Here is a 243,793-nt window from a genome sequence, read left to right on the forward strand (position 1 = left end):
CGTCCCTTCAAGGTGGTGACCGATCACCATTCGCTGTGTTGGCTGGCCAATCTCCGTGACCCGTCTGGTCGTCTCGCTCGGTGGAGTTTGCGCTTGCAAGAGTTTGACATCATGATTGTGTATAGGTCTGGGCGCAAGCACGAAGATGCCGACGCACTTTCTCGAGCACCCGTGGGACATCCTGATATGGACTCGGAATATGCTGATGGTTTTCTCGGAGCCCTCAGTGATTCTGACTTTATGTCTAGACAGAGAGCCGATCAGGAATTGCGCCCTATTATTGATTCCTTAGAAGGCCGAAATTCTCACACTCCTCGGCGCATCGCTCGCGAATTGTCATCCTTTTGTCTAAGGAGGGGCATTCTTTACAAGAAAAATGCTCGAGGTAGCAACAAAGCCTTCCTCCTCGTTGTACCAGCCGACATGCGGGATGACATCCTCCTCGCGTGCCATGACGAGCCCACGTCGGGACACTTGGGCTACTCGCGGACTCTCGCCAGAGTGCGCCAGCAGTACTATTGGCCACGACTTTCGACCAGTGTACACCGCTACGTGCAAGGCTGCCGCGAGTGCCAGCGTCGCAAGACGCCACCCGTGAAACCTGCGGGCCTTCTCCACCCTATTACACCACCACGGACACCTTTCGACCTCGTGGGAATGGACCTTCTAGGACCCTTCCCTTTGTCGGCCACTGGTAACAAATGGATTATAGTGGCAACCGATTACTTGACCCGGTATGCTGAGACAAAGGCATTACCCCGCGGCACGGCGTCTGAAGTGGCGAAGTTCTTCGTGCAGCACATCGTCCTCCGGCACGGCGCGCCGTCATGTGTGATTACGGATAGAGGAACATCATTTACGGCACAAATGCTAGAGGACATTTTCAGACTGAGCTGCACGAGTCACCGAAAAACAACGGCTTACCACCCACAAAGTAATGGACTGACGGAAAGGCTCAACAAGACCATAGCGGACATGCTGTCAATGTACGTGGACGTGCAGCACAAAACCTGGGACGATATCCTCCCATACGTCACGTTCGCATACAATACGGCAATGCAGGAAACAACCCGATTTTCACCTTTCCACCTTGTTTATGGACGCAACGTACAAACGATGCTTGACGCTATGCTGCCGTACGATAATAGCGATGCTCTTTCTCCAGAAGCCGAGCAATACACGCAGTACGCCGAAGAGGCTCGTCAACTGGCTCGCGTGAACATCGGTCACCAACAAGACGCAGATGCACGACGTTACAACCTTCGCCGTCGAAACGTCGCATACCACCCGGGTGAACGAGTGTGGGTGTGGACTCCTGTCCGACGACCAGGCTTGTCTGAAAAGCTTCTGAGCCGTTATTTCGGACCATACAAGGTTATCCGACGTGTGAGTGACCTTACATACGAAGTACTTCCGGACGGCACAGTGTCGTCACGTCGACAACATCGGCCCGAAACTGTGCATGTCGTACGACTCAAGCCGTACTACACACAATAGTCTCTGTGCTTGCGAGTTACTTCGCAAACGTGACAGTGATCTCATGTGGTGTTTTTTTTTTTTTCTTGACTCTTCCACTGGTGCTGTTGTGTTCGCGCATGGTCCAAGTGCTTGTGCGCCCTCTTTGTTTTCCCTGGCACTCACTTTGTCATTCTCTGCGTCAACGCGTGTTCTAATTATGGGTTTTTTTTTCTTCTTCTTTTTATTTAGAAGCATCGAGTCGATGCTTTTTAAAAGGGGGGACTAATGCCGCATGAATTCGCGTGGTTTTCGTGTGGAAGAGGACGAAGAGGTTGGGATTGAGCCGCTTTTTAATGCCGCATGAATTCGCGTGGTTTTCGTGTGGAAGAGGACGAAGAGGTTGGGGTTGGAGCAGTTTTTCTTTTTGTCCTAGCTTGACGAGCAGTTCTGCGGAAGGTTTCCTTGAGTGAGACAAGATTGGTGACAATATACTGGAGGCGGCTGGTGGTATTCAGGAACGACGTCCGCGATTTCCTGCTGAATGGCTCAGCGGAGGGGAGGCAGAAGTGCGCTTGACGGCTGTTGAGCACGTTGCAGGGAAGCAAAAGCCAGTAAAAAGACTTGGCGGGCAACTTCCTCACGCACGAATGACTTGATTTCAGCGAGCAAGGTGGTGTGGTCAGGAAGTGTTGACAAGGCCGAGAGATCAGCGTCACGTGAAGTTGGTCGACGGGTCATCGAGCGCTGCCGCCGCAGCTCCTCGTAACTCTGGCATAGTGTAATGATCTCTGCCACAGTGTGAGGGTTCTTGGCCAGGAGTATGGTGAAGGCATCGTCAGCGATGCCTTTTAGAACATGGGTAATTTTGTCAGCCTCTGACATGCTCGCGTCCACTTTCTTGCAGAAGTCAAGCATGTCCTCAATGTAACTTGTGAAGGACTCACTGGTCTGCTGGGCTCGTTCTCGTAACCGCTGCTCAGCTTGCAGCTTCCGAACGGCAGGACGGCCGAACACGTCGACGACGGCGGTTTTAAAAGCGGACCAAGTGGGTAAATCGAATGCATGGTTGTTGTACCATATGTCGGCCACACCCGCGAGGTAGAAAACCAGGCTGCCGAGTTTACCTGCTTCGTCCCAATGATTGGGGACGCTGACGCGTTCCTACATAGCAAGCCAGTCCTCGACGTCGGTGCCATCCGCGCCGGTGAAGACAGGAGGGTCGCGGATGCGGGGGACACCGGAACATGGCGTCGGCGCAGGAGGAAGCGTTTGCTGTGCGGCGTCTTGGTGCATGGTAGAAGGCACGGTGCGGGATCGAAGCTCCAGGGGCATCGAATGCTAACCGAAGGTGTTAGAAGGGCACAGCACTCTCCACCAAATTGTTGAGACGTTTATTGGCGGACACTTGTCGACGATGCTTGACAGTGACAGTCAATGCGGGTACCGACTCTCTGCACGAGCTGCTCTTCTTTTTGCTAAAAGGGCGACCCACTAGAAGGCGCTGGAGAGGACGACCCACTGTTCGAAGGCTTCGCCACAATAAATATATATATATACTCTGACGAAGGCCGTGCCACAGCCGAAACGTTAGTAAATACGATTTCCTTTTCAAATGTGCTATCTGCAAGTTCATTCAATATATATATATATATATATATATATATATATATATATATATATATATATATATATATATATATATATATATATATATATATATATATATATATATATATATATATAGGTTGCTTGGCAATTGCAATTTTTTCACATGTGTTTTTTCATGGTGCTTCTACGACGTTTATTGTATGAGCCGGACCACGTCGAATATCGCCCATCTTTAGTCCGAGTGAGTCCAAAGCAAAATATCTTTATATATGGTTTTTCAGTTAGTCTGAGCGAGTTCCATTTATTTTGCCAACCTATGCCGTACGTGGGATCTTTCCGTATTCCGCAGGGTGTAGTCTGAGTGTTGTTGGCGAAATTTACTATAACTTTGCTCGTTTGAATAGTGAATTCGGTTTTCATGTTAAGCAAAATCACTTGTTCCTGGTGTTTAAAGCTGAACAATATTGCTGCTATTTTTCTGTCATACAAGCATCCAGAAATCTTGCCGAAACGCTCTGTTTGCGTTCAGTTTGCAAAATCGCTTGATGCTGCTCTGGGCAACCCGGACAATGACGACGTTTCAATTTTTCGACAACGAATTGCACACAAGCTCTTTGCGATAAGCGAGAAATCACTCTGATGTGCGATTGGAGGTGGAAAATATATAGTTTGCTATTTTTATGAAGGCTTGAGATAAATGTAAAGGGACAACTGGAAATGAGGGTGAAAGAGTGTGCTTGCATAACCTCTAATTTAGGCAGGTACCTCATCTTCCAGTATAGCTAGGTGGCGCAAACATTTTGATATTTTGGCGTTTCTGTAGTTAGGTGTTTTGATTTTTTGACTTGGTGCAGAAGACTGAGGCGCAAAAAACATATCGTGAACCAGGAAGAGCAGAAAAGAAGAAAGAACAGCGCCATTGACATTTTACACTGTCGGTATCTTGTTTAATCGGCGTTTTGATTTTTCGGTGTACTAACTTTCGGCATTCCAATAGTTCGTCATTTCGATTTTCGGCGTTTCGAGTGCCACATTATTATAGCTTTAGTCAACAAAAAATGTGAACTCCACCCAGGTGCATTTAAACCACGTGCAGCGCTCCACTTACCGGGAAGTGATACCAAGCTGTGCGACAAAAGCAAATAATCCATGAAAAAATAATTGCATACCAAAGTCACAGTTATGAACTAACTGAATTGTATTTGAGGCACCATATTCAATTAATTAGTAATCATGGGTTGGTTTATAATTGCAACTCATCCGCCAAGAGACATACCTTTTTTTATTTTTGCGGATTCTTTGCTCGTTGTTCTCTATCAATTTATTATTCTTCGGATGTAATTAACCAGGTGCTTTACACGTCAGTATTCCTTCACAGTTTCCCAATAGATACACGTGGTGCACTCTAAAGGTATTCAAATTCCTCGATGACCAAAGCTAATACTTGCGCGGAAATCATTTGAATAAGTACTTAGAGAGCTCTATGTACTGTCTAGATGTTTCTCGCGTCCACTCAGCTTGTACTTAATGCTAGGATTGCACTTAATGCTAGGAACTACTGCAACCAACCCCCTTAATATAAACACATGCGAAGACTGAGATCAGTAGAACGCCAATTTGAAATTATCTAGCTGACTAAAAACAAAAAAAAGCTTTTTTGAAAAAAAAAACGTACAGTCGGTACACAGGGCAGGCTGCTAGCAAATGCGCTCCGGACACATCAATGTTAAATTTAGAACCTAATGCGGCGCGTCATTGGCTCAACATCTTTCTGCAGAACACCACAGTCTAGATGCTGATGATCTACAAGTCCGTCGGTTAGCAGAAGTGGTCTCTTACAACATGCTTTAGTTTTCCAACTGCGTCATGCGTATAGTCATCTATGCAGCCCCCTAGAATAGGTTTAATTAAAGGACTCATTGAAGAAGAGATACAAGCTAGCTAGTTTTCTTTTTGTACCAGCACCAAAAAGCATATCGGCACTACTGTCGCGTGCTCCACATAGCACCACTAAGTGAATAGACAAACGCCATGATGAAAAATAACAATCAGCAAAGTGCATGGTTCAACCCACCAACCTCCAGACTAGAGGGTTTCGTTACACCGGCCGTAAAGACAATAGCATAAAGGCTTTTACTTGCCATCTTCGTGTTCGCGATGGTCAAGAGTTGTAGTGTGCAACATCTGTGCACCGGGCCCCAGTGCATAAACCGTTTTTCAGCAAGAATAAGTCGCTTCTTTTAATCAAAATATGCCGGAGGGAAAATGTCTGGTGATCGAATGCTTGGCAGTCTGTAGGAAATCCTGTCACAGCGTTGATACGGCTTATTGTACACCATTCTATAGAAGCGGCAGCGGGGCTTAACATTCATGACCCATGGAAAAGCACAGACAGAGAACAAATATTCCCACGTGCGTGCTTAGCTTGAAAACAAATGTTGGAACGATTTCCTTTTTCTTGGCACATCATTCAGGAGTATCATTTTCAGAAATCATGCGCGGCGAATAAATATTTGTAGTACTTTAACCCAAATATATGCGACTAACAACCACCTCATACTTCAGCTATATAATGAAAATATACTATAATTCCGATACCTTCTAAGAAAAGAAGCTATGGCATACACTGCACGCCTTTTTATAGAAGATGCACGTTACGTACGTCATCGTAACCACTACCGATTCCCTGTCGGGGTGAAACTGTGCGTGCTTGTGTGCGTATGTCTGTAGAAGATGTTAAAATCGGCCTCTTTGGCTCGGCGCCGCTTGGACGCGAGGGGCGATTGCAGCTAAGCCTACCCTAATTTGTTCCGGGTCAACGCTCTCGAGGTGCGCCAAAAGAGGCGACAACACGAAAGTCATACTTCGAATTCTTTAGGGCTGTTGGCTCCCCTTGTCGGAAACTCTTTGAACACGCCTGACTGACTGACGGCCTTGGAAGAGCTGTTGGAAATCGAGGCTGCTTGATTTGTTCGACGTGTCACGAGACGTGCTGAACAATTAGCCGAGAGCTTGGGATCCGTCGTCAGGTACGTTTCCCATACTCTGTGGTGCTTTCAAGTCTTCCACTCCCCCAGGCCCTTGCCTGCCTAGCACTGCAGACCCTATTCTGCACGTGCGATGCAACAATATTGCACTGTGCTGTGTTGTGCGTATGATTTTATTATGACCTACGCCGTGTTTCTCTCTCGCGGTGTGACGAACTGAACGTGCATCCTGTCTATTTCTTGGGTAGAAAAGAAGGCAGTCTTTGACTTTCTCTCTCTTTCTCCCTCTCGTTTTTTTATTCTTATTCGCTGCGCCGTGCTCCCTGTTGGGCTGACGAAATTAGGCGCCCTTTTCTAACAACTACCCCCACCATGTGGGGGACGGAGATGAAGACGGCAATTTCTTTGGACTGCCTTGGACTGAATGGACATACAGTCTGTCCGTTTACAGTGATATGCAAGGGGGCTTTCCTGTAAGGTTTATTTTCCAACCAAAAATTCGTTCACAGACTGCTTTTCTCCCTCATTGTGCCTTTACCTTTTCGAATTCCAGCGAATGCACGCGAGCACGCGAGTACAACAAAATGTCACATCTCCAAATTCCAGCGAAGGCACGCGAGCACAACAAGATCTCAAAAAGGTGAATGGCAAAAATAAAATGAGCGATAAAAGCAGTCTGTGAACGAGAGCTTTTGTTGGAAAACTAACCTTACAGAAAAGCTGCATTGCAGATTATTGCAAACTTTCCATTTTTTTCTCCTGCAGAGAATTTTAGGAAGACCACGGCTTAACACGCGAGCACCGAGACGCTGTGAACCAGCTCTCACAAGCTCTCATCAAGCTTCCATGATGCTACCCTCAACATATAGTATTACGCTACCTTTAGTGTGTGAATAGTGTATGTAAACGTTGCTCTCATCAAGCTTCCATATGCTACCATCAACATATAGTATTACGCTACCTTTAGTGTGTAAATAGTGTATATAAACGTTGCTCTTATCAGCACCCGGCTACTCTGCTTGACTTCTACCTGACACTTGGCTAGCTCCTTCGAATACATCACGAGCAAGCAAAAGGGCACGGAGTTGTTAAGATGAAAATGCGCAACATCACATCGCGTTTCTTCAGCCATTTCTGGGATGGCAGGTAGTTTCCTGTTGCGGAGTTCCAGGTTGAAGTACCCAGCACCTCCACCACTCTGTAACGGGGTTTATTGGCACAAGTAGCACTTGCACAGTAGGTCTATTGATGCGGAAAGCGGGCGGCAGCAACGGACTCAGGAATCACAGCAATCAGGGCAAACGCTCGCGCTTGGCTCCTCTTGCTAAAGGCGTGACCCACTGCGGCACATATTCTTCTTCCTCTCTACATGTGACATAATCGTTCTCCACCGCATTCGCCCGATCGTGTCCACATATAACTATCCAGTTTTTATAGCGACGACACACCGTTGATTGCGGTCACGTCATTGAATGTCAATGAAACAGCGGTTGCATTATTTATTTGCAAATTACTTCTTCATAAAGTATGGTGAAGTAATTTATTATTTAGCCACTCAAGGAGCTTTCTAACTTGACTTACTTCTTTATCAAGACCTGAATATAATGTTAAGTTCTATTTGGTTGATTTTGAGCATTACCTTCGCAACAGAAGTACATCTGTCAGCGACAATCATTCTTAACCTCTCCCAGTGCCAGTAGGTCCGTTCAAGTTACGTGATGAAAACCAGTTTGCTGGAATATGTCATATATGACATGTCGCTCAAATTTCGGTCTCTGCATTTTTGATGAATCCAGCCGTCTTTTGTAAAGTCTCTACTGGCAGGTTTTTTTTAATTTCGTTTTGTTATTTTTAAAACTGGTGGCCTCATACAAGCTTATTACACCACTTCTCACCACTGGATAGCCGTTGCTACGCGCGGCGCCTGGGCCGACGGGGGAGGGCTGCGTTCTTTGTTCATCAAACAAGTCACCGAAGGGCTGCCAGCCTGCTGTCCGCCGTGTATCGTCCATCTTAGCCGGGAAGTGAAGTGGCATTCCGACAACATAATATGTTCGACGAGACGATCACAATGGTTTCTTGGTGTCACAGGTGCAGTGTGGTGGCCAGGCCCCAATCAAAGATCTTGACTTGAAGGAGTGTGAGCGGCACCGTCAGAAATGGTGTGTGTGTCTCGTGATTCAACAGCGAATTCTGGATCCATTCCCTGATATAGTCAAAACGCGCACTTTATAGTGAGCCACCCAGCTCATTCGCGAGAGATCTCTCGCCCTGTCTCTACAGAATGTAATAAATCCTCTGTTAAGTTTGCCATCTTACTCCTGAGTGCACATGCGTTTTCCTTACTGTCTCTCTACACGCCCTTTCTTGCCCATATTTCACCACCCCCAGTGCTGGGCAGCAAACCGGATGCCAAGACATGGTTAATTCCCCAGCCTTCCTTTCTCTCTCTTGCCATCTTACTGCCTTGGCATCTTCATCCCGGATATCCAATGTCCTAAAAGGCCGGTACAAATAGATAAGTTAAAGAATAAAACAGATGGTGAATATTTTCTGAAGCATGTTCAGACGCTGCATATAAGTGGTGATCCTCGAAAATAATCAACTTTAACACCGCGGACAGGTGCTGATGTACCCTGAGTAGGTTCGAGCATGTATTATGCCTCGACGCTTTTAATCTTCATTAAACTTCTCCCTTTCGATTTCATCCTTCGGGGCTTTATGTAGTACTTCATCTAACGCACTGCATTCGTGCTGCACTGCTACCACTTCATTTCTTCTGTATATACGAACTGTTTCGGGCACAATTATAGACTGCCATCTTGGACTGATTATGATGCCGTTTTGCATCCGTATGAATATTCGCATAGTGCTATGGTGAACTCGCACGCATCAAAACACTGGGCCAGTACATTCAACGTCGTACGACCATAATCATTGCTAAGTACAAAACAGAAAACCAGCGAAAATTGCTTTTAAGCCTAAGATGGCAGTGTCGATGCTTTACTGTAACTGTTATTTTTTTTTGTTAATTTGTCCAATAGGTCATTTCGTGCAGCGGCCGCCGAACTTGTGCCGCTGTTCATAGTGGTACTCTCGGTCTCTGAAGCTGGATGAAGATAACTAAGAAGCCTGATTTTTACTGGCTACATAAAATGTGAAACGAAGCTATGAATCAAGATGAAAAAGAACACAAATCTGTGAAAAGTGAGCACTGGCGCATAAATGGCGCGCCGATTGCGCCGATGAAAAACGTCTTCGGCGGCGGCGGTGGCGGCGGCGCGCCGATCAGTTTGCGTCGGCGGCGGCGGCGTGGCAAAAACTCTCGGCGGCGGCGCGCCGACAAGTCGGGGCAATCCTTTATGTAGAGGTGTGCGCCGAGGCTATTTCGACCGGCGCGGCAGCGGGAGGGTCCACAAAACACCTACCAGTTTAGAGAACGAAAAGTGTACCTTTGGGCCGTTGTATCAAAATAACATGTAAATTAGCAGCGGTGGCGTCCTGAACTGCACTATCGCGAGGACAAACAGGAAGCGGAAACCACTTTTTACAAAATGGCGTCGTGCATGTATTTTGCGCAGCACGTTAGGCTAGGGTTGCGTTGACGCCTACGGTTCTACAGGTTCCTTTCTACGCTTGCATGCCATCACAAAATTATTACGTACAAGAAACTGTAAGCGACGACACATTGTGATCATCGTTATCGCGTTGCTGTTAGGGAATTGTGCCAGGAGACCCGACAGGACCTCAACTGGCGTAGGCACAAGCAACGTGGTAGGTGAAATCATTTTATTGTCCGCGTAAACAAATAGACACAATTAAGCAGTTTGTTTCAAATTAAACAACAATCAAAATACACAACTGGAAAGCTGCACAAGTGCATACACGCGTTGAAAGAGCTCCAAGCAAGAAATGACGCTGAAATATGCGCGCTAACCGCTTACTGAATGACAATTTTTCTTCGGCTGACTGTTGGGTTGCTCGCTAAAAAAAGTATAAAAATAAGCACATCATTCGCCTACAACAGAATTGAAGGCGAAACAAGGCCCGTGTTCCTAATTCTAGGTGCACGCCAAAGAAATTTTTGGGGCCCTCCACTACGGCGTCTCATGCATGTCCTGGTTTTGGGACGTGAAATGCAAACCTTTTAATATAATGAAAATTCGGCCCGGCTTCTGCACGGTAAACCTTATCGAGACGTACTAGCATGAGCGGGATTGTATTGATCGTGATTGGCTCCTTGCGCATGCTGCGAAAGAAGCTAATCGCGATATAAAAAATGCTATCAAAAGTGACCGGTGTAAGACCAGAGTTCTGCTGGGCAAGGAGTCGAAATTTGAGCAAGGAATCGAAACTTGCTGCAATATATCCTCCTCAGCAAGGTCAATGAAAACAAGCCTTGAGGAAATAAAACTGTGCACGCTAGCTGGCGATGGCATTGACTGCAATTAAGTGGGCTGAGAGGAATCTCATCATGCATGCTTAACGCGCCGCTTGGCAGTACGGCAAGTGCCTGGTCATGAATGAATTCCAGTTAGCATTGGTCCTGCAGTTGTACATTTTTTCTACAATGATAACACATTTGTCCAAAAGCACAAGTTCAAAATATACACTGCGAGAACAGCTTGCAAAATACACCACACATTTGATTGCCATTTAAACAGTACAGTAACAATACCCATGCAGACTCCTGTACAATAAAAAAAGGAACACGAGACAAAGCACTGTGCAAGCAGCTTGCAACAGCACTGAAAATATTACTTGGTTCACTCATTGCTGGTATTCCAGGGTTCCTGAATTTCTCGCTAAGTTGTCTTTTGCTTTCAGAACTTATAATGCAGTATTGAAGTTGCGCTCGTGTTAAAACCCTCAGGTGATGAAACTGGAATATGTTCCAATTGGGGAAAGAGAGCAGCGTCTCAGTCGTGGAAAGCTCCCAGAGAAGCAGGAGAGTGGCACATAGTTCTGACCTACACGTGCAGGAGACTTATAAATAATAATGTTGTCAATGAAAGAACACCACATGTAGTGGAAAAACTGAATAGCAGATACAAATTGAACTACCAACACTAAACCAAGACACCAAGGAGGTGAAAGAGCTGTACAAATAGACATGGTGCTTGTAGTGTCTAAGAGCTACTTACTCAGAAAATTAATGCAGTGACACCATCATATAACTAAGAACAGTTACTACAGCTCAATACTTATGGAAGACTTAAATGCAAAAATAGGAAGAAAGGAAGTAAATGAAGCATTATAAAACTATGCATTTTAGCTATGGGTTAGGGAACGTGAAATGTTAAGAAAAAGTAATAATTATGGTATGTAATGAACACCTCCAGAAATTGTGGTCAGAAGAAAGAGGACATGGAACAGCCTTAGTGAACAAATAAAAAGTGAAATGGACTTCTGCTATGGTAACCCCAGCATGATTCACACCATGGAGGTAGTGGGCACAGGCTAAAGAGGTAGATTGATTGATTTGTGGGGTTTAACATCCCAAAACCACCATATGATTATGAGAGACGCCGTAGTGGAGGGCTCCGGAAATTTTGACCACCTGGGGTTCTTTAACAGGCACCCAAATCTGAGCACACGGGCCTACGACATTTCCGTCTCCATCGGAAATGCAGCCGCCGCAGCCGGGACTCGATCCCGCGACCTGCGGGTCAGCAGCCGAGCACCTTAGCCACTAGACCACCGCGGCGGGGCAGGCTAAAGAAGTCAAAATTGCTTTTAACTTGAAGAGAACATGAACAAAAGAAAACTAGGCACCCTCTAGACAGCCTGCATAAAAGTAGGGATGCAGGAGGGCCATTAAGAACAAAATATGATACATCAAAAGAATAAATAACTATAAAAAATTAACGAAACAGTCATGCAATGAAAACTTGTTGCTAGCTAGTGACATTGCATGACATTGAAGGAGTAGACAACATGCTAAGCTATATAAAGACGAAAGCACACAACACTGACATGTGTAAAATTTCTGAACTTATTCAAGCAGTTTCGGAACGTGAAAAGTAAGCTTTCCCAAAACACTGAAGACAACAATAACAGATGAAAGCACTTTACCTCAAGAAATAAAGGAAGGAAGCACCAAAGTGGCATGAACCAAATGCATGCAGCAAAGGGTAAGCAAGGCAGCTAATTGGAGTTTTGCTAAAACTAAAGCTAATGCACCTATTAAAGTCCTGGTCACCTAAATCAGGGCAAAGTCTGCCCCACACATTGAAGGGGGTTATTGTATTGAACGCCCCCATTCCCCGCCTGGAGGGGAAAACAGTACATGCCTGTGCAAACAAGGATCAGCTGGAGGTATGGAATGGATACCAAGACATCAAATGTCATTATATAGCACATTTTGACCTCTAATTGCTATGCTGATCATGGTTGGTGCTAAGTGTAGTGTCAGTGAAATAAGCTTAAAACTTGCAGCAACTGTGCAGGGACAAAGATAGCACCTGGTTGAGTGCAAATAAGCAGTTTTTTACTCTAAATAAGTGCAGTTTGTCAGTTCATGCACTAACATCAGTATTGTTCTAGCCCAAAGCAAGCAGTGTAAAAAAAGCAGCACCCATACCAAGTAGGCTGCACCTTGCAAAGTGAACACTTAAAGCTTATTCCACAAAATATAGAAAAGCATGGTATACCTGTTATATTAGATTTTGCTATTTTTCTTATATTATGCCCGGATGACCGAATAGCTAAAACTCACATTTAGTTTTCCCATAAAAATTTCTTTAAACCAAGGAAACGAAGAGAATCATTGCCAGGAGACAACCATTTCACAAAAAGTGCTTTTTCGTGAATTCATGACCATGCTAACAGTGATGGAAGCTATATATCACAAATATTTTATTATTTCTCGAAAAACATCATATTTATGAAACTCTCATTTTCGGGGCACGATGTTTGCTTTTGTGAACTTCATAACTAGAACATGTTTACAGCACTGTTAGTACCTAATTTGGGTAATTATGATCTGCATTTTCATTTTTCTAGTGACTTTCAATGAAGTGAGAAAAATAACCGTTCCCAATTTATGGAAGCTATATATCACAAATATTTTATTAATTCTCGAAAAACATCATATTTATGAAACTCTCATTTTTGGGGCACGATGTCTGCTTTTGTGAACTTCATAACCAGAACATGTTTACAGCACTGATAGTACCTAATCGTGGTAATTATGATATGCATTTTCATTTGTCTAGTGACTTTCGATGGAGTGAGAAAAATAACCGTTCGCAATTTCGCTGAAACGTTTTGAAACTGCGCTATCACATTCTAGAAAAACAGGTTGCATTATTTTGACCAGCACAAACTTGCAAAGTTTCCAAAATCGAGTTTTCATAGTTTCATAGCGTCACATCTTTTTTAAGAATAAAAGTACAAGAGCGCCCTTTTTTTGCTCAGATTTTACATCATACGTACAGTTATTTACGACAAGTAAAGTGTGCTCCTTAAAAAACGACTTCTTGAATTAAATACAATTTGAGTAGTTCGCGGCTTGGCTTGCATTCGCTACCAATGAGTCTAAAGGGAGCCCCTCCCGGCATGCCCTCCTTTTGTTCCTACACAAACTACAGCTTGGCAAAAGCAAGGCTGAGGTCATTATCCTCGAAATAATCCCCAACAGCTGGCTCAAGAACAGCGTATTCCTCCTGAATGTGTACAGCTCGCCGTCGGACAAGCGGCAGGGGTTCGCTTCGATCATGGCAAAAGCGGTAGCTCTGGCCAGGGGGGCCCCATCGTGGTAGCGGGAGACTTTAATGCTCCGCACGACGCTTGGGGATACGCCAGGCAGTCCCTCAAAGGCAACAACCTCCTAAAGGCCGTATCTAGCTGTTCTCTTGAATTGATTACGGACCCGCAATACCCGACAAGAATTGGCACATCGGTGGTCCGAGACACAACTCCAGACTTGGCGTTCGTCAAGAACGTCGCCGGAACAGGGTGGCAAAATTTGCAAGAGAATCGAGGTAGCGACCACTTCATAGTGGCTATTACCCTAGCAGTCAATGCAGCTCCCCCCAGAGAATTTAAAGTAATGGACTGGGATGCCTTTCGTAAATTGCGGAAGGAGGACCAGGATGAATACGACAGCTTAGACAGCCTCTTTGCAAGGCTCAAGGAGGATGCTAATGCTGCGACCAAGGTTGTCAAAACGAACCTGAGGGTTGATCGGATGGATGTACGCCTCGCGCATCTCTTAGAGGCTAAGAATTCCATCCTGTCCCGGTGGAGGACGCAAACGCTCAATCGCTGACTTCGAAAGAAAATTGTGCAACTCAATCGCGAGATCGAAGCCTACTCTATTGAACTCTCCAAACAGCAGTGGAATGAAGTATGTTCTTAGGTTGACGGACAGATGAGAGTGGGGGCCAAATGGAACCTCATCAAACAATTATTTGTTGAGTCACAGTCGAAGGGAAATCAGCGATTGGCTATTGACAGAATCGTTCACAACCAAAAAGCGAAGGGAGTGTCCGAAAAGGGCCTCCTGAAGAGGTTAGTGGACAGCTATCTTCCGCTGGGTCCTTCCAGCGATGCGGACTATCCGCATTACAGGGGTGGAATGGTGGCGGAGCTGGATGCACCTTTCACTGAACCAGAAATCTGTAAGGTCCTCCATGAGCTCAATGGACGCTCTGCACCGGGCCCGGATGGAATCTCAAATAAGCTCTTACGTAACTTGGATGACAAATCCATGGAGAAGCTTACCGAGGAAGTCAACAAGATCTGGGAGACGGGGCACGTCCCCGAATCCTGCAAGACAGCTTCGGTAGCGCTTATCCCAAAGCCAGGCAAACCTCTGGCTTTGGAGAACATGTGACCCATCTCTCTTTACGTCCTGCGTAGGCAAGGTGGCCGAACATGCGATTCACCATCGGGTATCCGAGTACATAGAAAGCAGAGAGCTATTTCCACACAATATGGTAGGATTCAGATCTGCACTATCCACACAGGACGCGATGCTTCTTATCAAAAGACAAATCATTGACAACAACACCAGGGATACTAGAGGCATACTAGCTCTAGACCTAGCCAAAGCTTTTGATAATATCTCGCACAAGTTTGTGCTTGAGGCAATTTCGGTTATGGGTCTAGGGCAACGGTTCCACACATACGTTAGGTCTTTTCTCAGGGATCGCAGGGCTACCATTAGGATCGGTCAAATCCAATCCACGGAATTTACCTTGGGCGCGAGAAGCACCCCACAGGGGGCAGTTATCTCTTCTCTACTCTTCTATATTGCCATGAAGGGCCTCTCGGAGCGACTCGCTACGGTGCGCGGGGTTAACCATGCTCTCTACGCGGACGATATCACCGTGTGGTGCATGGGAGGGTCCGACGCCGGGGCAGAGCAGGTGCTCCAAGCGGCATTAGACATCACGGAGAACTTTCTAGTCGGTTCGGGCCTGAGCCTGTCATCGGCAAAGTCTGAGTTACTACTATACAGACCCACCCGACAAGGACTGAGGAACCTCACTCCTTTAGAACAGATTCCCATAGCTTTATACACACGGGATGCGCAAAAAATACTCAGGGTGGACTCCATCAGGGTCCTCGGACTCCTGCGAGAGTCCAAGGGGGGCAACTCACGAACTATAGCCCGCATCACCTCCAAGACGGAGAACATGCTTAGGCTCATACTCAGGTTCTCGAACCGCAGGGGTGGGCTGAGCGAGAGCAATCTCCTTCGGCTCTATCATGCATTTCTCATGAGCCACAATAATTATGTCGCTTCGGCGTTGCGCTGGTCCAAAAGAGAAGAGGCAAGAATTGATACACTAATGCGCAAAAGCATAAAGCGAGTTCTAGGCTTGCCTATCCACACTAGCACCGAGAAACTCCTACAATTGGGCATGCATAACTCCCTCTCGGAGGTGATCGAGGTCCAGCAGATGGCTCAGGTCGTGCGACTATCGTCCTCGAGGGCTGGTAGGCGCATCCTGGAATCCATAGGCTGTGGTCCTACGGCGACTAACCAGCGTAATGTAACACTACCACCCTCGATCAGAGGCACGTTTTCGGTAGCTCCACTTCCAAAAAATGTCCACCCACAATACAGTGTAGGGCGCCGTATAGCTCGGGCCCGTTCCTTATTAAAATCAGTTGCAAACAGGCCGCATCTCGCGACCTTTGTCGATGCAGCCCAGTACTGGCGTTCGGATCGCTTCGCAGTGGTCTCGGTCGATCATAGTGGCACACTCCTATGCTCTGCCTCGGTTAGAAAGGTTTCGGCAATGGTGGCTGAGCAAATCGCCATCGCCATAGCAATGAAGGACCCATCGCGTCCTAATGTCTTTACAGATTCGCGTTCCGCAGCTAGGGCTTTCGCCTCGGGCTCGATCTCGCGTGAGGCAGCGGCCATCCTCAGCTGTGAGGGGGCTGCCGGGTTTCACACCATAACATGGTTCCCGGCCCACATGGGGGCCAACGTACATCCTGGTGTCCCCAACGCCAATGAGTTTGCCCATGACCGTGCGCGAAATATTGCTCACCGCGGCGGTCCCGGCGGATTCGCAGGCGGGGACGCCGGAAGATACAGGGACTCGCTACTCACTTTCCACGAGATCATGACTCATTATCATCTATCTCGGAGGACTTTTCCACTTCCTCATCCTAAACTTACGCGACCCCAATCATCGGCCTACAGGATGCTCCAAACGGGGTCTTTCCCTTCGCGTGGCAGGTTCAGCCATTTCTCGCCCAACATCGAGCCGCATTGTCCGGACTGCGCTGAGGCGTATTGCTCATTACCTCATATGCTCTGGCAATGTCCTGCGTTACGTGACGCAGAGTTCAACAAAGAAGAGGACTGGGAGGAAGCCCTTAACAGTGGCGACCTCTTGGTTCAACTTCGGGCTGTCCAGAGGGCCTGCGAGAGGGCGGAGGGCCACGGTCTTCCAATTCCTACGTGGGATCGGCCCGCGACTGCTACGGATTCCCCCTAAACGGGGCCGTTACAATGCAGTTCCTCAGGACCTGAATAAAGTTCTTTGTCTGTCTGTCTGTCCTTTCGTTCCTGTTGTTCGGCTGGACCAAAATTTATATCTTGGATACTAATCAGTCGGCTTTGCTAATGTGCTCGACAAGCCTTTGTAATTCTGGAAGAAAGAAGATATTGCCGTGAGGCGTATTGCGCCAGACGCTACGGCGACTCTATCTCGGATGGTGAACGCGCCTTGCGTTCCAGTGGGGCATTCTGTTCCCCGACGGCCGTCGAACGCGCTGTTCGCCACCCGCTAAGCCGTTGTGTCTGTTTTCCTTTAGTGGGCGCAAGTCCGCCAAATAAACGGATCTCCTTCTATTTCTACTAACCTCCCGGTCTCATGTCTTCGGGCTACCCTCACTCTTACGTGACATCTGGTGGAGGTGCCTAGTATTCACTGCAGCGGCGTAAGTCATTGCTTCGGCCTCTGTTCGAGTCGTCGCTGATAAATAGCCAAGCGCCTGCTGGACTTTATCACGCACTATGTCCAAGAGAGATGCTCCTTGGGGGGGCTGGGGGGTAGGAGGTAGCTGCACATCAGAGCCCGGCCCCCCAGGCTAAGCTACCGCTGCACGCTTTGGACCCATCAGCCGGGATTCACCGTCTGCATTGTGCCGTGGATACCCTGCCGCCCGCACCGCACGAATGCCCTTCAATGTTCCCGCCTGTGCATCCGTCACTGCTGCCGCCCTTCCCCTCATGGTCACGAGGCACGGAAACACAACTGACGTCACACCGCTACGATAAAAGCTTCACCAAAGGCCGCGCGCTCTTCAGTGGGCTCGGCAGCACCCCAGCGATGGCCCGCACTCACAAGCAACGCCTGCTTTTTGTGCAGATTTTCTGCGTGGCCCGTCTTCAATCCTTCCCCGGTGGCCTGCAGCACGCTGCACATCAGAGCCCGGCCCCCCAGGCTAAGCTACCGCTGCACTTTGGACCCATCAGCCGGGATTCACCGTCTGCATTGTGCCGTGGATACCCTGCCGCCCGCACCGCACGAATGCCCTTCAATGTTCCCGCCTGTGCCTCCGTCACTGCTGCCGCCCTTCCCCTCATGGTCACGAGGCACGGAAACAAAACTGACGTCACACCGCTACGATAAAAGCTTCACCAAAGGCCGCGCGCTCTTCAGTGGGCTCGGCAGCACCCCAGCGATGGCCCGCACTCACATGCAACGCCTGCTTTTTGTGCAGGTAAAAAATTCCTGTTCCCTATTCTCCAAGCGTACCAAATATGCTGCATTGCTAGTGCTGCCGAGCCCAAACTGTTGCTTAGAGGTTGTTTCTAGCTGTATTCGTGCCCTGCGAGTACTGTTGCTATTATGTGGCGACATCGAGACAAACCCTGGCCCTGCAACTCGGTCCTTTAATACTGAAACCCCTTACGACGTTATGTCTGTCCTCAACAATATTCAGTCCGGGAAGGCAGCCATCCTTGATGAAATGAAATCCATACGTTCTACGCTCTTGCAACACGAGCAAAAATTTGAAGAAATTACTAAAAGACTTTCTAAAATTGAAGACAACTGCTGTGTATTAGCCACGGTAAAAGAAAAGGTCAACGGCTTACAAACACTAACTGAGCAAAACTGTGGTGATATCGCTAGCCTTGTCGCCAGGATGGACGACTCTGAGGACAGACAGCGACGATGCAACCTTGTCTTTTACGGTTTTGAAGATGCCAGTGACGAGACTTGGGCACAGTCTGAGAAGCGCGTCATGGATCTATGTCTTGCCAATCTGGAAGTTTCAGTCCAACCTAGAGACATTGAACGCGCTCACCGCATAGGGCGTTTTCAACCAAGTAAAAATACACCCATAATTGTCCGGTTCTGCCATTTCAAGGGTCGAGAACTAGTGCTGTCCAACGCCAAAAAACTAAAAGACACCAATTACAGCATTAGCGAAGATCTTTCTCCCAACACACGCAAGACCCATAAGCACCTCATTGAATTTGGTAAAGCATCTCGCAAGGCCTATAAACTTCGGTACAACAAACCAACCATTGATGGCACCACTTACGTTTTCGATCGCTCTTCTGAAAAAGTAATCCCCCTCCGCACATAGCTACCACCTCCCACCTCAGCGAATCCTAAATTAAACCCTGAACTTTTGTCAATTGTACACACTAACATTAGAAGCCTCTTGCAAAAACGCGACTCGCTCTTTGATGTTATCTGCATGACAGAATGCAACTTTGTTCTCTTAACTGAAACGTGGCTAAACTCTTCAATAAGCGATTCCGAATTATGACCTTGCTTTCCTGGCTTTACCATATTTCGGCGAGATCGTGATGGTAAGCGTGGTGGTGGCGTCCTGATAGCTGCTCACAGTCGATTAAATTGCTCCCCAGTGGTCATCCCTTCCAGCCTTGAATTACTGGTTGTCTGCTGCAGAAATTCATATCCTCCGGTTATTATTGGAGTCTGTTACCGCCCCCCTGACGCAGATGCTTCATTTATCGCTAATTTCCACAGTGCTCTTAACTTCCTGAATGCCTCTTATCCTAACATACTGGTTATTTTAATGAGTGACTTTAACTTCCCAGGAATAATCTGGTCTAACCTCGCGCTCACGATATCTAAACACACTATGGAAAGCGACTTTGTTAACACGTGCCTAACATTTCGTTTATCTCAACTTGTTTCATTCCCAACGCGAGCTACTGAGCACTCTTCAAATATTCTCGACCTCATTTTCACGTCACCCCCGACAATCTTGCATCCCTAGTTCCTCTCCCAGAGATTAGTGATCACGCTGTGCTTCACGCTTCGTTTTCTAATCAACTATTAGGCAAAAGCCATTCCAAGAAAACCCTTACACTCTACGATAAGGGTAACTAATCCGCCATTAACAACGAACTGTCCATATTTTGTGAATGGTATTTTAACGACTTCTTCCAACGCCCCCTTGAAACTAACTGGTCTTTGTTCAAGTGCAAAATCCATGATTTGAGCAATAGATTTATACCCACAATCACAATTACGGAACGGGCGTCTTCACCTTGGTTCAACATATCTATTAAGCGTCTTAACAATAAGAAAAAGTGATTATATCGCTCGGCTAGACTGTCTAACAGTGCCAGCGCTTGGAACAAGTACCGCGGAACGGCAAAGGAATTTGAATCACTTGCTGCGAAGGCTAAGCGTTCTTTTTTCTCTTCTACATTACCTAATATGCTACGAAATAACCCTAAACAATTTTGGAGAGCCATTAACCCCAACCCCACAAAAACGTTATCCTTACTTGATGAACACGGCGATCCTATTCCAAAACATGTTACTCCTCAAGTACTAAATACTGCCTTCTCTTCCGTATTTACCCCTGAATCTTGCAGCCCGCTTCCAGACTCCCCATTTCTTGATCATCCTGTCATGCCAGGCATTACATTCGATTCATATGGTATTGCAAAACTAATTGACAAATTGAAACTAACGTCATCCGCGGGAATGGATGGCATCAATTCCAAAATTCTGAAAAACACTAAGCCTATAACAAGCATTGTTCTTTCGCACATATTTCAGCAGTCCGTTTCATGCGGAGTGGTGCCGGAAGACTGGAAGCTTGGTAAGATCGTTCCTGTCCCGAAAAAAGGTCTTTCATCTTCACCGAGTAATTATCGCCCCATATCCATCACAAGTGTATGCTCTAAATTAATGGAACACATAATTTATTCCAACATAGTAATTTTTCTACGTTCAGTACATTTCTTTCACCCTAACCAACACGGTTTTCAAAAAGGACTTTCATGTGACACTCAACTCGCCCTGTTCGTTAACGACCTGAGTTCTAGCCTGGATAATAACATACCTGTAGATGCCATTTTCATTGATTTCGAAAAAGCCTTTGACAAAGTTTCTCATAACAGATTTTTTTGAAGCTTTCACGTCTTAACCTTAATTGTCTTGTTTTTAATTGGATATGTGACTTCTTGACTAACCGTAAGCAGTTCGTTTGTGCTAATAACCATCGCTCCTCCCAATCCGCTGTAACCTCCGGCGTACCTCAAGGCACGGTCCTTGGTCCTCTACTATTCCTAATCTATATTAACGACCTCCCCAATAACTTAGCGTCTAACATTCGTCTGTTCGCAGACGACTGTGTCATTTATCGTCCTATTCACAATTCTAACGACCCTGTCATCCTACAGTCTGATCTTTGTTTGATTCAATCATGGTGCGAAAAATGGCTGATGTCCCTTAACATAAAGAAAACTTGTGTCATTTCCTTCCATCGCCGTCAATCCTATTCCTCCAATAAATACTTCCTATTTGATTCTGAAATAACAGCAGCTAATTCATGTAAATACCTCGGTATCACTCTAACTTCAGATCTGACCTGGTCATGCCACATTATGAACATCACTAATGACGCCAACCGCATGCTTGGCTATCTCCGAAGAAACTTACGTCTAGCCCCACCTTCTGTTAAACTTTTAACCTATCTAACACTAGTCCGCCCGAAGCTAGAAAACGCATGTGCCATCTGGGATCCCCATCAAATAACTCTTATTAAAACGCTTGAAACTATCCAAAATCGTGCAGCCAGATTCATTTATTCTGACTATTCCTATTTTAGCAGCATCACCAAACTAAAATCTCAAGCTAACATAATTAAATTAGCTTCACGCCGCAAAATTTCAAGACTGTGTTTGTTTCACACATTTTATCATGCATTAAACCTAAACCATGTTATCGTTCCAGCCCATCGTCTTTCATGCCATATCAGCCATTCGAAAGCGGTTTATCCACCCCGTGCGCATACCACTGCCCATCACTCTTCATTTTTTGTGCAAACATCAACAGAATGGAACGATCTTCCTGCTGACATCGTGCACCACTCCAGCATCGCCCATTTCAAAGAAGCCATCGAACAAATCATCTGTTTGTGAATGTCTACCTCCTCATGTAACACCCCTTGACTGGGGCTCTTTAGTTATTATAAATAAATAAATAAATTGGCGTAGTTCTTCCTTAACCACTTCTCGAATAGCTTCCCGCAGATCGTTGGTGGTTAGCCCACCTCGAATCAGTTCCGAGTAGAGCGAGCTGAGCTGAAACGGGCGGTTGTATTGCCAGCAGCATCGGCTTAGGTGCCGTTCTCGTTCAGAAGCACAAGGGCTGCGAGCGCGTCATCGCGTATGCAAGCCGCTCACTGTCGAAAGCGGAAGTGAACTATTCCACGTCTGAGAAGGAGTGTCTTGCGATAGTATGGGCCACCTCGAAATTCCGCCCATACTTATATGGCAGACCCTTCAAGTTCGTAACGGACCATCATGAGTTGTGCTGGTTGGCCAGTTTGAAAGACCCTTCTGGCCGCCTCGCTCGATGGAGCCTGCGGCTTCAGGAGTTTCACCTGAAGGTAGTCTACACATCTGGTCGTAAGCACTCCGACGCAGACTGCCTCTCAAGAGCCCCTGTCGGCGCACTACCAAGCCATGAAGACGACGATGCCTTTCTTGGGCCTATCAGCAGCAGCACCTTTGCATTACAGCAGCGCTCAGACCCGATCCTACAACAGTTGATCAACTACATCGAAGGAAAGGCCTCCATACCGCCTGCATTGTTCAAGCGTGGGATATCCTCCTTCTGTGTGCAAAACGGGGTGGTAGTTAAAAAGAACTTCGCACCAAATAAGGCAGCTTACTTTCTTGTCCTCCCAAGCAGCCTCAGAGAAGAAATTTTACAAGCGTTACATGACGAACCCACTGCAGGCCACCTCGGTTTTACACGCACACTCCACAGAATTCAAGAACGATACTACTGGCCCCGCCTCTCCTCAGATGTTGCGCGATACGTCAAGAGTTGCCGCGAATGTCAGCACCGGAAGAGACCTCCAACAAAACCAGCTGGATTTCTCAAGCCAATTGAACCCCCGTCGAGACCATTCCAACAGATTGGTATGGACCTGCTTGGACCTTTCCCCACGTCAATATCCGGTAACAAGTGGATCATAGTGGCCACTGATTACCTTACCCGATGTGCTGAAGCTAAAGCCCTCCCGAACGGCACAGTCGTAGAAGTTGCCAAATTTTTTGTCGAATCAATTCTCCTCCGTCATGGCGCACCTGAGGTACTAATAACAGACAGGGGAACGGCGTTTACGGCTGATCTTACTCAGGCAATCTTACATTACAGTCATACAGATCACCGAAGAACAACTGCGTACCATCCGCAGACAAATGGTCTCACGGAACGCTTGAACAAGACCATTGCCGATATGCTCGCTATGTACGTTGACACAGAACACAAGACCTGGGACTTAATTCTGCCTTACGTGGTCTTCGCCTACAACACCGCGGTGCAGGAGACCACTAAAATGACACCATTTAATTTCGTTCATGGGAGGGATGCCGTTACTACCCTGGACGCCATGCTGCCTAATGTCACCGATGAAAACAACCTAGACGTGGCCGCCTACCTTCAGCGCGCAGAAGAAGCCCGGCAGCTTGCTCGTCTGCGCATAAAAGACCAACAGCAAAACGACGCAAGACGCTACAACCTGCGGAGACGCGATTTAACATACAAGCCAGGTGACAAAGTCTGGGTTTGGACGCCCGTTCGCCACCGAGGATTAAGCGAAAAACTCATGCGCCGTTATTTCGGCCCATACAAAGTCATCCGTCAAGTGGGTGAAGTGGACTATGAGGTGGTCCCTGATGGGGCTAGCTCATCCCAACGACGCCGCGCACGACAAGAAGTGGAACACGTCGCTCGTTTGAAGCCCTATCATGCGCGCTAAAGGAGGCTCCCTGTTTGCATCTCTTATTTTGTTTATGTGTGCGTGATTCGTGCTTATTTGCCATTTACTTTCGCACAGGCTGTCCTTTTGTTTTGTTTTTATTTTAAACAAAGCATCGGATCGATGCTTCCGTTGGGGAGGGGAGCAACGCCACGAGGCGTATTGCGCCAGACGCTACGGCGACTGTATCTCGGATGGTGAACGCGCCTTGCGTTCCAGTGGGGCATTGTTCCTCGACGGTCGTCGAACGCGCTGTTCGCCACCCGCTAAGCCGGTGTGTCTGTTTTCATTTAGTGGGCGCAAGTCCGCCAAATAAACGGATCTGCTTCTATTTCTACTAACCTCCCGGTCTCCTGTCTTCGGGCTACCCTCACTCTTACGTGACAATATTTGCGATATATAGTGTCCATCGCTGTTAGCTTACCCACTTTTCGTAGAATGGCAACTAGCCGACAATAATTCTCGATTTTTCTTTTGTTTGCTAAATTTTTTGTTTGAAAATAAACTGCGATTTTGAGCTGTTTGATTAAGGACATAATATAAAAAATTCCTCGAGAAAAACCTGAAGTAACCATATCTAGATTTCTATCTTTCTTGGAATCGACCTTAATTAACTGTGACTGCATTTATATATTTCCTGATTCTGCCAAGTGATGTATCGCTTATTGTCACCTTACCAAGTGGCATACCCCTCTTGAGGAGCTTATTTCACCAAAACGTGCTAGTAGCTCCACCACAGTCAGCACAGCAAGTATGAGTCATAAAGCACAATTCAAATGACTAGGGACTTTGGAAAGTATAACTTTACTTGAAACAAAATACAACCTGCTTTCCCTTTTTCATGGTCACACGACACATGCAGCCCTTGCCTTAGAAATAAAAAATGGCATACATTTGGTATGGCCACCAGAAGCCTTCAGATTTTATAGGCTTTTCATTTTGGCGATCTTGGTTGTCTTAGATCACCACACCACACTCCAGCTTCCTACCATAACCTAATAAAGTTACAAAGATTGAGTACTATAAAAGGCCGACTCTGCATCTAGCCCATATTGTAGTGAATAAATATTGCATTACATGCGCACAAAAGCACAGAATAGCTCGCTGTGAAGGTAGTGCACCTTCAGACACCAGCAATGAGTGAAACAATATTGATTGTGTGATACTGTAAGTGCAATACATATTGGTACTACTGAGGCACATAAAGGCGCCAAAGAAAATGCAAGAATGACTGAAGATCTGCAAATGCTAAGAAAACATGGGCATCCTGAAACATGATGAAGCCGCATACTTCAAACACACTATAATTGGACAGTACAGGACATAAGTTTCCCACTTGTGGCTGTTACTTGGGTAATACTGTAAGTGTGTTATATATTGTGACTACTAAAACACATAAAAACCCAAACAAAATGCAAGCTTGACAGAGGATCAGGAAATGCTTAAAAAACATGCACAATCTAAAACGTGATAACACCGCATCCCTCAAATACACTAGAATTGGACAGGACATTTCACTTTCCCACCTAGGGCTGTCACACTAGTTTTTGAAGTTTCCTTTTCGCAGTTGATTTCAATGTCTTAGCCTTGCTTAACTCAATGTTCTTGAATTTCAGGAGCCACAGTATCCTGATTCGTACATATATTTGCAGGAACAATTTATGGCAGTCTCCACTGCAAAATGGCCCTTCGGGGATCTCCAGAGCCTGGTCGAGGAGTGTGCGAGATACTCCTACAAGGTGTGCAACAGCAACAATTTGTGCATTGAATAAGGCTTACAGTTTATGAACAAAAGACAGTGCTGCCTGAGTTGGCACAGTGAGATGTCCTAGTGGCTTGCTCTCTATCTCCACTGCACGAAACATCATGTATACTGACTATTCGAGGACAGTTCTTGGCTAATATCCTTCAGTAGTACTGTGTACTTCTCGCACGCCTTTTTCTTTAGGAAAGTGTGAACCAAATAGCCTGACACATAACAAACTATATTTGCCTCAAGCACATTAACTGATTCATCTGTTGAAAAAGAGGCTGTAATGTCTTCAAGGCTCTGTTTCGCTCTGCACGAGATCTTGTTGCACAAATCTGGATAGTGCACAATCTGGTCGAGATAGCGACAGATTCCTCAGCTCACTCAGAAGAGCTGCTTTGTCCTCCTCACAATTACTGTGGTCTGAAAGTTTAAAAAGTTTGCCCACAATAATACGCCTCAAGCCAGCAGCGAACTGGTATGTGTTAGGAGTTTCATTGCACCCATGCTGTTGGCGAACAATGCCGAACGTATTCTCTAAGACATCTTGGTTCAAACGCCGTGTTAACAAGAATTCAAAATTGAAAGATTCGTGGAGGTCTGACCAGAGCATGATTACAGCCTTTATCGTTATTTGCCAGCCCTGTATGGTTCGTGGTTGGTGAGGTGCATCAGATTTCCATGATTTTATCCAGGAAAGGCAGGATTCGAGGAAACTTATATGCTCAATTTTTTTACTGATAGCATGCCTCATCTTCCTTTCTTCAATTTTGACACACGAGCTATTTAAGGAGTCGAATATCTGGTCCATTCTTTCAACAAATTCTGCAGATTTTGTGGCCTATGGTAGAAGAACTGTGAAGGCTACAAAAGCTTCCATGGCTAAATAAACACTGTTGCTGAAAACCTGCGCAGCGAACTTCACTTTCATATTCCCAAATGGGCTCTCATATATATGTTTATCGGTCAACTTTGGGACATACTTCAACTTCAAGTGGTGGCTACACTCGTACAATGTTCTTATGTACTTTCAAGACACAACATCTTCACCTATTTCAAGGTCATGTTTGCCCAAGTTGTTCCTTGTGCATTTTAGCAAATGAGGTACATCAAAAATAAAGTACACTTTTGTGCCATCCACAATAAAAAATTGGACTATCGGGACTCACTCCAAGTTTTTTGGCTATCACATAATTGCTCCCCCTTGGTCACATATTACTGCTTTTACAGAGAGGTTGCATGATTTTAGGTTGCCAATTACCTGCTTGAGCAACAGAAGAAGGGGTCCCGAACGAACAGTGCCGTCCCCAGTTAAAAAGGCCAGTGGTTGGACCCATTTTTTGCATATTCCTCGAACTAGCACAAGCACAGCAGTATTTGCTACGCTGCCTGCCCTCTCTCTTCCATTATCGACGAACCCATGAATGACATCTTCCTTAGGGTCATACTGCAAGTTCCTTTTCAATGAAATTTCATCAAATACCAAGCAACAAGCTCGTTCGATTAATGGCCAGTTTTTAGTTTGTTCTTTGACTAGATCGAGGATAGCAGGCAACAAACCAGGTTTAATGGTAATGGCAGATAGCCATGTCCTCAGCGTTCTCACAGTTGGAAGGCTCAAAAATTTGGAAAGATATTTATATGCCTTCGGACTTGAAAAGAATAGATTTAGGGAAAACTTCCTAAATGGCATGGGCCAACGCCTTCCATGTTTTCTGAGGGGTTGCAAGTGCACTTGTACCTTTAGCAGTTCTAAGAAGTCCTTGCTAAGGTATTTTCCAGCTTCAGCAATGAGCTGTGTATGCGAGACAGTACGCTTCACAGGCCTTTTCGTTCTGGAGATGACTCGACGAAGCCTAGTGATTATGTTGCGGTAGTGTTGTAGCTTTTGCTTTGTGGGGTCCGCATTTTGCGGACTCTGCTCCTGGCTGTTCTTGGTATGCCTGGAAAATATATGGTGAAAGCAATGTCATGGAAATGCTTAAAGCTAGCATACTTATTATCACTGTTGTCTCAGCAGAGAAAGCGGAAACTTACTCTGTATGGGGGAGGTGCCCACAAACTGCTGTCCTGTAGGTTCTGGGGAGGCTGTTCGAAAGGATGTAGATGCCTCGGATAGTGCTACAAGGAGAAAGCCAATAGACCATTATTTGCATTGACTCAAGCAACAGCAAGATTCTCATATGAAACACTGTATGAAGACAAGCAAGTATGACATGAAACTCACAGTCATTGGAAACAGGAGCCTTTGAGCCTGGTGGGTGTGGCTCGGGAGAGTCTGGTAGTTCTGTAGGAACTACATGAAGAGAGGAGGAAGGTCACGTTGCACTCCTGCTCGAGCAGCTACACAGTAATAATAGAATCATTTCTACAGTTAAGCAAGCAAGGGATAGAAATTACCAGGCGGAGAAATCCTCGACGTGGATGGCTGGGACTGGTAGTCTGGCACTTGTGAGAGCCCTAAAAAAGAGAACAGGCAGGCCGCATTGTGCAACTACTTGATGCAGCAAGAATAAGATGAGAGATGAGATAAAGCCTTAGTAATTAACTGGCACAAAGGGCTGGGAGCCTGGGTAGTCTGGCATATGTGGTCGCTCTAGTGAATTAAAGTGGACATGTTAACATTGCATGAATCGTTTCACTAACAGATGTCAGTGCATAAAAGGGGAGTCTTATTGGAATAGACTAATTATTGGGTGTAAGGATATGTGAGCACTTAGATGTATTTCTGAAACTACATTGTTATGCAAGCTTTCGTAATGACCAAAAACACTAGGCCTGTGTATTGTTCAGAATTCGGGGTGTCAAAATTGTCAGCCAAGCCATCTGGTCTAAATTTGTGCATTAAGATATTTACCTAGAAGATATATTTATTTAGAGGGTGTGCACCCCGGAATAAAAATGTATAGGCACTGAATATGCTCACCTGAAGCACTTGGTGGTTTGCTATAACTGTGATCAACACACAGTATGTTGCTGTTTAAAGTTTCCTATGCAGAGTCCTTCAAAATGAAATAGAATGTCGGTAAGTGCTGTTGGTGGTGTTTTTTTTTCTTTTCTTTGTCATGAATGCAAAATGGAGTATACTAAACGTATATAATGGACCGACAACCTTTCCCGTTATTTCTAACATGTGACTATTGTAAACTATGCCACCCATAAATATTTAGCTCTGGTATCACATTTATATGTGCAACAGATTGATTGGGTACCAGCCCACTATTGTTGGAGTGATCTGGTTCCTAAGGAGGTCATGTTTTATCACGCACGAAGTTTCCTCGTATACACGAGCAGTCGACAGCAACTAGAGTTCCAAGCAAAGCTAGGTCGTTGAACAAAACGCAGGTTTTATTGGTGGCATTATTGGTGATTCCGGAGGTTTCACAGGCAACATACAAATAACGTTAATGGTAGCAAACAGACGTAACAGACTCACCGGGGTGTGTATTCCCGGGCTTAAGAAGGGTGTTTATCGGGGGAAAGCTTCAACGATCCCTTCGTTGCCTTGAAGTCAGCCGAATGCGCTTCGCAAAAGCATTTAAACGTGTCAAAATAAGCAGAACAAAACGAGTGTGTTTGACGCAGTGGCTCGAAATATCTACAGCGAAACGAAACAGCGCGAGACCAATCCGATTGCATCGAAAACCGTTGCCTTTCGTTGGCCGCCACATATTTTGAAATGGGAGGTCCGATGTCGATAGGCTGCTGAAACTACAAGTCAATCGGAGCAAAGCTATTACAAAAAAAATAGTGACGCGGCACTTAGCAAGGCAAATAAAACTGGTATAAACTGCACTATTTTGTTTACGTGTAGCAGTATACAAAGTAATAGTATTCGGTTATCTAAAGAATATTTAAAATTGAGACTTGGCCCCGACGAGGGCGCCTCTACAAGAAAGTGCAATAGCGCGAATGGCAAGTGAAGTTAGTAAGTCCACTCTGGGTATTTGAAGCAGAAACGCGCCGTAGATAGAGGTGTGCGCTGGCTGGTCGGCGCGCCGCCGCCGAGAGTTTTCGCCACGCCGTCGCCGCCGACGTTTTTCATCGGCGCAATCGGCGCGCCATTTATGCGCCAGCACTGACTTTTCACGGATTTGTTTCCTTTTTCATCTTGATTCATAGCTTCGTTTCACATTTTATGTAGCCAGTAAAAATCAGGCTTAGTTATCTTCATCCAGCTTCAGAAACCGAGAGTACCACTATGAACAGCGGCACAAGTTCGGCGGCCGCTGCATGAAATGACATATTGGACAAATTGACAAAAAATAAATATAACAGTTACAGTAAAGCATAGACACTGCCATCTTAAGCCTAAAAGCAATTTTTGCTGTTTTTTGTGTCGTAATTAGCTATGAATATGGTCATACGACGTTGAATGTAATGGCCCAGTGTTTTGATGCGTGCGAGTTCACCATAGCAATATTCGAATATTCATAGGGATGCAAAACGGCATCATTATCAGTCCAAGAAGGCAGCCTATAATTGTACCCGAAACAGTTCGTATATACAGAAGAAATGAAGTGGTAGCAGGGCAGCACGAATGCAGCGCGTTAGATGAAGAACTACATAAAGCCCCGAAGGATGAAATCGAAAGGGAGAAGTTTAATGAAGATTAAAAGCGTCGAGTCCATGCTCGAAGCTACTCAGGGTACATCAGCACCTGTCCGCGGTGTTAAAGTTGATAATTTTTGAGGATGACCACTTATATGCAGTGTCTGAACATGCAGAAAATATTCACCATCTGTTTTATTCTTTAACTTATCTATTTGTACCGGTCTTTTAAGACATTGGATATCCGGGATGAAGATGCCAAGGCAGTAAGATGGCAAGAGAGAGAAAGGAACGCTGGGGGATTTACCATATCTTGGCATCCGGTTTGCTGCCCAGCACTGGGGGTGGAGAAATAGGGGCAAGAAAGGGCGTGTAGAGAGACTGAAAGGAAAACGCATGTGCACTGAGGAGTAAGGCGGCAACTTAACAGAGGATTTATTACATTCTGTACAGACAGGGCGAGAGATCTCTTACGAATGAGCTGGGTGGCTAACTATAAAGTGCGCGTTTTGACTATATCAGGGAATGGGTCCAGAATGCGCTGTTGAATCACGAGACATACACACCGTTTCTGACGGTGCCGCTTACGCTCGCTCAAGTCAAGATCTTTGATTGGGGCGTGGCCACCACACTGCACCTGTGACACTAAGAAACCATTGTGATCGTTTCGTCGAACGTATTATGTTGTCGGAATGCCACCTCACTTCCGGCTAAGTTGGACGATACGCGGCGGACAGCAGGCTGGCAGCCCTTCGGTGACTTGTTTGATGAACAAAGAACGCGGCCCTCCTCCGTCGGCCCAGGCGCCGCGCGCAACAGCGGCTGTCCAGTGGTGAGAAGCGGCGTAATAAGCTTGCCTGAGGCCACCAGTTTTAAAAATAACAAAACAAAATTTTTAAAGAAACTTGCCAGTAGAGACTTTACTAAAGACGGCTGGATTCATCAGAAATGCAGAGACCGAAATTTGAGCGGCATGTCATATATGACATAGTCCAGCAAACTGGTTCTCATCACGTCACTTGAACGGACCTACTGGCACTGGGAGAGGTTAAGAATGATTGTCGCTGACAGATGTATTTCATTTGCGAACGTAATGCTCAAAATCAACCAAATAAAACTTTACATTATATTCAAGTCTTGATAAAAAAGTAAGACAAGTTAGAAAGCTCCTTAGGTGGCCAAATAATAAATTACTTCACCATAAAATATGAAGTAATTTGCAAATAAATAATGCAACCGCTGTTTAATTGACATTCAATGACATGACCGCAATCAACGGTGTGTCGTCGCTATAAAAACTGGAAAGTTTATGTGGACACGATTGGGCGAATGCGGCGGAGAACTAATAGGTCACGCAATAAAAGCGATGTGATGTTGCAGATTTTCATCTTAACAACTCCGTGTCCTTTTGCTTGCTCGTGATGTATTCGAAGGAGCTAGCCAAGTGTCAGGTAGAAGTCAAGCAGAGTAGCCGGTGCTGATAAGAGCAACGTTTATATACACTATTTACACACTAAAGGTAGCGTAATACTATATGTTGATGGTAGCATCATGGAAGCTTGATGAGAGCTTCCGAGAGCTGGTTCAGAGCGTCTCGGTGCTCGCGTTTTAAGCCGTGGTCTTCCTAAAGTTCTCTGCAGGAGAAAACAATGGACAGTTTGCAATAATCTGCAAGGCAGCTTTTCTGTAAGGTTAGTTTTCCTACCAAAAACTCTCGTTCACAGACTGCTTTTCTCGCTCATTTAGTTTTTGCCATACACCTTTTTGAGATATTGTTGTGCTCGCGTGCCTTCGCTGGAATTTGGAGAGGTGACATTTTGTTGTACTCGCGTCCTCGCGTGCATTCGCTGGAATTCGAAAAGGTAAAGGCACAATGAGGGAGAAAAGCAGTCTTTGAACGAGAGTTTTTGGTTGGAAAATAAACCTTATAGGAAAGCCCCCTTGCATATCAGTGTAAACGGACAGACTGCATGTCCATTCAGTCCAGGGCAGTCCAAAGAAATTGCCGTCTTCATCTCCGTCCCCCACATGGCGGGAGTAGTGGTTAGAAGAAGGCGCCTAATTTCTGCAGCCCAGCAGGGAGCATGGCGCAGCGAATAAAAAAATAAAAATTTAAAGAAAACGAGAGGGAGAAAGAGAGCGAAAGTCAAAGACTGCCTTCTTTTCAACCCAGGAAAGGGAGAGTGTGCACGTTCAGTTCGTCACATGGCGAGGGAGAAGCACAACGTAGGTCACAGCAGAGTGCAATAACGTTGCATCGCACGTGCAGAATAGGGTCTGCAGCGCTAGGCAGGCTACGGGCTCTGGGAATGGAAGACTTGAAAGCACCACAGAGTGTGGGAAACATACCTGATGACGGATCTCAAGCTCTCGGCTAGTTGTTCAGCGCGTCTCTTGGCACGTCAAACAAATCAAGCAGCCTCGATTTCAAACAGCTCTCCCTAGGCCATCAGTCAGTCAGACGTGTCCAAAGAGTTTTTGACGGGGGGGGAGCCAACAGCCCTAAAGAATTCGAAGTATGACTGTCGCTTTGTGTTGAAGAATTTGAAGTATGACTGTCTTGGCGCACCTCGAGGGCGTTGACCTGGAACAAATTAGGGTAGGCTTAGCTGCAATCGTCCCCCGTGTCCAAGCGGCGCCAAGCCGGAGGCCGATCTGAACATCTTCTACAGACACACGCACACAAGCACGCACAGTTTCACTCCGAGAGGGAATCGGTAGTGGTCACAATGACGTACGTAACGTGCATCTGCTATAAAAAGGCGTGCAGTGTATGCCAAAGCTTCTTTTCTTAGTCTTGGAATTTTAGTATATTTTCATTATATAGTGAAGTATGAGGCGGTTGTTAGTCGCATATATTTTGGTTAAAGTACTACAAATATTTATTCGCCGCGCATGATTTCTGGAATGATACTCCTGAATGATGCGCCAAGAAAAAGGAAATCGCTCCAACATTTTTTTTTAAACTAAGCTCGCACGTGGGAGTACTTGTTCTCTGTCAGTGCTTTTCCATGGTTCATGAATGTTAAGCCCCACTGCTGCTTCTATAGAATGGTGTACAATAAGCGGTATCAACGCTGTGACAGGACTTCCTACAGACTACCAAGCATTCGATCACCAGACATTTTCCCTCCGGCATATTTTGATTAAAAGAAGCGACATATTTTTGCTGAAAACCCGGTTTATGCACTGGGGCCCGGTGCACAGATGTTGCACACTACAACTCTTGACCATCGCCAACACGAAGATGACAAGTAAAAGCCTTTATGCTATTGTCTGTACGGCCGGTGTAACGAAACCCTCTAGTCTTGAGGTTGGTGGGTTAAACCATGCACTTTGCTGATTGTTATTTTTCATCATGGCGTTTGTCTATTCACTGAGTGGTGCTATGTGGAGCACGCGGCAGTAGTGCCGATATGCTTTTTGGTGCTGGTACAAAATGAAAACTAGCTAGCTTGTATCTCTTGTTCAATGAGTCCTTCAACAAAACCTATTCTAGGGGGCTGCATAGAAGACTATACGCATGACGCAGTTGGAAAAATAAAGCACCTTGTAAGAGACCACTTCTGCTAATTGAAGGACTTGTAGACCATCAGCATCTAGACTGTGGTGTTGTGCAGAAAGATGTTGAGCCAATGACGCGCCGCACTAGGTTCTAAATTTAACATTGATGTGTCCAGAGCGCATTTGCTAGCAGCCTGCCCTGTGTACCGACTGTATGTTTTTCTTTTCAAAAAGCTTTTTTTTTGTTTTTAGTCAGCTAGACAATTTTAAATTGGCGTTCTACTGATATCAGTCCTCGCATGTGTTTATATTTAGGTGGCTGGTTGTGGTGGTTCCTAGCACTAAGTGCAATCCTAGCATTAGGTACAAGCTGAGTGGACGCGAGAAACATCTAGACAGTATATGGAGCTCTCTAAGTACTTATTCAAATTATTTCCGTGCAAGTATTAGCTTTGGTCATCGAGGAATTCGAATACTTTTAGAGTGCACCACGTGGATCTCTTGTGACACTGTGAAGGAATACTGACGTGTAAAGCACCTGGTTAATTACATCTGAAAAATAATAAATTGATAAAGAACAACGAGCAAAGAATCCGCAAAAATAAAAAAAGGTATGTTTCGCGGCGGATGAGTTGCAAATATAAACCAACGCATGATTACTGGTTAATTGAACATAGTCCCTCAAATTCTATTCAGTTAGTTCATAACTGTGACTTTGCTATGCAATATTTTTTTTCATGGATTATTTGCTTTTGTCGCACAGGTTGGCATCACTTATCGGTAAGCGGAGCGCTGCACGTGGTTTAAATGTACCTAGTTATAGTTCGCATTTTTTGTTGACTAAAGCTATAATAATGTGGCACTCTAAACGCCGAAAATCGAAATGACGAACTATTGGAATGCCAAAAGTTAGTACACCGAAAAATCAAAAAGCCGGTTAAACAAGATACCGAAAGTGTAAAATGCCAATGGCGCTGTTCTTTCTTCTTTTCTGCTCTTCCTGGTTCACGATATGTTTTTTGCACCTCAGTCTTCTGCACCAAGTCAAAAAATGAAAACACCTAACTACAGAAACGCCAAAATATCAAAATGTTTGCGCCACCTAGCTATACTGGAAGATGAGGTACCTACCTAAATTAGAGGTTACTCCAACACACTCTTTCACCCTCATTTCCAGTTGTCCCTTTACATTTATCTCAAGCCTTCATGCAAATAGCAAACTATATACTTTCCACCTCCAATCGCACATCAGAGTGATTTCTCGCTTATCGCAAAGAGCTTGTGTGCAATTCGTTGTCGAAAAATTGAAACGTCGTCATTGTCCGGGTTGCCCAAAGCAGCATCAAGCGATTTTGCAAAAAGAACGCAAACAGAGCATTTCAGAAAGATTTCTGGATGCTTGTATGACAGAAAAATAGCAGCAATATTGTTCAGCTTTTAACACCTGGAACAAACGATTTTGCTTAACTTCAAAACCAAATTCGCTATTCAAACGAGCAAGGTTACAGTACATTTCGCAAACAACACTCAGACTACACCCTGCGGAATACGGAAAGATCCCATGTACGGCATAGGTTGGCAAAATAAATGGAACTCACTCAGACTAACTCAATAACCATATATAAAAATATTTTGCTTTGGACTAACTCGGACAAAAAATGAGCGATATTCGACGTGGTCCGGCTCAGACAATCATACAATAAACGTCGAAGGAGCACCATTAAAAATACATGTGAAAGAATTGCAATTGCCAAGACACCTATATATATATATATATATATATATATATATATATATATATATATATATATATATATATATATATATATATATATATATATATATATATATATATATATATATATATATATATATAATTAAGAATAAAGGAGCACACTTACGAAAATTTGATAATTCTTCCATTGTCCAAGCATTGTCATCTGCCAGGTCATTCGTTTGACAAGATCATGGTAACACTATTAGAATCTGGCTTTAAATCGCACCATGATCGCGAAATTCGAGAATCGTTCTTGATTCACAAGTTAAACAGTCTGTTATCCGGCATTAACGAATGCGTAGGAAAAGTGTCATGCCTTTCTACGATGCCCTGACGTCCGAAATTTTGAGAAATATTTAAAGAAGCATCCCTGACGTACTTCCTAAAGGTTATCACATATTTATTTTTTTCATGCGTGATCCTCGTCCTCAATGGTGAATGTTAAAAATGCCTTTTACATGCCCACAATCTTGTCTATTGTATTAGATTTTAATGGTTTGTAGTGTAGTCACGGCTGTTTAAAAGAATTTTTGTGACACTCGCATGCTGATCACACGTGTTTTGTACTGACGTGTTCATGCCTGCCCATAAAAGCGGCCACATACTCGTATTTCTGTTAATCCTGACGAAGGACGTGCCACGGCCGAAACGTAGAGTAAACACTTATCAAATTTTCGTAAGTGTGCTCCTTTATTCTTAATTATATTTGCACCGGACCCACAGAATTTCTTTTTTGAATCATATATATATATATATATATATATATATATATATATATATATATATATATATATATATATATATATAGAGAGAGAGAGAGAGATATATATATATATATATATATATATATATATATATATATATATATATATATATATATATATATATATATATATATATATATATATATATATATATGGGAGAGAAGTGTATACCTAAGGGCTCGTATTTCCGTGTTTTAACACAATATTAATGAGATATAACAGACAATAATGCCAAGGAATGTACAGGGGAAGTTATTAGAACCAATGGAATGTAAATAAGAAGAAAGAAGAAAGAAACGTGGATGAAAAAATTACCAGCTGTGAGCAGGAATCGAACCTACGACCTTCGAATAACGCGTTCGATGCTCTATATACAATCTTTCAACATACAAAAACAAGTTATTTCCCGTGCCTCTACATATTATTATTAAAGAGAAACCTAATATAACATGCAATTTCCGCGACAGGCACATGCGCGCTGATAGCACTATATACAATGAGTACCACATGAATTGGCTGCTGTAAATACCTGTGCTATTTTGAAATTTGGTGATACTATGCTGGTAAATACATTCGCCTACGCTTGTAATTTGGTCATTGTGCGGAATGGTGTAATATAAAATTTTTGCAGCATAAAATCTGAGAACCATGACTTGACAGTCAGGGTTGCGTTCTTTAAAAAGTCTGTTACCTGTCCCGAGTTTCAAATCAGGTAAGGTGCATTCATGGTTCATCATTCATCAAGTCTTCCTGCAAAACACTGCAAGAAAAACTTGTCTTCATTGTATGCTCTGGTGTTAGTGCACATGTACGTGTTATCCTACATAAGCTGATTCTTTCGACAATACCTCATCAGTTGCAATATAGCGCCTGTGTTTGCGTCTTTTTAGGTAAGCATGATTGTGTTGTATTGTATGCTGCTTCCTCAAAAACAAAATAATGACTAGGTCGTTAGCTACCTGGTGCAGAAAAAAAAACAAACCAAGATGCAACATTTTTTTCGTCAGTACTCGTCTCTCTACTACCCCCCCCCCCCCGCACACACACGCACACGAGAGCTATAAGCGCCCAAGAAGGAAGAGGGGCTGCTTACGGTTGCGCACCTGTCACTCCTTCTCTAAATGTCTCGGTGTGAGGGGGTTTCTCGGAGCAGCGAGGATATAATGTACGACTGGAATCAAAGGTGAACATTTGATATAAGTCTGCCTGTTTTGGATGGAAACTGGAGGAATGAGAACTCAAACCAATATATATATTTAAGGGAAAAAAACCCGATGTTTCGAAGCTGGTCCAGCTTCTTCCTCAGGGGTGAGAGATTGGCTTAAATACGTCGCTTCCTTTAAATATGTTTTGGTTGGAGTTTTCTCGTTACTTCATTCTACGACTAGAAGTGGGGATGGTTTTAAAGAAAAGGGTTTCCCCACTGGCTTTCGCAATAATCCATTAGGCAAAGTATCTTCTCTTTTCATCTTGCTGTGTAATCTCCTTGCCTTCTCATGACTCTCGGCTTGTTTTGTTTTGTGCTCGGCAGCTCAGGGTGAGGTGACTTTCCGCGAACCTTACCTGCCTTACAAACCAGTTAAGGCAAGCAAGCTTCCCCTGAACGGATGAATCTGTGGTTGAAGAAAAGGAAAGAGAAACTATCTTTCCTTGCGAAAGCACTGCTCAGCGCCTTGAAGAGAGGGGGAGGGGAGAAAAAAGTTTAGAAGTAGGTAGGAGGAGAATTTTTGGAAGAACGTGACGGCCATGGCTGCTAGAGAAGAAAGAGAAGAAGGGCCGTTGGCAGGGCAGTCGGAATCGCACGACTTGGAAATGTGGAGCTGCAACCACATACGCACATACCTATGGTCATTCCCACGAGAAAAAAATGTTCTGAATCACCTTTCTTGGGCAAGAATACAGAAAACTATCTCATCGAGAAAACTAAAATAAATAAAGAAATAACCGATAATCTAACCACCAATTGTCACCACAGCTGCGGAAGGAAACAAGGAAAAACGTAATCCGTGACCTTGGCACCAGCGGCTAAACGGAAGCATTTATTCGCAGAACACTGTGTATAAAAAAAGACACGGGAAACACGACACCAATGGCGCCGCAACGACGCCGCGTGTCGACCCAACTTGAGCTCTGGGAACAGCGAACGGAGTGCAATGGCAGAACACTGCGAGACCACTCGCAACATGTTTGCGCCATGCATACCAGTCCCGACGGCACGGTGGAGAGCTCGTTGCGTTGTTTTGTAGTCTTTCTGCATTCCTTGAAGTGCACACAGAGCGCGAAAGGATGGGTACGAGGAACTTGAACATGGAAAACGACTTTGCCATCAAGCCTTTTGCAGTGTGTACTGGACGAACGCAACGACAGGTGACGAACGACAGGAAGTTCTTACGCGCTTCAAAAATGACTATGAATGGAATCGTTTTTGAATGGCAATGAAAAAAAAATCTTCAAAAACTTGGGCGTTGCTATGTCGGTACAACAAAACTGCAGGCCTGTTGAAAAAAGATGGCAGCAATATCTCATAAACAGACTCGAGAATTAAAAGCCTCTCTGATTGCCGAGAAGTAACAGAATTCTTCAACCATGTTACAGCTTGAATAAATTTATTTCCGCGCGTGATGAAGGATCACGTATGGCATGAACGGTGCGTTTCTGCCTCCTTTCTTCTTGAAATATGACCGCGACAATTCTCATGGTACCCTAAATTACGCCACCGCTGTTTAAATGGTAGTAAATGACATGACAAAAGCCTATGGTCTGTGCCATCGCCACATTTTAAAAAAACTTGAAATCCAGCCAGATGGCGCATTGCTATCGGGAAATTTTGAGTGCAAACTAATGGTTCCACACGACGTTCACAAGCATCCGTCCTGTCTCTCTCGTTCTTGTTAACGTCTTGTTTGGCGCTCACAACTTTCCCAATCGCCACAATTATTAAAAAAAAAAACTGAAGTGGCATCTGAGGGCACAAGCAGTTCAACGCAATAGAAAAACAGAACGGGTGCTCGATTGCTTGCGAATCGTGCTGCTTTCTCGTCTTTGAAGCCACATTAATAATGAAACCGGAGCTTAGCACTCATTCTCCGTTGATTAGGTACATAATCATAGATCAAGCTCGGTGTGGATTCTAATGTCACGTAATAAAGGAGACCTGAAGTGGTACTATGCGTCACAACATGCTGCAGAACCCAATTCCATCCCTTCGTACCGTCATGCTCGTTTAATACGAACGTTTGTAGATTGGACTACCGTAACAACATTAAAGACCGAGAATTATTTAATTCTTCCGTTCGTTAGTAACGCCCTTCGTTATGCATTCTTCTGTTCTTTGGGAGCAGGTCACATGAGTTTTGTAGCATGAATTAACATAAATTGCTGTTTCTATTTTACCACAGTCACCGAACGGTGTACTCTATAAACACATCACCTGCATTAAACTTCGTGCCAGCACAATGTATACAATCCTAATTACGTCGAAAAAAAAAATACGGGTTTCACGCAAACAATTTTCTAATGCTTCGTTAGATATTCAACCGTTAAATTTTAAAAATAGCACCACCGTGAACGGGACTAACTCCATGACCGAATTTCACTGCAAAATGCGCTCGAATAACTGCGCCTTGCAGGTATGGAATATACATTGCATTAGGTTTTAGATGTGTGGTGACATCATTAGTTCAGATTATATTGTTTTTGTAGAATTAGATTTTTAGTCACGTTTACTATGCTTTTTAATGTTAATATTCCACCTCATCAGTCATTCAGTGATGGCCATTTCATTTCTACATCTTTAATGAGAGTTATGAATAGTTGATATCCATGCATTTTTTAAAGATATAAGACTGGTTTTTATCAAAGTACCAACCCTAGAACGAATTCCGGGGAGGGGGGAGATATGAACTGTCTTATAACTTGAAAAATAAAATTTTCGGCTTCACAAGCCGGAACGTCAATACGACAACAAGGCACGCCATCGTGGGAGGTTTTAAATATTCGGAACCATACGTCAGCAAAATAAATGGAGCCCACATAGACTCACTCAGTAAATGTTCTTTTATCTTAGGACTCGTTATAGGGCCCAGCCTATTGCCGGAATTTCGGTCACATATAGGTGACCAAAAACATTTTTCTCTGCAAAACATTTTCGCAATAGACTGCTTTCAATAGAGTAAATCAGCCCGACATTTTTCGAATACACCTGAGATAGTCGCCAAAACATCTTGGACGTTTGGCGTGGAATGACCGATCAAACTTTACGTCAGTACCTATCACTTTTCGTCTCCACTGTCTCTTTCCTTTCTTGACTATCAACTTCACAGTAATTTAACAAATCCGCATCATATAGAAGAAAATAGCTTGTGGTATACGCATCTCAAATCAAACTTAGGCGTGCACTTACGCCCCATCTCACTGTTTTGTATCGAACATTTCAGCGTTCTCTTTCACTTACGGTATTGCCACGTGGTTGCGACGTCAAAGAAGATGGTACGTGGGTTGCTCAAGACGACACTTTTTATTGAGTGAACATGTGCATAGGAAAGTGCAAAGTACTAGAAATTCGTGCTTTACACAGATAGCGGTAATGAGAGCATTGGTCGTTGGTAATATGATCTGCGCGAAGGTACGTCGCCATTTATACACGTAGCATCCATATCGTAGGTGTCTCAAGCTTATCATAAGATTCTAAAATAATCTAGAGTTTTCGCAGACAGCCAAGCGTCCTTTGCGCAAGGCAATTGATTATTATGTGGTGTTTATTGTTTCAAACCCCCCACATGATTATGAGGGACGCCGTATAGTGAAGGACTCCCGAAATTTTGGCAAACTGGGGTTCTTTAACATGCACCCAAATCGCAGCACATGGACCTACAGCATTTTCGCCTCTATCGAAAATAAAGCAGCCGCAGGTGGGACCTGGTCCCGCGACCTGCGGGTCAGCAGCCGAGTACCTTAGCTACGGAACCACTACGGCAGTGCCTTTGCGCAAAACAGTGACATAAAAATACAAGCGAGCGTGGCAGTATAATAAAGTTGCGATAAAATTTCAGCACTTGCAACATGTTTTACTGTGGATGCCATTTTCATACAGAACCGTCAGCGGGTGGCCACGCGTTGCAAGATGGATCGACGTCTTTGGGTATTTTGAGTAGGCTAAATTTCTACCTAAAACATACGGCGTGACGACAGCACTCACGTTGACTGTAAACTTTAACGAAACGAAGTGCACACTTCGGTGGGATGATATGCATATCATTAGGAAGCTGTTGTGTATTTCTCAAAGGTCCACATCCTCAATGGTCAAACAACCCTTCCCTATCACGTGCTGGGTGAAAGGAATATATTCATGTAATGTTTACAGCCAGCCTAAAGACCGCAACAACAACTAATGGTGTGGGCCGACATCACTCCTGTAAGTCTCTTTAGTGATGTATCCGTTACAGTAAAAAGTAACTAAATACCTCACTCGTTACTCTAATAAAAAAAAGGGGAACGTTTCACGGCTACACGTTATAAAAATACATAAAAAAGGTAACGCATTACTGTTACCGTAACCGAAAAAAAACATAAGGAATGTTACCTCTGCCGTAGCTCCGAAGTCATCAGTTTTAATCAATGTGTCTTTGCTGCAGAAACCCACAAGGAGAATTTTTCAAACTCAACTTTATGTTTCACACATACTAACCCAAGCAAGGATTATACTCAAAATGTTCAATTAACGATAATTATTTGTACAAATGTACTGAATCTTTGCAATGTTATATACAAGCTTAATGATGCCTGCACATGTGATGGCTTTTGACTCTGCAGTGACACAGGATGAAACGATTTTTTTTTCATTGGAGGATTACACTCAAAATGAGGTTCAATAATCCACGGTATTCAAAAAGAAACCATCACTGAACTCTCAAGAAATTTACAAATATCGGCCTTTTCTTGATCCTTCAGCCCCTGCAATAAAGCAAGTCGAAATCGGCACTGTTGGTCCTAGCCACCGGAATGGCCCACCACGCACCAGTAGGCAATCACGGAGGCCTACATTGGTGCCTTTTTATTAGAGAGGTGGGGGAGGGGGGGATCGGGAAATGTCGTGGGCAAAAGGGGGGACATTTGCAAGTTTGTGACACCAGATGTGCCTTGCAGAGATGTAAGTCTAGAAAAATCACGTCTTGCAACACACATCTTGCAATAGCAGCCTTTTTTTAATATGTCTCAGGTTTTATTTTTATTTATATAAGAATTTAAATCATGCCTAGAAATCAAATATACAAACGAACATAGGTTCCCAGCACTCGTAATTGCATTCTTCTATTGAGTCTTTTCCGGAACAAGTCGAGAGTGGCAGTTGCTATTTCGATTGTCTCACACATCTGATGGGTATTGAGCACGTGTACACGCTATAAAAAAACATTGCAAAGTTGAATGTTTTATACATACTTATCAAGCATTCTTATTTGTGACGTTTTTAAGAGCAATTTTAATGGGGCCCACTTGCAGGGGGTGTCCCCCTCCCCTGACCAAACACCAAGGGGTCGGGGAGTCAACGTTCTCTGCAGGCGTGGTCAACGGACGCCCAGCTCGTGACCAGTATGGGCTGTGTATCTGAGCAAATATTGCGTTTGCTCTCATCTGCACATATGACCATCAACAGGTTTTTGTCTTGGGGGGATGCAAACCCTTCTTTCAACTTGCATCACGACTGAGGGAGCGGGTTGCTACCCACTCTAGTGGGTAGCAAGTGCTGGTGGGGCTTGAAGGGTTCAAGTGTCCGTGTTGCACCACCCGCCTCGCCCACGCCCATGTCTACACTTCATTCATTGAACACTGTGCTGAGAACTAGTTGAATAAATGCGCAGATTTGTTTCCTTCCGCATCCTATACCACTGCATAAAAGATTCTCACATTGTGAAAAGAAGGTATTTTGATTCGTTTGAAGGAAAGTTACATTCAAAGCATGACAGATACTTAGAAAAGCGGTTTCATGCAATCGCAACAAGAAAACTCGAAGCAGAGGTGCTTCTTTTTTGTGCAGCGTATAGTGTAAAAGTAAGATCGGATTCGGAAAAAGCGAAATGAGTGACGTGCGTCACTGCTTGCTCATTGTTCAATGAAAGAAGGTTTCATAAAGTATGACGTAGCCAACAACAGCAACAAACTGCTGCATCTTAATTTTAAAAAAATGCAAAGTGCGGCGAATTTACGGTAGAACATGGACATAGATTGAAATACGCACTATTTTTTATGAAGGCAAAATAAAAACTACTTTGCAAAACGCTTTGCATTCATCGGGATGTCGACACATCTGTGTAGTGTCATTTATGCTATTTGGATGAAAATCCCTGAATTTCAACAAATTAATAAACCTGTGGCAGAAGAGCCTTTTGAATTTTCAGTTTCGGTTTCTGTGCCGCCGACGCCGCCGCCGGCGACTAAAATTGGCCGCACGCCGCCGCCGATGAAAAAACCGGCGTGCGCCGACAACGCCGCCGCCGCCGACTCTGGACGACCCCCACGCCGCCGCCGGTCGAAATCGCCTCGGCGCACACCTCTAGCCGTAGACCCGTAGGTGATTTTTTTGCCCCCTACAGGTAAGCACTTAAACTTGAGAGTTTCCGGGGCCTGGGGGCCCGTCCAGAGTCGGCGGCGGCGGCGTTGTCGGCGCACGCCGGTTTTTTCATCGGCGGTGGCATGCGGCCAATCAACAACACCTAGAACTAGGAGAAGGCCCGCGCATGTCCCCCTCTCCACACCAACTACGTCACCACAGTGAGATCTGCAAGCCCGACGACGCGAGCAGAGAGAGCGCACGGCGCGCACTGGAACTGGCGCGGCTCGGCTTGGCTTTCGGCTGTGGCTAGTACGGAATCCATCTGCCAGCATGCGCGTTGTGGGTAGAAAACTGTTTATTGAATGTGGCAGCCGCAAGGTGTTTTTTGATGCAGAAAATAAGGAAAATTTATATGTGTTTTCATTTACATCATGGTCTATTCATGCGGCGCAGTACTGGTTATAAAAATTGCGATATACTGCAGGCTTGAATACATAAAAGCACCAATGCTAGAGGTATCAGCCTAAGCATCTGGCAACGCTGACACTATTTCCTGTGCTGCAGCTTCTTGGCGTGCATTTTCTTTGTACTCAGTTGCGCAGGCGTGCTGCATGAACTTTTGCTGGTGTGCTGGCGAAAATGCCTGGGTGCTGCTGTGCACCGAACTGTCGATCGAACTACGCTAATGGACCGCGAGCACGCGTGTACAGGTTTCCGTTGGACCCCGCCCAAAATGCAGCGTGGACGAAGGCTGTGCGGCGGGAAAACTTCACACCTACGTAGTACACTGTCGTAAGCACATGTTCCCGTTTGTTTTCCGGCAGTCGTGCTTCTCGTGGGAACAGAGTCTAGTTAATTGCGTGACGCATGCAACCGTTACGACGCGCTATGCACCTTAAGGATTGACAACTGAGCAAATGGTGTGTTTCAGTGTAATATTGTTCCATGTTCGTGCCGTAAAGTGTATAGTGCCATGTTTACGCCTCAGGTTGCTCATGTGCGGTTCTGCCTAATCAGAAATTGATTTAGCGCAATGTATTCGCGAGTAAAACTGCCTGCGTCGAACATACGATGTAGACGGCGTAGTTAATTTACATGTGGGGCGTCCGCCACTACTTGAGCGCCAAACAAACTATGGCTCGTGGTTTACCGTCTCAAAGCAAGGTTCGCTAAGTGAGACGTCATTCTTGTTGACTGCGTGGTCGTGGTTGCCGTACAGAAGCAGATAAATAAAGCGAAAGAATTTGTCTTAATCTTTACAAACGGCGCACTGGGATCATATAATTCTGTAAAACTGTTATGTATAATTCTGTCGCTTTCATCTTATACTTCATTGTTTGTGCTTATATTCCAGGTCTGTGAGCACAACTTTCTTGAAAGTGACTTCGTAGACTCCACCAGCTACACTGACAGCATGACTGGGAAAGTAATTGAAGTACCCCTCAAGCTGAGGCGCTTGAAGCCTTCTGCAATCCCAAGCGTTTTCCCTAATTGCCCTGCTTACTTGTCCCGCCAAGAAACTTCTGCACGCGAGAGCCCAGAAGAAAAGCGCGCTCGTGTGGACGCAGAAGCGTTGCAGGAAGCAATACGGTTGTCAGAGCAGTCTCACGAAGCGGAAGAAAAGAAGAATGTCATCGCCACTTTCGAAGACCTATTGACAGCAGTAGGTGACCTCTCTCTTACTGACTTCTGGACCAAGGTGGTCACCCAGAAACAAGTACTTTTCCTCAACTTCAGCGACCAAAGTGCCCCAGTTGTGCATCGTGCAGTGACAGTGGCATCCGACCTTTCTTTGGCAGTGTATGATGGTGAAATGAGGTTACAAAACATAGGTTCCTCTGTGCGTCCTATGACAATTTCTGACTTGAGAGTGCTTCACAAAGTTCTGTGCGATGTGGAAGACGTCACGAAAGATTCCACAAATAATGAACTCCAACTAGAGATTCTGCTGAAGCGTGTCGTGGCCCTCCTGGAGCAACTGTCATCTTAAGCTCTCCCGCATGTGTGGCAAGTGCAAGTCGTCAAATTTGTGACACAGCGACTTCAAGTTCTCCTCACTAAGGCGTCGACTTACCCAGCTGACTTTCTGGTGTTCTGCAGCCTTGTGTACACAATATCGCCGCACGCATACAGATTCATCAGGAGTACAGCAAAACTAAAGCTCCCACATCCACAGACAATAAGACGCATTTGTGCCTCTTACCGTGCTAGCCCATCCAGAGAGCAACAAGAGGATTCATTCCTTTCTTATGCAAGGAGACTGGCATCAACACTAAAAGACCATGAGCGCATACCTGCCAAGTTTTACGATTTTATCGTAAAGTGCCCGATTTTCAGCACATTTTTACGAGTATCGTAATGACAACTATATTTTTACGATTTTTCATGTTTCCGGTCGAAAAGTTCGCAAACTGAACGCGCTGCTTCAGACAGTCAACTGCATCAGCTGAATCTGGCCTTTTTTTTTGCGGGGCTATGCAGGCAACACTGTATTGGCTTATATCCAGAGTCAAAGCCAAAGCCAAAAGGCATTGACTTCGCGGATAGCGGAAATGTGCTCGACTTTCTTTGTTACCATGCGCTGCGGGAGGTGCCTTGCACATGTTTTTGCGGAGCGGTAGCGTATGGTTCAGCCCTAGCAGCTCACGAGATGTCTGAGAAGAAATACTTTCAAGTTTTTATTCCCAGCTATTCGACTGACTTTCCATTTATTAAGAGGTCGCGTAAAGGTGAGCGGTACGCATTTTGTAGTTTGTGCTGCTGTGATGTGAACATTTCGCACGCTGGTCGCCGGGACATTCTGCTACATGTGAATACGAAGAAACACAAAGACTCGGCGAAACTTGTGGACTCTAACGGGAAACTTGGAGGGTACTTCAGCAAAGCGGATCTCGATACTACAACTCGAGCGGAGTGCCTTTTTACTGCGTTCCTGATTGAACACAACGTGCCGTTCACGGCTGCTGATCACGCTGGAGACCTCTTTCGAAAAATGTTTCCGGACTCGAAGGAAGCTAAGAACTACGCCTGCGCCCGTACGAAGACTACGGCGATTGTGAAGGAAATGGCCAATAAAGCTATCGACGAAGTGATAAGTCACTTGCAGCACGCTCCGTTCTCAGTCGCCACAGACGGGAGCAATGACGCCGGCAACGATGCAAAACTGTATCCAATCGTGGTGACGTTCTGTGATAGTACTGTTCGCACTGCCTTGCTCGCGATGCCTGCCCTCGAAGGTAACTCCACGGGACGAAACATCGGTGCGCTTGTTGTGGACACGCTAACGAGCAAAAAGATACCGCTCCAGAACTGCATCGGCATGGCGTGTGATAACGCGCCAGTCATGATTGGATTAAAAAACGGAGTGGCTGCTGTGCTGAAAGAAAGCCATGAGAACATTGCCATCATGGGCTGCTGTTGCCATTTGATCAATCTGGCGGCACAGAAAGGCTCAGCATGCCTTCCACTGAATGTGGATGAGCTGCTAGTTGACATTTTCTACTACCTCGAGAAAAGCTCAAAAAGGAAGGACAAGCTGAAAGCTTTTCAGTCTCTCCACGATGTAGAGACCAAGAAAATTTTAAAGCATGTCAGCACCAGGTGGCTCTCTCTTGGAAGGAGCCTGAAACGGCTTGTGGACCAGTGGCAGCCACTGCTTAGTTTCTTCCATAGTGAAGTAAGGCCCTCCGGGCAGGTTTCCAAGTTTCCCAGCAAGCCATGTAACCTTCGCACTGACCTTCAGAAGCATGCAAAGGAAGCGGAGAGCCGTCATCCGAGCAAAAGACCAAGACTGGACACAAATGTCCCCGTGTCGGATACAGCTCCCAAGCGAACCCAAAACCGTCCAGGAAAGGTCTTAAACAGAGAAGAAAGGCTATTTATGTTTCTTTCATCAGATGCAAATAGAGCATACTGTGACTTCTTGCTGTCTGTAATCCCAGAGTTTGAAAAGGTGAACGTGTTCCTGCAGTCTGGAGCCCCTCAAGTGCACTTGCTGCGTGAAGTGCTTAGTAACTTGCTAAGAGAGATCATGTTGCGTTTTGTAAAACCTTCAGTGATCAAAAAAGCTGATGTGTTGGCTGACGTTGACTACAAATCTTCCGTCAGCCAAAGAGATAATGAAGATATTGTAATTGGTAGTCGGACCACACAGACCTTGGAAGGCCTAAAAAAAGAAGCAAGGGAAGAGTTTTTTACACATATAAGAAGGTTCTTCGTTGCAGCAACGGAGTACATGATCCTGAAATTTCCACTGAAGTGTGAGCTGTTGAAAAGTGCAGAAGTAGCAAGGCTTGCGTCCATTGAACACGCCAGGTTTTCTGATGTGAAGTACTTAATCAACCGCTTCCCAGTGCTGCTACCACTTCAAGAGGGGCAAGATGTGAATTCTGCTCTGGACGACATTCAGGCAGAGTTCACGCGTCTTCAGTTGGAAGAATTGCCCGCTGAAGTACCTAAGGAGCAGCAGATTGATGAGCAATGGCGGGCGGTGTCCGGTTTACGAGAAGTGGATGGCAGCTTTAAGTATGCCAGACTTTCAAAATTTATGTTGGGGGTCCTAACACTCCCGCATAGTAATGCGGAGTGTGAAAGAGTCTTCAGCAAAGTGAAAAAGGCGCACACCCAGTTCCGTGCCTCCATGTCGAAAAAGACTGTGGAGCAGTTGCTTGTCGCAAGATGTGCCCAGTCACACTCGGGAAAGTGCCACGAACAGGTCTTTGACAAGGACTTTCTGAGGAAGGCCAAGGCTGCCACGGCCTCTATGCTAGCCCACCCCTCCACTTCCGAGACTTGAGAACTTTTTGTGCCTCTTTTGTGAAATGTTTCTTTTGTATTCCATTCATCTAAGCCAGTTCTTAGAAAATAAAGCGCTATTTTAGTATTTTTGTACTTGGTTTTAGTATTTTTTGTCATCTCCTGTAGTACTTTAAGAACTGTGGGGTTGGCATGTCTGTGAGCGCTTTGTGACGCTTATGATGGACGAGATCCACCTGCAGGCATCCTTTCAGTACAAGGGTGGTTATGTCACTGGTGCAGCGACAAACAATGAAAATGCGGCAAAGACAGCATACATCTTTATGATACAAAGCTTGTTATCATCAAACAAGGATGTTGTGCATATACTTCCAGTAGCACAAATAGAAGCGAAACAGCTACATGAATTTCTTGATCTGCTGATCAGGCACCTAGAAGACATTGGAATACGAGTAGTTGCAGTGGTGTCTGACAACAACTCGATCAACCGAAAGGCTATGTCATTTTTTGCTGATCCTCCCAAAGTGAGCATTGTATACAGGCACCCGTCAGACTCATCAAGACCCTTGTTTTTTATTCTGGATGCAGTGCATATATTAAAGTGTATCCGAAATAACTGGCTGAATAAGCGTAATTGTGGAAGGTGCATCTTCTTTCCCAATTTCAGTGCCCTCTCGGAAAACCCATCTGTCCTGACAGCCTCGTTTAACACACTATGCAAGTTGCATGAAGGATAAAAAAATGAGCTTTTGCGACTAGCTCCAACTTTGTCCTTCAAGTCGCTGAATCCATCCAATCCAGAGCGACAAAATGTAAAGCTCGCACTGAGGGTCTTCAACAGTTCAACTGCTGCAGCACTAAGAAGCACCAAAGTCACACTTGAGCATAAAGCTGGTACATTGGAACTTAATAACATTGTTTTGACATGGTGGAATGTGGTGAATGTCAAGACCCCATTCAAAGGTCAGCGTCTCCGAGACCCATTTCAAGAACCGATAAGTGCACTGCAATGCCACCAAATTGAGTTTCTAAACAAGATTGTGGATTGGTTGGACCACTGGCAGAGCTTGAAGCATGATGCTGGCCAGTTAACTCGCGAAACGCACATGACACTGCGACATACCTCACATGCCCTTGTTGAGGTGTGAACGTATTGCATTGAAGAACTTCGGTTCAAATACGTTTTGCTAGGGAAATTTCAAACCGACAGTTTGGAAGACAGGTTTGGCAGGTACAGGCAGCTGTCTGGTGCCCAATACCACGTTTCGATACCTCAGATTTATGAATCCGAGCAGAAGCTGAGACTTCAGAAGCTACTTGATCTTCCCAACTTGGATACAATTGCACCTTGCATTCGTACCACTGATTTGAAATTCCTTGTTAAGCAGTTTGATGTTGCATTGATGGACGATGATGTGAAGGAGAAGGAGAAAATGCTACCAGCTATTACATATGTAGCAGGATATTGTGCATATGCTGCAGTTAGGAAACTTGCCTGCTTTTCCTGCCAGGAAAACTTGACTGTTGAGAATCGGACCATTGAACTGGATGATGATGTGCTGATAGCTAATGCAACGCGTGGTGGACTGAAATTTCCACAAGCGGTAGTTGTGAATGCCGTGCTCACAATGGAAATTGTGCTTGACAAGCTGAGAAGTCCGAAGTACGCATCACAATTTTTTGCTTGCGCAAAACAAAAAGAAGTTCTTGTAAGCCTCGCGACTTCCCTTGTTGAGTGCAATGAAGACTTGGATTTCTGCGATGGTGGCCACTCACCTGAACTTGTCTTAAACTATGTTCTCAGTGCTGTTGCCAATACGCTGCTGAATAATTTGTGCAAAGTTCAAAATAACAAGCTGAATGAAAGCAAGGCTGCAAAGCGGAACAAAGTTGAAAATAAAGGAACTGAAAGCAAGGCTGCGAAGCGGAAGCTCAGTACTCTTCAAGCATAATCTTCTTTCTTATGAATTGTTCTGCCTGTTTGGATTATGATGTATCACGAATAAATATGTCTCACAACGAAAATTTAAGCCTCTTTTAAACTGCACGAAATGGCTGTGCATGCTGTTAAAATTTTCACGAGTGCCTGATGAATTATTTCAAGCCAGCGTTTAGTTAAAAACATACTGAAAATATTCCTTAATGCAAATATTCTGTGCACTCCAAAACCGCGAAAACCGTAATAATAGTGCAGGGAAAATGCCATTTCGGAAAGAAAAAGCGTAGCATTGGGTGAAGCCGACTTTTAGGCCGATCTCACTGCGGTGACGTCACGCAGCCCTGCACAGGCCTTCTCTAGTTCTAGGTGGTGTTGGCCAATTTTCGTCGGCGGCGGTGGTGGCGACGGCGACGCAGAAACCGAAACTGAAAACTTCAAAAGGCTCTTCTGCCACAGGAATTCGTTGAAATTCAGCGATTTTCATCCAAATAGCATAAATGACACTACACAGATGTGTCGACATCCCAATGAATGCAGAGCGTTTTGTAAAATAGTTTTTATTTTGCATTCATAAAAAATAACGCGTATTTCAATTTAACACCATGTTCTACCGTAAATGTGCGGCACTTAGCTTTTTTTTAATTTAAGATGCAGCAGTTTGTTGCTGTTGTTAGCTACGTCATACTTTATGAAACCTTCTTTCATTGAACCATGAGCAAGCAGTGACGCACGTCATTCATTTCGCTTTTTCCAAATTCGATCTTACTTTTACACTGTACACTGCACAAAAAAGAAACACCTCTGCTTCGAGTTTTCTTATTGCGATTGCATGAAACTGCATTCCTGAGTATCTGTCATGCTTTGAATGTAACTTTCCTTCAAACGAATCAAAATACCTACTTTTCACAATGTGAGAATTTTTTATGCAGCGGTATAAAATGCGCAAGGAAACAAATCTGCGCATTTATTCAACTAGTTCTCAGCATGGTGTTCAATGAATGAAGTGTAGACATGGGCGTGGGTGAGGTGGGTGGTGCAACACGGACACTTGAATACCCTTCAAGCTCCACCAGTACCTGCTACCCACACTAGCGACACCAACACGACCCGCTCCCTCAGTCGTGATGCAAGTTGAAAGAAGGGTTTGCATCCCCCCAAGACGAAAACCCGTCGATGGTCATATGTGCAGATGAGAGCAAATGCAATATTTGCTCAGATACACAGCCCATACTGGTCACGAGCTGGGCGTCCGTTGACCACGCCTGCAGAGAACGTTGACTCCCCGACCCCTTGGTGTTTGGTCAGGGAAGGGGGACACCCCTTGCAAGTGGGCCCCATTAAAAGTTCTTATAAAAACGTCACAAATAAGAATGCTTGATAAGTATGTATAAAACATTCAACTTTTCAATGCTTTTTTTTGTAGCGTGTACACGTGCTCGATACCCATCAGATGTGTGAGACAATCGAAACAGCAACTGCCACTCTCGACTTTTTCCTGGAAAGACTCAATAGAAGAATGCAATTACGAGTGCTGGGAACCTATGTTCGTTTGTATATTTGATTTCTAGGCATGATTTAAATTCTTATATAAACAAAAATAAAACCTGCAACATATTAAAAAAAGGCGGCTATTGCAAGATGTGTGTTGCAAGACGTGATTTCTCTAGACTTACTTCTCTGCAAGGCACATCTGGTGTCACAAACTTGCAAGTGTCCCCCCTTTTCCCCACGACATTTCCCGATCCCCCCCCCCCCCCTCTATAATAAAAAGGCACCAATGTAGGCCTCCGTAGGCCTCCGTGATTGCCTACTGGTGCGTGGCGTGCCATTCCGGTGGCTAGGACCAACAGTGCCGATTTTGACTTGCTTTATTGGGGGTGCTGAAGGATCAAGAAAAGGCCGATATTTGTAAATTTCTTGAGAGTTCAGTGATAGTTTCTGTGTGAATACCGTGGATTATTGAACCTCACTTTGAGTGTAATTCTCCAATGAAAAAAAAAATGGTTTCATCCTGTGTCACTGCAGAGTCAGAAGCCATCACATGTGCAGGCATCATTAAGCTTCTTTATAACATTGCTAAGATTCAGTACATGTGTACAAATACTTCTCGTTAATTGAACATTTTGAGTATAATCCTTGCCTGGGTTAGTATGTGTGAAACATAAATTTGAGTTTTAAACATTCTGTTTGTGGGTTGTTGCAGCAAAACCACATTGATTAAAACTGATCACTTCGGAGCTACGGCAAAGGTAACATTCGTTATGTTTTTTTCGGTTGCGGTAACGATAATGCGTTGTTACCTTTTTTATGTATTTATATAACGTGGAGCCGTGAAACGTTCCCTTTTTTCTTATTAGAGTAACGAGTGAGGTATTTAGTTACTTTTTACTGTAACGGACACATCACTAAATAGACTTACAGGAGTGATGTCGGCCCACACCGTCAGTAGTTGTTGCGGTCTATAGACTGGCTGTAAACATTACATGGATATATTCCTTTCACCCTGCACGTGATAGGGAAGCGTTGCTTGACCATTGAGGATCTCGACCTTTGAGAAATACACAACAGCTTCTTAATGATATGCATATCATCTCACCGAAGCGTGCACTTCGTTTCGTTAAAGTTTACAGTCAACGTGAGTGCTGTCGTCACGCCGTATGTTTTAGGTAGAAATTTAGCCTACTCAAAATACCCAAAGACGTCGATCCACCATGCAACGCGTGGCCACCCGCTGACGGTTCTGTATGAAAATGGCATCCACAGTGAAACATGTTGCATCTGCTGAAATTTTATCGCAAAGTTATTATACTGCCACGCTCGCTTGTATTTTTATGTCACTGTCTTGCGCAAAGGCACTGCCGTAGTGGTTCAGTAGCTAAGGTACTCGGCTGCTGACCCGCAGGTGGCGGGATCAAGTCCCACCTGCGGCTGCTTTATTTTCGATAGAGGCGAAAATGCTGTAGCTCCATGTGCTGCGATTTGGGTGCATGTTAAAGAACCCCAGGTTGTCAAAATTTCTGGAGTCATTCACTATACGGCATCTCTCATAATCATGTGGTGGTTTTGAAACGTTAAACACCACATATTAATCAATTGCCTTGCGCAAAGGACGCTTGACTGTCTGCGAAAACTCTAGATTGTTTTAGATTCTTCTGATAAGCTTGAGACACCTACGATATGGATGCTACGTGCATAAATGGCGACGTACCTTCGCGCAGATCATATTACCAATGACCAATGTTCTGATTACCGCTATCTGTGTAAAGCACGAATTTCTAGTACTTTGCACTTTCCTATGCACATTTTCACTCAATAAAAAGTGTCGTCTTGTGCAACCCACGTATTATCTTCTTTGACGTCGCAACCACGTGGCTATACCGTAAGTGAAATGAGAACGCTGAAATGATCGATACAAAACAGTGAGATGGGGCGTAAGTGCACGCCCAAGTTTGATTTGAGATGCGTATACCACAAGCTATTTTCTTCTATAGAACCAATATGATGCGGATTTGTTAAATCACTGTGAAGTTGAATGTCAAGAAAGGAAGAACACGAACTTGGAAAAAGACAGGGGAGACGAAAAGTGATAGGTATTGACGTAAAGTTTGATCGGTCATTCCACGCCGAACGTCCAAGGCATTTTAGCGACTATCTTAGGTGTGTTCGAAAAATGTCGGGCTGATTTACTCTATTGAAAGCAGTCTATTGCGAAAATGTTTAGCAGAGAAAGATGTTTTTGTCACCTATATGTGACCAAAATTCCGGCAATAGGCTGGGCCTTATATCGAGTCCTAAGATAAAAGAACATATACTGAGTGAGTCTATGTGGGCTCTATTTATTTTACCGCCCTATGATTCCGTATATTTGAAACCTCCCACGATGGCGTGCCTTGTTGTCGTATTGACGTTCAGGCTAGTAAAGCCGAAAATTTTATTTTTCAAATTATAAGACTGTTCATTTTTCCCCCCTCCCAGAACTCGTTCCAGGGTTGGTCCTTTGATAAAAACCAGTCTTATATCTTTAAAAAAATGCTTGGATATCAACTATTCATAACTCTCATTATAGATGTGGAAATGAAATGGCCATCACTAAATGACTGATGAGGTGAAATATTAACATCAAAGGCATAGTAAACGTGACTAAATAGCTAATTCCACAAAAACAATGTAACCTGAAATAATGATGTCACCACACATCTAAAACCTCATGAAATGTATATTGCACAGCTGCAAGGTGCAGTTATTCGAGCGCTTTTTGGAGTGAAATTTGGTCACGGAGTTAATCCCGTTCACGGTGGTGCTATTTTTAAATTTAACGGTTTAATATCAAACGAAGCATTAGGAAATTTTTTGCGTGAAACCCGTATTTTTTTTTGCGATGTAATTGAGGATTGTATACATTGTGCTGGCACGAAGTTTAATGCAGGTGATGTGTTTATAGAGTACACCGTTCGGTGACTGTGGTAAAATAGAAACAGCAATTTATGTCAATTCATGCTATAAAACTCACGTGACCTGCTCCCAGAGAACAGAAGAATGCATAACGAAGGGCGCTACTAATGAACGGAAGAATTAAATAATTCTCGGTCTTTAATGTTGTTTCTGTAGTCCAATCTACAAACGTTCGTATTAAACGTGCATAACGGTACGAAGGCATGGAATTGGGTTCTGCAGCATGTTGTGACGCATGTGCAACTTCAGGTCACCTTTATTACGTGACATTGGAATCCAAACTGAGCTTGATCTATGATTATGTACCTAATCAACGGAGAATGAGTGCTAAGCTCCGGTTTTATTAATAATGTGGCTTCAAACATGAGAAAGCAGCACGATTCACGAGCAATCGAGCACCCGTTCTGTTTTTCTATTGCGTTGAACTGCTTGTGCCCTCAGATGCCACTTCAGTTTTTTCTTGAATAATTGAGGCGATTAGGAAAGTTGTGAGCGCCAAACAAGACGTTAACGTGAACGAGAGAGACAGGACGAATGCTTGGGAACGTCGTGTGAAACCATTAGTTTGCGCTCAAAATTTCCCGATAGCAATGCGCCATCTGGCTGGATTTCAAGTTTTGTTAAAATGTGGCGATGGCACAGACCATGGGTTTTTGTCATGTCATTTACTACCATATAAACAGCGGTGGCGTAATTAAGGGTACCATGAAAATTGTCGCGGTCATATTTCAAGAAGGAAGGAGGCAGAAACGCACCGTTCATGCCATACGTGATCCTTCATCACACGCGTAAATAAATTTATTCAAGCTGTAACATGGTTGAAGAATTCTGTTACTTCTCGGCAGTCAGAGAGGCTCTTAATTCTCGAGTCTCTTTATTGCTGCCATCTTTTTCCAACAGGCCTGCAGTTTTTTTGTACCGACATAGCAACGCCCAAGTTTTTGAAGATTTTTTTTTCATTTCCATCCAAAAACGATTCCATTCATAGTCATTTTTGAAGCGCGTAAAACCTTCCTGTCATTCGTCACCCGTCGTTGCGTTCGTCCAGTACACACTGCAAAAGGCTTGATGGCAAAGTCGTTTTGCATGTTCAAGTTCCTCGTACCCATCCTTTCGCGCTCTTTGTGCACTTCAAGGAATGCAGGAAGACTACAAAACAACGCAACGAGCTGTACACTGTGCCGTCGGAACTGGTATGCATGGCGCGAACATGTTGCGAGTGGTCTCGCAGTGTTCTGCCAATGCAATCCGTTCGCTGGTGCCAGAGCTCAAGTTGGGTCGACACGCGGCGTCGTTGCGGCGCCATTGGTGTCGTGTTTCCCGTGTCTTTTCTTATACACAGTGTTCTGCGAATAAATGCCTCTGTTTAGCCGCTGGTGCCAAGGTCACGGATTACATTTTTTCTTCTTTCCTTCCGCAGCTGTGGTGACAATTGGTGGTTAGATTATCGGTTATTTCTTTATTTATTTTAGTTTTCTCGTTTATCTAGTTTTCTGTATTCTTGCCCAAGAAAGGTGATTCAGAACATTGTTTTTCTCGTGTGAATGACCGTAGGTATGTACGTGTGTGGTTGCAGCTCCACATTTCCAAGTCGTACGCCACGGACTGCCCTGCCGACGGCCCATATTCTCTTTCTGCTCTAGCAGCTATGGCCGTCACGTTCTTCCAAACCTTCTTTTCCTACCTACTTCTAAACTCTTTTCTTCACTCTCCCATTTCCCTTCAAGTGACTGATACGTGATCTCGCAAGGAAAGATAGTGTTTTTTTTTTTCCTTTTCTTCAACCACACATTCATCCATTCAGGGGAAGCTTGCATGCAGTAACTGGTTTGGAAAGTAGGTAAGATTCGTGGCAAGTCACCTCACCCTGGGCTGCCGAGCACAAAACAAAGCTTAGCCGAGAGTCATGAGAAAGCATGGAGATTACACAGCAAGATGAAAAGAGAAGATACTTTTTCTAATGGGTTATTGCGAAAGCCAGTGGGGCAACCCTTTTAATTTAAGACCATCCCCGCTTCTAGTCGTACATTGAAGTAACGAGAAAACTCCAACCAAAACATATTTAAAAAAAGCGACGTTTTTAAGCCAATATGTCACCCCTGAGGAAGAAGCCGGACCAGCTTTCAAAACATCGGGTTTTTTTCCCTTAAATATATATTGGTTGGAGTTCTCATTCATTATGTTTCTATACAAAACTGAAAGACTTATGTCGAATGTTCACCTTTGATTCCAGTCGTACATTATACCCTCGCTGCCACGACAAACCCCCTCACACCGAGACATTTAGAGAAGGAGTGACAGGTGCGCAACCGTAAGCAGCCCCTCTTCCTTCTTGGACGTTTATAGCCCTGTGTGCGTGTGTGTGTGGGGAGGGGGGGGGGGTAGAGAGAGGAGTACTGACGAAAAAAATGTTGCATGTTGGTTTTTTTTTGCACCGGGTAGCTAACGACATAGTAATTATTTTATTTTTGAGCAAGCAGCATACAATACAACATAATCATGCCCACCTAAAAATACGCAAACACAGGCGCTGTATTGCAACTGATGAGGTATTGTAGAAAGATTCAGCTTATGTAGGATAACACGTACATGTGCACTAACACCAGTGCATTCAATGAAGACAAGTTTTTCTTGCATTGTTTTGCAGGAAGACTTGACGAATGAAGAACCATGAATGCACCTTACCTGATTCGAAACTCGGGACAGGTAACATACTTTTTAAAGAACGCGACCCTGTCAAGTCATGGTTCTCAGATTTTGTGCTGCAAAAATTTTATATTACATCATTCCGCACAATGACCAAATTACAAGCGTAGGCGAATGTATTCACCAGCATAGTATCACCGAATTTCAAAATAGCACAGGTATTTACAGCAGCCAATTCATGTGGTACTCAATGTATATAGTGCTATCAGCGCTCATGTGCCTCTCGCGGAAATTGCATGTTATGTTAGGTTTCTCTTTGATATTAATATGTAAAGGCACGGGAAATAACTTGTTTTTGTATGTTGAAAGATCTTTTGTATGTTGAAGGCAGGCCCACCTGCCGAAACGTTAGTAAAACTAGTGTTTTTTTTTTTTTCGCACGTTTGTCGACCTCTTTTTTTTACCGTATATATATATTATATATAGGTTGCTTGTAAATTGCAATTCTTTCACATGTTTTTAATGGTGCTCCTTCGACATTTATTGTATAAACCGGACCACGTCGAATATCGCTCATTTTTAGTGCGAGTGAGTCCAAAGCAAAATATTTTTATATGTGGTTATTGAGTTAGTCTGAGTGAGTCCCATTTATTTTGCCAACCTATGCCGTACGTGGGATCTTTCCGTATTCCGCAGGGTGTAGTAGTCTGAGTGTTGTTTGCGAAATTTACTATAACCTTGCTCGTTTAAATGGTAAATTTGGCTTTCATGTTAAGCAAAATCGTTTGTCCCAGGTGTTAAAAGCTGAACAATATTGCTGCTATTTTTCTGTCATACATCCAGAAATCTTGCTGAAATGCTCTGTTTGCATTCTGTTTGCAAAATCGCTTGATGCTGCTCTGGGAAACCCGGACAATGACGACGTTTCAATTTTTCGACAACGAATTGCACACGAGCGGCTTGCGATAAGCAAGAAATCACTCTTATGTGCGATTGGAGGTGGAAAGTATATAGTTTGCTATTTGCATGAAGGCTTGAGATAAATGTAAAGGGACAACTGGAAATGAGGGTGAAAGAGTGCGTTGGAGTAACCTCTAATTTAGGTAGGTACCTCATCTTCCAGTATAGCTAGGTGGCGCAAACATTTTGATATTTTGGCGTTTCTGTAGTTAGGTGTTTTCATTTTTTGACTTGGTGCAGAAGACTGAGGCGCAAAAAACATATCGTGAACCAGGAAGAGCAGAAGAAAAGAAAGAACAGCGCCATTGACATTTTACACTGTCGGTATCTTGTTTAATCGGCTTTTTGATTTTTCGGTGTACTACCTTTCGGCATTCCAATAGTTCGTCATTTCGATTTTCGGCGTTTCGAGTGCCACATTATTATAGCTTTAGTCAACAAAAAATGCGAACTCCACCCAGGTGCATTTAAACCACGTGCAGCGCTCCGCTTACCGGGAAGTGATACCAACCTGTGCGACAAAAGCAAATAATCCATGAAAAAAATATTGCATAGCAAAGTCACAGTTATGAACTAACTGAATTGTATTTGAGGGACCATATTTAGTTAACCAGTAATCATGGGTTGGTTTATAATTGCAACTCATCCGCCGCGAAACATACTTTTTTTATTTTTCGCGGATTCTTTGCTCGCTGTTCTCTATCAATTTATTATTCTTCGGATGTAATTAACCAGGTGCTTTACACGTCAGTATTCTTTCACAGTGTCACAAGAGGTCCACGCGGTGCACTCTAAAAGTATTCGAATTCCTCGATGACCAAAGCTAATACTTGCGCGGAAATCATTTGAATAAGTACTTAGAGAGCTGTATACTGTCTAGATGTTTCTGGCGTCCACTCAGCTTGTTCTTAATGTTAGGATTGCACTTAATGCTAGGAACCACCACAACCAACCACCTTAATACAAACACATGCGAGGACTGAGATCAGTAGAACGCCAATTTGAAATTATCTAGCTGACTAAAAACAAAATAAGCTTTTTTGAAAAAAAAAACTTACAGTCGGTACACAGGGCAGGCTGCTAGCAAATGCGCTCTGGACACATCAATGTTAAATTTAGAACCTAATGCGGCGCGTCATTGGCTCAACATCTTTATGCAGAACACCACAGTCTAGATGCTGATGGTCAACAAGTCCTTCGGTTAGCAGAAGTGGTCTATTACAACATGCTTTACTTTTCCAACTGCGTCATGCGTATAGTCATCTATGCAGCCCCCTAGAATAGGTTTAATTAAAGGACTCATTGAAGAAGAGATACAAGCTAGCTAGTTTTCTTTTTGTACCAGCACCAAAAAGCATATCGGCACTACTGCCGCGTGCTCCACATAGCACCACTCAGTGAATAGACAAACGCCATGATGAAAAATAACAATCAGCAAAGTGCATGGTTTAACCCACCAACCTCAAGACTAGAGGGTTTCGTTACACCGGCCGTACAGACAATAGCATAAAGGCTTTTACTTGCCATCTTCGCGCTCACGATGATCAAGAGTTGCAATTTGGAACATCTGTGCACCGGGCCCCAGTGCATAAACCGGGTTTTCAGCAAAAATATGTCGCTTCTTTCAATCAAAATACGCCGCAGGGAAAATTCCTGGTGATCGAATGCTTGATAGTCTGTAGGAAATCCGGTCACTGCGTTGATATGGCTTATCGTACACCATTCTATAGAAGCAGCAGCGGGGCTTAACACTCATGAACCATGGAAAAGCGCCGACAGAGAACAAGTACTCCCACGTGCGAACTTAGTTTAAAAAATATTGGAGCGATTTTCTTTTTTTTTTTTTGAGTAAATTTCCAGAAGTCATGCGCAGTGAATAAATATTTGTAATACTTTAACCCAAATATATGCGACTAACAACCGCCTTATACTTCAGCTATATTATGAAAATATACTAGAATTCCAAGACTTTCTAAGAAAAGAAGCTATGGCATACACTGCACGCCTTTTTATAGCAGATGCACGTTACGTACGTCATTGTGGCCACTACCAATGCCCTCTCGGAGTGAAAATGTGCGTGGTTGTGCGTGTGTCTGTAGAAGATGTTAAGATCGGCCTCTTTGGCTTAGCGCCGCTTGGACGCGAGGGACGATTGCTGCTAAGCCTACCCTGATTTGTTCTGGGTCAACGCTCTCGAGGTGCGCCAAAAGAGGCGACAACACGAAAGTCATACTTCGAATTCTTTAGGGCTGTTGGCTCCCATTGTCAAAAACTCTTTGAACACGCCTGACTGACTGACGGCCTAGGAAGAGCTGTTGGAAATCGAGGCTGCTTGATTTGTTCGACGTGCCACGAGACGCGCTGAACAATTAGCCGAGAGCTTGGGATCCGTCGTCAGGTATGTTTCCCACACTCTGTGGTGCTTTCAAGTCTTCCACTCCCCCAGGCCCTAGCCTGCCTAGCGCTGCAGACCCTATTCTGCACGTGCCATGCAACGTTATTGCACTGTGCTGTGCTGTGCGTATTATTGCATTATGACCTACGTTGTGTTTCTCCCTCGCCATGGGTTGAACTGAACGTGCATCCTTTCTATTTCCTGGGTAGAAAAGAAGGCAGTCTTTGACTTTCTCTCTCTTTCTTCCTCTCGTTTTTTTTATCCTTATTCGCTGCGCCGTGCTCCCTGCTTGGCGGCAGAAATTAGGCCCCTTCTTCTAACCACTACCCCCCCCCCCCCCCCATGTGGGAGATGAAGACGGCAATTTCTTTGGACTGCCCTGGACTGAATGGACATGCTGTCTGTCCGTTCACAGGGATATGCAAGGCGGCTTTCCTGTAAGATTTATTTTCCGACCAAAAACTCTCGTTCACAGACTGCTTTTCTCCCTCATTGTGCCTTTACCTTTTCGAATTCCAGCGAATGCACGCGAGCACGCGAGTACAACAGAATGTCACCTCTCCAAATTCCAGCGAACGCACGCGAGCACAACAAGATCTCAAAAAGGTGAATGGCAAAAACAAAATGAGCGAGAAAAGCAGTCTGTGAACGAAAGTTTTTGTTAGAAAACTAACCTTACAGAAAAGCTGCCTTGCAGATTATTGCAAACTGTCCATTGTTTTCTCCTGCAGAGAGTTTTAGGAAGACCACGGCTTTAAACGCGAGCACCGAGACGCTGTGAACCAGCTCTCAGAAGCTCTCATCAAGCTTCCATGATGCTACCATCAACATATACTATTACGCTACCTTTAGTTTGTAAATAGTGTATATAAACGTTGCTCTTATCATCACCGGCTACTTTGCTTGGCTTCTACCTGACACTTGGCTAGCTCCTTCAAATACATCACGAGCAAGCAAAAGGGCACGGAGTTGTTAAGATGAAAATGTGCAACATCACATCGCTTTTATTACGTGACATATTCATTCTCCGCCGCATTCGCCCGATCGTGTCCACATATAACTATCCAGTTTTTATAGCGACGACACACCATTGATTGCGTTCACGTCATTGAATGTCAATTAAACAGCGGTTGCATTATTTATTTGCAAATTACTTCTTCATAAAGTATGGTGAAGTAATTTATTATTTGGCCACATAAGGAGCTTTCTAACTTGACTTACTTTTTTATCAAGACCTGAATATCATGTTAAGTTTTATTTCGTTGATTTTGAGCATTACCTTCGCAACAGAAGTACATCTGTCAGCTACAATCATTCCTAACCTCTCCCAGTGCCAGTAGGTCCGTTCAAGTTACATGACGAAAACCATTTTGCTGGACTATGTCATATATGACATGCCACTCAAATTTCGGTCTCTGCATTTCTGATGAATCCAGCCGTCTTTTGTAAAGTCTCTACTGGCAAGTTTTTTTTTTAAATCCTGTTTTGTTATTTTTAAAACTGGTGGCCTCAGACAAGCTCATTACGCCGCTTCTCACCACTGGATAGCCGTTGTTACGCGCGGCGCCTGGGCCGACGGGGGAGAGCCGCGTTCTTTGTTCATCAAACAAGTCACCGAATGGCTGCCAGCCTGCTGTCCGCCGTGTATTGTCCATCTTAGCCGGGAAGTTAGGAGGCATTCCGACAACATAATACGTTCGCCGAGACGATCACAATGGTTTCTTGGTGTCACAGGTGCAGTGTGGTGGCCTAGGGTGCCTTGATGCCCGCGCGCTCCGCTGAGGGTGAGGACAGCCGCGTCGTCTGCTACGACGGCCGCCATTACGGCTCCTGCCGTAGTGGGGCAGCATGCGAAGCGCATTACCGCTTGCGGTGCTCGCGTATGGTAGGAAAGAAGTACTCGTTGGCGAGCTTTTTTTTTGGTGCAACTTGGACACCTCTTAGTGCTGTTGTTGCCTAATTGTTAAATGGAACAACGCACGTCATACAAACTGGTGGCCTGTGCTTGTACAATGCGCCAGGGGCTGACATAGACTGAATGAAATGAGCCACGAACTCCCACACCAGAAAGATTCGCGTTAAACCGTTGTCGTCGTTAAGACGGAGGGGCGCATGAACTTTTATTACTACGCTTCCTTTTCTACATCCTCCATGGTCTCGGCTTTGCATTTCATAACGTCTATCACTTCGTGAAGAACGCCTGGGAGAAACTTCAAATTTTGAATCCTCCGTGCGAGCGTTCTTTTGGATGGGAGAGGATATCCCATTTTTCTCAAAGTTTCATATCCGGTTGTTCCACAAGCAAACTTAATTTGAAGGCCTTGCTTGACAGTGTGCGGAGACCAAGAGTTCCCCAAGCTGCTGCTCCTTGAGAGAGCGCGTACTTGATCGTCGTTGAGAAATTTCATATTTTGCGAAATATTTGTTGCCTCAGTCTCGAGTTTTTGCACTTTTTTCTTGAGACCACTAATGGTGTTCTTGGCTGTGTCATGATGTTGCTGAAGTTCAGAGTACTTTCTTGTAAGGTCAGCAAGCTTCTTCTTCAGTTCTGCTGATTCTGCAGTAGAATTTGATGTCTCACCAGCCGCTGCATTAACTTCTCTTGAATCTGCATCACTAGTGTTCGCTGACAGTTCAACAACGGCGTCGTCAACTTCCATGGTGTCGTGCCCATAACACGATGTTCCTTGCCGTGTAGATTCAGGAACGGCGTGGTTTTGTGGGGTCTCTAGGGTAGTTTTAACTGCAGCTGGATATTGACGCAGACCAGGAGGAGATTTGTTGGTCTCGTTGCTGGAGGGTGCAGGCACAGTTCTTTCTTTTGGTGGCTTTCGTTCCTTAGGCAGTGCTGCAAGCAGAAATGTATGTATTCATGAACATATTCAAGCAATGCCAGTTCATGTCTAGCTTGTTAATTTTACAAATGTAACACATGCAGCAGATACCGGCTTAGTTATTGACGTGAGGAAGACACTTGTCCTTCCCCCGCCCTTTCCACAAGGGATAGGGGAAGGTCTTAAAATACCATAATTAAATTGTGCTCAAAATTTCTCCCCACAATATATGGCTCTAATTCAAATTGGAGCTTCATATGCCAGAGCTACACGTGTGCGCCGTTGTGGAGGGCTCAACTGACATTCGCTCCCTATGCAGTTTATTGATTATTTGATTGTAGGGCTTAACACGCAATACTTTTTTGCAGACTAGTTGGTTCATACTTGAAAAAGTGAATTGCTGCACAAACTTGAAGAAAAAAAACAAGAGAGACAGGAAAGAGTGCAGTTTTTTTTTTTCAAGCTTAACACGCCAACGCAACACAGGTAATGAGGCGCACTGTAGTGGGGGCTCGTGCATCGTGGATCTCGTATACATAATGGTTTCCGTTTTCCCCCTTTGTAAATAACATAGCCACTGCACCTGACATCCTAGCAGTACACGACCGTGTGCTAAGTAGCGGAAAACTGTTGTGCAGTGGGTCATGCCTGTAAACACTGAAATCCAGACGTATATACAGTCATGACCAAAAAATGCAAACAAGAAATATAAACCACAACACTCAAGTATCGCAATTTTTTTTTACATGCAAGTCAAAGTGATGCAACGTAATCACAAAAACAAAGTTGGGAAATGTAGCTTTCCAAACGCACTAATAGCGTGCCATTATTTGACCGTCTAATATTAGCAGTATTTTTCGATTTTGCGTGGTCTGGTTCACATTTTTGTGTTCGCATTTCCTAGCTTTGTCCGTGACTGCATTTCCAGAATTTATGCACTAATGTGGACGCAGCATATGAGGACCTATTTGGTGTTAGCTTCGTAGAAATCCCAGGTACATAGAGTACTTGCAACTAGTGCTGCTTTATGTAATGCAAGAAAAAAGTTCAATCTTACGTTTGAATGTGAACAAAGTTGGGACGGCATTTGGTTTCAACTTCTTCCAGCCATCCGCACGATGTTGCTCATAGTTGTTCTCTTCAAAGTGAGCCTGCAAATAAAACCAGAATTAAAAATTAACACACTGGCAGAAGAAAAACGAATGTCTGTCACTGTCAATAAACAAGATTTCATGTATGCATTCAGTATGATTCGCAGCAGGAACTAGCAGCAACTTTGAAGCACAAAAAGAAGGAAACTAATTGAGCTCACGCGCGCTTTCACGTAAGCCACTTCAGTGAGCGCGATCATAGACCCAGCCTGCTGTTATAATAACCCTTTCAATTTTCGCACTGAAGATCTGTAAGGATTCCTGAATTCATGTGAATAAAATATTAGTCTATTGTGCTGACAAAGGACCAGGTCTGATTTTATAGCGAGCGTTACAGATTTCGTTCTATCGAAAGCTTTGTACCCAAGCCTCCAAGTTCCCAATGCAATCGAATTTATTTGTCAGGTAAAAATGACAACACTCCGTAACAGCGCTTGTTTTGTTCGTCACTGAAGTGTTCCTGATTCCCAAGTATACATACGACGATACACACAAGACAGCCAGAAGTCCGGCCTCGTAATATTACGAGTTTTTCGCAGGAACAGCATGTTTATGTTCAAACGGCTTGATTTCACAAGAGGCGTTCAAATTTCGACCGATCAGTGCCAACGCGTGCACGAATAAACATGGGCAGGCCTCGTAAGCGTTGTGAAATCCCCCTACCACGCACCCGAGCCTATGTTAATTCCCTGCGAGGCCATATGCGCGCATTTCACGTCCGATTTCCTCTTATGTGAATTACGTGAACTCTACGTGCCGTACTCTTGAAGTTCGGCAGCAGTCAGGCGCCGTCAGATTTCCGTACTCGCTCGCCGGCACGCGGCCTGAACTCACTCCCCGTTTTCTGCCCTTGCATATAATTTTCTCCCTCCTCCACTTTCTAAATTCTCATCTGTTTAACTACACCTCCTGCGTCCCCATCTCTTGCCTACTTTTCGTTCAGCTCAACTCCGCCAGCACCCGGTCGACGCGTACGCTGTCGGGGCGAGTTGGCGAGCGAGTACGGCAATTTCACGAAGTCTGTCTTCGGGCTGCGAGGCGGACGGTCACGACAGCGGCAGCCGGTCTCGCGAGCAAAATAGCTGCGAAGCGCAGTGCACGAAATTAACAGCCTCGGGTAGGGGGTGGGAAGGATTTCACAACGCTGCTGCCAAGGCAACACTTTCCCGTGCAAGGGCACTGAAACTAGTCGCAATTCCTATGAATGTAGTAGCACACTCGAGGCCCTTGAACCAGCATGAAATGTTATCTACACGGGGGCTTCCGAAGCCCCCGTACTTGACGCATTTTCTTAAAGCGTGATCTTTTAACACGAGCACGCCGCACAGTACCCTGCACGACGTTTGGCTGTCCTGCGTTTACATTGCGCACCTAAATAAAAAACAACGGCGCCCTAAATAATGCTGACCAGTCAGAATACGACGCACTAAAAAAAATGTTTACTTACGCTGCATACGTGCGACGTATCAGTCGGTTGCCACTTGTCTCGTTTGATTTTAACGGTCCAAAGAAGCCTTCTTTTTGGTTCTCTTGGAAACCGGTACAACTTCCATCCGTTTCTCGAGTGATTCGAGCACTGCGGCACGCAGCAGCCGGGCATGGTGATGCGGAGATGGGTGCATAAAACTGTAAGGGAATGAACACTGCCCAACAACACCTCACACGCCAAGCACGAACTACCGGCCGGAGGCGCCAAAATGGCGGTCGCGCTGGCGCCGAAGCCGAGGCGGCGGCATCTGCCCTTGCAAAAGCTGACACCACTCTAAGCGGGGGCGCGCGCATCGAGGCACTCTATCCATCGAGGCACTCTATCCATCGAGGCAGGTGGAGTGTCGTGGAGTGGTAGAGGTCGGACGTGTTTTTGGAGAGCTCCGGAATGACAGCTACAGATAAGTGTTTTTGCATGTTTACAGCTTGCCTCTATATGTAGCGTTATGAGAACGTAAGGCGCTAGCGTAAGGCTTGATTAGGTCTAGTACGGTGTACGGTTTTTTTTATTAGTATTTTGTACTGTGTCTTTTTTTCTCCAGCCACCACGTGGCTGAAGCCTGCGCGTAGACCGACCACGTGCATGCGCAGGTGCTGTGAAGTGTAGCGTATTTATTTATTATTGTGGTTCTTTTTGGCTTAGACCAGTGTATTTTAGTACAGTTTTCTAACACGTGGGCATCGGTAAACTGAGCTAGCCATGGTCAAAAAGACCGTAAAGTGTTCCGAGTGCGGAGTAGGGCGGAAGGTGGAAATTAGTGCGGAGGAGAAAGCAGAAGATGACGCCAAGTGTAGACAGTGCGAGTTCGAGGAGAAAATGAAAAATATGATGGCGGTCCAGAGTGGGCTCATGGAGAAAATCGCAGAGCTGGAGAATGCATTGGCGAAGGAGCGAGAGAAAACGTCAGCCATGGAAGAAAGGCTCCGGGCAGCCGAGAAGGGCCTATCGAAGGTCGTGAAAGGGAACGAAGACGCAGGTGACGGCGGAAGCATTATGGCGACGACCCCCCGTGCGGGAGAGATGAAGGAAACAGGCATGACAAAGGCAGATACATTGGCCACAGGGCCCAGCTACCGGGAAGTAGATTTGAGGGAGGGAGGGAGCAAACCAGCAGCCGTGACTCACGCTAGTCACCTAGTCAGCAGCCAGGTGCAGGTTTCAGAAGGAATGTCTGAACAGGTCATCATCGCCGGTGACTCAAATTTAGTCCGATGCGCAGCGGCAATCAAAGAAAGGGTGAAAGGCGACAAGAGAGTTGCGATAGGGACGTTCCCAGGACAAACGCTGGGGACAGTAATGAGTCAAGCGGGTGAACAACTCGCAGCTAAAGCTAACAATCGTAACCTCGTTGTAATTGCGGGAGGGTTAAATGACGTCCTGAAAAAAGAATCCTCAGGACTAGCGACGACCTTGGCGAAAGGGGTGGATGACATGCGCACCGTGTCCCCCCAGGTGCAAATTGTAGTATGCACAGTACCGGAAGTACCAGTACGCAACATCAACCTGCAAAGAGCGGTTGTCGACGCAAACAAAGAGATATGGCGAATTAGTCGAGAGAAGGGTTTCGAGGTAGTGGATTTAAACAGGGAAGTGCACAGGTGGGGTGGATTCCAAAGAGACAAGATTCATTTCGATAAGAGGCTTGGACACGAGGTGGGCTGGCGACTGGCAGGACGCGCAATAGCTTTTTTGGGGGGCTCACGGGCCCTTCGGTGTCCGGGGTAGCTCGTAACAGGGAAAACAACCAGGAGGACGCTTTGACAGGTAGAATTGCGAAAAACCAGAAAAAAGGTAAAAGAAAAAGGAAAAAGGCGCGTGTTGCAATTAGTTACATAAACATGCAGGGTGGCAGAAAGAAGGCAAAATGGTTAGAGATTGAGGAGCAGTTAAACAAAGAACAGATAGGCGTGTATGCGGTTACAGAAACACACCTTAGAGACTTGGAAGAGCCACCACATATTAAAAATTATGTTTGGGAAGGGTGTAACAGGACCATATCGGAAAGGAAAGGTGGGGGTGTAGGAATGCTAATTCACCGCGGAGCCAAATGGGTTAGGTGAAACAGACGTGTTCAGAGCACCTCTGGGTTCGGGGCACAGTAGGTGGAAAGGAAACGTGGCTAGGGGTAGCCTACTTGTGGACGGGGAATAACTGCAGAGAAAAGAATCAGGAGATAGTGGATTGCATGAGTGCGGATATTAACGAATTTGGTAATGGGGCCGAAATCATCCTTCTAGGGGACATGAATGCCCACATACATGACCTTGACGGATATTCAGACACCAATGGGAAGTTATTACTAGATCTTTGCGAGCAACATAGTCTGGAGATAGTTAACACGGGGCCTAAATGTGACGGCCAGATCACATGGGAAGTCGGAAACAAGCAATCAAGTATTGATTATTGTCTCATGACTGAAGGAATTTACCACAAACTGACAGAAATGAGGATAGACGAAGAAGGCATTAACAGCTTGGGTAGTGATCATAAACGAATAACATTACAAATGGGATACGAAACTGAAAATATGAGCATGGAATCAAAGTCTGGCAGCTCGTATTTAAATGACAAACAAATAATAAATATAGCCGCAAGAGTCGAGGAAGAAGTAGGCGAAATACCAGGCAAGGACTGGGAGTATAGTGAGCTGTTACATCTAATGACGAAGGAGATAGGGAAAGAGAAGAAAACTGTTTGCTGGAAAGGAAAAAGGAAGCCAAAAAGTTGGTGGAACAAGGAAATCCGGGAGGCGATCGAGAAGCGACGCGAAGCATCACGGGAGCATAGAAAGGCAAAAAAGGAGAAGCGGCCGCAGGACGAAGTCAAAAAAATATGGGAAATATATTTAGAGAAAAAATCCCTTGTACAGAAATTGGTAGAGGCAAAAATTAAAGGTGAAAGTGAACGCTGGATGACAGAGATACACGAAAAAAAGGAGGCCGCGCCTAGGATTTTTTGGAGCCACATAAAGGCGCTAGGTAGGAAGTCTGTCACAACGCAACAACATATTCTAGATGAAAGAGGAAATCAATTGGAAGGGTACGAAGCGCTAGGTTACATCCAAAAGGTAACAGCCGATTCGTTTCAAAAGAGCGTCCAGGGGATCTCCCCGGTGAGTAAAAGTGTGGCGGAGAAAGCAACAGAGGAAGAGCTAGTACTTGATAATTTCAACTGGAAAAAGGCCGAAGGAAAAATTCCAAAGCGCACTGCCGCGGGTTTAGATGGGATTCCCGTTAGCCTCATTAACGAACTAGGACATAACACTAAAGAAGCATTGTTAAAAGCAGTAGAAAAAAGCTTAAAGGACGGACAAATACCGGACAGTTGGCGACAAAGTAGAATGAACTTAATCTATAAAGGCAAGGGAGAAAAGGACAATATTCGCTCGTATAGACCACTAACCATTACATCGGTACTATACAGGATGGCGATGCAAGCAGTAAAAATGAAAATAGAAACATGGGCCGAACATAACGATATTTTGGGAGAACTTCAGAACGGATTTCGAGTCGACAGGCGGTTAGACGATAACCTGTTTGTTCTCACTCAGTGTATAGAAATATCTAAAATAGAGAATAGGCCCTTGTACGTGGCTTTTCTAGACATCACTGGGGCATACGACAACGTTAATCAGGAAATTTTGTGGAATATATTGAAAGGAATGGGCATGGGCGACGACTGTATACAGCTTTTGAGGGAGATATACCGAGAAAATACAGTTTGCATAGAGTGGGAAGGAATGCGTAGCAAAGAGAACGTTGAGGTTAGCAGGGGTCTGAGACAGGGATGTCCTTTGTCCCCGCTGTTATTCATGCTGTACATGGTGAGTATGGAAAAAGCGCTAGAAGGTAGCAACATTGGTTTTAATCTGTCACACAAACAGGGCGGCATGATGATTGAGCAGAAGCTTCCAGGTTTATTTTATGCGGACGATATCGTCTTATTTGCGGACAGTCGAGATGATATACAGCAGCTGGCGAATATATGCGGAAGGGAAGGTGAAGCTCTTGGACTAGGATTCAGTGTAACGAAGTGTGGATTGATGGTATTCAATGATCCCTGTGATCAGACGGTGTCCATACAAGGCCAAGAAATACCGAGGGTAAGTGAATACAAGTACCTTGGAGTATGGGTAAATGAGAGTGATAGATACATGGAGGTACAGGAAAAAGCCTCGGCAGCAAAAGGAAAGAGGAATGCGGCAATAATGAAGCACAGAGCGTTGTGGGGATACAATAGGTATGAGGTGCTTCGAGGTCTGTGGAAGGGTGTAATGGTTCCAGGGCTTACTTTTGGGAACTCAGTGGTGTGCATGAGGGCAGAGGTGCAAGCGGGAATGGATGTAAATCAAAGGACTGTGGGACGCCTCGCGTTGGGTGCTCACGGGAAGACGACAAACGAGGCTGTAAAGGGCGATATGGGGTGGGCAGGTTTTGAGGCGAGGGAAGCGCAGAGCAAAATAAGGTTCGAAGAAAGGCTAAGAAATATGAAGGAGAGTAGATGGGCAGAGAAGGTGTTCCGTTATTTGTATAGGAAGAGCGTGGACACACAGTGGAGAAAAAGAACTAGAAGACTCACTAGTAAGTATACGGCTGGTATTGTAAGCCATATGTCAACAAAGAGCGTTAAGGGAAAAGTCAGGGAGGCGGAGAGGATTTACTGGATGGCAGCTATGGAGAAAAAACCGGCTTTGAGTAACTACCGAAAGGGCAAAAATGAAATAAGGAGGGAGGCATTTTACGATAATTCAAGGGGAAGCGCTTTACTGTTTGAAGCGAGATCGGGTTGCCTTAGAACGCGTAGTTATAAAGCAAGATTCAGTAAAGAAGAAGAACAATGCACATGCTGCGGGAAAGATAAGGAAACGGCGGAGCATGTTCAGATTGAATGTGGAGATATCCACCCAGGTGTACGTTTGGGCACGAGCCTACAGGAAGCCTTGGGTTTTAGGGACAACAATGGAAAGCTGAACACACCCGCGATTGAAATAAGTAAGAGACGGTTAGAGTATTGGTGGCAGAAAATTAGAGAGAAAGGACAAAAATAAATATTGGAAAAATAAAATATGGACAGTGTGCCGTAAATGGCAGAGAACTTAAGCTGAAAATTTACCTTTTTTTCCATTAAGATAGAATTTATCGAAGTAGAGGCATTAGGCCAACATAAAAAAAAGAAAAAATGTTTTTTTTTTGTCGAGCCTGGTGGCATACTTGTCACCACCCCGTTATAAAGGGGACGCTCATAGCATCCATCCATCTATGGTGGCCAGGCCCCAATCAAAGATCTTGACTTGAAGGAGTGTGAGCGGCACCGTCAGAAATGGTGTGTGTGTCTCGTGATTCAACAGCGAATTCTGGATCCATTCCCTGATATAGTCAAAACGCCGCACACTTTATAGTGAGCCACCCAGCTCATTAGCAAGAGATCTCTCGCCCTGTCTGTACAGAATGTAATAAATCCTCTGTTAAGTTTGCCATCTTACTCCTGAGTGCCCATGCGTTTTCCTTCCGGTCTCTCTACACGCCTTACTTGTCCCTATTTCTCCACACCCAGTGCTGGGCAGCAAACCGGATGCCAAGATATGGTTAATTCCCCAGCCTTCCTTTCTCTCTCTTGCCATCTTACTGCCTTGGCATCTTCACCCCGGATATCCGATGTCCTAAAAGGTCGGTACAAATAGATAAGTAAACATATGGTGAATAGTTTCTGCAGCATGTTCAGACGCTGTATGTAAGTGGTCATCCTCGAAAATTATGAACTTTAACACCACGGACAGGTGCTGATGTACCCTGAGTAGGTTTGAGCATGTATTATGCCTCGACGCTTTTAATCTTTATTAAACTTGTCCCTTTCGATTTCATCCTTCGGGGCTTTATGTAGTTCTTCATCTAACGCGCTGCCTTCGTGCTGCGCTGCTACCACTTCATTTCTTCTGTATATACGAACTGTTTCGGGCACAATTATAGGCTGCCATCTTGGACTGATAATGATGCCGTTTTGCATTCGTATGAATATTCGAATAGTGCTGTCACGGACGGCTATTTTCGGCGACACCGCGTCACGGCAATTAACGGGCGCCGTACTCCCCGACTGACCATGAGAAACGGCGGCACATGAATGGGAACCGATAAGTGCAAAATGGGGGTGCTCTCCTTAGAACGTCGCCGCCGACAGTTAATCCTTTTGTAACCGTGGCGACGTCTGCAAGGTCGTAGAAGGCCGCGGTATACCCCGTACAAGGATTAGACTACAAGACGCCCGGCTGAGAGCTAAGTGGTTGACCGTTCCCACGGAGAAAAGCGTGGGAAACGCTCTGGTGGCCAAGCCGTATGACAACAACCCGACAGGTTGTCACTCTCGCTAGTTGCGGGCCCTCTCCCTATTAAAAAGGGGTGGGGTCAAAATATTTTTGGGGCGGAGTTTCCCCCCCAATTAAACGCGCATGATTGGACCCAGGTAGAGGTCTCTTGTCCCCAAGGAAGAGAGCGAGGAGACACGAGGGGGATTTAAGCGCAGGATTTTGCCCTGCTAGGCAGACTAGTCGCTGACCAAGATGGTGTAGAAACAGATCAACAAGCATCTCTTCTAGAAGTTTTTAGTGTGGCTCTGTATCGGCTGGCCACCTAAACTTAGCCGTTCGTCTAGTTGTGACGCGATATCAACGTCGGCAACGTAGACATCGGGACTTCGCCTCGAGTTAGCTCAACCTGCTCGAAGTCACCTGTAAGCACTAGCCTCCCGGAGCCACCAGCGTTGCAACACCGCCGACATCGCAGTCGTGCCAGAACTCTCTTCGACTTCTCGCTTCCGATCGTCGGGGACGCAACGCTGCCGGTCATCACACGTATGCCTCCACCTGTTTATATCTTCGAACTTTCTACTCCGTCGTTCTATTGTTGTTAGGTTGTGTAGCTTGTATACTAGTTCTCTCTCGTAAGCTGATTTATTGTTTCTGTTATATATTTCTTTAGTTGTATGAACTGTCAATGTATTTTGTTAGTTGTATTGAAGTGTTGTATTAGATCCCGTGTGCTGCAATATCACTAGAGTAAAGTTGTTTTGTTTTCTCACATCTCTGATCTCTTCACTGTCTCTGCTTGCGTACGGAACGAACCGACCTGCTGTCATTCCCGTCACCGACTTCGCGCTGGCGACGCTAGAGTGGCAGCTTGCAACAAGTGCTATGGTTAACTCGCACGCATCGAAACGCTGGGCCATTATATTCAACGTTGTATGACCATAATCATAGCTAATTACGACACAAAAAACAGCGAAAATTGCTTTTAAGCCTAAGATGGCAGTGTCTATGCTTTACTGTAACTGTTACATTTATTTTTCGTCAGTTTGTCCAATATGTCATTTCATGCAGCGGCCGCCGAGCTGTTCATAGTGGTACTCTCGGTCTCTGAAGCTGCATGAAAATAACTAAGAAGCCTGATTTTTACTGGCTACATAAAATGTGAAACGAAGCTATGAATCAAGATGAAAAAGAAGACAAATCTGTGAAAAGTCAGTAGTGACGCATAAATGGAGCACCAATTGCACCAATGAAAAACGTCGGCGGCGGCGGCGCGCCGACCAGTCGGCGCACACCGCTACTGCTATGTAGTGTCACCCTCCTGAACACCCTACTCCACGGAGGAAGGAAATAGTGCCCTACTCCATATTCTCCATACTCCATATTCTCCTACTCCATACTCCATAGAACATAGTACAACTACAGTGGCTAGAATAGAAAAGTGTGATGAATGCACCGGCTAGCGCGTAACGCCTTCGGAGGAACTCACCAGATGGCGCTGGCAAACGCTTGCACGTTTGCACATAAAGGGGACGCTCATAGCATCCATCCATCCACGTGTTGGATGTGGCATAAATAAAGAAACAATCGACCACATAGTCATGGAATGCCAAAAGATTCAGCCGGATATAAATGTGGGGAAGGTCACACTTCCTGAGGCACTGGGCTTCGCGGTTGATGGAAGCATTAACTGGTCAGCAGTAGGTATTACTAAGCAGCGGCTGGAGTATTGGTGGAGGAAAAGCAGAGAAGTCGATAAAATAACATCCCAGCCAAGAGTAGGGGCTGGGCAAAATTAAAAAAACATCCGAGTTGAGGGACAAAATTTAAACTCGAACTATTAAGGTAGGCTAGATGGCGCATGCCGTCACCCCGATTCAAAGAGTAGGCCTTTCATCATCATCATCATCATCATCATCACCACGTCACCTGAGGTGGCACTGCGCGGCGCAGAGACGGCAAATCAACCACGCGCGGGGGTAATGTGTAACATTTAAAATATATTTTCTCGCTCGTGGATGGCCTCAAAAGGCGACCGAGAAAATATGGTAATTGGCTTCTGAAAAACAGGATGCCTACGCGGGTGCACGACTGATCTGAAATATCGTCAGGTCGACAGGATGCCGAAAGTGAGTGCGTAACGGTACTGAAACAATTTATCGATGAGAAGTGGTAGAAGAGTAGAACGATGAGCTCAGTTGTGAGCCATTGCTTGCAACACTTTTCACGGCGAACCACCATTTTCTCAAGCACTAATCTGTGAATAATTCATTGATGATTGATTGATATGTGGGGTTTAACTCCCAAAACCACCATATAATTATGAGAGACGCCGTAGTGGAGGGCTCCGGAAATTCTCACCAACTGGGTTTTTTTTTTTTTTTAACGTGCACCAAAATCTGAAACCTGTAAATGAAGCGTCATCAATCAAAGCGTCATAATCATGAGGCGAGAATCACGAGCGGTGTCTGAATGAAATCCTTTACTTTCTGCACACAGGTGATAGAACACATTTCCGAGTAGTGACTCACTATCTGTTTGCAACGATGCATTCCTGATAATTTGTTGCACGTCCTTTTTTTATCCCCCCAAAAAAAGTTTATTAGTTCACCAGCGCCCCAAAGAACATTGGGCTGCAAGCCTAGGTTATGTGCCTGAGCTTCAGGCACTTCCTATTTTCACGGGAAGATGCTCACGGGAAGATGCTGCCCACCTGGGACGGGGCGCTAAATCTGTTCTATCTAGATGGGTGGCGTAAAATCTGCCTCATACATTGATTTAATATAAAGGAGACACCTTGCAATAAACATTCGCCCCTCCCCTCCCCTGAACGGCAAGCACGCCCAGTGGCTGGCAGAACTACATAAAAAAAGATAGAAAGGCAGCTGCGAAATTTTGGAACCATCTAAACTCACCAAGAAATGAGACGAGAATAGAGCAGATATTTATAACTACAGCTCAAGGTGCTAGGCTAGAAGGGGACGAAGCTATTGAACATATAAGAACAAGGGTGACAGAAAAATTTCAACACAGAAGTGCTTTATGCACCACAATAGACAAGGATGAATCAAGTGGCGCGATGGCTCCATTTTCACAAGAAGAGTGGGAAAGGGCTGAGAAAAGTATTCCTAGTAGTACATCAACAGGCCCAGATGGCATTCCAATTATGCTGATAAAGACATTAGGCCCGAAGTCTGAGCAGACTTTGAAAGAGGCAGTGAGCAAAATAATAACCAATGGAGAAGTTCCCGATGGATGGAAACTTAGCAGGAAAAGCATGATCTATAAAGGAAAGGGGGACAAAGCTGAAATAAACAACTACCGTCCTATAACAGTGATATCAGTGGTCTACAGGCTGGCGTTGCAGATTATAAAGGAAAGACTGCAGGCATGGAGAGAGGATGAGGGGGAACTGCAGAATTGGTTTAGGAAACACAAGAGGATGGAAGACAATCTTTTCTCACTGACCCAGTGCATCGAAATAGCAAAAAAGGAACGCAGACCCCTGTGGCTAGCATTTTTGGATATCAAGGGAGCGTACGATAGCGTGGTTCAAGAGGAATTGTGGGGAATGCTGGACACACTAGGCGTGAAAGATGTAGTCACTAATTTTTTAAAGGAGATATATAAATGTAACAAGGTAGATGGGTGGCGTAAAATTTGCCTCATACATTGATTTAATATAAAGGAGACACCTTGCAATAAACATTCGCCCCTCCCCTCCCCTGAACGGCAAGCACGCCCATGGGTGTACGCCTTTCAATGCGGACAGTTTCACCCATCTAAGTGTGCTCGAAGTGCCGGGAGATGTACCTCTCGCTGAAGTGCAGCTCGCACACAGCCGGGTTATCTTGAAGCAGCTTGTCAGCGCGCGGGATCGCTCTACGCCACTGCGCTAACAGAGCTTCGTCCTTTGGAACGCCGAACAACGCATGCTTCTTTTCAGCTGACTAATAGCCTGTAGTGAACCCGGGTGACGAAGCAATGACTTTGTTTTCGCGCCATCAGAGTGCATACAGAAGCACTGGTGTCAGAGTGCCACCACAATTAAAAAAAAAAAAAAACGAGGACGAACACACCTGACGAAACTGTCGGAAACGTGCAAACGACGTTTAAACGATTGTGCGCCTCCCACGCGGCTACTCCTCGGGGGCTACAGTGCGCTCCGTAGGCTCCGCTTGCCGCTCATCACACTTTCCTATTCTAGCCACTGAAGTACAACTAGCGTCATTTCGCCTCGCGGTATTGCAGTTCAGTACGCCGCCGTTACAGATTTGCATGTTATTTTGATACAACAGCCCAAAGGTACAGTTTCTGTTCTCTAATCAGGTAGGTATTCTGTGGTTTTCTACTCCAAGTAGTAGTCGAAAGAGCATTTTTTCGCCGTCTTTGTGGTGAGAGCTGGCTTCACTTGTGTTAGCAACGCATTGCAGGAGTCACTCCAGCAATTCTTTTAAATCATTCTTGAGGGAACTTCATAGAAAAAACTTCCTCCCTGCAGAGAGAGAGTGAAAAAGTTTATTTGCGCATAACGTGGAGCACAACGTGGCACGTTGAACGTGCACAACGTTTTTTTTTTCTTCCGTGCACAACTTTTTTTTTTTTGGTGTTTATTGATGATGATAACAGCAGAAGCCGCTTACGAATCAAGTCAATCCGTTAGCTCGTTTGCTTACACCTTTCCTTCCTCCGTGTTTGCTTACAATGTACAGATTGTGGGTCCCTTTGCCCACTTGCGGGAAGACTCGCCTCTCGTGGACTTGCTGCCGTAGCGTGAGTAGAACAGCCGATGGTGGGTGACGTTATGGCATGGTTACGACTGTCATGTGGCCACGTCGGTTTCAATGAACTGCCGCGCATTCCTTTGCCTTCATGCGCGCAATGATTGCGTCTCTGCAGTCCGACTGAACAATCAAGCGGGTTGCTGCGCGTCATGTCTCCCTGCATTTGAAGGCATCTTTGCACGACGTTTATCTCACTTGCTTTGTACGGGGGCTTTCGAAACCACGTCAGTGAATCTTGGAGGATGTGTTTCCGATTGACGGTACGATACGAACCGCAACCCGCATGGTACGCAATCTTGAAATCTATCTATCTTTCGTTGATGCATCACTTCGCGCGCGTTTGTGATTTGCAGGCGTTCTGACTGCGTTCGTAGTCGTTTTTTTATTCAAAGTGGGTACTTACGAACCACTTTGTGCTTTGCCAGAACGTTTCTCAAACGCCCCGCATCCCCTTTTATCAAAAACAAAGTGGGCTAACGTCGTCCTTACGGCAGCCGACACTGGACTATTCATCATTTGCGCAAATATCGAGGCTGGCTTTCCTGCATAGTTCTTTTCAAACCAAAAGGTCTCGTTCCCTGACTGCTTTTCTCACTCATTGTGTTTTGCCTTCCCCATAGAGTTGTGTCACTCATTGTGTTTTGCCTTCCTCCATAGAGTTTCTCACAAATTCCTAGAGAAAAGTGTGGCGCCACCGTCTATGCGAATTTGTTAAGGGGCATTGTTGGAGCGCTGGGAATGAGGGTATATGTGTCTGCGAGGCTTGGTGTTGGGTGAGGCTTTGGCTCAAAAGCGAAAAAGACTGCGTAAATAAACCCTCTCTAAAACGAAACATTAATGAGCGGATCTCATTCACGCGTATAGGAGGGTTGCACGGGACGTCATCTGCTTGAGGCGCTAGCGGCGTTTGCCTCTACCGCCATGTCAGTGGTCTAAGCGTGCCCTTTTTGAAGCGGCGAGCGGCAGTGAAAGGTTGTGTGCGTGCCGCTACGTACGGTACTAACGTGGTGAAATTCGACTGAGTGCTTACGCGCGTGACTTCCGAAGTCCGGCGAAACTTCGCTACGAACATAAGGCTCACATTTGCGGCGGATATCGACCCGTTCGACTTCAGCAGTGATGAATCTGTGTGGGATGTGAAGTGTTATTCCCGCATCAAGCTCACGGACATTAAGGACCACCTTGTTGGCGGCACAAGCTTTGCAACAAGGGACGAGCTTAAAGCCTGTAAATTGATGGACGCCCACAACTATGTCACTAGCGGATGAGTCCAACAGCACCGAGTTAGAGACCTCGTACCGGCCGCCACATTGTCGTAGGAAACATGACTGGTTCCTCTTGCTCAGTGTTCGGACAAATATTTTTTTTTTCACCGCGGTGGTGTCGTTTCTCGAATTCTTTGTGTGGAAGGGCTTCACCATTTGCAAGAGCATGTGAGGTGATACAATTGTCATAGTTCGTTCGTGGTTAAGCTTAAGCCACTTGCGATCAAAAATGCTCTTTGCTGCAGGGTCCAACGACGCGCGTCGGGCAGTTACGCACCTAGAGATCACATACGGTCTCGATTGTAACTGATCGACGTTAATGTGATATCACCGTTTATCTGCTCGGCTCGTCAAAGCATGGGTAAACAAGAACGCACTGCGTCACTGACTGTTTACTAACACACCGAAATCAGTAACACGTCGCACCTACCTGAATGGTTCCGCTGATAAGCAGCGATAGCGGTCGTAGTGCGCGCGCTCGTCTCCTGCTGCGTAAACAAAGCTTCATAGCACGCCGCGAGAACCTAAGTTTCTCACCTCAAAAACAAACATCTATGATGTTGCATAGGTTCTGAACACTTACCGGAAATGAAAAGAAATGTTTAACGCACACGCGGTATAGTGTGTGGCTCAACCATCCCACCCAAATCTTTTTGATTGGTTTACAATCATCTTAGGTATGAAAAAAAAAAGCTGACATCAGGCGCATTCTTGTCACCAGTCTTCTTACTCGAGTGGTTGTAGCAACCAAATAAGGCGCAGTTCACCATTATGAGCACAGGAATCTTGCACAGGCGCGCAGCCGTGTGTATACCATATAACACCCACGTACTAGTGTATGTTCTGCGACTGCTTGCCCGCGGCGGCAGGGAGGGAGACCACAAAGATGGATGCGCTGCCTCTTCGACGCTGGCGCCATCTCGTGGGTTACGCCCCTGTGCAACCCTCCTATTATATTTTAAAATAAAAGTTCACTCTTCTTGACAGCACATGCAAACCGTGTAGAAAAGAAACGGACGACATAAACGTGACGGAATGATTGCTTGCGTTCTCGTCTGCGTGCCAAGTTGAGCGGCTGTTGCTTACTTCTTACGCTTCGTAAAATTGTACATCAACGTAGAAGGTGCTAGTGTTAAAGACAATATGTGCGTGTGTATAAAAACAAAAATTAAATGCTTATTACGTGCTCTTCAGTAAGAAATCAATCAAAGCCTGATGCGTCTTTAAGGTATAAAAATCCAAGTCAAGTTCGAAGCTCACATGTCCCGTCATTCCCTTGCATCTAGCAGCTCACTAGCGCCAGATTTCCCTATAGGTATGATTGGGAGAAACTCTATGCCCCACTCCCTTCTACAGGTGCCTCATCCACAATGCGACCTGAGGGTTCATTCGAGGTGGGACAGCCACACAGTAATGGTTGTGGGAAAAGGTCGTTTTGTCGCACTCGCGTGCCTTCACTGAAATGGCACCGCACACTGATCAGAGAGAGCCGCGTTGCTCACACTGCCTCATCTCAGTCTTTGACATTCGCCTTTAGGGGCACGCAGAAAACGGACAGGTGCGCGCAGTCTCGACATGTATCCCGGCCCCAATCCGCGGACCTTGGAGTTTCATACATTAATACCTAAAGGGGAATCTGGAGCTAATGTCTGCGTGGGCTTTCTCTGCGGTGCTTGTACCGCCATGGGAATTATGGGAAGTACAGGCTTCAGATTCGCTTTGGATGGATTACGTTCACGAGATTCGCGACGCTTTTCCAAGTGTAAAATAAAGTGATGTGAACTTGAATTTAATTGAATTTTGCTTTATTTGTTTGCATGCAAACTTTATCGTAAAATGTTTTCGTGATGAGGCCGTAAAAGTGAAACCTGGGCAAATATAACAATCAGGGTACGCATTTCTCTACCATTGAGTTCCAGATTTTGCATCAAGATTTAATGAATTATTTTTTACAACACTTGAAAACAAACATGCTTGTCTTTCTCTCAAAAGTACGGGTTATATATTCATGAAAGTAACAGTACAGTATTAAGGGAAAAACACTTAACGTTTCATCTTCTGCGTTGTAAATGCGTCTGTCTAAGTGGTTTGCCCGCAACAAACCTTTGGTTCTGTTTTGAAGTCGAACCAGCGGAACGTGACGATGTGTCTACTTAGCTTCGTCATCGTTTTGCAGTTCACCTAAAACAAATTTAGGCAAGACCCCTTCGTGAAAAAACGTGAACTCTATGCAGTATCCTGCACTGGCATGAGACGCTACATCTATGGGCAGCGGTGACTGCACGACGTTTTGTTTAATTTGTTAAATACAACTCATAAAGCTTCAACGTCGCAGTAAATTTCAGACCTAGTGGCCTCCTCGAACAGCGAAGGAGCTACTTCAATGGTTTTTACCGCACCCCACTACCCGTGCTGCGCGAAGAATGAAACAAACTGTAGAAACAAGTCTGTAGACAGTTCGCTAGCTAACTCTATCCGATCCGAAGCCTGTACTTCCCATAATTCTCATGGAGGTACACGATCAAAGTGCCAGATTCCTCTCTAGGCATGATTGAATGAAACTCTATGCCGCTGACAGATGCAGGGTGTGAGACGCGGGCGTCGCATTCCACGCTCACTGACGCTTTCTCAAGGTTGCTTTTTTTTATTTGCTAAGCTATGTATTCTGGCACTGCAGTCAGACTGGAAAACTCGACTGAACAGTGCCTATAGAAGTAAGTGGTAAAAACACAGTGAGCAAGAGAAACAGTCTGAGTGCGAGAGTAACGGTGTCTATAGAAGTAAGTGGTAAAAGCACAGTGAGCAAGAGAAACAGTCTGAGTGCGAGAGTTTTTTTTTTCTTTTGGTTGGAAAACAACCTTGCAAAAAAGCTGCCTTGTATATTTCTGCTAATGGTCAATTCAATGGTGGCACAGCGATTGGAATACTAAGATTAAAATCCATATGGATTGAAAAAGCATTTCAAGCAAGTTCGCAGTTGTACGAATGGTCCAAAGAGATTGAAATTAAGATTACGCTTTTATTTCTCAGAGATGTATGTAATTATTCTTTGTCCCATTGAGTTACACCACTGTTTTGATGATCACACCCAGAAATTCCTTCGCCGTTCAAGTCAGCCTCGTGGGCTCCCTCGCTCATTTTTAGAAGGTTTGCCTGATCTCCATGACTTGGTAAGACGTTTGATCGAAGGACATGATTTTATTCGGGGGAAATTCCCGAATCTCTTTGTGGCTTCAAACTGCATCTGCATGTTCTCGGGCGCAGCTTTCTCCTGGCAGCCAGATCCATGCTTTCATGACCACTGATGTCTGCAAAGTCCATGATGGTGTGGGTGCCATTACTGCACCCTTCCTCCCTAGTCAAGTGGCTTGAGTGGACACACACCTGTGTGACTCTATTCTTTCAGGCTCTGACTACCTCTGACACACAGGGCAACGTTTATTTTGCTTTTCATTACTCTGAAAGATGCTTTGCTGAAAGAAGTTGAGACAATTACAGATTAGACTGCACTAAGTTCTTTAAGTGGTTCATGGCTTAAGTGCTTAACTTCGGTTCCTCAGTTGAACTACGCAAACAATATCAGAAAAAGATGTTGCTTGTTAAATGAACAGGAAAGAAAAAGAATATGGGCTGAAATATGTGGCTTTTGTTGACATTGTGCAGACTGCCAATGTGCCACTCATCGACTGTACTATTGACAAAGCAAGTGGCGCTGCAAGAACGCAGCATGGTGGCACTTGCAAGAAAATGGGGGAGTACAAAAAGGACGCTGTTGCCTTGACAGTTTATTTTTGTTTAGATAACACATATTTACTACAGCTCGAGATGGGATTATGGCCATTGATTTTGAAGTTGGGCACATTGTATGCTTTGAGATTGAAGATGTAGGTGAAAAGCTATATACTCATTTTGTCATGTGTCACTGGATAGGAAGGCCTTTCCAGAAAATATACCTGAAAGATCCTTGTGTCAGATGTATTACCCATTCTTTCTTCCCAATGTTTTACACCCTAGACAGTAGGCTGTCTTTCGTGCTGGGGCCTTCCTTTCTTACCACTACCAGCTTATGTTCGAAGAAATCCAAATTTTTTGGGCTCTGTCATCCAACGATGGGTTTACTTTGCGTGTGACTAAAGTGCCCTTCATTTCCTAAGTCATGCGTGCTCTCTACTTTGTATACTACGTTCCTATACTATAATGTTCCTATAATGTAACATATAAGTTGCTGACTGGGCTAGTTGGTTGTGCACATTCAAGGTTAACAGTGAAAAAAAACAACAAAAAAACACAGCCATGGAGAGGAAACACACAGGACAAGAACTGGCTTCCAACTGAAGTTTTAAACGACTAGGACACTCTTCTACATAGTTCATTGAACAGTTAAAAAAGGAACAGTGTAAAAAACAGGAAAACCGATGTAAAAATAACGAACCACCAAAAAGATAGGAAATTACTACAGCCTGCTGCGCAGACCTCAGCTATAGTGTACTGGAATGGGGTAGTGTGCCGTCTCGCGCCTGAGATGTGGCTCTTCTTGCGATGACGGCCTCGTCAACAGAGCACTCATTTCTTTGGTGGCACCACCACTCGCTGGACCTCACTGGACCACTCGCTGGCGCCACCACTCGCTGGAGTCATTGATTGTCCTCGGGTAATGTACGGCCTCCAAGATTGGCTCGGCTTTCACGGAGGCCATGTTTAACCAGCACGATTGGGTGCAGGAGTGCTTCGTCTGTCTTCGCTGTCAGTTCATTTCTGTGGCGTTCTCTTGCCTTCTAAGCACTGGTGAATCTCTGCGACTATATTCGATTGGAATGAGCTGTATTCAAAAAGGGGGCAAAAAGCTGTATTGGTAAAAAATTGGCAAAAACCTGTATGCAATTGCTTTATTGTAGTGTTCTTTAAATGAACTATTTCTGGTTGTATATAATGAATTTCTAAGCTCAGGCTCTCCTCGCTCGGATCAGCCAGGCTAATCATAATTATAATCGTAGGAGCTCACCTGAAGTTTCACTCATTGTAATATTACCTGGTGCCGACGTGATTTCAATTGTCTTTGTAGTAATCGTTGTCGCATTACGTTGCCTTTTTGCTGGCACTTGCTTGGTCTTGTTTTCATTTTTTCTCCTCGCTCGCTCATTTTTTGACGTGCAGGCTGGTGCTTTGAGAAATAACGATGGAACAGCGTCCTTACACAAAAGCAGCAGCCCCCGTGGGATTTCCACTATTTTGTCATTGACTGTCTTGAATTATCTCTCTATGTAGCGTGGCTCAAAGTGCCGTTCACATAATGTGCACGCTTCATTAAGCTCCCTGTCAGTTCTATGAATAAGCTGCGACCACTCCTCACGATGTTCGGGGTCCTTGGGCGCACGAAAAAGAGAACTTTTTTTTTTCAAGACCGGTAACCACTTGTACAGCCTGAAACAAAACAGGTCGTGTCTCTACTCTCCCTCTTCCGCTTCTTCATGCTTTCTGTTTCGCGACTTTGCACACACACGTTGAAAATTCACTTCAATTGGAGGAACAAATGTAATGTGGACTCATGCGATAGAAAGCGGCGGCAGCCAGAGATACACCGCTGCACTTCATGCAATGGCCATCCAGCGGCTTGAGAAGGCTTTGGTGAAGCAACGGAGAAAAGGAGCCGACGACCGGTCTAACGGGCGCTGAAGAACCCGAGTAACTTTCGCCTAGTCGGAGCATAACATCTTTGAGGTCTAGGCTTGGAAATTACCGGACTCTAATAGCCGTAACTTAAGGTAGGGAACATCCGCACCCTGCGAGGCTGGGGACTTCTTACACGCCGAATGTTTAAATAAATGTCATATTTCTCTCTCTCTCTGCACGTCATGCGGACATATGCTATAGATGTAGCAGTCGATCTCAAAAAAACACCCGCATCACTCAGAAATTGTCTTTCTCTTTTAGTACCGTCTTCAGAGTTCACTTAAAGGAGCGCTGACATCAAATTTACTCATTTTTGCGTCGAGTAGCTATAGACCCCCTAGTAGCGATTCGCGACATAACACATCTGAGTGAGGAATGAGTATTTGTAATATTTATTAATATATTTCCTATCGAACACAGTTCAAACTGGGTTGAAAGCCCGCCAAATTGTAGTGCTGGCAGCGCTACCTCGCAGCCACGTTGAGGCCGCTGCACAGCAGATGCCGCTTCCACAAAAAATAGTGACGTCACACGGGTGTTTCGTCTGCTAGGAGCACACGTACAGTCAGTCCAGCTGCGTCTCTGAAAGCGTAGACATGCCTGATGCCTCTGTAGGCAACATCGTCTTCCTCGCCGTCGTCGCGGTCAACATTGGTAAGTGGTGATGACAGTGACCTGGAATTGGGTATTGCCGCGATTCGCGACGATTCTTGCTTGACAAGCTCCGCGTTCAATGCAATGTATTTATCAGTCCCGGCCGTGCTGTCGGAGCTTGGGAATACCAGCTACGCACCTCACGTCGCGGACATTCGTCAAGTGAATCGCTGCTTTCAGCTGCAGCAGGGCACACGGTACGAACAGCCCCGGCCTCAAGAAGAGGCCTCGTACTGCCAGTGAAACCCAACTGGTTCGCCAACACAGAATTTACCTTGTAGTAGCTCGCCGCAAAGTGAAGGGAGCAAATGCGGCTGTTCTTCACAGGCGTCCCGTCCCTCTGTCTATCGATACAGCGAGTACGAAGTCAACCCACTGGCTTCTTTGAGGTTCGTGGCTTGGAAAGGCATGAAACGCCACACACTTTCGGCTTTTCCCGCGCCTCGACATGCAGGTTCTCACTACACAGCGATTCCCCGACATTCTGGCACGTATTGTCACTCTGAATGATCGTACGCACACGCAGTGGAGCACAACGCGAATCAGTCGATGCGGCACGATGAGTCGCATGCACGCTTCAACACAGCAAGGAGAGCCACTAGTGAGAGCATGGCCGGGAGTCGGCCCCGAATACACTCAGGGACCGGCGACGTCATCGTTACTAGCGTATCGTCACTCAGGATGATATTTGTGGAATGCATCACACCGAACACCTAGCACTAGTGTCGATGTCGCAGGGCAGTCTATTTTTCGTTTTTTCTCCTTAGCTTTTGTACGCTGTTTGACATCAAAATAGAACAACTTCGACGGGATAGATGCCATTCAAATTTTGCCAAAAAGAACTATGCATACCAAGGGATCGAATAATGGGCAAATCTGGATCTTGAAATTTGATGTCAATGCTCCTTTCTACTAACAAGTACTTCTTTTTATCGCACTATGCAAATACAAGGCCTACATGCACAAAAAACGAGGTTTTTTTTCTTGTCTACATTATGAAAAAACGACACTCAACACAAGCAGTTAAAGCAGACGATTAGAAATGTAGTGTTGTGCACGCAAGTTATTATTCTTTCATTTCGTTATGTTACCCAGTGTGTTAAGAACTTTGAAGCCTTTACATTACGCTTCATTTCGAGCTTTTCTTTCCGGTACATAACAACAAATATGGCCTACATTTAGACTTAGTCACATCAAGGCCACAATCAAGTTCTGCGGGCGGGCACATTAAAAAATTTCTTCTTTTAATTGTCGACAGTTAGCCATCTAATCGTATGAAATCGAACGACGAATAAAACTGTGTGAAACGATGATGCTTTTCGGCTTAAACAAGCATTAGGCCCCGCATAAAAAATTCAAATTTGGCGCCTTAGGCACACCGTTCGATTGCAGCGCCCTTCTGGTGGCGTCATTGCAAAAGTGACCTCGTTGCTCCCATTGCTTTCTACCGAAGATGTTGCACTACCTCATTTCATTACACCATACCCCAGCTTTCTAAGGACCAGAGCTCTCTATGTTTCACAGTCCGAATCTGCTCCGAAACTGTGGTTCTTTCAAACTGTAGAATAAACCATGCTCACGTGTAATTCCAGGAAGCCATCTTTGCCCTTGTGAGCATTATTGGCGTGTTTCCATAAGCATTTGTTTAGGCATCTGCCCGTCTGGCCTACTTAACATGTTCTGCAAGATGTTAACATGTTCTGCAAAAGTGTGGAATGACCACAGTGGTGCATTCTGAGTTGCCATTCATGTTTACTTTTTCTGTGCATTGCCACAGAAATGTGCAGGCACTTTTCTCTTTCTAGGCACTTCGATTGTGCTAGGAGACAAGCTTCCAAGATGTGTTGGCAGGACCTTTCTAGAGCATTCTAGAAACACATCTGTATGATGCCTCTCCTTTGCTAGTTTGCTATGCGCCAATGTGAACGGGAGAATAGGACAGGCAAATTGGCCGAGTATAAAAATATAAAAGCTGGTATAAAAATATAAAACAGCGCTTAGATAGGGGACGAAAGAAACAAGTGACACACACGACGCTGAAAGAATAGACTTTTGTGAACGGAGGGCGTAACACCAGCACATGTGGTCTTCCGAGAATGACATCCTTAGATCTACAAAGCAGACCCTGTCCCCTTCAGCCTCTCGTGATTCACCACTAGCGACATTCGCACATTTCTAACACATGCATGACTTGAAATATTTATGAATCACAGTTCAAGACTATCAGATAATGTCCCATATGTCGAAAAGCTCTTACGAAGTATCCTGATTTTAACTCGGAGTTCATGATAGCATCGGATTTGAACCTGGGAACTTGTGTGGCAGTCGAACATGTAACCTCAAAGCCGCTCTAGTTATTGGTTCTCTTTTGCCTCATGTTGGGGAAGGAATAACGGTAACATGTTCAACCCTATAACTGCTCATTTTTAAAAAATATTTTCAATCACAAGGTGCCTATTTCTTTATTGCTGATGCTGAATCTGATTGTACTAAAATGTCGATGTTGAAAAATTATTTTCGCCACATACTTTGTCACATCGATGGAATAATGTTTATTTCTGAATAATACATAGGAAACCAGCTACCTGCTGGTAATAAAATTTAAAAACCTTGTTAACTGAACAGTTACAGAGGCTATATCTTTGTTCACTTGTCTGGGCTAAGCATCCATTGGGTGTTTCACTGGGGAAGCATTGGGGATATCAAAGCGCAGATTCACTTGCGGGCACTCGCAATGTTTGTGTATTCATTATCAATGGAGCTCAAATCACTGGCATTGCTGTCTTCACTTCTGGGCACAAGATAAATGTCTGTACACGAATCATCAAGACTCAAAGATGGCTTGAAACGAATGGCCTCTTTTTCGTGTTCACTGGCCAGCTATACATAGGTTACCTATACAGCACGGCGTCTTTCCATACGAAGACGGTGCCCCTGCCGCAGGAGAAAACTAAATCCTCGAGCAAATGCTACCATCTGGCGGATGACATGCAATGTAAGTTCTGAATGCGTGCTTTTCAGCTTCAACATTGAAAGGGAGTATCTGTTCCACTAGGATGAGTTCTGCATGTCCAAAGCAGTGAAGAGGTTGATATAGTGTGGTAGGAGATGCACATTGTGTCATGTAGCTGTCATGTCTACTAGTGGCAGAGGTGTAGGCGAAAATTTTTTTAAAGCGAAGCATCTCCTTAGAATCGTCATCTTTTGCTTTATACGAGGTCTGTTAGAAAAGTATTCAACCTTATTTTTTTCGCGAGCACCTCATGGATTCGAAACATGCGCGCTTGCATTAGTCGACCTTGAAGCTTCGTGCGCATGCGTTTTTTCCCCCCTGCCAATAGCCTCAGCCGCTGGGACGCAGCATGTGAGTGAAGTAGTGCGCAGTGCTTTTTTCGGTTTTTCATTGCAAGGAAAATCACGGAGCGACTGGAGCAGCGCTAGTGCATCAAATTTTGCTAGAAACTAGGCGACAGCCAAGTGGAAACCTATGGGAAGGTCAAGACGGCTTTCGGGGACGATGCTATGAGCTGCACACAAATTGAAGAGTAGTACAAGCGATTTAAAAACCGCCGCACATTGGTGGAGAGCGAGCCAAGCTCCGGTCGGCCATCAACATGCCGAAATGACCAGATTATTGCTAAGTGAAAGTTGTGGCGATGCGGGACTGTTGTGTGACTATCGGGGAACTTGTGGAAGAGGTGGGCATTAGCACTTGCTCTGAACATTCCGTTATGGCCGAAGATTTAGACATGAAGAGAGTTGTGGTGAAATTCGTGCTGAAACTGTTCACGGTGGAGCAAAAGCAACTTAGTGTTCAAGCCTCACAGGACATGCTGGATTTCATAAGCGGTGACTCTAATTTCATGAACACCATTATAACTGGTAATGAGTCTTGAGTGTACGGGCACAACTCTGAAACCAAATCCCAGTCGTCACAGTGGGAGCACTCCATGTCTCAAAGACCAAGGAAGGCTCGCCAAATGCGCACCAAAGTCAAAGTGATGCTGAATGGTTTTTTTGTATTCCACGGTGTCGTACACCACTAGTACGCACCACAGGGTTAAACAATTGCGAAAGAGTACTACAGGGATGTCCTCTGTCACCTACATGATGCTGTGCGGTGCAAAAGATCTGAGTTGTGGTCAACAGGAAACTGGTGCATCCATCACGACAATGCTCCTGCACATTACTCACACTTGGTTCAGACTTTTTTGGCGCAAAAGGTCAGACTTTTGTAGTTCAACAGGCTCCTTACTCTTCTGATATGGCCCCCTGCTACTTCTGGCTGTTTCCCAAGCTCAAGAGGACATTGAAAGGAGAGCGATTTTATACAAGAGAGGACATTATGCCTGCAACGACAGCTGAGCTAAACTCCATTCCAAAAGAGGCCTTCTCAGAATGCTTACAACGTTGGCAGGGAGAAGTGTGTGGAGTCCCAAGGGGACTACTTTGAAAGGGATTCGGTTTGCAATGCTCCAATTATGCCAGTTTATTTTTTTCACCAAAAGTCAGATCCTTTTTTAACAGACCTCGTATGCCGCAATGAAAAAATTTCTTTGGCGGAGATGAGGGGAGGATATGCCGTATTGCACCTCAATCCGTACATGTGACTTGTGGCTTGGCTTAGATTGGATTAGGGCTTCGTGTGTTGATAATATGTATGATGCTTAAGAAAAGGCACTAGGCTGTCATGCACCATCATCATGAGTGGTTGGAAGTAGCAGACGACATTACTGATGCAACTTTCGAGTGGGCAATGGGGGGGGGGGGGGGGGGTGAGAATTATGTGAGTGTGAAGATTACACGAGTAAATACGGTATGTTTACCGCTAATAACATCTCCTGTGCTTTCTTTGGTTTTCTCGATTGTTCGTTCTAATCATTCTTGTAACTACCATATGTCCCACAATGTGAATAGCGTAACGAATGGTTCGTAAAATGCTTTAAATTCATTACAAAAGGCTCAGCCATAATTCATCGTCATCAACCACAGTGTTAGCTTCATGCACATAATTTCTTACAGGTGTTTTGCAGGCACCACGCTTCTCTGCAGAATGATGAACAATGGCATAGTGGATGCTTGTAAAAGTTATGATAATCTATGGCGTAGTCATGACCACACAGTTTATTAGTTGCCAAAGAATCAGTCGCGTTAGGATGTGTAATATAGTGATATAAGACAGTAGAATAACTATTGGGCATTATGCAGAGTATGTAACTAGCGGGTTCTTTAAACCTTCTAACCCATTACAAACAGCTTAGTGGTGATTCTAGCTAGGCCATGATTGAAATGCCAACGCTGCCTGTAAACAACCTTTTACTGTGCTCGAGATCTTGAATTGTCCTTCATCACTGTTGCGGCCGAATGGAAGGTTCTGAATTAACTTACTTGGAAAGCTATTAAGGATGATATACAGAAAAGCTTTGAGGATGAGAAATTGACTTACAAACTTCCGAAAAAGTGTCCCCACCACCCCGAAGGGAATCATTAAGAAATTGGAAGGCATTGCGTTGGGTCCATAACGGCATTTTGTACATGAGAACCCAGCGTTAGAAAAATAACGTTTTCTTTTACACCCTATAGCCAATAGGGCCGTTCACTACACGTGACATTTTTCTGTCACAAGAAACGTAGTATGTCTTTCCAGCTCTAGTAGCCAGTGTGCACGTTCAATTCAAGAGGGTGTTCTAGTTACTAGGTGCGCTCCAGTTACTAGGGGCCTTCCAGTTACTAGCGCGCGCACCAGCTGCTGGTGCTAACAGCTGCTGACGCCGAAGCATGACATGGTGGGGGCTCTGGTTGCTAGTGACGTGCATGCCCGCAGCTGTCGCTATGGGAGACGGCGGTGGATGGATCTCGACGAATGCCTGACTTAGGCCGACTAAGTAATGCATTCACATTTAAAAGAAGTTGCTGAAACCATCTTTAGCATAATATAATGAATCAGCATGTTAGCGCTTTTACAATTTCTGAAAACCATTTCAAGACCTGCAGTATATTGATAGAAGGCCTAAATATGCAGATAAAACAAACACTCGGGTTGCTTTTAGTATATATCATTAATGTTTAAATTAAAAACTGGCCCAATGTCTCGCGACCGATGCGGTTCCTCATGGGTGGTTGTTCAGCTGGCTCTGAAGTAGTGACTTTTCTTTGTAATGTCCCCCTCGGCACCATTGTTCTTTCCACTGTTCTTGTTCTTGCATTGTTTTTGCCCCTGGTTTCGCAGACCATGTACATATATTGTGCAGATGACTGAGGCGCACAAAACATATCGTGAAATGGGGAGAGCAGAAGAGAAGGAAGAACAGTGCTGTTCTTTATGCTCTCCATGTTTCACGAAATGTTTTTTGCACCTCAGTCGTCGGCACCAAGTAAGCACCAACTCGCCCAAATATACTATTGGCAGGGTTGGGTTGAGCGGTTGATGTTTCCAGGAATCTAAGAATTGCCTTTTTGTGCATCTACCTTCCGTTTGGATGACCCGGGCACCGTCAAAGTTGATCCAATCTTTTCGCTGTGTTCTGCTTGAGCGTTCCATGTAGTGTTGAAGCCACGCATATCGTCTTGGTGTTGCCGTGTCCTTTCCGAAAAGTTTTTTGCCTTGCCGATGTAGGGGCGCCTCAATTGGTACATGGAACCTCATAGGCTGGTATCTTTTATTGGGATAGCAATTACATGGACACTCTCGGCTGGATTTCGCCGCTGGCAGGATCATCGTCATCATTCACTATATATGTGTCTATATATATAAAAATGCAAGAAAGAAAAATAATCTAGAAAAAGACTTTGGCACGCGGAATCGAACGTCAGACCTCTTGCCAGTGAGCGTGAGGCGTTAGCCACTGAGCCACGAAGAAGCTCCTCCTAGAATGTTGAAACGGCAAGCTAAGACACATTGGAAAGCAGTGATGTCGTAATCAAAATGAACAGTTCTTCGTGAAAGCAGTGCAGCGAAAAAGGCGGTTTGTGTTGTGGGCACAGATATTGCGGCGCCGCTGTACATGAGAATTTCGGTTGTTTGTTTCATGCTTATTTTTTGTTCCTAAGTGGGTCAAGTACCACGCATGCTCATGAAGTTGGGTTTATGTTTGTTCGAGAAATATATGCTTCACGATATCACAAAAAAATTTGGGCATGTGAGTTGGTATTTAAGAGAATATAGTTCACTCCCTCTTATCGCCTTGGGATGCACCAGTGCTCTTGCACTAGCTTGTTTTCGTTACTATTTTTCATTGATGCTGGCTATCCAGTTTGTGGCTATAAAATTTGTTCGATAAGAATAGTTGTCGCGAATTTCGTCATTGACCTGTCGTTCCCACGCACGGTTTATGTCGCAATGATTATAAACTTTACAATGCATGATGTCCTGTTGACCCATCAGCATCTGAAGTGAACACTTCTTGTGTTACTCTGTCAGAGTTAAAGCATAATACGGTCGAGAAATGCGATTCACCTTTTACTTTTATTCATTTAATAAATATGCAGTTAGCACGAGGCAAAGAGGATGAATTCTGTGTGTTTCTGAGTGATTTTGGCGTCTCATTTTCTGTAATTATGTTGACAGAAACATGATTTTCGACTGATGATGGCATGCACTTAGAAGATTATAATGCAGTTTTCTTGAACAGACTCATTAGAAGAGGTGGAGGTGTGTGTATATTTATTAAACAAGGTATTAATTATGAATTGCTTGATGACCTGTCTTTATGTACGTCAGATATTGGGGTAATATGTTTGAAATGCGGGAAGTTTCTTTTTGCGGTGGTGTACCGTCCACCTGATGGTAATTTAGATGAGTTCTTCGAGCAGCTAGACGCGATATTTTCTCATGTTAATATACATCAGTATAAATTAATCCTAGGTGGCAACCTAAACATTGGCATGCATTCAAATACATCAAAACAGTCCGAATTTTGTATGCTTCTTGATTTGTATTTGTTATCAAATGTGATACTGCAACCAACTCGCATTTCAGCAACTAGTGCTACGTTACTGGGCCTTTCTATTACCAACTTACCACGTGAAAGTCTGTTTTCTGGGACAATCAACATTACACTTAGTGATAATTTGCCGATATATTAAGTTATTGATAAGTGCAGTGTCCTATCAAACCCAACCTACGATTTCCGGTGCCAGAATATAACTGCAAACTCTCTTTCGCAGTTTAGAGAAAAAATCTCCAGAACAAATTGGGCAGCAGTGCTTTTGTGCTCATCAGCAAATGCAGCAACAGTTTTATGGAGATAATTTCCCGTATTTACAAGCGATGTTTTCCCTACAAAGAAATAAAAAAGTTTAAACATTCGCAGAAACCATGGGTCACAAAGAACCTGATAAAAATGATAAATGTGAAAAATAGCATGTATCAACTATTCTTGAAGAATCGCGATCCAGACGCATTGGATTCCTTTCGGAAATATAGAAATAATTTAACTAAAGTTATGAAAAAGGCGAAATGCAGTTGTAATTCTTGCATGTTCGAGGGCGTCTCAGGGGTCAAGGAGATGTGGAGCAAGTTAAATTCAATTACTGCATTACATAAAGGTAATTTTAGTGTAAAAGAGATAACTGAAGGCGATCGAACATACAGGGGCAGAGCATTGGCTGAGAAACTCAATAATCACCTTACTTCCTCAGTAGACAGTGTCAGTGACACTACCGCACTACATTACATGTCCGCACAGACAGTACCTTCGTCGATTTATCTTTCCTCAACAGATGAACATGAGGTTATGGCTGTTTTCAAAAAACCTAAGAAAAGTAAATCGGAAGATATTGGTGGGTTAAAGATGGCCCCAGTCTGTTCTGTCATAGATATATTAGTCATGCCCTAAACATACATTTATAACCTAATTTTAGGCACAGGTATTTTCCCAGAACGTATGAAGTATGCAAAAGTTACAGTGCTGTTTAAGGGAGGAGACAAAAATGATTTGAAGAACTATAGGCCCATATCCGTTCTACCATTGTTTTCAAAGCCCATAAAAAAGTTAATGTTTATAAGACTGTCGAACTTCTTTGCAAAACATTCGGTAATTACTTTAGCCGGTTTTAGGTCAGGGCTGTCGACAGAGGTAGCGTTGTTATGTCAAAAGGAAATTATATTAGGTAATATAGAGAACAGGGAAATTACGCTAGGCATATTTGTTGACTTCTCCGAAGCCTTTGACCGGATAAGTCACAATACCCTCTTACAAAAATTGCCCTATTATGGCATTAGAGAAAATGCGCTAAGCTTAATCACCAGTTATTTGAGCAATAGGCTACAGTGTGTAAGCATAAACACAGAACAATCATCTTTGCAAAAACTTGCACAAGGTGTACCCCAAGGTAGTATATTGGGGTCGTTAGTTTTTATCACTTATGTCAACGACATTATAAACATAAATCACACAATCAAATGTGTCATATATACGGATGACACTTCTTTGTTTTTCACATGTGTGGATGTAAATGACCTAATTTCAGCAGCAAACACGACACTAGATGACTTGTATGCATGGGCGACTGCTAACTCTCTACAGATCAATTGTTCAAAAACCAAAGCCATCCTATTTCGTTCAAAAGGAACAACGTACGAAGCTACGTCAAAACTACACCTGCAGGATTCTGTGATTGATTTTTCTTTGACCGCTGAAGCATTGGGAATTGTTTTTCATGAGCATATATTATGGTATTCACAAACCGAAATGGTAAGAAACAAGTTAAGTAAGGTACTAGGCGTGCTCCGGAGATGTTAGCCATTTTTACCGACTACTCAGATGCTAATGATATAAAACATGCCTTTTTCTTCCCAGTTACGCTACAGTTTATTGGTACGGGGTACTGGCACCTTGCACTCTAAGCAGAAATTACTCACACTACAAAAAAATGCATTATGTTCTATTGCAAATGCCCAATATAATGCACATACCTTGTCTTTATTCAACAATTTCAGAGTCGTAAGATTTGACAACATGTATGAATATTGTTTACTAGCGTCTTTAAAAACTGAAATTAACAACGGAAGTAACAATCTTATCTCTATAGCATGCTTGGAGCGCAGCACCTGGTTTCGACCTACTAGACAGAGTGATTATTGGAAGATTCCTCGATGCCGAACGATGGTCTACAAATGCTGAAACATTCACTCCCCCACATAATAAATAAATTCAGTTTTTCATTGGAGCAATTGTGCCTTCTTTTGCAACAGGATATGTTGAATATTTTTTTACCTTCATGACGCAAGAGAGATTTAGACAGTTCCAAAGATTTGTTTTTTATGTTCTGCTTATTTATATATATTTCGTATTTCCTCGAAGAGTGCAATCCTATCAACATTTTTTAAAATATTATGTATGCAATATTTCTTATTGGTGCTACTTTAAACTATGTATTTGTGTCCGTTTAGTTGTTTCGAGGACTTCATGAATGCTGTCACTTTTTCTGCCTTGTATTGATGGGATGTGGGACTAATCAAGCTGCGTTTTTTATCGCAGCTTTTTTCCCGCATTCCACACCACACATTGTATGGTGTAACACTGTGCTGAAATAAACTCAAACTTCAAACTTATATGTACCACTTACCTCTGGCAATGCCCATCTCGGAGAACTATTGTGTTTTCAGCATTGCCAGCGAGATGGCACAACGAGTGAGGGCGCATCGCCAGATCGTCACAACATGGCGGTGAGCGCTCTCCATGCGTACTTTGTCCCACGGACGAAGGAGTGTGGACGCTCACAGGTGCGCGCACTTATCTCCCAGTGGGGACAATCGTATGCCTTATGCTTGCACCGGAACGATTCTGTTGTGGTTACCGGGCACACAAAGGTCATTGCACTCGCTGCACAGTCTCCATTTGCGAAAAGGGCACGCTTCTCAGATATAGCTAAGACACATCGGAGACACTTATTCACATTCATTTGTACTTATGAATATGTTTCATGTATCATTTGTGCGTGTGCAACACGGGGCATATTTCGATCTGCCTCCTATTCTTCGCGTGACATTCCAATTGGTTGCTATCACATTCATTGCTTCCCCTTCGCGGTAAAGGCGTGACATTTTTTTTTGGCAGCAGGTGTTTTGGCAGCAGCTAAAGTTGCTCGATTGTTGATGCGTGTTTGTGCACCACCTGAATACTCTGGAAGTGGATGATTGGGCCAGTTTGCGATAAATGATCTAAGTACACTACACGATAGAAAACATGGATGGGAAAAAGAGTAACACAAGCGTGGACTATCAACTGAAGGCTTATTTATCTCGCACTGCATTTATACATGACAACCAGGAAAAAAAAAGAAGGGAAAGTTAGCATTTGAACAAACGAAAAACTTCATACCTCGAAGCACAAAGCAGAATATCAGATTCATTACACGCGTGTGCCATTTGCCAGAAAATAAAGCTCTTTATCTAGGAGCACAACCGATGGTTTTCTCCTGCAGTTCCCGAGCCATACTTTCTGCTTGAATTGTCACGCAAGTGTGATCATCCTTATGCCTATGCAATACAACTGTATTTTCAAACAGCCCACGACAACCGCACCTGCTGACATGTTGAGCCAAGAAGCCTTCATTACCATTGCGTGCATTACGTGCATGTTCATGCAGGCGCTCATTGAGGCACCTCCCAGTCTGCCCGATTTAGTTCGGCAGTAACTTGAAAGAGAGCCTGCACGGGGAACTTTTCGTGAGGGTTTTCAGAGTCTTCAACGGCTACTTGGTAGTTTTTAAGTGTGACTCAACCAGCATAACTGAGATTTCATCAAATGTGATATCTGGTTTTGGTGCATGCTTGAGTCCACTCGTCCTGACACACGAACTGCCAGCGAACGGTTCTATTTGCTTCTTAGACATGAAACTCATGTTCAGTGCAAACCACGCATGCTGGATGTATAAGCCTAGGTCTAAGAAACCGCTTCGCCTTTGAAATTGGCACACTCTAAGCTGGTTGAGAGAGGCACACTGAACTCTTGCTTCACTAATGCCCTAGACAGATCCTGCTTTCATATGGTGAACACAAGCTTCTAGACTCAAGTAGAACTTCTAAAAGAAGCTGGCTATCAAGATTTGCTTCTCGTTTCTGTGGCAGAAAATATAAAAAAGACGAATGAGACCTGAAGTGGAGAGAGTGCTCATCGTAGGACAAAAGCAAATGTGACAAAGTTGCGGTGATCGCTTACATGCACCGGCTATCACACTGGATGAAAAAGTTCGGCGAACGCATAGGCGTTCAGGTTATTTTTTCTGCACCTCACAAACTTTCCAGCTTGCCAAACTGACATGTGCAAACATTAAGCCGTTGCAATGTCGGGCACAAATCCCAGTTTGTCCGATGTGTCTCGAATGTAGTATACAGGATGCTGCTATCATGTGGTGTGTGCTACATTGGGCAGACTGGGAGGTGCCTCAATGAGTGCGTGGGAGAACATTCATGTAATGTACGCAATGGCGATGAGGGCGTTTTGGCTCAACATGTCAGCAGATGCAGTTGTCATGCACTGTTTTAAAATACATTTGTATTGCATAAGCACAAAGATGATCACACTCGCATGACTATTTAAGCAGAAAGAATCTCTCGGGAACCTGAAAACTGCGTGAGCAAACAATCAGCTGTGGTCCTAGATAAAGAACTTTCTTATCTGGCAAACGGTGCATGTGTATAATGAATTTGATGTTCTGCCTCGTGCTTCAGGTGTATAATGTGTGTCGTTTATTCAAATGGCAACTTTCTTTCATTTTCCTGGGTTTCTATTTATAAATACAGTGCAGGATAGATTACCTTTCAGTTGATAGTCTGCGCTTGTCCTAGTCTTTTACCCGTCCATGTTTTCTACCGCGAAGTAGTCTCTTTCCTCAACTCCAGTTGCTCGCTGATTCCTGGAATGTATGGAACAGTGATGTTGTAGGAATGTTTTGGGAAAGCTTAATTGTTAGTGCCTCCCTTTGCAGAAGAGGGCAAGTGGGAAGATTTTTTCCCACCCTTCACGTCGCTCGCATACTTGACGAATAAAGCTCTTCCTGTACCTATTGTTGAGGAGGTCGGTAGTGATCGCTTCTTTTTTCCTTCGCTTCTCTTTCAAGCTGCACTTGACCCCTGTGTAATTTAAGAGCTTTTTGATCACCAATGCCTTATGGGCAGTCGGGTTGTTCAAACTTGGCTGTGGATATCATCAGGTGTGCGTAGGTATTCAGTACACTGAGACAAAATTAACAGAACTAGCCCACAGGTGGGACTTTCTGGCAGTGCTTTTTGAGTGACCTTTATGGCTCCGAGGCACTCTCCCTCGAATATGGAGGGTGAATGCACATAGAGGTAGAGAATAATTGTATGCACTATAGCCAATGGGGAAACATTGCAACACGATGGTCAAATTGGCTATGTGGTACACACTTCTTAGGCAAATGGCACTTAAAGACTGAAGACAAAGGGTTGGCTATGAATTTATTATAATGTAATAATTCTTGGTGTTTCACATGACAGAACCACGGCATGATTATGAGAGACGCCATACTGGAGGGCTCCAGAATTTTTTACTGCCTGCGCTACGTCCGTCTAAATTGAAGCACCTGCAATAATAAAACACTCTTGTGGGCACTAGGATTAAGAGAGCAGGCAGAGGTATGCAGAACCACCTCGTCTCCACATAATTTTATCGTGTACTTCCAAGAAGAGGGTCTGCTAAGGCATCTACTATGCATTTCCCATAAGCTGATCCCCTCTTCGAAAAACGCTGTATCCACCGCCATTTGCAAGTGACACTGCCAAACTCTCAATCCAGCCGTCTTCTTCACAAGGTGGCACATTGTGTCTGTTTTCATTCCTGGATAGCTAAAGCTTGAACATGCTCAGTGCCACAAGCAACTTTTGTATAATTAATCAGCGTTGAATCAGTTGACACCTTCCGGACACCAGTAATCTCGGAGTCATTATGTTTACTATATTACTAATATTAGCGCTGAATTTGTGAAGTGTTAACTAAGTGTAAAGACTAATATTTGTTATCTGGTGATTTCTACTGATATTCAAGAAGAAAACCTGCTACCATATTTTTTTGTGCTGTAGCAATACTGCTGCTGCGGCCGATCTGCCCAATGTAAACTCTGCCGCAAGACAACGGAATCTGATGACGCAAGTTTTGCATGAAATAAATGGCTTACTATGCGTCTTCCGACATACAACACTAACCTTCTTATCGGGATTTGTTTTCTTGAAGAAGTTACCCAGTTTGTTAGGGGCTGAACAAGGGTGTTAGATTTTCCAGCGATTTTTCTTAGATTATGCAAGACTTCATGCTACGACTGCTACAGTTTCTTTCTTAGGGTGGACGAGCTTCTGTTGGTGGAGCCCTGCAAAGTAGTAGGGGCTCATTGTAGCCTTGATGCCTGAAACTAGCGGCTGGGCGCATTGTTTAGATACATTTCGGCAATGTCACTTTGGAGTGGCTCTAGCTGAAACATAGCGACGCATTCTTGGCCTCATATGACCAGCTGCTGTGAATAGCTGTGAAAACCAACTGAAGACGAGCTTCACTGCTATTGACAACTGCGATCGTTGATATGGGCAGCGATGCGTCAACAGAAATGAGTGAAGAAGATTGCACTTGATCTATGGAGAGGGTAAGAAACATGTCATTTTTGTGAAAGCTGCTGCAGGTGCAAGTTGTCATGCACCATCTTAGAACCGGAATGCATAGAGCATGCTCTGTTCTGTGTATTGGCAGTCACCTTTAAAAGATTGCACTCCACCAGATGAAGCATGCTCGAGCTCCTTAACTTTATGCACTCATTGCTGCTTAATTGCTTTAACTTCAAATGGGAGTAATTCTTTGCCAGCATCACAGAATTTCAGTCAAGCTGTGGCATCTTTGCAGTATGATTAATAACACAACAGTGAACTCATGCAGTTACTGTATGTGTGTGAAAACGTAGCATATTTTCTCGGCTTGTCACTGCCATTTCAGGCTCACTCATAAGCTTTTGGGCAAAATTTTGGAGAATGCACTTGGCATTAACAGATTGGTTAGCTGCCTGGGCTCTTAATATGAGGTCATGGTTTTCCAGAAAATTTGTTTATGGCTGGAAAAAACTTGCATTGGTGCATTCATGCACCCGCTAGTCGTCGTTGAGGCCCTGCTGCGGTGGTCCAGTGGCTAAGGTACTCGGCTGCTGACCTGCAGGTCGCGGTATCGAATCCCGGCTATGGCGGCTGCATTTCCGATGGAGGTAGAAATGTTGTAGGCCTGTGTGCTTAGATTTGGGGGCATGTTAAAGAACTCCCGGTGGTCAAAATACCCGGAGCCCTCTACTACGGTGTCTCTCATAATCATATGGTGGTTTTGGGATGTTAAACCCCAGATATCGATCAGTCGTGGTTGATGCCAGCTTTTCCAGTTAAAAATAGATGCACTTGTTAACAAAAACCAAAAAAAGTAAAGATGGCAAGAAAGACTAAAGAAGTGTGACGAACACAACCTTCACAAGGCACAATAATCTTTTGTTGGCTGTGTTTATCTTTATCGTAAAGCTCCGTGGCAAGAAGTTATATTTCTCTTGTGATGCTGATGTGTATTCGCCAGCTTTATAAGCATTTCCTTCTTACTTTGTTTTTAGTGAAGCCATTATCTCAGCTATTTTCTGTGTTGTTTCATATTGTTACAAGACTGGGTGTTGGCCTAGTTGTTACTTGCCTAATGACTTGCTGCCTGTCCTTGTCGTTCAGTGTTGCTTTGCTCTGTATTCATGTGATATTGCAACAAAAATATGTCATTGTTTCATATTTATTGTGTATTTGGTATATTGTAACAATGTTTAACCATACAAATTGCTACAAAATATCTGTTACTGCTGTTTCTAATAATGATAAAACAATTATGTCTGCAGAAGTTGAGTACAACTTTAGAAAGTTAAAAGATCATAAGGCTGTACCATTGTTTAGTGTTCGTGCCTAGTGCTATGTTTTTGACTATGCGGCTTCTTATATTAGTCTAGGGCATGGTTCTATATCAAAGAGTGCTGTGTTACTCTGATAGTGCACTCACCATTTGTGTCCAGGAAGCGTGGGGAACACAGTGATAATGCAGGAAAAGTGTGCTAGGTAAATTACTTTAGTAGCTGTGTGACAGAAATAGTCCCAAAGTACTTGGGTTTTTAAATTGTAGATGAGGATTATTGATATGTAGCGAGAAGGCTTGTGTGTATCTTCCTTTGCAATGATTTTTCCATGTACAACTTTCTAAAGTTGTACATGGGGAAATCAGTAATACGGAAACACGGGCTAGTTGGTTTTGTTGCATACTGAAGTTTTAGCGCACACACACGAAGACAAATACAATAGAGATACAGGGACCAGCACAGACTAACAACTGATTTTTATTCAATAAGGAAAGATAATATATACTTTTTACAGCACCTCATGATCACTGTGCGTGAGCAAAAATGGCATTGTACAAACAAAAAATATATAAGGCCTATACATTCTTTAAAAGATGCATTGTGATATCACATGTTATTCATCAGTTCAAATTCTTTTTCATTCAGTGATATCGAGGGATGACTAACACACATGTCTTTAAGGCTAGAAATATGCCACGCCTCTACAATTTATCTTGTCTGATTGTGGTTAACATATAAAACTTCAGTTTGATTAAGCAAAGGTTTACATGAACCAAAAGAACAAAGTACGCAATGGAACGCTAAATGTGTCTCTGGCCTTCCCTTCAAATTTTTCAAGTGCTCTTTCAATCTCACATTCATGCATCGGCCAGTTTGACCGACATAACAGTGCCCTCAACTGAAGGGAGTCTTATACGCTACATTTCTTTTGCATTCGACCACCTGATGGTCTGAACGCTTGGAGCATGTACTACCGATATCCTTTGGCCTGTTTTCGTACATGTTATTCACTGCCAGACACACTCCCCCTACTTTGTTTTTTGCTGAGAATACTACCTTGACACCATACTTAGCTGCCACTTTAAGTTTATGAAAGAATCCATGCATGTACGGGATTACCGAATTTTTTTTTAGTCTCTTGGCTTCTTTTGTTATTTCGATTATTAAAGAAAATGAAATTCGGAGAGGAGGACGAAAGAAGCCAAGAGACAAAGAAAATTTCGGTAATCCTGTACGGGCATGGATTCTCTCATAAACTTAAACGAATCATTCAGTTATACCAGTGTAGAAGTCTCCTGCCTCACGAATTGTATGCCACACATATTTCTAGAACTTATCTGTTGTGTCTTCAAGTGTTGTTGTGTGGGTGCGCGCACACACATTGACGCTTCAGCTGGCAGCCTGCACCTCATCAGATTGTTGCTGCTACCACGGGTTTATCGTTATCCATCTACCACTAAGCTGCCTATAAATGCGCTCTACACTTCTGAATAAGCATTCTTTCGTTCTGCTGACTACATTGGTATCTTACTGGTCCGGCGCTGCTATGCCCAGGCCATGGCTGTGCTACAGTGGTGACGAGGATGGACCCCACCAATGCAGTGAAAAAAAGACCCTGAACCTGAGGCTATGAAAAACCGAGCAACCAAGGCGATCATGGCTCACTACCTGCTTTCGGAATTTGAAGAAGGCAGAGATAAATGGAGGCCATATCTTATTAAAGTCGAAGCATACTTCGAAGAGAATGCAATTGAGGACTCGACTAAGAAAAAAAGCATGGCTGGTTGCTGCTTTATGCATTAAGCAAGCGCACAATCCAAGTACTAGCAAGGAAGGTAGCTCCACGCAAGCCGAGTGAGTTGACCTATGATGAAGTTGTTGCAGTTTTGAGCGAGCACTACGATCCCAAGCGATATGGAATTGCCGAGAATTACAAATTTTTGAGCCGGTGTCAAGCGGAGGATGAGGCCATTAATAAATTTCTAGTCGACATTCAGCAAATCGCTGATAATTACAATTTCGGCAATGCTTTAAACCGTATGCTACAAGATCGCATAGTATTTGGGGTCCGGTCAAGTGCACTGCTGAAGCAGCTACTTGCGAAGAAAGACTTAACCTTAGAAGAGGCTGAAGCGATGGTCCTTCCAGCTGAAGCTGCAGATATGGGTGTGAAAATTATGAATCAATTGCCCTTGACACCAGTGTTGAAAGTACAAGCAGACCAGCGGGAAACACCGTAAGACGAGCGGTGGGGTGCTGTACAATGAAACCGGTTGCACCTGGTCTAGCACTCGCTGTTACTGCTGTGGAGGATGGGGTCACCTTGCAAGAAAATGCCGAAGCCATGGTGCTCACGAGCGAGGAACAGCAAGGAAAGCACAAACCAACATTCTCACGGGGATGGAAGGATCGACAGACAACGAACACGAAGCAGCATACATGTGGACCTTGGCTTAGCAACGAAAGACCTGTCTAGAGCCACCGATATGCCAACATTCTTTTGGTGTGGTGTGCAGCTTACCATCGAAGTCGATAGTGGGTTTGTGTCATCCCACGTAAACTGTACAAAAAGCACCGCGACCAGTGGCCGAAACTGAGACATCCGGGGTGAAATTATCCTGCTATACAGGACGTCTGCTGGTGCTTGGGGAGCTGGCACTCAGAGTTTCCCGTAAAGGAGCGATGGTGGAGTGCGCACTGACCGTTTTAGACTGTGCGGGATTGAGCCTCTGCGGTCGCGATTTAATCCAGCTGTTGAACTGTGCTGGTGCTCCGGTGGTTCGTGTTGAAGACAGAACCTAGAGAACAACCAGACTAGTTCAGTGTAAACAGCATATTCAACGACTACCACGACGTGTTTTCTGAGAAACTGGGACTTATCACGGGCCCACCATTAAGTCTGCTCCTAAAGGAAGGCGCCGTGCCCAAGTTCTGTAAGTCCAGATCCATTCTATATGCTCTACGTGACCACGTGTCATCGGTTAGTTTCATTGGGCGTGTTATCACCGGTGGCACACTCAGAATTGGCGTTGCCCATAGCCGTAGTGCTTGAGAAGGACTGCCCAGTGAGAATTTGTGGCGATTTCAAAGCCACAGTAAATCCTGCAAGCACCACTGAACAATACCCCTTGCCCATCATTGAGGATGTGTTTGCACAACTGCACGATGACGATTGTTTCAGCACCCTGGCTTCACAGAACATACAATTAAGTGGCACTGGACGATTTTGCAAAGAAAATTTGCATCATTAACACGCCAAAAGGGCTTTTCTGCTATAACCGATTGCCTTTCTGAATAGCCTCTGCACCGGCGATATTCAAAAGAAAAATGCATAAGGTGCTGGATGGTCTTGTGGAGACACAGGCTTATCTGAATGACATGCTCATTTCTGAAAAATCAAATAACAGTGGAAAAAGGCTGAAAAGCGTTTTGGAGCGGTTTCGATAGAGAGGCGTAAAGTTGCAATACGACAAGTGCAAGCTGCGCAGCCCAGCAGTTACCCATCTCGGGCATCGCATCGATCGGGAGGGGCTTCATCCGAGAGAAAAAAACCTCGACGCTATCATGCAAGCTCCAAGCCCCCGTAATGTCAGTGAACTGCGTCCTTTTTGGAAATGATTACGTTTTACGCTAGGTTTGTGCCGAACATGTCTACTTCACTTTTTCCTTTGTATCAGCTGTTGGAAAAGAATGCGCGCTGGCACTGGGAACAGCCTCAAAAGCTCATGTTTGAGTTTGCTAAGCAAAGCCTTAAGGCAGCCAAAGTTCTTGTCCATTTCGACCCTTCGAAGGAACTAAAACTTGTGTGTGACGCGTTTTGATACAGTGTGGGCATTGTCTTGTTTCACACATTTGGTAACGTTCACAGGCCAATCGGGTTTCGCTCGCGAACGTTAAGGCAGGCAGAGCACAGCTATTCGCTGCTCGAGCGAGAGACACTGGCACTCATATTTGACATAACTAAATTTCGTGACTACCTTCTAGGTCGGGAGTTTACCTTAGTGAGAGACCACCAGCCATTGCTCGGCCTGTTGAGGTCAGACAGGCAGACGCCCCCAATGGCCGCTGCTCAGATACAACAGTGGGCTCTTTATCGGGGGGCCTACTGGTACCAACTGCAGTACTCCCCAGGACGACAATCGCTGAACGCAGATGCCCTAAGCCGACTGCCGCTGCAACCTATGGAAACAGAAACTGACGATGATGGTGAGCCACCTGAATACGTACTCTCGCTAAACTAGCTGAGCAATGGCGTCGTGACAACGCATGAGCTAAAGGCTTTCACTGATTCAGATCCTGTCCTGGCAGAAGTCAAACGGTTCATACAACATGGGTGGCCCAGACACACAAACGGGCTGGCAAAAAGGATGTACTGCCATTTTTTTACTGCAAGCTCGAGCTATCTATGGCCCATGACCTTGTTTACTGGGCAATAGGGTCATAATACCAGAAGAAGTCGGACTACTATTGCTGCAACTTCTACCTGAGATTCACCAGGGTTTGCCAGCAATGAAATGTGTCGCGCGCTTTTTGTTTTGGTGCCTAGGCCTAGACAGAAATATTGAAGAAGTGTCTGCTCAGTACCAGAACTATGTTAAAATTTTCCCATGCCAACCGCGGCACCCATTGCCAGTTGGCCTGACACAGGTGAAAGGTGGTCCCACATTCACATTGACTATGCAGGGCCGATCTGCGGTAAAATGATACTCGTCGTAATTGACGCCTACACGAAATGGCTCTAAGCTGTACCTCTGTCGCATGCTTCAACAGAAACTACCATTAATTGTTTGCGTGGCATTTTCAGCAGGTTCGAGATACCTCGCACAATCGTTTCCGAGAATGGATCTCAGTTTTCCAGGCAGGATTTTGAGAAATTTGTGGCAAACAACAATATAGTGCACCTCCGATGTGCTCCATGCCACCCCCAGTCTAATGGTGCAGCTGAAAGGGCAGTGTGAACTATAAAACACGGTCTTCGAAAAATGAGAGGAAAGCTGGAGGAGAGTCTGATGCGGTTGCTGTTTAACTATCGAAGGACGCTGCAAAAGTGCGGTAAATCTCCTGCAGAGCTGCTCTTAGTCAACCAAATATGCTCACGATTGGACACATGCTTCCCTCCCGCACTTACAGAACCAAAAGAAGACAAAGAAGACTGGTTGCCGTTACCTGGCATCGAAGTGTACTCCCGTAACTTTGGCGCGGGGAGCAAATGGATACCTGGCAATGTAAAGGCGACGTCGGGAGCAAGAATGGTGACCGTGGAAACATCGGACGGTGTCGTGCAGCAGCATGTAGATCAGATTCGCCTGCAACAGGACTCTCCGAAGGATCAGGCACCATTTACCACCGGCAAAAGTTGCATCGAGCCAGACCAAGCAAGAGAACGATCGCATCAGGAAGAGGTAAACCCAAATAAAGGCATGTCTGCTCGGCCCATACCGCAAGAGGCTGGTTCTGCACAGCGGGCATCACCAAAGGTCACAACGGGCCCAAGAAATAACAGCGTGCCCAAGAAGCTTCAATATGGGGAAATCCTTGTCCAAGTACTGAAATGCTGGCAAAATCTTTTTATTTGCTTGTGCAAATATATGGTCACCTGTATGTATACACTGTAGGTCAAAGGCTTTTTTTTTTGCAGTTCGCTGACAACGTACTTTTCTAAGGAACCATTCAGTTACCTTGTTGTAAAAGTCTCCTGCCTCATGAAGTGAATGCCACCCAAATTTCTAGAATTTATCAAAAATGAACAGTCACAGGGGTGGATTTTAGGTGTGTTTTTCCTTTGAGCACAGGGAGGGACAGCGAAGGAGAGAGAAGTTAGGTCTATTTGTGTGATGGGCACGTGTGGCGCTCCCACTGGGCAGCAAGTTATCAAACTACGGAGCACTGTGCTGGAACCCTGTTGCATTCTCTCCAAATGCAATTTTCGACTGATTTTGGCTAATAGCATTCCATTAAAAAAAGGCGTCTGCGCAGAGAGCTTCCATGTATGACGCTAGATGTGGGAGATGTTGTGTGGCTCATACACAATGTGTTTACTCCATTCTGACTTCTTCTTCCTCAGCTTCTTCTACCATGGCTTGATGTGTCACACGATTCCCCATTGCCCCGAAAAAGTGCAAAGATAACCTAATGATAAAGGAATAGTGAAGGGGACATGCAAAAACCCAAAACGTTCATGAATATAAAGTCCACTGAGATTTATGACTTCGCCATAATTTTACACAGGCTTTAGCAGTACAGTGATGTCCAGCAATGCTCTGGTGGGTGAGGTCCCACATCACACGACATAAAGTTCTCCGGCTCCTGGATGCTGATGAAAACATAGCTTGAGCTCTCGTGAAAAGCGAGTGAGATTCGGCTACCTTGTATCATCGGCAGATTAAATGTTGAAGACATGGGATCCTGCGTTATCGCTGACATAGGTGATGTGCTTCCAGTTTGCGTGTGTGATTGTCAGGGCAAACGGGACAATGTCCATGTTGTTGCGATGCAGTAATGGTGGCTTCCAATCTTACCGGTTATTTTCTGTGGTTTTCTCTCAATTGGAACAAAGAAAGCCTTTGGGGCTCTCCTTGTTCCATTTGTACAGAATCTGACGAGGTGGACTTTCTTTAGAAAAATGAGCCTGTTTTTTTTTTTTTTTTTTTGCAGATTGATGTGACCAGAAAATAGTGGGTACTCGTTACGCTCTCGCCATTCTTGTCTGGCATTGAAGGTAGTATGCCAGAATTGACAGAAATATGTGCTGAGGCTTTCGAAACGCCATTCTTAATGAATGCTTCTGGTACACTATCGCGCTTCAGAGTTGATGCTTCTGAGCTTCCGTTGTTGATTGCAAGCACACTGCAATAGGTGTGATTTGGTCGGATCTTACTTGGAAAATTCTGTTTGTGCAACTAGGGAGCTGAGCTTTTCTGACGGGAGGCCCAGGGCTTGGCTTCTGAATTCTGCAGCTCTATCTTGACAATAGTGAACATGTGAAATGTAAGGTGAGCATTGGGGGTGACGGAAGAGCCGAGCAATGGAAAACCAGGAGGTGGGTGAAGTGTCTGAGACGGAAAGTAAGGAGTAAGGATTTTGATTCTTCAAGTCGTCATAGTGTGGTTCAGTGTTTTTCTAATGTGTGAGCTCGTCTACAATGAATACGGCGTCCTTATGAGAACAATGGTGAGCGTTAAGAGCACTTGAAAGGCCACGTGACATAAAACCGGGTGGTGGATCATAAGGATCAGTTGAGTGAGCAACCTGTTGTGTCATATGTCAGAGCAACTACTTTAAAAATATTGACTTTTGTGCAGAAGGTAAGCGTGCTTGAAGGTCGGTTTTTTTTCCTAAAGAGGCATGGTGGCCTGTCGGTGAAATGAGGTTCCACTTGTGGCAGAGGTCGATTCATGCTGGGCGTTCGAATGCTTCAAGACTGCTTGAGAAATCGCCAACTGAGTGCAATTATCTGCGGATGGTGGTTTATAAACGTGTCGTCGTCGTAGTCATTGTATTCTTTAAATCGGGTGATTACCTCTTTGATCCTTTTTCATGCCTCGTTATTCTGAAACCATCTCGCGTTCCGTCCACAATGCAGCGGTTGCGGGTCATTCGAAGAAGTCCTCCACGGGCTGATTGTCCGCTGATCCTGTATACTTCGGGATGTCGAGGCCTGTCATAGTGCATAGCCTCCTATATTTTTTCATGCCCGCTGAGTGGGGAGCGGAGCAAGGCCCGTACCTTCTATTTCATGCGCTCGCCACCACACGGCGCTGTCACCCCATATCCACTCCCAGAGCAGACGACGCGACTATGCTGTTGCGCGCGTGCTTTTGGAGAGAAACTTGCGTTCGTATTAGAGATGGAGCTGTAAAATAAATGCGCAGGTTGCATTGGTGTTTCTTCATGATGCACAGGGGTGACAGAAAAAAAAAAGAGCAGTGCGGCGAGATCTTTGCATCCCGCTGTGACCCTGGTGGGAATAAAAATAAAATATGCTAGAATAGTTTTATTCTAGTGGCTTTTAATTATCATGCAGGATACAACAACCCGAAAAAAATTCGAAACAGCAGAGAATGTAGATGCCGCACTTTTCGCGTTTCTTTCCATCCCCACAGTACATTGAAAGCAAGCAACACGAGACATATTGTGAAAACTGGACCTTTTACTTAGGCCCCCAGCTGTGAGATCAAGCTCACAGTTTCAGGGTCTTTCATGAAAGCGGCCTTATTTCGAACAATTTGGCGACGTCATGTTTGTCTGTCGCTTTCAGAGCGAAGTTGGTGAATATTGGGCGGAAGAACTTTGTCAGCAACAGTTTGAGCAAATTCTCCTGGTGCCCTGGCTTCGGACACATCAAAGCTTTGTGCTCGCGGAGGATTTCAGCAGCATTGTTCACAGCCTCCTTTAGAGGGTGATGGATACGCCTTATTGTCGCTAGAAGAACTTCGACGAACTTCTGTAGTGCGTAGAGAACATCTAGAAGTTGTGTGGACGGATAAAGTAGTCCACCGCGGTCGGGGTGTTTAATGAGCGAGTCCGATGGGGTCGAGGTGCTTGGCTTTGTTAAGAGCGCGAAGCACTCCTCACATTCTATGTTTTCTCTTACGGCTCTTGCGAGGTAGCCACCGACCATAGCCAATGCGGCCACATCTACAGTGGGAATTAGAGGCTTATCTCGGTTTAGCCGCTCTATGAGCTCTCTACGTGCATCTGCAGGGAATTCCTCGCTGGTTTGCACCCTTGTGTTTTTCTGTTGCGGCAGCGTTGACAAGCAATTACTCTCTTCTGCTGCCATCATGTTGCTTGTACTCGAAGCCAATGCGACACCGGTCTTGAGGATTTTCTCAATGCCTGGGAGCACGGCACGGACGTCCATTTGATCATTTGATCCTGCTGATTTCCTCACCCAGCCAAAGAACGACTCGAGAGGGTCCGATGACATTTTCCTCATCAAAACGAAGTGAAAAGACATCTCTTCAAGAAGATATCTAATGCACTCAACGTTCGAACGAGTTGTGATCACAAGACCCTCGTAAGTCTCTTTGGTTAGGAAGTTCTTTGCCAGGCACTGACTTTTGAGATCGGCCAGGTAATCGAGGAAGCTTGTTTTCAGCCAGATTAGCCGTTCATTGCCTGCAGATTCAAACTGCTTGCAGTCTGCATTCTTCTGATGTATGTGCTGGGTACAGTTACGTCCATGAGCACGAACCAGCGGTGCACGGTGTCTATAAATTGCACCGTCGCTCCAACACCCGCGAAGCTTGCGTCGCACCTGTGGCTTCTATTCTTGCAAGAGCTTCAGTGCAGCTGTCACGGGAGGAGAAAACACTTGCACTGCTCTCTGCACGTTCATTTTTTCTATATTCGTAGGGAATACGTGCTTTCCCGTAAAAAATCGTACTGGCTTTACAAGGCTGCCTTGCTGCATTTTGTAGAGGCTCTTCAAATGGTTCGATGATATTTCGCCGCCTTTTCCGATGTCACGGGACAAAAACTGTGATCGCACGTTTTTGATCAGGTGGCACTGATCTAATGCAAGAACTTTCGATTGGGTTTTCCAGGGTGGTCAGTGCAATGCTTGAGGCTTCCGTTGCACAGAAGTTGCATAGCCAAGACATTAATCTTGTGGTTGTCTGTGACAATGCGCACGACGATAAATCCTATTTTTTCAACTTCCTTCAGAACGTGTCTCATGAGCATGTGCAGCTCACGGCCTGTGCAGTTTCTCGTGAAAAAGTACGCCACGGTTATTTTGAACGAAACTGAAAGGTCGTTAAGGACAAAACTCAAGAGTGAGTTGGCCAGCACAGGCTCATTTGTTGTTTCTTTGGGGAAGTTCACACCATAGTCCAGCTCACCGATGAAGGCATCTCTTTGCTTGTGATAAAGTAGCCGTTGTTTGACTCGCATTTCGTCTACAATTAAAAAGCATGACCTCGCTTGCAACGAGGGATAAGAAGCGAGTTCTGCAGACAGCCTTTGCTTTACGAGTGCGGTCACGCCAACTTCTCCACGTGATGAGCCCATAAAGCGCTCGAGGCATTTCGTCTACAATTAAAGAGCATGCCCTCGCTTGCAACGAGGGATGAGAAGCGAGTTCTGCAGACAGCCTTTGCTTCACAAGTTCGGTCACGCCAACTTCTCTACGTGATGAGCCTATAAAGCGCTCGAGAGTACTTCGACAGGGAAGCCGAAGAATACCTGTGCTCCTTACGTGTTCGTATGTACGAGTCGAGAGGTTACGCAACACCACAGCGTGACGTACTGTCAGCTCAGACCACGTTGGTTTCTTCTTCACGAAATTCTGAACTTGTTCCACTAATATTGAAGCAGCCAGGTCTTTCTCTTTCGCTTTCTCCACAACTTGCAGTAATGCAGACACATAGGATTCTTCGTTGAGCTTTTGCAGTTCCTGTTTGTACCTGTCGACGGTGTTCTTGAGCCGCTCAATTCGCGCGTTCAAGTCTCGCTCCTTACGTCTCCACTTTCGTTTGTCCATTGCTGAAACAGAGGATAATGACGACACCTACACAGCTCTGTCCACCTGAACGGTCGCAGTAATGCAGCGCTCGCTAGCGCTTTTTTCCAGAGGTAGCAGCAGTTCGCTTGCGGTCCAATCCATCAGTGATAAATCTTGAGAGTCGACGTCGACGGACGGCAAGTTATTGCGAGGAAGTGAAGGAGTCTCCAGTTGGCTCTCAACTGCTCTTCGTTTCCGCAGTGGTATGTTCACTGGCGCAGCTGCCTCGTGTTTTCTCACAGACGCGTCGCTTTCTCTCACTTTTTCGGAGGCTGCAGGTATGGAGGATACTCTTCGAAAATGCTGGGAACAGCGTCTTTCTTGAGTTTGTGAATTTCGCAGCCCTCCTTGAAGTCGGAGGAACCGAAGTGTCGGCTGCATACAGTCGAGTAGCACGACGTTGTATTCGGTGTCCAGTCGTCCCGAGAAATGACCTTTAGCCATTTCGCTCGAAGTTCCAGATCGCTTGGTATCTCGTGGAACGATATGCCCGGCGTCCATTGTTTGCTCGAAGACTCACACACACACACACACACACACACACACACACACACACACACACACACACACACACACACACACACACACACACACACACACACACACACACACACACACACACACACACACACACACACACACACACACACACACACACACACACACACACACACACACACACACACACACACACACACACACACACACACACACACACACACACACACACACACACACACACACACACACACACACACACACACACACACACACACACACACACACACACACACACACACACACACACACACACACACACACACACACACACACACACACACACACTATGACGTCTGGGTTGAGGCAGCTTTTATTTAGCCAAAGGCTCAGCAGCGAACAGGCAGTGTGAGACTGAGCGCGCACACACCTGATGATTGTGAAGATGAGGACAGGGACCCAGACGGATGATGATGATTATGATAATGCATGTATGAGAATATGAGAATAAGCGCATAAGGAATGCCCACACTAATTTTCCCCACATACAAGTGGCCAACCTGTCCGTAGCAAGTCAATGTGGCAGAGAACGTGGCCTGAAGGGTTTCGTGCGAGACACATGCACGATCTCCGTAATGTGGGGACGGTGGTCTGTTGGGACGACAATTGGGGTCGTCCCAACAGACTGCCCAACGTCCCAACAGACTGCAGCAAACGGGCGAAGTCTGCTCGATAACTATGTAAGGCCCAATGAAGTGTGGCTGAAACTTGTCGCACAGACCAGGTATACGAATAGGTGTGAACAGAAGCACCTTGTCACCAGGTCGGAAGATTACAAGGCAATGGGATGCGTCATAAATGACTTTTCGATCTTGCTGTCGCGCTTCCGTTGTAGCCCGATCTTGCTATCGCGACATCCGGCTAGTCTTGAAATGTATTCCTTGCTGGAAGACGGAGACAAGTTGACGTCACTGTTGAAAAAGGAAACGTCGAGGAAGAAAGTAGGGGAATGTCCATAAACGAGGTAGAACGGCGAATAACCGGTGGTGCGATGAACGGCAGTGTTGTAAGCAAAGGTGAGGAATGTTAGGACAGTATCCCAGTTTTTGTGATCTGGACTGATGAAGACGGCTATCATATCAGCAAGAGTACGGGGAAACCTCTCAGTGAGATCGTTGGTCTGAGGGTGGTAGCTTGAAGCTGTCTTGTGTGTTATTTCAGAGGCACGCAATACTTCATTTAGCACTTCTGACAGGAGCACCCTTCTAGGGTCACTCAACAATACACAAGGGGCTCCTTGGTGCAGAATGATGGCGTGCAGAACGAAGTCGGCAACTTCTGAAGCAGAGGCAGTAGATACAGACGTCTCGCAGTAGCGTGTCAAGTGGTCTACGGCGGTTGCTATCCATCCTTTGCCAGTAGATGTGACAGGAAGAGGGCTGTAAAGGTCGATACCTACAACCTGAAATGGTGTTCTGGGGTACGGAATTGGCTGTAGAGGCCCGGCTGGTGGAGTAGTCGGGATTTTATGACGCTGGCATGGGACACAGGAACCGACGTAGCGCGCGGTGCTACTAGAAATACCGAGCCAGTAGAAGCGACTACGAATGCGATCCTGAGTTTTTTTAATACCAAGATGTCCGGCAGTCAAGTCATCGTGGTTGGCTTTAAGCACGTCAAGTCGAAGAGAGTGTGGCTCCGCCGCGGTGGTCTAGTGGCTAAGGTACTCGGCTGCTGGCCCGCAGGTCGCGGGATCGAATCCCGGCTGCGGCGGCTGCATTTCTGATGGAGGCGGAAATGTTGTAGGCCCGTGTGCTCAGATTTGGGTGCACGTTAAAGAACCCCAGGTGGTCAAAATTTCCGGAGCCCTTCACTACGGCGTCTCTCATAATCATATGGTGATTTTGGGACGTTAAACCCCACATATCAATCAATCAATTGAAGAGAGTGTGGTAACACGGGAACCCAGTGTCGGCCATCAGGGTGGTAGATGTGACGGTACAGAACTCCACTCTCCTGCTTAAATCACAAGAGTGGACCGCGATGCCGCGCGTTAGGTGGATGAGAAGTTCCTGAGAGCTGGTCCATACTACGCCTACAGTACGGATCAGACAACTGGCAGGAGTGAAGTGTGCGCTTGTCGTCCGATAATAGCTGGTCTATTGAGGGGAGCGAGGGCGCTGCAGTAGATGTGATGGCCTAACTTTGATTGATGCTGAGCTAGCTATTTGAAAGCGGGCAGCGCGAAAGGGCGTCGGCGTCTTGGTGTTTTCTACCTGACTTGTTGAAGTCATACTCCTGTAAACGTAGAATCCACCGACCCAAGAGTCCAGACAAGTTCTTCAACGTGGAAAGCCAGCATAGGGGGTGGTGGTCCGTAACGATTGTGAAATGACGGCCGTGGAGATAATAATAAAACTTTTGCACTACCCAGACCACAGCCAAGCGGTATAGCTCTTCTGAGTCGCGGTCAATGCTCTACTGGCATATGCAACTATTCTCTCTTGTGAAGAGGTGTCGCGTTGGAGCAGAACGGCACCTATACCGCAGCCGCTAGCGTTCGTATGTAGGATGGTCGGTGCGGCCTCATCAAAGTGGCGGAGTACAGGTTCGGATGTGAGGGCACACTTGAACAGGTCGAATGCCGTTTGACATTCTTCCGACCACAGAAAGGCCACGTCGGAAGCAAGAAGCTGGTGCAGTGGAGCTGCTATTGATGCGAAGTTTTGTATAAAAGGGTGAAAATATGATGCGAGAGCAAGAAAACTTTGCAGCTCTTTCGGCCTTTTGGGGCGCGGAAAGCGAAGCACCGCAGCAATTTTGTCCGGATCCGGCCGAATTCCGTCTTAGCTCACGACGTGGCCCAAAACCTTGATAGCTTTTGTGGCCAAACGGCATTTCTTCGTGTTGAGTTGGAGACCAGTGGTGGCAAGGCACGTCAGAACGTCATCCAAACGTTGCAGGTGCTGAGGAAACGTTGACGAAAAAATGACGATGTCGTCCAAGTAGCAGAGACAGGTCTTCCATTTAAGGCCGCGCAGCACGGTATCGATCATGCGCTCAAGCCCCGCCGCGGTGGTCTAATGGCTAAGGTACTCGGCTGCTGACCCGCAGGTCGCGGGTTCGAATCTCGGCTGCGGCGGCTGCATTTCCGATGGAGGCAGAAATGTTGTAGGCCCGTGTGCTCAGATTTGGGTGCACGTTGAAGAACCCCAGGTGGTCGAAATTTCCGGAGCCCTCCACTACGACGTCTTTCATAACCATATGGTGGTTTTTGGATGTTAAACACCACAAATCAATCGATCATGCGCTCAAATGTCGTGGGCACGTTGCACTACCCGAAAGGCATAATGTTGAATTCGTATAGCCCGTCGGGGGTTGTGAATGCTGTTCTCTCTTTATCCTCTTCGTGCATAGGGATTTGCCAGTATCCGGAACGCAGGTCGAGGCTGGAAAAGTATTTCGTGCCTTGTAGAGAATCAAGGGCGTCGTCAATGCGAAGCATTGGGTACAGATTCTTGCGAGTGACCTTGTTGAGCGCCCTGTAATCGACGCAAAAGCGCACGGAGCCATTCTTCTTGCGAACAAGAACCACAGGCGACGACCAAGGGCTAGATGAAGGGCGAATTACCTCTTGTTTGAGTATGTAAGCTATGTTTTTTTCGATGATTTTTCTCTCAGCAGGAGACACGCAATAGGGCCGGCGGCATACAGCAGATGTTCCGACTGTGTGGATTCGATGCATTATAGTAGTAGTACAGCCCAACGTCAAGGAGTAAACATCGAAGGAACTTGCGTGTTTCTTTAACAAAGCAAGTAGCTGTTGCGTCTGTGAAGGTGTCAAGTTGTCGCTAATGGCTGCAGTAAAGGCGGTAGAAGAAGCAGGCTCACTCCTAGGGCTGTCGTTGGAGGAGACTGCATGAAGTGGCACGACGCACGCAGGCTTGGGATTTGTCACGCAGGCCACCGTGGTGCTCTGGGAAAGTAGAATTTTTTCTGATGTATTCACAGCGGTGACAAGTGCGGAATCATTGAGAAACCGAACTACACCGAAAGCGAGAATGATGCCTTTACCGACGCAACTAAATGATGGTGAGACCAAGACATCGCCATGGTCGATGTCCTTGGAGGTAATAGTTACAATTCGCTCTTGACCTGGTGGTAATTCGGTATCTTTCGCAGCTGTCAAACGAAGTGGCCTCTGGGGGTCGTCGAGCGTGCAGTCGGTGTCGGTGAGGTGGACGGCGCGTTGGCCACAGCAAATAGCCGCAGAGGCAGAAGAAAGAAAATCCCACCCTAAAATTAATTGGTAAGAGCAGTCAGTCAGGGCGGCAAACTGAATGTGGTGTCAGATACCATCAATGAAAACGCGGGCTGTACAGAAAGCGGAAGGGCGAATGGTATACCCCTGGGCAGCAACCAACGTGGGTCTATCATAAGGGGTCATCACGTTTTTGGACGTTGGCCTAAATCAACGCGCATAACAGAAAATGCCGCACCCCTGTCTACCAGAGCATCCACATACACTCCTTCCACTACCACCGAAATCATGTTGCACGGGCCTGTTGGAGGAATATTAGTCCTGATTCGGAATGCAGTTTTTCCCCCAGAAACTGCATCACTTAGTTCTCCGAATGACTGGCAGTGACGAATGAGGCAGGCCGAAGTGGGGAGGAGGAGTGGCAAAAGGGTGATGGTGAACGGCGTCTGGAGTTCCGGCTGTTCCGAGGTGCACTCGATACGGGCGGAGAGGGAGACCGGCGTGTAGGTGATAAATGACGTTGACATTGATAGTAAAAAGTATCTCGTTCACGCATGTTGTAATCGTGGCGCTCGTTTTGCTGGCGTTTGCGGCAGGAACGAGAAATGTGGCCGCAATACCCACAGTAATAGCAAACTGGGCGAGATGATTGCGAGGGGGAAGGGTAGAAACCATGCGGAGTACCTGAAGAGAGTGCTCTCAGGTGTGCAGAGAAAGGGTCAGGAGGGATCAAATGAAAGTTGAGGGGAGCAGTGGCAGCGACGGACCCATACGATGGCAGTGGCAACATAGTGTTTACCTCGCTCGGAGGCATAGCAGGACCTGCACGTAGGTTTGTATGGGCCGAGACGAGGGTGATTGGATGTGAGTTGGAGAGTTGAGAGATGTCAGTTCCTCTCTGATAATGTCGCATAATGTCGCTCCAGTCGACTGTGAAGAACATGGTGAAGGTTTGAAACCCATGTTCTGCAACTTTTCACGTATTATGTCTTTTATCAGATTACGGAGAGGTCTGTTAGATTGTTCGCCTATAGTCTGGTTGTAGACGAACCGAGTCCAGAGTATCGAGACGCTGGCATGTCGTGACGACGTCGGCTATGGTAGCCGGGTTCTGAGCTACTAGGGTATTGAAGGCAACAGGGCCTATACCCTTCAAAATGTGGCGTACTTTGTCGGACTCCAGCATAGATGAATTGGCCCGACGGCAGAGCGCAAGAACGTTCCCGATGTACGACGTGTACGACTCACCAGAATGTTGTTGGCGAGTGTCGAGGGTTCTCTTCGTGACTGCGGACCCAATGGCTGGTGTGCCGAAAACGTGACGGAGCTGCTGCTGGAAGGTCGCCCAGTCGGGTATGTCGATGATGTGGTTAAAGTACCATGTCTTCGTCACACTGGTCAAGTAGAAAGAGACTGAACGGAGCTTGGCGCTATCAACCCAGCAATTACCAACACTCGCGCAGCTGTACTCATCGAGCCAGTCTTCCACTTCTTCATCGTGACGACCGGTGAAGAGAGGGGGGGATCATGTTGGTGGCTGTGTACGTAAACAGGAGGCACGGCTTAAGACGGCGGGGGAGAGATGGCAGCAGTGATGGCAGCAGCGCCGGCAGGCTCATTCTGTGACATGCTGCCAGACAAGGGGGCGATTGGCGGCCTGAACGCAGCTCCAGAGAGTTGAGCGAGGTGGGAGAAGACCGAAAACCGAAAATCCACCTCCACCACGTATGACGTCTGGGTTGAGACAGCTTTTATTCAGGCAAGGCCTCAGCAGCGAACGAGCAGTCTGAGACTGAGGGCGCACACACCCGATGATGCTTGTGAAGATGAGGACACCCCGCAGGGGCGCCTGCGCAAGTAGGCGTTTGTTGTGTAGCGACACCACGGACCCGAGCTAACGAGGGAGTTTCGGCTCCCTCCCACGCCTAGCTGTGCGTGGCTTTGCCGTGTCCGGGGAAAAGGGGATCCTGGGGGTTGAGCCAATGCTGGGTGATTGGACCTTTAAGGCCCCCCGGCAGAGGCAACACACCTCTTTGGCCCCGGCTTCACGTAGACGGCACCCCTGGGCTGACCCACCCAGGGGAAATCGGCAGTCGCCTTTTCCTATCTCTCTCTTCCTACATCTTAGTCTTTTCCCGTCTTTAAATCTATCCTGTCTTCTTCTCTCTTCCATTTACTTCCGATTTTTCCTGGCGGCAAGGGTTAACCTTGTGTAATTACTCAACCTGGAGTAGTTATATTTGGTTATAGTGGCAATGTACGGCTGGCATCTGCAGCCTTATGCTATTAAGTGCTTCAGCGTCCCCTGGTTGGACTCCATGGTGGGTGGTCGCCATTGCTGCCGAAAAAAAAAGTACACTACTATGGGAACACCTGCATTTACCCGTCTACTAGATCGTCCTCCACCTAAGAGGGGACGCACCGATGACATCTCAATTTTCAGCCAACCCAGACAATGTTTTCCCAAATTCCATGTTGTGCACAGTGAAAACCCAACAAAACAAGCCAGAGCCATATCTCCATTTCTTGTTGCTAAATCTCTGACTGAGGTCTTTGGCCCAGGATACAAGGTTACAAAAATGGCTAGCGGAGACCTTCTCCTTGAGCTGCCTGAAAAACACCACTATGAAAAAATTGGCAGTCTCGTAGCATTTGGTAATATCCCAGTTTCTGTTTCACCTCATAGATCAATGAACACCTCACACGGAGTTGTTTCAGAAGCAGACCTTCTTGAAATGTCTGAACAGGAACTGCTTGAAGGGTGGAAAGAGCAAAATGTCACAGATGTGAAACGAATCGTCATCAGACGAGAAAACAAAGAAATACCTACCAAACATTTAATACTCACCTTCGCATCTAGCACACTGCCTTCATCTGTAGACACAGGCTACATCAAACTCTGTGTCCGTCCCTACATTCCCAATCCAAGATGGTGTTTCAAATGTCAACGATTTGGTCATGGCTCGCAGAACTGCCGGGGTAAGGAAACTTGTGCAAGATGTGGTAGCCACGGCCACCCTTCTGATAACTGTGTTACTACGCCTCACTGCGTGAATTGTGACGGGGAACACGCCGCGTATTTGCGTTCGTGTCCTAACTGGAAGAAAGAAAAAGAAATAATCACTCTTAAAGTCAAAGAAAACATCGCATTCAAAGAAGCAAGACGAAGAGTGTCGCCATTTTACGGCGCAACATATGCTGATGCGGCGCGTCAGGGGGCACCACCGCACCAGCCCTCGCCACTCCTTCGGCCCGCGCATACCGAGCCGGTGGTTGTGGCACCTGCCCCCAAGGCGGCTGTAGCCCAGGCTACACCGCCTACTCCCAAACAGAGACCGGAGACTCCAGAGTCATCGGGTCTCAAGGCCTCCCCTCACCAGGCGAGGCCCGTAATCCGAACTAACAGCCCGCACGTGCGGGCATCCAGTGCCTCCGAGGAGGCAATGGATACGTCGGCACCCTTGGTGCCGAAAGAGCGGCGTGGCTCCTTGGAGCGCGCCAAGAAAACAAAAAAGCAAATAACAGGGCCTGGTGGTGGCCCTGTTAAGTGAACTCAAACTCCCCCGTCTAAACAGCCACTCGCTTTTCGTACACACAGCATTATTTTACATTCACCATGAACACTCAAATTATACAATGAAACGTCAGGGGCCTTCTCAGAAACCTTGACGACATCCAAGAACTCTTACACGAACACTCACCAAAAAGTGCTGTGTGTACAAGAAACACACCTTAATTCAAAACACACAAATTTTCTTCATAAACACGTTATTTTTCGAAAGGACCGTGATGATGCCATGACATCATCCGGAGGTGTTGCCATCATAGTGAAACAAGGAACTGCATGCACACACTTACAAATACAAACATCCCTTGAGGCAGTGGCTGTTCGAGCGCTTCTTTTTGATAAACTGATCACAATCTGCACTATTTACATTCCTCCTAGCTATCAGCTGCAAAAACGTGATTTACACTCCTTAATTGATCAACTTCCGGAACCTTATGTTCTCCTTGGAGACTTTAATGCGCATAGCAGGCCAAGGGGTGACTCTCGGTATGACGCGCGAGGTCGACTGATTGAACAGTTTCTTCTCTCGTCGAGCGCGTGTCTCCTAAATCGAAAAGAACCAACTTATTATAATCTCGCCAATAACACCTATTCCTCCATAGACCTAAGCATAGTATCTCCATCTCTTGTGTCTCTACTCCAGTGGAAAGTCGTCAGTAATCTGTACGGAAGTGACCACTTCCCCGTAGTTTTGAGCACAAATACAGTAACTGAGTCTCCACCACGTGTTCCCAAGTGGCTCATAAACAGAGCCGACTGGGAACAGTTTTATACCATCGCTCGTCTAGGTTGGAATGACATATGTACTTTGAACATTGATGTTGCTGTCAACTTTCTCACAGCGTTTTTAATTGATGCTGCAACAAAATGCATCCCACAAACAAATGGACACCCTGGAAAACGGCGTGTGCCATGGTGGAACTCTGAATGCCGAAACGCGCGCAAACAGCAAAACAGAGCTTGGAGGCTGCTTCGGAACTCACCGACAGCCGAAAATCTTGACACCTTCAAGAAAATAAAGTCTCAAGCTAGGAGAACGCGTCGGCAGGCCAGAAGAGAAAGCTGGCAGAAGTTTTTGTCAGGGATCAATTCTTACACACAAGAGGCCAAAGTCTGGAACATGGTCGGTAGGATAGCAGGGAAACAAGTACACACACTTCCACTCGTAAACACTCAAGGTGATACCTTGGAAGATCAGGCAAACTTCCTCGGGGCACATTTTGAACGGGTATCCAGCTCGTCCCACTATACTGACACTTTCCAAAAATACAGAACAAGATTAGAAAAGCAGAAACTCGAACACAAATCCACTAGATACGAGACATATAACCAAGCTTTCAGTCTAGCGGAGCTCCGAACATCTCTTAACTCCTGCAGTACTTCTGCCCCAGGTTCTGACCGTGTGATGTATGAAATGTTAAAAAACCTACCAAACGAAACGCGAAAAACCTTACTTTGTTTGTACAATGCTATTTGGTCTTCTGGCACTATTCCTACCTCCTGGAAAGAGGCTATTGTTATTCCCATTTTGAAAGAGGGCAAGGACCCTTCTTTACCCTCGAGTCATAGGCCTATAGCACTTACAAGCTGCTTGTGCAAAGTCTTCGAAAAAATGATAAACTGCCGACTTGTACATTTTCTTGAAACGAATAATTTGCTCGACCCATTTCAGTGCGGGTTCCGAGAAAGTAGATCCACCACAGACCACCTTGTTCGTATCGAGGCACAGATCAGAGACGCGTTCGTCCATAAACAATATTTTCTCTCTGTGTTCCTCGATATCGAAAAGGCTTATGATACTACATGGCGTTACGGAATTCTAAGAGACCTGTCCCGCCTTGGTGTGCGTGGAAGAATGTTTCATATAATCGAAAGTTACCTGTCAAACCGGACATTCCGTGTCCGTCTGGGCAGTGTGCTCTCCCAAACATTTGTCCAGGAAACAGGCGTGCCACAAGGTGGTGTGCTTAGTTGCACACTTTTTATTATTAAAATGAATTCTTTGCACTTGTCCATTCCTCGCAATATGTTCTATTGTACATATGTCGACGACGTTCAGCTTGGCTTCAAGTCATGCAACTTGGCCATGTGTGAGCGGCAGGTTCAGCTGGGTTTAAATAAGATCTCCAAATGGGCAGATGAAAACAGATTTCGACTTAACCCACAAAAAAGCACGTGTGTCTTGTTCTCTCGAAGGAGAGGCATGCACTCGGAACCCGACATTCAACTGAACGGGCAACAACTGTCCGTCAAAGCCGAGCATAAATTCTTAGGCTTAATCTTGGACAACAAGTTGACCTTCGTACCCCACATAAAGTATTTAAAAACAAAATGTTTAAAAGCCATGAATGTTATAAAAGTGTTGTCACGTGCTACGTGGAGTAGTGACAGGAAATGCCTCATGAACCTGTATAGAAGCCTTATTCGCACCCGCTTAGATTATGGGGCCATTATTTATCAGTCAGCGACTCAAAGTGCTTTGAAGATGCTGGATCCCGTGCACCATTCGGGCATCCGCCTTTCTACGGGTGCTTTTCGCACCAGCCCTGTAGAAAGCCTTTACGTTGAGTCAAATGAGTGGTCGCTTCATCTGCAAAGAACCTACATGTCCTTTGTATATTTCCTTAAGGTGAAAGCAGACAAGAGGCACCCCTCATACTCTACTATTAATGACTTGTCGAGCTCCATTCTTTTTCAAAACAGGCCTTCAATGAGGCAGCCCTTCTCAGTTCGCCTGAAGGGTCTAGCTGAGGACACTGGAGTGTCACTCGAACACAGTTTAATGGCTCCTGTAGCATACCCGCCACCGTGGCAGTGGCAGACTATAGATTGCGATGTGTCTTTTTTAGAAGTTACTAAACATGCGCCTATTGCCCATATTCGAACATACTTCTTGGAACTTCAACACAAATACACACGTCCTGAGTTTTTTACAGATGCCTCTAAGTCTAACTCCTCTGTGTCCTACGCTGCTGTTGGCCCTTCCTTTTCGGATGCTGGCCCTCTACATCCAGGCACAAGTATCTTCACAGCGGAAGCTTACGCGATACTTGTGGCAGCTAAACACATCAAACAATCACAAATACAAAAAGCAGTAATTTATACAGACTCCCTCAGTGTGGTAACAGCTCTGCACAGTCTTAAAAAACAAAAAAACCCTGTCCTCGTTTCACTTTACTCCATTTTATGCACCCTCTACACACTCAACAGACATGTTGTTGTGTGCTGGGTGCCAGGGCACCGTGAGATTCAAGGCAACGTGATGGCGGATCAGCTTGCTGCATCCGCCCACGAAAGCACCGCCATTACACCGACATCAATCCCGGCCCTTGATCTTAAGCCGTCTCTCAAACGAAAACTCAGGGACTACTGGCAGAGCAAGTGGGATACACACACACAAAACAAACTACACGTTATCAAGCCACACCTTGGCCATTGGCCACCAGTATCAAAATCACGTCTAACAGAGGTAACACTAACAAGACTCAGGATAGGACACATATACACGACACACACACATCTTTTGTCCGGTGGTGATCCACCATTGTGTGATAAATGTGGTGAGGCATTAACAGTTCTTCACGTTTTAATTCAATGTAAACATTTAGACACTCTCAGAAGACAACACTTCCCACTATCCTACCGACAACATATACCTTTACACCCTGCAATGTTCGTCGGTAGGGAACCGCTTTTTAGTCACAAATCATTATTAGCGTTTTTAAAGGAAATTCATAATTTTCATATCATATACCCGGGCATACCATAGCACGACCTCTCTAGAGAGGTTTTTGCTGCGGTGGCTACACAGGAAAGCACTTGCCTCACGGCCCTTGGACGCAAGGGTATGAACGAGTGAGGCACTTGTGCTAATGCCATACATATCCACCATCGTCTTATTATCACCAACTTTTGTCATCATTCACGCCACACACATCTTTCACGGCATGGTCATCATTTTATTACTTGTATGTTCTTACCCGTCTTATCGCGAGGAATTTTATGGCCCTTATACAGCCGCTTATCACAATCATTGTCCATATTTTTAGTAAGATGAAATGGCGCTCTTTGGCCAACAAATGGCCCTTGCGCCAAAAAACACCATATATCATCATCATCATCATCATCAAGATGAGGACAGGGACCCAGACGGATGATGATGATTATGATAATGCATATATGAGAAGAAGAGCATAATGAATGCCCACAATATATATATATATATTTCTTGAAAGTCTTCCTGGATTTGGGTCGAGTTATAAGTCACCAGATGAAGCGAACGAGCAAACGAAAAACGATGCTTTATTGCCAACGTTACGGCCGGGGACCGGCCTTCGTCAGGGCATACGTGCATATTACACTAACACACACTTCTTAAGGACATAGCATGGGGGCCCCCAATTGTGAATAATCACTCTTAGCAATATTGACATACATGTTAACAAAAAGATATTCAGACATACGCAGCATTTTGTTGATAGCGGCGCAGCAGTGCGCTATACAGAATATGGTAGGGCAAGGTGACTTGAAAACATAAATACAAATAATATGACGGACACTTGTGATATCGCAACATTTGTCAATGAATAGAAACAATAAAAGAAGGCAATGCCATGTTAAGTTACGTTCGTTGTCAATGAAATATACATGAGCATAATATCACCATTGATGTTACAATGTGGTAACAAAGTGTGCATGCGTTCTGGTCAACTAACTAATGTGTCACCAATGACACCGCAACGTAATCATGACAGTGAATAAACGTGTTTGTGGGCTACAGTGGTTGATTTATCTGTTTTGCCGGTAAAAACGTAAGCCTCTCTGGGTTCTCGTTTATTCCAGACGCTATGGCATTAAATTTATGAATAAGAAAAGATTCACGAACTTCCATTTCGTAGTGCGATTTAAAACCAGATTCGAGTATTGTGGCAGTTATGTTGTCGAAAGAGTGGCCTGGGGTAGCGAGGTGTTTGGACAGGGGAAGGCTAGGCAGGCACAAGACGTGTGACCTGTGATTATTGAAGCGCAACCGGATAGCTGTCTCCGTTTGACCAATATAATGGAGGTCACACAATGAGCATTGAAGCAAGTAGATTGCATTGTTCGTGTCGCAGTCGAAATCGCCTTTTATCCAGAGAATGAAGTTTGACGCAGAGCTCTTAACAATACGCGACGTGGTCATGTGGGGGCACACCTTGCAGCGTGCCTTGTTACATGGGTGACACCCCACATGGGCTGGCGTTGATATTTTGGATGACGTAAGTATGTCTCGTAGGTTTCTCGATCGGCGGTAAACTGCTCGTGGAGGCTCCGGGAAGACGTCTCCGGGAGGCTCCAGGAAGACGGCATAAAAGTTTTTGCGTGACCACATTACCCTTCCAAAACAGCGCCGTCTTTTCTTTCTGTTCTACTCCTTCCCTGTCCTGTATTTTTTTCTGGTGTTGCGCTGTAAGAAAGTTCACTATGGATCCTTCCAAAACCACTGACCAACGAAATTCCCTTCCCGTTGAATCATCCTGTTCTAGGCGAGACAAAATATCAGCAAGACCTAACGTAGTAAACGTTTCAAATGTGGTTTTATCTGACTCAGAAATGAGTGTGCTTGCTCGGGGCTTGAATTTCTGTCCAGCTACTGGGGGCTATAATGAATTTAACTTGATAAAAGACTTAGATGAATTCGCCCGCAGTATGAGGCTAAGTGAATTCTTCCATAAACGTTCATCATCCAAGAGTAACATGTCTTCCTATCAACACTGGACGCCGCCAACACAACGCGATAAATTCCTCGATATGTACATTTCTGCAGTTCAGCGTGACATCCTGCAGGCTTATAGGAACCGCATTTCATTCAAAGGAAACCTCACATTCAAAGAACGAAATGCAGTTAAATGTTTACAAGAACGCACAGATATTGTAATAAAACCCGCTGATAAAGGAGGTGCAATCGTGATAATGAACACAACGGACCACGTTTGTGAAGCTCAGAGACAGTTAGATAACGACACGTTTTACAAGCGACTCAGTGAAAACCCCACCGAAAAATTTAAGGACATCGTTACTGATACAATCAAGCATTTAATACTGGATGACAAACTTCCTGATAAAGCAAAGCACTCATTAGTCTCACTGAGCCCTGTTTCAGGAAGGTTTTACCTATTGCCTAAAATACATAAGCCCAATAACCCCAGTCGTCCTATAGAGTCAGGCATTGGCACTGTCACCGAACTACTTTCAAGCTATGTCGATGGCCTGATTAGTATACTACCTCCAACTTTTCCATCCTATCTGAAGGACACTTCTCATTTCCTCGCTGACATCATCGACCTCAATATACCTGCTGACTCATTTCTGTTAACATTAGATGTTGCGCCACTTTATACTAATATTCCCCACAAAGACGGCATTCGCGCAGTAGTGGATGCTTATAACCACTCATTATGTGACAAATCTGTTGATAGCTACACATTAGCCACATTATTAGAACTCATCCTGGAGCTTAAAAATTTTCAGTTTGGCGATGTTCACTAAGTACAAGTTAGTGGCACTTCAATGGGCGCCAAAATTGGTCCAAATTACGCGAATATATTTATGGGTCAATTGAAAAATCATTTTCTTTCAACGTGTAGACTACAACCATACTACTACAAACGTTTTATAGACGACATTTTTTTTATCTGGCATCACGGCGAAGCGGAACTCATGACTTTCATTGCAGACTTTAACAAGGTTCATCCATCTATTTCATTGTCACAATCGTACTCGAAAGCATCCATCTGTTTCCTGGATGTAACAGTATCCCTTTGCGGTGAAAAATTATCTTCTAAAGTATACAGAAAACCCACCGACGCTCACCGATACCTTCATTTCAAAAGCAGCCATGTAAAACATTGCAAGACGAGTATACCCTACATTCAAGCACTTCGTTTCAAAAGGCTGTGCTCTGAAAATTCAGACTTTGTTGAAAACTGTGATAAGCTTCCTGATGCCCTAACTGTACAACGGTACCCGCCTCAGATTGTCGACAACAGGATCATGCGCGCCGATGCAATGGACCGAAGAGCGCTTCTAAAATCAAATAAAGAACCTGCGCACCGGAAGCACATCAATTTAATTTTGACACATTCTCCATCAATTCCAAATGCTAACGCGATCCTCAAAAAGCTCTACAACATACTAATGCAGAGCAATCAACTCAAAGACGTCTTCCCGGAGCCTCCACGAGCAGTTTACCGCCGATCGAGAAACCTACGAGACATACTTACGTCATCCAAAATATCAACGCCAGCCCATGTGGGGTGTCACCCATGTAACAAGGCACGCTGCAAGGTGTGCCCCCACATGACCACGTCGCGTATTGTTAAGAACTCTGCGTCAAACTTCACTCTCTGGATAAAAGCCAATTTTGACTGCGACACGAACAATGCGATCTACTTGCTTCAATGCTCATTGTGTGACCTCCAATATATTGGTCAAACGGAGACAGCTTTCCGGTTGCGCTTCAATAATCACAGGTCACACGTCTTGTGCCTGCCTAGCCTTCCCCTGTCCAAATACCTCGCTACCCCAGGCCACTCTTTCGACAACATAACTGCCACAATACTCAAATCTGGTTTTAAATCGCACCACGAAAGGGAAGTTCGTGAATCTTTTCTTATTCATAAATTTAAGGCCATAGCGTCTGGAATAAACGAGAACCCAGGGAGGCTTACGTTTTTACCGGCAAAACAGATAAATCAACCCCGCCGTAGCCCACATACACGTTTGTTCACTGCCGTCATTACGTTGAGGTGTCATTGGTGACACATTAGTTAATTGACCAGAACGCATGCACACTCTGTTACCACATTGTGACATCAATGGTGATATTATGCTCCTGTATATTTTATTGACAACGAACGTAACTTAACATGGCATTGCCTTCTGTGATGGTTAAGGACGTTCGCCACTGTGTTTGTTGATAGCGGACGAAAAAGGATTAACATCAACAATGGATGCGAAAAAAAGAAGCGTTATATTGTACACTAGAGAACGAAGTGGCAGGTGAAAATAAAACTATATGTCCAACCCTACACGCCAAGCGTCACGCAACATGTACGAGAGTCAGACCTCTAGCATGCGGAGAGCTCGCGGCTACTCTTACTCCGAGTCCAGCGCGTAGAGTTCTCAGTTCGCAAGAGGAAAACGCTGCCTCACAGTTTGGGTCCCCGTCGTCCCGACATGATGCGATCGTCAACGTGCGCGAGGGCAAAGGTGGCACGGCTGGAGCGGCTGGAACGGCTGACGGCACACGGATGCGCTACCGTGTGCAGCGCCGTTTAGTCGGACGTCGCGGCCAGCAGTCAGGGTCGCAACTCCTGAGGTTCAGGGTCAGGCCCCGGCTCACGAGGACCACGCCCGGTAGGCCTCGCCCACGAACCTGCTCCCGGCCACTGCACCCAGGCAGGAGCCGTTCAGCAGGCCCCGTCCTTGCACCTTGTACAGGCCGGCGGACTCGACCCCGAACGAACACGCCGGAGCTCGACCTGGCCGACACGTACGGGTCCCACGTCCGGCTAAGGAACGTTGCCAGGAACTCGTCCTCTCGAGCGGCGCACCGCTTCCTCTGCCTTCGTGGCCTCAACCCTTGAGCTCTCTTTCCACACGTTCCTTCTTCTTGGCAAGGGCACCGCCAGGTACCCTCGGGTGCACACTGCAGCTCATGAGCTCGTGGCCCACGTCCGAGTCTGGCGCATCACTCGGCACCGCTCGGCGATCCTAGATTCAGCCAGCAACTTCCCTGGCCCCTCGATCCTCGGCCACCCTGGACCTCACCCGGCTCCGTGGTCCTCCGTGCACACGCCCGCGTCTCGCCTGGCAGAATGTCTCGCTCGTCCCTTGCCGATGTGCGACGCTCTGGTGACACCGGCGCTTGATGGCATGGGTGCGACTACTGAGCAGTCAACCCGCATCGAAGACGCGATGCTCCATGCGGGGAATGGCCAGCCCGTCCAGCGAAGAGCGTGCGCCGAGACGCGATGCTCGACGCAACCGTGACCATTAGCCAGGCCAGTTCATCGCTGTGTCAAACGGCTGACCGTGGAGACGCCTCGCCGAGATCCCCGATGCCCTCGGCAAGGAAGAGAACAGCAGGCCAGGCCGCGCCCCGAGATGCAGTACTCGTGCTGGCAATGCCGCCCCAGCTGGTGGTTGGACGGCAGCAGCGTGGACAGCCGCGTTCCCTGGCGGGAACCTGGATCGTCTGCGTCCGACGCTTCGGCCCGCTGTCTCCCGTCTGCCGCTGCTCCGGCTCGTCCCCAGCCACAAAGCCCTCTGCCACGTGATGGTCGCCCGTGGCCCAATCGTGGCACGCCACCTCTATGGGCCACCACGGGCCATCAGCTGATTCGCTGACACTCACGCGCACATTACACGCGCCTTGCCCCGCACTTCCGTCGTTGTCGTTTTTCTCACTCATCACACCTTCTTTTATTGTTTCTATTCATTCAGAAATGTTGCGATATCACAAGTGTCCGTCATATTATTTGTATCTATGTTTTCAAGTCACCTTACCCTACCATATTCTGTATAGCGCACTGCTGCTCCGCTATCAACAAAATGCTGCGTATGTCTGAATATGTTTTTGTTAACATGTATGTAAATATTGCTAAGAGTGATTATTCACAATTAGGGGCCCCCATGCTATGTCCTTAAGAAGTGTGTGTTGGTGTAATATGCACGTATGCCCTGACGAAGGCCGGTCCCCAGCCGTAACGTTGGCAATAAAGCATCGATTTTCGTTTGCTCGTTCGCTTCATCTGGTGACTTATATGTATATATATATATATATGTATATATATATATATATTTATAAAATAAGGGCAAGAAGTGTATACCTAAGGGCTCGTTTTTGCGTGTTTTAACACAATATTAATGAGATCTAACAGACAGTACAGCCAAGGATTGTACAAGGGAATTTATTAGAACCAATGGAATGTAAATAAGAAGATAGAAAAGTGGATGAAAAAATAACCAGCCGTGGGCAGGAATCGAACCTACGACCTTCGAATAACGCGTTCGATGCTCTAACCACTGAGCTACCACAGCGGCCTTCCCTCCATCCACTTTTTTGGGGTTATATGTGAATTTAGAAGTAGGAGTGACACTCAACGCCATCTATAAGCCAAACGACGAGTGTGGAAACACTCTTATGCATATGTTTGGCGTCACGTAGCACGTGAACTTATTATGAGCGGGCAGCTGATTAATTGTCCCTCTTATACAACCTAAACACACCAAGTCTGCCAGTACGAGACCCTCGTTCAATGAAATAAGGGAAAGAAGTGTATACCTAAGGGCTCATTTTTCCGTGTTTTAACACAATATTAATGAGATCTAACAGACAGTAATGCCAAGGAATGTACAGGGGAAGTTATTAGAACCAATGGAATGTATATAAGAAGAAAGAAAAGTGGATGAAAAAATAACCAGCCATGGGCAGGAATCGAACAAGCGTGTTCTTCAGAAAGGTTCCGGCAAAAAACGCGTGACCAGAAAACAGAAGGCCGAACCCGGGACACACGAATGTCGTCTTTTCCCTTGCTGTCACAGAGCTGGCGCCGACGTGCACCGGTACAATTTCTCCCCGCACAAAAAGAGCCATCCTGGTGACTTGAGGAAAAGACACTATAGGTGGGTCGTAGCGGGGTTTAAGTCGCATGATGTAAACTGTTTTGCAGCCTCGGCAGCGATGATCGGGCGATAAGTTGACCTACTCGATGACATAGTTTATGGGAGATGTCTGCGTTTGTGGTAAGGACCTTGGTACCATGAAAAAAGCTTGGTGGAAAGTCCGGGACTTGTGGACGAAACCCAGAGCCAAACCAGCGTTTACGGGGAGTAATGGGTATCAGACGCAGAGGCATCGTGATGGAACTTTCAGCACGGCTGATTTTGCCTGGGGAACGAGCGAGCTAGCTTATGGCATTGTTCAGCCTAAGCAGCACTTTGAGGGATGGGTGCGGTCTAAGTTTGTGTGGTTTTCCGAAGTGTACATCGCCAGCATGTCGGCAAGGGTACGATTGAAGCGTTCCATCATGCCGTTACTTTGAGATTGGTATGCGGAAGAGGTACGGTGTATAGTGTGGCATTCTTTTAGCAGAACCTCGATGGCATTCGAAAGGAAGACGCGGCCACGGACGCTAAGTAATTCGCGTGGGGCACCATAGCCCAGAATGAGATGACGAAGAAGGAACCACGAGATGTCTTTTGCAGTGGCGGCTGGTAGCGCAGATGTCTCTGTGTATGGCGTGAGGTGGTCGATGGTGACTATTATCCAGTGGTTGCAGTCGATAGTGGTCGGGAGTGGACCGAAGAGGTCGACCCTGACACGGCTGAATGTTCGGGCAGGGTAGGGCAGTGGCTGTAGAGGACCAGCAGTGCTGTGAGTAAAAACCTTGCGACGTTGACACGCAGGGCACAACTGAACATATCTATGCATGCCTCGCCAGTAGTACCTCAGGCAAAAAGGCGAGTAGGTCTAGAGCATGCTAGCGTGACCGCACAGAGGGTCGTCATGGAAAGCGCTGCAAATGTCCACGCGCAAATGACGGGGGATCACGAGAAGCCTACCTGCGGCCGTAGGTCAGGTAATTGCGATGATACAGCAAGCCTTCACGAAGTGCAAAGTGTTAGACTTGTAACAATACTGATTTGAGGATGAAGGGTGCGTGAGAAGGAGTTGGGGGGACAGAGAGACAAAATGTCAAGCGGAGAAGCGATCGAAAGATCTTAGTGCTGTTCTGCTGGCATGTCGGTGATGGTCAGAAATCATGAATGATGACTGGAAGCTGGTGAGGCGGCAGAGTGGGAAGGCAGTGGTGATCGAGATAGGGCACCAGCGTCCGAGTGTTTTCGTCCAGAGCTATAAATCACACGTATTTCATACTCCTGTAATAGTAAAGCCCAGCGAGCAAGGCGCCCAGTCAAGTCTTTCAAAAACAACAGCCAGCATAACGCGTAATGATCGATAACATCAAACTCACGATCATAGAGGTAGGTGCAGAATTCGCCGATTGCCCAAACAATTGCCAAATACACCTTTTCTATGGTGAAGTAATTTGACTCTGCTTTTGTGAAGGCACAACTAGCATAAGCTACAACCTACTCGCCAGGTTTTTGCTGAGCGAGTACCGCGCCCAGGCCGACTTTGCTCGCATCCGTGTGTATTTCTGTAGGCGTGTGGGGATCGTAGTGGCGAATAAATGATTCAGGCATGAAGAGTAGCAAGAGCGTCGCAAAGGACTAATCTCAATCGGCATTTCAAGCTGAGCGGTCGTTGCTGCCAGCGAGAAGCTGTGTCAAGGGGGATATAATAGAGGCAAAATTGCGGATGAAGCGCCGAAAGTATTAACGCAGCCCTATGAAGCTTCGGAGTTCCTTTGGAGTGCTGGGCGTAGAATATTCGGGAACCGCTCGAAGTTTGTCAAGATCTGGCAAAATTCCTTCTTTGAAAACGACGTGCCCTAAGATGGTAAGCTGATGGGTGCCAAAATGACATTTCTTTATGTTTAGCTGCAAGCCAGCATTCGTGAGGCACTCGAGAACTTCCTCAAGGCCAGCAATAGGAGATGGAGAATCTACAGAAAAGACCACTATATAATCTGAGTAGCATAGACAAGTCTGCCATTTGAGGCCTCCGAGAATGATGTCCATCATTCTCTGGAAGGTTGCAGGCACGTTTCACAGGCCGGAAGGCATTACGTTAAACTCGTATAAACCATCAGGGGTGACAAACACTGTTTTTGGATGGTCGGCTTCAGCCATGAGCACTTGTCAGTAGTGCAAATCTGGTGATGAGAAATCTTCGGCTCCCTGTATGCACTCCAAAGCATCGTCGATGCGGGGTAGGGTATAAACATCCTTCCGGGCAATCTTTTTTAGCTGGCCGTAGTCAACGCAAAATTTTATCGAACTGTTTTTTTTGCGCCAGCACGACAGGAGAGGCCCGGTGACTGTTAGATTCCTGAATCACGTCATGTTGCAACATGTCATCGACATTGTCGTTAATAATGCAGAATTCTGCCTGCAATACCCTGAAGGGATGCTGTTGCAGGGGAGCATGATGACTAGTGTCAACACAATGAACCTCTGGAGACGTGTGCCCCGATGTTGACTGGCCGAGGTGAAAAAAGCCCTCAAAAGCATTCAAGCAGATTAACAACCTTTGTGCGCTGGACTGGCATAAGCGCATTAACAATGCTACGCAGCCGGGCGTCTTCGACAGGGGAGGTGGTAGCTGCAGCAGAAGTGACGGCATTTATCGTCAGGGGCGTCTTATCGCACACTGCATTCAAAAAGATGGCGTCAATCGTTTCCAAATGCGCAACACATTTGCTGCGCAACAGAGTTGCCTAGCAAGGAAATGGATCGCATGCGTAGTCCACACCAGCACCATTCATAAGGGTCATCATCATCACCATCATCAGCCTGACTGTGCCCACTGCAGGGCTAAGGCCTCTCCCATAATCTGCCAATAAACCTTGTCTTGTGCTTTCCGTTGTCATGTTATACCTACAACTTTTTTACTGTCATCGGCCCACCTAACTTTTTGTCTCCCCTTCGTGCATTTGCCTTTTTGGGAATCTATTCAGTTACCCTTAATGACCAGTAGTTTATCCTGCCTATGTGCAATGTGCCCAGCCTGTGTTCATTTCTTCTTTTTGATTTCAACTATGATATCTTTAACCACGGCTTGTTCTCTGAGCCACTCTGCCCTCTTCTTGTCTCCTAAAGCACCTATTGTTTTCCTTTAGATCGCTCGCTGCGCGGTCCTCAATTTAAGCTGAACCCTCTTTGTAAGCCTCCAGGTCTCTTCTCCATAAGTAAGTACTGGCAAGATGCAGCTGTTATATACCTTACTCTTGAGGATTAGTGGCAGATTACCATTCATGATGACAGAATGTTTGTCAAATGTAATTAACCCCATCCTTATTCTTCTATGTATTTCACTCTTATGGTTTGGCTCCATGGTTATTACCTGTTAAGTAGACATATTATTTTATAACTTCCAGCATCTTTTCGCCTATTGCGAAGTACTGTTTTCTGCTAAGACTGTTGCACATTACTTTAGTTTTGTGTGTATTAATTTTCAAACCTACTTTTCTGCTTTACGTGTCCAGTTCTGTAATTATGAGTTGTAATTCGTCCCCTGAGTTACTCATCAAGGCAATGTCATCAGCAAGTCATAGGTTACTAAGATATTCTAGATTAACTCTTATCTCTAACTCTTCCCAATCTAAGCTCCTGAAAACCTCATGAAAACACATGGTGAATAGCATTGGAGAGATATGTCTCTCTGCCTGAGGCCCTTCTTCCTTGGGATTCTGTCGTTTTATTTATGGAGAACTAAGGTAGCTGTAGATCCACTGTAGATTTCTTCCAGTATGTTCATGTAGGGTTTGTCGATGTCATGATTTCATAGTGCCTGCATCACTGCTCAAATGCCTTCTCGTATTACATGTATAGGCTGAGGGGAACAGCGCAAAAAAACGGGAAGGAGAAAGATTGAACACACGACACAAGCCCCGACTCAAAACAGGCAGGAGAGTGAAGGCTCACTGATGCACATGTTCCCTTTCATCTTCATATGAAAAGCCTCGTTAATTTCGTGCTCTGTCTTGTTGCGATAACTCGAGAGTATCTTGCATTCATGAAGGAGCGCGGCGCAGCCGCACATGGAGCAATGGGCTGCCAAGATGCTGTTTGTTGAAGTCCTCAGATTATTTGCATGCTCTCTGAGGCGGTCGTTCAAACAGCGGCCGGTGTGTCCAGTATAGGACAGACCACAGGACAACGGAATGTTGTACACTACATTGCTCAAACACTCAACGCACTGTGTCCTGTGTTTCTTGATGCACGTATGCTCCTTGGGATTGTCATCATTCACTTTCTTGCAAAGGCAGCCGAGCTTACGAGGAGCCAAGAAAACGAGTCTCACACCTGCCCGTCATATTCCACGCATTTTTCTACAACCTGATTTATGGTATGAATATGGTCTAATCTGGAGTAGCCTGTACGAAATCCTGTTTGGTTCTTTAGTTGATTGTACTACAATGTCGCCTTAATTCCATTAGCTATAATTTTTAGATAAAGTTTGCAGAGAACAGACAGTAAGCTGATCGGCCTGTAATTTTTCAACCCCTTGACATCTCATTTTCTATGAATTAAGATGATGTTGGTGTTCTTTAGTGTACTGGTACCCTTCATGTCAAGAGATGATTCGTATTTAAGGTGGCCAGTTTTCCTAACACCATTTCTCCGCCATCTTTCAGGAGGTCCGTTATTACCTTGTCATCACCAGGGGCTTTGCCTCTTTGCATTCTCTCTAGGGCTTTTTTTACTTCCCCTGTTGTTACTGGTATGTTGTCGAATTCCTCTGGACTATTATTGTTTCTCACAATATCACCCGGGTTGTTTTGCTTCTGTACAGCTCTCCGTAGAACTCCTCCGCCATCTTGACTATTCTATCCATATTGGTTATGACATTGCCATCCTTGTTCCTTAATTCCTACATTCAATTTTTGCATATGCACAAATTTGTCTTCGCAGTTTTTAGGCTTCTGCCGCTTTTTACAGCCTGCTAAATTTTCTCCGTGTTATACCTTCTGATGTTGGCTATCTTACGCCTATAGATTAACTTCGAAAGCTCTACTAGCTCTATTTTGTCATTTGCATTGGGGCTTTCATGGTTTGTCGTCTTTTAATAAGATTTTTCGTCTTCTGACATAGTTTGCCAGTGTCCTGTCTAGTGACTGTACTTCCGACTTCCATTGCACACTCTTTCACGATACTAGTAAGATTTGTAGTGTCTAAGGAAAAGGAGTCGGTAGTCTAGCCACCACGATATATGAAATAAGAACCTTTTTTGTTGACGATGTACATGTATATAACAATGGGTGAATGCGCCCACTAGGGATGAAAGAACAGAAGTGAAACCTAAACTGAATACAACGTACTCCCTCCCTTAATTTTAGCGGTTAGTTAGTACGTCTTAGTAACAAAAGCCCAAGTATACAGTACTCTAGTACATAGTACAGAATATACACAGTTCAGACTGTAAACTCGGTCTCATAGTCTTGAAGCCAAGCTGCTGGCCGACGTCTTCGTGTTGGCCTCCCTGAATGCTGCACTGCCGAGGTTGGCTGCTGCTGTACAGGAGATAGCTACTGCAACCCAGAAAGCAGCTGCAGCACAGGAGGCTGTACTATCCCAGGAGACGGGGGCCGCGTCTCGCCAGGTTGCAGTATGCCAGGAGACTGCGGCAGCGGCACGGCGGCTTGCTGCACATCAGGAAACTGCGGTTGCGGTACGGCAGGTTGCAGCACACCAGGAAACAGCACCTGTGGTACGGCAGGTTGGAGCACACCAGGAGACCGTGGCTGCGGTACAGCCGGTTGTAGCTCGGCCTGCCGTGGTACCAGGGTTGGAGACTGCGGCACAGGTAGTTGTGACTGGCGACAAACATCCCTCTCCGGAACCCTAGACAGCTTGGAAGCATTCCATGTACGGCCGCTTTCAAGCCTGTAAGACGCAGGTCCCTTCTTTTCCAACATTTTAGTTGGTGACGAGAAGGAGCAGTTACCCTTAAGGGGAATGGGTGGTTTTTTGACATGGACAGTGTCTCCTACAGCTATCGTAGGGTTCTTGGCAGCTCTCTTTTTTTTATCGGTGTACAGCTTGCTGCTGTGTTGTTGACGCTAGATTCCATGACAAAATCGCGCCAACTCTTTAGCCAGTTCTTTAGCGAAGGCTGATGCTGAGAGGCCAACGATATCCAGCCTGGTTCGGGGCATTCTACCATGCAAAAGAACGGCAGGGAAAATCCTAGTGGTTGCCTCTGGAGTAGCCCTGTAGATTGCAAGGTAATCCATAACTGCTTGTCGAAAGGTTCGTCCTTCGAGAAGTGAATCTCGAATGTTCAATTGAACTGTTTTATTTATTCATTTGCCTGGGGGTAGTACACTGATGAATGCAGCAGTCGGATGGCCCTGTCTTCCACAGAGCTAATAAATTCATGTGAAGTGAACGGAGGTCCTTTGTCGCAAACGCTTTCCTCAGGGTATCTTTTGCCGGCAAAAACACTGGCTAAAAGGTATTTCACTGTGCTCGTGGATACCTCCCGAAAAAAATATAGCTCTGACCATTTGGAGTGGTAATCCACAAGTGTTGTGGCAAATCTGCTGTTGTGAGGCGCATGCTCCAAGGGACCAACAATATCCAAGGCAAGCTTTTGCATGGTCTTTCAGGCCACTCAACAAGTTGCAATGGGGCTGGTGAAGTACTGGCAGGATTATCCGCCTCCAGGCAGATATTACAGTTTTTCACTGCTGCTTTCACTTTATCCATTCGCGGCCACCAGAAACGCTCACGAAGTTCCGCTTTAGTGCGTGGGATACCAGGATGTGTCCCGTGTGCAGTGGAAATGATCTGCGCAAAGAGGGAGGATGGAACCACGAGGCGATCTGCAGCAGTAGAAGATCATCAACAACTGCAAGTTCCTCTCTAATAAAGTAGTACGGCTTCACATCTTCTGGCTAGGACTTGTGTGGCAGCCAGGAACTGAGCACAAAGGACTTGACGATTTCTAGACAGCCATCGTCGAAAGCGACCTGCCTGAACTTTTCGTTAGCTTCACAAACTGGCTCAACAAGTGACACAATTTCTTCCTCTCTTCGAGCTCTGCTTCTGAAGTAGGTGCTGGCGCCACGCCGCGGTGGTCTAGTGGCTCGGCTGCTGACCTGCAGGTTGCGGGATCGAATCCCGGCTGCAGCGGCTGCATTTCCAATGGAGGCCAAAATGCTGTATTCCCATGTGCTCAGATTTCGGTGCAGGTTAAAAAACCCCAGGTGGTCGAAATTTCCGGAGCCCTTCACTACGGCGTCTCATAATCGTATGGTGGTTTTGGGACAATAAACTCCACATATCTATCGAGGTAAGTGCTGGCAGGCGAGAAAGTGCATCAGCAACAGTGTTCGTGGACGCTCTATGGTATTCAGCAGTTAAGTTGTAACAGAGAAGTCTTGTACACCAGCGTGCGATTCGAAGTGGGCGTCTTTCAGGTCCCTGTGGTCACAGCAATGAGGCAAGTGCCTGGTGCTCTGTTTGAATTTTGAAATGGCGACCTCAAAGGTACGCGTTACGCGTTCCATCGCTCACAAGGCCAAATACATGCCAACGCTTCTCGTTCCTCAACTGAATACTTTCTCTCTGCTGGAGACACTGTACGCGATGCGAAAGCAACTGTGCGAGGCTCTTGGCCATCTTGTTGCTGGAGAACTGCTCCCAGCCCACAGTCAGAAGCATCTGTCGACACGATGACTGGAAGTTTCGGATCGGACATTTGGAGGACTGGACTTGAAGAAAGCGTTTTTTTTTTTCACCCCTTTTGAGCTGCTATCTGCTTCACCTGACCAGACGAATGGCTCATTTTTGCAAAGTAGGACTTTCATAGGCTCGACCACTTGTGCCAAACGTGGCACAAATTTTGAGTAGTATTCTACAAGACCCAAAAGCCAACAGAGGGCAGCAACATCGGTTGGCACAAGAGTGTTAACTACGGAGTTAATCTTCTCAGGAAGGGGGAGAGATACCTCGTGCAGTGACCTTGTGCCCTAAAAATGCTGCGAGCTCTGGAACGTCCAAGATGCATTTGTTGTTCAGCCTCAGGCATACATTCCTGATCTTCCGCAGAGCTGTTTTCAAGTTTAAGAGATGTTCTTTGGCAGTCTTGCCAAAGGCAATCACGTCATCAATGTAGAATAACACACCAGAGCAATGGTCAAGAATTACTGCCATCATCTTCTGAAATGCCGCTGGGGCAGAACCTGACCCAAAGTATCCTCTCTTAAACCAAAAAAGTCTATCATGAGTGATGAAAGCTGTTAGGACCCTGCTGCAAGAGAACCCGATAGTAAGCGGAAGCCAAGTTGAGTTTTGAGAAGTGTGTAGCGCCTACCAAAGCATGAAGGAGCTCTTCTGTGTGCGGCAAATGGATACTATCTGGAACAATCGCCTTGTTTGCCTCTCAGATGTCTACACAGATCCTGATGCTGCCATCTTTCTTGTCAACAACGGCAATGGGAGACACCCACTCAGAAGCATCGATGTGTTCGATGATGTCAAGGCCTAGTAACTTTTGAAGCTCATTTGACACAGGTGCACGGAGCAAATATGGCTGACGGCAGAGGCACTAAATCAAATTTTTGATGGTCAGAAAGACATAAAGGCCAAATTACAGGCTATTGAGACGTCCCAAAATCAAAGTAACCCTGCATACAAAAGCGTAAGTCACGAATAGATTCAATGTAAAGTGCAATAGCTCAGTTCGCAAACTTAAAAGAAGCTGTGGAAGAATGCAGACTGAAAACTGAAGATATGCATAGTATCATAAAGGATTTATCCGCTAAAGTGGATGACTTGGAAAACTGCAGCAGGCGATGTAACTTGATATTTTATGGTGTCGCTAACACTGAAAGTCGTGAGTTGCCCACTGCTTCTGAGAAAAAAAGTTCAAGAAATCGTATCCGGTTTAGGATTATCGTCAGTGAAGATGGAGCGAGCTCACAGGCTTGGACGGTACCAGAATAACAAACCTCGACCGCTTACTGCAATGTTTTCAACGTACAAAAATAAACAGACGATCTTAGCCAACGCTAAGAAGCTAAAAGGCTCCAGTATTAGTATATCGGAAGATTTTTCAGGGGCAGTGCGTAGGGAAAGAAAGTTTCTCTGGGAATTCAGCAAAAGGAATGCTTCTAACGGTGCTCGCGTCAATCTGAAATATGATAAACTGTTTTTAAATGGGCAAATATACGTGTACGATGGAAGTCGCGGCCAGGTTGTGCAAACTACATGACGCATGCGTAGCTCTATAGCAGATGTAGCTTTCCTGGTTGTCAATTGCCGTAGCATCAAAAACAAAGTGGAAGATTTCCATAACCTGCTTTGCATGGTAAAACCAAGCATTGTGCTTAGAACCGAATCATGGCTAGATGCTGATGTAAGAGACGCCGAGGTCTTTCCAAGCTATTACAACTGCTTTAGGAACGATAGAAATCGTCATGGCGGTGGGGTCTTTATACTTGTTGATAGTTCGCTGTCTTGTTCTGCACTTGATCTAGGTGGCGGCACTTGCGGGGATGTATGGTGCAAGGTCAGATTGCCAAATGGGATAACATTATCAGTGTGCTCATTTTATAGGCCTCCTCCAAGTTCTACAACTGTCATGACCGATTTTTCAAAGACACTAGAGACCGTTCATACTGGTTATCTTGTTATAGGCGGGGACTTCAATATTCCAGAGCTTTGGTGGAATGATCAGTCTTCCAGTGCGGGGGCTACATCTGCAGCAGCAAAGGAAATGTTGGACATGCTTAACAGATTTTCCTTAACTCAGATGGTAAAGCAAAGCACGAGACAAAACAATATCTTAGGCTTATTTTTAACTAATCAGCCAAACTGGGTAAAACGGTTTTGGTGGTACCTGGCATTAGCAATCATAAAGCTGTTTTGTGTGAAATGAAGCTAACATACGAAAAGACTCAGAGAGCCGCATCAAGAAAGATGTATAATTACAGCCAGGGAAACGTAAACCAGATAGGCCTTGCATTGGAAGCTTTCTTTCCGGAATTCGAACACCGTTCCGGTGCTTGCAGCATTCAACAGTTATGGCTCCTTTTTAAAACAAAAGTGCTTTATCTACAAGAAAAGTATGTGCCTTCATGGGTGCAGACTACACGTCGTACTAAATCGAAGCCATGGTTTAATGGTGAGCTGCGGTGCCTTACCGGTAAATGGAATAGGGTATATACAAAATTTAAGAAAAATCCCACCTCTGAGACTTACCCGCAACTTGAAACCATCACAAAACTTCTGCAAACAAAAATCGGTCATGTAAAAAAAGAATTTTTCAACGATCTGCCTTCTCGATTCAAAACAACCAAAAAGTTGTTCTGGAATCTGGTCAAATGTAATAAAAAAGATGGTGTGTATTCCTTCACTTCAGCATGACGGTAAAGAAATATAAAATAGCTTAGATAAGGCCAGCTGTTACACATTTTTTTCCTCCATATTTTCGTCGTGTTCGTCAAACAGCGTAGTGCCTACGCCTACTAACAGATGTATGACAGATATGGATGACGTAGCTGTTGATGAAAACGGCATCCAGTGTCTTCTCGAACACTTAGACCCTAGCAAAGCAGGGGGACCGGATGGATTGAGAGGCGGTTTTTTCAAAATGTGTGCACCGTTCATCGCGCCTTTCCTTAAGGTTCTATACTCGAAATCATTGAGAACGGGAAGCCTGCCACGCGACTGGAAGGTAGCATGCGTTGTGACTGTGTATAAATCAGGTCCTCGTGAACTAGTCAACAATTACAGACCGATATCCTTGACAAGTATAGCCTGCAAAATATTAGAGCACGTCTTTTTCAGCAATGTAATGACACAGGTGGCATGCGTTGTGACTGTGTATAAATCAGGTCCTCGTGAACTAGTCAACAATTACAGACCGATATCCCTGACAAGTATAGCCTGCAAAATATTAGAGCACGTTTTGTGCAGCAATGTAATGACACACATAACCAATCAAAATCTTCTTAATCCAAGACAGCATGGTTTGAGACGAGGGCTTTCCTATATAACTCATCTTCTTAATCCAAGACAGCATGGTTTGAGACGAGGGCTTTCCTATATAACTCAATTAACAGAATTCGTTCACGAAGTTGGTAGCTCTCTGGATGGATGCTCCTGTGTTGATTCGATATCTGTAGACTTCAGGAAAGCGTTCGACCTCGTACATCATGGGCTGCTTGTATGTAAGCTACGTTGGTTTAATATCAATGAACAGGTGATAACATGGATTCGGGAATACTTTTCCTTGCGTTCTCAGTACGTAGTGGTAAATGGCGCAAAATCGGGTATGGCTAGTGTAACATGTGGTGTCCCTCAGGGCTCAGGGTTGGGCCCCTTGCTCTTTTTATTATTCATAAATGATCTTCCCGACACCATCGCTTCTTCCATCGGATTCTTTGCTGATGATCTAATAATATATAGGGAAGTTACAAGCGTCGATGATACCGTTCTTTTACAAAATGATTTAACGAAAATGGAAAACTGGTGCCGTGATTCACTTATGCAAATAATCGTGCAGAAAACTGTTCATATGTGTTTCGCAAAAAAACGTATGGCGTCGACACTTTATAGTCTGTCTGGTTCTCTGTTACAAACTGTTTCAGAGTATAAGTACTTGGGCGTATTCCTTACATCATCCATGTGTTGGCACGGGCACGTCAATTACGTTGCTGCAAAAGCATGTAAGGTGTTGGAATTCTTGCGGCATAACACCAAGCTGTTTCCTCAGCAGGCCCGCGATCTTCTCTACAAAAGCTACGTCAGACCAATATTAGAGTATGGGTGCACTGTGTGGGATCCTCCCACAAATGCCGATTGCGACAAGCTTGAGCGAGTTCAGAACATGGCTGCTAGATACATTATCGGTAGCTATGAGAGAAACATTAGCATTACTGCTACAAAGGAAACATTAAAATGGGAGCTTCTAGAAAAAAGAAGGCAAATTTTGCGCTTGAAGCTTTTTCACAATATATATCATGGCCACATTGGAATAGGCCGTAATCAGTATATTCTTTGGCCCATTATGTATCAAGACGAACAGATCATGAGCTCAAGGTTAGAGAATATAGCTGCAGGACTAATCTTTTTAAAAACACTTTTTTCCCCAAAACTATTTCTGAATGAAATCGTCTGCCTGCTGACAAGGTCAGCATAATAGGTAACGAAGCTTTTGCGGCCGCTCTTTGACATCTCATTCTGTCTTCAGCCGCAGTCGAATTTTATGCAGTGCTTAGTTCTTATCACATCGTTTTTGTATTTTTTATGTTTGTACAGTATAAATTTCATTTTTGTTTTCTCTCTTCGTCTGGGTTAGCTGATCTTTATGTAATTCATGTGTATTGACAACAATGTATGCCACTATTTCTCCTTAGTTTTTCACTACCAATGTTCTTGAAATGTATGATAACCCCCCCTCCTGTGTAACCCCCCCCCCCCCCCCCACTGTGAAGCAAACTCTTTTGCCAAAGCTGGCAGAAGGTTTCCTGGACCGAGCTGCGTGTTGAGCCGTGTGGGGCTGGAACGAGGTACCAGGTCATAGACACGTGTCAGCGGAACAGACGTAGTCGTATGTAAGCACTTGAGAGCAGAACCCTCAATGGAAAGACTTAAAGCTTTAATGCCGTCAAGGCCGATAAGACAGGTTCCTTGGCAAACAACATAAAAGCAGAGTGACGCAGTGCGGCCTTTGAACTGTACTTCTGCTGTGAAACAGCCTAGCGCACAAATGGGACGTTGGGAATAGTGAAGCAAGCTGAGGTGTGGTGCAGGCAGAAGCGAAATGCTCTCAAAATGTCGACGGAATTCTTCTTTTGACAAAATTGAAATGGATGACCCTGAATCAACAAGCAGTGTAAGCCTGACGTTGGCAACCAGGACTTCTATGTGAGTTCCTTTACGAGCGGAACGTGCCACAGTTATTACTTGCTCAACACTGTTGTAACGACGAAACATCGTCATACATTCAACTTCGCCGACCCTGCCTTGCATTTGTGCTCGTTTGCGATTGCACACACTTTGAAAGTGGCGCTTTCGACTGCAAAACAGGCAACTTTTTGCATGCGCTGGGCACTGCCTATCTGATGCAATGTGATCCCCTGAGCCGCTTCGAAAACAGCGCGGCGATGCGGAACAGCTGCTGCGTTCTTCATTTCGTTTCGAAGGGCGGTGCCACGGGGGCGCACGTGCAGCCCATTATCAACAGAGCTTAATAAGCTCTGTTGATAATGGGCTGCCGGCTGTGAATTGCTTTTTTGCACTGAATGTGACTGTTTCTTTCAACGACATTGCATTGCAACTTAGTTGACTCAAGGAGAAAATTCCTGTAGCTCTTCAACTACATGCTCAAATTTTCTTCAACTACATGCTCAATGAAGCCGGGGAAGCTCATGTTTGGCTGGGCACAGACGGGCACAGCTGCTTGGGGTACGTTCACTACATCCTCATCTCCAATGTAGTGTCTAAGAAAAAGGAGTCAGCGTTCTAGCCGCCACGACGTACAAAACAAGAACCTTTTTTTATTAACCATGTATATGGTTTATATAACAATGAGTGAATGCACACCTTAGGAATAAAAGAACAGAAGCGAAACCGAAACTGAATACAACAAGATTATCGTTCATTGTGTCAACGCTAACGTCGGTTATCTCGTTTGTGCCTTGAATATGTTCTGAAGCGAAACTCTAAATTCCTACATTTTTGCTCTCACCACTAGTTCATTAATTGACTTCTTGCATATCAATTTTCGTCTTCGCTTTTTGACATCTAGGTGAACGCGTGCTCTTATCATTTTGTGGCCACTACATCGAATCTTGCTAACTACTTCTACATCCTGTACAATGCCTTGGTGTACATACAGAATGAAGTCTATTTTATTTTTAGTTTCATCATTAGGATTTCGCCATGTCCACTTATGTTTAGCTTGTTTTCTAAAGAAGGTATTCAAGATCCGTAAGTTATTACGTTCTGCGAACACTATGAGTAACTTCCCTGTGGAATTTTTAGAGCCGATGCCATATTCCCCCACTGCATGGTCTCCAGCCTGTTTCTTGCCTACTTTGGCACTAAAGTTGCCCATAAGAATAGTATACTGTGACCATACTTTATTAATGGCTGACTCTACCTCATCATAAAAGTGTTCAACCAAATGATTATCATGGCTCGATGTAGGCACATTGGCCTGTAATACCTTCATCTTGTACCTTTTGCTAAACTCAATTATGCTACTTGCCACCATCTCAGTGATGCTCTAGTATTCCTCTAAGTTGCCAGCAATATTCTTGTCTATAAGGAAGCCCACTGCTATTTTCTGTCAATTAATCCACGGTAGCATAAGACTTGTCCGTTCTTCACCACTGTATAACCTTCACGTGTCCTCCTAACTTCGCTGAGCCCCATTATATCTCATCGAACACCTTCCGATTCTTTGAGTGGGACAGCTAAACTAGGCTCACTAGATAGCATTCTAGCACAATGGTAACAATGGCAAAAGGTAGTATGTGGTTACGTCAGCGTGTACAGTCTTCAGATGGTGTAAACAGGGCGATCGAACCACAGAGTCAGAAGAAACGAACACCAGGGTGGCAGAGAACAAAGTAATGATGGCGTCAGCGGCGAAAACTAATTTAGACACCGGGCTTGGGGTGTCGACGACTGTAGTACTGAAAGGGGACAAAGGGAGTTGAGCTCTAGCGCAGTCAACGACAGCATCATGTGTAGAAAGGAAGTCCCAACCAAGGAGCACGTCACTGGACACATGTGGTAGGACAATGAATTCGACAACGTAGAATGTGTCATTGATAAAAAGATCTGCCGTGCACACCGCCAAAAGCTTAATATGCTGCAAGCTCACCGTCTGTAATAAAAGATCAGAAACGGGTATCCTCTTACTCTGCATGCACGTAAAATGTCGCAGGGGAGGAGCAGAAACTATTAGTAGGGGAACGGTTTGCGTAGGATGAAAGGTGTGCTTGTAGACGACGGCGTCATGTAGACAGAAAGATGACGTCATGCACAAACTAACGGGGCAGTTCTGGGCGATGTCTTGCAAAGTATTCGATAAGTGGTTGCAGTTCTGGGTCTTGGTGTTGCTTTTGGGGCGCCTTTAAAGATGCTAGAGTGGAAACGAAACCGTTGTTTTCGCAGAGTCCTTTGGAGTGGTCTCAACCAGGGGCATGGGAAAAACAGTTGGCGTCAGCATGTTTCTGGCCGAACCGCTAATCGATTGTTAAGTCAGATTCCTGCAGCCTGAGGATCTATCTTGCGAGAAAACCTGACGGATCCTTAAGATTCGCCAGCCAGTAGAGAGAGTGGTGATTATTGGGGATTCGGAAGAGCTGTCCACCGCCAGGTATTCCTTTTTGGTTGTTGAATTGTTTTCCTCAGCAGAAGAGAACGTGCGGCTAGCATAGGCAATAACGCGTTCATCACCATCGTAAAAGTGTACAAGAGCGGCTCCGAGACTAAGGTTGCTAGCATCAGTGTGCACTTCCATATCTGCTTTTATGTTAATGTGGCCAAGGATAGGTGGTTTTTGAAGACATTGCTGAAGCTCACAGAAAGCGTTGGATTGTGCTGAGCCCCCAATAAAGGCAATGTCATCCTTGATCAGTTGTTGCAATGGTTCTGCGATTTTAGAAAAATTTGGCACAAAACGGCAGTAATATACACAAAGCCGTAGAAATAGCCACACATCTTGCATTTTCTTTAACATCAGGAACAGAGCAACTACTGTGGCTTTTTCTGGATCAGAACACACACCTGTACTGCTGACGATATGGCCCAAGAATTTGAGCTTCTCGTATCTGAAGTGACACTTTTCCGTCTTCAGAGATAAACCAGCAGTGCGAATAGCCTGCATTACAGCCTGAAGCTGCTCATTGTGGTCTTCAAAAGTCATGGAAAAAACAACTATACCATCCAGGTACACTAAACACGAGTGGCACTTCAAGTCAGCTCACACTGTGCCCATCATTTGCTGGAAGTTAGCTGGAGTGGAACATAGTACAAAAGGAAGGACCTTAAATTCGTAAATGCCGTTCTTTTTTGGTCCCATTCATCAACTTCAGTCTGTCAGTACTCGCTTTGGAGATCCATCAAAGAGAAGTAGCGGGCATGTCGTAGGCGATATATGGAGTCATCAATACGAAGAAGGGGATAAGCTTTTCTTAGTAATGGAGCTCAACTTGCAGTAATCGACACAGAATCAGAGCGAGTCATCTTTTTTCTTAACCAGTACAACAAGGTACTCCCGCGGACTTGTCAACGGTTGAATAGCGTCATCGAGCATTTGTTTGACTTGATGACAAACAGCATCCTGTTCTTTCTGTGAGACGCGGTAAGTGTGTTAACGCACCGGTTGCACAGTTGGCTCAGTGATTCTGTGTTTGGTTAACGGAGTTCGCCAGACTTTCGATGTAGTGATGAAACAGTCGCTGAACGATGACACCAAACTGAGGAGTCTACCTACATACGTTGATGTGGTTAGTGACTCCCACATCACACCTATGATCTGTGGAGATTGTCGCAATCAACGCACGGGTGCTCAAATCATTGAGCTTTTCACAGTAGGCTATGGTGGGGTGCCTTGCTTGTATTCACCCCTGAAATTGTCGGAACCATCTGGGCAGCACAAGGAAAGAAACTACAAAGGCCGACGCACAGATTTCAAGCCTTACAGTGCATTGTCTGATTGTTCTAGCAGTGATAAATATAGGGGCATCACACGTCAGTACCTTGCGTAGCTGGCTGGCCAATGCAGCACTCATCACCGAGTAATTAACTCCCATATCAATTTATTTATTTATTCATTTATTTATTGTACCCTCTGTGCCCGAAGGCGTTACAGAAGAGAGTGGGGATACATAAGAATACAGAAAACATCAAAGCATAAAGGAAAAAAAAAAAAACTACTGCGTGGATGGTGAAAACTCATATCAAAACAAATAAAGAGAAGTGGGAGTACAAAAGAACAACTTTGATAATGAGAAAGAAATTTATAGAAACAGTAACAAGCATAAATATATTCACAAAATTACAATTTTTTTACAGAACAAATTAATATCAGTGATGTTGAAGGGAAGGCCATTCCAATTGACACAAGTTCTGGTTGTGAATGAATCATGAAAACATTTAGTATGGCATGATGGAATTCCAACTTTATTGTGCTGATGAATTCCAGCTGATATATATGAAGGTTTCGTCAGTAACTTGTTTTTCAGGTAGTTATTATAATGAATTTTATGAAAAAGACATATTTATTTATTTATTTGGACTTACCCTCATGGCCAGAGGCATTATAGAGGGGAGGGTTACATTTAAAAAAAACACAATACAAGCTTTCTTCTGTAAATGCAATGTTAGCTAAAAAATACCAGTACAAGTTGTAACTATACAGGCGAGAATCAGTCTGTTGGTGAGAAAGCATATTAACAGTAAAAAGAAGTTACAGGAGCAGTTTTAACACACCAAACAAGAATCAGACAACAAAGGTTGCACGGCGGGCTTGTTGGTTATTCATGTTGTTCGAGGTATAGCGCATCTAGGATGGGACAGAGAATTCGGAACTGTCAAATTTCAGAACGAAGTAGGTGTTTCAGCAGCGAGCTTCATTGAGCTTATTTGTTTTTACCTGTCGTCTATTTTCATTACTTGGAAAGGATCAGCATATCTTCAGAATAATGGTGTGTGTATTGGTTCCTGTCTCGCTCGGGTTTTAAGCAATTTATACTTAGCTAAGTTAGACAGAGACCTCAACGATGTACTACAAGGGTCAAATGTTCTAAAAATTTTTCGTTTTGTAGACGATTTTATTTTATTTGTTGACAGCTCAACCAAACAGTTTGAGGAAGTGTGTTCCAGCATCCAAGTCGCTGTTCAAAGGAGCCTTGTACCCCTCGAAGTGTCCTTTGAAATGCCATGTGACAATGTGATTCAGTTTTTAGATGTTTGATTCGTTTTTAATGATGATCAGACATGCTGGTATTATCACCCTAGTGCTAACAGATCTATACTGCCATATAACTCGGCGCACTCCAAGCTCTTCAAGCGAGGGATTGTTAATATGTGCCTTACTAACACCTTGAAGAAGTCCTGCCAGCATTGTTTGCCTTTAAACATGAGAGAGCAAACAAAACGTTTAGCTGACTCTGGGTACCCACAACACGTCCTGACTTCTGTCGCGGAAAGCCTTCTGAGGCAAATCCCCTCCGACGGAGCCGCGGAAACATGTGCTACACCTGCAAGGAAAGGATTAGCTGTAATCCCATATATTCATGGTGTTTCACATAACCTGAAAAAATTAGCAGAACATTGCAATGTGCGAGTAGTTTTCTCGGCACCTATCAAGCTAAACAGTCTTTGCTGAAAGACGAAACTGGAGCGCCCAGAGAAAGGTCTGTGCGAAAAGAACCACCGTATTAGGTTTGTCGCGTGCATCACAGGAGTCATCTACCAGATCCTATTAACGTGTGATGCATGCTATATAGGCCAAACTGGTAGATGCATCAATGATAGGCTGAATAAACACAAGAACAACGTGGCCAAAGCACAGCCTGAGGGTTTTCTTGCAATTCACTGCAAAGAATGCGGGTGCCAACCCTCTTTAATCGCACCAGTATAATCGGAAGAAGCACTAACCAAATGACAAGGCTCATCATAGAAGCGAAATTCATTGCTAAGTTTGGGGACGCATGTATAAGCAAGCCATCGATATCATTATCATTGAAAGAACTGCATTATTTGGATGTCGCATGTTTGCAGTAGATCAGTTTTCTGGTTCTAGCACGTGGTTGTGATGGCCACGTTTGGGTATAAGTATTGCTGTTTCTCGGATTAAACCGCATTGTTGAAAGTAGCGCTGTGTATGTGTTCTGTGTCTTCTTCTCTGTCCCGTCCTAGATGCACTATACCTCAAACAACAAGAATCAGATAGTTTGCCAGGACAAAAATCACATAATTGGCTAGTTGCATAGCAGTGTACTTGAGTTTAAAACCTTATGAAAATGAGAATGATGGACAATTGACGGGATTGATTCTAGAAGATTGTTCCAGTCTTGTGAGGTTCGGAGAATGAATGAATCATAACATGTGCGAGTTGAACATCGCAAGATTCCCACCTTTTGGGGATGGTCAGAACGAGAGAAGATTTATGATGGAGGAAGAATGAGGTTATCATGCAGGGTGTGACTGTAGTATATTTTATGAGAAAGGCATATGCGAGAGAAGTTACGGCGACAGGTGAGTGACGGAAGCTCTAAGGAGTCTTTCATTGAGGTGATACTTGCGGTGCGACTGTAGTTGCCAAGGATAAAGTGGACAGAATCATTTTGAACTAGATCAAGAGCAGAGGTTAGTACACTAGTGGACGGGTCCCAAATGGGTGCAACATACTCTAGTTTACTTAGTGTTAAGGTTTTGTAAAGAAGGAGTTTTAGAGGGACAGGGGCAGAAGAAAAAGTTGCGTTGGAGACAACCTAACAAACATTTAGCATGGAGGAGGAGGAGGAATTAACTTTATTAAAGAAAAAAAAAAACAGCAAGATGTGGAAGAATTGTCTCCTTCACGTAGGAGGCAGCCATGAGTCCTTCAGCTCTGGCAGCCTCCTCGGCTTGCCGAAAAACGTCGAGTTGCACTTCTGGGTCTGCGCTTAGCAATGCGGTCTCCCACTGCTCTCTATTGCTATATTTTTTTTTTATATTGCCCTGTCACTGAGGGGCAAGCCCAGACTATATGATTGAGATCCGCCCTTTGATTGCAGAACTTACACAAATCTAAGTATATCTCTGGGTAGATGTGAAAAATTACCGGGTTCGGGAACGTGTTGGTTTGTAAGAGGTGCCATGCCGTCGCCTGCTGCTTGTTGAGCGAGGTATGTGCCGGGGGGAATCGGACCCTTCCTAGCCTGTAGTGTTTTGTGATCTCTTCATAACTAATCTCGCGGTCTTTCTCCGCCCCCAGACTTTGCGCTGCGCCTTTCGGCCGGCCAGTTCTCGAGCCAGGTCGTGTGTAATTTCGTTTCCGGGAAGGGAGGAGTGAGCAGATGCCCATATAATATGAACTACCCGCTCGTCGGAAAAGTTAACCAGAATTCTTAGCGCTTCCAGTGAGATCCTTCCTTTGGCATAATTTTTAACAGCGGTTTTGGAATCGCTGATCTTGACTTTAGCTTTTGTGGAGGCTAGTGCTAGTGCTATAGCCACCTCCTCCACCACTTCTGCCCTATCTGTACGTACACTGCCACTGACGTTGAAATACCTTTGAATATTTGTAGCTAGGATTACCATGCTTTGGCCATTCTCATATTCTGCTGCATCTACATAGACCACGTCGCAGGTGTTGCCAAACTTTTTATGTAGGCTTTTCGCCCTTTCTATCCTTCAAGCGTGTTTATGCTCAGGATGCGTATTTCTAGGTAATGTAGGCACCAAGATATGCCCCCTTTCATCCCGCGGAATGTCCTTTTTGATTTTGTTAATATGAACAGACCAGGTGAAGTGTTAGGTATGTGAATACCTAGGTAACGATAGCATGTTACAGGTTCAGAAGCGGAGTTCTCAAGCAGAGAAGTAGTGAAGAAAGAAGATGTGCGGGAAACGCGTAAGACTTTACATTTAGTAGTGTTTAGTTCCATGAGCCTTGTTTTACACCAGTTAGATACAGAGTTAAGGTCATGCTGAAGAATTGTTACGTCGTTTGGGTCAGAGATTTCTCGATATAGCACGCAATCATCAGCAAATGAATATTTGATGTAATACATTCAGGTAAGTCATTAATATAAATGAGAAAAGGAGGGGACCGAGTACTGAACCTTGGGGGACGTCAGAATGAATGGGACTTAGTTGGGAATTAAATGTGTTAGCAGACACATATTGTAAACAACCGTTTAGAAAATGTTCAATCCAAGAAAGTAGCTTATGATCAATGTTTAACTTAGTTTCATGAGAAGTAAATTATGGCAAACTTTTTCAGAGGCCTTCGCAAAATTGAAAAAGATACAATCAGTAGGGGAATGACGATCAAGGATGGTGTGTAATTTATGGGTAAATAAAAACAGCTGTGTTTCACAGGACAAGGATTTGCGAAAGCCATATTGAGCATTTGAAAAGAATGAGTTCGCATCTAGGAACTTTACAGTGTTAGTGAAAATGACATGTTCAAGAATTTTAGACTGGATACTGGTCAGTGAAATTGGCCGGTAGTTGAAGGGAGAGGCTTTACTTTCAGATTTGTGTACCGGAACCACCCTTCCGATTTTCCAGTCAAGTAGTTGGGTGGACTCGTCAATGGATTGTTGGAATATTTTTGACAGAATTACGCGCGAATATACCTTGGTACTTTTTAAAAACTTAGCATTGATGAGATCTATTCTTTGGCTTACAGGCACTTTCAGAGATTCGATAATTTTTTCTACACCAAGGGGTTGAATGATAATTGGGTTCATAGTTACAAAGTTAAAGCACTGCAAATCAGAAAAGGTGGCACACGATGACTTAACAAAGTTATGACAAAATACCTCATTTAAGACTGTAGGACAGTCGGTGAGTGAAATCTTCTTACCAGAAGGATCTAATAACACAGTTTCGCTATCTCGATCGGGGTTGATGATCCGCCAGAACTTCTTTGGGTCATTACTGAGCGTAGTAGGCAAAGTGATTTGTAGAAAATTATTGCGTGCTGTCTTAAGTGCAGAAATGTATGCATTGTTTGCTTTCTTGTACGCGTCCCATCGCGTTTCAGAGGGAGAGTGTTTGGCCGAACGGAAGAATCATTTTTTTCTGTTACATAGTCGTTTTATGTACAAGGTGTACCAATGTGCTTTGGAATAGGAGGAAATAGTGCGCATAGGAACATATCTGTCAATTAATTCGTGGACTTTTGATGCAAACATACCCCAGTTACATTCTGCGCTCCGATTTTCAAAACCTTCTAAGAAAACTTCCACGAAGCTAGACAGCTCATTATTAATAGCCTCAAACGTGGCTTTGTTGAAATAACGGAGGTTCTTATTTACTTTGCACTTTGGAGGATGGAAATACTTTAATTCAAAGGACAGGGCTAAATGGTCATGCAGACCAGGTAGGTATGATAAATCCGAAACATATCCGGATAGTTTGTTAACACAAGGTCCAGTGTGTTTCTAGAATTGCTCGTTAACCTAGTAGGCTGTGAAACAACCTGGTGGAGAGAAAATACTGAGCAAAGGTGAATGAAACTGAAGCTTTCTGAAGAAAATGGTTTTGATACCGGAGGGTCAGAATACCAGGAAATGTTGGGAAAGTTGAAGTCTCCCAGCTGAAAAATAAAAGCGTTAGGATGGCGTGAAGTGATGGTATCGATGGCGTCAGGTAAATCGGCAGCAAAGCTTGCCGAGTTGTTGGGAGAACAATAGCAGACACCAAATACAAAGCTTTTGTGACATATGCAGGCATGTGCCCATACCACCTCAAGCACTGATTTAACTGGGAGATAATAAGACGGTATAGTGAGACAGCCAACATGATGCCTCCTCCAACACGCGATTCTCGATCACAGCGATAAATGAAAAATCTGTGCGCGTCTTGAAAGATTCCATTGTCAGCAATGCCTGGGTAAAGCCAGGTTTCAGTTAGAGCAATTATGCAGAAGGGATCACAGGCGGGCTAGTTGGTACAAATTCATAATGAAGTAATTGGAAGCGCAAACCAACGGGACACAAGAAAAGGGACAAACAAACGCTTGTTTGTCTCCTCTCTTGTGTCCTGTTGGTTTGTGCTTCCAATTATTTCATTAGAGCGATTATGCCTGAATTGCATGTATCAATTATTGAATCAAGTGAATCATTCTTGTTAACTACACTTCTGACATTTGCCAGAAGTATAGACATACTGGATGGTGCTAATAAATCACCACTTCCCCTGGCGTGTACCTAGGCTAGTGTCTCATCACTCAAATGCGGTGCGGTAGGTGAAAGAGAACTTGCAGATGGCTCGATAGAAGTAGATGAGTACAGCTCGATAATTCTGGTACTGTTCATCACTCGAATGCTGTGCGGTAGGTGAAAGAGAACTTGCAGATGGCTCGATAAAAGTAGATGAGTAGAGCTCGATAATTCTGGTACCGTCATACTTGTAGTACTTATTGTTAACAATGAGCTTGTTGTACCGCGACTGGAACTTTGGTGAACCAGGTAAGCCTTTTGTGAATTCAGCAAGTCTTCTTCTAGCATGGCCTGTGGCGGCAGAAAAGTTTTTAACAACAGACATCTTCATTTCTTTTAATTTTGACCTTGATGCCAGCACATTTTCTCTGGTCATAACACAAGAAAATTTTATAATAATAGGCCGACACTTTGGCGGTGTGAAACGTCCCTAACGGTGTGCACGTTCAATCTCAGATTCCGAGACTTTTCTACCCAGCACAGAGGATAATACGTCAAGTGCTTTCTGTTCAGTTTGTTGCCAAGTTTCACGTGCATCGGGAATACCATGTATAATCACGTCACGCCTTGACCTATCCTCTAAGTTGTCCAAGCGATTTTGGATCAAAACTTGCTCAGACGTCAACCGTACCGAGGCCTTTTGCACTGCAGCAAAGTTACCGCTGAGGGAGCTAGTTTCGCCTTTACGCTCGAGAGTCTCAATACGAGCAAGCATGACAACAAGCCTGGTTTCTAATGTATTATGGTTAGATTTTATTGCCTTTGTTTCGGCCATAGCAGCTGCTTGACTAGTATAAAACTGATTTGAGAGTTCTTTGATGCTGTCATTTGTGTTTTTCAGCATCTGCATCATTGTTGCTATCTGAGCCTGCTCGAAATTACTTTCTGTTTGAGTAGATCGAGTGCGGGGTGGACCAGGGTTAGATTCAATATCACCACAGCATAGAAGCAACAAGGAAGAATCAAAGCACTTGCACAAAGTTTCACAAAGCACTTGTGGGCATGGGAGCATTATCAAGTATCGGTTGTCTGACTTTCTAGCAAAGATGGAAAAGCAGTGACGCACCTGTGGAGTGTAGAAAACCAAGGGGTTAGCCATGTTTCCGTTGCGGCTGCTTACATGCCCACTAAACGTCCAGCGATGCGGTACGGGATATATATAGGGGGCGGAACTTGAATCCAACGTTGATCTTGTCAGTTTGATACCAGGAAGATGGGTTATCCGAGGAGACACATCAATGCATGCGCGCGCACCTTTTAGAAGGACGCGTTGCGCAGGCTTTTCAGAGAGCGGGACTGTCAGGGACGGAAAGACGGCCAGCGACGCGTTCACGCAGGAGGCCACCAGATAAAGAAAAGCCTGCGGAGCGCAGAAAACCAAGGGGTTAGCCATATTTCCGTGGCGGCTGCTCACATGCCCACATAATGAAGCTACAGACATGTGATGAGAGACAGAAGGGAGGGATAAACTTGATTACATAGCGGTTACACTATTTGTTCGGTGATAGTTAGAGAGTATCAAACGACAGGCACGGTTTTGCACAGCTTCCAGATCAGAAGTGAGTGAATCAATGCCAGGGCTCCAGGCACATGCAGAATATTCTAATTTCAAGCGAACCAGTGTTTTATAAAACAGTAATTTTATTAAACTGGGTGAATGAAAAAAGTTTCGTCGAAGATATTAAAGCATGTGATTGGCGTTATTTATGATATGATCGATATGAGTTTTCCAGAACAGGTTAGAAGAATTGTGGACGCCGAGGTACTTATAAGAGACCACAGTTTTAAGAGCAACATTGTTAATGTGGTAAGTAGGAGGTTAATTTGAATTGCGAGAAATGCGCATGTGCTTGCACTTATTAGTGTTTAGTTTTATACTCTAAGTGTTACACTAATTAAAAACCTTTTTAATGTCTGATTGAGGGCAAGAGATGTGGTTATTGCCGTTAATTTCACAGTAAATAACACAATAATCAGTAAAGAGATTCATTGAACAAGAAATGTCAGTTGGCAAGTCATTTATGTAGATGAGAAAGAGGAGGGGGCCCTACAACGGACCTCTGAGGCATGCCAAAATGGACAGGTAAGAGATGTGAATCAAGATTATTGACTGTTACAAACTGGGAACGATTTGAAAAAAAGCAATTCAATCATGCAAGTACATTAGGTTAATATTAAGGTAATGTAATTTAAGAAATAGCCCATGTGAGACTTTGTCCAACACTTTTAAAAGATCTAAATATAATGCAGTCTGCCGTAGATTCGCAATCGAGTATGTAGTGAAGGTCATGTGTGAAACATATGAGCTGGGTTTTGCATGAAAATGACTTATAAAATTCATGCTGGGCTGTGCTGAAAAATGAATTGGATTCTAAAAAAGAGACGAGATGAGAGTATATGACGTTCTCCATGATTTTAAACGGTATACTGATGAGGGTAATGGGACGAAAATTGTCACGGCAATGTTTATTTCCAGACTTATGCAGAGGAATCACCTTCCCAACTTTCCAATCACTTGGAATACAACCTCTTTCAAGAGATTGTTCTAACAATTTAGTAAGAATAATGGAACAATATGACTTGGTGTTAATCAAGAATTTAGAATTAATGTTGTCAACGCCACAGGAAGAGGAAAGTTTAAAATTTCCTATAATGCTCTGAATGCCTGGTGCCTCAAAAACAACTGGTTTCATCAGAGGAGCATCAAAAGCAGGGTAGTTACAATTATCACAACAAACATCATTAGAAAAAGCTGCCGCAAAGACATTGTTGAGAACAGAAGCACATTCATCTGGTGGAGATTGAACTCCATCAGGTGATGTAAGTAGCAGTGCGGTGGTGTTCTTCTTAATAATTATGTTCCAGAATTGTTTAGGATTGTTAATCAGCATAGCAGGCAAAGTGTAGTTGAAAAATGTATCCTTAGCGTTTTTTAACGCAGCTTTGTACTCAGCAGCTGCAAGAAAGTAGGAATCCCATCGCACCTTAGAATTTAACTTCTTTGTAGAGCGAAAGAAACGTTTGTTCTTATTAGACAGTCTTTTCAAATATTTATTGAACTAAGGCGATTCACTGCCACACCTCAAAGACTTAAGCGACACAAAAGCATTAGTAAGACGTTCAACAGTGTTCTTAAACAATTCCAAATTAATATCGACAGAACGCAGTGAAAACTCCGGCAAGTATTCATCCACAAAAATACCTAGCTGATGGTTAATGGCGTTGAAGTCTGCCCGTTTGTAGTCCCTAATGTACTTTACCTGATTAGTATGCTTGTATAAGGGGATTCAACTTCAAAATGAAGCAAGGAATAATCACGAAGGCCAGCTAAATGCAAGACTGAAGAAATAAGATGTGGTACGCTTGTTAGAACGAGATCTAAAATACTGGATGTGATTGAAGTAGTTCGAGTAGGTTTAGTGACAAGCTGTGACAGGTTGAAACAGGTCATTAAAAACTTGCTACATTCAGTCGAGAAAGGGCTAAGATAAGGCGTTGTACTATTCCACACGATAGTAAGGTAGTTGAAGCCGCAGCTTAAAGAATAGGAATGTTGAAAAAGCGTCTAGCTATCATGTTAAGTGCGTCACGCAATTCGTCAGCAAAAGTTGAACCCGGGCATGGGGGGCGGTAACATATGCCCGAAATAAGCTTCTTGAAATGTACACATAGCTCAACAAAGAATAGTTCCAGGTTACTTGGGAAATAAATGGGTGATGCAACAAAATTATCCGATACAGCTATTAAAACGCCACTGCCACATCTTTGGCCTCTATCCAAGCAGAATACGTTAAACCCCTTTCTGCAGTTAAACAGTTTCGTGTTCATTACTTTGGAAGAAAGTCATGTTTCAGTTAATAAAACAACATCGGCATCATAAGAATCAATTGCAGCATCAAGTTCATCTCGCTTTGTATACTTCTTATATACTCCTATATTGATACAAAAAAAAGAAACAGAGTTTGCTGTAGCAGGCACTGAACCACTGCCCCTTGCACATCCCTATGAGGTAGTGCGTGGTAGAGCGTTGATATCGCGGGTTAACTGCTGATTGTGAACAAGCGCGGGAGCGAAGCGATCAGCGTGCAGAGTATGTGGCATTAGGGTCAACGTTATCAAGTGGTGCCTGTCGCAAAGAACTGCAATTCATGAAAACGCGGTCATGAGCAGCGCTGTAGCTGTAACACTGACTGTTAATGTACAGTTTGTAGTACCTCAGCTTATGCTGTGATCCCTGGTTCTTTGCAAATTGAAGCAGCATTTTTCCTGGATTGGCTAGTTTCTAAAGAAAGATCTTCTCTTTCAGCAATACCTTTGTATTTGAGCTTCACTGACTGAGATAGAATTAGCTGCTTTGTTTTTAAAAAAACGGAATTTCACTACGACAGGACGGTGTTTTACCTCTGACAATGCACCGATCCTATGAGCATACAATGCACTGATCCTATGAGCCCGTTCTAGTGCGTCCTTCGTAAATGCAGGGTTAAAACAGCTAGAAGTCATGTTTAACAGCTTTTCTTCCATTGCCTCCCATGATTCTAAAAAACTGTGGTGTACACCGTATAACAATAAATTGTCTCGTCGGTGCCTGTATTCCAGCTGCGATTGACAAAGTCGTAATTTGTTATTTTCACGAGCTAGGTTGTCCGCGAGTTCACCCAAGGCCAACAGATCTTGTTGAGCAGCGTCTTGGATGAGTGTTTAATTTCAGCGGCAGAGAGCCTTGCATCAATATCAGATATGTTGTTCTTATGGTTTCCTGGGCTTCTTTTAATTAAGCAATAGATGTAATTAAACGTGACTGTTTGGTTTTCATTCTAGCTGTGGTTACTGAGTGCAGTTACTGGATAACACAATGAGTGCGATTACTAAATGACATTCTACGGAAACGATAGTAGCAGCAACCAGACGTTTCTTTAGCAGTTATGGAAGAAGGTGTCAGCGGCACGTAATAAGGGTGTGGCATTGGAGGATTTTTGTCAGTTTGCGTGACAGCGGCTTCACCGCCGGAGGTCGGCGTTCTAAGTTTTCTTGGCGTGGACTTGTGCCACTGACACCAGTGGACTCAAAGGCTGATCGGGGGTTGTGGGCCTAACGGGGTAATCGTGACTGTTGATGTTGTGGGGCAGGTGCAAGATGACTGCTTTCCAAGTACTCTTCAGTTTCATGCTAGCACTCGCCATAATGCAGACAACGAGCATCCAGGTGGAATCCGCGCAGGCCTATCCTTCGGTAGTAGCAGTCGTGGTCCTCGTGCCCAGTTTCGTTATAGTGGTAGCACAAAGGTTGATTGTCAAGGGCACACCATCCGGTGGACTTCCGCGGGCCAAGATGAAATTTGGTCTTCGCCGACGTAGACACCTGCAAGGCATCTGTGTAGGATAGTGTGATGGTTCGGCTCGTGATGGTGGTGAGCAAGGGATAATCTGCCAGATTTCATTCCAGATACGTCAGTGAGAGCTGTAACGCTCGGAGGTACAGCTGCATATCACTTCTGAAGCTCCTCTCGGACGACCTGTCGCATAAGCTCTGTAAGGGCCTCCCTGCCATCATGTTCAGACGCAAGCGAGCATTCAGCGGACAGGGTGTTCTGTTACTCATACTGAAATCATCAGCCTGACTACATCCACTGCAGGACAAAGGCCTCTCCCATGTTCCGCCAGTTAACTTGGTCCTGTGCTTGCTGCTGCCAATTTATACCTGCAAACTTCTTAATCTCATCTGCCCATCTAACCTTCTGTCTCCCCCTAACTCTCTTGCCTTCTCTGGGAATCCAGTTAGTTACCCTTAATGACCAGCGGTTGTTCCGTCTACGTGCTACTTGCCCGGCCCATGTCCATTTCCTCTTCTTGATTTCAACTATTATATCCTTCACCCCCGTTTGTTCCCTAATCCACTCTGCTATCTTCTTGTCTCTTAAGGTTACACCTAGCATTTTTCTTTCCAGTGCTTGCCGCGTCGTCCTCAATTGAAGGTGAACCCTTTTTGTAAGTCTCCATGTTTCTGCTCTGTAGCTAAGTGCCGGCAGGATACAGCTGTTATATACCTTCCTCTTGAGGGATAGTGGCAATCTACCTGTCATGATTTGAGAGTGCTTGTCAAAAATGCTCCACCCCATTCTTATTCTTCTAGTTACTTCAATCTCGTGGTTCGCCTCTGCGGTTATTTCCTGCCCTAAGTAGACATAGTCTTTTACAACTTCAAGTGGACTATTACCGATCTCAAAACGCTGCTCTCTTCCGAGGTTGTTGTACATTACTTCCATTTTCAGCAGATTGATTTTAAGACCCACCTTTCTGCTGTTCTTGTCTAACTCCAAAATCATGAGTTGCAATTCGTCCCCTGAGTTACTCAGCAATGCAATGTCATCGGTGAAGCGCAGGTTACTGAGGTACTCTCCATTAACTCTTATCTCTAACTGTTCCCATTTTAAGCCTCTGAAAACATCCTGTAAGCATTCGATAAATAGCATTGGGGAGATTGTATCCCCATGCCTTACACCCTTCTTGATTGGTATTCTGTTGCTTTTTTTATGAAGCAATATGATAGCAGTTGATCCCCTGCAGATTTCTTCCATTATGTTTATATATACTGTTATATTTGAGGCTTTCATGCTTTTCACGCTTCTTAATGAGATTCTTCGTTTCCTGGGAAACCTTGCCAGTGCCCTGTCTAACTACCCTGCCTCCAACTTCCACTGCACACTCTGTAATGATGCTCGTCAGATTATCATTCATTGTATCTACGCTAAGGTTGGTTTCCTCAATAAAAGCCAAGTACCTGTCATGAAGCGAGACTCTGAATTCCTGTACTTTCCCTCTCAGTGCTAGTTCATTGATTGGCTTTTTGCGTATCAGTTTCTATCATTCGTTCTTCAAGTCTAGGCGAATTCGAGACCGTACCATTCTATGGTCACTGCATCGTAACCTGCCAACCACTTCTACATCCTGCACGACGCCTGGGTGTGCACTCATTCGATCGGCACAGCAACGAACTGAAGCACGAGCCGAGAGAGCCGGGCGTTGGCGATGCTGCTTGCTGCAGGCCCATCTTCTTCTTCACATAAAGTATATTTTGTTCTTATTTTCGCCATTAGGGCTCTTCCATGTCAACTTATGGTTTCCTCGTTTTTGGTAGAAGGTATTCAAAATTTTGGGAAGAGTACCAGAGTCTTGGAAAAATGTTAACATCATCTTAATACATAAGAAAGGAGATGACAGGGACTGTCATCTCCTTCAGGCCGATCAGCTTGTTCTCAGTAGTGTAAAAGCTATTTACAAAGGTAATTGCTAACAGAGTTAAGAAAACATTAGAATTCAATCAACCAAAGAAAAAAGCAGGATTTCGAACAGGCTACTAAACAATTGACCACATTCATACTATCAATCAGGTAATAGAGAAATTCTCAGAATATAGCCAACCACTATACATAGCCTTCATTGATTACGAGAAGGCGTTTGATTCAGTAGAAATATCAGCAGTCATGCAGACACTGCGGAATCAGGGCATCGATGAAGTATATATAAACATAATGGAAGAAATCTGCAGGGGATCAACTGCTATCATATTGCTTCATAAAAAAAGCAACAGAATACCAATCAAGAAGGGTGTAAGGCATGGGGATACAATCTCCCCAATGCTATTTATCGAATGCTTACAGGATGTTTTCAGAGGCCTAGAATGGGAACAGTGAGGGATAAGAGTTAATGGAGAGTACATTAGTAACCTGCGCTTCGCCGATGATATTGCATTGCTGAGTAACTCGGGGGACGAAATGCAACTCATGATTACGAAGTTAGGCAAGGAGAGCAGAAAGGTGAATCTTAAAATGAATCTGTAGAAAACGAAAGTAATGTACAAGAGCCTCGGAAGAGAGCAGCGCTTCGAGATAGGTAATAGTGCACTTGAAGTTGTAAAAGACTATGTCTACTTAAGGCAGGTAATAACCGAGGAGCCGAACGACGAGATTGAAGTAACCAGATGAATAAGAATGGGGTGGAGCACATTTGGCAAGCACTCTCAAATTATGACAAGTAGATTGCCTCTGTTCCTCAAGAGGAAGGCATACAACAGCTGTATCTTGCCGGTACTTAGCTACGGAGCAGAAACCTGGAGACTACAAAGAGGGTTCAGCTTAAATTGGGGTGATGCAGCGAGCAATGGAAAGAAAAATGGTAGGTGTAATCTTAAGAGACAAGAAGAGAGCAGAGTGGATTAGGAAACAAATGGGGGTTAAAGATATCATAGTTGAAATCAAGAAGAGGAAACGGACATGGGCCTAGCATGTAGTGTGTAGACAGGATAACCGCTGGTCATTAAGAGTAACTAACTGGATTCCTAAAGAAGGCAAGCTGGTTGGGGGCAGACGGAAGGTTAGGTGGGCAGATGAGATTAAGAAGTTTGCGGGTATAAATTTGCAGCACTAAGCACAGGGCCGAGTTGACTGGCGGAACATGGGAGAGGCCTTTGTCTTGCAGTGGACATAGTCAGGCTGATGATGATGATGATGAATGTGTGGCGCCCATGGGTTACCATTCAGCTTCGGGGCGAAATGTTAGCGTTGCACACGTTAAGGATCGCGAGGCAGTATTGCTACTGATAGACTCATTTTTTTACGGTTCGGATGCAGCGCGCTCCCGTTTAGTGATTCCTGTTGCCATGTTGCTAAGTGTGACGGGTAGTCTTCAGCCCCAACTACTCATAATCTATAAAATACTCGGGTTGTAAATAAAGTCAACACATTAAAGTGTAGTACGAAGATTTATTAGGAGACCAATTGTTCTGCCTGATTACTGCAAGCACGCTCCCCCGAACACCAGCGGGAGCTGCAATTTCACGGAGCTACAGCTGTACAGTGCATTAATACGATAGCAATTGATCGCGGGCGGCGTCCGGCGTCGTGAACATGAGTTATGCAAGAAATTATCATTACATAAAAACGTCATGGTATGACGTCACATATCATAAATGTTTGAGACCTATCGGAAGGTCACATAACTTGACGGCATCATATAACATCTTCGTTTGGTTGAAAAATGGGCTGATCATGAGGGCAGTGCATGACCAGCCAAGGGGCAGGAAGCTAGCTTTGTCTCCAATCCTTGAGGCAGTAAGAAAACCATCTTGTGCACAGATATATCCCAGAGGGAAGTGGGAAACATTTAGTACATTTAGTCGGAAGAAAACGACAATAGTTTTTGCCTTTCAGCCATCTCAAGTTTCTATGGAAATCTTAGTGGAGTCCGTTGAAAAAATTTGAAGTTGTTATCTCCAGATTCCGGTGCCGTGTTCCCCCACTAAATTTTCATTTACACAAAGCTGCCCTGACACTCTCCCCTCTTTGTCCGTTCTGCGAAGAATCGGAAACTATTTAACATTATTTTGTCTCATGTCGTAACTAAGCAGTAATTAGAAAAATACTTCTAGCTGGCAGTGGCTGGCAGTCTGGCAGTGACCAACCCATCTGTGAAAGGTGTGGAGACTCACTTACGGTTCTCCACATCCTCATTCACTGTAGTGATTTAGATGTTCTAAAAAAAAGCACGTTTTATTGCCCTACCGGCAGCAGGTATCACTACATCCTAATGATTGATATGTCGGGTTTAACGTCCCAAAACCACCATATGATTATGAGTGACGCCTCCCACTACATCCTGTCATGCTCATCGGTAGGGATCCGCTTTTTGAACTTCAGTCATTTTTATGTTTTCAAAAGATGTACATAGCTTTCACCCCATACCACGAAGGGATTTTTAGCTCAACCTCTGTACAGAGGTCACGGCTGCGGCGGCCCTCAGCACCAATATTGTCATTTATTCCAGCTCTACGCGTTTCACGTCACCGCCGTGGTTTTAATATTTTTGAGTGTCAACCGTTTCTGGAATTTTCACACCCCTTTACAGCTGTGCAACACTATCATTGTTCATGTCCTCTTCATATCACTTCAATAATGTACCATTGCTTTTCGCTCGTCATTGTTCATGGCGCTCTTTGGCTATCACTTGGCCCTGGCAACAATAAGCACTACATATCATCATCATTACATTGACATAAAACACCAAAGTCGCTGCAACGGGCACCAGTTATCTATAAATGCCCTTTGTTTATCTGTAAGAAAGACTGAGACATCACTCGCACATGATTACAAATCTAGTCAAGCCTTTTTATGCTTTTTGTCTCTGCTCCAACCATCTCTCACATGTTAAATAAAATTTAATTGACTGAGACATTGCCCAGCTGTTTGGTTTCGGAACCTTCACAAGCTTCTTGTTTAATCTTATTTTTTTTTGGCAATGGTGCTCACTATCTTGAAATTAGTGGCAGAATCACCGCCAGGTTGCAAACAAAGCCTATGGAAACGAGAAAGAGCGTTATTGGAAGGTATGAACTGCTTGACGAGGCAGAACACAAGGAGTTGTGAATCTAAGAGAATATTACGGTGTGCTCAAGTATTTCAGGGGCAACAAGCTTGTAACATACTAGTGAAAGCTGAGAAGTTAGGTGGGTTTGTCACTTTCACTGAAAAGCCTAATAAAGCAAAACTCGAGAAATCTAATAAAAAGAATTTTAGACCGGTGCATGTGTCGCCAAGGCAGGCAAACGCACAAGAAGCACAATTGGCCAAAGAAGCTAAAAAAAAAATAAGAAAAATGGCGTTCGTATCTTTGCCGCGAGAACCCTTAGCCCGATGTCCTTTTTAGGGCCATTGTCATGAAAGATGGCTTGTGGCAAAGTTAATGAGTGCGTTATTGCAGAAAGGCTTGGTTACCGCAGAGGCCTTTTATTGTCATTTGAATGTAGTTGAGGTGTTATAGTCAAATCATATCTGTGCCGACACTGGGTTATGTATTTTTATTTATTTGTTTGTTCATGTCCATGTGGGCATAACATAGTTGCAATATTTTGCAAAAACAATCTTTGTAAACAACTTGAAAAAAGAAAAAGCCATAAAAATTCACAAAGCTCTACAAATGCAATAGATGATAAGGAACCGTTTCATTCTGTTGCCAATAGTAGACTACTCTTGGCAGTTGTTAGTGAACCGACCAGCAGTGTGGGGGCCCTAAGTTTATGTTTAGTGAATTCCTTTTATTGAACTTCTCTCATTTTACTTGTTTGCATTGTGTGCAAGGTAAAGCATTGGCTTCAGTGCTTTGCCAGAACTTCTTATTAAATTTTGACATGGTAGCTGTTGACAGCATGGTCCAGCTTTTTGACCGTGTTGATTTTTTTTAGTCCTTTTTAACAATATTGCAGGTGACAGCATTGAATCTCTCGCTGCAAAAATGTTAATGACCTTTAATCTATGTTTTGAGGACTAAAGTTTACTTACAAATGCAGATTCTTGCCGTAGTGGTAGATTTATAGGGGATGGTTATGCCTGTTAGCGTTACGCACCAGAGACTCTAGCACAGAGTGCTCAGCCATCAATACATTTTTCACCGTGGCTGCTGCCAAAACACCAATGCAGTTCATATCAAGTATGTTTCACTACAGTAAATAAAATGCATTGTGGTAAAGCCTTTGGTGCGTGGTGCCTATTCATCTGTATGCATTTGTTACACACTCACTCCTGTGCTTGATGCATGTGTTCAGCAATCATTTATGTGCCTATGTGATTCAGCATGATGGGGAATCAGCCAAATTAAAGAACCCTGAGTTTGTTTTTGATGCCTTTGTATCAATGCAGAGCCTGTAAAGGAAGTCTTAATAGTCAATCGACGAATTGAAGCTCTCTGTATTGAGAGTGTAATTTGTTACAAGACTTAAGCATATGAATTTCTACCGATCTCAGCCAAACTAGTTCTTGTTACAATGCGCTCCATGTTGATTTGAGCTGCTCGGCAGTGTTTACCATGAGGCTTCTTTTCTTGGGCACCGTGAATTGTACTAGCTGCATTATGTGCTGCAAATGTATTGATAGGTGACTGGTAAAACTGCAACATTGTGTAAGGTATCTGGCAAATGTAGTCGCTTTGGCTCGTCGGCTTATGTATCATGGTGGGTTGTGAAAAGGAAGGAAAATAACCCTGGTCCGTGCCACAAGGTATAGCGAGCTAGTCGATACAGTGAGCACCAGTTCTCGGTACCCAAAGCCAGGATCCACCAGTCTGTGACTGAAACTTCACTCCTGAAGACGCGACCACATTGCGCCAATTCATGCCTTGATCGTTCTAAAATACTTTGTCTGCATGCTTGGCATTTCTAGATTATTGGCAAAATATGGGAGAATAAAATATGAATGGCTGGTAGTGTTGCAGCTCCTGGCAGAACAGATCTCGGCCACTGTGCCAGTCATCGGTGGCAACTCGCAACCAGCTCCACTCTTACTATGGTTCCCAAAACCAGTACGAACAGCAGTGCTCCCTGGCGAGGTAAAGCACTGAGAGAGTGGGGCACAACATCTCTGCCCCTTTGCGGGATGTCAAGAGAAAGGAAAATAGCAGGACAGGAAACCCTGCATTCGACAGTGTCTTTTGAAGGGAATTTCAATGTTTTTGTGTTCTTATTTAAATTTTTATTTTGTATACATTTATGGTGGACATGATGCTATTTTCACATGATGCTTTCATCAGCAGCAGTGCCTATATGTCTTGCTATCTCATTCCAGAGTGAATCACAACGCAAGGCCAGCAGAGGCTTCAAAGATGCCACGGGAGCTATTTCTGGATTTCTTGAAGAAGCCATATTGAAAAGCTCATTGACAGCTTTGGAGATGCATTGGTGTTGCTTTTTTCTGTCACAATACTGGCACTGTTCAGTGAACTATGATATTTGTCTTCAACATTATCATTTATTTGACCCTTGGGGAGAGATTACAGAAGGAGGGGGGGGACAAGTAGAGAAAAAAATAGAGTACAGCAAATATGCAAAAATACACAGCACAAAATACAGCAATAAAGGTGGTGTGTTAATATGAGTTCAAGTGTCAATGATGTGTTAGTAGCTGTTCAAAGAGGCATGAGTCGTGCTCTGAGATAATAGCTTCTGGTAAGTTATTCCATTCATCGATGACGATGAAAGTGATTTTTTCATGCAGTGGTCCTACCAAACAGTCATTGGAGGCTTCTGGAATTAAATATGCAATGAGAAGTGGGTGTGTGGGAGTAAGTAATGGAGAACCATGGAAGTAAGAAAAATAATAGTACAGTTCGTAAAACACACTAAATAAATTTTATTTCTGGGCTTCCCCGTCCCAACGTGGGAGCGGCCCGCGATCCTACCCCTATAAAACGGGGGTGGAATCCTTCAGGATCCCAATAAAAGTTTTTCATTCATTAATTCTAGCAGATGTCTAAATTCAGCAAGTCTAAAGTCTCTCAAGTCTGAAGTCTCTCTGATAAAACTGGTGCTTGACAAATGATTGTAGTTGCAGAAGGGTTTCTTGAAAGGCCAGTTGGTACATGATGGAGAACATCATGGAGAACAACGCAAAAAACAGGACGGAGAAAGATTGAACACATGACACGGCACGTGTGTTCAATCTTTCTCCATCCCCCTTTTTGCGCTGTTCCTCTCAGTATTGTAGTTGGGTGTAATAAGTCGAGCAGCCTAATTTTGAACAGATTCCAGAAGATTAAGTAAGTTTGGTGAGGGCTCCAAATAGAAGATGCATATTCAGGCTTTGTATGAATAATGGTCATGTAAGCAATTTCACAACTGTGAGGAGGGATAGGAATAATGTTCATCTGGTGTAACCAAGTATTTTTGGCACATCTTCTTTCACGAGAGATTATAAGAAATTGGTGCACGAAAGTACAGCAGTTATACACCAAAGCGTGCCAAGTGTCACATATGAAACTGTTGTGTCCATTGTCTGTCAGTACTGTTTCAGCTTTTGTGATGGGGCAGGGCAACTTTTATGCACAGCTGTTTGATGTAATTTTTTTTCTAATATACACTGTGCCGGAACAAACCAGCGAGCCAAGCTGTTTGTCGTAAAGTGGCTATACTTACAGTGGAGCAGCATGTGGTGTGAAACAACAGGTTGAACTACCAAGTCTCTCTCTTTCACAATGCTCTCACCAGTCATTGGGGGGTTGTTACAGTGGGGTGGGAATAACACCTCACCACTAGTGCATACCTGTGTCAATATTTTTTTAAATTTGTCGCTGTCATTGCTTAGGAATGCTGCAAACCATAAATTGCTAAGGTATACTCCACTGATCCCAGCATTTATTATTTTTACATACTTGTTTGGAACTTTCTGCAAACAACAGTGTTGAAATTCTATATCTTTGTTCAATTTCTCTCTCGATTGGTGTTTCTTGACTGTAAGACATGTCGTCGAAGCATCCTCAGAACCACCGGTAACTCTACCAAGTCAATTATCTTTTCATCTATGACTGCCATTAGAGTATTGTTTGTATTTGACAGATTTTTCAGTTATTTGAATAGTCTTAATAACTTGATTATTCATGGTCTCGTTTCTAAAGCATACCTGTTGTTTTCATTGATTAGTCAAACATGTTGCTTATCGCGTGCATAATTACCTTCATAATTTCTTTGTATACTGCTGAAAATAGGCTGATCAGTGTGTAGGTCATTAAGTGTGTACCTTATTGTGTAGTTTATGTAAAATATCGGCATCCTTCCAGCACTTCGATCCATATAACCTTTCAAGTCCTGAAATTTTGAGTGTTGCATGTTGAAGGGACATAAAAACTTTATTGATCTTTAATCAGATATAATGTTATGCTAGTATCTACTTCAGCCGATCAGTGAAAAGAGGGCTGTGTTGGTCTTGATTCAAAATGTAAAAAAAGTGTGATAAAGACAGGGAGCAGAAATTTTTAGCTGTGCCTATTATCACAACTACATATTAACATTGCTTTAATTTCATGTACTGCTAAATTTTGCTGCCTAACTTTTTGTGCTGCGCCGTTTATGATAAAAGGGTACTATTCATGATGCCATCATAAGCTCTTGTGCCTCACAACTTGTTTTCAAGCTTTGAGGTTGTGTAGTGAATTTTGCATTCAAGCTGATATTTGTTTGAAAACCGAGTATATTCTTTTGTGTGAAGAATGGCTATTGCTGGTTGCAGCAAGTTTCAGTGCAAACTATGAATTAAAGCAGGAGTTTAGTGTGATATTCTGCAATGTTTAACTACCTCGCAGGCCCACGCGTGGGCAGGCGGGCGCCAGTGACTGGTGGAGCGAAGCGCTTCTACTGCGACCTCTGCACATACTCCACTGTGTTCCGCCGCAACCTGACTGTGCACCGGCGCACCCACACGGGCGAGAAGCCGTACTCGTGCCGATGCTGTGCCCGCCGCTTCACTCACAAGAGTGGCCTGAACCGCCACATGCGCACCCACGGGGACCAGCCCCGGCATGATTGCCCACACTGCGCCAAGACCTTTGCACAAGGCAAGCATCTAGAGGCACACCTGCGCTGTAGCCACGGCATCGCCGAGGCCAATGTAGCTGAGTGGGACCAGCCCATGAGCTGCCCGCTTTGCCAGCTCACATGTGCGGATAAGAAGGCACTCATGCAGCACCTCCAGCGCCATGTTTCCAGCGATGGCCAGGTGCTCTACCCGTGCGCCAGCTGCGAGCAAGTGTTCACCGAGTCCTTGAGCCTTGAAGCGCACATGAAAGAGGAGCACCCATCGGACTCTTTGCCAGCCAGCGAGGAAGACGAAGAGGACAGTCTACTGGGACTGGCCTGAAGCAGGATTGGGTCGGCAGCCTTGGAAAATCACAGGCAGCATGTATATGACTTTCTTTATATGGGCTGGGAACCAGTCTATGTCACAAGTTAATGCATTTTTTTGCTTCCATGCCATTATGTGCCATTTACATAAACGTGTGAATGCACCAGGCAGTTAAAGTGGGCCATGATAGTGGGCCATGAAAGCAGTTTTCTAGACTGTTGCACTTAGGAAAGAAATAATTTGCCATACTCATCTATTTTGAGAATCGTCGACTAGCATACTGCTTTGATGCTGTGTGCACTTCTTTCATATGCTTTGGTTTGAAAAGAGCATAGTTTTTTTTTTATTTGCTGGCAATGACAGTGACTCTTGAGATGTTTGCCAAACGTAAAAGACAATAATCATGCCAGTAAAAGCAGACTTGCCTTGTTTCTTGTCTGGTCAATTCTATGGGGCAAAGTGGTACAGCTTTAAAAATTCTACTTGTGCCAAGCGGTACCAAGCAATGGCAGAGAACGACGAAGTACGGCAATTTGCAGGTATGACTTTGAATTGTTTAGTGCAAGGCAGGGATAGTTTGGTGCGCTTAGGAGTCATTCAAATCCTTAAGGGGAGATGTGATTTGAAAAAAAGTTGCGTTAATCTGTAGCCTAAATCAATGAAATTTTTGCTGTATATATACAGAGCGTCCCGCATAACTTGAGCCGAAATTCGAAAATGAAAGACACTTCAGTGGTGAATTGAGCCAAATGCATACTACTCACACTAGCCTGTAGGTACTCAAGCAATTTTTTATTTCTCCCTATACTAATTAATTAATAATTTTTAATTACCTGTTTTTAAAATATGGGCCAGAAACTCAAATTATGAACACTGAAATGTAGAGCACTTTCAGAAATCACCGACAAAATTGTTTCCTGTAGGATACTTGTAGCGCTGTTATTTTTTACGCGTTGAAAAGAAAGCCTATAACAGAACTATAGCAGTGCGCTCGCGGTCTGTCGCACGGCTTCTTTTCACGTTTCGCAGGCTTTCTTTACGTGGAAAAAATAACAGTGCAAGACGTATCGTAAAGGAAACAATTCAATCGGTGGTTTCGGAAAGTGCTCTACATCTCAGTGCTCATATTTTGGGTTTCCAGCCCATAATTTAAAAATGTAATTAAGAAATATTAGTTAATTAGTATGGGGATAAATAAATATAGCCTGAATACGTATAGGCTAGTGCGAGTTGTATGCATTTGGTTCGATTTGCCTCCTAAGTGCCTTTCAGTTTCATATTCTTGGCTCAAGTTATGTGAGACACCCTGTACGTATATAGGCATTTATGCTGATTTCAAATATATAATTAGTTTTATAGTAAGTAGTACAGCTTTAGTTTTATGCCATCATAATGTGTATCATAGAGCTAAACGTTTACTATTCTGAGCCATTAATGACTCATATTGCTCTACATTAACTGTAGGAGGCAAATAAGTATCAAAAAAATGCTTATAAAATAATAAATGAGCAAGTAAAATTGTAATGTAAGAATTCTCAATATCCTCAGCCTATAATGATTGTTCACTTTCAGTTTGCATTCATTATACAGGAGATATATTATTCTAAATGAGGTACTTGCACCCTTCACATGTTAAGGAATATGTGGGCAAAATTTCACCCCGATCGGGCTATCAGAAATGCCACAAACATGATGTCTAAACTCAAGAAGTTGCCAAAAAATGGATCTTGAGAAAGACGCATTTGAAAAGGACAAATGAAAGCTCATCTGTGCAGAAAATATGTTTTTTAAGATGATTTCTTCTATCATGAGAGCTTGGCAATCGTGGTTACTTTGAGCGTGTGGCTTAAGTGAACTCCTTAAGCTAAATGCACTAGCCAGGTGACAATACCCTGGGGACTCTATACATTGAGCTCTCTTTAGTTTTTAGCAGCCACCTTGTGCTCTATAAAAGCTGTTTTTACGTACTTTCAGTTTAATTACAGTGTGCACTTTTTGTCATTATAGTAGAGAAAATAAACTTGTGAAAGCAAAGGCATACGCAATTTTGGAAAAACTTGTGTTTTTGACTCTCATCTCCTCTTAAGTTTTATTTGAATGAACAAAGCCTGATCATGTTAGTCTAATTACTTGTTCAAAATTCCCATTCACTTACCGTTGAAATATCAATATAAATGAAACAAGAGAATTTTTCAAAGGCTTGTTTTTTGTTGGTGCCACCTTGGAGGCAGAGTAAGAAAAAGTGTTGGAAAAAAATTTTTTTTTTCTTATTGGGTTATTTAAAATCTGCAGCCTTTTTTGAACCCGAATCTATGATTTCTTTGTCTTAGTACGGTTTTTTGCTCTCTAAAATGACATATTTCAAAATTTTGCGGTGGCCTGCCAGGCCCCCATTGTTACGTAGCAAGGGATTCCTTGCAGTTCAAGCATCATAGCCATATGAAGAAGTTACAATTTGCTAGCTGAAGTGCATTTGGCACTTTCGAAAAAGAATGGGCCCAGAACTGCGAAAACAAAAGAAAGCAGAGGCATCAAGCTTTCTGTCGGGTATCTGGTTGGGAAAATCTTAGTGGTGTCTTCATTGGCAAGCACGAAAACTATTATTGTTGAGCCATTAAATGAAATAAGGGCAGCTTGGAAGACCTGTTAAAAGCTGTCCAGTCTACATATTTTCACATGGCGTCAAAGGATACCAATCAATCCCACGGCTTGAAGGATGCCAAAACGTGGTGCAAATTCAAGCAAGCCCAGTTGAATGGTGAAGCATTTGTTCATAAAAAACACCTTCCAGCATCTGTTGTTGAGGCCATCAAGTGAAATGATCTGAAACTAGCTCATCCTCAATGACTTGTTTCTATGGGAAAACACTAGCGAGTTGTTCCAAAAAAACTTCTTTCTCGGGCACCAAGCACTGTAGATGTGCACTCTTGATGCTGTGTTCACTTTTAATGATGGCAGTATAGCCTGCATGAATGGGCTCAACTATTCTGGAATTTCGACCGAGCTCTGCGCAGTGTAGGGCCTACACACTCTTGAACTGTGCTGACACGGCTGCAGAACAGGCAAAAAATTAGGCTCAGAAAAACATTATATTGCTGATCTGGCTGGTGCTTATTCAACGGATCTATAAATTTGCTGTTATGTTGTACTTTCAAAATATTTTCAATTTTTAATGCGTCTTTCTTTTTCTCAACTACTGCAGTATCTAGAATTATGGATTTTGGCCAGTATTTAGATATGCTGTAGCATAATTATTGTTGTGAGAAGTGCTCTTGTGCAACATGATATAGGTATAGTAGCTATTATCTAGTGATAATTAGGTACCAGAAATGTAAAAGTTTATTAAAAATTGAGCATCACACCTTTTACTGCTAAATCTGCTTCATTAAGAAGAGAAATCTGCTTCATTGTGGCTCATGACAACAATGATACTAAAATAATTACGGTAGCTCCTAGGGTTATGCAAAAAAAGGTACATAAACTTGAGCGAAAATACATGGCACGCTTACCATGTTCCTTTAATGAAAATAATTAGGTAATGAGGCCAAGGAAGGTATACAAGACATTAATTGTGCTGTTTTAACTGTGTTGGAGTAATTGCGATATAAATCCAGAGAAAGTAAAGTGGACAGACAAAAAGATGGCTTGCTGTTTGCAGTGACTAAAATCTTCAGATAATGTGAGCGATGCTTTACCACTTGAGGTACGGAGGCTGTCATCTTCCCCTTGTCCTCTCTACTTGGTATTTGTGTGCCCGTACTCACATTCTACTGGATGTTGGTTTCACTGCTGAGCACAAGACTGCGGGTGTACCTTCCAGCCCGATTTCTCTGGTGGCCTAATTGAAACTTTTTGTACGCCCCGCCGCGGTGGTCTAGTAGTAGTAGTAGTATTTTTTTTTTTTTTAGTAGTAGTAGTATTTTTATTTACAGTAAGCCGGGTACAGAGCTCACTGCAGGGGCAAAGGGCTAAAGGCGAACAGCCTGACAAAGGCCCTTGTCCCTCCGCAGTCCGTGACAGTGCAAAGTTTAAACAATATATATATTCAATACATTGGTTTCAAGCAACCTGAAATTGTAAACACAAAATTCAAACATAAATAGCATAAGAAGTTTACATAACATATTTTAAGAATTAGAGGTCACTCTCGTTATAATTCACAACTAAACAATATCAATGAAACAACTCAAAACAGACACAAAATGCATGCGGATACAATGAATTCCTCTGTATACACTCGTATAAGTAACTAAGTATAAGTATAAGTAGCTAAGGTACTCGGCTGCTGACCCGCAGGTCGGGGGTTCGAATCCCGGCTGCAGCGGCTGCATTTCCGATGGAGCAGGAAATGTTGTAGGCCCATGTGCTCAGATTTGGGTGCACGTTAAAGAACCCCAGGTGGTCGAAATTTCCGGAGCCGTCCACTACGGCGTCTCTCATAATCATATGGTGGTTTTGGGACGTTAAACCCCACATATCAATCAATCAAAATTTTTGTACCACCATTGGGTGTCATTCCACGCAAAACGCCCCAGCCATATCAGCCACTGTCTCAAATGTACTTCGAAAAACATACCTGCAAACTCTTCTGAATTTTCCGTAATATGTACGAATTTTTACTTCACTCTAGTGTTTACTAATCTTGTCTGAAAATATATGACAAAAAATTTATTTCCTATAATATAAAGCTGAGAAATAAAACAGTGTGGCCTTCATGATTAGCCTCGGCACATTCTGTAGCGAGTCGCGGAAGCCACGAAAATGACTATATGGCACTTTCCATTGCTATAAGAGGACAGTACGTATTCCTGGTATCATCATCAGAAGCAGCAGCTTCATCATTTAGCGGAATCCCTAGATTTAGTAAGTTTAATGACTTCCGTTGTCTTTTCGCAGAAATTTCTCTTTCTCTGTGTCCACACCGCCTCCGCGTGTCTGCAGACATGTGGCAGTGAACATTGGGCGAGCAAGCTGGGGGTCGAGGTTTTATTGCGTCACTTTTTATAAGAACGGTTGCCGCATCTCATGTAGTAGGACGGCTGTGTTTAACGGTACGTTCGACTGGTCCTTTTTGAGCGCTTCAGAAGGCTATAGTTAACACAGGTCGAGTGTTCTCAAATGACCACATGAACGTGCCCCAATTCGGTAGCGTATTCGCAATGCAATGGCAGGCTCGAAGCCGCGATAGATCTTCCAAGTATTTCTGAAATCGTACCTCTCCTGGACCTCTTTCAAGGATTTTGACCATTTTATGTTTTTGTGGTCGGCGGGAAGATCTCCCATGAAACCAAATCTCTGTGCATGATCTGCTTGCATTGACTAAAATTCAACTCAATCTGATCCAGGCTTTTTGCAGAACCATTGTGTGCTAATCAGTTCGGGAAGCGTTGTAGAATTTCGATAATATGAATTCGCGAAATTCCCAGCCGATTTTCACCGAGTCAAACAATTGGGATGTTCTTCCGCGTCGCGGTGGGTGATATGAACTTTTGTATCAAGCTGTCGAGCGGTGGCCAGGAGCAGCATGCTGGAAGTATGCGCGCGCACACACTGTCATTACTGTGGTTGCCACAACAGCTGGACGAAATACCTGTCACTCTCAGCACGATCCTGTATGGCAATGACATAGCTGACAGAATTTCGAAATGGCACCGCGCGTCCAGCGCTTACACAGTCAAGCGACACCGTGCAAAAACTGCAGTTCTGAAGGCACGTCAGTGCAAACTAATTGAAAGTGGAACTATCATTTGTCACAGCTAAATTACAGTTGCTATGATGCGATCATCGATAATGACTACGAGCTTCGAAAGTACACAGGTAATGCAGCCTTAGAATTACAAAACCAATAAAGAAGGCACGAAGCATATCAACGCTCATGTCGATCTTCGCTTATGATTATGTTGCACTTGGGCACTTAGTTTTCATTTCACCTCAATTAGCAAAACTTTGACGTGGGCGTTTGGAGCAGCAGGTGTTCCTTACTGGTCTGTCCATGTGTGTCCCAAAAAGACATATGCAAATACTATTGACAGAAATAGATGTCTTTTACGTATGTTGTGATTTAAAACGGATTTTTCTAGTTTTTTGATGATACACGATATTTCGGGCTATAGGAATATTTTCGCTCCACTTGAGATTTCTATCACCGAGTAGGGAAATCCTAGCTGCGTCGTTTGTCAGTCATCATAATTCGGGAGGCTTCTCTTTTTTCGGAGTAGCTGTGGCAAAAAGCGGGTAAATGGGTGCACCATTTTGGGCAGCAGCCATCGGCCAGCGCTGGTGACAGCACCCGTTCGTTGTGACAAGCTGAGCCTTTTGAAAAGGGGCCACGTGCGCTGCCACTGTGTGGATAGCCGGTTTGTGTGGATCCCTCAGAACTTGGCAGTAATGCGAACAAGACGGAATTGCCATGCTTCTTGCCCTTGAAAAAAGGCGGTAAGTTTGGTTTTTGCACCACGTGTGCATGTGACGTGATTATGTCACATCGTGAGAAGTTCAACATCAAGGTCCACTCACTATGAAAAAGCCCCAGGGGTGAGATGCGAGCAACCAGCTAAGCTTCACAGTTTTTTTGCCCAAGTGATGGTCAGCGCTGATAACTTGCTGTGAATGCATCAAGCTTGTCGTAACTCCCTCCACCCCTCCAGTGTGAAGGTTACACTAACTTCTGTGTTGCCAGGTTGGCAGGTATGGAAAAAGAATAAATTTTGCTAATTTAGTGTATTGGAAACAGTAAAATATTTCGGTGAGAAAAGAGTTTTTTTGATCACATGAGAGCCATCCAGATTTCGCAGAATGTCATGAGTGGTGTTTGTCAGAAAGGTTATTGTGAAAATATTGTTGTTTCAATGCCAAATTTGGGCGATATATTGAGCAAAGTGTGATGATGTTTATTCGAGCTGAGAAGTCGCAACGAGGTTGCAACAAAAAATGGTCGTACGGCAAGTCTGGCAAAGGCGGCACAGGCTCTCGCGCAATGAGAGCACGGGGCTTTTTGTTATCTTCCGAAGGCGCATACGTGTTGGTGCGTATGCTCCACTACGATACCCCTGGGGTGAAGAGTAGCCATCCTGGCGACTCAGGGAGTAGGCACAATGAGGGGGTCGTAGTAGGGCTTGAGACGGTCGACGTGTACGGTCTCGCGTCCTCAACGGCACAAATCTGGTGATCGTGTTAGTGGCTCGATGATGTAATTCACCGGGGTGGTTGCGTAAATGACACGGTACGGACCATGGTACTGGGCCAGAAGTTTAGAAGACAGGCCAGGAATGGGCGGGGGCACCCAAAGCCACACAAGGGAGCCAGCACGAAACGTAGGAGCCATGTGGTGAACGTCGTCATGTCGAGTCTTTTGTAGACCTTGAGCCTCACTTGTCAGAGACCGAGCCAACTGATGGCAGTCTTCAGCATATCTGGCGACTTCCAAAAGCGTGGAGCACTCAGATGCATCAGGGCGGTACGGGAGTATAGTGTCGAGTGGGTGGGAAGGTTCGCGGCCGTACAACAGAAAGACTGAGGAAAAACCGGTAGTTGCTTGCATCGCGGTGTTATAAGGGAAGGTAACAAAAGGTAATACAGCGTCCCAGTTAATGTGGTCAGAGGAGGTGTACATCCTCAGCGTGTCGCCAAGTGTGCGGTTGAAGCGCTCAGTGAGACCATTTGTCTGTGGATGGTATGCGGTAGATTTCCGGTGGATGCTGTTTCATTCAGCAAGGATAGCTTGGATGACCTCCGACAGGAAGACTCGACCCCTATCACTGAGTAATTCCCGCGGAGCACCATGGCGTAGAATGAAGCTGCGGAGAATGAAGAGTGCGACTTCGTGAGCGGTCGCTGCCGGTAGAGCTGCAGTCTCAGCGTAGCATGTCAGATGATCGACCCCGACAATAATACACCGGTTTCCAGAGCCACTATATGGGAGGGGGCCATAGAGGTCAATACCCACGTGGTCGAATGGGCGAGCCGGGCACGGGAGCGGCTGTAACATGCCAGTAAGGTGCCGTGGAGGTGTCTTGTTCTGTTGGCAAGTGGTGCAAGACTGAACGTATCTATATGGCGAGGAATGTATCACAAAGCGATACATTACTTGCCAGTAATATCATTGGCGCAGCCTTTCGTAGGTTTTCAGGACACCTGCGTGAGCACTTTGGGGATCTGCATGGAAATTCATGCAGATGTCAGAGCGCATATGAGGTGGGACAGCAAGGAGCCACTTCTGACCACCAGGCATGTAGGTGCGGCGGTACAGAATGTTGTCTCGTAACGAAAAGTGGGCTGCTTGCCGGCGTAGCGCTCTCAGGGAAGGGACAGTAGACGGATCGGTAAGGTAGTCGACTAACAAGGCAAGGTATGGGCCTTTACGCTGCTCCAAAATGTCAGTGGCGTCGAGTGGTGACAAGGTGGTAAAAAGGGGTGACAGAGAAGCCACAACAGGTGTTAATGGTGATCAGGAAAGTGCATCGGCGTCCGCATGCTTGCGACCAGAATGATATACGACAGGGATGTTGTATTCCTGCAATCCAAGTGCCCAACGCCCCAGGCGTCCGGACGGGTCTTTCAAGGTGGACAGCCAACATAGAGCGTGGTGGTCTGTGACCACGTTGAAAGGACGACCGTAAAGGCACGGGCGAAACTTCGTCAGCGCCCAAATTATGGCCAAACACTCCTTCTCTGTCACGGAGTAATTCAATTCAGCCTTCTTGAGAGTGCGACTTGCATAAGCAACTACCTACTCGATTTGGGTGCCTTTCCGTTGCGCCAAAACCGCACCAAGACCGACGCCACTTGCATCGGTGTGAATTCAGTCATTGGCACCTGCCAATATCCAGAACGCTGATCCAATGATATAAACTACTCGGCGCCTTGTAAACAGTCAAGAGCGTCGTCTATTCGTGGCAGCGGGTAGACATCTTTCTTCGTTATCTTGTTTAAGCAGTGATAGTCCACGCAAAATCGAACGGTGCCATCTTTTTTCTTTACCAGAACCACAGGTGATGACCAAGCGCTTTGAGAAGGCTGTATATCTTCACCTTTAAGCATGTCATCTACTTGCTCCGTAATGACGCGGAGCATAGATGGGCATAGATGGGTTAACACGCCTGCAGAGGTCGAGCACATCCTCAATATAAATAGTAAACATCTCGCCAGGCTGCTGGGCTCGGTGGCGTAGACGCTGGTCAGCGCGGAGCTTGCGGACCTCTGGTTGGCCGAACGCTTCAGTCATGAGGGTCTTAAAGGAGGACCAGTTGGCGATGGCGGTTTCACGGTTGGTATACCAAAGCTTTGGTATACCAAAGTACTAAATTTGTCATGCATTCATTGCAGCCAAACAGTGAAGCCGCGCATAAAATAGTGTCTACACACAAGTGCACATCGATTCTATACATTTGAAATATAAGTGGAGCCCACATGTTTAAGAAGCATGTTGTGCAAGCAAGTTCAAGGCTGACTTGCTAAATGCTCCACGGCACACTTTCCTGGTGTGATCTGCAAGATACCACGCGCTGATCGCAAATCGATGTACATTGGTGAAAGTGAAACTTTTCGCAGATGTCTCAAGCAGCACAAGAATTACGTCGCCAAGGGATACACAGTCGCACTTGAAGAGCATGCCGAGAAGGCGGGCCATGAGATAAGCAAGGACAACGCATGCATCGTGGCCACGGAGAATTTCACACCGAGACTGAACCTCAAATCACTAATCATTCAGACGACAAGTAACAAACAATAGACCATCTGGCACACTAAACCACGTGTACTCTCTGACTTTGCGCCATGCGCTTAATGCTGAACCTGCTGCTCGGCCGTCATTTTATTGTGAACAAAGGACCCATACGGATTCTGCAATGTCACTTCATTTTGTTTTGATATTGGTCTGTGACCCATTTTTCAGCAGTACCTTTACCTGCCCAGCCAATATTCTGTCGGAACTCTCAACTACCCATTTGATCATATGACTGCTTCCTCATTAAAGTTCTCCATTTCCGCCAGTGGGGAACTTTGAAAGTTATTAAGTTATTTTCTTCCTCCAGGCAAAAATTATAATGAAAAAGTTCGGCATGTAAACTATTGATTTTCTTTCAATATAGAGTAAATCTTTAATTGAAGCACCACGTAGTGTAAATTGTCACTCAGTGTAGGTCATGATTTTTCTAAATTAAATTTTTTCTCAGAAATTTTGGAAGCACCAGTTGTTTCAAAATATTTTGAATGCAATAGTAAAACCTCGTTAATTCAAAAATGTAAAAACCAGGAAAAATTTCGAGATTAGCAAAATTGCACTAATTGCCGGGACAAATGAGTGCTTTTCAGAACAATCACTACTACTTACAGGCTCTTTAGCGGCAGTTTCTAATTTTTCTTTCGATGCAGGTCTAAAGGGGATAAAAATGACATACAAGAGACTTTAACTGGTTGGGTTTTGCTGCACTGTCATTTTGTTTAGCAGAGAAAAACTGGCCAATGCATGTCTGCTCTGCGGTCGTACTTGGGCCAAGGAAGACGTTTTCTAGCTGCTTGACACATCGCATCAGTCGCTTTTCCCTGTCACTGCACTCGACCTTATTTCGAAGCCATCAAGCTCTGAGAACTTAACCCTCATACCCGTTTCTGTTGGCTGGAGAAGCTCTGCTGAAATCCATCCAGCACCTTCTGCTTGTTTTTCAGCACCGTTGAAAACTTAGACAAAAGGATGCCAAGTTTCTGCGCGATGCTTCATCGCACGCAATTTCTAACATCCTCTGCCCCGACAAATTGACTTAGCTTTCCCTAAAATTCTTTATCAGGCTGTATCCTCCTTCTATAAAATTGACTATGTCATGGATGACAATGTCATCCATGAAAAGTGCTAGCAGCAGGGTTGCCATTTCCAAGGTCCGCGCACTTGCGAAAACTTCCTGCACGCGCCATGTTTGATATCCACGACTTGGGTGACTAGAGACCTCCGAAACATCTCTATCCGCCAACGGATGTTATCTATTGGAACATTACACAAAACATGATGGCCAGTGGTGTAGCCATGGGGGGGGGGGGGGGAGGCACATCGGGAACTTGCTCCTCCCCACCTCCGAAACTTTTTCGCCATGGCATATATAGCGCGAAATGACCTTTTGCCTGCCCCCCCCCCCCCCCCCATTTTTTAAAATTTCTGGCTAAACCCGTGGCAACAGCAAAAATCAGTCGAGATTTTCCATATAATGGCTATTCTTTTAAAAACAAAATGGATCTTGCCTTCGAGTTGTCTTAGGTGTATGCATAAGGTACCCTGTAAGATCTTTTTTATGCACTGCTTTCTAGAGAACATGGTAGAGGGTTTTCGGAGTATAGACAGAACACCCTAGCCACATAAAATATTGCTGCAAAAGGAAAATGCAGTTTGTTAAATTGTGTACTTTCAGGACAGAGATGAGTGCCGAAGGACATTGGCTTTCTGAAACTAGCTGAATGATGTCATATTACGCCCAGCAGTTTAATCAGTTGTGAAGATAAAGAACCTTTTTTATTCTTGAAGTCATCTTAGGGAAATTCACTTGGGACTGTCTGAGTGTCTGGCGTTGTATGTCACGGCATTTGTCTATCATATGTTCTGATAACCATATAGGTGCATTTATATTGTTATTTTATGAACTAAAATTTTCTTCAATCAGTATTCTGTTTATTTTCTACAGAAATAATCACTGAACAAGTTTTTTCAGATTACTCAACAGCAGAATGCCATTATTTTCGCATCATCAACTGAAACAAGAAGTGCTTCCAAGATGATTGGCTCCGTGAAATTCGCAATGAATCTTAATATTTCTAGCTCTTCACAAGAGCCTTCGTATAATTTTTCATGTCCTTGAATGTAAATGCAACTTGCTTCTCCTCTAGGGTTTGAAGTTAGCTGCTCCTGATTTCTCAAAAATAGAAAATTTAGCTGCTCTTAAGTGCTTCAAAATAGAAAGTTTTGTGCTCCAAAGTGCTCCAAAATGAAAATTTTGCTGCTCCAAAACTTGCTCCAAATAAGAAGACCTCGGTAGCATCATTGTATTTGGTGCAAGGTACCCTGAATTTTCAAATTCAAAGGCATCCCCACATTCAATCGTAGTAGTCTTTTCAGCCACAAACATCCGAGCTGCCATTCTCTTGTTAACTTGACGGATATTGGATGTTGACGAGGGCTCTGAAAGCATCGAATAGGTCTCTAGAAGTTGCGGTTGCTCTTCGTTGCTGGTCTTTCATGTTGTGTTCTCTGTAGTTGGAATGTTAGTTTGTATGCTTTTAACACATTCTTTTATTTGCTGTGAGGTTGAGCTGTTAACCTTCTATGTGACAATATCTCGATTGATAAAGCAATGCCTACATGGTTGCGTCACTGGCGAAGAGAGCACTTCCGCTTGCACTTCTGTTCGGATCCTTTGCTTTATAGTCTCCAAGCGAGCCTGCCAAGCCTTTAACGCACCTTCAATCTTATATTCAGCTTTGACTTTTGCCAGAATAAGCTTACTCACATAAACGTCGGCCTCCTCTGTTTTTGATTTTAAGTGGCCGATGTCAACCGAGTCTTCCATCTCTTTTATCAATTCCTATAAGAAGCTTGAACTGGTCTGTTAAAACATAGTAAATATTCCGCAACTCACTTATTTGGGGGCATTCCAGATGCAGGAGACTTTCAATGCTGGCGATGGCTTCCATGAAAGTCTTTCGTACGTGACTGCGCCTTTCGATTCGGGCCTCCATAATCCAGTCTAGTGTCGGGAAATGTAGAAAATCGTTGGCCGGCTATGCCACGAGGCGAAGAAGACATCATCAGGCTGTCCGTCCTGTGACGGACAGAAAATCGTTGGCCGGCTATGCCACGAGGCGAAGAAGACATCATCAGGCTGTCCGTCTTGTGACGGACAGCCTGATGATGCTTGTGACAGACATCTTGTGACGGACATCCTGGTAAGCATCGCATGATGAAGCTCCGGGCATCGTCGACGTGTGATGCTCCACGATCTGGGTCACGGTCTAGGTGACGGGCAGAGTTAGGCCTCACACATGAGATTCACTCATCGGCAGCTTCAACAAAAGTCCTGCAGGCTGCAGACACTGTCGAGAAGTCCTGAAGGTCTGCTCTGCCTCACCTCTATAAGCACTTTCTTCCATCTCCTGTTCCGAATGATTGATATCCACCTTTTTTTCTAGCATTACTAACTTGCACTGCAGTTTGCCACACTCACGCTAAGTTGACACTCCTTACACTCTGCAAAAAATCTGTACTGCACGGTTTGCTCAGGTGAATGGAAATCACACCTCATCGAAAAATCATGTACACTGCACAAAGTGAACGAGACAAAGTACGCCAAGCGTGGGCAGAGGGCCTTCCTGCTCAGTGCATGTGTCATATGATGTGCCACAGGGTTGCCTGACAAAAGTGATATGTCACTATCCTGAGACTTCGGGCACTTGCATTCGCTGAAAACATCGACGCAGTGGCAGACGCAGCTAAATAAAAGAAAAAAATCTGTGGACTTCAGGTGCGACAGCATCGCGTGCATCTTGTGAAATGGTCCGGCGGCAAAATTTTTATTCCACTTCCAGTCAACATTTCGAGTTATCCTCAATGCGACCCAAATACGAGATAAAAGAGAAAATACACATGAGACGCATTGAAAAATGTTCGGTGCTGCGGCAAATTTCGACTTAGCCAATTTTTCAACATATACAAGTTTAAGTTAACGAGGTATTACTATATATACCTCTTGCAGAGTAAGTATTCTTAGTAACATTTTGGCGGGCACACAGTAGACCGGATAATGGAAGGATAGGAGACAAACAACCGCAGACTCACAACTCAGTTTATTAAAAGAAATACACGAAATATATATCCCAAGGTAGCTCAAGACCACATGTGCGAATGAAAAGCAAATGAAAGAACAATAACACACCATAAAAATGGGCAGATCTCGCGTGCTCTGGAAATCGATGATATGCGAAGCATGAATGAGAAATGTTGATATGTTACTTTAAAATCAGCACCACCTTACGAGCTAGAGGTAAATCATGCCTTACATGACTTCCATGTCACGATTATCATGTTTTGATGTGTCGTTTACCTTCGTCATCTATCCATGTCACAACCCAATGGCAACCGGCGAAAAATGCGACGTTGCATTTCCCGCTGATGCCAGAGAGTAACATTACTCTATGCCGATGCTTACCCAGACAACACTGCATCTCCCTCTTTTCGTGATGGATGGACGTCGTACGTGCTGAAATGCACGTGCGTCAAAGCAACGCAGTGCGGCACGCGCCTGCGAGTATATGGCAGGACTGGCACCTGGCATGGCAACGCCGATGTGACGCGACGAAATGAACGTCGGCGAGCACGTGCACCGCGTCATGTCGAAATGTATTGGCCCCTCGTCTGTGGCATGTAGTCATGTTCTCACATGACACGCATCTCATGATTATTATGTGACACGCATCTCATGATTATTATGTTTGCACCAGTCACATACTGAAAATGTATGCGCAGGCGAACAAGGACAAAGAAAGGAATACAAACTGGCGCAATCTAACAACTGATTTATTAATCGAAAAACATTGACTCTTTTTAACCCTCGGAACAGCGCTCCCTGGTGACCTAAAAAACACACAATGCACTGCGCACTTACGACAACGATAACAAAACCATAAAAACGATAACAGTTTCATTGATTGACAGACAGGAGCGCGATTTCTTTTGTTAGTAAAGCTACTGAAGGGTGGCTAACTTACAGCTTTACTAACAAAAGAAATCGCGCTCCTGTCTGTCAATCAATGAAACTGTTATCGTTTTTATGGTTTTGTTATCGTTGTCGTAAGTGCGCAGTGCATTGTGTGTTTTTTAGGTCACCAGGGAGCGCTGTTCCGAGGGTTAAAAAGAGTCAATGTTTTTCGATTAATAAATCAGTTGTTAGATTGCGCCAGTTTGTATTCCTTTCTTTGTCCTTGTTCGCCTGCGCATACATTTTCAGGATGGATAGATTCCAACTAGGCCGAATCGCAGTTTTGCTTCAGTCACATACCTTTGTTATTCATTGGCGTATTGTAATACCAAACTTGGCATATGTGAAGCTAGCTAAACGGCCGTGAGCGCATCATGTGTGGCATGTAGTCATGTTGTTACATGACACACATGTCGTGATTATCATGTTTGGGTGTGTCATTTACCTATGTTGTCCATTTGCGTCGCGTAATACCGAGTTTGGTACATGTAAAGCTAGCAAAACGGCCGCGAGCGCATCATGAGTGTAGCATGTAGTCATGTTGTTACATGACATGCATCTCATGTTTATCATGTTTACAGCAGTATCATATCTTCTTCATTCATTCACGTCCCATCATACCAAATTTGATATAAGTGAAGCTAACGAAACAGCCGCCAGCGCATCATGAGCATGGCATATATGCATGTTATTACATGACACGCATCTTATGGTTATCATGTTTGCACCAGTCACATACCTTCGTCATCCATTCACGTACCATAATACCAAATTTGGTATATGTGACGCTAGCAAAACGGCCGCGAGCACATCATGAGTATGGCATGTAGTCATGTTGTTACATGACACGCATGTCATGATTTTCATGTTAGGGTCTTTGGATTGTGTTCCTCATGCAGTCATGTCATATCATACCAGTTTCGCAACATGCCATGTGAACGAAACCACCGCATGAGCTGCAGGACCATATATTGTAAATCATGACATTATGACATACATGTCATGATTTCCATGTTATGAGTAGTCAAATATTTTCTTCATACAGTCATGTTATGCCATACAAAGTTTGGTATCGATACCATTATCGAAATGGCCAGGAGAGCTAAAAGTCGTAGGCGGCTAGATAGATAGACAGACAGACAGACAGACAGACAGACAGACAGACAGACAGACAGACAGACAGACTGACAGACAGACTGACAGATAGACAGATAGATAGATAGATAGATAGATAGATAGATAGATAGATAGATAGATAGACAGATAGACAGATAGATAGATAGATAGATAGATAGATAGATAGATAGATAGATAGATAGATAGATAGATAGATAGATAGATAGATAGATAGATACGCTCAGTCACCAAAGTTCGCTAAGAAATGCTTCACATTTAACACTAATTTGTTTAATAAGTGGTATCTACAATGTGCAGCAGAATGTGGAAGTTCAAGTATGGTTCAAAAAGGTGAATTCCTTGTCAGTTAGTGCAACGGATGGGCTGCTTGCGCATTTATCAGCATACCTTCTTATATACCATATGTGATGTGTGTCTTTGTGATAATCACAATGAAAAGCTAACTCGGAAATTAGTAGAAGCGTTTCATATCAGGTGTGCTGATAAATGTAAGAAAAGAAAAAAAAATGTTAAAGTGACAGTGCAAGCAATGCTCAGACATGTAATAAATGTTGTTAACTTTTAGATAACCTTTATCGCGATAGTGGAAGCAATTCGTTCAGCTATGTTCTCTCTCCCAGACTCCGACTTGAGGCTAGCACCTCCTGTCAGCCATGTTTATAAACGCTTGCTGTTGTTTTGCCGAAGCGCATCATGGTAGCACTTACTTGTAGCAGAATACACAGGCAGGCATTGATCACCGTGTTATGAAGAGTATTTTCAAAGTCATTTCTCTTTCTTGGGAAGCTCCACAGTTCTCTATTAATCACTGACAATGTCGAAGTCCAAAGAGCAGCTAACATAAATGTATTGGCGTGTACACGCAGTTATAAATTCCTCAACCTCTGTGATCTTTTTCAATAGCTAGCATGAGCCACTTCAGTCAATTCTTATGCTTTATTCACAATAGCTGCAGAGCAATTAACGTTGGCACTTATTATTCATTGAGGTCACAAATTCATGAACACTGCCCCAGTGCAAATATTGCCGACTGTAAGGTGCAAGTAGCCTTGAGCTGGTCTTGATTGGTTATGTGCCAGAATGTTTTTTTATGCTGATGTTGCTTTTTTGCATCACAGCATATTTTGAATCAGCCGGATAGTGTTATGCAAATAAAGTGCTATTTGTAACCTTGTGTTATCATAGCAGCCCGCTGATAAACATTGGCATACGGGAAATGTTATTTCACATAGCCATGTAGACCCAGAATGCAAGATCGCAAGTACATTCGTTATGTCATTTGCTGCTAATAAGAATATATGTGTCTTCTGATAGGGGTATAAAACACCGATATTTCATTTCATTTCATTTATTTTGCCCTTAAAGGCCCGAAGGCATTACATAAGGGGGGACAAGTAACAAGATAGAGTACAATGTTCAACAGGATAAGTAAATAAGTAAATAAGTAAATAAATGAATAAAAGCAAATAAGTTTACACAGGAGACAGGAATCAGAAATCACATGAACGAACTAGAACAAGATAAAAAAGAATACACAATGCTTTACATATGTTAAACAATTGCAGAGCAAAACTAAGTACAATTCTAAAACGATTGGCGATAAACACGAAGTAGTTGAGATTATCAGGAGAGAGGCTTGAAAAAATGTTCGTTCAGTTTTGCGCGGAACGTTTCTCTGTCGACTCATGAAGCGGAGTCATCCGGTAAGGCATTCCAGAGGGCTATTGCATTAGGAAAAAATGAGGTGATAAATGCTGTCGTCCGGCCATTTATGCGTGCAATGGGCCTGCTGTGATTTATACGCGATGAAGTTCTGTGAGCAGATTGGAGAAACTGATGTCTTGAGCGTGGGTAATAGTAGAAGCGGTGCAGAAGGCATAAACGGGGTGATCAAGCGGAGGGATTCAAAAGTTGGAAGGGAAAGAGAGTGTTTTAGCTCGGTAACGCTGGTTTTGTGTGAGTATTGCGAAGTTATGAAGCGAGCTGCGCGATTTTGGATGGACTCTAATTTAGTTGTTAGGTAAGCTTGTGAAGGATGCCAGATTGCTGAAGCATATTCAAGTTTAGGTCGTACGAAGGTGATGAAAGCTAGTTTTTTTACGTCGGAGGATGCGCACTTCAGGTTGCGTCGAAGGTAACCGAGTGTACGGGATGCTGTAGAGCAGATGGAATAGATGTGGGTGATCCAGGATAGCGATGAAGTCAAGTGGACGCCAAGATATTTGTAGCATGATACGGAAGCTATGGGCACGGCGTTAATAGAATATATGTTGGCAAGTATGGCACGCTTACGGGTAAATGATAATGATTTGCAATTATCTATGTTTAGGGGCATGAGCCATTTATTGCACCATGAAGCAATTGAGTCGAGGTCGCGTTGTAGCTTATTAGCATCGGCAGGGCTATTGATGACGGTGTAGATGACGCAATCGTCAGCGAAAAGTCGGATATTAGATTTAATGTTAGCCGGCAAGTCATTAATGTAGATGAGGAACAGAAGGGGCGATAAACCGGCACCTTGCGGCACGCCGGATGTTACCTTAGCAAATGCTGATTGACAGTTATTAGCTGACGTGAACTGCATGCTTCCCGTCAAAAAGTGCTTAATCCAGCTTAATAGGTTCAGAGGAATACCAAGAGAAGTTAACTTGCGAATCAGGTGATTGTGAGGTACGTTGTCGAAGGCTTTTGCAAAATCCAGAAAAATGGCGTCTGTCTGAAGGTTATTATCCATGGAATTAAGTAAGTCGTGCGTAAATTCGACGAGCTGGGTATCACAGGAAAAATGTTTGCGAAAGCCGTGTTAAAGTGGATGGAAGAAATTGATTCAAGGTGGCTCATGAGACTAGATGCTATAATGTGTTCAAATAGTTTAGAACAAATGCACGTTACAGAAATTGGACGGTAATTAGCTGGGATTGACCAGTTGCCTGACTTAAAGATCGGTATAATCTGGGCTTTTTTCCACTCGTCTGGAACGGTGCCCAGCTCTAAGAATTGCAAAAATATTAGAGAAAGTAATAGGCTAGAATAATGGACAGTGTTTTTCAAAAGCTTGGTGGTGATACAGTCACAGCCAGCCGATGAAGAAGATTTAAGATTACGAATTAAGTTAGAAATTTCATCAGGATTTATGTCGAATGGGGAGAGTTCTCGAGGGGAACTGAAGGGAGAGGGCGAGACGGCAGTGCTATTGGCGGGGTTAAATGTTGATGCAAAGTAGTCATTAAGGACGGATGCGCAATCCTCACTGTTTATCGGTTGACCTCGTGAATCAACAAGTTCGATTTAGTTGCTACTTGACTTTGCTGAAAGCAAACGCCAAAACATATTAGGATTCGATTTTACGATGGATAGCAGATCCACTGAGAACTATTTAGCTTTTGCTTCAGCTACCTCTTTCATGTACTGATCGGCGCACAGGCGATATTCTTCCCAGGCGTCGGTATTGTTGCGTAGTTTCGCTGATCGGTATAGGCGTTTTTTTCTGTTGAGTAAGGATTTTAGGTGTTTAGTGAACCACTGATTGAGTGAGTCGGTTTTGATAAGAATAGTAGCGATAAATTTATTTTTGAGACATGAGCTTGTTTTTGAACAGTTCCCAGTTAGCATTGACGGTACGATTTTGGTAGGAATGCTGGAAGGTTTCGTGGAATTGTGCCAGTCCCATATTTATGGCGTCGTAGTTTCCTCTTTTGTAATCTGTGATCGTTTTAGTTTCGGGTGACTTCTTTATGAGAGGCAAGGATAAGCAAATGTGCAAAATGCTATGATCACTGATACCAGGTAACACTGTTACACTATTTACATCATCAGGGTTCGTGGTTAGTGAAAGATCTAGTGTGCTGTTCCCTCTAGTGGGGCATGATATGACTTGGTGCAAGTTAAAGTCTAGAGTAAGGTGGATGAACTGATTAGCTTCGTTTGTTGGGGAGGCGTTTGGAGTGGAGAGGAGGGGCCAGCAGATTGAAGGGTAGTTAAAGTCGCCGAAAAAAAAGATAGAGGAATCGGGAAGTTTTTATTTGACTTTAGTTAAGGCGCGCTCGAGTAATGAACAGAAAGGATTCGGACTGTCGGGAGGCCTGTAGCAGATACCAAATACAGCCGTAACTGTGCGGTTTCGCACACAGATCCATGTTAGTTCGAGGGTGTCGTCGTGGAATAAAAAAGTGGAACACAAGGTATTGCGGACAGAAATGAGAACACCACCCCCTCTCCAGTCCAGCCGGTCACGACGATATATGCTGAAGTTCAGATTAGATGGGAGTATTTGGTTATCACTAATGTCAGGATGTAGCCACGTTTCTGTTAAGAGTACGATATTATCAACAGCAGTGCCCTAACATTGAAGAAATTTAGATAAATGTAGTAGACCACATGTGCCACGATTAGAAGCGAGCGTCCGACTGCTATTAATCACTGGTAATCGAAGCAGCTGCAGTAAACAAAGAACCTTCCGTGCAATTACAACACATTATAAAATGCTACTTGTCCGCTTCTGTTTGAAAAACAAACCGCCTGGTTTACTATGAGAAATAGCATAAGTAGTTCAAAAGCCCTGTTTTTGCCTGGTTAGGATAGATAGGTGGTGCCGTCTAGCGGGGTTCAGTTGAACCAAGCAAGAAGAAGATTGTTAAATGACAACTGTTGTTGCGGCGGCTTCCGCTACTTTCTCTCTGCTGCTGCGAGCGTCGGTGGCCACGCAGTAAAGGCAGTTGGACACGGCAACAGCGACTGCAGAAAAAGACTGCTTTCAGCAAGTGCCTACTACAAAGGATGCGGCCTACTAAACTGTGATTTTATTTCAAAATAAGCACTTCTTTGGCACATAAATGGCAGAACGAGCTTTCTGGACCATCAATCCAACAACCAACATCGACTTAATAGCTGTCTTTAGTGTCTCTTTCATGAACACCTTTGTTTATATGCAAGCGAAATGTAGTATTGAAACAAACGACACACTCAGAATAATTTTGTGGCAAAGCACACTCGGACAACATTCTCTGAAATTAGGACAGCTTGAACATCACTGAAAAACTTTTCTCTTCAGAATGTTAAGCAGTTAACTAAATGAGGACTATTTTTAAAATACATTTCTGATGGTCGCCCAAATGACAGGAACATTTGGTGTGGATCGACCCTCCTTTTCTGCACGCTACTCTGGAATCTTGTAGCATGCATGCTTCTTTGGAAACATTAATAAAATGAATTGATGCATTATAGCTTATTCAGGAACAAAATATATGTTTGTAAAATGTATCACATGTGATGGCAGCAGACCATTGGTACGGAAGCACTTGCAAACAAAAAGAGATCTCAAGTGTTTTTCTTCACCTGTGGCCTCATGAAGTGATAGTTCTACCTGCTGCCATACATCCATGCAAAGGAACCACTCTAAATAACAGGGTCTTTTTGCGTTCAATACTCTCACTCTTTTTTCATCTACATGTGAACACTCAAGCCATAGTTTCTTTAGTCATTTTCATTTCAGATCTGCAGTTTATATTTTGATTATGCGGATACTACTGTCTTCCTTATGCCATCTTTGACTGGTCAATTCGGGGCGCTCTGGTGAGAGAGAGGTTGCATCTTTTTTCTTTCATCAGCCTCTCTCTCATGAGAGCACTTTGAAATGACCAATCAAAGATGGCATTAGAGTAGGCAGCCTAATGGAACTAGAAAGTCCTCCAGTAAATTTGTGACATCATGCTGAATATTACTGGTATTGTTTGAGTTGAATTTGTTTTTTTACAGAGCTTAGGAGCATGAAGACAATTAAAATGAGACCCTGATAAAAGCAAAAGGCAAGATATTCTGGCTTCTGTATTGGAGCATTCTTAAACACTTCATCTGTGAACAAGGTTCTTGTACAGGAGCCAGAATGTCTTGACTATTACTTTTATTGTGGTCAGTGTCTTGTTTTAATAGTGTGTGCCTGACCAGACAGGTTTCCGTCCAGCTATCGATTTCAAAGCTTATGAGCACCTAAAGGGACAGAGCTTATGCTTTCATTTTAAGGTGCTGTGCTGTCTCATATTTAATGAAGTGCAGAAACTTGCACGTAAAAGTTGACTGCAGATACTTGCAGGAGGAGCGCGTAATCTAAATGGGGCTTGTGTTTGTTTCTCTCTTTAAGTTATGTGCTAACGTTTCAAGTATCAGCCATATTGACATGCGTTCATGAATGTATTTAAAAGAAAGAAAATGAGGATGCTGTTGTTACATGCTTTACCAGTGCACATTGATCAACTCTGGAATCTTGTGCAAGGGTGATTACCAGACTGATTTATGCATTCTTTGCAATGTGTGCAGTTGTAAGAAACCCTTGAGTTTCTGTGTAGCTTGCTGGTATAAAAAGAAGTTTGAGACGAATTCCTTTAACTCCGCTGGGGCTTGGGGAGTGCTAAACCTTTTTATGGCGGTTGATTTGTAACTCAATAAATCTCTTTGCTGAAGCAGCCTGAGGATTACCTACAAAAGGGTCACAAGGACCCTTTAAGTTGTGCCTCACCGCAAATTGTAGCAGCACTGCCATTCGAGTTTACAACTGCTCATGGCAATGGATCGTTGCACGAATTGGCAACTAATCTTATTGAACGTCCCTCTGATGTTGCAGCCATTAAACATTCTTTTCAACTTAATTGTGGACAATGTTGCTTTTAATTGTTCGAACATATTATATATTATTTTACTTACGAAGCGTCATAACCCAAAGAGAACGGTTTGTCGAACTTGTTGCTCATGTGGAGCGTTGCGTGCCAGTGTCGCAAAGTTCTGGTTGTTGACCGCCTTGATCTGGGATGATGCCATGGATGACCCTTGTGGGTTGTAAACATAGTGATTGGCAGCATGTCAAGCTGAGGCATTGCGTGCCCATCCAAAATAACTGGTGAGCATTTTTGGTGCAGAAGACTGAGGTGCAAAAAACATATTGTGAAGCAGGAAGAGCAGAAGAGAAGAAAGAACAGTGCCAACTACCAACTGTTTTATGACTGTCTAGGAAACGCACAGGAACGAGGACAAAACCCCGCATGCGTGCACAGCCAACAAACATTGCACAGCATCATGATCAAGGCACTAAGTTATCCAAAACTGCATTTCTGTTGAGTGCAACACAATAGATGTGTCACTGATACAATCGGGCCCTTTCTTTTTGATAAGGTAGGCTTCCAAGAGCTCTCTAGCTGATTGTTTTTTGCCCCTACCAAGAATCACCGTTTTTTCAAACAATGGCACACATCCGCAGGCTTTACAGTGCGCTGGAAGATGCGCATGATCACTTTTGCCTGAACTATTGGCATGCTCCCTCAGTCTGTCATTAATGCAACGCCCTGTTTGACCGATGTAGAACTTGTCACAGCCTAGGGGAGTCCCATATACCACGCCTTGTTCGCAGCGCCAAAAAAGTCTTATGTGCTGCTTCTGGCAGCCCCTTTGCTCATGGCATGTGATACGCGGGCACAATTGAGCAAGTTTGTTGGGAGCTGAAAAGACGACCGGAACACCGTAACGGGAAGCCACCTTCTTGAGATTATGGCTCTCGCAATGTATATACAGGACAACCTCAGGCTTAACCCGCTCTCTCTCCTTCGGGCGCGCATTTGCATTAGCTACTCTGCCTTTCACCCTCTGCAGCAGGGATTCCACCACGGAACTAACTATAGACTGAGGGTAGCCGGCTTTTGAAAGTCTTTGAAGTTGACACATAAAGCTAGCTTGCATAACATGCTCACACGATCTGCGTAGTGCCAACTCTAAGCAAAGTAGAGCGATTCCGCGTTTCACAGTCTTTGAATGCGCTGAATCGTAAAGTAACAACTCCATCTTACCCCGAGGGAGCTACGCACAGCGTACGTGACCAGCCGAAATTGTCGTGTTAAGGTCTAAAAACTGCAAGGAGCTATCTTCCGGAAGTTCATTAGTGAACGTGAGCCCCTTAGCATTTGCTCTAAAAACATCTAAAACCTGCTCAACCATCACAGGGAAAGGAAAAGGGCATCTATTGTCAATAACAACTAAAAAATCATCTACATATCTAAATGCGTTAAGAACATTTGGATGAGATGAAATAAAAGCACTTTGTAGTGCGCGGTCAAAGGATGATAAAAAGACTTCACATAAAATCGGTGCTACCGTTGACCTAATGCTAATGCCCTTCCTCTGTAAAAACATGCCATGTTCAAAAAAAACCAAAGTGCGGTTGAGATAGGCTTCTAAGAGGGTAACAAAATTAGCAGACGACATCTCCATTTTAGACAAAAAGGTGGCTTCGCCACTATCTTCTCTATACTGCTTAACTGCCCGAAGTAGCTCCGGGTGTAGAACCGAGTAAAAAAGGTCACTTACATCTACAGAAAAAAGATTGCCTATTTCATGATTTTCGCCGAAAAACCCAAATACTTCATCAGACTTTTTTGTCAAGAAAGGGTCATGAAATTCAAGAAGATTTAGGGCTTTGAGCAAAAAACTGCTAACCTGATATTGCCAAGTTCCACGCTCACTAATGATGGTGCGGAAAAGTACGTCGGCTTTATGCGTCTTAGCACTGAAGAAAGCAGTAAGGGAATCCTTTTTACTCCTGCTTATCTGTTTAGCCAAAGATTCGCACCCAAATTCTTCACAGATTTGCACCCAATTTCAATCTTTTTCAACAGTTGGTAGTTGGCACTGTTCTTTCTTCTCTTCTGCTCTTCCTGCTTCACAATATGTTTTTGCGCCTCAGTCTTCTGTACCAAGTATGCACCAACTAGCCCAAAAACAAGTCCCTTTGGAACTGGTGAGCAGATTATCTGTGGTACTCCGAGGCTCTCTGTACCTAGGCGGCACCAGAACTTGTGTGTTTGTGGCTGTGATGTCATACCAGGGAATCATCATTGTAGTTCCCACATTTAGACTTCACTTGTCTTGAAAGTTTTTGCCGGTACAACAGATGGGAGTGGCTGGTGACCAAGCAACCACTGGTCGCACAAAGCTCAAATAATATGCACTGACTCTTACCTACAGTACGACTCACATACAATAAACAAGTTTAGGAGGAAAAGAAGCACTTTGGAGAATCCTACTTGATTAACCAACTAATTCCGTTTGAGTTAGCCTTTCATTTTTCCTTGCTGTTTTGTTGATTTTTTAGATGTTCTGCATTGGGGAAGAGTAGGGGTTTTCATGCTACGTCAAGTCAGTATTCAAAGGCAGAACAGCCCTTGTCGGGATGATACCACATGTTTTGCATGAGACCTTGCCAATGCATTATTAGCTTGGGCTAGTCACTGTAGTTTTCATGAGGTGAGCCCTCGTGGCATTGTTGCAAACAAGTCATTGTGCTTCATTGCGAGAAATTGACAGCAATTTCCTGGTATGCATGAAACTCATAGGCTTATTTGTGTCATCATGAGTGAGAAGAAATGCTAGTCACTATGGGTGACAGTCCTAGAATTCAGATTACTTCTAGTCTGTCATGGACAGAGCTTCTTTTTGCAGTGTGTCGAGGAAGTTCTGCCTTCTGCACGTTTTCTTGCCTTAGTTTTGAATAATTGGACACTTCAATTACCGTGTATGTTACCGTGTATATACCGTGTGTATATATGTAGTATTTTTATGTCTGTGTGTGCGTCTGCTAGTTCTCGACTACCTGGTCGACACAACTACAGCAGATTTCTATTAAAGAAAACTCTCTTAAATTAAATTGCTGCTTAAATAGAACTACTATGTTTGGTTTCATACCCGAATATTGTATCCCTGTCTATCTCTCAGTAAACGAAACTCCTCTTAAAGGAAACACGTTTTTTCGGTCCCTTCAGGTTTCATTTAAAAGGTGTCTACTGTATATGCATGGGCATTATCATTGCAAGTGCAGTTTTTTTTTTCTTGTACTCCATTCAAAAGGCGTGCAAAAGAGCTGGGCTGGTAAACATAAATATATGCTCAATTTTTTCCCCTGTATGTTGAAGAAATGTATTTTGCAGCTTGCGCATACATAGCTCATTAAAAGGGTACTGACACAAAAGGTTTGGCCTCACGTTGTTCTGCTGCAATGTGTTGCTGGGGGCCTGTTAGTCATATCACGACTATCATTTGCTGGAGCACGCAAAAGATAATTAATTACAGGCCCCTTATTATCGACCAGGTTTGTTTCGGTTGAGAGAGCTCCAAAAACGAGGTGCTGCCGGGTGAAACTATCACTACCGAGCATGTGCAGATCTCGACCATGTCAGCACACAGAACTGTAACACACTTCCGCACAATCAAGAATGAATTTCAGACTTCAGTGTCACCAAACACGAAACTGTCAAAGCGTGTGCCACGACTACGCACTCGCAACCAGCTGCCGAGAACAAACGCGGCAAAAGAAAGGTAGCGGCTATGATGCCGTCATAACTTGTTTTATTGATTGCAGTGTGGTGACATGTGGGAAGCAGGGGTTCCCCAAGTGTCCCCTTCGAGCATGTCAATGCCACGATGGAGGGCTCTCGCAAACTTCAAAATTAATTGAATATACATTTCAGGCTATATTCGCTGTTGATGTTTTGCAACTTATGTACGGGAATCAACCCGGCCATGAAATTTTGTGTAAGTACCCCTTTAAGTTGGAGTCACGCCTGTTTATTTATTTTATTTATTTTATTTATTTCAAAATACTGCCAATCCCTCAAAGGGATTATTACAGGGGTGGGAGTTGATTTATACATGAATGTACAGAAGTAATGCGGAGAGCATATTATGCGCTCTGTAATAAATAGACATATACACGTATAAACGAAAAGACACACTCTAAATTTACACACAGCAAGAGATTAAAACAAGCATACTACATCCATATCACAATAACAATAACCAGAGTGACATGTGTCTGTGTCACACAGCTCTCTCCACGAGTTCAGAGAATAATTCTAGCGTAGGCTGAGTAACAGTAATTTCATCTAAGGCATTCCAGTCTCTTACAACTCGTGGAAAAAAAGAGAAGCGAAATACATTATTAGTAGGACGAAATTCTTCTAACGTGAATTTGTGTTTGTGTCGCGTTTCTCTGGCAGAGCTGTATGTAACAAATGACCTGGGGTTGATCTTAAAATTATTTTTTAACAACAAATATAGGAATTTCAATCTGTGCACTCTCGCTCGGTTAGACAAGGTAGTGAGACCAGCCTGCCGAAGAAGTTCTGTTGGGGAATCGCTACGCCTGTAGCGATTGAAAATGAAACGGACAGCTTTCCTTTGTACGCGCTCAAGCGCAGCGATGTTGTATTTAGTGTGTGGAAACCACGTAATACTGGCGTATTCCAATGTCGGTCGGATAAGACTGGTGTAGGCAAGAGAACGTGTTTCAAAGGTAGATCCGGCAAGCGATCGTTTGAGAAAGAACAATTTATTCATTGCTTTTTTAGAAATTTGCTGCACATGCGCATTCCAGCTTAGGTCACTGCTTATCGTTACACCCAGATATTTGTACTGTGAAACATTTCGTAGTGGGGTGCCGTTGATACTGTAAGGAAAGGTAAGTGTTGATTTTTTGTTAGTAATGTTCATGTAGACTGTCTTTTCTGCATTTAACACCATTTGCCAGTCTGAGCACCATTGAGACACTTTGTACAGAGAATTACTAAGTTTTGTTTGGTCATCTTCAGTTTTGATTGTGTGGTACAGTACACAGTCATCTGCGAATAATCTAATGTTTACGTCGACGTGCTTAGTAATATCGTTTATATATAGTAAGAATAGCATCGGGGCTAATACAGAACCCTGCGGTACACCAGATAGAACGGGAACAGTATCAGATACATGGGCATTGTACTGTACGTACTGATAACGGTCTGAAAGATAATCTTCAATCCAACGTGTGAGTGGTCCTTCGCCTAATAGACATCTTAGTTTATAGTTAAGCTTCAGGTGGGAAACCCGGTCGAAAGCCTTTGAAAAGTCCATAAATATTACATCTGTTTGTAGTTGGCTGTTAACATCTTTGGCAAAGTCATGAAGCGTTTCTACTAATTGAGTAACAGTCGACAGGCCACTGCGGAACCCATGCTGATTGGAGTGTAATATGTTGAGACTTTCGACAAACTCTGTTAAATATTTCAGGATGATATGTTCCAGTATTTTGCAAGATGTGCATGTCAGAGATATGGGCCTGTAGTTAGCAGGGGAAAACGTATCACCTGATTTATGCACGGGTATTATCTTTGCTAATTTCCAGTCAGCTGGAAGATGACCAACGCGAAGTGACTTTAAATATATTAGCTGAAGGAATTTGCTTACAGGCTCAGCGTACCGCTTTAAAAAGGCATTTGGAATGTCATCTGGACCAGTGCTTTTCTTTTCGTCGAGGTTTAGCAAGAGGGATAATACCCCCGCCTGCGATATGAAGGGGGTATCTAATGGTGTATCTACGCCACTTGGTCTGAACTGGTCGCGTTGAAGTAGGCCATTATCAGCGGTGAAAACAGACTGAAAGTAGCTGTTGAAATGATCGGCTGTCTGTTTTCCTCCCGGGGTAGGCGTATAGGCTTTGTTAGTATGTTTCACACTTATGTATCGCCAGAACTTATGAGGCGCTGTTTTGATAAAACTGTGTAAAGAGTGACTGAGAAAGCGCTTTTTTGCCAAATTCACTTGTTTCTTAAGGGACCTAGCTAGTGCTGGGATTTCCGACGCAATACAACTGCGTGGGTGAACTTTCTGAGCTTTTCTGAGCCTTTTTAGTTTACGCTTCATATGAATTATGTCGCGCGTGATCCATGGATTGTGCTTTTTGATGCTTTTTGTAACTGTTGGAACAAAGTTGTCTATGCAGTGCCTGACAATATTACTGAATGTTGACCATATCATATTTACCGTTGAGTGTTCATTTGAGTAGAGGTCCAAAAAGTTGGAAAATTCGAGAGCAAGGTATGTCATGATGGCAGCGTCGTCCGCTCTTTTAAAAGCAGGTACCCGTTTTGTTGTAGCTTTCGTATGAATAGCGCTTGGATATTGCAAACAACACGAGACTATTTTATGATCAGATAGGCCTTCTAATGTTTCTACGTTAATAGGATATTTTAAAAAGTGATCACTTACAAAAAAAAGATCTAGAATAGAAGCGAAAGAGCCTTGATTACGTGTAGGAACTGTAACAACTTGTGTGAGGTTAAATGTGAACATGATATCAGCAAGCACGTTGCCAGTCTTCGTCGCCAGATTCAGCGAGTCCCATTTCACTTCAGGCAGGTTAAAATCACCTGCTACAATGATTTTTTTACCGCGAAGAGCGTGCGTAAGCATATAATCGTACAGTGCTTCTAAAAATGAAACTTCAGCATCAGGTGGTCTGTAAACGACGCCAATGTAGGTTATTTCATCCTTGACGTAGAATTTACACCATACTGCTTCGATGTCAGATGCCATGGGCATAGCTGTGTAGGGAATACCGTGACGAATTAATAAGGCTACTCCTCCTCCTCTCGTTTTTCTGTCCTTGCGTAGAATCGCATACCCTGGCGGTACTACCTCGTGGTCTAGGATACCGGAATGCATCCACGTTTCAGTGAGCGCTACAATATCAGGTTGATAAGACAGTAGGACAGCTTCGAGTTCATGTGTTTTATTGATAATGCTTCGACAATTCACATTCAAAAGTGTCAACGTGGATGGTTGCGAGTGTGTCGCGTTTTTGCGCGTCTTTGTTCTTCGTTTTTTTCAGCCTCAACGATGTCATTTCGTTCACTGTCCCAGGAGAATAGGCGGCCATTTATGCGAACTTTATCGTAAACTAATGAGACCTTCTCATGGCGCTCACGATTGACTTTTGTTTTTTGCCACAACTTTCTTCTGATGTCACGAATTGGCTGGGAGAAGTCTTCGCTAATCGAGAAGCCTGTGTCTTTGAGTCTTGAACACCGTTTTAGGATGTTAATTTTGTCACGGTAGTCCAATAGCCTTAGGATTACTGGTCTTACTTTTTGTTCGTTACCCGGTTTTCGAGCACCGAGTCGGTGAATTCTCTCTATTCCTGAGGTAGTGAATTCTAGTATATCTTGGAATATATTTTTCGCAACCACATCGTGTAAAAGTTTAGACGTTTCATTCTGTTGTTCTTTCACACCATAAATGATAAGGTTAGATCGCCGGCTGTTATATTTTGCCTTTAAGATTTATGCTTATTGTGTGTTCTTACTGTGGTCAAAAAATGTTTGCAAGTGCACGGATGACCAGTGTCTACCATCATAATCACTTGTCTTTTATGGACCAAGTCGATGTTGCACCACAGAAGACGTGTGCCAACATTCAGAGAGCTTGAACATTGCTTGTTTTATTGGTTTTTCTAATTGCGCTTTTTAAGTGTGCAAGTAAATTACACCAGTGTGAAATAAAGTTCATGGACTGCCGCTGAGTTCATGGTTTCTCAAGTCCATGAATAAAACACTGATAAGGGGAGAAGCAGCACTAGCACTTACCAACGATGGGTGTTGTTTATTGTTTTATGTAGCAAGGTAGCATTGCTTCTCGTGTGTACCCCTATGTATAACTTGATCTGGATGACAGTAGTGTGTCGAAAGGCAGCCTAGGGTCGCGGCCAAACAAAAGAAAAAATAGAAAGACCTCAGCTATATTGTGTCGAGAAGAATTACACGCAAATGTGACAAATGGTAATGTGTCCCAGTTGCTATGTGTCGGCAAAGACATACATAGATAGCATGTCAGTAAGAGTTCAGTTGAGGCGCTTGGTTAAACCGTTGGTTTGCGGGCGATATTAAAGTTTGTGTTTATTTCCATGGGAGGTCATCAGCCACGTTGGAAAAAAAGTAACGGAGGATCTGCTGAGGTGTGAGGCTGGCGTTCTGTAGGAGGAAGTCGGCGACAACAGTTGCCGAAATAATTGCCGGCGAACTCGGTCATAAGCAGTCATGGGCACGTTACCAATAAAATGTAGCGGTGTTTTACAGTTAACTAAGTTGAAAAAGCTATCGTTACAGTTACCCAGCTTCTAGAGGTAACTTATAACAGCTACAGTTGCCGTGAAAATGTATTACTTTTCTGTTAACGTACAAAGTAAGGCATGGATTACATGCCAAATGATGGAATTAGTTTAATAAAAACATGTGATAAAGAATGGAAGGTGTGTAACAAGTGAAGATGAAGTGCATTGAACATTGACGTTCATTTCCTATGTTCCTCTAGGTCAGGGTATCTACCAATTTGATTTTTCCAAATTCCCTGACTTTTCCAGATTTCACATGATGATTGAAAGCAAATTCCATGATCGTCACCTCAGCTCAGAAAACTCTGTGCACTAAAAACAACCCCACGAAGGTAAAAAAAAAATCAGGTGCTCATATAAAATAAGAACATATTTACCACATGCGCTCAGAACATTCTGAGTGCGTGTGGTAAATATGCAAAAAAAAAAGTAGGTATATCTGGCAAAGATAATATCTGAGCCAGGCTGTGAGAAAGTTGGGACAAACTTTAAATATTGATGAGACCTAATAGACAAACATGCCAAAGAAAGTACAGGGGACGTTATATGAGGTAATTCTAATACAAATGGGGAGAAACCAAGGTGGATGAAAAAATAACTTGCCTTTAGATAACGTGTACTATGCTCCACCAAGTGGTTATACAGTGTTGCCAGGTTTGGCTATAGCCAAATGGGGCTACAGAACAAAATTGTTTCGCATTCTCTTGGACGAGTTGGCTATGTGGCTATATTCGGGCGTCTGAAAATTGGATACTTTGCTTTTTTGGGCTTCTTAGTCATGCTACCGTGATGAACGCTTTAGAGGTGTCTCTCATCGAGCAGACACAAATCTTCAAAGAACCATTCACATTTTTCCTTGAAGAGGCCGAAAACGCCAATATTCACCAGACTTCCGCACGCTTCGTTGAGCGCGGAAATCCGTCTGATGAGCACCAGCAGTCTATGTCCATCTTCTTCCGAGCGGGTGCGGAAGGCCTTTCTGGAAGCCGTACTTAGCCTGGCATGTGAATCGTGCGATTTCGTACTGGAATCCCAGGAGTGGATGTATATACAAGCGGGCTTTCATTCCTTGAATTTTCTGCAATTTGGCCGGTTGCGTAGTGGTTAATCTTCTTTTTAATCAGATTACAGGCGCAGCCCTCATCTATTGTGCTGTGGAACCTACACAACTTCGAGTGCATACCCTGTGAAAAATAATGACTTTTGCACCTGGCCGTGGTAAAGAATAATGAGCGTTTTATCCAATATCAGATTTTGGCGCCTGTGCCGTCACTTGGAGCAAGTTTAGCCAAAATTTTATCTGCAATTCTACCCACTGTGACAAGCTTGTTACTATGAGGCTTGACTGCTGACTGAAGGTCGGGGTATTGAATTCCGGCCACAGAGGATTCCGGGAAGAATCTTCGTATGCACGGCGTCTCTCATAATCATGCTTTGGGACGTAAAACCTCGGCTGTATCCACTATTCTGTCCTTCACTTCCACAACAATATTAACGCAATATAATGGAGATCAATAGGGAGTGGTGTAGCCAGGGGGTGACGTACAGGACTCATGCCTTTCCCCTTCCTCAAAAAGAGTATGTCTACCTTCGCTACTGTCGATCAGTGGACATTTGTTGATTGCTGCTGAACTGAATTCGACGCAACAACTTAATATTTACAGGGAGGGCGGCAAAAGCTAGCGTGTATGATCATAAAATTTGTCAGAAACATTCCTTGGCTATGTTTTGCATGTGTTGAGGATAACTGTTCCTAACACATATGAGTCCCTAACACAAGACAGCTAACACATTAGCTGTCCCTAACACAACGCTGAGTTGGAGATAGGTGTTCCACCTCGTTTTGGAAGGCAAGTTTTCAATAGTAACGGACGGTGAGACCTTCCACAGTAATGCTGTTTGTTAACTTTTTAAGTATTTTTTTTATGATCGAAAGTTTGCCCAACAGCATAAAAAATGCGTTATTTAGCTTAAGAAGTGCCTGAATATTGATACTTTCACGTTCTCGAGCGTTAATGACGAGGCCTGTGTATTAACTCTATAGGCCCGTGTACTCGGATATGCGAGCATCTGTCGTACTATAGTTATAGTGTACTGGAATATAGATATTTCTAGTACACTTTAGTATAGTGTAGTAGAATATGTATAGTGTAAAAAAAACATCACTTGGCACCACTGTCAGACTGAAGAATAAACCCTTTATTTACAAGCGCGCATACTGCACTGAGCATTGACACCAATTAAATTCGTCGCCATTCTGTGGAATTATCAGTTCACGATCACTTCATCACGGTGGCACCTTTATGAACACCGACTGATCTTCGGCCGCGTTTGCTGCCACCGGGTTGCACGAACCTTTTGAGGGCCAAAACGTTCGGTTCACCTAATAGCCGCTTCAAACCGGCTTGACTTGGCTGAAAATGTATAAATAGACGACGACAGAATCGCCGTGTTGGACATTTTTTGAGGACGTTGAGGTGGTGGGAACGAAAGGTCTAAGGTTCCTCACTAACTTGTGAGGATCTTTATCGTGCGGTGTTTATTTATCCGTGGTCTTTGCTTGAGCGGGAGTTGTATGCATTCGCGAGAACCGCCTCTGCGCATGGATACATGGTCTCGTTCTGTAATACTGTCTATAAGCAATGTGGTAACGACTTGCCCGATCATGAACACCGTGTGTCGTGCTATTTGTGGATGTATGCTGTACATGTATGTCTGGTAAGTGCGTGTGTAGCGTAAGGATCGATGTGTCGCTTGGGTGAAGTGTATGCTTGCGCCAAAACTTTCATTGAAGCTTCTTCTTGCGTAACTGCGTGAGACAGATACGAAATGCACAAGATAGAAGCGATGGAATATTACCAGGCGTTCACACGACATTATTTTCCAAGTGGCTTAAGTATGCTGTCGCCGATTACGATAATCGGTTTTCTAAGCTATGTCTGTTCTTGCGGGTGTATACAAAGAAAAAAAAAGAAATAAAATTGAAGATATGCTGGCAGCACTATAAATATTCGGTCAAAATTGCCACCTTAAGCGTCTTCTTAAAATTAAACAGTGCCGCAAGGCAGTCGTGCCTTGCGGTGAAGTGCACGCTGTGTATTGCGGTAAAGCATGCATATTGCGCGCGCTCGTGTGTAAATTGGAAATGTAGCACTGACATTGGGCCTCGTGTGTGCACCTAAATTGTGCCCTGCCGTGGTGGTCTAGTGGCTAAGGCACTCGGCTGCTGACCCGCAGGGCGCGGGTTCGAATCCCGGCTGTGGCGGCTGCATTTCCGATGGAGGCGGAAATGTTGTAGGCCCGTGTGGTCAGATTTGGGTGCACATTGAAGAACCCCAGGTGGTCTAAATTTCCGGAGCCCTCCACTACGGCGTCTCATAATCATATAGTGGTTTTGGGACGTTAAACCCCACATATCTATCAATCATCACCTAAATTGTACACGTGGTATCCTCTGCCTCATCAGTGACGATGTGGCAGTCAGTATCGTCATCATCTTCAGCTTGTGTAACAAGTCCAGAACAATTTACCTAGTAAAATACATTTTGTGGCAGCCAATCTGCAAGGCATTGAGATTTTAGTTCATTGCAGGATTAATTCAAGATTGTTAAATGGCGCCTTCAAATAAACGAAACATGAATATGAGAGGCTTCAGTCGTACTTCAAAATTTGTGCCATGCCTAAAATTTAAAATGATTATAAAGGAAATATATACTAAGGCAGGGTGTAGATTACCATTCACAATTCAATTACCATTCATATTCTAGAAACTTAAAAAATTTGTAGCTCATGTTTTCCTATCGAGTAAGCACGAAAATAACTGTTGAAGAATGGTCTACAATTACATGCACAGTTTGCAAGAAATATTTGAAACCTATGTCGTGCCAGAACTGAGAGCAAGGTGGTTTGAGGAAACTGGTTATGGCCCTACATAATAGCGCGTGTTCGTACGTCTTACATGGGCTGCTTGTTGGCAAAATGTGGTGGTAATTAGGTAAGTACCTGCAGGGATCTGCACCAAAAGGCAAAACCTGCTACATCTTTTTCAAAAATTTCATTATTTGTGTCAAGCATGCGTGCACTCTTCGTTGTTGTGTTCTCTCAGGGAGCAAGTATATGGCATACGCTTGAAATCCATACGTTACCCCTGCGATTTGGAGATGTCATCACAGTGGACATGAACGTGCAATGTAGTTGAAAACGTTGCTGGGCACCAACTTTCTTAACAATTTGAACCCGCTTATACTACAAAAGTTACCATGTGACTTCAGCCAAATAGTTTCTAACTGTTGTGGTTACTGTCGCATAAAAGCAATAATGAGCTAGTTGTGCTTGGACAACAGTCTTGCTTTACTGTATTAAAATACAGTAATTTAGTATATAGAACTGACCACTTAATTATTATTTTTTATTTGTGGTCCTATTTGTTACAGTTTACTTTCAAAATATTTCATACAAGGTGGTAAAGTTTTAAGTCCGTACAGTGGGCAAATTTTATCAGCAGTACTTCATGCTGTACAATCACTGTTAGTTCTCCTAGAAAGCATGGTGTTCCACTCTTCCGGTATGTCTTAGCTGGGCTTCTTGACCTCGACGACTGTACATGTCAAACAGTTTGCCAAGTGTAACTATTTACTCCCCCATAACTCTAAATTTTGTCGAGCCATAATAAATAATGGGCTGTAAGGACCAGTTACAAAACCCTTTTTTTTTATGAAGTGCTCATTAATCAGGAACCTAACAATTCTATACATAAATGATAACAGCAAACACTTCTCCACACATCGAACAATTAGGTTGTACTAATAAAAGCATTAATATAATCAGAACTCTTTTTTTTTGGAAAGTAAATACAATGCATAAAGAGTCTTACTAGTCCGTGCTTCAATATTGTAGCTAAACTATCACTGAAAGCCAGAGTCATTTACAAATGCCATGTGAATTCCCGGTAAGTGCTAGGTAGCTTGATATAAATTGGGGATGTCTGCAAAAAAGCAAAAACCAACGTTTATGTTGAGCAGAAGTCCAAGTGAACATGCACGCATATGTTCATGAACTAGTTCCCTGGAACATGTGGTGCAACAGCTCTAGCTTAAAAGCTTCAGGCGGCTTTTATGCTGCTCCAAAAAGATTTTAGTTGCACCACAAGCTCCGGATATGCCTTTTATGAGTCACGTCACTGTGCCTGTTGAGTCTTTAAAAAAACAGGTTTGAAGGGAATGCTAAAAATTTTTTTTGAAGGGGTGAGTAGCAGAGAGCATTAATTTATTAAAGTCTTCAGTTTTATTATGTTAGCTCTGAGGCTTGCAGGTATGTTAAATGAGCATGGTCACATGAGTAACACCTCATAGGTGAATAATTTTTGAGCTGACAGCAAGGTATGCATGAGACAGGATTATGCAAATTGCAGAAGTAGAAGTAATGAAGTTGTCCAGAAGACTTTGTTAACAGTACATTTACAGGCTTCATGCAGAATTTGCTTTCTAGCAGGGTGAATTTACTTTTGCTGATGCTTCCGATGACATCATTGCACTTCGTAAGCACTGGTTTTAGGCACTGCACGTGACAATCTTGTTTTTTCAAGGTTCATGTACTAATTAAAAAGTATAGGATCAAGAAACTTACATGCTGTCTTAAGGCATAATCAGGCTCACCATAGAGGTAATTGGTGACATTTTGGTGAGTTGTGTGTGGGAGGTCTGTGTACATAACATCATAGTAATCTTGCAATGCTGTAGCTTTATTTGTGTAACGAGTGAAGCTTCTTTTCCTGTTAAAAATTTCTGCCAAGCAAACAAGTTCCAACAGTAGGATTTGCCCTTGGGTAAAGCAGGTGGTAAGAGTGAGCTTATTCAGAAGCCCTTCAAGAGTACCCACTGAAGGAATTAGTACCTATAGGGCAAAAATTCCAGTGCACCAAGAAGGGCAAGGGAGGTGGGTGCAGGTTAACATTTCAGGAGGGTATGTTCTGGACATCATCCTTCTCTAGCCACGAGCTTGTATGGCCAATGTTTAGCAGACTCCTACTAACATAAACTAGGTATAAATGATGCTTCTCTATTGCAAGATAACACACCATATACCTTTTGAGTCTCCTCACCACAAGCCCTTACATTAGCCTGAAAATATTTTTCTACGGTGCCCTTTTTTTGTCCTAAACAGTTGTCTCAAGCAACAATATGCATATTGTGATTGTCTAGCTGGTGACCACAGAAACTGCTCCAGCCATCACGATGTATACTCCACTCAAAATGTAAGACACTGCAAAATCATAGTCCGGTGTGCGTGCATACGACCTTGAACTTGCAAGCAGGGACCATTTCTCTTGTGTTCTCTGCACTGGCGCATGCTTGTTGCACACCTGTTCAAGATTGTGACAGTGAAATTAGTTCTGGCAATGCTGTCTCAGAGGTAAGACTGTGTACATCCTTAGGAATACCATGGTGGAGCGAGCAGAGGTTCATATCAAATGTAGTAATAAACTGGCAACACCATGGTGATATAAGCACACTTGCATGAATTTATTACATTTTTATTGAGGCAGACATCACACAGCTAAGCCTAGTTGTGATCTCTCTTCGTTATTGTCTACATAGTTTTCCCCGTTGGTCATAGCACAGGAAGAAAAATTTCTCTGTCGTAGCACCATATTTTAAGCTTGCATGACTCCAATGAAGCACTGTGCGAACAGATATATTGAAAATGTCAATACTTCGGGTCCTATAAATGGTGAACTGGTTGTCACGTTCAGCCAGTGATCCTGCAGGAGCTTTAGCATATACTCTAAGGTTATTTTGCATCAACAATGCCACATACAATAGTTTAACAATGGTTGTTAATGGGCAAGATGATGCATAGCTTCAGGGAGGTAATTAAGCTAAGGGGGAAAATTATAGATGCCTAAGCACCACTGGAAAAATGAAAAAGCACAGAAAAAGAGCGTCAGTCGCAGCTGAACTACATAAAATAATTACACTGCACCACACATTCGCGTCGTCTAGAATTTTTCCTAATAATGTTATACCAACCTGCCCAGCAACAAGTACTTCTAAGGTAATAAAGTGTAGAATGACACTTGCATAAGACGGGAAACACAGGACGCGAGTTAACTGCCATCTATCTTTGTTTGTGCAGGGTGTCTACCAACCTGCGAAAGTCGGGGAATAGGGGCCTTGCTGGAAAACTGGAGGAACTTTGGTAAAACCTGGCTAATTCATGGAAACTGGCGGCAATCTGTGCCACCATCACAAAAATAAGCATTACCCTTGATCAATACTCAAAAAGACACTCCTTGGCTGCAACTACAGTGAACAGCTAGAAGAGGCCTAAAAAAAAGGGAATGCATAACTGTTTCTTAGTGTACAAACAAAAGGATACACCGACCAAAATAACACAAAGTTTATTGATGTTTGGGCACCTGATATTGTTCTGAATGACAACCATAAGAAAGGTACATCTTATTTAAGTATGACTAGGTGCGTGATGTAAGCACCAAAAGTATATGGTCAGCGTTCCATAAATCTTATTGAGAATATGTGCAGCTGTGTGAATGTGCAGGGATTCTAGGTGCTGGCATGATGCAAGCTTGTTTTCTTCGACCAGAACACGGTTGCTTGACCAGTCAATTTGAAAGCCTGTATATTCCACATGTTCAGTGAGGGAATTCAAGGCCACTCATGATTTGGTGACTTCATTTTGAACTGTTGTGTTGTTTAACTCTTTCATTGAAATCACAGGTCTCATTGACTGACATGTTGTCACACTCGTGGCAGACTACAGTGTAAAGAAGACTACAGAAATTCCTGCTCGGCAGCCTATTCTTCCCATTGACTAAAGCATTTCTTAGTTTCCATGTTGACACATGCACTATTTTGATGTATGTTCCTTCTACATATCACATACCAAATCTGACTTTCCAAGCACAGCATTTCTCACATCGGTAAATTTGTGCATGTTTGTCGTGGCCACAAATTCGGCTTGGCTTGAAGGCCTTTTAGTTAGGTGCTTATGTTAGAACTGCCATCACAAGAGGTTTGCTGGGCTATGTCTTGCCTTGTATAATATTACTACTATTATTATTATTATTGGCGATGCAGCTGCAAACGTCCTCCGCTATGCACTTATTGCGCACTGTCGTACACCTTAGCATTATTTAAGGTCACAAGAGTGGCATATTGCTTTCTGTGCCGAGCAAGTTTAATTCTAGCTTCCAGGTCAACATTCGCACACTATATAGAGCAGCCAGGTCTAAACCAATTTGAGATTCACTGAATACATTATTTTGCTCTATTCATTTTTCAAGATGTCGGTATAGAACCTGTTCTATTAGCTTTACAACATAAAAGGTGAGGGAAATAGGTCTTCTGTTGTATAGCATAACCAGCTTCTTGTTTTTTAAGTAGTGGTGTTACTTTAGCAATTTTCCAGCCAGGATGCACCCAGGCAATTGCTATAGAAAAATTTATAAATTTACCGAGATCGCTGGGAGACAAATCAAACAATTTTTATTATCACTGTAGTTATGTTATCAGGGCCTGGAGATGAAGCTGGTAGTGAATGTACTACCTCTCATACCTCTTTTTCTTGCCTTGTATTCATTAGCTTTTTCTGTATCCAGAAAAGGGTGGGGTAGCACCGATGTAAAGCGATCTTCTAAGCCTTTCCCGGTTGCTTCCAATGACTGCGACAATCCTGCAGGTGATAAATCGATTCTACATTATTTGGTGTCGGAACAATCTTTCTGTATCTTAAAAAGCTAAAAAGGGCTTTCTTATTTTTTGTCTCGGACATATAAGTGTAATGTCTGGAGTTGTAGTCTTTTTTTTTGCTCTCTTAACCGTTTGTATGAATGTTGCAGCAAGATATTTATAGTCTTTGCAATTACGTTGGCACTGGTTGTAGATTAATTTCTTCCATGCTGCTTTTCGTCGCCTATAGTCGCAACCGCAGTCAGTGTTCCACCATGGTGAATGAGTACTTTTTCTTAGTGAATTTGGATTTGTTCATAGTGGCACCTAATAGCTGACATAAATTAAAGGCCTTTGCCTGCTCGCTTTGTCCTGCCTGTGCATTTAAGCCTAATCGTAATGCATCTTTAAATTTGGTTTAATCAACATAATTCGAAACATATTTGTTTGTCGAATCAAGCGGGCATATGATTTCAAACAATACTAGAAGGTGATCACTATTTGTGGTCGATGTGATGGTGGACCAGGATGAAATGATACAACCTGAGTTTTAAAAAGTCAGGTCTATTACAGAACGTGATAGGCCACATACATAAGTGGGGGATCTGGAATTCACACACTGAACGCCATTCAGACTGGCCCATTCTAATAACCGTTTTCCACTTGCATCGGATCTTTATCCCCATGTTGTGTGGTGTGAATTGGAATCTCCTGCGAGGATTATATTCTTTTTGCACGCAGCTACTGCGAAATCTTGCAAACTAATATTCAAAACACCTGTGGGGAAATTAGCATTGATTATTGAAAATGACGTACAACCAGGAATATATATATATATATATATATATATATATATATATATATATATATATATATATATATATATAGAAATTGGCTTGAGCGGACAAACGTGCGAAAACTTTTATTGCTCCTTCGTTTCGGCCGGGGTCCGGCCTTCCCTGACGAAGGCCGGACCCCGGCCGAAACGAAGGAGCAATAAAAGTTTTCGCACGTTTGTCCGCTCAAGCCAATTTCTATTCATCACTGGATTCACAGAAGACACTCGCTATATATATATATATATATATATATATATATATATATATATATATATATAGTGAAGGTATGGGATATGGCACAACGGGAGCGGTTGTCAACAAGGATAAATATATTTATTTCCCAACAGTTTCGGGAGGGGTCCTCCCTTCATCAGGGGATGAGTTATACTGACATGAACTTCCAAACTTCGTTGCTGCCGCGTCCCTTTCGCCTTGAAAGATGTTTGCGAGAGTGAGAGGGAACTAAAAAAAGGAAAGAAAAAAAAGAAAAAAGGGGGAAGACAAAAGACGAAAAGAAAAAATAAAAAGAAAGGAAAGAAAGAAGTTAAAAAAGAGGAAGAACCACCGTCAACACTGAGAATGAAACCAACTGTCCGTGTACGTCCCCATCTGGTTCTTATCACATGCTGTTCAGTTCTTGACGTGTGTCAGGCCACCCAAGATTGTCGCCGTGGTGGCGAAGGGGTCCGTGACAGCGTGCGTAAAGAAAGGGTTTCCCCTTAATGGGTCGGTCGGCTCTTTACCTTTAATCTTCTTTTTCTTTCTTCTTTTTCTTTCTTCTTTCTTTTTCTTTTGCAAAATGTGGCAGTAGAACTGATATGAAGGAATTCGGTATACGCAAGAATGCTTGACTCACCATTTCCGTGTCTCCTCTTAAGAGCGGAGCTTGCAAACAAGCACCGCATTCCTTCTTATTTTTTTCCCTTTAACTTTCTTTCACCTCATAACCATCATCTCTTTTAAATCTTCTTCTTTCATCTTTCTTTGTGTTCTATTATATCGCCTTCTTAATTGTACTTTGAAAACACATGTATTTTGGATCACCACACGTATTTGTTAATCAGATTGAAATTAAGGTTCGGCTAATCGTCGGCGCCCATTATTGTTAGGCTTAATCATTATAAGAAAAAAATACTCTCAAATGGGCGCAAACTTAAGCGCACCGACCTCAGCATCGGTGAAGATTTTTCTCCAGCAGTTAGAAACGCCCGGAGGAAACTTGTTTCTTTTGCGAAAGCTGAATCTGTGCCATTTTCCTTGCGCTTTAAAACTCTCTACATTGGTTCTAAGCTATACCTGTTCGATGACGCATCGCAAACAGTGAAAGAAATATAGCAGCCATCACGTCATCAAAAAACAAGCCACTCCCTTCGAACGAGACCTATACCTCATGTTTCCCTCTCAATAATTTACACTAACATACGAAGTTTCTTTCCCAAACGAGAGCACGTGTCTAAACTCGTGCGGTCGTCGAACAGCAATGTTCTTGTAATCACGGAAACGTGGCTTTGTAGCGACGTCTATGACTCGGAAGTATTGGCTGATTTGCCAAACTTCAGTGTCTTTCGAAAAGATCGTCACGGGACTAGAGCAGGAGGTGTGATCATTGCAGTTAGTCAACAGCTGTCGTGTTCTGCTATCAACATCACATCAGAATTTGAAATAACGTTTATTCTATGCCATGCCACCCCACAGTCTGTCATTTTAGGTGTTTGTTACAGGCCTCCGCGCAATAGCACCGACTTCGCTCGTAAACTAAACAATGCACTAAATGTCGTTTGCTCTCGGCACCCAAATGCCAACTTTCTTCTTTTTGGAGACTTTAACCTGCGAGACATTGATTGGCGGAGCACCGTACCCTCTTTAGTAAGCCAAACCGAAGCGAGAGATTTTCTGGACGTTTGCCTCAACTTTAATCTAAGACAACTTGTATTAGAGCCGACCCGTGTTACCCAAGACACTGCAAACACTTTAGACCTAGTACTGGTCAATTGTCCCGACAGTTTGTCGTTCATTACCTTTCTTAGAGAAATAGGTGAACACAAGGTCATCCATGCTTCTTTTCGCTTTGTTCCAGCTTTGCGGGCATAAGCGCGAAAAAACTATACACTTATACGACAAAGGTAATTGTAATGCAATATGTGAACATTTACAAAATTTTCTACCTTTGTTCTAAGATACGTTTCATAACCGCACAATTAATGAAAATTGGCTGATATTCAAAGAGAAAATAAACAACTTAGCGAACCGGTACATACCAAAAATTACCTTTCGAACGAATGAACAAGAACCATAGTTTAATGATTCGCTCGAAAGTCTAGAAAACAAAAATAAGCGCATGTATCGGGCCGCTAAATGCAGGACGGACATGTTTGCACGGGAAAAATACTACGCTGCTGAACGACCATACCTATCAGCAATTCGCAAGGCAAAAGATGCGTTCTTTTGCGACGACCTTCCGAAACTTTTAATCAATAACACAAAGAAATTCTGACAGGTGATGAATCCTCAAGAAAGGCACAGTGTAACACTTACCAATGAAGAAGGTGAAATGTTCGACGATATAGAATGCGCGAACCTTTTTAATGCAGCCTTTGTGTCTGTATATATAGAAGAGTTCACCACACCCCCTTTTTTTTCGCGTATCAATGCAACAAGTGATATGCCGACCATTACATTTTTCCCAGATGGCATCACATCGTTAATCAACAATGTTAAACTCGCATAATCAGCCAGCGTGGATAACATTAATTCGAAACTGTTAAAGAATACTAAACATGCCAACGCGGTTTTACTGTGTTTGCTGTTCTCGCAGTCACTTTCAACTGGTGAAATGCCATATGACTGGAAGGTGGGAATGGTTGTTCCAATCCACAAAGCAGGTGATAAGAATTGCCCGCTTAATCATTGGCCAATTTCATTAACGAGTGTGCCCTGTAAGCTCATGCAACGCGTCATGTGCACAGAAATTATGAAATTTTTTGACTCGAACAAATACTTTCATTCTTCACATCATGGGTTCCGCAAAGGCTTTTCCTGCGAAACACATTTGGCCATTTTCCTGCATGATATCCATACAAACTTAGATTCTAACCTCCAGACAGATGCGATATTTCTAGATTTCGCAACAGCGTTCGACAAGGTACCACACCAACGTCTATTACTAAAACTTTCTCTTGCGAACATTAACCGCGACAATTTGTGATGAATTAAAGCGTTCTTGACGAACCAATCTTAGTTTGTTACTGTTAACAACCGCGCATCTAGCCCCTACCAGTGACCTCCGGCGTACCGCAAAGATCTGCTCTCGGCTCTTTACTCTTCCTGATATACATCAATGACCTGCCTCTGCACGTGTCTTGCAACATTCATTTGTTCGCAGACGACTGCGTCATTTATCGAACAATTGCTAACTCATCGAATCAAGACATACTTCAGGAGGACATCAACCATCTACTGCAATGGTGCAACCATTGGTTAATAGAACTTAATCCTAAGAAAGGCAAACTGATGGTATTTTCTCATCGGCACGACCCATTTCCTTACAGATACACAATCAGGAACATTCCCATGTGTTCTGTGCAGTCTTACAAGTACCTAGGTGTTAATATATCGATCGACTTGTCCTGGCGCACACACGTCACTAACATCATTTCTTATGCTAACAAATCACTTGGTTTTCTCAAGCGTTATCTGAAATGCGCCCCCAAACCGGTTAAACTACTGGCCTACCAGTCAATAGTCCGTACGAAACTGAAATATGCATCTGCCTATTGAAATCCTCACCAGAAATATCTTATCAATGCACTCGAACCCGTTAAAAATCGTGCCGCAAGGTTCATTCATTCTAATTATTCGTATGACACGAACATATCTCACTTAACGAAAGAATTGAATTTGCTTCCCCTTGGTACGCGCTGGCACATTGCAGCCCTGTTACTTTTCCACAAGTTTTATCCCACCTCACTTCATCAGCCACCCTATATCCTCCCCACAGACCGAGCATCTCATTGTATACGGCACACTTTCCAAGTAGGCCGCCCTCGCATGCGCACTGTTACCTTTTCCGCCTCATTCTTTCGCCATGCCGCTACAGATTGGAACAACCTTCCCCAGCAGATTGCCGCCATCACTTGCCCGTGTTCGTTTGCGTAGAGTATCCGTGCGCACTTTTCGCAATAAAAAGCGAGATTATAGTTTGTATTATTTACTGTACTAGTGCTGACGTATTATTTATTGTACTTGTGCTGACGTGTGTAACACCTTAGCCCATGTATGTTTCTGTATTTTTCTCGCGTTCAGTTGGATTGGATTGGATAAACTTTTATTTGGTCCTCCAAAACACAGATCACTGTGTTGCGGGCAGCTCCCACGTGGGGACTGAGATGCCAAGCTCCTCAGCCGCCTCGCGGGTTTGGTGGACAGCCCAGAGCTGATCTGCCAAGGACGAGCTGCGGATTGCCGCCTCCCATCTGGCAGAGGTGATGTGCGATAAATGAGCGAATTTGGTGCACTGCCAGAGCATGTGTTCTAATGAAGCTATTTCCCCACAATGTGGACAAAGATTACTTGGGTATAGGTCAGGGTACATGATGTGTAACATTTTCAAAGTAGGGTACATCCGCGTTTGCAAAAGCCTTAATGTAAGTGCTTGGGGCCGGGTTAGATTTTTGTGAGGTGGAGGGAAAATCCTTCTAGACAAGTAGAAATGTTTAGTGAGCTCGTTATATGTTGTAAGAATTTCCCGGTTATCCCCTTCACCGGTAGAACGCATCCCCCGGGAGGCGCGGTTGGAGAGTTCTCGCGCCGCCTCGTGTGCTGCTTCGTTGAGATTGGGAGGGGAATCGTTGATTTGTCCAAGGTGAGCTGGGAACCAACTCAGAAGATGATGTGTTATGTTCTTGCCTTGCAGTATTTTCAGCGTTTGTTCACAGACCGTCCCCTTGGCGAACGCCCGTAGTGCTGCCATGGAATCACTGTAGACCACTTCAATGTTATCCATCTTGAGTGCTAAGGCGATGGCCACTTGTTCCGCAATGATTGGGTCTTTCGTCCTGACTGTCGCTGAGTTGACGACATGGCCAGCCCCATCGACTACCACTGCCACAAACGCTTTCCCATTGGCGTAGGAAGCCGCGTCAACAAATACGACCCCTCGTTCCTCGTTTGAGACTTGACGAAGTATAGTCCTGGCCCTCGCTACTCTTCTTCCGACGTTGTGTTCTGGATGCATGTTTCTCGGTATAGGAGATACCGTGATAGTCTCCCTGATGTTGTCAGGGATATTATTGTAATTGCGTCTGATTGCTATTGGGTGTTGGCCCAGCTCCTGCAGGATCATTCTCCCGGACCTTGTAGTAGATAACCTTGCAAACTGTGCTCTCTCTTGGGCTTCTGCTATTTCTTCGAGCGTGTTGTGTGTGCCAAGCTCAAGCAGACGCTCGGTGCTGGTATGTATGGGTAGGCCCAGGACCTTCTTGATAACTTTCCTGAGGAGCACATTCAGTGTCTCGGACTCTGCTCTTGACCAGTTGTGCATTGCTGCCTCGTATGTGAAGTGACTTAGAACAAATGCATGCATCAACCTGATGAGGTTGTCTTCCTTGATCCCATTTCTTTTGTTGGCCACTCTGCGTATGAGGTGCACCGCACTGTCTGTTTTCCGAGTTAACTTGGCTATAGATTTGCTGTTGGCGCCGGTAGACTCTATCAGCATTCCCAGGACCTTGATGGAGTCGACCCTCTGGATGGCATTCCCTTGATTTGTACGGAGATGGATGTCTATCTGGTTTAACGGCTTCCATCCCCTGGGCTTCGGTCCCCGGCGTGCAGTCCGATAAAGCAAAAGTTCTGACTTACTCGAGGAGCACTTGAGCCCGGAAGGGCGAAGGTAGTCTTCTACGGTGTCAATCGCCTCTTGCAGAGCGCTCTCAATCTGCCCCTCGCTTCCACCTGTGCACCAGATGGTAATGTCATCTGCGTAGATGCTGTGCTTCAATCCTTCAATGCTCGATAATTTCTTTGACAGTCCAATCATGGCAATGTTGAACAGCATTGGTGAAATCACTGCCCCTTGTGGCGTGCCCCTTGCTTCTAGTTCGATTGCTACGGTCTCGATATCTGCAATCTTCATCACGGCTTTCCGATCTGTAAGAAAGGACCATACGTAGTCATAGAAGGCTTTCCCTAGACCAAGCTTGGAAATTGCTTCGAGTATGAATGAGTGGTGGATGTTGTCAAACGCTTTTTCTAGATCTAGGCACAGAATGGCTCTTACGTCTCTGGTTTCATTGTCAATGACCTGGTGTTTGATAAGCTTCAATGCATCTTGTGTGGATAGCCCTGCCCTGAATCCAACCATATTGTGTGTATATATGTTGTTATCTTCCAAGTACTTGTTTATCCTGTGCAGTATGGCATGTTCTGCGACCTTGCCGATACATGATGTCAAGGATATTGGCCTCATGTTGTCCAAGTTAGGGGGCTTTCCTGGCTTAGGAATAAGGATCGTGCTGGCCAGCTTCCACTGCTCTGGCACCCTGCCTTCTTTCCATGCTGAATTGATCATATCCCTCAGGGTTTCAATTGAATCGTCATCAAGGTTACGCAGGGCCTTGTTTGATATACCGTCCGGGCCAGGTGCCGACCTGCCGTTGAGATCATGCAAGGCTCTTCTGATCTCCTCGATGTTAAAGTCGCCCTCAAGACCTGGATTTGGCGTGCCCTGGTACTGTCTACTTGGTGGTGCCAGTCCTCTTTTGATTGGGAGGTACTTATGCACGAGCTGCTGGAAAACTTGCTGTTCTGTAGTGCGCCCTATCTCTTTATGCAAAATTCGAGCGATAACATGCTTTTGATTTGTTTTGGTGGTGTTTTCGTTGAGGAGATGCTTTAACATATTCCATGTCTTGCCATTGCGCATCTGACCATCGACGGAGTTGCAGATTTCGTCCCATTGCTGCCTCGATAGTGCGCGACAATGTTCCTCGACTGATCTGTTTACCTCAGCTATCTTCTTCCTCAGTCTTCGGTACAGGCGCTGACCCTTCCAACGGTTCAGTAGTGCTTGCTTTGCCTCAAGAAGATGAGCAAGCCGGCTATCCATTCTTTCAACCGGAAGATCTGTGGTAATGGTGGAGGAGACGGATTTGATGTCATCTTTAATCTGTTTGACCCACTGCTCCAAGCCTTGTCTGTGGCCATCTTGTTCCCTTTCCATCCTTATCTTCCTGAACTTATCCCAGTCTGTGAAGTGGAATTCTCTCTGCTTTTTACGCTCCACGGAGAAGGTAGTGGCAAGAATGCAGTGGTCACTCCCTAGATCTACAGCAAGGTTCATCCACTGGGTCTTCTTGATGTTCCTTACAAATGTAAGGTCCGGGGTGGAATCTCTGCAGCAAGATGTACCAAGCCTTGTTGGTAGGCTGGGGTCTGTGATTAGGGTGAGATCAAGTTCACTGGCACTTTGCCAAAGTCGATTTCCTTTCCCATTGTTGTACTTGTAACCCCATGTATGATGAGGGGCGTTGAAATCACCTGCTATTACGAGTGGACATTCCCCGGCGATATTAACAGCTTTCTTTAGAACCGTCTTGAACCCTTGCTTTTGTTCCTTTGGACTGCTGTATATATTAAGAATGAAAATGCTCTGACGGTTGCTGGTACCCGGCACGATCTCTACCAAGACGTGTTCCAATCGGCCTGCTTCTATCTTGAGGTCATGGGTTACGTGCGTTAGTTTGTTGCATACGAAGGTGCAGACTCCCCTCCCTTCAGTATCCCCTATTACAGGCCGGAATCCAGGCAACGTTGCTTGCGGTGAAAGGGTCTCTTGTAATAATATAATATGAGGCTTTTCTTGGCTGCTCCTGATATACTGCTGCAGGGTTGCCTTCTTTTTAAGGTAACCTTTACAGTTCCATTGCCAGATACGAAATGCTTCACGTAGCGCTGCCATCATGGTTATTACATGGGCGGCCAGAGCCTGATGCTGCACCTGTCGACACGTTTGGTACCACTAGTATCGGTGGCCGAAGGAGTGAGCTTGGTGCATGAGGAGGCCTTGCTGTGTTGTGCAGATATGCTTCGACCTTTGTAATGCGCAAAGTCATATGCTCTTCCAGTGCCGCCACGCTTGATTGTAGCCTACCCATCTGCTCGCTAAGATTGGCTACTACTTTGCTGAGCGTGTCAAACACCTCTTTCATATCTGACATAGTCGTTTGGTTGGCTTCCACGTGTTCTGTCATGACTGCCCTCTTTTTGGCGGTTCTCGAGTCCCCCACGTTTTCAGCCACAAGGGCATCAACTGGCTGAGGCATTGGCTGTGAAGATTGCGCGCTGGTTAGCTTAGTGAGAAGAATTTTTATTTCCTTTAACTCAGCTGATAGCCTCTCATTCGATTTTGTAAGTCTCGCGTTTTCTTGCTCTAGCTGTGCAATTCTATCATGCTCTGGCAGCTTACCTGTCATCACCTCTGCCCCGCCGTTGCGCACTCGCTCAGCCCAGCTGCCTTTCGAAGTAACTGCAGGCGTCCTCCCCGGGTGTGAAGCCGTGATCTCGAACTGAACGCCAGGTAGCTGGCCATTCGGGTGCTGCCCAGGCTGATCCCGACCCTGATGGCGACCTTGAGAACTTCAGCGCCCCCGTGATTGGGAGCGGGCCTTGGGTCTAGAACCTCTTCTGGAGCGCGACCTCCCCCTGGAGTGGGGCCGCCTTTTCTGTTCTTGTATAGTCTGGATGCTCTGGGTCCCGTAGGCTGGAATGAGCTGCTTGTCATTGATGTCTGGACTCGATGTGATTGATGCGTCCCGGGCTTCTGCGGCTGCTCGTGATCTTTCCCAACGTCTGCGTCTGACGACGTATGGCACTAAGAACCTGTTCTTGCACTCCTTGTCTGCCGTGGGATGGTGACCGTCGCACAGCCTGCATCTTGGATTGCACTGGTGCAGGCTATCTGGGTTCTTGATTTCGCAGCCTCTGCAGATTGTTTCAGCTGGGTTCGGACAGACGTCAGACTGATGTCCCAGCTTTCCGCAGACGTAACAAATATCGATGTTCTTGCGGTAAAGGGAGCACTGCAAAAGTGAAGGTCCATATCTCACGAATCTGGGCACCTTGTGTCCTTCGAACGCTATGATGATTGTCCCGGTGTCCTTGATTCTCTTGGCCTGCAGTGCGAGCGGGTTGTTCGCGTTCACAATCTTTCGGGTCAAAATGTCCTGAGTATCGCTTACAGGGATCCCGCGAATCACTCCTTTACAAGTGTCGTGGGGTGCCGCGGCGTACGCGCTAACCTCGAAAACTTTGCCTCCAATGTCAATTTGCTTGACCTTGAGGTATCTTGAAGCTCTGTCTTGGTCCGGAGTGCTTGCCACCATAATGTTCTGCTGCAAGTTGGAACAGATGATGTCCTGCATGGCCTCTTCCTCTTTGACGCCGGCCGCCAGTACTATCGCGTCTGCCACGGCTCCAGTGCCGATTCTCGAGATATTTAATCCTCCACGTGGTCGTAGCAGAATTTTGCTGAAGTCCTTAGGTAGTGGCGGCATGCGTCCAGCTCGCACGATTGTATGCTTGGTGTCATACCTACTACGACTGGCTCGAGCGTCTCCCGCAACGCCGGCCTCGGTCGAACCCTTGGCAGCAGGAACGCTAACCGCGGCTTTCTTATTCCTTGAGCGTCTCGTTTTGGCTTCCTTCCAACCCATTTCTTCCGTGCAATCCTCTGGAGAGATGTCCTCTCCATCTACTTGGTATTCCATTCTCAGTTGCAGATACTGGAACGCGCAGAGCCAACGCCGGGCCGGCGCATCGGCGACAATCGCCTCCTTGGTTAGGCCTAAATCCCCCGGTGGCGTTGCCGTGTAAAAATGTCCCAAAAAACGGTTTAAAAGTCCACTCACCAGCACAAAGGTGGTATCTGCTGATTTCTTAAGAACTTAGGCACACGATGAGAGTAAAAACTCGGCGACAAATTCGTGAATACCACAGGAAAGCATTCTTGAAAGCAGGAGCCGATCTTTGCGCGTCCGCACTGGTCGGCACCTAGAGCATCTCCCCTCGTGTTCAGTTACATGTTATGCAAATTATGCACTTTATTATGTGCATGTGTTTTTCTTTTTATTGTGTTTAGTTATGCATTAAGCAAATTATGTATAATGTATTCCCACCCCTTATGTAATACCCCTTTTAAGGGGTCTTTAAGGTAATAAAATGAAATTAAATGAAATGAAACAAGGTGAATTGAATTATACTTAGGCGCACCGCCACCCACACTTAAACAGAAAAAAAAACGGTGGTGTTGGGACGGTGTGTTAGACAGTGATGAAAAAGAAAGGACTATTTTGACCGGTGGGTTTTAATGTTTTCTGCAGTGAATTGCTCGTTCTTTCACATTCATATATGTTTGCCCTTCCAAGCAAACACTTTGTTCAACTTCTACTGAAGTTAGTTAAACATATCGTGTCCTTCTAGCGGTTTCTGCGCAGTTTTGCCCTTGATAAACAAAAGAGGAGTCGGCAGGAGAAGTGGGTTTATAGCCTACTACGCCTCCTCCTGAAAGTAGAGATAGAAAAGAGAGGGTATTTATGGCAAGACACTGGAAAATTAAATACGCCTTGATTTCACATCTGTTGCCTTGTTTTCATATATAAGCATGGATTTTATTAAACATTTCATTAGAGAAACTGTACCACAGAGTTACGGAATATTGCATGATTGAAATGCAAGACCCCATTTCGAAATGTCAATAAAGTTGACCGCTGCTCGAGCGCACCTCACCAAGAAGCGTTAAGCATCCAAGGTCGAGCAGCCGAGCAGGTACTCCTTCCAAGCCTCTCTAGTTGGGATGGGGAAAGGGGGTGAAAAAGGAAGGGGGTTAGCAGGGCACAAAGCGGAGACGTGATAGGTGTCGGCTTAGACCTGACAGATCGGGCACATGCCACCGATTTCCGGCAGAAAATGCCTGGCTACCGCCAGACTGAGATAGGTATTCGTCTGGAGGCAGCGCAGTATTCGCTCATCTGCTTTCTCCAGACCACTTGTGGGGTGCGGGTACAGGTGGCGCGAAGCCCGGTAATAAGCAAGAATTTTGTGAAAGCGCGTCCGATTCGTATTGCCATATTCCGACTCAGGACATGGAGAGGCAATGGCCGGGATGAGAAAAGCGTGGGCAGCGGCATTCGTCGCCTCATTGCCGGGCAGGCCCAAGTGACCTGGGGTCTATACTATACGAATGGGGTGAGGGTTAAAGCGCCAAGAGGCTGCCCGAAGTAGGTGAGCTGCCAGCTGCAGGCGATAGAACCCTGATGGTCACGAAAGTTGAAGAGTGGTTCGTTTATTGTTTCTCCGTTGTGGTTTGAAGTCTGGCCCATCGCTCGGCGTACGAATCCTCGAGCTTGTCTGTGGGTAGCGTTGTTACTCGGGTTGCCTGCGTTCCCGAGACACAGACGAGTCAAATTAAATTGACATAAAAGATATCATCTGCTTCTGTGAAATTCTCTAGCGCCATCCCCTATGTGAGATTTAGGATGTTTGCTACAAACCGAGGAAAGACGCCGGCAATTATTCTTCACTTCTAACTTCCATATATCGTTGTTTAGAGGTCTCACCATTCGTACACATACACGTGCTCCAGAGCGTGGCGTTAAGACGCTGTGCCGCGTTTATTTCCTACGAAAGTAGAAGACAAGTGGCCACATGTCTACAAGCCCTCACTCCTAAATGAAATAGGGCACGGTTTTCAGTATACAAGCATTTTGCAACAACGCGTACGTGTTGTGAGGCATTAACACAAAACGTTGGCGTTACGCTGTCGCATCGTTGGCTCGGATAAACGAACAAGAAACGTCTACTTAGTAGCATTCCGGCTCATCAGCGTAAAATGGTGTGACGCTAGCGTTCTGTAGCGCGTTTCCTGCTGTTTGCCGTTCCAAGTTTGGTGTGCCTAGCTACCGCACCTGGCGCTTACCATCTCTTCGACACATGAATTGCGCTTCCTCAACTTGAAACTATGGCTTTGGTGCAAAGTATTGCCACTGCCACTCAGGTGTAAAGTCCCGTTTCTGTTCGATTCATGCGTAGTCCACCGCCCCATAACCTGGTGCGTTCTCCTTGTTGGTGCGTTGGTGATGCGAGTTGCGTAGCACAGCTGCTGTTATGACCCCTCTCCCCTTCTCTACTCTGTTCTAGTCAAGTGACACCTATCTCTGCTACTGCGTGACTCCACATGCAAAAGGGTCGACGCAAGCAGCTTAACAGCTTATATTCAACCAGCTAACGTATGGCTCTAATAGTCTCATACAAATTATGATACGGGACTGGTAAAAAAAAGAGGAAGTCCTGTACTCCACTCAATCCTATGTATGTTGCTGTTTTTCTGTTTTCCCGACGCAACCTCTACGCTCAAACAGAAACACAACACATAATAAATACACTACAATACATAAGTATACTATAGCAACAGATCAACACTACATACAATATATACAGCCTAGCCGTGAAGGCCAGCTGGGAAATTCTTGTAGAGCGTTTTTTGCATGTCATCCTCCAATTGCGAGCTACGTTCGGAGCCAGGTTGTTAACCCTCACTACCGTGATCCATGACGTACACTCAAGCCACTCGACAACACCAGGGGGGTACAAGTTGAACAACTTTTCGCACCATATACGTTTAGAAGCTTGAAACTGCACATTGAGTAGGGAGTCATCATGGAGTAAAGCTGCGTGTAATAAAGTCCGGGGTGGAGTTGATAGCAATATTATTACTAAGAAGAATAGTAATAGATGATGATGATAGGCACAGTCGCCACCTGTTACGAAGCAGTGCGCGAGACGAAAAAACCATCTGGTAGCAAACATCTCATATATTTGTTGGGCACTGTAATGCATGGACGAATTTGTGTGGTGCAAACACAAGTGCGTGTGAGCTTTCCCGGGATTTCGAAATGTTTGTGCAGCCGTCCGAGGAAGAGAAGAGCGGTGACAAGAAGCTGAGTCAGCGACAGGTGGCACGTGCGACAGTGGCACAAGACAGTGGCTGCCCGTTGCCTGCGCTGTTGAGTCTCGGCTGATACGTCAAGCGTGCGTCGAGTCTGCCTTTTAGTACCCGGTGGTTTGGTGTGACCTGTCCGCGGGGTGTTGGTCGTGTGTCGCGCGGCAGTGTATTGTAGTTGTTCGACTCTTTTTTTTCTTTTTTTTTTTCAAGCTATTCCCTGACCTGATTGTACTGTGAGTACCTAATGTCTCTTTCCTCTCCTGGCCAGAGGTCTTTCCTCTGGACGGCATCTCTTCCCACTGATGACACGCCCATGGAGGCCCTTTTGCGCAGAGGTATCTATAGCGTTCCTGTTGCCCTAGTACCGACCAATGGAGGACTAATCTGTGTCAAGAATCAGAAGGTTATTCAGGAGTAGCTGAGGAAAGCAACCCCACTCTACCAGAATATCACCGGTGCGACGATATCCGACAGTTCAGCAGGGGCGGCATTCTGTGCTGCTCTCCGGATCAGGCCTGCATTTCTGACCTTATAAAGTTCACCGCGTTTGTATCTCAATCGGTGAGCCCATTTGTTCCGGCTCATCTAGTCTGCGTGAAAGGCCTAGTTCATGGTGTAGATTCGAGCCTCGGCATCTCAGAGGCCTTGGAAATGTTTTCAGCTGCAGGGGCTATATTAGTGTACTGAAGCTCACGAGTCGTGAATAAAAAGAAAGTCCCTACAGAGTCGGTCATTGTAACAATTGCAGGCGTAAGCAGACCAACAGAGATTAAGGCACGGCCTTTAGTTTATAGAGTTGAGGCTCTCGCGCCCCACCCATTCCAATGGATCCAGTGCTGGCGATATGGCCATGCCGTTAAGGGGTGCCGATTGTCTCCTTTATGCCGCATATGTGGAGAAGAGCATGGCCCGAAAACCTGTTCCTCGCAAAATGAACAATGCTGTTTTTGCCAAGGTGCTCACCCTGTTGATCATTCTAACTGCCCGGCTAGAGATCAAGAGCTCCAAATTTTATAATATAGAAAGGAAGCGATGCTCAAGCCGTGAAGCTTCAACCGCAGTATTAGACAGATCATGCGGCTGAAGCAGCTGCTTGACATTCTAAAGCTTTGGAAACCTCTATAGGAGAAGTTGTGGCATATGCTGTCGAAAAAGCTATGTCATAAGCACTGAATACTCTGTTTTCTACCTTGTCAGAAACAATCGGGCAAGCCTTGACAATTCAGATGACTCAAATCTCGCATAGCGCAAGAAATCTTGCTCTCAATACAGGTATCGCACTTACCCACGAAGGCATAGATTAAACAATGCCAGAAACTGCGTTGGGTGCAGAAACTGCGTTGGAGTACATTGCTATTCTTCCATCTCCTTGCGGACAGGACGGTCGGAGTGGTTTCGAGACCACTTAACCAATTGTAGAAAATATGGATTTAGAATGACTGTCAGTTGGGCGTGTTGGTAAAGGTTCATGATAAAACAAGCGCAAAAATACACACACTCAGAGAGGACACAGACAAGAGCTTGTCTGTATCCTCTCTGAGTGTGTGAATTTCTGCTCTTGTTTTATCATGGATTTAGACAATACAGCCACAAAACGCCGGACTACCCCTTACTCACCAAAATCCACTATCCTCCATAGATTGAAGTAAAAAAGTGCCAGGCAGCTCTGCTCACAAAAGATGATTTCTTAAAGGACAACATCAGCCAGAAGAAAGCTGAGGCCACTGGTATACCTTCAACATAGGGTCAATAAAAGTGCTTCAGTGGAATTGTCGCTCAATTCTCGCTGCTACTGAACATTTACATCTTTGTACCGAATTTTCTCCTGGAATAACTATATTGCAACAACCATGGTTATCTACGGAAATAAGATTCAATCTTATACACTACCACTTCTTTCGTTCCGATCGTCGTGCATGTAGAGGGGGTTAGTGATTTTCATCTCTGCAAGATTCACCCATAGAGCGAAAATAGCATATCAGTTTACATCGACAGAAAGTGCAGTTTTAGCGATATATATATATATATATATATATATATATAGTGGGAGTAATAATTCAATGGGCCAGTTAGTCTTCGTGAAGGTATCGGATATGGCACAACGGGAGCGTTGTCAACAAGGATAAATATATTCATTTCCCAACAGTTTCGGGAGGGGTCCTCCCTTCATCAGGGGATGAGTTATACTGACATGAGCTTCCAAACTTCATTGCTGCCGCGTCCCTCTCACCTTGAAAGACATTTGCGAGAGTAAGAGGGAACTAGAAAAAGGAAAAAAAAAACAAAAAAGGGGGAGAAAAAAGACGAAAAAAAGAAAGAAAAGAAAGAAAGTAAAAAAGAGGAAGAACCACTGTCAACACTGAGAACGAAGCCAACTGTCCGTCTACTTCCACATACGGTTCATATCACGTGCTGTTCAGTTCTTGACGTGTGTCGGGCCATCCAAGATTGTCGCCGCGGTGCCGGGAGGGTCCGTGACGGCGTGCGTGAAGAAAGGGGTTTCCCCGTAATGGGTCGTTCGGCGGGCGGCGTGCATAAAGGAAAGGTTTCTCAATAATGGGCCGGTCGGCTATTTACCTTTAAGCTTCGTCCGTTTCCCTTTAATGGTCATGAAGTGGTAGGCGAACGTAAACACTTTGTATGTGCATGTGAAAAAAAAAACACAAGAAAGGACAGTGTACACGTACGAGTCAGTCAGAAAAAAGCATGGTCTCCAGCTATCAATCTTTGTCACCAATTTTCTCCTGGCTTACTTCTCGGAGGCAGTTGAGTTTTCCGGGGTCCTCGTTGATGCCGGCTACTAATGTACGAAATTTTAAAATAAAATATGCCTCACGCTGTTCGCGCTCGCGTCTGTTTGAGAAACCGGACTGCAAAAGAGTTACGCTGATATTTTCAAAACTGTGGTTTGGCAGGCGCAGATGTCTAGATAAAGGTAGCTTCGGCAGTGAAGTGGCGTGGTACCGGTGATTATCGAACCGCAGCCGAAATGGCATGTCTGTTTGACCGATATATTCTTGTCCGCAGATGTTGCAATGTAGCATGTATATTACGTTACTGGAGTCACAATTAAGGCTTTCAGTTATGCAGAATTTGAAATCCGAGAAGTTCGCTTTGGATTCACATGTTGTGACCATCTGTGGGCATACCTTGCATCGAGCTTTTCCGCAGGGATGGCACCCTCATTGAATTTTGGGGGTGTTTGTTTTTGCTCTGACAAGAATGTCCTTCAGATTTTTATCCCGGCGGTACACCACGTGAGGTGGCTTCGCGAAAATAGAAGTTAGTCGTTTGCTTTGCCTGATTATGTTGAAATGGCGGGAAAGTAAAGTATGTTGTTGATTCGTGGCGCTGATGAGGAGTAAGTTAGTACAAGGTTCGTTTAGGAAGTCGTTTTAGATGCTCTGTTTGGTCCCTTAATTATATCATTCCTGTTCACGTTGCGAGCACGTAGTATGGCATCATCAATAATGTTTTCCGGATAATTTTGTTTCAATAAGGAATGCTTTAGGTGTTCCGCGTGTCTGTCGAATTCCCGCATATCGGTGCATATTCTTCGGTACCGGTAGGCCTGAGAATATGGAATACCCGTTTTGCAATGCTTTGGGTGGCTGCTGTTGAAATGTAGGTACATTTGACGGTCTGTAGGCTTTTTGTAAAGGTTTGTTGGCAAGCGGTCATTTTCGACCGTGACAGTGACGTCCAAAAAGTTAATGCTAGTTTTGGAAATTTTGTGCGTGAATTTTATTGACGGGTGGCATTTGTTAAAATCCTCTATGAAGCGGAAGGATCTGTTTACCTCAGCTATCTTCTTCCTCAGTCTTCGGTACAGGCGCTGACCCTTCCAACGGTTCAGTAGTGCTTGCTTTGCCTCAAGAAGATGAGCAAGCCGGCTATCCATTCTTTCAACCGGAAGATCTGTGGTAATGGTGGAGGAGACGGATTTGATGTCATCTTTAATCTGTTTGACCCACTGCTCCAAGCCTTGTCTGTGGCCATCTTGTTCCCTTTCCATCCTTATCTTCCTGAACTTATCCCAGTCTGTGAAGTGGAATTCTCTCTGCTTTTTACGCTCCACGGAGAAGGTAGTGGCAAGAATGCAGTGGTCACTCCCTAGATCTACAGCAAGGTTCATCCACTGGGTCTTCTTGATGTTCCTTACAAATGTAAGGTCCGGGGTGGAATCTCTGCAGCAAGATGTACCAAGCCTTGTTGGTAGGCTGGGGTCTGTGATTAGGGTGAGATCAAGTTCACTGGCACTTTGCCAAAGTCGATTTCCTTTCCCATTGTTGTACTTGTAACCCCATGTATGATGAGGGGCGTTGAAATCACCTGCTATTACGAGTGGACATTCCCCGGCGATATTAACAGCTTTCTTTAGAACCGTCTTGAACCCTTGCTTTTGTTCCTTTGGACTGCTGTATATATTAAGAATGAAAATGCTCTGACGGTTGCTGGTACCCGGCACGATCTCTACCAAGACGTGTTCCAATCGGCCTGCTTCTATCTTGAGGTCATGGGTTACGTGCGTTAGTTTGTTGCATACGAAGGTGCAGACTCCCCTCCCTTCAGTATCCCCTATTACAGGCCGGAATCCAGGCAACGTTGCTTGCGGTGAAAGGGTCTCTTGTAATAATATAATATGAGGCTTTTCTTGGCTGCTCCTGATATACTGCTGCAGGGTTGCCTTCTTTTTAAGGTAACCTTTACAGTTCCATTGCCAGATACGAAATGCTTCACGTAGCGCTGCCATCATGGTTATTACATGGGCGGCCAGAGCCTGATGCTGCACCTGTCGACACGTTTGGTACCACTAGTATCGGTGGCCGAAGGAGTGAGCTTGGTGCATGAGGAGGCCTTGCTGTGTTGTGCAGATATGCTTCGACCTTTGTAATGCGCAAAGTCATATGCTCTTCCAGTGCCGCCACGCTTGATTGTAGCCTACCCATCTGCTCGCTAAGATTGGCTACTACTTTGCTGAGCGTGTCAAACACCTCTTTCATATCTGACATAGTCGTTTGGTTGGCTTCCACGTGTTCTGTCATGACTGCCCTCTTTTTGGCGGTTCTCGAGTCCCCCACGTTTTCAGCCACAAGGGCATCAACTGGCTGAGGCATTGGCTGTGAAGATTGCGCGCTGGTTAGCTTAGTGAGAAGAATTTTTATTTCCTTTAACTCAGCTGATAGCCTCTCATTCGATTTTGTAAGTCTCGCGTTTTCTTGCTCTAGCTGTGCAATTCTATCATGCTCTGGCAGCTTACCTGTCATCACCTCTGCCCCGCCGTTGCGCACTCGCTCAGCCCAGCTGCCTTTCGAAGTAACTGCAGGCGTCCTCCCCGGGTGTGAAGCCGTGATCTCGAACTGAACGCCAGGTAGCTGGCCATTCGGGTGCTGCCCAGGCTGATCCCGACCCTGATGGCGACCTTGAGAACTTCAGCGCCCCCGTGATTGGGAGCGGGCCTTGGGTCTAGAACCTCTTCTGGAGCGCGACCTCCCCCTGGAGTGGGGCCGCCTTTTCTGTTCTTGTATAGTCTGGATGCTCTGGGTCCCGTAGGCTGGAATGAGCTGCTTGTCATTGATGTCTGGACTCGATGTGATTGATGCGTCCCGGGCTTCTGCGGCTGCTCGTGATCTTTCCCAACGTCTGCGTCTGACGACGTATGGCACTAAGAACCTGTTCTTGCACTCCTTGTCTGCCGTGGGATGGTGACCGTCGCACAGCCTGCATCTTGGATTGCACTGGTGCAGGCTATCTGGGTTCTTGATTTCGCAGCCTCTGCAGATTGTTTCAGCTGGGTTCGGACAGACGTCAGACTGATGTCCCAGCTTTCCGCAGACGTAACAAATATCGATGTTCTTGCGGTAAAGGGAGCACTGCAAAAGTGAAGGTCCATATCTCACGAATCTGGGCACCTTGTGTCCTTCGAACGCTATGATGATTGTCCCGGTGTCCTTGATTCTCTTGGCCTGCAGTGCGAGCGGGTTGTTCGCGTTCACAATCTTTCGGGTCAAAATGTCCTGAGTATCGCTTACAGGGATCCCGCGAATCACTCCTTTACAAGTGTCGTGGGGTGCCGCGGCGTACGCGCTAACCTCGAAAACTTTGCCTCCAATGTCAATTTGCTTGACCTTGAGGTATCTTGAAGCTCTGTCTTGGTCCGGAGTGCTTGCCACCATAATGTTCTGCTGCAAGTTGGAACAGATGATGTCCTGCATGGCCTCTTCCTCTTTGACGCCGGCCGCCAGTACTATCGCGTCTGCCACGGCTCCAGTGCCGATTCTCGAGATATTTAATCCTCCACGTGGTCGTAGCAGAATTTTGCTGAAGTCCTTAGGTAGTGGCGGCATGCGTCCAGCTCGCACGATTGTATGCTTGGTGTCATACCTACTACGACTGGCTCGAGCGTCTCCCGCAACGCCGGCCTCGGTCGAACCCTTGGCAGCAGGAACGCTAACCGCGGCTTTCTTATTCCTTGAGCGTCTCGTTTTGGCTTCCTTCCAACCCATTTCTTCCGTGCAATCCTCTGGAGAGATGTCCTCTCCATCTACTTGGTATTCCATTCTCAGTTGCAGATACTGGAACGCGCAGAGCCAACGCCGGGCCGGCGCATCGGCGACAATCGCCTCCTTGGTTAGGCCTAAATCCCCCGGTGGCGTTGCCGTGTAAAAATGTCCCAAAAAACGGTTTAAAAGTCCACTCACCAGCACAAAGGTGGTATCTGCTGATTTCTTAAGAACTTAGGCACACGATGAGAGTAAAAACTCGGCGACAAATTCGTGAATACCACAGGAAAGCATTCTTGAAAGCAGGAGCCGATCTTTGCGCGTCCGCACTGGTCGGCACCTAGAGCATCTCCCCTCGTGTTCAGTTACATGTTATGCAAATTATGCACTTTATTATGTGCATGTGTTTTTCTTTTTATTGTGTTTAGTTATGCATTAAGCAAATTATGTATAATGTATTCCCACCCCTTATGTAATACCCCTTTTAAGGGGTCTTTAAGGTAATAAAATGAAATTAAATGAAATGAAACAAGGTGAATTGAATTATACTTAGGCGCACCGCCACCCACACTTAAACAGAAAAAAAAACGGTGGTGTTGGGACGGTGTGTTAGACAGTGATGAAAAAGAAAGGACTATTTTGACCGGTGGGTTTTAATGTTTTCTGCAGTGAATTGCTCGTTCTTTCACATTCATATATGTTTGCCCTTCCAAGCAAACACTTTGTTCAACTTCTACTGAAGTTAGTTAAACATATCGTGTCCTTCTAGCGGTTTCTGCGCAGTTTTGCCCTTGATAAACAAAAGAGGAGTCGGCAGGAGAAGTGGGTTTATAGCCTACTACGCCTCCTCCTGAAAGTAGAGATAGAAAAGAGAGGGTATTTATGGCAAGACACTGGAAAATTAAATACGCCTTGATTTCACATCTGTTGCCTTGTTTTCATATATAAGCATGGATTTTATTAAACATTTCATTAGAGAAACTGTACCACAGAGTTACGGAATATTGCATGATTGAAATGCAAGACCCCATTTCGAAATGTCAATAAAGTTGACCGCTGCTCGAGCGCACCTCACCAAGAAGCGTTAAGCATCCAAGGTCGAGCAGCCGAGCAGGTACTCCTTCCAAGCCTCTCTAGTTGGGATGGGGAAAGGGGGTGAAAAAGGAAGGGGGTTAGCAGGGCACAAAGCGGAGACGTGATAGGTGTCGGCTTAGACCTGACAGATCGGGCACATGCCACCGATTTCCGGCAGAAAATGCCTGGCTACCGCCAGACTGAGATAGGTATTCGTCTGGAGGCAGCGCAGTATTCGCTCATCTGCTTTCTCCAGACCACTTGTGGGGTGCGGGTACAGGTGGCGCGAAGCCCGGTAATAAGCAAGAATTTTGTGAAAGCGCGTCCGATTCGTATTGCCATATTCCGACTCAGGACATGGAGAGGCAATGGCCGGGATGAGAAAAGCGTGGGCAGCGGCATTCGTCGCCTCATTGCCGGGCAGGCCCAAGTGACCTGGGGTCTATACTATACGAATGGGGTGAGGGTTAAAGCGCCAAGAGGCTGCCCGAAGTAGGTGAGCTGCCAGCTGCAGGCGATAGAACCCTGATGGTCACGAAAGTTGAAGAGTGGTTCGTTTATTGTTTCTCCGTTGTGGTTTGAAGTCTGGCCCATCGCTCGGCGTACGAATCCTCGAGCTTGTCTGTGGGTAGCGTTGTTACTCGGGTTGCCTGCGTTCCCGAGACACAGACGAGTCAAATTAAATTGACATAAAAGATATCATCTGCTTCTGTGAAATTCTCTAGCGCCATCCCCTATGTGAGATTTAGGATGTTTGCTACAAACCGAGGAAAGACGCCGGCAATTATTCTTCACTTCTAACTTCCATATATCGTTGTTTAGAGGTCTCACCATTCGTACACATACACGTGCTCCAGAGCGTGGCGTTAAGACGCTGTGCCGCGTTTATTTCCTACGAAAGTAGAAGACAAGTGGCCACATGTCTACAAGCCCTCACTCCTAAATGAAATAGGGCACGGTTTTCAGTATACAAGCATTTTGCAACAACGCGTACGTGTTGTGAGGCATTAACACAAAACGTTGGCGTTACGCTGTCGCATCGTTGGCTCGGATAAACGAACAAGAAACGTCTACTTAGTAGCATTCCGGCTCATCAGCGTAAAATGGTGTGACGCTAGCGTTCTGTAGCGCGTTTCCTGCTGTTTGCCGTTCCAAGTTTGGTGTGCCTAGCTACCGCACCTGGCGCTTACCATCTCTTCGACACATGAATTGCGCTTCCTCAACTTGAAACTATGGCTTTGGTGCAAAGTATTGCCACTGCCACTCAGGTGTAAAGTCCCGTTTCTGTTCGATTCATGCGTAGTCCACCGCCCCATAACCTGGTGCGTTCTCCTTGTTGGTGCGTTGGTGATGCGAGTTGCGTAGCACAGCTGCTGTTATGACCCCTCTCCCCTTCTCTACTCTGTTCTAGTCAAGTGACACCTATCTCTGCTACTGCGTGACTCCACATGCAAAAGGGTCGACGCAAGCAGCTTAACAGCTTATATTCAACCAGCTAACGTATGGCTCTAATAGTCTCATACAAATTATGATACGGGACTGGTAAAAAAAAGAGGAAGTCCTGTACTCCACTCAATCCTATGTATGTTGCTGTTTTTCTGTTTTCCCGACGCAACCTCTACGCTCAAACAGAAACACAACACATAATAAATACACTACAATACATAAGTATACTATAGCAACAGATCAACACTACATACAATATATACAGCCTAGCCGTGAAGGCCAGCTGGGAAATTCTTGTAGAGCGTTTTTTGCATGTCATCCTCCAATTGCGAGCTACGTTCGGAGCCAGGTTGTTAACCCTCACTACCGTGATCCATGACGTACACTCAAGCCACTCGACAACACCAGGGGGGTACAAGTTGAACAACTTTTCGCACCATATACGTTTAGAAGCTTGAAACTGCACATTGAGAAGGGAGTCATCATGGAGTAAAGCTGCGTGTAATAAAGTCCGGGGTGGAGTTGATAGCAATATTATTACTAAGAAGAATAGTAATAGATGATGATGATAGGCACAGTCGCCACCTGTTACGAAGCAGTGCGCGAGACGAAAAAACCATCTGGTAGCAAACATCTCATATATTTGTTGGGCACTGTAATGCATGGACGAATTTGTGTGGTGCAAACACAAGTGCGTGTGAGCTTTCCCGGGATTTCGAAATGTTTGTGCAGCCGTCCGAGGAAGAGAAGAGCGGTGACAAGAAGCTGAGTCAGCGACAGGTGGCACGTGCGACAGTGGCACAAGACAGTGGCTGCCCGTTGCCTGCGCTGTTGAGTCTCGGCTGATACGTCAAGCGTGCGTCGAGTCTGCCTTTTAGTACCCGGTGGTTTGGTGTGACCTGTCCGCGGGGTGTTGGTCGTGTGTCGCGCGGCAGTGTATTGTAGTTGTTCGACTCTTTTTTTTCTTTTTTTTTTTCAAGCTATTCCCTGACCTGATTGTACTGTGAGTACCTAATGTCTCTTTCCTCTCCTGGCCAGAGGTCTTTCCTCTGGACGGCATCTCTTCCCACTGATGACACGCCCATGGAGGCCCTTTTGCGCAGAGGTATCTATAGCGTTCCTGTTGCCCTAGTACCGACCAATGGAGGACTAATCTGTGTCAAGAATCAGAAGGTTATTCAGGAGTAGCTGAGGAAAGCAACCCCACTCTACCAGAATATCACCGGTGCGACGATATCCGACAGTTCAGCAGGGGCGGCATTCTGTGCTGCTCTCCGGATCAGGCCTGCATTTCTGACCTTATAAAGTTCACCGCGTTTGTATCTCAATCGGTGAGCCCATTTGTTCCGGCTCATCTAGTCTGCGTGAAAGGCCTAGTTCATGGTGTAGATTCGAGCCTCGGCATCTCAGAGGCCTTGGAAATGTTTTCAGCTGCAGGGGCTATATTAGTGTACTGAAGCTCACGAGTCGTGAATAAAAAGAAAGTCCCTACAGAGTCGGTCATTGTAACAATTGCAGGCGTAAGCAGACCAACAGAGATTAAGGCACGGCCTTTAGTTTATAGAGTTGAGGCTCTCGCGCCCCACCCATTCCAATGGATCCAGTGCTGGCGATATGGCCATGCCGTTAAGGGGTGCCGATTGTCTCCTTTATGCCGCATATGTGGAGAAGAGCATGGCCCGAAAACCTGTTCCTCGCAAAATGAACAATGCTGTTTTTGCCAAGGTGCTCACCCTGTTGATCATTCTAACTGCCCGGCTAGAGATCAAGAGCTCCAAATTTTATAATATAGAAAGGAAGCGATGCTCAAGCCGTGAAGCTTCAACCGCAGTATTAGACAGATCATGCGGCTGAAGCAGCTGCTTGACATTCTAAAGCTTTGGAAACCTCTATAGGAGAAGTTGTGGCATATGCTGTCGAAAAAGCTATGTCATAAGCACTGAATACTCTGTTTTCTACCTTGTCAGAAACAATCGGGCAAGCCTTGACAATTCAGATGACTCAAATCTCGCATAGCGCAAGAAATCTTGCTCTCAATACAGGTATCGCACTTACCCACGAAGGCATAGATTAAACAATGCCAGAAACTGCGTTGGGTGCAGAAACTGCGTTGGAGTACATTGCTATTCTTCCATCTCCTTGCGGACAGGACGGTCGGAGTGGTTTCGAGACCACTTAACCAATTGTAGAAAATATGGATTTAGAATGACTGTCAGTTGGGCGTGTTGGTAAAGGTTCATGATAAAACAAGCGCAAAAATACACACACTCAGAGAGGACACAGACAAGAGCTTGTCTGTATCCTCTCTGAGTGTGTGAATTTCTGCTCTTGTTTTATCATGGATTTAGACAATACAGCCACAAAACGCCGGACTACCCCTTACTCACCAAAATCCACTATCCTCCATAGATTGAAGTAAAAAAGTGCCAGGCAGCTCTGCTCACAAAAGATGATTTCTTAAAGGACAACATCAGCCAGAAGAAAGCTGAGGCCACTGGTATACCTTCAACATAGGGTCAATAAAAGTGCTTCAGTGGAATTGTCGCTCAATTCTCGCTGCTACTGAACATTTACATCTTTGTACCGAATTTTCTCCTGGAATAACTATATTGCAACAACCATGGTTATCTACGGAAATAAGATTCAATCTTATACACTACCACTTCTTTCGTTCCGATCGTCGTGCATGTAGAGGGGGTTAGTGATTTTCATCTCTGCAAGATTCACCCATAGAGCGAAAATAGCATATCAGTTTACATCGACAGAAAGTGCAGTTTTAGCGATATATATATATATATATATATATATATATAGTGGGAGTAATAATTCAATGGGCCAGTTAGTCTTCGTGAAGGTATCGGATATGGCACAACGGGAGCGTTGTCAACAAGGATAAATATATTCATTTCCCAACAGTTTCGGGAGGGGTCCTCCCTTCATCAGGGGATGAGTTATACTGACATGAGCTTCCAAACTTCATTGCTGCCGCGTCCCTCTCACCTTGAAAGACATTTGCGAGAGTAAGAGGGAACTAGAAAAAGGAAAAAAAAAACAAAAAAGGGGGAGAAAAAAGACGAAAAAAAGAAAGAAAAGAAAGAAAGTAAAAAAGAGGAAGAACCACTGTCAACACTGAGAACGAAGCCAACTGTCCGTCTACTTCCACATACGGTTCATATCACGTGCTGTTCAGTTCTTGACGTGTGTCGGGCCATCCAAGATTGTCGCCGCGGTGCCGGGAGGGTCCGTGACGGCGTGCGTGAAGAAAGGGGTTTCCCCGTAATGGGTCGTTCGGCGGGCGGCGTGCATAAAGGAAAGGTTTCTCAATAATGGGCCGGTCGGCTATTTACCTTTAAGCTTCGTCCGTTTCCCTTTAATGGTCATGAAGTGGTAGGCGAACGTAAACACTTTGTATGTGCATGTGAAAAAAAAAACACAAGAAAGGACAGTGTACACGTACGAGTCAGTCAGAAAAAAGCATGGTCTCCAGCTATCAATCTTTGTCACCAATTTTCTCCTGGCTTACTTCTCGGAGGCAGTTGAGTTTTCCGGGGTCCTCGTTGATGCCGGCTACTAATGTACGAAATTTTAAAATAAAATATGCCTCACGCTGTTCGCGCTCGCGTCTGTTTGAGAAACCGGACTGCAAAAGAGTTACGCTGATATTTTCAAAACTGTGGTTTGGCAGGCGCAGATGTCTAGATAAAGGTAGCTTCGGCAGTGAAGTGGCGTGGTACCGGTGATTATCGAACCGCAGCCGAAATGGCATGTCTGTTTGACCGATATATTCTTGTCCGCAGATGTTGCAATGTAGCATGTATATTACGTTACTGGAGTCACAATTAAGGCTTTCAGTTATGCAGAATTTGAAATCCGAGAAGTTCGCTTTGGATTCACATGTTGTGACCATCTGTGGGCATACCTTGCATCGAGCTTTTCCGCAGGGATGGCACCCTCATTGAATTTTGGGGGTGTTTGTTTTTGCTCTGACAAGAATGTCCTTCAGATTTTTATCCCGGCGGTACACCACGTGAGGTGGCTTCGCGAAAATAGAAGTTAGTCGTTTGCTTTGCCTGATTATGTTGAAATGGCGGGAAAGTAAAGTATGTTGTTGATTCGTGGCGCTGATGAGGAGTAAGTTAGTACAAGGTTCGTTTAGGAAGTCGTTTTAGATGCTCTGTTTGGTCCCTTAATTATATCATTCCTGTTCACGTTGCGAGCACGTAGTATGGCATCATCAATAATGTTTTCCGGATAATTTTGTTTCAATAAGGAATGCTTTAGGTGTTCCGCGTGTCTGTCGAATTCCCGCATATCGGTGCATATTCTTCGGTACCGGTAGGCCTGAGAATATGGAATACCCGTTTTGCAATGCTTTGGGTGGCTGCTGTTGAAATGTAGGTACATTTGACGGTCTGTAGGCTTTTTGTAAAGGTTTGTTGGCAAGCGGTCATTTTCGACCGTGACAGTGACGTCCAAAAAGTTAATGCTAGTTTTGGAAATTTTGTGCGTGAATTTTATTGACGGGTGGCATTTGTTAAAATCCTCTATGAAGCGGAAAAGACTTCCCTCATCATGGTTCCATATCATAAAAATATCGTCTAAGTATCTTCTGTAGTAGAAAGGTTTCAAGGTGCGTCCCTCAATGAATGGGATTTCAAGTGAAGCCATGAAGGTGCTCGCGCCTTCACGGACCCTCCCGGCACCGCGGCGACAATCTTGGGTGGCCCGACCAACACCACCTAGAACTAGAGAAGGCCTGTGCAGGGCTGCGTGACGTCACCGCAGTGAGATCGGCCTAAAAGTCGGCTTCACCCAATGCTACGCTTTTTCTTTCCGAAATGGCATTTTCCCTACATTATTATTATTATTTTCGCGGTTTTGGAGTGCACAGAATATTTGCATTAAGGAATATTTTCAGTATGTTTTAACTAAACGCTGGCTTGAAATAATTCATCAGGCACTCGTGAAGTTTTCAACAGCATGCACAGCCATTTCGTGCAGTTTAAAAGAGGCTTAAATTTTCCTTGTGAGACATATTTATTCGTGATACATCATAATCTAAACAGGCAGAACAATTCATAAGAAAGAAGATTATGCTTGAAGAGTACTGAGCTTCCGCTTCGCAGCCTTGCTTTCAGTTCCTTTATTTTCAACTTTGTTCAGCTTTGCAGCCTTGCTTTCATTCAGCTTGTTATTTTGAACTTTGCACAAATTATTCAGCAGCGTATTGGCAGCAGCACTGAGAACATAGTTTAAGACAAGTTCAGGTGAGTGGCCACCATCGCAGAAATCCAAGTCTTCATTGCACTCAACAAGGGAAGTCGCGAGGCTTACAAGAACTTCTTTTTGTTTTGCGCAAGCAAAAAATTGTGATGCGTACTTCGGACTTCTCAGCTTGTCAAGCACAATTTCCATTGTGAGCACGGCATTCACAACTACCGCTTGTGGAAATTTCAGTCCACCACGCGTTGCATTAGCTATCAGCACATCATCATCCAGTTCAATGGTCCGATTCTCAACAGTCAAGTTTTCCTGGCAGGAAGAGCAGGCAAGTTTCCTAACTGCAGCATATGCACAATATCCTGCTACATATGTAATAGCTGGTAGCATTTTCTCCTTCTCCTTCACATCATCGTCCATCACTGCAACATCAAACTGCTTAACAAGGAATTTCAAATCAGTGGTAGGAATGCAAGGTGCAATTGTATCCAAGTTGGGAAGATCAAGTAGCTTCTGAAGTCTCAGCTTCTGCTCGGATTCATAAATCTGACGTATCGAAACGTGGTATTGGGCACCAGACAGCTGCCTGTACCTGCCAAACCTGTCTTCCAAACTGTCGGTTTGAAATTTCCCTAGCAAAACGTATTTGAACCGAAGTTCTTCAATGCAATACGTTGACACCTCAACAAGGGCATGTGAGGTATGTCGCAGTGCCATGTGCGTTTCGCGAGTTAACTGGCCAGCATCATGCTTCAAGCTCTGCCAGTGGTTCAACCAATCCACAATCTTGTTTAGAAACTCAATTTGGTGGCATTGCAGTGCACTTATCGGTTCTTGAAATGGGTCTCTGAGATGCTGACCTTTGAATGGGGTCTTGACATTCACCACATTCCACCATGTCAAAACAATGTTAATAAGTTCCAATGTACCAGCTTTATGCTCAAGTGCGACTTTGGTGCTTCTTAGTGCTGCAGCAGTTGAACTGTTGAAGATCCTCAGTGCGAGCTTTACATTTTGTCGCTCTAGATTGGATGGATTCAGCGACTTGAAGGACAAAGTTGGAGCTAGTCGCAAAAGCTCATTTTTTTCTCCTTCATGCAACTTGCATAGTGTGTTAAACGAGGCTGTCAGGACAGATGGGTTTTCCGAGAGGGCACTGAAATTGGAAAAGAAGATGCACCTTCCACAATTACGCTGATTCAGCCAGTTATTTCGGATGCACTTTAATATATGCACTGCATCCAGAATAGAAAACAAGGGTCTTGATGAGTCTGACGGGTGCCTGTATACAATGCTCACTTTGGGAGGATCAGCAAGAAATGACATAGCCTTTTGGTTGATCGAGTTGTTGTCAGACACCACTGCAACTACTCGTATTCCAATGTCTTCTAGGTGCCTGATCAGCAGATCAAGAAATTCATGTAGCTGTTTCGCTTCTATTTGTGCTACTGGAAGTATATGCACAACATCCTTGTTTGATGATAACAAGCTTTGTATCATAAAGACGTATGCTGTCTTTGCCGCATTTTCATTGTTTGTCGCTGCACCAGTGACATAACCACCCTTGTACTGAAAGGATGCCTGCAGGTGGATCTCGTCCATCATAAGCGTCACAAAGCGCTCATGGTCTTTCAGTGTTGATGCCAGTCTCCTTGCATAAGAAAGGAATGAATCCTCTTGTTGCTCTCTGGATGGGCTAGCACGGTAAAAGGCACAAATGCGTCTTATTGTCTGTGGATGTGGGAGCTTTAATTTTGCTGTACTCCTGATGAATCTGTATGCGTGCGGCGATATTGTGTACACAAGGCTGCAGAACACCAGAAAGTCAGCTGGGTAAGTCGACGCCTTAGTGAGGAGAACTTGAAGTTGCTTTGTCACAAATTTGACGACTTGCACTTGCCACTCATGCGGGAGAGCTGAAGATGACAGTTGCTCCAGGAGTGCCACGACACGCTTCAGCAGAATCTCTAGTTGGAGTTCATTATTTGTGGAATCCTTCGTGACGTCTTCCACATCGCACAGAACTTTGTGAAGCACTCTCAAGTCAGAAATTGTCATAGGAAGCACAGAGGAACCTATGTTTTGTAACCTCATTTCACCAACATACACTGCCAAAGAAAGGTCGGACGCCACTGTCACTGCACGATGCACAACTGGGGCACCTTGGTCGCTGAAGTTGAGGAAAAGTACTTGTTTCTGGGTGACCACCTTGATCCAGAAGTCAGTAAGAGAGAGGTCACCTACTGCTGTCAATAGGTCTTCGAAAGTGGCGATGACATTCTTCTTTTCTTCCGCTTCGTGAGACTGCTCTGATAACCGTATTGCTTCCTGCAACGCATCTGCGTCCACACGAGCGCGCTTTTCTTCTGGGCTCTCGCGGGCAGAAGTTTCTTGGCAGGACAAGTAAGCAGGGCAATTAGGGAAAACGCTTGGGATTGGAGAAGGCTTCAAGCGCCTCAGCTTGAGGGGTACTTCAATTACTTTCCCAGTCATGCTGTCAGTGTAGCTGGTGGAGTCTACAAAGTCACTTTCAAGAAAGTGGTGTTCACAGACCTGGAACATAAGCACAAACAACGAAGTATAAGATGAAAGCGACAGAATTATACATAACAGTTTTACAGAATTATATGATCCCAGTGCGCCGTTTGTAAAGATTAAGACAAATTCTTTCGCTTTATTTATCTGCTTCTGTACGGCAACCACGACCACGCAGTCAACAAGAATGACGTCTCACTTAGCGAACCTTGCTTTGAGACGGTAAACCACGAGCCATCATTTGTTTGGCGCTCAAGTAGTGGCGGACGCCCCACATGTAAAGTAACTACGCCGTCTACATCGTATGTTCGACGCAGGCAGTTTTACTCGCGAATACATTGCGCTAAATCAATTTCTGATTAGGCAGAACCGCACATGAGCAACCTGAGGCGTAAACATGGCACTATACACTTTACGGCACGAACATGAAACAATATTACACTGAAACACACCATTTGCTCAGTTGTCAATCCTTAAGGTGCATAGCGCGTCGTAACGGTTGCATGCGTCACGCAATTAACTAGACTCTGTTCCCACGAGAAGCACGACTGCCGGAAAACAAACGGCAACATGTGCTTACCACAGTGTACAGTCGCGGCCACTGTTGGAGGGAACGCGGCACGCGTGGCCGCTCTCTTCGGGCCACCAAGCGGGCGCCGCGCGAAGTATTGCGGCGCAAGCGCAATCAGCGCCAGAGGCGGAGTTGGCTGCTAGTCGTCTGCTACGGTGCCTCCCACTTCGCCGCACGCGCTCTGGTCCAAAATACTGTAGCTATGGAGCTGGATAGAAAGTATTTGAACTGGGTTATCTCGGCGCACCGTTTATGCTACACCCAGTATTCGGCTTCGAATTTCAGACGTTCGTTTTTGTCGCGAAACGAAGTTGGTCGCTGAAATTTCACTTGGTTACAAAAGGAGCACGTGGCATAAGATTAACAGAGTGTGCCTTGGATGCTTCGCATGTCAAACAGCGCATTTAGGCGACGAAAGCTACGCCCACTTTTGATAAAACTCTGCTCGTTATGAGTTTAAAAGGGGCTGCGTGTGTTCTTAGTGTGGCATTTCGTCAAAGCAATACCTTCCGGCATGGCCAGAGTTCCTGAGAGTGAGCGCTGGGAAATCGTCGAGCTCTATTTCAAGGGTAGGTCGCAGCGAAAAATCGCCGAAGCGACGGGAAGGACGCTCAAGGCAGTCAACAGGATCGTAAGAGCATTTAAATCTTGCCGCCGGATCAAGGATGCTCCGCGGAAGCCAAGTTCTCGAGTTACGACTGAACAAGAGGATGCTTGGATCGTTGCGGCGGCAGCCGTGAAGCCAGGTCTCTCTGCTCAGCAAATCAAAAATACCCTCGACTTGAGAGCATCCGTGACAACGGTCAAGCGACGCCTCCGGGAAGCGGGTCTGAAGAGCAGGATTGCAGCCCAAAAGCCTCTTCTTCGCGCTCAGAACAAAGAAAAACGGCTGCAGTTTTCTCGACAGCATGCGCAACGTTCAACTGAGGAGTGGAAGCAAGTCGTCTTCACAGACGAGTGCACGTTCACTACATCGTGTGATCAGCAAGCCCGTATTTGGCGCCCTGACAACACCCGGTAAGCTACACGAGAATGTGTTTTTGGAAACGTGCTTTTCGTAAGAAAAAAAAATGTCCTTCCAGCATGGGCTTCCACTTTTGTACTGTGAATACGTTTGAATGGGTGTGTCATTCCATTTGCATGCACACATCTCGAGACTCCCGGATGCTTTCGTTTTCATGATTATTGATTATGAGGTTTAACGGCCGACGCTACACAGGCGATGCGACGCGTCGTAGGGGGGGCGGGGAGCCGCTCCGGAATAATTTTGACCACCTAGGAATCATTAACGTGCACCCAAATCGTTTAGAAGAACGCAGTGACGACTTATGAGACTGCGGTTAATCGTAAGGGCATTTCAAACACTGCACGTTTAAACATAGCTTGAACAAGTTTGTAACGGCTTCAGCTATCTGTAAGTTTCCTTATTTTATGCGTTCACAATCGGTAGTCTAGACACCCAAATGTTCTTTTTTTTTTCCTTGATGCAGGTATCAGCCAAAGTTCTTACAAAGAGTCTCGAAAAGTGGAAGGTCAACTGTAGGTGTTTGGGGCATGATCACAAAAGACGGTCTCGGACCTCTTGTGAGAATCGACGGTAAGTTCACCGCGAACAAGTACTGCGAAATTTTGACCATAGTGGCCCATCGCGAACTTGCAAAGGTGCACTTCTCCGGGGCTGGTCCTGTATTCCAACACGACCGTTCGCCTGTGCACACTTCGAAGAAAGTTGAAGCCCTACTACGCCAGCTCAACATTGCCGTTTTAGAGTGGCCGCCCCAGTCACCAGACTTCAATATTATTGAAAATATTTGGGGCCAAATGAAAGCGGCACTCGCATCCAAGCCCCTCCATGGAATGTCAAGGGACAGCCTTTGGAGAGCAGTTCACGCTGAATGGGAACGCCTTAACCTGGATGCCACCCTTATGGATTCGTTATACAGTTCCCTGCCACGTAGGATGGCTGCCGCGATTGCCTCCGGGGGAGATGCAACCAGGTATTAAAATTCGCCTTCGTCATTAGTTCGGATATTGCACCCTGCTGCCTCGATTGTCTCCCAAAGGAAGGAGACCATCATCTAAGCTTCGTTTGCAGCCGTGGTCTTGGCTTCATCGTATATATAATAAATCTGAAGCACAGATTTATCAGTATCTCTTGTTTGTCGTGTGATTTTATTTTTACTTCCTTAGCATGCCAATTTTGAAACCCACCCTCTGTGATCAAACGGAACTTTTAGAGGTAAAAGGCGCAGTTAATATTTAGGCGTACAGCATGCCTGCGCGCTTTCATAACTGCTTTATAATAGTATCTATTGACGCGCCATTGCTACAGGGTTTGTGTATTCCAAAGCGCGCGCGCAATCTAGGTTTCGAGGCGAAGTGGGAGGCACCGTAGCAGACGACGCGCAGCTAACTCCGCCTGTGGCGCTTATTGCGCTTGCGCCGCAATAGTTCGCACGGCGCCCGTCGCGGCGCTCCGCGGTGCGCGGTCACCCGCTCCGTGTTCCCTCTTACAGTGGCCGCGACTGTACTTCGTAGGTGTGAAGTTTTCCCGCCGCACAGCCTTCGTCCACGCTGCATTTTGGGCGGGGTCCAACGGAAACCTGTACACGCGTGCTCGCGGTCCATTAGCGTAGTTCGATCGACAGTTCGGTGCACAGCAGTACCCAGGCATTTTCGCCAGCACACCAGCAAAAGTTCATGCAGCACGCCTGAGCAACTGAGTACAAAGAAAATGCACGCCAACAAGCTGCAGCACTGGAAATAGTGTCAGCGTTGCCAGATGCTTAGGCTGATACCGCTAGCATTGGTGCTCTTATGTATTCAAGCCTGCAGTATATCGCAATTTTTATAACCAGTACTGCGCCGCATGAATAGACCATGATGTAAATGAAAACACATATAAATTTTCTTTATTTTCTGCATCAAAAAAACACCTTGCGGCTGCCACATTCAATAAACAGTTTTCTACCCACAACGCGCATGCTGGCAGATGGATTCCGTACTAGCCACAGCCGAAAGCCAAGCCGAGCCGCGCCAGTTCCCGTGCGCGCCGTGCGCTCTCTCTGCTCGCGTCGTCGGGCTTGCAGATCTCACTGTGGTGACGTAGTTGGTGTGGAGAGGGGGACATGCGCGGGCCTTCTCCTAGTTCTAGGTGGTGTTGGCCCGACACACGTCAAGAACTGAACAGCACGTGATATGTACCGTATGTGGAAGTAGACGGACAGTTGGCTTCGTTCTCAGTGTTGACAGTGGTTCTTCCTCTTTTTTACTTTCTTTCTTTTCTTTCTTTTTTCCGTCTTTTTCTCCCCCTTTTTTGTTTTTTTCCTTTTTCTAGTTCCCTCTCGCAAACGTCTTTCAAGGTGAGAGGGACGCGGCAGCAATGAAGTTTGGAAGCTCATGTCAGTATAACTCATCCCCTGATGAAGGGAGGACCCCTCCCGAAACTACTGTTGGGAAATAAATATATTTATCCTTGTTGACAATGCTCCCGTTGTGCCATATCCCATATATATATATATATATATATATATATATATATATATATATATATATATATATATATATATATATATATATATATATATATATATTATATATATCACCAGAGAAGGATTGGCCACCCTGGTGTAGTATCTGGCCACTACCTCCCACATGCATAATGGGAGAGGCCTTTGTCCTGCAGTGAACGTAGTCAGGCTGATGATATGTATATGTATATATATATATATATCTATATATATATACTATATATATATATATATATATATATATATATATATATATATATATATATATATTGCAAGGCAATATATTTGCCAAGCCTATGCCCCACAACACAGGCCAGACTGAAGATGATGAGTGTGTACATATGATAAGATGACGCGCATGAATAATGCTCACACTTATTCCCCCCCTACCCCCACGTGTGTGCGGCCAGCCCGGACGCGTCTTGGAAGGAAACGGAACGTCGAACGAATGGCTTCATACGCGATACGTGGACAGTCTCCGAACTACGACAGTGACGATACGAAGGTAGGTCGCTGAGAGTGACACGGCAGTTCGCTGGTGACGTTTGTTCATTGATTGTATAGGGTCCAATGAAGCGTGACGGAAATTTATTGCACAAAAAATTTACTGCTGAAATTTATTGCCTGGAGTACGAATG

General features: G+C 44.7%; 2 protein-coding genes and 1 long non-coding RNA gene across 10 annotated transcripts; 2 read left to right on the forward strand and 1 right to left on the reverse strand.

The window, feature by feature from the left end:
• Positions 1-36,007: 36,007 nt before the first annotated feature.
• On the forward strand, positions 36,008-241,776 carry LOC119162964 (uncharacterized). Of its 8 annotated transcripts, none has more exons than XM_075882635.1 (3): positions 36,008-36,053; positions 151,737-151,894; positions 155,007-169,351. In XM_075882635.1, the coding sequence occupies exon 3, from the start codon at positions 168,374-168,376 to the stop codon at positions 168,944-168,946; it is 573 nt and encodes a 190-aa protein (XP_075738750.1). In that variant the 5' UTR covers positions 36,008-36,053; positions 151,737-151,894; positions 155,007-168,373; the 3' UTR covers positions 168,947-169,351. The 8 variants fall into 8 exon arrangements, with proteins under 8 accessions (XP_075738750.1, XP_075738748.1, XP_075738747.1 ...); XM_075882633.1 differs by lacking the exons at positions 36,008-36,053; positions 151,737-151,894 and adding exons at positions 77,043-87,977; positions 241,116-241,776 and having other exon boundaries at positions 165,884-168,988; XM_075882632.1 differs by lacking the exons at positions 36,008-36,053; positions 151,737-151,894 and adding exons at positions 77,044-87,977; positions 206,888-207,169 and having other exon boundaries at positions 165,884-168,988.
• Positions 44,260-48,580, forward strand: LOC142784016 (uncharacterized). The gene is made up of 2 exons (XM_075882628.1): positions 44,260-44,482; positions 45,045-48,580. The coding sequence occupies exon 2, from the start codon at positions 46,341-46,343 to the stop codon at positions 48,483-48,485; it is 2,145 nt and encodes a 714-aa protein (XP_075738743.1). The 5' UTR covers positions 44,260-44,482; positions 45,045-46,340; the 3' UTR covers positions 48,486-48,580.
• LOC142784017 (uncharacterized) lies at positions 62,977-66,368 on the reverse strand. Its single transcript, XR_012888559.1, has 3 exons — positions 66,270-66,368; positions 64,729-64,822; positions 62,977-63,685 (listed from the first exon to the last, which is right to left on the reverse strand). It is a non-coding gene; the product is annotated as an uncharacterized LOC142784017 (long non-coding RNA).
• Positions 241,777-243,793: the final 2,017 nt, after the last annotated feature.

Source organism: Rhipicephalus microplus, unplaced genomic scaffold (genome assembly GCF_043290135.1).
Source record: "Rhipicephalus microplus isolate Deutch F79 unplaced genomic scaffold, USDA_Rmic scaffold_13, whole genome shotgun sequence".
NCBI classification, from domain to species: domain Eukaryota; kingdom Metazoa; phylum Arthropoda; class Arachnida; order Ixodida; family Ixodidae; genus Rhipicephalus; species Rhipicephalus microplus.

Bases quoted from the DNA above. Each gene is read 5' to 3' on its own strand.
- LOC119162964 (XM_075882635.1), top strand. From the start codon at position 168,374: ATGTTTAACTACCTCGCAGGCCCACGCGTGGGCAGGCGGGCGCCAGTG.
- LOC142784016 (XM_075882628.1), top strand. From the start codon at position 46,341: ATGTCTGAGAAGAAATACTTTCAAGTTTTTATTCCCAGCTATTCGACT.